Below are 288358 nucleotides of genomic sequence, written 5' to 3'. Positions count from 1 at the left end.
CTGCATCCTCTGCTTCAGCTTCTGACCGTCGGATCAACCACAGACTGCTCCAGGAACCGCTGTAACTGCAAAAAAGTATCCAGGACGACTCCTGTGACCTGCAACTTCAGTTCCAGCCAGCAACTTCAACAGTTTCCAAGGTGTGCACGCTCTTAGGACTCCCTGTCTTCACTCTGCACCAGAAGAACTGAAGGAATCTCCGGTGGAGTGACAGAGTCACTTCCCTGCTTCTGCAGGTACCTTCTGCAACGACAACCGGATCTCTGGGACTCCTCTCCTGACAATGAGCATGCTCCCTGGAACACAGGTGGTGGACCAATATGACTCAGACTGTCCTAAGGTCCAGCTGTTCAAGTTTGGTGGAGGTAAGAGCTTGCCTTCCCGGTTTACAACAGTACCCATATGCACTGCGTCATCTCCAGCTCCTTGGGCTTCTGTGCACTTCTTCCAAGAATCCTTCGTGCACAGTGTAGCCCAGGTCCCAAGCACTCCATCCTGTGACGCACAACTCGCTGAGTTGTTCTCTGGCGTTTTGGAGCCTTCTTTTGTTGTGCTACACCAACCGCAATTTGCACCTTCTTTGTCCCTGTGTCCTGGGAATCCTGTGGGTGCTGCCTGGTCATCTGTAGGCTCTCTCCAGTGTTGGGAGCCCCCCCTGCCTCCTCAGTCCGAGTTGAGGCCCCCAGGTTCCTCCTGAGTCTAGGCAGCACCATTTTGACACAAACCGCGACCTTGCTTGAACCAAGGTTTTTTGGACGACGCAAACTGCCTGCGTCCAACATCTTGACGTGGGACATCTCCTGCACCACGCATGAACCCACAGCCATCTTCTTTGGTGCTCTTCTGTAGACTTCTTCCAACCGGAGAATCCTGTTTTGCACCATCTTCTAGGCTGGCAGGGGCTCCTGTTCTTCCTGGAATCTTCTGCGACTTCTGGACTTGGTCTCCTCTCTTCACAGGTCTTCAGGTCCAGGAATCCACCATTTGTTGCTTGCAGTCTTGCTTGGTTCTTGCAATAACTCTTATCACGGCTTGTAGTGTGTCCTGAGGAAGCTTGCAGTACTTTACTCCTACTTTCCTTGGCTCTGGGGTGGGGTATTTTACTTACCTTTGGTGTTCTCTTATACTCCCTGCGCCCCCACACTACACTTGCCTAGGGGGGAATTTGTGATTCGCATTCCACTTTCTTAGTATATGGTTTGTGTTGCCCCTAGGCCTATTGCATTCTATTGTATGTTCTACTGTTTGCACTATTCTATGACTATTTACTTACCTGATTTTGGTCTCTAGGGTATATATTGTGTATAATACTTATCTCAGAAGGAGTATTGCCTCTAAGATAGTTTTGGCCTTGTGTCACTAAAATAAAGTACCTTTATTTTTGGTAACATTGAGTATTGTCTTTTATTGTGTATAAGTACTGTGTAACTATAGTGGTATTACAGGAGCTTTGCATGTCTCCTAGTTCAGCCTAAGCTGCTCAACTACAGCTACCTCTAGACAGCCTAATCTGCTAGAACACTGCCAACATTTCATTAATAAGGGATAACTGGACCTGGTATAAGGCTTCCTACACCGACTCTCCCGGCCCGTGTCCAGAGAAACCAACTAGCCAGAAAGGATCCAAAGGCGACTCCGATGACGTGTCCACCCTGGGCTGACCTCTCTGCACCCCCACGACGATGCCTGCAGAGGAAATCCTGAGGACCCCACTGACCGCGACTCCACAGGACGAAGATATCCGATGCCTGGAGAAGCACTGCACCTGCAGGCCCGAGAGAAACCGACCACTGGTGCAGCAACGACCAGCAGGCGGTCCTCACCCTTGCCCAGTCGGCGCCTTGACCGAGACGCCCCCCTGTGTGTTGCCTGCAGCGCCTTAGTGACCCCCGGTTCCCTCCATAGAGTTCTATTGAGAACCCGACGCCCTGTTTGCACACTGCACCCGGCCGCCCCCGTGCCGCTGAGGGTGTGATTTTTGTGCCTACCTGGGGCCCCTCCAGTACTCTTCCAAACCCACCTGGTCTGCCCTCCGACAACGCCGGTACTTACCTGCAAGCAGACTGGAACCAGAGTATCCCCTGCTTCCATAGGGGCCCACGTTATTTTGGCTCCTGTTTGACCTCTGCACCTGACCGGATCTGTGATGCTGGGTGTTTGGGGTTACCTTGTACCCCCAACGGTGGGCAACCTATGCCCCGGAGACTGAACCTGTAAGTGTGGTACTTACCTCAGAAACTGTCCTGTACTTACCTTCCCCAGGAACTGTTGGAAATTGCAGTGCCCACTTTTAAAATAGCTTTTTGCCATTTTAAAGAAAACTGTGTACAATATTTATTCTATTCAAAGTCATAAGTATTACTATGCAAAGTACCTTTCATTTGATGTACTTACCTGCTAAATGAATCTTGTGGTTCTAGAAATAAATTAACAAATTAATATTTTTCTATATAAAAACCTATTGCCCTGGAGTTTAGTCATTGAGTGTGTGTTTTCACTTATTGCTTGTGTGTGTACAACAAATGCTTAACACTAACTTCTGTTAAGCCTAACTGCTCGACCACAGTACCACAAATAGAGCATTAGTATTATCTATTATTGCCTCTGTTAAGCCTCAGGGGAACCCCTGGACTCTGTGTACACTATATCTCATTTTGATATAGTATATACAGAGCCAGCTTCCTAAAGCCACCCACGAGTAGCCCTGTAAACATGGCTCAGACCTGCCACTGCAGTGTCTGTCTGTGCAGTTGTAAACTGCCAATTCAACTTGGCAAGTGTACTCACTTACCAGGCCTAAACCTTCCCTTTTTTTTACATGTAAGGCACCCCTAAGGTAGGCCCTAGGTAGCCCCATGGGCAGGGTGCAGTGTATGTTAAAGGTGGGACATGTACTTATATGTTTTACATGTCCTGACAGTGAAATACTGCCAAATTTGGTTTTCACTGTTACAAGGCCTATCTCTCTCAGGTTAACATGGGCACTGTCTTTAAATGTGATTAAAGTGCAGATTCCCTTTGGGAGCCGAGAGAAATGTGGAGTTCAGGGTCTCTGAACTCACAATTTAAAAATACAGCTTTTAGTGAAGTTGATTTTTAGATTTTGTGTTTGAAAATGCCACTTTTAGAAAGTAGGCATTTTCTTGCTTAAACCATTCTGTGACTTTGCCTGCTTTTGGATTCCCTGTTTGGGTCAGTTTGACAGTTGGGCTGTGTGCACTTCTTCTCTAGACAGTGACACAAAGGGAGCTGGGGTGTAGCCTGCCTATCCTGATGAGCCATCTGGGCTGGAGAGAAGGAGAGGATTGGTCACTTACACCTTAAAGGGCTGTGCCTGCCCTCACACAATGCAGTCTCCAACCCCCTGGTGTGTGTCTGGGGTCTGGCCTGGGGAAGGCAGGACCTTGAAAACAACAGACTTCTCTTTGAAGTAGGCCTGCTTCAAAGGCAGAAAGGGGTATAAGAAAGGACCCAAAACCCCTGAAAATCAGATTACTTCTTGAACCAAGAAGAGCCTCTGCCCAGGAGAAGAGCTGGAGGAGGAGTACTGCCCCTTTTCCTGTGACTGTGCTTTGCTAGGTTGGCCTGCAGTAGCTGCGTCTGCCTCAGAGAGGATAAAGACTGACTTTTGTGTGACTTCCCACTAGTGAAGAAGGGCTCCAAGGGCTTGAACTGAGCTTGCCTCCTGTTGTTTAAGTCTCAGGGACATCAAAGACTTCTCTCTGCCAGCACCTGGGCTTTTCACGCAAAGACCCCGGGGAAACTTTTGATGCACCACTCGCCCCGCGGCTGATAAACAATGCGCCGCCGGCCTTGCAGCTAAAATCTATGCTCCGCCTGCATTGCAGCTTGGAGATCGACGAAACGCAGCTGGAGAAATTATGCACAACGCCTGCAGCGACTGCTGTTAGCAAAGCAAGCCCTCACACAGCATGGTTTCTTGACACCATGTGACCGGATTTCAACGCAACATTGCTGGGTGCGGAAAATCAACGCAAAGCCTACCCGGACCCAAGGTGCCTGTCCAGGATCGATGCATTGCTCTCTTGTGGGAGAGAAGAAACGACGCACGCCGACCTGACTGGAGGAGGAACAACGAACAGTCTTGCTTGCGAGTAAGAAATTGACGCATCGCTGGATTTTTTCAACGCACACTTGCCTGTGCGGCTTTATTTTGACACTACCCAGGTACTTTTGAGCAATGACAATGTTCTCACTGTTTTCTAAGGATTAAGGGGGTGATTCTAACCCCGGCGGTCTTAGACCGCCGGGGCCAGGGTCGGCGGGAGCACCGCCGACAGACCGGCGGTGCCCCGCAGGGCATTCTGACCGCGGCGCTTTGGCCGCGGTCAGTGCAGGAAAACCGGCGGTCTCCCGCCGGTTTTCCGCTGCCCGTTGGAATCCTCCAAGGCGGCGCAGCTTGCTGCGCCGCCGAGGGGATTCCGACCCCCCCTACCGCCATCCAGTTCCCGGCGGTCCGCCCGCCGGGAACCGGATGGCGGTAGGGGGGGTCGCGGGGCCCCTGGGGGCCCCTGCAGTGCCCATGCCACTGGCATGGGCACTGCAGGGGCCCCCGTAAGAGGGCCCCTAAATGTATTTCACTGTCTGCTGCGCAGACAGTGAAATACGCGACGGGTGCAACTGCACCCGTCGCACAGCTTCCACTCCGCCGGCTCGATTCCGAGCCGGCTTCATCGTGGAAGCCTCTTTCCCGCTGGGCTGGCGGGCGGCCTGAAGGCGGCCGCCCGCCAGCCCAGCGGGAATGTCAGAATTACCGCCGCGGTCTTTCGACCGCGGAACGGTAACCTGACGGCGGGACTTTGGCGGGCGGCCTCCGCCGCCCGCCAAGGTCAGGATGAGGGCCAAAGACTCTTATTGTTTTAAAAATTAATATCTTGACTTGTGTATGTTGGATTTCTGTAGTTTTGGTCTTGTTTTGTTTAGATAGATACTATCTATTTTTCTAAACCTGTGTTGTGTCATTTTGTAGTGTTTTCACTGAGTTTCTGTGCGTCTTGGTACAAATACTTTACACCTAGCACTCCGAAGTTAAGTCTGCCTGCTCGTGCCAACCTACCAAGGGGGTGAGCAGGGATAACTGAGGGTGATTCTCCTTTACCCTGACCAGGGTGAGGGTCCTTGCTTGGACAGGGGGTAACCTGACTGCCAAAGACCCCATTTCTAACTATTAAGTCTCAAGCTTCACCACTGCACCCCCTTTAGTGAGTGTCACTCACCATAGAAAGGTTGGAAGTGCTACACCTCCCTGTCCAGTCTCAGTCGCTATACATCCCTATGCATTGGGTGTCAGCATAACTGCACTGGGCACTTTCTTCACATAGCATTATTTGATTTTGCGAGCATAGCATAAAAGGAAAGTTTTTCAAAGTAACTTGAGAGCAACTGGCTTCATGCCAGCCCTGCCAAGTTTCCCAGATCCATGCATGATCTGCTGCTAAAGTTCAGGATTCTCATTGGAATTCTGGGACTTGTAGTTCAGTTTATTCCAGTATAGAACTGGACTACAAATCCCAGAATTCAAAGGGGGAACTGCGAACTGTAGCAGTACATCACGCAAGGACCTGGCGAACGTGGCAGCCGTTACACCAATGATACAGAGATATTTAACCTAACTATTATTTTGAAAATACCGGCGCCCGGCCCCTCGGTTTCAGTCACTCAGGTACAGGTGTGCGCGAGACTGGTCCTTCCGGAGACGCCTCGACAGACACGGAAGTCCACACTGTAACGATGGCAACCACAGTCGCTACTTCCGTGGGTCTTCACACCAGGAGCCTGAGTTCGACTGGGCAGGGAGCCTGGCTTAGTCCTCTGAAGCCGCCCTCTTGGGGTCAGGCGCGGTGTCATGGTTGTTATTGTTCCATGATCGGATAGGGAGGGGGTGGGATAACATCTTCATATGGTAATTACTTCCGGCCTGACCCCAACATGGCCGATGCTCAAGCCCTCCTCAGTGCAAGCGCATACTTCTTCAGCGTTTGTGCGCTTGAAGCAGTTCTGATATATGAAATAGGCGCTCGGCTTCCATGAGCCCAATAGGCGCATGCGCGCTATCACGTTTCATCGATGACCTCGGCGCTCGATTGCAGCGTCACTGCTGTCATTAACCAAGATGGCGACCAGCCGGCGGCTGATGAAGGTAGGAGCTCCGGGCAGGGGGTGCTCGCTGGGGGTGGGGGGTCGGTCGGAGACGGGACAAGGGACTGGGAGATGTGTAGAGTGGGTGTGACTGCTCCTGCGGGGGCAGAGGGACCCCAGCGGGGAAAGAGAGCGGGGTGGCCTTAGTTTCACTTTCATTTCAGAGAACCCAGGAAATGAAACAAGAGGGTTGGAGTGGGGACCACCCTGACCGGGCAGGACCCCCTGCTCTACGAGGCTTCTTCCTGGAGAATACCTGTCTCTGTAGGCACAGGCCCCCAGGAGCTCGTCTGTCCCAGTGTGACCCCGGGGTAAGCACCCCCCCAGGGAGGCCCCCTCCTGGCCCAGGCTTCCCATCTCTTCCATAACCAGACCCCTCTGTGCCCTCACGGTCTGCACCCCAGGATGAGACCCTCCACACACACTGCCCCTAGCGAGGCCCCCTCCTGGCCCAGGCTTCCCATCTCTTCCATAACCAGACCCCTCTGTGCCCTCACGGTCTGCACCCCAGGATGAGACCCTCCACACACACTGCCCCTAGCGAGGCCCCCTCCTGGCCCAGGCTTCCCATCTCTTCCATAACCAGACCCCTCTGTGCCCTCACTGTCTGCACCCCAGGATGAGACCCTCCACACACACTGCCCCTAGCGAGGCCCCCTCCTGGCCCAGGCTTCCCATCTCTTCCATAACCAGACCCCTCTGTGCCCTCACGGTCTGCACCCCAGGATGAGACCCTCCACACACACTGCCCCTAGCGAGGCCCCCTCCTGGCCCAGGCTTCCCATCTCTTCCATAACCAGACCCCTCTGTGCCCTCGCGGTCTGCACCCCAGGATGAGACCCTCCACACACACTGCCCCTAGCGAGCCCCCCTCCTGGCCCAGGCTTCCCATCTCTTCCATAACCAGACCCCTCTGTGCCCTCACGGTCTGCACCCCAGGATGAGACCCTCCACACACACTGCCCCTAGCGAGCCCCCCTCCTGGCTCAGCATTCCCATCTCTTCCATAACCAGACCCCTCTGTGCCCTCACTGTCTGCACCCCAGGATGAGACCCTCCACACACACTGCCCCTAGCGAGGCCCCCTCCTGGCCCAGGCTTCCCATCTCTTCCATAACCAGACCCCTCTGTGCCCTCGTGGTCTGCACCCCAGGATGAGACCCTCCACACACACTGCCCCTAGCGAGCCCCCCTCCTGGCCCAGGCTTCCCATCTCTTCCATAACCAGACCCCTCTGTGCCCTCGTGGTCTGCACCCCAGGATGAGACCCTCCACACACACTGCCCCTAGCGAGCCCCCCTCCTGGCCCAGGCTTCCCATCTCTTCCATAACCAGACCCCTCTGTGCCCTCACGGTCTGCACCCCAGGATGAGACCCTCCACACACACTGCCCCTAGCGAGCCCCCCTCCTGGCCCAGGCTTCCCATCTCTTCCATAACCAGACCCCTCTGTGCCCTCACTGTCTGCACCCCAGGATGAGACCCTCCACACACACTGCCCCTAGCGAGGCCCCCCTCCTGGCCCAGGCTTCCCATCTCTTCCATAACCAGACCCCTCTGTGCCCTCACTGTCTGCACCCCAGGATGAGACCCTCCACACACACTGCCCCTAGCGAGGCCCCCTCCTGGCCCAGGCTTCCCATCTCTTCCATAACCAGACCCCTCTGTGCCCTCGCGGTCTGCACCCCAGGATGAGACCCTCTCCACACACTGCCCCTAGCGAGCCCCCCTCCTGGCCCAGGCTTCCCATCTCTTCCATAACCAGACCCCTCTGTGCCCTCACTGTCTGCACCCCAGGATGAGACCCTCCACACACACTGCCCCTAGCGAGGCCCCCTCCTGGCCCAGGCTTCCCATCTCTTCCATAACCAGACCCCTCTGTGCCCTCACGGTCTGCACCCCAGGATGAGACCCTCCACACACACTGCCCCTAGCGAGGCCCCCTCCTGGCCCAGGCTTCCCATCTCTTCCATAACCAGACCCCTCTGTGCCCTCACGGTCTGCACCCCAGGATGAGACCCTCCACACACACTGCCCCTAGCGAGCCCCCCTCCTGGCCCAGGCTTCCCATCTCTTCCATAACCAGACCCCTCTGTGCCCTCACGGTCTGCATCCCAGGATGAGACCCTCCACACACACACTGCCCCTAGCGAGGCCCCCTCCTGGCCCAGGCTTCCCATCTCTTCCATAACCAGACCCCTCTGTGCCCTCACGGTCTGCACCCCAGGATGAGACCCTCCACACACACTGCCCCTAGCGAGCCCCCCTCCTGGCCCAGGCTTCCCATCTCTTCCATAACCAGACCCCTCTGTGCCCTCACTGTCTGCACCCCAGGATGAGACCCTCCACACACACTGCCCCTAGCGAGGCCCCCCTCCTGGCCCAGGCTTCCCATCTCTTCCATAACCAGACCCCTCTGTGCCCTCACTGTCTGCACCCCAGGATGAGACCCTCACACACACTGCCCCTAGCGAGGCCCCCTCCTGGCCCAGGCTTCCCATCTCTTCCATAACCAGACCCCTCTGTGCCCTCGCGGTCTGCACCCCAGGATGAGACCCTCTCCACACACTGCCCCTAGCGAGCCCCCCTCCTGGCCCAGGCTTCCCATCTCTTCCATAACCAGACCCCTCTGTGCCCTCACTGTCTGCACCCCAGGATGAGACCCTCCACACACACTGCCCCTAGCGAGGCCCCCTCCTGGCCCAGGCTTCCCATCTCTTCCATAACCAGACCCCTCTGTGCCCTCGCGGTCTGCACCCCAGGATGAGACCCTCTCCACACACTGCCCCTAGCGAGGCCCCCCTCCTGGCGCAGGCTTCCCATCTCTTCCATAACCAGACCCCTCTGTGCCCTCACGGTCTGCATCCCAGGATGAGACCCTCCACACACACTGCCCCTAGCGAGGCCCCCTCCTGGCCCAGGCTTCCCATCTCTTCCATAACCAGACCCCTCTGTGCCCTCGCGGTCTGCACCCCAGGATGAGACCCTCCACACACACTGCCCCTAGCGAGGCCCCCTCCTGGCCCAGGCTTCCCATCTCTTCCATAACCAGACCCCTCTGTGCCCTCACGGTCTGCACCCCAGGATGAGACCCTCCACACACACTGCCCCTAGCGAGGCCCCCTCCTGGCCCAGGCTTCCCATCTCTTCCATAACCAGACCCCTCTGTGCCCTCACGGTCTGCACCCCAGGATGAGACCCTCCACACACACTGCCCCTAGCGAGGCCCCCTCCTGGCCCAGGCTTCCCATCTCTTCCATAACCAGACCCCTCTGTGCCCTCACGGTCTGCACCCCAGGATGAGACCCTCCACACACACTGCCCCTAGCGAGGCCCCCTCCTGGCCCAGGCTTCCCATCTCTTCCATAACCAGACCCCTCTGTGCCCTCACGGTCTGCACCCCAGGATGAGACCCTCCACACACACTGCCCCTAGCGAGCCCCCCTCCTGGCCCAGGCTTCCAATCTCTTCCATAACCAGACCCCTCTGTGCCCTCACTGTCTGCACCCCAGGATGAGACCCTCCACACACACTGCCCCTAGCGAGGCCCACCTCCTGGCCCAGGCTTCCCATCTCTTCCATAACCAGACCCCTCTGTGCCCTCACTGTCTGCACCCCAGGATGAGACCCTCCACACACACTGCCCCTAGCGAGGCCCCCTCCTGGCCCAGGCTTCCCATCTCTTCCATAACCAGACCCCTCTGTGCCCTCGCGGTCTGCACCCCAGGATGAGACCCTCTCCACACACTGCCCCTAGCGAGCCCCCCTCCTGGCCCAGGCTTCCCATCTCTTCCATAACCAGACCCCTCTGTGCCCTCACTGTCTGCACCCCAGGATGAGACCCTCCACACACTGCCCCTAGCGAGGCCCCCTCCTGGCCCAGGCTTCCCATCTCTTCCATAACCAGACCCCTCTGTGCCCTCGCGGTCTGCACCCCAGGATGAGACCCTCTCCACACACTGCCCCTAGCGAGGCCCCCCTCCTGGCGCAGGCTTCCCATCTCTTCCATAACCAGACCCCTCTGTGCCCTCGCGGTCTGCATCCCAGGATGAGACCCTCCACACACACTGCCCCTAGCGAGGCCCCCTCCTGGCCCAGGCTTCCCATCTCTTCCATAACCAGACCCCTCTGTGCCCTCGCGGTCTGCAGCCCAGGATGAGACCCTCCACACACACTGCCCCTAGCGAGGCCCCCTCCTGGCCCAGGCTTCCCATCTCTTCCATAACCAGACCCCTCTGTGCCCTCACGGTCTGCACCCCAGGATGAGACCCTCCACACACACTGCCCCTAGCGAGCCCCCCTCCTGGCTCAGCATTCCCATCTCTTCCATAACCAGACCCCTCTGTGCCCTCACTGTCTGCACCCCAGGATGAGACCCTCTCCACACACTGCCCCTAGCGAGGCCCCCTCCTGGCGCAGGCTTCCCATCTCTTCCATAACCAGACCCCTCTGTGCCCTCACGGTCTGCACCCCAGGATGAGACCCTCCACACACACTGCCCCTAGCGAGCCCCCCTCCTGGCCCAGGCTTCCCATCTCTTCCATAACCAGACCCCTCTGTGCCCTCACGGTCTGCACCCCAGGATGAGACCCTCCACACACACTGCCCCTAGCGAGGCCCCCTCCTGGCCCAGGCTTCCCATCTCTTCCATAACCAGACCCCTCTGTGCCCTCACGGTCTGCACCCCAGGATGAGACCCTCCACACACACTGCCCCTAGCGAGGCCCCCTCCTGGCCCAGGCTTCCCATCTCTTCCATAACCAGACCCCTCTGTGCCCTCACGGTCTGCACCCCAGGATGAGACCCTCCACCCACACTGCCCCTAGCGAGCCCCCCTCCTGGCTCAGCATTCCCATCTCTTCCATAACCAGACCCCTCTGTGCCCTCACTGTCTGCACCCCAGGATGAGACCCTCTCCACACACTGCCCCTAGCGAGGCCCCCTCCTGGCCCAGGCTTCCCATCTCTTCCATAACCAGACCCCTCTGTGCCCTCACGGTCTGCACCCCAGGATGAGACCCTCCACACACACTGCCCCTAGCGAGGCCCCCTCCTGGCCCAGGCTTCCCATCTCTTCCATAACCAGACCCCTCTGTGCCCTCACGGTCTGCACCCCAGGATGAGACCCTCCACACACACTGCCCCTAGCGAGGCCCCCTCCTGGCCCAGGCTTCCCATCTCTTCCATAACCAGACCCCTCTGTGCCCTCACTGTCTGCACCCCAGGATGAGACCCTCCACACACACTGCCCCTAGCGAGGCCCCCCTCCTGGCCCAGGCTTCCCATCTCTTCCATAACCAGACCCCTCTGTGCCCTCACGGTCTGCACCCCAGGATGAGACCCTCCACACACACTGCCCCTAGCGAGGCCCCCTCCTGGCCCAGGCTTCCCATCTCTTCCATAACCAGACCCCTCTGTGCCCTCACGGTCTGCACCCCAGGATGAGACCCTCCACACACACTGCCCCTAGCGAGGCCCCCCTCCTGGCCCAGGCTTCCCATCTCTTCCATAACCAGACCCCTCTGTGCCCTCACGGTCTGCACCCCAGGATGAGACCCTCCACACACACTGCCCCTAGCGAGGCCCCCTCCTGGCCCAGGCTTCCCATCTCTTCCATAACCAGACCCCTCTGTGCCCTCACGGTCTGCACCCCAGGATGAGACCCTCCACACACACTGCCCCTAGCGAGGCCCCCTCCTGGCCCAGGCTTCCCATCTCTTCCATAACCAGACCCCTCTGTGCCCTCACGGTCTGCACCCCAGGATGAGACCCTCCACACACACTGCCCCTAGCGAGGCCCCCTCCTGGCCCAGGCTTCCCATCTCTTCCATAACCAGACCCCTCTGTGCCCTCACGGTCTGCACCCCAGGATGAGACCCTCCACACACACTGCCCCTAGCGAGCCCCCCTCCTGGCTCAGCATTCCCATGTCTTCCATAACCAGACCCCTCTGTGCCCTCACGGTCTGCACCCCAGGATGAGACCCTCCACACACACTGCCCCTAGCGAGGCCCCCTCCTGGCCCAGGCTTCCCATCTCTTCCATAACCAGACCCCTCTGTGCCCTCACGGTCTGCACCCCAGGATGAGACCCTCCACACACACTGCCCCTAGCGAGGCCCCCTCCTGGCCCAGGCTTCCCATCTCTTCCATAACCAGACCCCTCTGTGCCCTCACGGTCTGCACCCCAGGATGAGACCCTCCACACACACTGCCCCTAGCGAGGCCCCCTCCTGGCCCAGGCTTCCCATCTCTTCCATAACCAGACCCCTCTGTGCCCTCACGGTCTGCACCCCAGGATGAGACCCTCCACACACACTGCCCCCAGGGAGCCCCCCTCCTGGCCCAGGCTTCCCATCTCTTCCATAACCAGACCCCTCTGTGCCCTCACGGTCTGCACCCCAGGATGAGACCCTCCACACACACTGCCCCTAGCGAGCCCCCCTCCTGGCCCAGGCTTCCCATCTCTTCCATAACCAGACCCCTCTGTGCCCTCACGGTCTGCACCCCAGGATGAAACCCTCCACACACACTGCCCCTAGCGAGCCCCCCTCCTGGCCCAGGCTTCCCATCTCTTCCATAACGAGACCCCTCTGTGCCCTCACGGTCTGCACCCCAGGATGAGACCCTCCACACACACTGCCCCTAGCGAGGCCCCCTCCTGGCCCAGGCTTCCCATCTCTTCCATAACCAGACCCCTCTGTGCCCTCACAGTCTGCACCCCAGGATGAGACCCTCCACACACACTGCCCCTAGCGAGGCCCCCTCCTGGCCCAGGCTTCCCATCTCTTCCATAACCAGACCCCTCTGTGCCCTCACGGTCTGCACCCCAGGATGAGACCCTCCACACACACTGCCCCTAGCGAGGCCCCCTCCTGGCCCAGGCTTCCCATCTCTTCCATAACCAGACCCCTCTGTGCCCTCACTGTCTGCACCCCAGGATGAGACCCTCCACACACACTGCCCCTAGCGAGCCCCCTCCTGGCCCAGGCTTCCCATCTCTTCCATAACCAGACCCCTCTGTGCCCTCACTGTCTGCACCCCAGGATGAGACCCTCCACACACACTGCCCCTAGCGAGCCCCCCTCCTGGCCCAGGCTTCCCATCTCTTCCATAACCAGACCCCTCTGTGCCCTCACTGTCTGCACCCCAGGATGAGACCCTCCACACACACTGCCCCTAGCGAGCCCCCCTCCTGGCTCAGCATTCCCATCTCTTCCATAACCAGACCCCTCTGTGCCCTCACGGTCTGCACCCCAGGATGAGACCCTCCACACACACTGCCCCTAGCGAGCCCCCCTCCTGGCTCAGCATTCCCATCTCTTCCATAACCAGACCCCTCTGTGCCCTCACGGTCTGCACCCCAGGATGAGACCCTCCACACACACTGCCCCTAGCGAGCCCCCCTCCTGGCCCAGGCTTCCCATCTCTTCCATAACCAGACCCCTCTGTGCCCTCACTGTCTGCACCCCAGGATGAGACCCTCCACACACACTGCCCCTAGCGAGGCCCCCTCCTGGCTCAGCATTCCCATCTCTTCCATAACCAGACCCCTCTGTGCCCTCGCGGTCTGCACCCCAGGATGAGACCCTCCACACACACTGCCCCTAGCGAGGCCCCCTCCTGGCTCAGCATTCCCATCTCTTCCATAACCAGACCCCTCTGTGCCCTCGCGGTCTGCACCCCAGGATGAGACCCTCCACACACACTGCCCCTAGCGAGGCCCCCTCCTGGCCCAGGCTTCCCATCTCTTCCATAACCAGACCCCTCTGTGCCCTCGCGGTCTGCACCCCAGGATGAGACCCTCCACACACACTGCCCCCAGGGAGGCCCCCTCCTGGCCCAGGCTTCCCATCTCTTCCATAACCAGACCCCTCTGTGCCCTCGCGGTCTGCACCCCAGGATGAGACCCTCCACACACACTGCCCCTAGCGAGCCCCCCTCCTGGCCCAGGCTTCCCATCTCTTCCATAACCAGACCCCTCTGTGCCCTCACTGTCCGCACCCCAGGATGAGACCCTCCACACACACTGCCCCTAGCGAGGCCCCCCTCCTGGCCCAGGCTTCCCATCTCTTCCATAACCAGACCCCTCTGTGCCCTCACGGTCTGCACCCCAGGATGAGACCCTCCACACACACTGCCCCTAGCGAGGCCCCCCTCCTGGCGCAGGCTTCCCATCTCTTCCATAACCAGACCCCTCTGTGCCCTCACTGTCTGCACCCCAGGATGAGACCCTCTCCACACACTGCCCCTAGCGAGGCCCCCCTCCTGGCGCAGGCTTCCCATCTCTTCCATAACCAGACCCCTCTGTGCCCTCACGGTCTGCACCCCAGGATGAGACCCTCCACACACACTGCCCCTAGCGAGCCCCCCTCCTGGCCCAGGCTTCCCATCTCTTCCATAACCAGACCCCTCTGTGCCCTCACGGTCCGCACCCCAGGATGAGACCCTCCACACACACTGCCCCTAGCGAGGCCCCCTCCTGGCCCAGGCTTCCCATCTCTTCCATAACCAGACCCCTCTGTGCCCTCACTGTCTGCACCCCAGGATGAGACCCTCCACACACACTGCCCCTAGCGAGGCCCCCTCCTGGCCCAGGCTTCCCATCTCTTCCATAACCAGACCCCTCTGTGCCCTCACTGTCTGCACCCCAGGATGAGACCCTCTCCACACACTGCCCCTAGCGAGGCCCCCTCCTGGCCCAGGCTTCCCATCTCTTCCATAACCAGACCCCTCTGTGCCCTCACTGTCTGCACCCCAGGATGAGACCCTCCACACACACTGCCCCTAGCGAGGCCCCCCTCCTGGCCCAGGCTTCCCATCTCTTCCATAACCAGACCCCTCTGTGCCCTCACGGTCTGCACCCCAGGATGAGACCCTCCACACACACTGCCCCTAGCGAGGCCCCCTCCTGGCCCAGGCTTCCCATCTCTTCCATAACCAGACCCCTCTGTGCCCTCACGGTCTGCACCCCAGGATGAGACCCTCCACACACACTGCCCCTAGCGAGGCCCCCTCCTGGCCCAGGCTTCCCATCTCTTCCATAACCAGACCCCTCTGTGCCCTCACGGTCTGCACCCCAGGATGAGACCCTCCACACACACTGCCCCTAGCGAGGCCCCCTCCTGGCCCAGGCTTCCCATCTCTTCCATAACCAGACCCCTCTGTGCCCTCACGGTCTGCACTCCAGGATGAGACCCTCCACACACACTGCCCCTAGCGAGGCCCCCTCCTGGCCCAGGCTTCCCATCTCTTCCATAACCAGACCCCTCTGTGCCCTCACGGTCTGCACCCCAGGATGAGACCCTCCACACACACTGCCCCTAGCGAGGCCCCCTCCTGGCCCAGGCTTCCCATCTCTTCCATAACCAGACCCCTCTGTGCCCTCACGGTCTGCACCCCAGGATGAGACCCTCCACACACACTGCCCTAGCGAGGCCCCCTCCTGGCCCAGGCTTCCCATCTCTTCCATAACCAGACCCCTCTGTGCCCTCACGGTCTGCACCCCAGGATGAGACCCTCCACACACACTGCCCCTAGCGAGGCCCCCTCCTGGCCCAGGCTTCCCATCTCTTCCATAACCAGACCCCTCTGTGCCCTCACGGTCTGCACCCCAGGATGAGACCCTCCACACACACTGCCCCTAGCGAGGCCCCCTCCTGGCCCAGGCTTCCCATCTCTTCCATAACCAGACCCCTCTGTGCCCTCACGGTCTGCACCCCAGGATGAGACCCTCCACACACACTGCCCCTAGCGAGGCCCCCTCCTGGCCCAGGCTTCCCATCTCTTCCATAACCAGACCCCTCTGTGCCCTCACTGTCTGCACCCCAGGATGAGACCCTCTCCACACTCTGCCCCTAGCGAGGCCCCCCTCCTGGCCCAGGCTTCCCATCTCTTCCATAACCAGACCCCTCTGTGCCCTCACTGTCTGCACCCCAGGATGAGACCCTCTCCACACACTGCCCCTAGCGAGGCCCCCCTCCTGGCCCAGGCTTCCCATCTCTTCCATAACCAGACCCCTCTGTGCCCTCACGGTCTGCACCCCAGGATGAGACCCTCCCCACACACTGCCCCTAGCGAGGCCCCCCTCCTGGCGCAGGCTTCCCATCTCTTCCATAACCAGACCCCTCTGTGCCCTCACGGTCTGCACCCCAGGATGAGACCCTCCACACACACTGCCCCTAGCGAGGCCCCCCTCCTGGCGCAGGCTTCCCATCTCTTCCATAACCAGACCCCTCTGTGCCCTCACGGTCTGCACCCCAGGATGAGACCCTCCACACACACTGCCCCTAGCGAGGCCCCCCTCCTGGCGCAGGCTTCCCATCTCTTCCATAACCAGACCCCTCTGTGCCCTCACGGTCTGCACCCCAGGATGAGACCCTCCACACACACTGCCCCTAGCGAGGCCCCCCTCCTGGCGCAGGCTTCCCATCTCTTCCATAACCAGACCCCTCTGTGCCCTCACGGTCTGCACCCCAGGATGAGACCCTCCACACACACTGCCCCTAGCGAGGCCCCCCTCCTGGCCCAGGCTTCCCATCTCTTCCATAACCAGACCCCTCTGTGCCCTCACGGTCTGCACCCCAGGATGAGACCCTCCACACACACTGCCCCTAGCGAGGCCCCCCTCCTGGCCCAGGCTTCCCATCTCTTCCATAACCAGACCCCTCTGTGCCCTCACGGTCTGCACCCCAGGATGAGACCCTCCACACACACTGCCCCTAGCGAGGCCCCCCTCCTGGCCCAGGCTTCCCATCTCTTCCATAACCAGACCCCTCTGTGCCCTCACGGTCTGCACCCCAGGATGAGACCCTCCACACACACTGCCCCTAGCGAGGCCCCCTCCTGGCCCAGGCTTCCCATCTCTTCCATAACCAGACCCCTCTGTGCCCTCACGGTCTGCACCCCAGGATGAGACCCTCCACACACACTGCCCCTAGCGAGGCCCCCTCCTGGCCCAGGCTTCCCATCTCTTCCATAACCAGACCCCTCTGTGCCCTCACGGTCTGCACCCCAGGATGAGACCCTCCACACACACTGCCCCTAGCGAGCCCCCCTCCTGGCCCAGGCTTCCCATCTCTTCCATAACCAGACCCCTCTGTGCCCTCACGGTCTGCACCCCAGGATGAGACCCTCCACACACACTGCCCCTAGCGAGCCCCCCTCCTGGCCCAGGCTTCCCATCTCTTCCATAACCAGACCCCTCTGTGCCCTCACGGTCTGCACCCCAGGATGAGACCCTCCACACACACTGCCCCTAGCGAGGCCCCCTCCTGGCCCAGGCTTCCCATCTCTTCCATAACCAGACCCCTCTGTGCCCTCGCGGTCTGCACCCCAGGATGAGACCCTCCACACACACTGCCGCTAGCGAGCCCCCCTCCTGGCCCAGGCTTCCCATCTCTTCCATAACCAGACCCCTCTGTGCCCTCACTGTCCGCACCCCAGGATGAGACCCTCCACACACACTGCCGCTAGCGAGCCCCCCTCCTGGCCCAGGCTTCCCATCTCTTCCATAACCAGACCCCTCTGTGCCCTCACTGTCCGCACCCCAGGATGAGACCCTCCACACACACTGCCCCTAGCGAGCCCCCCTCCTGGCCCAGGCTTCCCATCTCTTCCATAACCAGACCCCTCTGTGCCCTCACGGTCCGCACCCCAGGATGAGACCCTCCACACACACTGCCCCTAGCGAGCCCCCCTCCTGGCCCAGGCTTCCCATCTCTTCCATAACCAGACCCCTCTGTGCCCTCGCGGTCCGCACCCCAGGATGAGACCCTCCACACACACTGCCCCTAGCGAGCCCCCCTCCTGGCCCAGGCTTCCCATCTCTTCCATAACCAGACCCCTCTGTGCCCTCGCGGTCTGCACCCCAGGATGAGACCCTCCACACACACTGCCCCTAGCGAGGCCCCCTCCTGGCCCAGGCTTCCCATCTCTTCCATAACCAGACCCCTCTGTGCCCTCGCGGTCTGCACCCCAGGATGAGACCCTCCACACACACTGCCGCTAGCGAGCCCCCCTCCTGGCCCAGGCTTCCCATCTCTTCCATAACCAGACCCCTCTGTGCCCTCACTGTCCGCACCCCAGGATGAGACCCTCCACACACACTGCCCCTAGCGAGCCCCCCTCCTGGCCCAGGCTTCCCATCTCTTCCATAACCAGACCCCTCTGTGCCCTCACGGTCCGCACCCCAGGATGAGACCCTCCACACACACTGCCCCTAGCGAGCCCCCCTCCTGGCCCAGGCTTCCCATCTCTTCCATAACCAGACCCCTCTGTGCCCTCACTGTCTACACCACAGGATGAGACCCTCCACACACACTGCCCCTAGCGAGCCCCCCTCCTGGCCCAGGCTTCCCATCTCTTCCATAACCAGACCCCTCTGTGCCCTCACGGTCTGCACCCCAGGATGAGACGACCCCCGCCTCACCGAGGCCCCTCCCGTCTCAGCCTCCCCATCTCTTCCATAACTACCACAGAGGTTCTGTGCCTTCACGGTCTGCACCCCAGCATGAGACCTGTTGGCTCAGACCCTCTACCTCTCCCATGGATCCCCTGGTTCACTGCACCGCATGCCCCAACGAGGCTTCATCCTGTCTCTGATAGTCCATATCTTCCATAACTAGTACCCCATGTTTTGTACCGTCATTCCCTGCACCTCAGGGAATAAGTCCTCATCGATGTCCCTTTTGGTTCAGACCATAATCTTTTCCATAATTGCACCCCCCAGGTTCTCTGATCTTATAGCCTGAGCCCCAAGGAATGGACCCCATGACCTAGTAAGGCTTCCTTCTGGCTCAGATTTCCATCTCTTCTAGTACAGCCTGCGTACCCCAGGGAGGCTCCCTCCTTGCTTGTACCCCGCCCCCACTCCGTTGCTTCATATTACCGCCCCTCGGTTCTGTGCTCTCATAGCCTGGCAGAGCCACCGTTCCCCAGTGAGGCTTCCTTCTGGTTTATACCTCCCCATCTCTTCATAATACAGCCCCTAGGTACTGTGCTCTCCCACAGCCTTAACCACCAGGGCATGCCATCGGTGGGGCTTGGTCCTGACTGACAGCACTAATGTCTCCCAAAAGTGCAGGCCCCAGGTTCTGTGACATCAGCCCTTGCACTCCTAGGGCGCGAGTCTCCGTGTTCCAGTGAGCTCCTTCTGTATTGATTTCTAAAAGAACGTTCGTTCCTCGTTTGCAATTCAGACTATTGAACATATTACGTGCTTGCCTTTTAAACAAAGGTAAACCCGGCTCCTATCTCTGTAATCTGGGCATGTTTACTGTCCTGCACGCTGTTTTGCTTTTATATAAGGCTTTATCTGATTTTTCTTTGAAATTGCCCTTCTGTTTCAAAATGTTTTTACTTTACACATGACAGTTTCATTGTTATGTATGTAAGAAAATGCCTGTGAAGTTCTCACTCCGAAAGTGCTCTCAATGGCTCGGAAAAGTTGTGCTGCCCGGCCCTGTGAGGTTTCCGTTCTTTCCCTGCACTTTTCCTTGAGTAATCTGTAAGTGTAAGGCTATTCTTGGGTCATCTTGGACAACGCACCTATCGCGTTTCCAAGCCCGTGTGCGAGGAGCACTTTCCCTAAACTGGTCGTACCCGTTTGGCGGGGAGAGGCTGACACACATTCAACTTTGGTCAAAGTAGGATTCCCTTCTGCTGGTAAAAGTTCCTCTCCCACACTTCGCTGGTGCTGCCTAAAAGCTGTGGCCTTCTGCTGGGCTTCGATTCAGAGCAAGCTAGTTCAGTGGTCTGGCCTTGTATCATCTGCTGTACAAGCTCACAAATCTTTAAATATTTCTAGACTTATTTAAACATTGCAGTTCAGTTACTATTTTAAACATGCAATCAAATACATAATGCCAAACACATTATTCTGGTCAGACATCCCCTACTAGCGTGTAAATGTATCTACAGGGTTTTGAAGAGTATTTGGAGTCCCTTCCCTTTTGACACATGCTCACATGTTAGTGATGACTTCAGCTTGAAACAAAGCCATGGTATCAGCATACTACTACTTTTGGCCAGAGCCTGTCTCTCCCCCCCCCCCCCCCCCCCCCCCCCGGGGATCATTTCCAGTTTCTAGACCACTGGTCTAGAGAAACAAGTGCAAAGGGAAGTATTGCCTGAGTGGCTGAGCTGCTTCCCAGGACCTTCACTATTGAGCGCCTGTATAACTATGGTGCCTGTATCTGTCTGTTCAGTCCCAGAGCATTATGGTGATTCTGTACTTTCACACCCCCGGTGTGGACTCCAGTTCTGTTTAGTGTGGGAGATGGTCCTGGTTCTGAAAACCTTTGATCAGTTTCTGTTGAGACATCATGTGTGAACCCGAAGTCCAGTTTCCAGTGGGAACTTGTAAGCGTTCTTGATCTGTAAGTTCAGGATGTAAGGGCACAACACAATCTGTTCTGCAAACCAAGAGAGAGCCAGTTTAACAGAGGGGTTGATGTTATAGTCGTATTTCTCTATTGTAGTATTTTTGCCTGGCACCTCTGCCACATAGATGCAAGCATTGGAGGGATTTTGTAGGTAAAGATCCAACAGTTCTGATGTTCCTACAGTCCACTTTAGTGCAGCCCTGTGGGATAACGCTGACTAAATGACAATGTTATACAAATCTGGCTGACATTAAGTGGGTTAAAGGCTATAAAAAAGTTGGGTTCGTGTCTCCCCTCAGAAAATGCTAATACTGCCTCATTTTCATTGTGTATCATCATGTCAACAGTCCTGCAGGGCTAGTGGCTTGACTAATCTGTTCCACATAATTGTAATGTGCTTCACGAATAAACTTGTCTCAGATTATGTGATTCTAGGAAAGTATTTTATTTCACAGTCGCCTTTTTCTTCACTATCACACATCAGAGCACCTTTCAAATATGTGCTCCACGTCTAATAAGAATCTAGCCCACAAACAGGGTACACTTAACCCCTGGCTTGCCTGTTAGTCACTAATACAATTTTTATCAGGGTGAGAGAGGAAAAGTTTCTCTGCTCAGGGTTAAAAACTCTCGCTTTTAAGAAATATATTTTCAAAGCATGATGTGGTACATTATTTATGGACAGCTAATTTTCCTTTGAAATAACCACAAACGTTCTCACTGACATACAGTTTACTGATAAAACCATAAAGCATAGAAGCAATGATGTGTGGAAATCTGGTTTCACAAATAAATTTATGAGCTATTAAATGTTGTGTGTTCTAAAGAAAGAAACCTCCCGTTCCCTTTTCTTCCACACTTCTTGTACCCCAGCACGAGTATCCGACTTTATACTTTACAAAATCCTTCACCTCTACAGACAGAGAAGGAAAAGTAACAGCGTTCTCCAGGATAAAATAGGGAGCAGTTTGTGACATGAGACCTTCCTTTGAACTCGCAGCAAATGTGACAAGATAAAAACAAGAGTTGAAGGCATCTTTATTGCTTATTCAATTTCCGAATGAACAGAACACATGTTCTTTGCCAGCTTGACCTCACTTGCCAAAACGAGCCAGTGACCTCTAAACATAGCTCTCCCTGATAGTGTTACTCGCCATAGTGTGTGGCTTTTTCGAGACGGGCACTTAACTCAGTAATTTTAGATTTAGTGGATGGCACTAGACTCAGTCAAGCGTTGACCGTGGATGGCACCAGACTCCATCATCTGTAGACCGTAGAGCACACCTCATTTGGCCATCCAAGGACCATGGCGGGCATTTAACTCAGTCAGCTGTGGACTATTGTGGTGAACACCATATTCAGCCTGGCGTAGACCCTAGAGGGTGCGACACATGCAGCTAATTGACCGTTAATGGATTAGAAACCAAAAGTTTAAAGCAAGAGTCCAGGTGTGCCTGAAGAAATTCAGGATATTTACCTGAAATTGTTTGTTTGAAGTGCGGACAGAACATCCCATGGAGGGAAAACTTGAAGCATTATTTAGTGAGGGTTTAATTTTAAAGTGCAGCTAATGAACACTTTAACTCCTTAGTTTTTCCAAAGTGGCTTCTTGTCTGTCAGGTTTTACCTGTGGAGCCACTGACACTGTTAGCAATATGGACTCTTATCTTTCCATTGAAGGATCAGGTTACCTGAATGTGCTGTGTTGTGGTGCAGAGGGGAGACCCAGCCCCCGTTCTGACACCCGTGATACTTTGAGTCCTTAGGCTCAACCTCCTTACAGTTCTGGTTCAACAAGTTCTTGAAGACTGTCTTTTCCCAGAGGGCAGCCATTTACATATAACGTTGGTACTTTGGAGGTTATGCAAGCAGTCACAGTACTAGGGAGTACAAGCCCGGTAACAATACTGTCCTCTTCTCCACACGTAATATTCCCCACTCCAGTAGATGAAGGGAGAAGGACATCAGATACTGACCTCAAGGCTCCGTAGTGGCCATTGATTGGGCCTTGTTTCAAAGTCTTCAGGTTCTCTTGATAAGAGCGTTCCAAGACATTAAGATGGTAAGATGGGTTGGGTTACAGAATATGTGCAATCTACTGTGTCGCCAATCTGAATTTGATAAAACCGAATACAAATATGTATTCCCTGTGGTGCCCGCCAGCCCTATGCTCTCAACTTTATGGTGTGCCCTGGAGACAGATCTTCAACCGTGCTCCAGCCACTCAGTGTTTCCAGAATAGACCAGCATGGGACGAGTCCCTGCATGGTGCCCCTGCCTGTCATTAGAACTCGCTTTATTATAAGATGAAGTCTGCAGGCTTTCTAAGCCTCCCGTTCTGGGCGAAGTACGGCAGTATGGTACCGATACCACAAACTCTTAATATTACTCATCAATGAAAGAGGAAATACTAGCTAGTAGTAAACCCACTGGTGACAGTTAATTAGCCATCCGCAGTAAAAGCATTAATGTTGGCAACAACTCTTGTTACAAAAGCAAATACTGCTGTGCAAGGATGACATTTCCTGCCTGAAATAAGATCTACCCTGAGCTGTTAAGCTGGTCTCAGGATGATGAATGCCTGAAATAAGGTCTGCCCTAAGCTGGTCTCAGGATGATGAATGCCTGAAATAAGACCTGCCCTGAGCTGGTCTTGGGATGATGAATGCCTGAAATAAGACCTTCCCTGAGCTGGTTTTAGGATGATATAGTCCTGAAATAAGACCTGCCCTGAGCTGGTCTTGGGATGATGAATGCCTGAAATAAGACCTGCCCTGAGCTGGTTTTAGGATGATGTAGTCCTGAAATAAGACCTGCCCTGAGCTGGTCTTAGGATGATATAGTCCTGAAATAAGACCTGCCCTGAGCTGGTCTTAGGATGATATAGTCCTGAAATAAGACCTGCCCTGAGCTGGTCTTACGATGATATAGTCCTGAAATAAGACCTGCCCTGAGCTGGTCTTACGATGATATAGTCCTGAAATAAGACCTGCCCTGAGCTGGTTTTAGGATGATATAGTCCTGAAATAAGACCTGCCCTGAGCTGGTTTTAGGATGATATAGTCCTGAAATAAGAGCTGCCCTGAGCTGGTTTTAGGATGATATAGTCCTGAAATAAGAGCTGCCCTGAGCTGGTTTTAGGATGATATAGTCCTGAAATAAGATCTGTCCTAAGCTGCTGCCACGATGATGAATGCCTTAAATAAGGTCTGCCCTGAGCTGGTCTTGGGATGATGAATGCCTGAAATAAGACCTGCCCTGAGCTGGTTTTAGGATGATATAGTCCTGAAATAAGACCTGCCCTGAGCTGGTTTTAGGATGATGAATGCCTGAAATAAGACCTGCCCTGAGCTGGTCTTGGGATGATGAATGCCTGAAATAAGACCTGCCCTGAGCTGGTTTTGGGATGATATAGTCCTGAAATAAGGCCTGCCCTGAGCTGGTTTTAGGATGATATAGTCCTGAAATAAGATCTGTCCTAAGCTGCTGCCACGATGAATGCCTTAAATAAGGTCTGCCCTGAGCTGCTCTCAGGATGACTAATGCCTGAAGTAAGGTATCCCTTGAGTTGCTCTTAGGATGACGAATGCCTGAAATAAGGTCTGCCCTGAGCTGGTCTCAGGATGATGAATACCTGAAATAAGATCTGCCTCGAGATGGTCTTTGGCTGATGAATGCCTGAAAATAAGGTCTGTCCTGAGCTGGTCTTAGAATGATGAATGCCTGAAATTAGATCTACCCTGAGCTGGTCTTTGGATGGTGGAGGTGATGCAGCTTTGGTTATGTGTTTCTAAGGGTCGTTGTTTATGTCCTTGAAAATGAAGTGTGTATTTTACATGGTGGCTTACTTTCTGTCTAGTGGTAAACTTTTTCTCAGAGCATTTATCTGTCAGATGCGCGGAATCTCTTGTGATGGCTGTGTTTTTAACTACTGTACTAAGTAACTGCCACTGGTAATTTTAAGTAGTAAGCGCTTACATCCCTGAAGGACAAGTTGTTTCATGATGAATGTGCAGTCCTGCCTCATCTTTTAAATAACTTTAACGCTCTCACCAACCTGGCCTTTATCCGCAAACCCCATCTGTGCTGTGAAATCAGTGAGTCCATTTTGCAAGTAATTAAAGACCTGCCTCTATAATAATTTGTGTGCGAGTCCATTTTTTTTAAACATCATCATGAAAACAATAAAGATCTAAACCTAAGAAAAGGCCCCAGGAGGGCCAGTGTTTCCTATCTGATAATAGGACCACCCACCTAAAGACTGCACTTATATGGTGGAGCTAAAGCTCCCTCCTCAGCTCGGTTCCACTAGTCTTCAGCACAAGCTTTCGCCTGTGAAAGTTGTTAATTCTTGCCCAAGTGAACAACTTTAGGATTCTTGAAGAGTGGAGCAAGGACTGATATGAAAGCTTTCTTCCTCCTGAGCTTTTGTGGGTTCAAGTGCTCCTACTATATAACCTCCTCGTTCACCTGCACCTTCACCATCCCACGCGAGACCTGAATAGTACTGAATCCTTTATGAGGATTATATAGTATTTCTGATGTAGGTGAATCTACTCATTTGTTGATTTCCGTGAAGTCCTGAACCACACCTCCACCTCTGTCTGTGAATCACCTGCTGGGATCACGACTGGGACCCCCAACACCCTCATTTGACTTCTCTCTGGATATTGTCCAGCGTTTTGAACCCGGTGTTCTTCTCCATCACATTTCCCTCATTGCAGGTTCTGAATTCACAAGGTCTGCCAGGACGGAGTCCACTGTGTAAGGCTTACACGTCTCAGGAGCTTCAAGACAAGACTTGAACTTGGTTAGTACTTTCTCAAAACCCACCATTCTAATCGTGACACTCTTCAGTGACCATAATTGCAATACTTTCCGTCCTTCTCAAAATATTGGTGCTGGCAGACAGTTGTCTCTCCCTGAACCTGTTTTACAAATTTTGTTTCCTGGATTTTGGCAAACGTTCTGAATGTTCTTTTATTCTAGGAATTAGTTCTTGATTCTTGTCCAGAACATGTTCTGTCTCTGTTGCAGAAAGGTTGTTGAGGTATTTTATTTAGTGATTGAGCAGGTTCAAGGCACATCATGCCATTTATCAGAGAAGGTAGGAGCTTGCCCATGTGGGCTCAAGCTTCCACCTCCCTCAGATAATGAACATCACACAGTGGAAGGTTTCTTCTCCTTCTAAACCCAGGTAGTCTCTGGTAAGCTCTTGGTACTCTCCTCTGAAGAGACTCTGGTAAGGATGTAATAATTTAAAGATTTACCCTCCAAGTGCTTGGACAGAGATTAGCAGAACACTTATAGACTATGAAAGTGCTTCTATGGTGGGTAGATGTTCATGCAAGAGTCTGCCATATATTTTAAAGAGACCATGTTTACTAGATTCCCTGTGTGAAGACATTTGAGAACAGTCTGAATTTCATTTTATCACCCTATTCAATGTCACTAATATTAGGAATTACAATTGGGAGAAGAAACTACTCACTATAACGTGATGAATACACAGGCAGCCTAGTATGGAATGGCTGCTCTGACCTGTGAGTGTCTGTTGGGCTACTTGATATATCTACTGGAGATGGCCCAGCACACGGGATTCAAGCTGATCACTTGCATACTCTGTGTGTGGGCTGGACCAGAGTGAATACCTTTGCTGTTGTCAGCAGGCTGTGTCACTTGTAACTGTTACTAACCTGGCCTTTGAACTGTAATTCAGCAGTCTGTCCCTCTGGAACCCTGAAGTTAAACCTCATTATTTGCAAAAATTAGTTGGTTACAATATTCTGGCTCGATCACTCAAATCAACAATCAAGAGCTCCCTTTGGTGCGCCTCCTGGTGGCCATCTGAATTAAGGCCCACAACCACAGACCCTGCCAGAAACCTCAGCATCGTCCTCGATGACAAGATCACAATTAATAAGCATGTCAGCCCTGTGGTATCATCCTGCTACCTCATCCTCAGAATGCTTCACAAGATTTTCAAATGGCTCCCGATGCACACAAGAAGCATGGTCACCCAGGACCTCATAATCAACAGACTTGACTACAGTAACACACTCTACGCGGGCATCTCCAACCAACTCACGCAGACTCCCGACCATCCAAAACAATGCTACCAGACTCATCCTGGATTTTCCAAGAAGCGCTCTCATCATTCCCTACCTCTCATTGTTCCCTTCCTCACTGAACTATACTGGCTAACTCTGCAGAAACATCCCCAATTTAAGCTAATCATCCAAAGACCTCCACAACACAGCTTACCTCCACAACCGACTTCCACGCTACCAACCTTCCAGAAAGTCTCCCTTTTTGTTTTTTGCAGAAGCAAGTCAGGTGAGTGCCTTCATTGCCACTAAGAACTGGAACGAACTCCCTAGGCACAGGTACTACACTTCTCAATTTCTGCACAAAACTGAATACCTGTCTGTTCAACTAGGAGCGTTCCTGCTCCAGTGACTGGATACCCTCATAGGTGATAAGCTATGCCATACACATCGACGTAACATAGCAAATCATCCAAACTTTATTTTCAGTTGCAATAGGTTTCATTGTGGTTTGTTTTGAAGATGATTGTTAGGCAGCATCCTAGATGCCTTCTGTCCTGTCATTGATGGAGCCCAGACTATTTACTGAGCTCCAAGTAGGAAAGCAGTGCTAGGTCCTGCTAACCTAACCTACTCAGCTGCTTTGGATTCTTCTATCCATCATGCGGAGTTGACAAGAACTGATATAAGACTCTCATGAGCCAAAGTATCGGTGTCTTGTGCCTGCAATACACCCCACTCTTAAGCACAACAGTGACTCTCTGAATGCAATGGGCTAGTAGCTGGAAAAGCATAAGCACAGTTTACAGGTAAGTACTTGAGTTACAGTCCCAGTCTTGGGGCTTTAGGTGCAGTCACACACCACATCACAACCAGAACCCGCCCCTTCCTCCCAAGCCACGGGGGGCACCTTCACTGGCTAGAGTTTTAGTTTCTGCAGGGGGGGTGTGAAGCACCTCCACCCAGAGCAGGCTTTGTCCCTGACTCCTGTCTCTGACTCCTCAGAGCACATGGGGCCAGAAACTTGTCTGAGGTGGTGACAGGCTGGCATAGACTGGTCAGCTGCGCACTAGAGAGGGGTGAATTTCAGGGAGCACCTCTTAGATGCCCTCTGTGTGCATTTCTCAAGAAATCCAACACTGGCATCAGTGTGGGTTTTATTGAGCTGAGAAGTTTGATACCAAACGTCACAGCATTCAGTGAAGCCAATATGGAGCTGTGGAGTTCGTAGTGACAGACTCCCAGCCCATGTACTCAATATGGCCACACTGCACTTACAATGTCTAAGAATGGACTTAGACACTGTAGGGGCATAGTGCTCATGCAGCTATGCCCTTCCCTGTTGGTATAGTGTACCCGGCCTTAGGTTTATGAAGTCTGTTAGAGGGGTGACTTACCTATGCTACAGGCAGTGTTTTATAGGCATGGCACCCAGGGAGGGGTGCCATGTCAACCTTACCTCTTTCTCTCCATCACCACACACAATCTGCAATGGCAGTGTGCATGTGTTTAGCAAAGGATCCCTTAGGGCGGCATAATACATGCTGCAGCAGTTGGCGACCCTCCCTGGTCACAGGGTCCTTGGTACCACTGGCACCTTTTACAAGGGTCTTAGCTGTGTGCCAGAGATGTACCAATTGTGGAAGCAACAGTACACTTTAAGGAAATAACACAGGTGGTGGGACCTGGTTAGCAGGATCCCAGAGCACACTCAGTCAAGTTAGCATCAGATATCAGGCAAAAAGTGGTGGGGTGACCATCCCAAAAGGAGCACTTTCCTGCAGGGATCGATCCCAGTATTAGTGTCCGGGTCGCGCTGTGCCTAGAGCTGGCTAGGGGCAGATCCCAGTATTAGTGTCCGGGTCGCTCTCTGCCTAGATCTGACTAGGGGTTGATCCCAGTATTAGTGTCCAGTGCTTTCTCAGACTAGAGCTGGCTCGGGATGGATCCCAGTATTAGTGACCTATGCTCGCTCGCTTTCTCTCTCTGACTAGAGCTGGCTAGGGGCAGATCCCAGTATTAGTGTGCGGTGATCTGACTAGTGCTGGCTAGAGTTCGATCCCAGTGTTAGTGTCCGGTGCTCTCTCTCTGACTAGAGCCGGTTAGGGGTTGATCCCAGAATTAGTGTCTTGCTCTGTCTCTGGACCGATATGCTGTCACTGTGGTTGATGGGTAATGGGATGCGGTCACTGGGGGTGATGGGTAATGGGATGCGGTCACTGTGGTTGATGGGTACTGGGATGCTGTCACTGTGGTTGATGGGTACTGGGATGCTGTCACTGTGGTTGATGGGCAATGGGATGCTGTCACTGGGGTGATGGGTAAAGGGATGATGTCACTGGGGTGAAGGGTAAAGGAATGCTGTCACTGGGGGGGATGGGTATGGGTAAAGAGAAGTTCTCACTGGGGGGCCGATGGGATGCTGTCACTGGGGGTGAAGGGTAAAAGGATGCTGTCACTGGGGGTGAAGGGTAAAGGGATGCTGTCACTGGGGGTGATGGGTAATGGGATGCTGTCACTGGGGGTGATGGGTAATGGGATGCTGTCACTGGGGGTGATGGGTAATGGGATGCTGTCACTGGGGTTGATGGGTAAAGGGATGCTGTCACTGGGGGTGATGTCACTGGGGGTGATGGTTAATGGGATGCAGTCACTGGGGGTAATGGGGTCACTGGGGGTGATGGGTAAAGGGATGCTGTTACTGGGGGTGATGGGTAAAGGGATGCTGTCACTGGGGGTGATGGGTAAAGGGATGCTGTCACTGGGGGTGATGGGTAAAGGGATGCTGTCACTGGGGGTGATGGGTAAAGGGATGCTGTCACTGGGGGTGATGGGTAAAGGGATGCTGTCACTGGGGGTGATGGGTAAAGGGATGCTGTCACTGGGGTGATGGGTAAAGGGATGCTGTCACTGGGGTGATGGGTAAAGGGATGCTGTCACTGGGGTGATGGGTAAAGGGATGCTGTCACTGGGGTGATGGGTAAAGGAATGCTGTCACTGGGGTGATGGGTAAAGAAGTTCTCACTGGGGGGATGGGTATGGGTAAAGAGAAGTTCTCACTGGGGGGCTGATGGGATGCTGTCACTGGGGGTGAAGGGTAAAGGGATGCGGTCACTGGGGGTGAAGGGTAGGGATGCTGTCACTGGGGGTAAAGGGATGCTGTCACTGGGGGTGAAGGGATGCTGTCACTGTGGTTGATGGGTAATGGGATGCTGTCACTGTGGTTGATAGGTAATGGGATGCTGTCTCTGGTTGATGGGTAATGGGATGCTGTCTCTGGTTGATGGGTAATGGGATGCTGTCTCTGGTTGATGGGTAATGGGATGCTGTCTCTGGTTGATGGGTAATGGGATGCTGTCTCTGGTTGATGGGTAATGGGATGCTGTCTCTGGTTGATGGGTAAAGGGATGCTGTCACTGTGGTTGATGGGTAAAGGGATGCTGTCACTGTGGTTGATGGGTAAAGGGATGCTGCCACTGGGGGTGATGGGTATAGGAATGCTGTCACTGGGAGGGATGGGTATGGGTAAAGAGAAGTTCTCACTGGGGCGCTGATGGGATGCTGTCACTGGGGGTGATGGGTAAAGGGATGCTGTCACTGGGGATGAAGGGTAAAGGGATGCTGTCACTGGGGATGAAGGGTAAAGGGATGCTGTCACTGGGGATGAAGGGTAAAGGGATGCTGTCACTGGGGATGAAGGGTAAAGGGATGCTGTCACTGGGGATGAAGGGTAAAGGGATGCTGTCACTGGGGGTTAAGGGTAAAGGGATGCTGTCACTGGGGGTTAAGGGTAAAGGGATGCTGTCACTGGGGGTTAAGGGTAAAGGGATGCTGTCACTAGGAGTTAAGGGTGATGGGATGCTGTCACTAGGGTGATGGGATGCTGTCACTGGGGGTGAAGGGTAAAGGGATGCTGTCACTGGGGGGTGAAGGGTAAAGGGATGCTGTCACTGGGGGGTGAAGGGTAAAGGGGTGCTGTCACTGGGGGGTGAAGGGTAAAGGGATGCTGTCACTAGGGGTGAAGGGTAAAGGGATGCTGTCACTGGCGCTGAAGGGTAAAGGAATGCTGTCACTGGGGGTGATGGGTAAAGGAATGCTGTCACGGGGGGTGGGTAAAGGGATGCTTTCACTGGGGGGGTTATGGGATGCCGTCAATAGGGATGATGGGTAAAGGGATGCTGTCACTGGGGGTGAAGGGTAAAGGGATGCTTCACTGGGGGGATGGGTAATGGGATGCTGTCACTGGGGGTGAAGGGTAAAGGGATGCTTTCACTAGGGGGGATGGGTAATGGGATGCTGTCACTGGTGAAGGGATGCTGTCACTGGGGGTGATGGGTAAAGGGATGCTGTCACTGGGGGTGATGGGTAAAGGGATGCTGTCACTGGGGGTGATGGGATGCTGCCACTGGGGGTGATGGGTAAAGGGATGCTGTCACTGGGGGTGATGGGATGCTGCCACTGGGGGTGATAAGTAATGGGATGCTGTCACTGGTGGTGAAGGGATGCTGTCACTGGGGGTGAAGGGTAAAGGGATGCTGTCACTGGGGGTGATGGGATGCTGTCACTGGGGGTGATGGGATGCTGTCACTGGGGCTGATGGGTAAAGGGATGCTGTCACTGGGGGTGATGGGATGCTGCCACTAGGTGCGGTGGCGGTAGGGATACAGTTACTGGGTAGAGAGGTGAGCATGGATGCAGCGAGTATGAGCGACGGGGCAGAGGAGCAGTCGGGGATTGTAGGAGCAGGATTGCATGTGTTAGGGTGATGGGTGGAAGTTATGCCTTCACTGTGGTGATGGGGCAGGGGATGCTGTTGATGTGGCGTGGTGGGGGCGGTGCGGTCACTGGGGGTGTAGGACCAGGAGCTGGGGCAAGGGCTGAGGTGTGGGTACTCTTGGAATGAGGGAGTCTGACGGCTGAGAGCTTGTGGCTCTGGGCGCAGGAGGGTTGCCAGGCACTGCAGCAGGGGTGCCAGGCACTGCAGGAGGGCAGCAGAGTAGAGCTCCCGGGTCCCCGGCAGGTACAGGCTTCCCTTGGTCGGGGGAGATGGGTGGGTTGGAATATGGAAAGGGTGTGTTATCATGAGGAGAGGAGGGCCAGCTGGGGCCCTGGGGAGGGAGTAGGTACAGGGGAGGGGGATCCCGCAGAGGAAGAACCCGTTTAGGGGCAGTAGAGGGGGGGTTTCTGTCTGTTGGTGTGAGAGCAGCGGCTGAAACCCCCTTCCTGCTGGGGCGTGTCTGCTCCGGTGACCTCCCTGCTCTGTACTTTGCTCTGTCACTAGCCGAGGTCTCTGCAGAATTCACGTGATTTCTTGTCAGCTCAACTCTTTTCAAAACTAGAAGCCAAGAGCTCTAGTTTCGGTTTCTGTAGAAGTGAAAAATAAATGACGAGAAACACAGGCGAGGGAAGGCTGCTGCATCTAGGCCCTACTGCCTGTTTTAGGCAGAGCTTTGCCCTGGTACTGTTAACAACACCCGCCTTTAGAAGCCAAACCTGGCCCTGTTACTGTTGACGTCACCGGCCTTTAGAAGCCAAACATGGCCCTGTTACTGTTGACATCACCGGCCTTTAGAAGCCAAACCTGGCCTTGTTACTGTTAACAACACCCGCCTTTAGAAGCCAAACATGGCCCTGTTACTGTTGACGTCACCGGCCTTTAGAAGCCAAACCTGGCCCTGTTACTGTTGACGTCACCGGCCTTTAGAAGCCAAACCTGGCCTTGTTACTGTTGACGTCACCGGCCTATAGAAGCCAAACCTGGCCCTGTTACTGTTGACGTCACCGGCCTTTAGAAGCCAAACCTGGCCTTGTTACTGTTGACGTCACCGGCCTTTAGAAGCCAAACCTGGCCTTGTTACTGTTGACATCACCGCCTTTAGAAGCCAAACCTGGCCCTGTTACTGTTGACGTCACCGGCCTTTAGAAGCCAAACCTGGCCTTGTTACTGTTGACGTCACCGGCCTTTAGAAGCCAAACCTGGCCCTGTTACTGTTGACGTCACCGGCCTATAGAAGCCAAACCTGGCCTTGTTACTGTTAACAACACCCGCCTTTAGAAGCCAAACATGGCCCTGTTACTGTTGACGTCACCGGCCTTTAGAAGCCAAACCTGGCCCTGTTACTGTTGACGTCACCGGCCTTTAGAAGCCAAACCTGGCCCTGTTACTGTTGACATCACCGGCCTTTACAAGCCAAACCTGGCCCTGTTACTGTTGACGTCACCGGCCTTTAAAAGCCAAACCTGGCCTTGTTACTGTTGACGTCACCGGCCTTTAGAAGCCAAACCTGGCCTTTTACTGTTGAAATCACCGGCCTTTAGAAGCCAAACCTGGCCTTTTACTGTTGACGTCACCGGCCTATAGAAGCCAAACCTGGCCCTGTTACTGTTGACATCACCGGCCTATAGAAGCCAAACCTGGCCTTTTACTGTTGACATCACCGGCCTTTAGAAGCCAAACCTGGCCTTGTTACTGTTGACGTCACCGGCCTTTAGAAGCCAAACCTGGCCTTTTACTGTTGACGTCACCGGCCTTTAGAAGCCAAACCTGGCCTTTTACTGTTGACGTCACCGGCCTATAGAAGCCAAACCTGGCCTTGTTACTGTTGACATCACCGGCCTATACAAGCCAAACCTGGCCCTGTTACTGTTGACGTCACCGGCCTATAGAAGCCAAACCTGGCCTTGTTAGTGTTGACGTCACCGGCCTATAGAAGCCAAACCTGGCCCTGTTACTGTTTACGTCACCGGCCTATAGAAGGCAAACCTGGCCTTGTTACTGTTGACGTCACCGGCCTATAGAAGGCAAACCTGGCCTTGTTACTGTTGACGTCACCGGCCTATAGAAGCCAAACCTGGCCCTGTTACTGTTGACGTCACCGGCCTATAGAAGCCAAACCTGGCCCTGTTACTGTTGACGTCACCAGCCTTTACAAGCCAAACCTGGCCCTGTTACTGTTGACGTCACCGGCCTATAGAAGGCAAACCTGGCCTTGTTACTGTTGACGTCACCAGCCTTTACAAGCCAAACATGGCCCTGTTACTGTTGACGTCACCGGCCTATAGAAGCCAAACATGGCCCTGTTACTGTTGACGTCACCGGCCTATAGAAGCCAAACCTGGCCTTGTTACTGTTGACATCACCGGCCTTTGAAAGCCAAACCTGGCCTTGTTACTGTTGACGTCACCGGCCTTTAGAAGCCAAACCTGGCCCTGTTACTGTTGACGTCACCGGCCTTTAGAAGCCAAACCTGGCCCTGTTACTGTTGACGTCACCGGCCTTTGGGAGCCAAAGCTGGCCCTGTTACTGTTGACATCACCGGCCTATAGAAGGCAAACCTGGCCTTGTTACTGTTGACGTCACCGGCCTATAGAAGGCAAACCTGGCCTTGTTACTGTTGACATCACCGGCCTATAGAAGCCAAACCTGGCCCTGTTACTGTTGACGTCACCTGCCTATAGAAGCCAAACCTGGCCTTGTTACTGTTGACGTCACCGGCCTTTAGAAGCCAAACCTGGCCCTGTTACTGTTGACGTCACCGGCCTTTAGAAGCCAAACCTGGCCCTGTTACTGTTGACGTCACCAGCCTTTAGAAGCCAAACCTGGCCCTGTTACTGTTGACATCACCGGCCTTTAGAAGCCAAACCTGGCCTTGTTACTGTTGACGTCACCGGCCTTTAGAAGCCAAACCTGGCCCTGTTACTGTTGACGTCACCGGCCTTTAGAAGCCAAACCTGGCCCTGTTACTGTTGACGTCACCGGCCTTTAGAAGCCAAACCTGGCCCTGTTACTGTTGACATCACCGGCCTTTAGAAGCCAAACCTGGCCTTGTTACTGTTGACACGACCGTCCTGTTACTGTCAGCGGTGCTGATATTCATACACAGCGCCTCGCTCTGTCACTATTAACAGCGCCGCCCTGTTAGAAGCAGAGCCTGGTCCCGTTACTGTCAGCGGTGCTGATATTCATAGACAGAGCCTCGCTCTGTCACTATTAACAGCGCCGTCCTGTTACAAGCAGAGCCTGGTCCAGTTACTGTCAGCGGTGCTGATATTCATACGCAGCGCCTCGCTCTCTCACTATTAACAGCGCCGCCCTGTTAGAAGCAGAGCCTGGTCCCGTTACTGTCAGCGGTGCTGATATTCATACGCAGCGCCTCGCTCTCTCACTATTAACAGCGCCGCCCTGTTACAAGCAGAGCCTGGTCCCGTTACTGTCAGCGGTGCTGATTCATACGCAGCGCCTCGCTCTGTCACTATTAACAGCGCCGCCCTGTTAGAAGCAGAGCCTGGTCCCGTTACTGTCAGCGGTGCTGATCTTCATACACAGAGCCTCGCTCTGTCACTACTAACAGCGCCGCCCTGTAACAAGCAGAGCCTGGTCCCGTTACTGTCAGCGGTGCTGATATTCATACACAGCGCCTCGCTCTGTCTCTATTAATAGCGCCGCCCTGTTAGAAGCAGAGCCTGGTCCCGTTACTGTCAGCGGTGCTGATATTCATACACAGCGCCTCGCTCTGTCACTATTAACAGCGCCGCCCCGTTACAAGCAGAAGTCCCGTTACTGTCAGCGGTGCTGATATTCATACACAGAGCCATGCTCTGTCACTATTAACAGCGCCGCCCCGTAACAAGCAGAGCCTGTTCCCGTTACTGTCAGCGGTGCTGATTCATACACAGCGCCTCGCTCTGTCACTATTAACAGCGCCACCCTGTTACTGTCAGCGGTGCTGATATTCATACACAGAGCCTCGCTCTGTCACTCTTAACAGCGCCGCCCCGTTACAAGCAGAGCCTGGTCCCGTTACTGTCAGCGGTGCTGATATTCATACACAGCGCCTCGCTCTGTCACTATTAACAGCGCCGCCCCGTTACAAGCAGAGCCTGGTCCCGTTACTGTCAGCGGTGCTGATATTCATACACAGCGCCTCGCTCTGTCACTATTAACAGCGCCGCCCCGTTACAAGCAGAGCCTGGTCCCGTTACTGTCAGCGGTGCTGATATTCATACACAGCGCCTCGCTCTGTCACTATTAACAGCGCCGCCCCGTTACAAGCAGAGCCTGGTCCCGTTACTGTCAGCGGTGCTGATATTCATACACAGCGCCTCGCTCTCTCACTATTAACAGCGCCGCCCCGTTACAATCAGGTGCTGATATTCATACACAGCGCCTCGCTCTCTCACTATTAACAGCGCCGCCCTGTTAGAAGCAGAGCCTGGTCCCGTTACTGTCAGCGGTGCTGATCTTCATACACAGAGCCTCGCTCTGTCACTACTAACAGCGCCGCCCTGTTACAAGCAGAGCCTGGTCCTGTTACTGTCAGCGGTGCTGATATTCATACACAGAGCCTCGCTCTGTCACTATTAACAGCGCCGCTCCGTTACAAGCAGAAGTCCCGTTACTGTCAGCGGTGCTGATATTCATACACAGAGCCACGCTCTGTCACTATTAACAGCGCCGCCCTGTTAGAAGCAGAGCCTGGTCCCGTTACTGTCAGCGGTTCTGATTCATACACAGCGCCTCGCTCTGTCACTATTAACAGCGCCGCCCCGTTACAAGCAGAGCCTGGTCCCGTTACTGTCAGCGGTGCTGATATTCATACACAGCGCCTCGCTCTGTCACTATTAACAGCGCCGCCCTGTTACAAGCAGAGCCTGGTCCCGTTACTGTCAGCGGTGCTGATATTCATACACAGCGCCTCGCTCTGTCACTATTAACAGCGCTGCCCCGTTACAAGCAGAGCCTGGTCCCGTTAATGTCAGCAGTGCTGATATTCATACACATCGCCTCGCTCTGTCACTACTAGCAGCGCCGCCCTGTTATAAGCAGAGCCTGGTCCCGTTACTGTCAGCGGTGCTGATATTCATACACACAGCCTCGCTCTGTCACTATTAACAGCGCCGCCCCGTTACAAGCAGAGCCTGTTCCCGTTACTGTCAGCGGTGCTGATATTCTTACACAGAGCCGCGGTCTGTCACTATTAACAGCGCCGCCCCGTTACAAGCAGAGCCTGTTCCCGTTACTGTCAGCGGTGCTGATATTCATACACAGAGCCTCGCTCTGTCACTATTAACAGCGCCGTCCTGTTAGAAGCAGAGCCAGGTCCCGTTACTGTCAGCGGTGCTGATATTCATACGCAGCGCCTCGCTCTGTCACTACTAACAGCACTGCCCCGTTACAAGCAGAGCCTGGTCCCGTTACTGTCAGCGGTGCTGATATTCATAGACAGAGCCTCGCTCTCACTATTAACAGCGCCGCCCTGTTACAAGCAGAGCCTGGTCCCGTTACTGTCAGCGGTGCTGATATTCATAGACAGAGCCTCGCTCTCACTATTAACAGCGCCGCCCTGTTACAAGCAGAGCCTGGTCCCGTTACTGTCAGCGGTGCTGATATTCATACACAGCGCCTCGCTCTGTCACTATTAACAGCGCCGCCCTGTTAGAAGCAGAGCCTGGTCCCGTTACTGTCAGTGGTGCTGATATTCATACACAGCGCCTCGCTCTGTCACCATTATCAGCAGTGCTGATATTCATACACAGCGCCTCGCTCTGTCACTATTAACAGCGCCGCCCTGTTAGAAGCAGAGCCTGGTCCCGTTACTGTCAGCAGTGCTGATATTCATACACAGAGCCTCGCTCTGTCACTATTAACAGCGCCGCCCTGTTAGAAGCAGAGCCTGGTCCCGTTACTGTCAGCGGTGCTGATTCATACACAGCGCCTCGCTCTGTCACTATTAACAGCGCCGTCCTGTTAGAAGCAGAGCCTGGTCCCGTTACTGTCAGCAGTGCTGATATTCATACGCAGCGCCTCGCTCTGTCACTATTAACAGCGCCGCCCTGTTAGAAGCAGAGCCTGGTCCCGTTACTGTCAACGGTGCTGATATTCATACACTGCACCTCGCTCTGTCATTATTAACAGCGCCGTCCTGTTTGAAGCAGAGCCTGGTCCCGTTACTGTCAGCAGTGCTGATATTCATACGCAGCGCCTCGCTCTGTCACTATTAACAGCGCCGCCCTGTTAGAAGCAGAGCCTGGTCCCGTTACTGTCAGCGGTGCTGATATTCATACGCAGCGCCTCGCTCTGTCACTACTAACAGCGCCGCCCTGTTACAAGCAGAGCTTGGTCCCGTTACTGTCAGCGGTGCTGATATTCATACACAGCGCCTCGCTCTGTCACTATTAACAGCGCCGCCCTGTTACAAGCAGAGCCTGGTCCCGTTACTGTCAGCGGAGCTGATATTCATACACAGAGCCTCGCTCTGTCACTATTAACAGCGCCGCCCCGTTACAAGCAGAAGTCCCGTTACTGTCAGCGGTGCTGATATTCATACACAGAGCCACGCTCTGTCACTATTAACAGCGCCGCCCCGTTACAAGCAGAGCCTGGTCCTGTTACTGTCAGCGGTGCTGATATTCATACCCAGAGCCGCGCTCTGTCACTATTAACAGCGCCGCCCTGTTAGAAGCAGAGCCAGGTCCCGTTACTGTCAGCAGTGCTGATATTCATACACAGCGCCTCGCTCTGTCACTATAAACAGCGCCATCCTGTTACAAGCAGAGCCTGGTCCCGTTACTGTCAGCTCGCTCTGTCACTATTAACAGCGCCGCCCTGTTACAAGCAGAGCCTGGTCCCGTTACTGTCAGCGGTGCTGATATTCATACAGAGCGCCTCGCTCTGTCACTGTTAACAGCGCCGCCCTGTTACAAGCAGAGCCTGGTCCCGTTACTGTCAGCGGTGCTGATATTCATACACAGCGCCTCGCTCTGTCACTACTAACAGCGCCGCCCTGTTACAAGCAGATCCTGGTCCCGTTACTGTCAGCGGTGCTGATATTCATACAGAGCGCCTCGCTCTGTCACTGTTAACAGCGCCGCCCTGTTACAAGCAGAGCCTGGTCCCGTTACTGTCAGCGGTGCTGATATTCATACACAGCGCCTCGCTCTGTCACTACTAACAGCGCCGCCCTGTTACAAGCAGAGCCTGGTCCCGTTACTGTCAGCAGTGCTGATATTCATACACAGCGCCTCGCTCCGTCACTATTAACAGCGCCGCCGTGTTACAAGCAGAGCCTGGTCCCGTTACTGTCAGCGGTGCTGATATTCATACGCAGAGCCGCGCTCTGTCACTATTAACAGCGCCGTCCTGTTATAAGCAGAGCCTGGTCCCGTTACTGTCAGCGGTGCTGATATTCATACAAAGCGCCTCGCTCTGTCACTACTAACAGCGCCGCCCTGTTACAAGCAGAGCCTGGTCCCGTTACTGTCAGCGGTGCTGATATTCATACATAGCGCCTCGCTCTGTCACTATTAACAGCGCCGCCCTGTTACAAGCAGAGCCTGGTCCCGTTACTGTCAGCAGTGCTGATATTCATACACAGCGCCTCGCTCTGTCACTATTAACAGCGCCATCCTGTTACAAGCAGAGCCTGGTCCAGTTACTGTCAGCAGTGCTGATATTCATACACAGAGCCTCGCTCTGTCACTATTAACGACGCCGCCCTGTTAGAAGCAGAGCCTGGTCCCGTTACTGTCAGCTCGCTCTGTCACTATTAACAGCGCCGCCCTGTTACAAGCAGAGCCTGGTCCCGTTACTGTCAGCAGTGCTGATATTCATATACAGCGCCTCGCTCTGTCACTATTAACAGCGCCGCCCTGTTACAAGCAGAGCCTGGTCCCGTTACTGTCAACGGTGCTGATATTCATACACAGCGCCTCGCTCTGTCACTATTAACAGCGCCGCCCTGTTACAAGCAGAGCCTGGTCCCGTTACTGTCACCTGTGCTGATATTCATACAGAGCGCCTCGCTCTGTCACTGTTAACAGCGCCGCCCTGTTACAAGCAGAGCCTGGTCCCGTTACTGTCAGCGGTGCTGGTATTCATACACAGCGCCTCGCTCTGTCACTATTAACAGCTCCGCCCTGTTACAAGCAGAGGCTGGTCCCGTTACTGTCAGCGGTGCTGATTTTCATACGCAGCGCCTCGCTCTGTCACTATTAACAGCTCCGCCCTGTTACAAGCAGAGCCTGGTCCCGTTACGGTCAGTGGTGCTGATATTCATACACAGAGCCTCGCTCTGTCACTGTTAACAGCGCCGCCCTGTTACAAGCAGAGCCTGGTCCCGTTACTGTCAGCGGTGCGGATTCATACACAGAGCCTCGCTCTGTCGCTACTGCCAGCGCCGCCCTGTTAGAAGCAGAGCCTGGTCCAGTTACTGTCAGCGATGCTGATATTCATACACACAGCCTCGCTCGGTCACTATTAACAGCGCCGTCCTGTTACAAGCAGAGCCTGTTCCCGTTACTGTCCGCATTGCTGATATTCATACACAGCGCCTCGCTCTGTCACTATTAACAGCGCCGCCCTGTTACAAGCAGAGCCTGGTCCCGTTAATGTCAGCAGTGCTGATATTCATACACAGCGCCTCGCTCTGTCACTACTAACAGCGCCGCCCTGTTATAAGCAGAGCCTGGTCCCGTTACTGTCAGCGGTGCTGATATTCATACACACAGCCTCGCTCTGTCACTATTAACAGCGCCGCCCTGTTAGAAGCAGAGCCTGGTCCCGTTACTATCAGCGGTGCTGATATTCATACACAGAGCCTCGCTCTGTCACTATTAACAGCGCTGTCCTGTTAGAAGCAGAGCTTGGTCCAGTTACTGTCAGCGGTGCTGATATTCATACACAGCGCCTCGCTCTGTCACTACTAACAGCGCCGCCCTGTTACAAGCAGAGCCTGGTCCAGTTACTGTCAGCGGTGCTGATATTCATACACACAGCCTCGCTCGGTCACTATTAACAGCGCCGTCCTGTTACAAGCAGAGCCTGTTCCCGTTACTGTCCGCATTGCTGATATTCATACACAGCGCCTCGCTCTGTCACTATTAACAGCGCCGCCCTGTTACAAGCAGAGCCTGGTCCCGTTAATGTCAGCAGTGCTGATATTCATGCACAGCGCCTCGCTCTGTCACTACTAACAGCGCCGCCCTGTTATAAGCAGAGCCTGGTCCCGTTACTGTCAGCGGTGCTGATATTCATACACACAGCCTCGCTCGGTCACTATTAACAGCGCCGTCCTGTTACAAGCAGAGCCTGTTCCCGTTACTGTCCGCATTGCTGATATTCATACACAGCGCCTCGCTCTGTCACTATTAACAGCGCCGCCCTGTTACAAGCAGAGCCTGGTCCCGTTAATGTCAGCAGTGCTGATATTCATACACAGCGCCTCGCTCTGTCACTACTAACAGCGCCGCCCTGTTATAAGCAGAGCCTGGTCCCGTTACTGTCAGCGGTGCTGATATTCATACACACAGCCTCGCTCTGTCACTATTAACAGCGCCGCCCTGTTAGAAGCAGAGCCTGGTCCCGTTACTGTCAGTGGTGCTGATATTCATACACAGAGCCTCGCTCTGTCACTATTAACAGCGCTGTCCTGTTAGAAGCAGAGCTTGGTCCAGTTACTGTCAGCGGTGCTGATATTCATACACAGCGCCTCGCTCTGTCACTACTAACAGCGCCGCCCTGTTACAAGCAGAGCCTGGTCCAGTTACTGTCAGCGGTGCTGATTCATACACAGCGCCTCGCTCTGTCACTATTAACAGCGCCGCCCTGTTAGAAGCAGAGCCAGGTGAGACGTTTGGTTAAAAAATTGAAATCATACCCAGAACCATTACATGACGGTGGAAGACTCTGTTTTGGGGGAGATACACCAGCCAAGTCTTTCTTTGATTAGTTACGTAGTTCAAAAGGACTTGGAAAGCCTTGGTCCTTCAGGAGAGCAAGCAGTAGCTTCAGCGATCAGGTGGTCTATTACAACTTCATTTCACGATGGAGGAAAGTACACCATTGATTTCTAATACATTAAACACTACATTTCAATGGAACGAAGTCTACCGTACTCCTTTAAGAAATTAAAAAGAAAGGTATTAAAAAGAAAGCAATACTTATCTAGCGGCCGCATTTCAGAGCTTGAAATGGGAAAATCTGGTATTGATCCTACATTTCCTTCTTGCACAAACTGTGATCCTAGGCAAATATTTTATTTCTCAGAGTCTCCTGGTTCTTCATTGTTGCACACCTTAGTACGTGCGCTGCACAAAAACCTCTCCGGTTTCATTTCATAACCCTATAATGTTGTTCTGTCTATGATAAGAATCGGTCTACATGCAGGATACGCATCACCTCTGAGTTACCGCGATCTTCCGGTGTGTGGGGTGCTGTGATGTCCTCTCAGTGCACACCTGGAGGCAGCTCAGTGTTTGGGTACCTGGGGTGCTCTCTGTCCTCAGCACTGCTGTAAGGATTCTCAAAGCACTGGGTCCAGGATTGCACTACTGGGGTGAGAGCAATGGTGGGGTCACAGGGTAGTTACTGAAAAGGATCTGATGACCCAAGGGTGCTGCCCGGGATCCAGGAGCACAGCCAGCCTACTAGCAGTGGGGTCACCACTGGAGCTCCTGGGCTGCCAGCATCTGCCACAGTGGGCTCAGAAGGGTGTCAGCATGACACCAGGGGTGCCAGCAGGTTCCAAAGGTGCAGGTCCTGTGTCGTTATTGTGATGCCTTGCCAGCCTCTCTTTACAATACCTGTTGTCTCTCCCCACAGGAGCTGGATGAGATCAGGAAGTCTGGCTCTCGCTGCTTCCAGTCTGTGCAGGCCAATGATACCAATGTGCTGCTGTGGCAAGGCCTGCTTGTACCGGTGAGTCCTAGGGCAAAATAGGTGGGGGAGCTCAGTTTGTGTTTTTAGGTCTGGCAATAGCCAAGGTTTTTTGTTTTTCAAAACATGCATATATGTGTAGATATCTACATGAGGGACTTTCAGCTAAATCTCTTCATCCGTTATTCTGTTGTCGTTTACATTTTGCTTCCGCCCATCAAGCTTGCGGCAGAGAATGAACCCACTTCATCCAGTGCATCTCCTTACTGTGAGCAAAGACATTTTGTATGTACACACAGGTCACTAAAAAACACAATCTCCTTTGGTGCCTGGACTGGAGAGCCAATGTTTTCTCTCTCAATTTTCTTTTACGAAACGTAAATATTATAACATGTTTTTTATTATAATTTTCAAACTATTCTAAGATGGTTGCCTGTGTATGCTTTTACCCGTTCTTCCATCTTGAATTGAATGTTGTTAAACTTTGACTAAACATTCCAAGCTGGCCGCCCTTATCCCATTGAAAGACCATACAAACATGATGACACATTCTCATCCTGCTCCGGTTGAAAACCCATGTAGACACCTATGAGAGGCATGGTCACCCTGCTCCCAGTGAAAGGTTCCATCGACACCAATGGTAGATGGGGCTGCTCGACTTCCAGTAAAGACCATTCTCACTAATGATAGTCAGGGTTGCCCTATTCATAGTTAAAGACCAAGCAGGCACAGTTACCCTACTCCCACCAAGGGGCCATGCAGGCGAAGGGCATGCTCAGCATTGACCTGCCCTGAATCACACCGTGCGGATGTAGTCGCCCTACTCCCACTATCGGGCCATGAAGGCAGTTCTTAGCATTGTCCCACTCGGAGTTAAAGACCATGTAGACAGTGATGTGCAGTGTCACCCTATGCCCAGTGAATGACCAGACATACTCCGATTAGGGATTCAGGGTCACTCTGTTTCCAATGACTAACTTGTAGACATCTTTGATAGGCAGGGTCACTGTGCTTAGACCAACGAAATGCAGAGTTGCCCTGTTCACCACGAAACACCATGCTGACACCAACGCTACTTGTGGTCAGCTTGCTCCCACGGAAAGACCCTGTATTTAGTGATGATAGGCATATCCATCCTGCTGACCGCCACCAAGCAAAAGCTTTAATGTTCCGCACAGTCACCCTGCTGCCAGTAAAAGAACTTACAGGTCTGAGCAATCAGTATCGCCCGCACCAACTATTTACAGAGACGTGAAACAGACAACCCGCACCTGCTGTCTACACCAGCCCAAATATCAGGGATTTATGGGCTCTAGAGAAAATGAAACATTTTCTGACACGTGACCGACTCAAATCTTGAGTGTTTACATTGATGGCGTCTACATTAGGCTTTGGACAGGCAATTATGGCAGACGAGCAGGTCCATAACCGGTTGTAATGCTTCTTAGAGCCGTGTCTTCATTGACATAATAAGATTAAGGTTGTGTTCAATAACAGGGTGAGCAATCTGTGTTGTGCAGTGTTTTGCCTCAGATCGACAGTTGTGTAGAGGAGGTACTCACTTGGAGACAAATCCAGGGGGGTTTGATTAGCTTTGTGCAGGTGAGCATCCTCTAGAGATAGTGAATGTGAATCCCATCAGAATAGGGATGATGTTCACGCCAGAGAAGATTGCAGGTCCTGCAGCTTGAGAGGAGGGAGAGAATAGACATGGTATTCTCTGAGTCTGAGAGTTCAAGGTAGTACGCCTTCCAGCTTCCGCAGGGAAAAGTGGGAGAACAGTTGTGTAAGAGGTAGCTGATGTGTGCTAGTGCATGGCTTCATATATGCAGTGCATTTATTAAACCACCTTAGCTCTTGAGTATAAGTTTGTGATGCTGTGTGGAGTTCTTTCTGTGCGGCCCCATTAGTGTTCATGGTGTTTTAGATAAATTTACAAGGTTCTGATTGTTGGAGGGTTTAGATCAGTGGTTCCCAACCTTTTGACTTCTGTGGACCCCCAACTGATCATTACAGGAACCCGGGAACCCCCCACTGAATCATTATTGGAATCCAGGGACCCCCCACTGAGTCATTACTAAAAGCTGTGGACCTAATGTGTTAATATTATTTAATTTTATAAGCAGTCGCGGACCCCCTGAGGACGGTTTGCGGACCCAGGGGTCCCTGGACCACAGGTTTAGATTATAAAAGGTCAACGTTTTTCAAGAGAATATTTACTTTGTCAGTTAGACAATTGAAGCGAACTCTGATGGAAAGAATCCAATGACTTAAATAGAGGACCTCATCCAGCAGGAATGACTTAAAATGATGACCCTTATCATTAAGTTGGTCACCACACATGATCATTCGAATGCCTAGGAGCGTATGGTGTGAGGGCTGTACTTTAAGGGGTAGATAGCGGTACATGCCATTTAAAGAAGCCTTTGTGGTGAATTACTGCAGTAAAGCTTCACTCGTACCTCCAATCCTTCTTTGCTGTTGTGTTGGGCTTCAACAGGATTCCTTTAGTCCTCATATGGTACAATGTCTGTACCCTGCTTTTCATACCGTGCTGTGTTCTCTCGCTTTGAAATTCCATAATGATGCCAGTGAAACACAGATTTCTGTTCAAACTGGTATGATCTTCAGAAGGATCACATATACATGCGTACTACTTTCACGGGGAGGCCATTGTGTGTGACAGCCTGTTGTTTAGCCATAAATGAAGCAACAACTGAATTATTTTTGGAGACTTATAGATCTATGGTGTGGCAAGAAAATTTCACAGAAGGGCTAATTCTTTAGGTGTTAGACAGGTTTGCTTCTCTTTTATAAGCAGAGCATAAGGTAAATACTAAGAATTCTGTTACACAATTATCATGCCCCTTTGTTATGAGCGATTAGTAATTTTCTCCAAGAATAGTACTGTGCTGGTTTTATTGTGCAGTGTTATGAAAAGGCTGTTTAGTAAGTTCATTGTTGTGCAGAATTCGATGTAGGTTTGAAAGTCCCCAGCACAATCACTGTATGCAATCCCCACCCCTCATTTCATCAATCTTGATGACCATGTACGGTTTCTCGGTACTTTTTCCTCTGGCGGACACTCATGTCACGAGTACCCTGACACCTGCTGTTCTTCTTTTGCACGTTGCTCACATGATGTTAGACCTGGCATCCTTGGCATGGTTTTCCCCTAACTTTTTGCCTTCAGACCTCATGTTTTTGCTGACTTCATTTTGTTCTCCTTGGGACTCTGCTCACTTTACCACTGCTAACCAGTGCTAAAGTGCTTGTGATCGTTCCTTAAAACATGGTAATATTGGCTTATATACAATTGGCATCTTTGGCATATTTGTAAATCCCTAATAAAGTGGCACTGCATGTGCCTAGAGCCTGTAAATTAAATGCTAGTAGTGGGCCTGCAGCACTGGTTGTGCTTCCCACTTAATTATCACTTTAAACATGTCTCAGGCCTGCCATTGTAGAGCCTGTGTGTGCAGTTAGAACTGCCGTTTCGACCAGACAAAAATAATCTTGTTCCAGGTCCAAAACTTCCTTTCAATACTTATGTCGCCTCTAGTGTAGGCTCTTGACAACCAGAAGGAGGGTTGTACTTATAATGTCTTGGTAGTGAGAAACTCTTAAATTCGTTTTTAGGTCAAGTCTAGACAGCACTTACACCTTCTCGTAACATGTTGTACCTATTTTGTGGGCTTACAGCCAGCCTCTTGCTTTTCATTTGTTTAATGTGTCCTTTAAAAGTCCTTGCTTCCAAGTGGTTAATGTTTGTTTTTTGTCCCTCCCTTTTGTTGTTTGTTCACACCTACTGAGCAGCGCTGCAGTACTTTTCATCTTCCACTTGTCCTGTTTTAGTGCCTGCCTCAGGGTCCCTTTTTTAATTGGGGAACTACATTTCGGAGAAATTTTAGTGTTTTGATTATCCCTCATTCATATCTGTTTTTCCCCCTTCCCAGCTGGTCTGTGCCAGTTTCTTCTCTTACCTTACCCTGCTCATTGAGGTTGCCAGCTAGCTCGTTAGCAGCATTCCATATCACCGCTTTAAACCCCACCCCTGACTTCATCCATGCTCTGCGCAGGCCTCTTGGGACTTTGATCCAGACTGTCCCAGCTGCCTCACTCGGTCCTCAACTTGTCGGCTGCAAGGGCCATCCTGGTGCAAAACCAAAGCCTGACATCCACTACAAAATATTGGCATCCGGCACTTGTAATTTTGTTTCTCTATCATATTTTGTTTACAGTCTGCATTTGTCGGTGTTTGGGCATGTGTGCTTGTCCCCATTGCCTACCCTCATCCTACGCTCTCCATGTTGCTTTCACGTCCCTCTGACCCTCTCCATGTTGTTTTCGTCTCCATCCCCCACCAACCCCATGTTGCTTTCACATTCATCCCCCACACTTCCCTGTGTTGCCTCTATGCTCAGCGCTCCACCCTCACCCTTGTTTTTATTCTTCGACTAGAGTCCAGCCTCTCGCCCGCAGCCAGTTGGACTCCTTTCTGAACATGCTCCATGCAGGCCTTGTGGGACTTTGCCCCAGGCTCCCCCATTTGCCTCCACCAGTTCTCAGCTTGTCTGAATGAGGAACGCTGCTACTCCTCATGCCCCATCAACATATCACCCCCACCCCTACTGCTGTACAGTTCCATAAAAAGCAATTGTCAAAGCGGATAGGTCCAAGAGGCGAGACCTATTGGCTATGCCAATGCTTGTTCACTACTACAAGGTCTATCTTCCCATAGGTTAAAACTGGAATTACCTTATTATATTTTGTGTGTGTAATTTCCAATGGGTAGGGATAATCAGTTCATGTTTGATGTCTCTGGAATCCTAATTTAGAATCCTAACTTATGGTGAAGTAGGATTTTAAATTACTATTCTAAAAATACCACTTTTAGAAAGTTGGCATTTTCTTTAGCCATTTTGTACCTGCAGCCTGTCTCTGGATCACATGACTGGGTGTGGGTGACAGTTGAGCTTTGTGTATTCTTCCTAGACAGGCTCACACTGTAGGAGCTTAAGTGTGACTGGATGGGCCATAACTGGCAACATGGGAGGGCGGAGCTAGGCACAGCCCCACTTATACCTGAATAGGCTCTGTCCTGCCTCCACGCAAAGGGCTGCATACCCCCTGTTGTTTGTCTGGAGTCAGGGCCAGGAAGGTGGCGCATCTGCGCACTTCAATGGCATGCCTCTAGAAGCTTCTAGCCACTTCAAAGGCACAACTGTGTATAAAAGAAGGACCTCAGACACCAACTCCTCAGTACATTGGACCTGTTGATACTCTTCAAGGAAGGAGGACTGCTGTGCTGGTACAAGGACTGCCACTCTACTGGACTGCTGCTCTAAAGTAACTGCTGCCCTGCTGTGCTGACCTGCTGCACTCTTGCCTGGGGAAGAAGAGTTGGACTTGCAACTTCATCTTGAATCCAGGACCCCAGGGTGACTCGGAGAGCTAGGTTGCTGGTCTCCTAATCTGAGCCTTAGGGACATAAAAGGCTCCCCAAGCAGCTCCTGGACCCAGCTGCAGCAAATTCTGGACCCCCAAGTGGTGCCTCTCAGCTCCTGGACTCTTGGTGGGGTTCACCACTCTTAAAATAAAGCTTTTGGGCTCTTCATGACCACAAGCAGGCCCGTTCATACACCAAGACCGTGCCACTAACACTGCAATGCAGTACGAGTCGCCGCCAGCCTGTCTCTTCGCACAGCAGCATTGACAGCCTGTGGAGGACCACCAGCGTGAAACTTCGGCCCACCCATCCGTGATGCTCAGTCTGCTCTTCGCACCACGTCGGCTACCGCCTGTGAGACTCTCCTTGCTCCCGTGATCTGTGAGCAAGGCTACGGCCAAAATGTGTCAGGGGAAGCTAATTCATTCAAATTTAATCTTGCAGCTACAGGGAGTCTGAATTACCTCTTGGTAAGAGGAATGAATATATATATATATATATATATATATATATATATATATATATATATATATATATATTAATTACCTAGTGGCGGTCGCACCTAAGTAGTATTAGTTAGGACCTAGATTCTCTAGAAAAGCTGTTTTTTGCTTGCCTATATCTTTAGGCCCGCTTGACAAAAGTTTCCAAACAAGTTTGACAGTCATGTGAGCTGCTATCTGGAAAGTTTCGGGGTGATCCTTCAAGTGGGGACCGAGATAAAGTGGGGGTGAAATTTAGAGTGTTTCCAATGTTAATTCCCATAGGAAAAATTGAACAGCAATAGTGCAAAAACCACTGGACACAATTACACCAAATTTGCCAGAAAGGTAGCTCTTGGTCCAGAAAAAGCCCTCTTTGTTATTTGGTGTAAATCTGTTCTGTAGTTTTAAAAAATGTAAGGAAATCCAAATTTGTATTTAGAGGGATGGGAAGGATTCGTGACCCCTCCTGATCTCGTGCTGAGATCTGATTGGCTGCCAACACTTCAAATCAGGAAGTGTTGGCAGTGATCTTGGGACTCTGCTTCAGCCGAGTCCTACAACAAAAAAGACATAAAAAAATGAAAAGGTGCCAGGGTAGAGTCACCCGGACTCCTTAGCTCTGGTGCAGGGGTCCCAAAAGGACCCTCCACCCCAAACCCCAGGGCCAAAAAGCATTTGTAAATTTTTTTTTACTGCAGAATCACAACGGGGTCGCAAATCCACTGTAAAAATTAAAAAGAAATTACTTTTTAATAGGGGGGGCTCCTGGCCAAACCCGGGGAGCACCACTTCTCTGGGGCGAATGATAAAATATGAGTGGGGAGGCTGCACTGCCCCCCGCACCCTCGGGACCACCACCCCCTGGAGCAAAAATGCTTTTGGTATTTGGCCTCCCCCACAGCCCTGGGGGCCACCACCTCCCCGGGGCCCACCACCTCCCCGGGGCTACATTGAATTATGAGCAGGGGCTTCACCCGCAGTGCCAGATAGCCCTGTTAAGGGCATTTTCATAATAGCATTTTTTTAAAGAAAAATATAAATATATAGGGACCGCTGGGGAGTCCTTGGGGGGCTCCTTTGCGGTCCCAGATAGCCCGAAAAGGGCATTTTTATAAATAATAATAAAAAAATATATGTAGCGCGTAGAAGGCATTTTATAAAAAATTAAAAATAAAAGATTAAATTAATAAAATATGTTGGGACCGCAGGGGAGCCCACTCAGACACTCACACACCCACTGACACCCTCCTGCGCTCACTCACAGACCCGTGCACACACTGACGCACCCAGTAAAACACTGATGTACGCACTCTCACCCAGACAGATAATCTGACAGCCACTCTCATGCCCAGATACACACCTATTCTCACACCCAGAGAAGCTGCGGCCAGCTACTGCTGCGCACGGGCAAAGTACTGTGCACATCGTGGTTTTGGGTGGTTAGCGGGCGTTAGCTGCAGGGTCTGGCTGCAGTCCAGGTCTTGTGGGCAACCTCACATGCACACAGATGAAGGCTGTGCACGGTGCAAGGTTGGGTGCTTATAGTGGGTTCTAGGGGGCCAAAGGCCGTGTGTGGCAGTTGTTGGATTAACATATAGTAACTAAAGTTACTATACGTTAAAAAAAAAACTTTGAAATTCACTGAAAAAAACAAAGGTTACAGGGACGTTATAGTTAGGAAATATAATTTTTTTTAAACCATAGAAATTCACTTAAAAAACAAAGATTACAGGGACGTTAGTTAGGAAATATAATTAAAAAAACCCATAGAAATTCACTTTAAAAAACAAAGATTACAGGGACGTTATAGTTAGGCTCAGATTTTAACCGTACCAAACCATAGAAATTCACCAGTTATAATTAGTTACCTCTAGTAATTATAACTTGTACCCTTGCCATGCACTGCTAATTACCCCACAAATTACGGCAATCATGCCATCGTTCATAACATCATTGATAATATCAATGTAATATTTGCTGTACAATTTTTGATGAAAAAACTGTGCAGGGGGGCGCAAGTTATTAGTTTCCTTAGGGCGCAAGTTATTAGTTTCCTTAGGGCACGAGTTATTAGTTTCCTTAGGGCACGAGTTATTAGTTTCCTTAGGGCGCGAGTTATTAGTTTCCTTAGGGCACGAGTTATTAGTTTCCTTAGGGCACGAGTTATTAGTTTCCTTAGGGCACAAGTCATTAGTTTCCTTAGGGCACGAGTCATTAGTTTCCTTAGGGCACGAGTCATTAGTTTCCTTAGGGCACGAGTCATTAGTTTCCTTAGGGCACGAGTCATTAGTTTCCTTAGGGCACGAGTCATTAGTTTCCTTAGGGCACGAGTTATTAGTTTCCTTAGGGCACGAGTTATTAGTTTCCTTAGGGCACGAGTTATTAGTTTCCTTAGGGCACGAGTCATTAGTTTCCTTAGGGCACGAGTTATAGTTACTTGAGGTAACTCCAAATATATCTGTTGAATTTCTATGGTTTGGTACTGTTAAAATCTGAGCCTAACTATAACGTCCAGTGAATATATGTATATATGTCCTGGGACAAAAACAAATTGTCTGGAGATTTTTGATTTGTGTTTTTGGATCATTAGAAAAGTAATTTAGCTCGGGTAGACATTTCTGATCCGGGCCCAATTTTTCTGGACGACATTTTTAAAAATGGTGGATGTGTTACAGTGATGTAATAGTTCAGGAACCATGAGACCTATATACTTCATTTTAGTGTCAAAACATAGGTTTTGGGGGCCAAGTGGTCTTACAGAGACAGAAAATGACTCCTCAGAGCGGCCCTTCCGCCATTTTCCAAAATGGCGGCTATATTAGAGGAAGAAGAGACCTATATAGAAATAAAACAAATAATGGTTTTTAATCCTTTTATGTATACACCAAACAGTATTTCTGATCTGAATATGAAAACTGTTTCAGTCCTGTTTTAGACACATTTTCATAGTTCACTTTATTTATTTGTTTCGGCAATTGCTTGTGGTACATTTGCAGAATGTTGGACATTTGAGAAGAGCATATCGACAGGGACATCTTTTTGTAGCACAGGTTTTGCAAGTTCCTGTCCGTGTAAGTTCTGTGGGTAGAGGCTTTCGAAATTTCATAGGTTTTAGCACCCCATCAATATCTTCCCAACCAAATTCACATGGATCTTTCTCTACATATGCATGATCCAAAACATTTACGCATCTTCTGATCAAGTAGAACACTCCTTTAATGTGTCCATCACAGAATATGATGTCAGTAGAAGGTCACTTAGCTGGATTGATCTCTTGAACTCACTGTTCTGAAGATGGTCAAATGTGTGACAATCAGAACTCGTTTTCTACACACGCACAAGGTATTTTTCTACGTCTTTAAAGTCGCATCCTTCTTCTGTCTCAGCAAATCCTTTTAGAAACTTCACAGGCACAGCAGTTAAAGCCCCAAGCTTTGTTCTAATATATGCCTCGATAGGAACACTGGGCACCTCTGGGTCAAGTTTCCTGTGCAGAATATGAAGCGTGATTAAGTGTCTTTTCTTGCCTGATTAATAATGCATCCATAAGTAACTGACAATCCTTGACTTATGAACATTTCAATAAATCTAAGTAGCACAATAATATCTGTGTCATTTCACAGTACAATGACTCGATTGGAACCTTTTCGAACAGCCCACTCAAAATGTGGCACAACACGAAGGTCAGCTTTGTCCACTTTGTTGTTAAGTTCTTGAACAGGATGGTCGGTACCTTTTGAATATCTCTCTTGCAGGCCCCAACTCCTCATTGACAATCTTTACACTTCCAATAATTGGAAAGTCAGAGTTCACTGAGGCATCGGCAATGTTTTGCCTAGTTAACATCTCCAAGTTCATCTTGATCGATGTTGATGACCAGAATTTATCAAGTTGCACAGGCGTAGGTGTCGAATTTTAGATGCAGTCAAGGTCAGTTGTTCCACTTGTAGACATTTGTCTGATTCTCACACATTTTTTGACAGTTCAAGATAACTGTCAAAGACAATGTGCAGTTCTTGCAAGATGCACACTGACCTTAATATCTGTAGAACAGTCTGAACAACCTCTCCGAAGTTTTGCATGGATGAAATCTTGACCGTTCACAATTGTGACATGGTCCACAACAACAGCAGTTTTCATTGAGAATACCTTTTTGATTTGAAATTCTTCAGGTGAAAGTTTTTTCCCGAGCTCTTGTACGAGTTTGTGCTTCACTGATTTTGTTGCAGCTTCTCCATCAAACAGTGTGTGTGTTGGAAGAAGATCATGTGACAGAATGTCCCTGAAAAAATCACCCCTTTCTTTTGCTGCATCCATCTCTCTCTCCATGTCCAGAGTTGTTTTGTGACCTGTTTTGTAGTGGCTGGTTGGATGAAACTCCTACTAAAAGCGTGTACGTTTTAGCTTTAGTGACTGTGTCAAGCAGCTTTTTCTCTTTCAGTACACATCTCTCCTGCTTCAGCTCTGTGTATAGCTTTGATCCAGGACATCTAGTAGACGTGTCTTACTCGTTATCCACATATTGTTTGGCCACAAAGTTGTGTAGTCGCACAGGCTCGGTCGTTTCTAAGGGGTTTCCTTGCTGCTGCATGAAATGAAGAAGTCTGTCAACATGTTTATTAAAACGTTCTCCTCTCTCTCCCACAAGTTTGTGTTGAGGAACAGTTTCACAATGGAACATTAATTTTGAATTGATCTCTCTGAAAACATTGCAAATAGAAAGGAATTAATGGTAAACTAGCTGCCATTGAGCAACATAATGACTTTTACGTGTCTTACAGTTCTTTTGGAGCTTTTTTGTGATCTCTGGTTTGTCTGTTCCAGAGAGTGTCTGGAGTCAAAGCATTAAACCTTCCACTCTCTGTCTTTCACCACAAAATGTCTTTTGATGGATTTTCTGTAGAGGTATGGTTTTTCCATCTCTAGCTTCTTCGCTCTTTCCAAATACCAGGACCCATGTCTCATGTAGTTTATGCAGTAAAATTCACAAAACACAGTAGTCATTGACTCTACAGTCTTCATGTGCAGCTCCCGATCACCTTTCCGATCAGCGTATACGAAGTTTTTCACTAGTGCTTTCATGTATAAAACATTTCCCCAGTACTTGCAAAGTTCTGATTTTCCTTCACAAACTCTACAAACTTGGTTTTCTGATTTTGAACTGAGTGTATTGAACGTTGCCTGGCTTTGCATTATGTCTTTTGAATGACGTGCACCCTGTGCCTTGCTCACTTCTAAGGTAAGATATGCAAAACCTAATTTGTCATTTTTGTTCCAGAAAGCATTCTAACGCAAGATATGATCAGATATGATGAGCATACCTTGTAACGAGCGAACATAATGAGTTCCGCTCAGTACTGACTGGACAGTTTGCTTTCGAAGATTTTAGCCTCAATAAGTGCATCGTCTGTGCCACATGCAGTGAGATAAAAGCTGTGTTGTGCAGAAGTTATCATGTGGAAAATGACATCATTGGATAAAGATCCTCAAGTTCTACTGGATTGCTCATAAAAATGTCAGCTACAATACAGAAAACAGCTTCATTGCAGGAAATTGGCAGGATAGGTCGGTCTTCAAGCTTAGCACGCACATTGTGGGCATTTTTTAGAGCTGCAGTAGTGGGATAATAATGGAGTGGAAGAGTGAGACTGTCATTGCGATGGTCCCTCCATGCAGTGATTTACAAGAGCCAGACTACCAAGATGTTTGGTAAGAATGTGATATTTACGTTTGGATGCAGAGCCGCACAGTCACTTCTGGCCTAATGGTCAAGGTCTTGTGCTGTCACTCAGTAGGCTGAAGGTTCATATCCTAGTATCGCTTGCCAATGCCTGTTTATTTTGTAGTGTTCTCACTGTTGAAACATTCTGAGTGATGGAAAATTGAGGTCTTTCCCCCCTCAAAATCTGTGGGTTGAATGTCACAGCTGAGTCTGGACACTGCACAGTAAGGAGTCACCTCTAGTCTGTGGTCATTTCCTGCTTTCGTTTCTTTTACACTATACATTTTTAAGTTACATAATGAAAGGTGATTTCACTCTCTTTATTTGACAAAAACATTTTTCTTTTCAATTATTCCGGAAATATTGCATTCTAAGTATATCATTCATCAAAGCCTAAATGTCTCTCTCTGTCTCTCACTTTCTCTCAGGGTTGGCTGGTTAGGGAGGCTGGGTGCAGGGACTGGCCGCAGACCAGGCCCTCCGGCTAACTGCTGCCGCACATAGCCATGCACTGCTAATTACCCCGCAAATTACGGCACTCATGACCTCTTTGATAACATCATTGATAATAGTAATGTAGTAAAAAATTGTGCATGGCGCGGGCATGAGTTCTAGTTACCTTAGAGTACGAGTTATAGTTACTTGAGAGAATTCTAACTGTATTCTGAATTTCTATGGTTTTTGTATGTTTAAAGTATAAGCCTAACTATAACGTCCCTGTAACCCTTTTTTTTTTAAAAACAAGTGATATATATTAAAAGTGACATTATAGTTAGATGACTTAGTGAGAACATTAAAATTTTGAACTAAAAAAAAAAAAAACCACACACAGAAATTACACATTATGCCACTGCACTCTACCCTGCACCACTGCACTCTAGACCACTCTAATCTACTCTGCACCACTCAAATCTGTGCCACTGCATTCTACGACCCTGCAACACTCTCCTCTATGACATGCAAGTCTTTCATTCGGTGCCACGCTATGCTATTCCACGTCACTCTTTTCTGTGCCACAAACCTTTAGCCATGCTGGTGTACAACATGGCTAAAACACATTGGTAAAGCTGATATCACTTGCATAAGAGAGACGATTTTGCTTTGCCAATACTTGTTTTAATTTACTCTAACCACACTTTACCACTATAACCCCTGAACCTTAAAAATCCCCGTACCACACTTTAAACCCTAAGCTGGTGTTAAACAACCTTTACCCCTACCCACCCCATAACCCTAAATTTACTCTTACCAATTGTAGGAAAAGTGCCCTTTTTGGCATGGTCGCCCCCACTTTTGCTCACTGGTACTGAGGTTTTTTGATTTAGGTGTACTGGGTCCCTGCTAAGTAGGTCCCCAGTGCTAATGCTCTTTCCGTAAAACAGGTAACAGTGTATACAATTGTCACACTCCACTACCTTTGTAAGTCCCTAGTAAGTGGTACCCCTCGTACCTAGGGCATGGTAGGGGAGAAGGTCTCTGAGGGCTGCAGCAGGTATTGTCTCACCCTCAGGAACCCCCCTAAAAACAAATTGTACACAGCTGCTATTGCAGTCTGCATGTCCTGGTGCAAGCCAGGTGAAAACACAACACGGCACACCCAGTGTGTGCCATGTCAACACACCCAGCGTGTGCCATGTCACCACCAATGCATGTAAATGGATGTAGGTCACCCCTACAGCAGACCTTGGAGCCCTAAGGCAGGGTGCATTATATTTGATGTGTGATGTTGTATCTGCATGAGCAGATATCACCCTGTGATGCCCAGCCTCATTGCTGAGCATTGCAAATGAACAGGTTATCCATCTTACAGTATATGCTGGACACTCGTCATCGCGAGTGGCCCAGTCACATAATGACTTCACTGAACCCTATAGTGTTTGGTATCAGGGACTTTGTCTTAATAAATCCAGGCTGATGCTAGCCTCGGATTTATTATAACATGAACCCAGAGGGCACCTTAGATGTGCCCCTGAATCCCACTAATCTCTGGGTGCGTTGGTGTAGGAGGCTGGACTGGCTTGTAGTGAGTACCAAGGGGTACTTGCACCTTGCACCAGGCCCAGTTATCCCTTATTAGTGTATAGGGTGTCTAGCAGCTTAGGCTGATAGATAATGGTAGCTTAGCAGAGCAGCTTAGGCTGAACTAGGAGACGAGTGAAGCTCCTACAGTACCACAAGTGTCATATGCACAATATCATAAGAAAACACAATACACAGATATACTAAAAATAAAGGTACTTTATTTTTATGACAATATGCCAAAGTATCTTAGAGTGTACCCTCAGTGAGAGGATAGGAAATATACACAAGATATATATACACAATAGCAAAAATATGCAGTATAGTCTTAGAAAACAGTGCAAACAATGTATAGTTACAATAGGATGCAATGGGGAAACATAGGGATAGGGGCAACACAAACCATATACTCCAGAAGTGGAATGCGAACCACGAATGGACCCCAAACCTATGTGACCTTGTAGAGGGTCGCTGGGTCTATTAGAAAATAGTGAGAGTTAGAAAAATAACCCTCCCCAAGACCCTGAAAAGTGAGTGCAAAGTGCACTAAAGTTCCCCTAAGGACAAAAGAGTCGTGTTAGAGGAATAATGCAGGAAAGACACAAACCAGCAATGCAACAACTGTGGATTTCCAATCTAGGGTACCTGTGGAACAAGGGGACCAAGTCCAAAAGTCACAAGCAAGTCGGAGATGGGCAGATGCCCAGGAAATGCCAGCTGCGGGTGCAAAGAAGCTTCGACTGGACAGAAGAAGCTGAGGTTTCTGCAGGAACGAAAAGGGCTAGAGACTTCCCCTTTGGTGGACGGATCCCTCTCGCCTTGGAGAGTCGTGCAGAAGTGTTTTCCCGCCGGAAGGACGCCAACAAGCCTTGCTACACGCAAATCGTGCGTTTGGCGTTTTTGGACGCTGCTGGGGCCCAGGAGGGACCAGGAGGTCGCAAATTGGACCTGCAGAGAGAGGGGACGTCGAGCAAGACAAAGAGCCCTCACTGAAGCAGGTAGCACCCGGAGAAGTGCCAGAAACAGGCACTACGAGGATGCGTGAAACGGTGCTCGCCGAAGTTGCACAAAGGAGTCCCATGTCGCCGGAGACCAACTTAGAAAGTCGTGCAATGCAGGTTAGAGTGCCGTGGACCCAGGCTTGGCTGTGCACAAAGGATTTCCGCCGGAAGTGCACAGGGGCCGGAGTAGCTGCAAAGTCGCGGTTCCCAGCAATGCAGCCCAGCGAGGTGAGGCAAGGACTTACCTCCACCAAACTTGGGCTGAAGAGTCACTGGACTGTGGGGGTCACTTGGACAGAGTCGCTGGATTCGAGGGACCTCGCTCGTCGTGCTGAGAGGAGACCCAAGGGACCGGTAATGCAGCTTTTTGGTGCCTGCGGTTGCAGGGGGAAGATTCCGTCGACCCACGGGAGATTTCTTCGGAGCTTCTGGTGCAGAGAGGAGGCAGGCTACCCCCACAGCATGCACAAGCAGGAAAACAGTCGAGAAGGCGGCAGGATCAGCGTTACAGAGTTGCAGTAGCCGTCTTTGCTACTATGTTGCAGGTTTGCAGGCTTCCAGCGCGGTCAGCGGTCGTTTCCTTATCAGAAGGTGAAGAGAGAGATGCAGAGGAACTCGGCTGAGCTCGTGCATTCGTTATCTAAAGTTTCCCCAGAGACAGAGACCCTAAATAGCCAGAAAAGAGGGTTTGGCTACCTAGGAGAGAGGAAAGGCTACTAACACCTGAAGGAGCCTATCAGCAGGAGTCTCTGACGTCACCTGGTGGCACTGGCCACTCAGAGCAGTCCAGTGTGCCAGCAGCACCTCTGTTTCCAAGATGGCAGAGGTCTGGAGCACACTGGAGGAGCTCTGGACACCTCCCAGGGGAGGTGCAGGTCAGGGGAGTTGTCACTCCCCTTTCCTTTGTCCAGTTTCGCGCCAGAGCAGGGGCTAAGGGGTCCCTGAACCGGTGTAGACTGGCTTATGCAGAATTGGGCACATCTGTGCCCAACAAAGCATTTCCAGAGGCTGGGGGAGGCTACTCCTCCACTGCCTTCACACCATTTTCCAAAGGGAGAGGGTGTCACACCCTCTCTGAGGAAGTTCTTTGTTCTGCCATCCTGGGCCAGGCCTGGCTGGACCCCAGGAGGGCAGCTGCCTGTCTGAGGGGTTGGCAGCAGCAGCAGCAGCAGCTGCAGTGAAACCCCAGGAAGGGCAGTCTGGCAGTACCAGGGTCTGTGCTACAGACCACTGGGATCATGGAATTGTACCAACAATGCCAGGATGGCATAGAGGGGGCAATTCCATGATCATAGGCATGTTACATGGCCATATTCGGAGTTACCATGGTGAAGCTACATATAGGTAGTGACCTATATGTAGTGCACGCGTGTAATGGTGTCCCCGCACTCACAAAGTTCAGTGAATTGGCTCTGAACAATGTGGGGGCACCTTGGCTAGTGCCAGGGTGCCCTCACACTAAGTAACTTTGCACCTAACCTTTACCAGGTAAAGGTTAGACATATAGGTGACTTATAAGTTACTTAAGTGCAGTGTAAAATGGCTGTGAAATAACGTGGACGTTATTTCACTCAGGCTGCAGTGGCAGGCCTGTGTAAGATTTGTCAGAGTTCCCTATGGGTGGCAAAAGAAATGCTGCAGCCCATAGGGATCTCCTGGAACCCCAATACCCTGGGTACCTCAGTACCATATACTAGGGAATTATAAGGGTGTTCCAGTAAGCCAATGTAAATTGGTAAAAATGGTCACTAGCCTGTTAGTGACACATTAAAAGTAATGAGAGAGCATAACCACTGAGGTTCTGGTTAGCAGAGCCTCAGTGAGACAGTTAGGCACCACACAGGGAACATATACATGCACACCTATGAGCACTGGGGCCCTGTGTGACAGGGTCCCAGTGACACATACATATAGGCCACAAACCTATGAGCACTGGGGTCCTGACCAGCAGGATCCCAGTGACACATAACAAACATACTGAAAACATAGTGTTTTCACTATGAGCACTGAGGCCTGGCTATCAGGATCCCAGTGAGACAGTGAAAACAGTGACAAACACCCTGACATACACTCACAAACAGGCCAAAAGTGGGGGTAACAAGGCTAGAAAGAGGCTACCTTCTCACAGTTGGCTGACTGGTCTCCACCATCCTGCCACCACAGATAGGTTACTGCCCCCCTGGAGGTGGGAGCCTGCATGTTCAGAGGTCAGAAACAAAGTCCGCTTCGAAGAGGGGTGTTGTCACCTACTCCAGCAAGATACCTAGCAGATATGCTTACCAAGGCCAGGGGCTTCAAAGGCCCTGCTGCCTTTGGTATGCAACCCCGGCTTCCCAAGCCCTGGGTGTAGCCGCCCCCTGCCTTGAGGCCCATTTGGCACCCGCACAGGCGGGAAAGTGATATAGTTAGGACGTGTGCCACACCCTTGGGCCAGCCACACACCTATGGTGGGCTACCTGAGGTGGACACTCGAGGAAAGGCTCCACCATCTTGTTTTTGGTTGGAACTAGGCCTTCTGGGATGGGGATATGCCCACTCACCACAGGAAGTGGGGAAGTGGTCAAATAGGGGGTGTAGACACCCCAAGGGTGAGTAGCCAATTGGCTACTATCCTACACTCCCATAAACACCCCATAAATTGAGTATTTAGGTTGCCCCCCCTAACACCAGAAGAACAGATTTGTTGGACTAACAAAAAAGAACCTGAAGAGCCGCAAAAAGCATGAACTGAGGATTGCAACTGACTTGGCCCCAACCCTGCAGGACTGCCCGCTGTCCTCGACAGTTGCGCCAAATAGGATTCATCCAGCAGCTGTTCTGCCCCCAAAAGCCAGCACTTTGAGAAGTAATCAGGATCTCCTGTGGAGTAGCAGAGCTGCTTCCTTGCATCCTGTAGGCACCAAAGACGACTCACGAGGACTCTGGACCGCCAAAACTCAGCACCGGACAGACCGCATCAGTGCACCTGTGCCTTCTAGCCTGAGTTGAAGTGGGCCAACAGTGCAGCGTGGTACTCAGACTCTCCAGAGCTGAAGCCCACCTTGAGTGGGCCAACAGTAGACTTCCTGATGCAGCATGCAGCCTCTTTGTGCAGGCCCCCTAAACCACAACTGCCTCTGGGGATGAAAACTCTACGCCTCAGGACACATCTGCATCCGGCCACCCTGACCCAAGGAGAAGAGGACCAAAGGTGTCCCTACATTTCCAAGCATCGTGAGAGCTGAGCCCCTCCTGTTGGTTCAGCCGTACTGGCTCTCCAGTCCCTGCATGCAGCCTCTTTTTTCCCAGGACCTTTGCCCATTGAAAGCAAGGGGGCACCTGATGCTGAAACGCACCTCTGCACCCAGACTCCCCTGAGCCTCCCGAGCTTACCTGTTAGTGCTGCCTTGGACTGTGACCTGTGCTTACCTTAACTCCAGCAGTTTGGTCCTGTAAGTCGCGCTGAGTACCCGTATGCAATATGTGTTTTTCTCGATAGGATTACATTACCGCATTAGAGACATTTTAAGTATTTTGCCTGTGTTCCTCCAAAGTGCATCAGAATTTATTCTTGCAACAGTATTCTGGGTTTCAAACATAATATAAACAAAGTAACTATTTTTCTAACAATTAGTCTTGAGTTCCTTCTTGAGCGTGTGTCTCATTTATTGCCTCTGTGAGTACAACAAATGCTCAGCACTACCCTCCGATAATCCTAACTGCTCGTAGACACTACCACAAAGGAGAGCTTTTGGGATTGTCACTTTTAACCCTATAACCCAGTAAGGGTAGCCTGTACTAACTGCCTAGTGTGCCCCTGCATTGGGTACACTGGATAGATAGCCAGCTTCCTACACCACCCTTTAACACTACCCCCCAACCCCAACATTACCCTCAGCACCCTTTACAACTACCCACCCCTAAACCCTCACATTACCCTCATCACCTGTAAACCCTAATGTTATCCTTACCACCCTTTACCACGCTTCACCCCTAAACCCTACAATTGCACTCTTTACCGCTACCCACCCCTAAACTAAATAAATGGTGGGGGTCACAAACCTGGCTAAAAAACTAAAAACACAAACTATTTGGTAACTATTTTTACAGATTTTTTTCATCTTCAAGTAACTTTGTATAAAATATGTGCACACCTTAAATGAAAAATGAAGGTAAGTCAAAATTAACTTTGTTATGAAATCTCAGTTGGTTAAGTGTGATCACTGCAGGTGTGTGTGTCTCTCTCTCCAAAGAGCAGAATCCTGGTTGGCGCAGTGGGGAATAGTGACATACATTTATAATGCTGCAAGGTTGCAGTCTAACACAAAGCACTGTGAATATGTAAGTCACTATTTTCAAATGATCTTGTACACAGCATAAGATAGGCTACCATAAAAAGATTTAGAGTTAAAACAAGTGCTTTCAAGATGTCTATTTTAATCATGCAAATTTATACTACCTACTTGTAGGAAACTGCATTTTTAAGGGGGTTGATACCTGCCTTATGGAAGAATCACACATCTTGTCTGGGTGAAACCTCAAAGGCACTAAACCAACCTGAGCACAGCCCCGTGGAAGCAATGGCACAGAGCAGACTGGCTTACTTTTGAGCGATGTATAAAGTATTTATGTAGTAACAAAACAGTAATAAAGTCAAAATGCAAAAAAAAAAATTCGAAACATAGAGTAAAATTTGCTAAGCATAAAGACATAAAAATGACAAAAATCCAAAAAGGAGACCCGGAGATATGAAGTTTTAAAGTTGTAAGTAGAAATAGCTCCAAGAAGCATAACGTGCCAATGATAATCAGCGATCACAGTAAACTAGTACCGAGGCGCAGTTTGAGGCTGAACTTGATAGAACTGGGATCTGGTACTCCACACAGGTTCATCCTGGTCAAAACTTTAACCTCCTTAGTTTGGTCCTGATATAGAGTTTGGCTGAGGGGTTACTTCACAAACGTGACGAATTTCCCATCTGCTATATTACTGGTTCCATAGGCTGTAATGGAGTTGTGATACAGCAGATGGGATATCCGCCACGCTTGTGACAGAGTAACCTGCTCCGCCAAACTCTAAATCAGGCCCGAAGTCTTTTAAGCCCCAACCAACCTCAGGAGTACACTTCTAAAGCCCCTTAGGACCTCGGAGGGGGCACGTAGAGACTCTCAGGGTGTCAGGCGAGGCCAGCAGCTGGGTCCAGTCCAATCCGGTTACCTGTGGTCAGCTAGGCAGTTGCAGAAAAAGGCCTTTTGTAACTTGTTGTGTCCCTGTTGCTTTAACAGAAGGCCAGCCTTGTGACCCTTGGATCCCACTTCTTCGTCCTGTGTACAAGAGGGAGCAGGTCCAGTCCTTCAGAGCTCCTCTCTGGTCAAAGACGGCATGTCTAGTCCTCCTTTAGTTTTACTCCTATCCTGGAGTGTTCTGAAACAGGGCCTGGAGCTTCCACATTTATGCCTGGCACAACATCTTGGGCCAGAATTACTCCTTTGCACACCCTAACTAATGGGGATAAGTTCCCAGGGCCAGTCCTACCCATGTTGGGCATTTTGGTGAAAGTCTTAGGCTGCACTTAGCTTGGGCTCTGAGGGCTGTGGGGGTGTGGGAGGTTTGTAGGTGAGGTCATGTACTATAGTAATCCTTGTGTCCTCCCCCATCTCCCAATGAAATCCAGACCGACCCTGTCCCCACAATAAGCCCAGAGACAGACGTCTGGTAGAACAAAAGTAGGGGTTTTCAGCTACCATACAGTAGGTACACAAAAATTGTCTTGGTATCCTGTTTCCCTTCCTTTCAAAGACACCCCAGTGTTATATGTAAAATTCAGATACAGAAGTTCTGTAAGACAAAGCAGGTTTCATCAGCGACCAGACAGTGGATGCACAAGAATTGTTTTGCCATCCTGTTATCTGCCTTTCAAGTGCTCCCCAAAGTGTTATAGGTAAACCCATTAGACCTGTGAAGCAGGATCTGACACTCTATTGTCAAAATGGATGCTCCGAGACCCCCACCCTGCTTATTCGATGAGGTTTGGAGGAGTCCTCTGCCTATTCAGGTCAGCTTGTTGTTTGCTTCTGGGAAACATTTCATATCTTTCTCACACCTATTCAAATGATAATCCCTGGCTGGGAGAAGTTTGAGAGCAAATTCGCCTTCAAGAACTTCAAGTATGGAAAAAGTAACTTTGTAAAAGTTACTTCTCCTTAACATTCCTTAAAAATCAGACTTCACAATTGAGTTGGAATCTTAATAACTTTTAAAATAGTTGTTTTTCTCGCTAGAGTTTAATCTGTTTTCTGCATAGGACAGCTAGGCCTCCCACAGTGAATAATGTTGATTGGGTGCTAGTCACTATACAGACTTGTTAATATTAAATTTCTACATGTTCTACTTATAAATACCATGCACTCTACTTGGCAGGCTCTAAGGCCTACAAAGGGATGACGTGTTAATACTTAAAGGAGAAGTTTGGTCCTATCAAAAGGGTTTATTTTGACAGGTCAAATTGCAGGTTTTACACTGCTAAAGTTAGGTTGCACAGTTAGGCCTGAAGCCTTGTTTGTAGCACCATTCTAGTGGTGGCATAATAGATGCTGTAGTCCACTAATGCCATTTTAACTTCCGAGCCCTAGGTGCATCTTGGTACCATATACCATTGACTTATTAGAAAGTGAAATATGCCAATTAGGAATTTGCCAGTTCAGCCATGTTGAAAGGGGGTGTACAGTCCCATTATCCCTGCTTGGCAGGGTTAATGTGCACAGAGTTCTAACGCCAGCCAAAATATAGGATATAGGATAAGGCGAAAAATATTGGGTGACCATGCAAAAAATGCAGCAGCTGATAACATCTTTACATTCCGTCTCAAAAAGAATAAATCTTTGTCCTAATGAAACTTCATGTGACTTTGTCAGTTAAAATGTGTACTGGCTCCCAATCCGCCTCTTCATATGGTAATTAACCAATTGCACACATTTCTTTCATGGGTTTTCAAAACACCCAATGGCTTTTTTTTTTCATGTATTTTTTGTGGTTTTACATAATACAACCATTCCACCTCTGTTCACATTTTTCGTGAAATAATGAACAGAACAAATGACATTAGGGACCGTGATAATGAAGGAGAGTGTAGTAGTGTCTGCGTGTAACAATCTAGCGGGTACTGCCTGCTGTTGTCTGTGGAAATTGGAATGGAGTCCATGGCACACGAGGTGCAAAAGAGGTTAAGTGAGAATGGGACTAATGAACTGGGGGTATCTTATGGGGTAGGGGGGTGTCCGGGTCAGTGGTGTAAATGTAGAACCGAGGGCAGGCAATGTTACTGTGTCTTATCGAGTGAAGCTTTGGGCGATTGCCAGGGTGGACAACAAGAGGGTAAGTAAGGACTGTAGGACTGTCTCAGCAATGTGGGGGGGGGACTTTAAGGGTGTTTGATCCGGGATCGGGGCGTCATTGAATTAGTGGGGAGGGGAGCTGTGTGGGGAATTTTCAGTTGTGATCTCTTTAAATTGTAAGAGCATGGTATCCATGCGGCCGCTATAGGATGTGGCACACAGCATGCCACTGAGTCAGCGCAGGAGGGTGCAGAGCTTTTCAGTGCAGTGCTAGATGGAGCTTGGCCAATAGGAGTGCCAGATTGGCAAAGCGTCCCTGACTTTCCAGTGTTTTCGACGGGGGAATAGGCCTAGTGCTGTGGTAGCCCATGTTTTGAGTGCCGCAAGTTCTGTGGCTAGGGTGGTATGTATTCCTTCCCAGTAGTTCTGGAGCTCAGGAGCAGAACATGTGTTGGAGGTCTGTTGTGTTGTGGGAGTGGCGTGAACAGGATAGACGTGCGGTTGGGAAAAGTCTGTTTAATTGGGCTGGAGTCAGGGAGGCTTGGTGCAGAATCATATACTGAAAGTTTTTAAAGCATGCATTTCTAGATACGGTCTTCGGAAATTCTAGTGCTGTGGCCCATCCGAGTCTTGAAGTGCCCTCCCAATGTCGTCTTCCCATTTCTAGCGGAGATGGTGTAGTGGGCAGTCTGCATGTGTCCAGATGGCTTTGTAGAGCCATGTTAGTAGGTGGCCTCCTTGGCCCATTAAGTATAGGGTGTGTCCGACCTTGTTCCAGGGAGTGTTCTTCTGTGAGAGGTCCCTATAGTGCCCGCATGGGGGCCAGGAGGCGTCTGTACATTAGAAATTTCCCTGGGGTGAATGCATGATGCTGATCGAATGTCTGGAGCTGGCAGCCACGAAAAAAGATCCCCTACTCTGTTGATCCCGTGCTTGTGCCATTCCGTCAGTTGGTCTCATGAGATATGGCCTGTTGTGCTGAGGAGCACCGGCAGTGGGATGTTTGGGGCGTAAGACTTGGTCCGTCTAACCAGGTGAAAGATTCTAGCGAGGCACTTTCGGACTATCCATCCCAAGAGTGACCAGATACGGTGCAGTTTTAATACTGGGTTGGGGGAGCTGTTGGTGTATGTACGTGGGAAGTGGGCCGGTATCGATGGAGGTCTCAGATGTGTTCCTGTCCGCCAGCCAGCAGGCTACCCATTGAAGTTGGGCCGTAGAATTCCCTTGAGTTATAGGTAGTTGGACCTTGTGAAGAGCTACCCGGCGTCTGCCTGTGTTCCAGTATAAGTCGCCAACAATGGATTTAGGGTGTGGAAGAAGCTCCTGGGAGGGAATATGGGCAAGTTGACAAATAAAGTCGTTTGGGAAGAAGGATCATGTTAGATAGCGTGATTTGTCTTGTGAGGGCCAGGGGGAGCTTTTGCCAAAATTGTACCTAGGATTGCAAGGTGGTGTATCTTTTTTCGAGGTTGTCCTCTAACAGGTCGTCTTGGAAGTAGTATAACCAAACCCCAAGTAGCGATGGCCGTGGCCTGCCAGGATAGGCCCACAGGGGCCTATAGCGAAGGGGTGGAATATGGCCTCTTTGCCGAAGGGTAAGACGTATAATTTTTCCCAGTAAACCCGGTGTCCGGCTGCTGCTTTGAACTCCTGAAAAGCAGCCTGCAGTGGGGCGGTGTCTAGCAGTGTCCCCTATATAGATCAAGACGTCGTCCTCTTACAGGGAAACATGTCTGCAGCCTTTCAGCAGTATGCCCCAAGCCGGACCATCCCGTCTGAGGCGGTGCACCAGTGGCTCCAATGGAGAAGAGCATGGGGGACGGGGGCATTCCTGTCTGGTGCCTTGGTTGATGGGGAAGGAGGAGGAGAGGAGGCGGCCAACCTGTACACGTGATGAGGGAGTCGTGTACAGCAGTTTGGTGCATGCATGGAGACAGGGACTGAATCCCATAGCCCGGAGTCTCGTGAACAAGTAGTCCCAGGAGAGGGAGTTGAAGGTGTTCTCTATGTCTAGAATCAGGCAAGCAACCTGTGGATACTGCAGGGAAGCCTGGTCCTTCACATGGAACAAACAGCATATGTTAAAAGAGGTTTTGCGGCCTGCCACAAAGCCATTTTGATTAGGGTGTATCTACTATCAGAGTACTGCAACTAACGCTCGGCCAGAATTTTGCCAAGGATCTTATAATCTGCGCCCAGTCTGGCAATCCGGTGGTAAGAGGATGTGTTGGTGAGGTCTCTACCCGGTTTTAACAACAAGACCAGCAGGGACTCCTGCACGAATTGAGGGAGAGATGTTGTGCTTAGGGCTTCGTTATAGACCGTCACTAAACGTGGGGCCAGAGTAGCGGCATAGTGGGCGTAGTATTCATTGCGAAGCCTATCGAGGCCTTGTTGCGGGCTAGGGCTTGGATGGCCTGTTTCATGGGCTAGGGCTTGGATGGCCTGTTTCATCTCCTCCACAGTGATCAGCCTGTCCAGTTTGGCTTGTTGGGCTGCATTAACAGTTGGGAGGGGAAGAGGGTCCAAGAAATCAGTGATTCCCGCTGATGAAGGGATAGCTGGTTGTGTATAGAGAGAGGCGTAATAGGTGTGGAAGGCATCTAGTATGGCCGGCTGGGTGTGCAGCTGTTGCCCGGAAGAGGCTATGATTTCTGTGATTATGGGCGTCTGCCACTCTTGTTGGGCCAGCCATGCAAGCAGGCGACCGGATTTGTCTGCTTGCATACGGATATGGGCTGTGTATTCTTTCTAATTGTAGCATCAAAGGCACCCTACTAGGGCAGCCTGTCGCTTTTTTGCTTCTAATAGGGCGTTGTGGGTGGCCGTTTCCCCGGGGGGGGGGGGGGGGTGCAGTCTGTTATTGAGGTCCGTGACCTTCTTGCGTCCTTTGTAAGACAGCTTTCCAGTTGTCGCCTGACCCTTATTGCTGTTTGGATACAGTGCTCACGGGTTACCACTTTGAAGGCATCATATTCTCTGCCTCGTGTTGCGACTGTTCTGTGGTTGTCAGTGAAGTAGCCTGTGATGTTTGTTAGATGGTAGCCTGTGAATGCAGGGTCGTTTAGGATGTCTTTTTGAAGCTTCCAGACGGGCACTGCGGGAAGAGGGCCTCACCATTCTATCTTTAGAGTCTGTGTTCGTGGTCAGAGAGGACGATCTAGGCACACATATAGTACGTGAGGGGTGGAATAGTGTGAGTAAAAATGGATATGGGGATTACGGGCCCTCAAGGCGTCTTGTAGTCTTCCGTGGTCTACCCAGGGGGAGTGTGTGCGTGAGGTTGAGAAAATTGGTGCAGATTGGAGGGGATGGTGGGAAAGATCTAGTGAGAGGTATAGGAAATTGTTGTAATCGCCTCCTAGGAGCCAGGGGATGTCCACCCATTGTGTAAGTGTTTCAGAAAGGATGCTCCAGAACTGGGCTTGGTCTGAATTAGAAGCATAGATGCTGCCTAAGAGCACTCATTCGCCGTCTAAATATCCCTCGGTGAATGCGTATCTGCCGGTTCTGTCTGCTAGTGACGTGCGGAGTTGGAACTGGATGCCCAGGTGGAGCCAGATAACGACTCCCTGTGCAAATGTGGAATATAGTGTGCCAATTATGGTGCCCCTCCAATAGCGTTGGAGGCGCTGCAGCTCTCATGCCGTGAGGTGAGTTTCTTGTAGGAAGCATATTTGTGCATGCTGACGCTTGAGGTATGCATACGTAGAGTATTGTTTACGGGCGGAGTGCTTCCCTCTCTCCGTAAGTGCGAGGAACCGTATCTTGTGTGATGGGGACATTCGTGTAGAAAACGCTCCATGCACTTGCTGCTGTGAATGGTGATTGGGGTTGCCGTCAAGGATTTTAACGTGTAAAATCCTATTTGAAGCATGTTTGTTTGTTTTCAATATGTTTGTAATATTTTTCCTATAGCATGAATGATGGAACGGAAATTACCCTGTAAAAACTAACAACCCCTGCTTCCATGGTTGGATTCTGTTTGTGACTTTGGGGGTCTTTGCAGCTGTGCTGGAGAACTGTCTGTGCTTGTTTTTCAGCTACCATTCCCCTCCAAATACCATGTGTTCTGACTGCTTGCTATGTCATCTTGTAGCCTTCCAGCACTCGCTGGTTCTTTTACTCCATGCAGCCTCCGCTCCTCCAGTCGGGCTCCTTCAAAGGACCTCTTTCTGGGATTGAGTCTGGGTGGTCCTGTATGTAAGGTGTCTGCATTGAATCGAGGTGTGGCGTTACTGGCTGTGTATGAAATCCTGTCACCTTGTATTCATGTTCATTAGCTAAAAGCCTTCAGTTGTGAAGCATCATTAATAAATCTGCTGTTTACCCAGGACCATCCTCCCTATGACAAAGGGGCCTTCATGATTGAAATCAGCTTCCCGGCCGAGTACCCGTTCAAGCCTCCCAAGGTGACCTTCAAAACCAAGATCTACCACCCCAACGTTGACGAAAAGGGCCAAGTGTGCTTGCCGATAATCAGCGCTGAGAACTGGAAGCCAGCGACGAAGACCATCCAAGGTGAGGGTAGTGGGAGGTGTGTACATGTTGGGCTTGCTTGAATGGTTGCCTTTACGTTGAAGGGACACATCATCGCTGGAAGGAGAGTGGTACATGACTTGTCGCAGGATAGGGCTGCCAGTTGCCATTCATCATCTCAGGATCGACGTGTGGCCCTGAGCCTGTGTGAAGTGAGTCGCAGCTCAATAGTGTGATGATTCACTCTCAATGATTATTTATGGAGCATCTCAGGATTGTGCTTTGGGGCCTAAGGAACTCTGTGCCACCTGCCAGTAACTATAGCAACCGCTGCCTGTTGTCCCTGAACCTCAGAACCCTCACAATACTGCAGTCTCCCTGATTGACAACAACCTCCTGGAGTCAGGTTTCATTTTCAAGGGGTGTCCACATCGAGCATTCATGGCTGACTCTTGGAGAGTTATGTGGGTTGTAAACTCAGAACGCATTTGAAAATAACACACACATTGATTGTCCAGCTTTTTATTTTGGAAAAGTAGATGACTTATTATATTCAGGTTTTGTTACCTAGATATATGCAATTGTAATGCAGTTTCAAAACACTTTTCTTCTAAAACGGTGACAATAGCTTTCCTTAGCAGTAGAGAGTACTGTAGGCCACTGGCACAGTTTCGGATGGGCTGCTGGGGGTTCTTCTTGCATGCAGCCTAGAGTTAGTTTGTCCGATACACTTTCAGAAATGTTACGATGCTTGCGAATGAGTCCATTGTCGTGCTTTGTTACACGCCATGGACGACCATGTATGTTGTCCCCACTCTGATCTCACTGAGGAGTGTCATCAACTCGGTGGAGTTCCTGGGCTAAATCGATACATAGTTCTTAGTTGGTGCAGTCTCCCTGTCTGTCTAGCAGTTGACTTGACGATAACGCTGAGAAGTTGAGAGTGCTACTGTCTGCCCTGCGAGGAGCAAAAGAAAGCAACTGTGTTGTGCTGCCTGCCTACCTCATAACAACACTTACCCAGTGAATTAGTAACCTCTTCCCTGGAACTGTGAGTGAAGGTCCAGTGTCGGTGAGGAGTAGGCCGGTTACGTGCTATTAATGTCTTGAAGTCAGATAATCCCCACAGTTCTGTGCAGCTACTGTGGCCTGGCTGGGACCTCAGGAAGAGAGCGCCCCTCTCACACTGGCCATTTAGTAAATATATGAGCTCATAGGCCTTGGACTTCTCGGCATTAATCACTCTCCCTAGTTACTGTAGAGGCCACCCGCACCAGGACAAGAGCAGGATCTTTATTAACTTACTTGGACTTGTAGTGAAGTGATTATCTTGGAAAACTGCCCTGAAAACCTCTTCCTAACCAAAGGACCGTGCATTAGCTGGCTGCTGCAGTAGGCCTAAGGGTTGAGTGCATTAGGACCCTCTTGTTCGTGTAGCAGTCCTAGAGCAGCCAGTGTTCTAGTCTTGCTCAGGGAATATGTCCACCATAAAAGAGTGAAAAGATGACCTCTCAAAAAGATTTGGCATACCTGAAATAGGTAAAACACCTCTTAAAATATAATCTCTTTGGCCAAAGCCACATTACACATTGAGGACAATGGAGACCGGATTCAAAACCATGTCACCTTGGCCTAGTCTTGCCAGCAAGGTATGCACATGAAGACTATATTTCGCTGCATTATGATGCTTACTCAGATACCCAGATGTAGAGAGGAAGTGAAAGAAACCGTAAGTGGTATGCATCTGTCGCCACCACAGACAACTTTTGGTTGGGCTTTCAGTCCAGAGGCTGTTCTACATTTGCCTGTTTGTTTACGCATAAGTTGGAATGTGCTAGTGAGATCAGTAAAACAAGATACCATCTGCAGACAATGGAACCACTTGCTGCTTCCTCAAGTATAGGCGGTTTCCTACCCATGGACACCATCGCATACTTTTGTTTAATATTTAGGTCGAGCCTAAGCAGGGCCCAAGCGCTGTCTCTCGACATGTTGCAGTCTACTTCTGTGGTCTTTCACCACTACTATTCCATGCCCATCACTTTAATTCATTCATTGGCCTGCCTTTCCAAATTCCCTGGATAATAAATAATATCAGAAAATATAATATTTTATTTTTTGCTGCAGCTAGAGAAAGGAGGTAAATGGAAGTGTTTCAGTTATATGCAGGGCCTCTGTAATTATGTGGCAGAGAGGGCCAATTTATGTGGAAAAAAAAAGTCCAGTTATGCATTTACAACGTCCATAGCTCTAACTCAAGCAGATGTAAGACCTATTGTATTGTAAATACTCTTTTTTTTTTCTGCTCTTCCCCAGAATTGTTTCATTCCTTTTGGGAATGAGCAGTGATCCTTCAGTGATTGGCTTGTGCAGTCCGCCCTGTAGTTTTGACCCACCTCCTCACATCTGCTCCTTTTTTTAAATTATTTTACAGAATTGGAGGGGGACATCCCTTCATTATCCTTTTTAGTTGCAGTAGTGCCTCTGTACCCTTTTAAATAATACTTAGATTTTTTTTTTGTTTTTGCACTTTTGTCACCAGCAGCAAAGTCCAGGTGCGACAGAGCTCTCCCTTGGCTTATCACCAACCTGGCGTGGCGATAAATCACAAAAGACCACTAGATGCACGGTATCCTACTGAAGCTTTTTGTGCTGTGGATCTTCTGTGATCATTCCTCCTCTGAGGTCACAACTCCTGGAATAGCTGGTTTAGGACGTGGACCTGCTCTAGGCACAGAATTCAGCTTAATTACCCACATTCCACATGAGCAGAGCAGTATACTCTTTTTACGTTTCAGTAGTGAAAAGGGACCAAAAGTAAATATTAAGACTAATTCTAGATTTGAAAAATGCAAACAAATCTCACCCTTCCTAATTTTAACTTCTTCCTGCTAAAGATGAGACCTCTACAAGAAGTTCTGGAGCAGATGGGAAGACATAGTTGTGCAGTTTCCACTGTTGTGTTTTCTCTACTGGTGAAGGTTGCTGTTTGAGCACCGGGTGGAGTCGCAGATAAACACAAGGGATTTGATTTCCACTACTGTCTTCTCAACTGGTGCCGGTGGCTGCCTGATCCCCTGGTGGAGATGTGGATAGAAACAATGGAATTAAAATATACTGCAAAAAATAAGCATAACCTAAAGAGCAAACTAAATCAACAAAAAGAGGCACATTTTTGATGTTTTTCTAAAATACAGTAAAGTACCTTAAAAATAACCAGTGCAGGGTTTGCAAGGCAGCAGACGTGAAGGAAGCCGAAATGCAAGCCTGGTGGCAGAGTTTTTAATCTGTATTCCTTGTGGCTAAGTATAATTGTGTGTATCACCAAGGAGTGTTTATACAGAAAAGGACCGTTTTTATGCAAACGTCGGACGAAAAGAAAGCAGTCGGAGATAAGTCAATCAAAGTGAAAGTCAAGAGTTCGGACTGTTGGAATGGGCCACGGCACAGAACCCAATTGCGGCTGCCAAAAGTCATCAACAGCTTAGGTGAATTGCAGCCAAGACTAGAAGAACGTCTATCTAATCCAAGGCAAATTTGAGTGCGTTATATCAGCCATGCAATTACTAACAGTGTGTAATTCTGAAAACTTTGTGACATATTGTGTATTTTGTCTTCATTAAATTTAAATTTGTGTGTCATAAGTCATGAACCTAAAACGAAAAGCGCAGATCAGTTGGGAGTTAGGGCACACCTATGTATTAGAAAGGGTGAGACTTACTAAAGAACCCTGGGGGACTCCATGATAAAGGACCTTAAATTCTAAACAGTAGTGGGGCTAGGTAAATTGTCTGAATTCTGGGTGACAAGATTTAATCCAATCCAGATTCCTTCAATGCTTTTCAGAAAATGATCATGGGAGACTGTATCAAATGCAGCCAGTGGTTTTAGCAGTACCAAGGCTGAAGGTGGGCCCCAGTCTGATGGTATCTATAGTTCATCAGGCATCAAATTCACTGCAGATCCCCTACCATGAAACGTTGAAATCCGGATTGAGCAGTATCGAAGATGTTAGAATCCAAGAAGGAAGAGAGCTTCATATTAGTGGCCTTTTCCAACATTCTTCTTTCAAATGTTCAAAAGAAACTGTAAAATTGATAAGGCTCTCCTGTGCATGATGGATGGAGGACAAGGGTTCAGTGGAGAACCAGACAAGACTGAAGGTGTTGGCTCCACAATGTCAAAAGATAAGTCACAGTTACTTAATGAAGTGTGAGCAAGATGAAAATGAAATGCAGACCCTGGTTGATTCTGTGCCGGGAGAGACGCGTTGATTCTGAGAGTCAGATAATATATTGCAATGCCTTCAGCTGTAGCTGTGTCTCCGGGACATAATGGTGTCCAGTCTTTTACAAGCAAAGTTAGCGTATTTCAGAGCAGAATCGCGCCACCGGACGAAAGAGGAGAACGTTGCAAAGGGAAGCCTGAAACCTGTTGGACCAGGGGTAATGCAGAGTTGATCCAGTTGATAAAATTTGTGTAATCAATAGTTAAGGACGGGAGTACCCAACTTGGGGCAGGTTTTGGACAAAGCTTCTAATTGGAGATTAGACGATGGGCATTTAAAGGGCTTGTCATTATCTGAAATATATTAAGTTCGACCAGAAAGTTATCAGAACAGGCTAGAGGTAATGTTGTACCTCAGATCACAAGAGGCAGTAACTAAGTGAAGGTGATGTCCCTCTCTGTGTGTCGCTCCAGTCACCTGTTGCTGTTACTTGTACTCTACAGTTCAAGAGTTTATTAAGGAGGATGCAGCTGAATTACTAGGTAACTCTGCCCAGACATTAAAGTCACCGAAAACGGTCACAGACGATTGATTTAAAATGAGCAGTAATACAGACCGCTAGCATATCTCCAAGACACAGGAGGGGGGTAGCAGAGAATTCCCAAGACCGTCACTGTGGGAGAGAGTGAGATCCAAAAAAGTAATAATTTAACGTGGACAAAGTGTTCAAGTCCAATATATTTTTTTGATGTGATCAAATAATGATGTAAGCATCCCTTGGCTTCATAATTTGTGGTAAAATTATATAATCCAAGGGGGCAGGCAGAGGCCAGATCAGGGGCAGAAGCTGCCATAGTCCACACCTCTGTGATAACTATAAATCGAGTTAAAAGCTCAGATTTTGCAAGTGTTTTATGTGCCTGGACGAGCACATTTTAACTGCAGTGCTTTGTTAAAAACTACAATATTACCAGTATGCATCGACCCAGGCCTAAGAGATGCATGGAAGGAAACTGATTAATCTTGGAGGCAGCTAATGACGTGTTTAATACCAAATAGAGCTTCAAGAGAAGAAACCATCTCTTGCCCTGTCAGCAGCAGCCTAGTCTGAGGGAAACAGGTTCCATCTAGGTTGTTCTAGAGTAGGTAAGAAGCAGTGTTTAATTAGCCAGTATTTCTTCTTCGCCGGCTGCGCTTGTGTGCACATTTGATCTGAATGGATAGGCGGCCCCTTCATGCTTTTCCCTGTCCCACTTAACTAGTACACAGTGGCTTCTTGGAAGGACAAGAATGAGATGCTTTAACGAGTGTCAGGCTTTTTGTCAAGGACCGGGAGTCGTTCATAGTTATTTTTTAAGTGCCTCTTGCTTACCTTTTGGTTTCAAAAGTTTTACTAACCTCGTCGTGTTACCTGACGGTCTCTGTGTAGACGACCAAGAGGGCCAGTAGACTCTGCCCCGTGCCCGGAGATGAAAAAAAAAAAAAAAAAAAGAAGCTTCTGTCCCTTCGTAGCAATCCAACCAGACCACTTCCACCAGCCGCCTGTCTCCTTATTGCCCACTGAGGTGTCCAGGAGACCACTGTGAAAGGGCTAATGGTAGGAACTCCTGCGTCCCTCCATGGCACTCCACATCCATCACTTTTTGGTCTCACCACTTCCTGTTGAGAGAGTTGAGTAGCCTCTGCTATGGATGGGGTGATACCGTTGGGTGGATCTGTGGTCAGGTGGAGTGTGTGCTGGGAAAACTACAAAACTATAACTGAGTTCCTCCATTCGGATTTGAAGATATTGAAACCACAAGGGAAAAACTTTCAAAGTAAGCCTGAATTCACAAAAAGGAGGCATGATGTTGGAAGTTGGCTCTGTATGCACTATTTCAAAGTAAGGAATAGTATGCACAGAGTCCAAGGGTTCCCCTTAGAAGTAAGATAGTGGCAAAAAGAGACAATACTAATGCTCTATTTTGTGGTAGTGTGGTCGAGCAGTAGGCTTATCAAAGGAGTAGTGTTAAGCATTTGTTGTACACACACAAGCAATAAATGAGGAACACACACTCAGAGACAATTCCAGGCCAATAGGTTTTTGTATAGAAAAATATATTTTCTTAGTTTATTTTAAGAACCACAGGTTCAAATTTTACATGTAATACTTCAAATGAAAGGTATTGCAGGTAGGTACTTTAGGAACCTTGAATAATCAAAATAGCATATATATTTTTCACATAAATCACATATAGCTATTTTAAAACTATACACAGTGCAATTTTCACAGTTCCTAGGGGGAGTAAGAGTTAGTTAGTTTTTGCAGGTAAGTAAACAACCTACGGGGTTCAAGTTTGGGTCCAAGGTAGCCCACCGTTGGGGGTTCAGAGCAACCCCAAAGTTACCACACCAGCAGCTCAGGGCCGTTCAGGTGCAGAGTTCAAAGTGGTGCCCAAAACGCATAGGCTTCAATGGAGAAGGGGGTGCCCCGGTTCCAGTCTGCCAGCAGGTAAGTACCCGTGTCTTCGGAGGGCAGACCAGGGGGATTTTGTAGGGCACCGGGGGAGACACAAGTTAGCACAGAAAGTACACCCTCAGCAGCACGGGGGCGGCCTGGTGCAGTGTGCAAATACCCGTCGGGTTTGTAGTTGAAATCAATGGGAGACCAAGGGGTCTCTTCAGCGATGCAGGCAGGCAAAGGGGGGGCTCCTCGGGGTAGCCATAACCTGGGCAAGGGAGAGGGCCTCCTGGGGGTCACTCCTGCACTGGAGTTCGGATCCTTCAGGTCCTGGGGGCTGCGGGTGCAGAGTCTTTTCCAGGCGTCTGGATCTGAGGACCAGGCAGTCGCGGTCAGGGGGAGCCTCGGGATTCCCTCTGCAGGCGTCGCTGTGAGGGCTCAGGGGGGGCAACTCTGGCTACTCACGGTCTCGCAGTCGCCGGGGAGTCCTCCCTGAAGTGTTTGTTCTCCACAAGTCGAGCCGGGGGCGTCGGGTGCAGAGTAGCAAGTCTCACGCTTCCGGCGGGAAACGCAGTTGTTTTAAAGTTGCTCCTTTTGAAACAAAGTTGCAGTCTTGGGTGAACAGAGCCGCTGTCCTCCGGAGTTCTTGGTCCTTTTAGAGCAGGGCAGTCCTCTGAGGATTCAGAGGTCGCTGGTCCCTTGGGAAAGCGTCGCTGGAGCAGTGTCTTCAGAAGGGGGGAGACAGGCTGGTAGAGCTGGGGCCAAAGCAGTTGGTATGTCCGTCTTCTCTGCAGGGTTTTTCAGCTTAGCAGTCCTCTTCTTCTTAGGTTGCAGGAATCGGAGTTCCTAGGTTCTGGGGAGCCCTTAAATACTACATTTAAGGGCCTGTTTAGGTCTGGGGGGTTAGTAGCCAATGGCTACTAGCCCTGAGGGTGGGTACACCCTCTTTGTGCCTCCTCCCAAGGGGAGGGGGTCACATTCCTATTCCTATTGGGGGAATCCTCCATCTGCAAGATGGAAGATTTCTAAAAGTCAGTCACCTCAGCTCAGGACACCTTAGGGGCTGTCCTGACTGGCCAGTGACTCCTCATTGTTATTCTCATTATCTCCTCCGGCCTTGCCGCCAAAAGTGGGGCCGTGGCCGGAGGGGGCGGGCAACTCCACTAGCTGGAGTGCCCTGTGGTGCTGTAACAAAGGGGGTGAGCCTTTGAGGCTCACCGCCAGGTGTTACAGTTCCTGCAGGGGGAGGTGTGAAGCACCTCCACCCAGTACAGGCTTTGTTACTAGCCACAGAGTGACAAAGGCACTCTCCCCATGTGGCCAGCAACATGTCTTGAGTGTGGCAGGCTGCTAGCACCAGTCAGCCTACACAGGTAGTTGGTTAAGGTTTCAGGGGGCACCTCTAAGGTGCCCTCTGGGGTGTATGTTACAATAAAATGTACACTGGCATCAGTGTGCATTTATTGTGCTGAGAAGTTTGATACCAAACTTCCCAGTTTTCAGTGTAGCCATTATCGTGCTGTGGAGTTCGTGTTTGACAGACTCCCAGACCATATACTCTTATGGCTACCCTGCACTTACAATGTCTAAGGTTTTGCTTAGATACTGTAGGGGCACAGTGCTCATGCACTGGTGCCCTCACCTATGGTATAGTGCACCCTGCCTTAGGGCTGTAAGGCCTGCTAGAGGGGTGACTTACCTATACTGCATAGGCAGTGTGAGGTTGGCATGGCACCCTGAGGGGAGTGCCATGTCGACTTAGTCGTTTTGTCCCCACCAGCACACACAAGCTGGCAAGCAGTGGGTCTGTGCTGAGTGAGGGGTCCCCAGGGTGGCATAAGACATGCTGCATCCCTTAGAGACCTTCCCTGGCATCAGGGCCCTTGGTACCAGGGGTACCAGTTACAAGGGACTTACCTGGATGCCAGGGTGTGCCAATTGTGAAAACAAAAGTACAGGTTAGGGAAAGAACACTGGTGCTGGGGCCTGGTTAGCAGGGTCCCAGAACACGTTCAAACATAACTTAGCATCAGCAAAGGCAAAAAGTCAGGGGGTAACCATGCCAAGGAGGCATTTCCTTACACATGATGTCAGTTGTCATTTGATGTGGGACTTGTTCCAACAAGGAGAGGTATGTTGAGCTAGTGACGAGTTATGTTATGCCCGAGTAAGTCATTCCCTGTTCTGTCTGCAGGCAACCTGTTGCCAAAAACTTTGTGAAATTGCACATTTTCTAAAATAACCTCTTAAACAAACAATACTATAGCGAACTCTTCAATATTAATTGTTTGTTCATGACTTCTCCGTAGGTTTTCCTAACGTTTCTATGCTACATTTTCTAATTTCACCATTCAAGGTTTTTTAAATGTTTACATGATCAGTGCAGAAAGCATCCACTCCTTCTGTGCAGTTCTGGTTTCATTAACCTTGTGCTTGTTAAAATGATTTGCATGTATTTTTGTGAAATACTCGTTGCAGCTTCATCAAATGTGACTGCAGGACGCCAGATTGGTTTGTTCTCTAAGTTATCTTGGCGGGCAGGAGTATTATCATGTAAATATCCATCGGTCTTGGACACCTCCCTGGTCAGTGCTGCTCTCTTTAGCACTCCTAAATGTCTTGTGTGCACCCCCTCAGGGTCCATGTATCTTGCATACGTAACCCATTGGATATCTTCGAAGCTAGCAGATGACTCAACTCGATCACATGATGAGCCTCCTCCTTCTAGCATGTCATCCTTTTTTCTACCAATGTTTGCTTTTTCCCCAATCCTCCTTCATCTAACCCCAGTTTTCTGTTCCTCTTCAGTGATCCAGTCTCTCATCTCGTTGGTTCGGGAACCGGAGCCTGAGCACCCCTTGCGGGCTGACCTGGCGGAGGAATACTCCAAGGACCTCAAGAAGTTCCTGAGGAATGCTGAAGAGCACACTCGAAAATTCAGTGAGACTAGGCCTGTGGACTGACCGTGGCCTTGGTCCACCTATCCTGATTTGGGTCTTTCTCTGATCCTTCTCCACTGCACCTTCACCCTTAGCCTGGGGTTCCCTGTTCTCCACTTAGACTCTTCGACTGAGCATCTCTCTTCCTTCAGATCCAGGATTTGTGCAGTCATGAGGATGAAGAGTTGTTCTTGCGGGATCCTTCCAGCATGAATGGATCTCAACACTTAAGCATTTGTCTCCGTCTTTACTGTGTTCCTGATCATTGCTCTGCTCTTTGCATGCTATTTGTCAGTCTGTTCCTCTGCACCTCAGTGTTCCCTTCTTCTTTGATCGCTTGATCTATCGTTAAATGCTCTCAATCTCTCACTCCCCGTTTCTCTAATACTGTCTCTCAGTGCCTTCTGTTTTTGTTTGTTTCCTTTCATCTTCTTGGCATTCCTCATGTCTGCATCTCTCATTGGTGTGCACATTTCTTCTCTTTCCTTTTCCACTCTGTTCCACCTTTGCATCCTCTTACATCACTTGCCCTTTTCACTTCCTGTATTACCACATTCTCCACATTTCCGTTGCCTTCTTTCCTTGAACAACACCCTCCTTCCTCTTTCATGTGTTCTTTCTTTTTGGTTTCCTTCCCTACTTCTGTGTTTTCACTCCGCTCTTTGTTCTCCATTTCCTACATTGCCTTTCCCACGCTTGCTGCCCCTCTTCAGCCTTTCCCTCACATGTTCCACTCACATCCCACTTCTCTGTCCTTTCAGCTCCTCTTTTCCCTTATTCATTCTCTCTGCCCTTTCCTTTCCTCTGTTTGCTTCTTCTGAAGGACAGTGCTTGGGCAGTCACCTCTTCAGGGTAGAGCGGGTACAGGCAGAACTGTGGGCTGGGGCAATCCTCTTCACCTCTTTCTGGATGAAGACAACAGTGAGACTCCTTTTTACAGATGATGTGCATTTCATGTTCATTCATTTCCAAGATGTGTCCCTCACATTTGAGAAGACCTTTCCTGTAGTTTAGGGGACATATGAACACTTCCTTTGGGTGCGATTGAGAAATGTCTTTCCATGCAGCCATTGGCCTTTGCATCAACGTATCTCCTGCTCTGTACTGACCCTGCCCGACCTCTTCCAGCCTTCTATCATGGCATCTTGTTCTAGTAGTGTCCGTGGGCAGTGGGGCCGGCCTTTCTATGGAGTATGGGAGATGTTGCCACTGGTTCAACATTTCTGGTGGCCTCCCAGCTGTCATCTACGTGTTTATGCTGCAAGCCAACGGCTTGTGCAGTTTCACCCTCTGCTTGGCAGGGAATACACTTTAGACAAAGCGTTCCTAGGCTGTCTCCTGATGCTCAGAAATGGACTCCCTTCTCAATCCCCATATCCCAATGTTGTAAAATGACAGCCTTTGGAACAAGCATATCCTATTTCCAGATCAAGACTATTATTGCATAGGGCATTTGAAAGTCCGAATTTAAGCACTTGCCATCCCACATGCACATCAATGTTAGAAATCTGGATTTCAAATTTGAGGCTCCGTTTTAATTTTTGATTGCTTTCCAGTTGAGTTGTAAATTTATATTTTGGTTGAGGCAATCTTCAGCATTCCAAATTTAGAAATATGATTTAGACTTTTGTTTTATATACAAGGAGCATGTGTTAAAAGTTCAAGTGGATTTCATTATGAATATCAGCCACACAGTTTGACATTAGTCGATAGGGGTACAAGGCTGTCATTGTTTTTTTACTGTTGTGTTTTTTAAATTTGTTTCCATAGCTGCTGTCTGCCTAGTTAGCCCCAGTTTTCATGCTCTCCTGGTTTTATCTCAGTAGCTCTCTGTGACTTCTGGTGGGGGAACATCTGGTGCGGAGTTGGTGCCCTGGTCTGTGAAGCAGTCGCCTTTAGGTTAGGATTGCAGCTCAGTTTAAAGAAGGGCTGACCTATGATTGATTCCTGTTAGCCTGTGTCCATCTCTCTCCCCTCCACCCTCCCTTTCCTGCCCACCCCCTCTCTACTACCCCAGCTTGGGATCATGATAGAAATAGATTTAGAAATGACTGGGGGCTACATAAAAAACAAGATTATTTTGTAAATTTCAGTTTGTTTCTCAGAATTTGTCAATAAAATGGAACTGGCAACATTCCAGCCTAGTCTCTGTCTGGTGTGCATGAGATATGCAATGATAAAGGGGTACACCCCCATTATTGCTCCTGGCACTGACTTTCTTCCACTCTTTTCAAAATATTCCCAGGTTCATTCTTGAACCTTCTGCCAAGATTTTACTTCACGGACTGAGCACATATTGTTTGGTGGGTTGCGTTTTTCATACACTGTGCATGCAATGCTAAGTCGTGCTAAAATGTAAAGCACCGTGAGGCCTCTTGACAAACGTCACTTTGTTGTTCTTCAGTAGTACTGCTCGCGTACTCGTATTCACAAGCCTACAGCCAGAGACCTCTGCCTCTCCTGTCTTTTGTGTGTGGTGGTAGCCGCACTCATACTCACAATTTTGGTTGTAAATTTATGAGGGACAAGCGAGAGATGCTGGAAAATTGGGAACACTGTTCCTCAATGGAAGGGGTTTGAGGAGAGTTAGAGGGGCTCAGGAAAGGACATTCAAATATAGCACACCCACAACATATTTGGACAATTGCTGTTTTCAAACTGTGTTTCTGAAGTTACTACAGTCAGAACGTTCACAAAACAGTAGTAAGGCTTCTCCAGTTAAGGCCAGGAGTACGTCAAGCAACACTCATGGGTACTGCAGCACAGTACCTGTGAGTGCCCTGGCGTACTCCAGTCAAACCCAGGAGTACGCCAAGCAACACTCACAGGTACTGCAGCACGGGCACATAGAAAATAATGGAAACACCTTATCACAATGGAAATATATAGGAGAATAATTTGAATTATCTTTAATTTAGGATCCAAAAAATATGTATTTTTACAGTTTATTACAAGGCTTACAACGTTTGCACCAAAACTGGCAGAGTAAGGAATGATGGATCTGGACTTCACCCACCCATCTGTAGAGGAAACAAATTACAACTTTCTAGCTGTCACATACAGACAGACCACATAAACAATTTCACACACCCAAACATTTTTCTCCCTTCATTATGTCAATGAATGAGTTGGCTGCTTTGCCCTTGATTTTGAGAAACAATTATTTGAGAAAGAGGAGAGACTATTTACAGATAATGGATTAACAACTTTGGCATGTCCCGGGAAGCAGTCATTGCCAGATAGCACTCATTGCCAGATAGCACTTTTCCCCTGAGTGATCCTTGCCATGGTTGGAGACTGGGAATAGGATCTTGATTCACTTACACTTCCTGCCAGGCTTTTCCTGTCTGTTTCAAAGTTCTGTCTGCACTCCATTTCATGGCAACGGCATCTTTCCAGAGAGTCATCATTGCGCATGTCGGGTAAGGCAGTCTTGATGCTTGCACCAGGTACTTAGATGCGTCAAAAGAAAAGTGGAGCAGATCATCACCATGCCACACCTATTGGAGAAGTATACTTGTGCTAGGTGCCATTGACTACCCCGATGTGGCACTTCAGCCAACTCACCACACCTTCCGTGCAACAGATGCCCACGGCACTCCATCAACATGCGGGCTGTCTGCAATGCCCGGGGCTACCTCAGTGATGAGTATGGTGCCATATACCTAGAACCACACTCAACTGCTACATCTTCCATCAGTCATCTCTTGCACATTGCTTGGTCGCCAGGGAGTTTTGTGATGTGTGGTTCATTGGTAAGTAACAACAGTTCACACTGGAGCTACATCTGGCAGATGGCCACTCAGACATGCCCATTACCTACTGCAACACAACAGACACAACCCTGACACTCAGTGCTCGTATGTAATCATGATGTGTTCCATTTAGAGTAGAACCCCCCTTGTGGGAAGTATCACATCTTTGTTGCAGGTGGTGCTGGGTATGGTCAGTGTCTTTATCTCTCCACACCCTACAGACTTCCAACCACACAACCAGGGACCCTTCGGTTGTGATTCAGATCTCTTGAATGTTGAAGGTTTTTTTTTTGAAGACTGTTGTAGGTTAGTATGTGTTGTACAACATTGCGACTTGATGGGGCGTACATATAGACATCCCTGATTTTATGCCCACATCCAGCTACCTACGATAGGGTACGGGAATAGAAGTCAGTAGATACTGATGTGGGATCAACTAGATAACTTGTTTTTATGGGCGACCACAAAGTGCTCTGTCCATTCTGGAATCTCTCTCTGGGCTTCAAACCACGCCCATGCCACATCAGTCACTTTCATTGGTTCGTGGGCTTGCCTTTTAAAATCCGCTTGTTTTCATTTGTGAAAGGCATGCATACGTCAAGTGTTTTCTGGTGTTTAGTCCACCTACACAGCACCGGTAAAGTACCAAAAACATACGAGGCTCGATGTTTGCACGATTGCGCTGCATTTTACATAGCACGATCGCGCTGCGTTTTTTTTTTTTTTGCTTTACAACGCTAATAGCTCTAACTCGAACAAATGCGAGACCTGTTGCATTGAAAATGCTTGTTCACTTGAGCTGCTAGTTTGGTTGTGTATTTGTGGTTCGTCAGTCTCTGTTCAGTGTTGAACGGTGCACTACCACACTGTCCATAGATACCATCTTGAGTCAAGACTTATCTATTATCCTAATGACATAAACATGATGTGCTCTGTTTCTTTATAACATTTACACTTCACTTTCACCATCGTTCTTACACTTTAACAGCACTCAGCAGCTCACATAGCATAGTCCGTACTCAGCTGAGGTCTCTGCCAGGGGTGTGAAGTAAACTTACTAGTAGTAACTGCACAGTGGTGGAGACATGCCAGTCTACCCCTAGCAGGAACTTTACACTTGGAAACAGTGAATAGAAGAAAGAGTGAAGTTACTCCCAGGTGTCAGTAAGTTTATGCATGAGCAAATCTAAATGTGTAAATTTACCTTTTAAAAAAAAAATAACATCAGATGATTTTTTTAGATGTATTTTTAGTTTATGGATAACGTCAAAATGAAATCCATAATTTGAGTTCTGCCTCATTAGCCTTGCAGAGTAATGTTTACAGTTTTACATGTGGAACGTAATGTTTCTGGCTAAACGTCCTGCTGTGTTCCTCAATTACACTTAAAGGGCTCTTTCTCTCATATATTTATGTTTCATAATACTTTTATCTCCTTGTATCTTACGGCTATTTCTTCCAACACACTTTGTTTTGTGGTGCTCCTATTTCTTTAACTTGTTAATCATGTCTGACCAGATAACTAAATCCTCTGGTGCTTTCTCGTCCTTTCTTCCTGTTTTCAGAAATATCTCCTCCGCTAGAGCCCAGTTTACCAGAGCTTTTTCCCACTCGTTCCCTATTAGACCCCAAGGCTGACACCAATGCATGGCTATCTGGAGTTTTGTTGGGACTAAACCCAATGTCGCCTACATTTTGGTCTTGTCACACGTCTCTCTGGCCTAGGGATTATACTTATGGGATACCTAGGCTGGGCCTAACTTCGCACCAGATCTTGGCTGATGCACAGAAAGCTCCCATCACATATATCCTTTACCATACCTTGAAAAGAAAGCCAGTAATTGACTGATTCGGGACAGACAGACAGCATCTTACATTTTGTAATTGAAAAGCCAAAAAAATACAGCTGAAAATCTGGTATAACTATAACAAATCTTCTCCTTATTTTCTTCCAGGAGATTCTTGTGCCCAGAAAAGTTTGTATAAAATGACATATATTCGCATAACTTAGCTGTAGATTTTTTATGAACCTCAAGGGGATATTACCAAATAGGAATGTAAGGGACATTATGAAACACAAATGTAAATTGGCATCTTTGTCATTTATTCATCAATCTTTCTGCCTCCATAGTAGTATTTTGAAGGTTTATCTCACCGGTTTCATTTAGGCTATGCACCACTTGTATCCCTAGATATCTTATTTCCCCTCCTTAATTTCTCTGATTGACCATGTAGAGCTCCAAACCATATTTTGTGTTTTATCTATTCACCTGGCATCCTGAAAGGAGTCAGACGATCTGTATTGCTTGTTGTATATGTGGGAGAGCCTTACCTACATCTGATATATATATTCGATACACATGCTATGCATATCTTCCGACATCTAGTGTTGGCCTCGGAGTGTTCCAAGTTGTTTTTCTTCGAAGAAGTATTTTTGGTGTCACGGGATCGAGTGACTCCTCCTCTTGGTTTCAGTGCGCATGCGCATGGGCATCGACTCCTTTGTTAGATTGTTTTCTTTCCACTGTCTGGTTCGGACGTGTTTCCTCTCGCTCCGGCAAACCTCAGAAAACCTTCTTATTCAGCGGTATTGTTTCGATCGCCTTTCCCATCTAGCATCGAACCGGTAGTACCGTCGGAACCTTCATTTCACCATTCGGGGCGCGTGTACCCAACTCGGGCCTACCATGTGGAAAGCCTAATGGATCGTACTCCATTCCGATTCTGTCATCAGTGTCACGCAAAGTACCCATATACAGACCAACACCTGGTTTGTAATTTGTGCCTTTCTCCAGACCATCGGGAGGAAGATTGTGAGGCCTGTCCATCATTCCGAACAAAGAAGACCCTGAGAGATCGCAGAGCCCGAAGACTTGAAATGGCGTTGAAAAGCAGCGAACATCTTGCCGTCATGGAGGAAGAGCAGGCGCAGACGGCTGTCTTCATCCAAGACAGACTCCAAACAGGAATTGTAAGATGACGGACCCATCACAGCTGGCCAGCATGTGAGTACGTCTGCCCCTACACCCCTGCAGAAAAAACATTCAAAGGCCTTGGGTACACCACTACCGGGAGGCTATGGTTCAGCCCGAAAAAAGACACCCACCTCTGAGTCGCGCAAATCCATTAAAAGCACCACTTCAGACTCCGGTAAAAGACCCCATTCCTCTGAGTCGAAAACTCGCCAATCGGCTTTGGAGCCGAGACATCTGACTACTTTTTCGGGACCGAAAATGATACACACCTTGGAGCCGAAAAAAACCTCATATCCAGAGAACAAGGACTTTCCAAAAAATTAAAACAAATTGAAAAGCCCTTTGTGGAATCTCATAAGACTTCTGAAGAAGAGACTGAGATTGAACCAATATTACAAATTATGGATGAGAGACAGTCCAGAATCCATATTCATAAGGAGACAGAAAGAATCATCACTGCACCTCCTTTAAAAATCAAAAGAAAACTGACTTTCCAAAAGGAACTAGACTCTGTGCAACCACCAGCAAAGGTGCAAAAACAAAAGGAGAAGCCACTACCTCTCCATACTTCTCCTCAATCTCCACAGCTCTCTTTCTCACCTCAGAAATGCCCACCACCACTGCCTTCTCCAACACATTCTTTATACTCACATGGAGATACAGCAGAACCATGGGACCTCTATGACCCTGATCCCATCCCGGACAATGATCCAGACCTTTACCCATCCAAACCTTCTCCTCCAGAAGACACCACTGCATGCACCCAAGTAATTTCTAGGGCAGCAGCTTATCATGGAGTAATCATGAGTTCTGAGCCATTAGAAGAAGACTTTTTATTTAATACACTGTCTTCTACACATTCCAGATACCAGTGTCTCCCAATGTTACCAGTAATGGTTAAACATGCAGACCAAATTTTTAATGAACCTGTCAAAGCTAGGATCATCACCCCTAGAATTGATAAAATGTATAAGCCTGCCCCTACTGACCCAGATTATATCACTCGTCGGGTCCCACCAGACTCCGTAGTAGTCAGTACGGCAAGGAAAAAGGCAAACAGCCAGTCATCAGGAGATGCACCACCTCCTGATAAGAAGAGTAGAAAATTTGACGCAGCTGGGAAAAGAGTTGCCACACAAGCATCAAACCAGTGGATAATTGCCAATTCTCAGGCACTTCTAGCCAGGTATGAGAGGGCCCATTGGGACGAAATGCAAGATCTTATTCAGCATCTCCCAAAGGAGCATCAAAAAAGATCACAGCAAGTGGTGAAAGAGGGACAAGCTATCAGCAAAAATCAAATAAGGTCTGCCCTCAATGCTGCTGATACAGCTGCCAGGATTGTAAATACTGCCATCACAATTAGAAGACATGCATGGCTACGCTCCTGGTTTTAAACCAGAGATTCAACAGGCAGTACTTAATATGCCTTTTGACAAGAAGCATCTCTTTGGCCCAGAAGTAGACACCACTATTGAGAAACTGAGGAAGGACTCGGATACTGCGAAAGCAATGGGCACTTTATACACCACCGCATATAGAGGCTCCTTTCACAGACCTCGGTTTAGAGGAGGTTTTAAGCCACAGTCCTCAGATGCTTCCTCCTCCCAACCAAAGCAAGGACAACAAACCCAATATCAAAGAGGTGAGTTCAGAGGATCCTATAGAGGACAATTTTTCAGAAACAGAGGTAAATTCCAAACCTCTAAGCAGACCACAACCCAACCTAAACAGTGACTTCTTTCCACTCCACACATCTCCTGTGGGGGAAGACTACAGCAATTCCACTCTCATTGGCAAAATATCACCACAAATAATTGGGTATTATCAATTACCCGCAATGGCTATTGACTAGAATTAATCTCCACCCCTCCAAACATTCCACCACGATATCACAAGTTGTCCCCAGAACCCACTGTTCTGTTACAACAAGAGGTACAATCTCTACTATTGAAACAAGCAATAGAATTGGTTCCACATTCTCAACAAGGAACAGGAGTATACTCACTATACTTCCTCATTCCCAAAAAAGACGGCACCCTCAGGCCCATCTTGGACCTCATGCCCCCCAATCTATACATCCTGTCAGAACATTTTCTCATGGTAACTCTGCAAGATGTTATTCCACTACTACAAAACAAGATTACATGACTGCCTTAGACCTCAAAGATCCACATACCCATCCATCCAGCTCACAGAAAATACCTCAGGTTTGTCATAGCAGGAAAACACTACCAGTTAAAGGTGTTGCCATTCGGTATAACAACAGCTCCAAGAGTGTTCACAAAGTGTCTAGCAGTAGTAGCAGCCTACTTAAGGAGACAACACATCCATGTCTTTCCATATCTAGACGATTGGCTAATAAAATCAAGCAATTTTACACAATGCCAACAACACACTCATTACGTAATAGAAACCTTGCACACCCTAGGGTTCACTCTAAATTACCAAAAGTCCCACCGTCAACCAGCACAGGTACAACCTTACCTAGGTGCTATCCTAAATACTCAACAAGCCCTAGCTTATCCAAATATACAAAGGATACAAGCTTTCCAAAATCTCATACCACTCATACAGCCAAATCAACAATATACTGTGAGATTTATCATGAAGATTCTAGGAATTATGGCATCTTGCTTAGCTATAGTCCCACATGCAAGACTAAACATGAGGCCCTTACAACAGTGCCTCTCACAACAATGGTCACAGGCACAAGGCCAACTTTAAGATCTAGTGTTGATGGACCGCCAAACACATGTCCCTTCAATGGTGGAATCACAGCAATCTAATAAAGGGGCGGTCATTTCAAGACCCTGTGCCTCAGACCATAATCACAACAGATGCGTCAATGATCGGTGGGGGAGCTCACCTCAACAATCAGACCATTCAAGGGCAATGGGATGTCAAACAGAAGCAGCTACACATAATTCTAAGTGGTTTATTAGCTGTATTTCTTGCCCTAGAAGCGGTTCAACCTCTTCTCTAACAGAATAATGTTCTCATAAAAATAGACAACATGACAACCATGTATTACCTCAACAAACAGGGTGGAACACATTCATCTCAACTATCCCTCCTAGCCCAAACAATTTGGAAATGGGCAATTCACAATCAAATTCATTTACTAGCACAATATATTCCAGGGATAGACAATCAGTTGGCAGATCCTCCTAAGCAGAAATCACCAACAAACACATGAATGGGAGATTCACTCCCAAGTACTTAAAAAGTACTTTTAAAAGTGGGGAACACCAGACATAGATCTATTCGCAACAAGCGAAAACGCAAAATGCCAAAACTTCGCATTCAGACCCACATCCCCTATTCAAGGGCAAGGCTCTGTGGATCGATTGGTCAGGGATATTTGCTTATGCTTTTCCCCCTCTCCTTCCCTTTCTGGTCCGCAAACTACGTCAAACGTCACTCACCATGATTCTCATAGCACCAACATGGGCACACCAGCATTGGTACACAACACTTCTAGATCTGTCTGTAGTACCATATTCCAAACTCCCAAACAGACCAGATCTGTTAACCCAGATAAAAGGTCAAATCAGGCATCGAAACCCCAATGCACTCAATCTAGCGATTTGGCTCCTGCAGTCATAGAATTTGGTTATCTAAAGCATCCACTAGAATGTCTGGAAGAAATTAAACAAGCATCTAAACCTACTACTAGACAATGCTACACAAACAATTGGAAAAGATTTGTTTTCTATTGCTGATCTAAAAACATCAAACCACTTACAGCATCTATACAACATATTGTATGCTATTTACTTCATTTGCAGAAATCAAATTTGGCTTTCTCATCCATCAAATTACACCTCACTGCAATATCTGCATACTTACAAACAATTCAGCACACTTCTTTTTTCAAAGTTCCTGTTATTAAAGCCTTCATGGAAAGATTAAGACACCTTATTCCACCTACAACACTACCTGTTCCATCGTGGAATTTAAATATAGTACTTACCAGACTCATGGAACCACCTTTTGAACCCATGCACCCTTGTCAAATACAGTCTCTAACATGGAAAGTGGCCTTTCTTGTAGCTTTTACCTCTTTAAGAAGAGTTAGTGCAATACAAGCATTTACTACTGAGGAAACTTTTTTCCAAGTACAGAAACATAAAGTTCTACTTAGAACAAATCCAAAATTCCTACCAAAAGTAGTATCTCCTTTTCACATTAACCAAACAGTGGAGTTGCCAGTCTTCTTTCCACAGCCAGACTCTGTGGCAGAAAGAGCTCTTCATACTCTAGATCTCAAAAGAGCTCTTATGTACTATATAGATAGAACTAAAGATTTTAGGAAAACAAAACAACTTTTCGTTGCTTTCCAAGTACCACATAAAGGCAATCCTATATCAAAACAAGGATTAGCAAGATGGATTGTTAGATGCATACAAACATGCTACATAAAAGCAAAAAGGCACCTTCTAATCACTCCTAGAGCACAGTCTACAAGAAAGAAAGGTGCATCAATGGCATTTTTAGGGAACTTACCAAAGGTTGAGATATGTAAAACAGCCACATGGTCAACTCCCCATACACAAAACACTACTGTGTTGATGTTTTCTCACAGCAACAGGCCACTGTAGGCCAGGCTGTCTTAAGGACATTATTTCAAACAACCTCAACTCCTACAGGCCAGCCACCGCTTTTTGGGAGGACTAACTGCTTTCTAGTCTATGGATAGCATGTGTATCTGCAGCTACACATGCCATCAAACGGAAAATGTCACTTACCCAATGTACATCTGTTCCTGGCATGTAGTTCTGCAGATTCACATGGACCCTCCCTCCTCATCGGAAGCCTGTAGTCGTTTGTTTTTACATTTGTACATATGTATATACATTTACATTTGCATGGACATTTCTTTGTATTTCTATACTCTATCACTCCTTCCTTCACCCTTTGCAGGAAAACCTTCTAACATGCACACTGGAACCGAGAGGAGGAGTCACTCGATCCCATGACTCCGAAAAGACATCTTCGAAGAAAAACAACTTGTAACACTCCGAGCCCAACACTAGATGGCAGACGTATGCACAGCATGTGAATCTGCAGCAGAACATGCCACGAACAGATGTACACTGGGTAAGTGACATTTTCCATATTATATAAATATATATATATATCTATATATATATATGTTCGATGGCATGTGTAGCTGCAGATACACATGCTATGCATATCCCGCCATCTAGTGTTGGGCTCAGAGTGTTACAAGTTGTTTTTCTTCGAAGAAGTCTTTTCGAGTCACGAGATCGAGGGACTCCTCCCCTTTCGGCTCCATTGCGCATGGGCGTCGACTTCATCTTAGATTGTTTTCTTTCCGCCATCGGGTTCGGACGTGTTCCTCTTCGCTACGTGTTTCGGTTCGGAAACGTAGTTAGATATCGGAAAATTTGACGGTATTGTTTGTGTTCGGTATCGGGTTAGTCAACGGTGATCGACACTGAATCAAGAAAAAGTGCCGGTGGCCCTTCGGGGCTTCGATTCCCTGGCAGGGCCTGGTCGGCCCGACCACGTGCGTATTCAAGGCTAATGGAACGGATCCCATTCCGCTTCTGCCCCGAATGCCACAACAAGTATCCTTACACAGATCAACATTTGGTCTGTAATTTGTGTTTGTCTCCCGAACACAAAGAGGATACCTGCGAGGCCTGTCGGTCATTTCGGTTGAAGAAAACGCTAAGGGATCGGAGAGCACGAAGGCTTCACATGGCATCGGCGCCATCAGGACACCATGACATCGAGGAAGAAGAGCCTTTCTCCATTGCTGACTCGGACTCGGATGAGGCAGAAACAGAGCAGACGCCGAAAACCGTGAGTAAAACAGCCCCGGCCAAAACTCACTTAAAAATCATGAAGGCCCAGGGGATGCCACCGCCGGCAGGCCATGGCTTAACCCGTAAAATGGGTGACGTCCATCGGCACTGAAAAAGGGCACACATGTGTCGAAGTCATCCAACTCCGGTCGAGATACCGGCACAGAACATACTCGGCACCAGGACCCTAGTTCCGAGCAATCTCGACATCGAGATACCGGCACCGAGATGAGTCTGCACTGAGAAATCGGAACACCGAAACTCAAAAAAGTGGCTTCGGAGCCGAAAAAGACTGCTGAAAAGGTTTCGATACCAAAACATTCAGCTTCGGAGTCGAAAACAAGCTCCTACACTGAGGAACAAGGCCTTTCAGCACAAATGCAAGGCCATAAATTCGGGCAAGAGCTAGAAGCAGAGGAGCCAGATTAAATACAGAGAAGGCTCCATATTCAAAAGGATACAGGGAAAATTAGAACTCTCCCTCCTATAAGGATGAAAAGGAGACTTGCTTTCCGAGATAAAGATAAACAACCACAGGCAAAGGTGGCAAAACAAGTAACTCCGCCACCATCACCACAACACTCACCGCAACCATCACCAATTGCAACCCCATCTATGATGCAGTCTTCAACGCACACAGGGATGAGCCAAGATGACCCAGATGCATGGGATCTTTATGATGCGCCTGTATCAGATAATAGTCCCGACTGTTACCCAGCAAGACCATCACCACCTGAAGACAGGTGGTGTCCAGAGCAGCTGCTTTTCACAGTGTGACACTGCACGCTGAACCAATTGAAGATTACTTTTTATTTAATACTCTGTCGTCAACACATAGTCAGTACCAGAGTTTACCAATGTTACCAGGAATGTTGAAACACGCAAAGCAAGTATTTCAAGAGCCTGTAAAAGGCAGGGCCATCACACCTAGGGTGGAAAAAAAGTACAAGCCTCCCCCAACAGACCCTGTGTACATCACGCAGAAACTAACACCTGACTCAGTAGTAGTAGGCGCAGCACGTAAAAGGGCGAATTCACACACCTCTGGAGATGCACCACCACCCGACAAGGAAAGCCGACAGTTTGATGCAGCAGGGAAAAGAGTTGCAGCACAAGTAGCCAATCAATGGCGCATTGCCAATTCACAGGCTTTGCTATCAAGATATGACAGAGCTCATTGGAATGAAATGCAACACTTTATAGAACATCTGCCCAAAGAGTTCCAAAAGCGTGCGCAACAAGTGGTGGAAGATGGCCAAAGTATCTCGAATAACCAGATACGATCGGCAATGGATGCAGCAGACACAGCTGCAAGGACTGTAAATACAGTGGTCACTATTCAGAGACACGCATGGCTATGCACCTCAGGATTCAAGCCCGAAATCCAACAGGCTGTGCTTAATATGCCTTTTAATGGACAGCAGTTGTTTGGGCCGGAAGTGGACACAGCTATTGAGAAGCTAAAAAAGGACACAGATACGGCCAAAGCCATGGGCGCGCTCTACTCCCCACAGAGCAGAGGCACATTTAGGAAGACACAATTTAGAGGGGGGTTTTGAGGCCAAACCACAGAACCCTCAACCTCACAAACCAGACCCACATACCAGGGCCAGTATCAAAGAGGAGGCTTTCGGGAACAATACAGAGGTGGACAGTTCCCTAAAACTAGAGGAAAGTTCCAAAGTCCGAAGACCCCTCAAAATAAACAGTGACTTCAGTGTCACAAATCCCCAACACATAACACCAGTGGGGGGAAGACTAACAGATTTTTACCAAAACTGGGAGGAAATAAAAACAGACTCGTGGGTCCTAGCCATTATCCAACATGGTTATTGCATAGAATTCCTACAATTACCACCAAATGTGCCTCCAAGAACACACATGTCCAACCAACACATGGATCTATTACAGCTAGAGGTCCAAGCATTGTTGCAAAAAGATGCAATAGAACTAGTACCCGATCAGCAGAAAGGAACGGGTGTTTACTCCCTGTACTTTCTCATACCCAAAAAGGACATAACTCTAAGACCCATCTTAGATCTCAGAACATTAAATCTTTACATCAAATCAGATCACTTTCACATGGTGACACTTCAAGACGTAATCCCCTTGCTCAAACAACAAGACTACATGACAACATTAGATCTCAAGGATGCGTATTTCCATATACCCATTCATCCTTTGCACAGAAAATACTTAAGGTTTGTAATCCAGGGGGTACGTTACCAATTCAAAGTGTTGCCATTCGGGATAACAACAGCACCAAGAGTCTTAACAAAATGCCTTGCTGTAGTGGCAGCCCATATCAGAAGACAGCACATACATGTATTCCCGTATTTGGACGATTGGTTAATCAAAACCAATACGCTAGAACGGTGTTCTCAACACACAAAATACGTCATAGAAACCCTTCACAAACTAGGGTTCTCACTGAACTACCTAAAATCACACTTACAGCCGTGTCAAATACAACAGTACTTGGGAGCAACAATCAACACAAAAAAAGGAATTGCCACTCCAAGTCCACAAAGGGTACAAGCATTCCAAAAAGTATTACAGGGCAAGCACCCAAACCAAAGGGTCCAGGTAAAATAAGTGATGAAACTACTAGGCATGATGTCCTCATGCATAGCCATTGTCCCAAACGCAAGATTACACATGCAGCCCTTACAACGGTGCCTAGCAACACAATGGTCACAAGCACAGGGTCAACTTCAAGATCTAGTGTTGATAGACCGCCAAACCTACACCTCGCTTCAATGGTGGAATACTATAAATTTAAACCAAGCGCGGCCTTTCCAAGACCTAGTGCCTCAATATGTGATCACAACAGATGCTTCCATGGTAGGGTGGGGAGCACACCTCAACCAACACAGCATCCAGGGACAATGGGACACTCAACAGAAACAACTTCATATAAATCAGTTAGAACTACTAGCAGTGTTTCTAGCGTTGAAAGCATTTCAACCACTAATAGCCCACAAACACATTCTTGTCAAAACAGACAACATGACAACAATGTATTACCTGAACAAACGGGGAGGGACGCACTCGACACAGTTGTGTCTCTTAGCACAGAGGATTTGGCATTGGGCGATTCACAACCACATTCGCCTAATAGCGCAATACATACCAGGAATCCAAAACCAGTTAGCCGACAATCTCAGTCGGGATCACCAACAGATCCACGAATGGGAAATCCATCCCCAGATACTACAAACTTACTTCCAAACATGGGGAACACCACAAATAGACCTATTTGCAACAAAAGAAAACGCAAAATGCCAAAACTTCGCATCCTGGTACCCACAGCCTCACTCCCAAGGCAATGCGTTATGGATGAGTTGGTCAGGGATATTTGCATACGCTTTTCCCCCTCTCCCTCTCCTTCCGTATCTGGTAAACAAATTGAGTCAAAACAAACTCAAACTAATACTAATAGCACCAACTTGGGCACGTCAACCTTGGTACACAACACTACAAACCTGTCAGTAGTGCCTCATATCAAACTGCCAAACAGGCCAGATCTGTTAACTCAACACAAACCACAGATCAGACACCCGAATCCAGCATCGCTCATTCTAGCAATTTGGCTCCTGAAGTCTTAGAGTTCGGACATCTAGACCTTACACAAGAATGCATTGAGGTCAATAAACAGGCTAGGAAACCTACTACTAGACATTGCTACGCAAATAAGTGGAAAAGATTTGCATATTACTGCTATAATAATCAAATCCAGCCATTACACGCATCTGCAAAAAACATTGTAAGCTACCTACTACACTTAAAGAAGTCCAAGTTAGCTTTTTCATCCATTAAAATACACCTCGCAGCAATTTTGGCTTATCTGCAAATTACACATTCTACTTCACTATTCAGAATCCCAGTCATAAAAGCATTTATGGAGGGTCTGAAAAGGATTATTCCACCAAGAACACCACCATTTTTCTTTGTGGAACCTCAATATCGTATTAACACGACTCATGGGTCCACCATTTGAACCCATGCACTCTTGTGAGATACAGTACTTAACATGGAAAGTAGCCTTTCTAATAGCTATCACATCTCTCAGAAGAGTAAGTGAAATACAAGCCTTTACCATACAAGAACCCTTTATACAGATACACAAACATAAAGTAGTTCTACGCACAAATCCCAAATTCTTGCCAAAAGTCATATCACCGTTCCACTTAAACAGTGGAACTCCCAGTGTTCTTCCCAGAACCAGATTCTGTAGCTGAGAGAGCATTACATACATTAAACATAAAAAGAGCACTAATGTACTACATTGATAGAACCAAACAAATTCGCAAAACAAAACAATTGTTTGTAGGTTTCCAAAAACCTCATACAGGGAATCCAATATCGAAACAAGGCATTGCCAGATGGATAGTTAAATGTATTCAAACCTGTTATATTAAAGCGAAAAGAAAACTGCCTATTACACCAAAGGCACACTTGTAGGAGGCTGGCCTGGTTTGTAGTGGGTACCAAGGGGTACTTACACTCTGCACCAGGTCCAGTTATCCCTTATTAGTGTAGAAGAGGTGTTTCTAGCAGCTTAGGCTGATAGAAGGTAGCTATAGCAGAGCAGCTTAGGCTGAACTAGGCGACATGCAAAGCTCCCACTATACCACTGGTGTCATATGCACAATATCATAAGAAAACACAATACACAGATATACTAAAAATAAAGGTACTTTATTTTTGTGACAATATGCCAAAAGTATCTCAGTGAGTACCCTCAGTATGAGGATAGCAAATATACACAAGATATATGTACACAATACCAAAAATATGCAGTGATAGCAATAGAAAGCAATGCAAGCAATATACAGTCACAATAGATTGCAATGAGAGCACATAGGTATAGGGGCAACACAAACCATATACTCCAAAAGTGGAATGCGAACCACGAATGGACCCCAAACCTATATGAGCTTGTAGAGGGTCGCTGGGACTTAGAAAACAGTGAGGGTTAGAAAAATAGCCCACCCCAAGACCCTGTAAGGTAGGTGTGAAGTGCACCTACAACCCCCAGAGAGCACAGAAGTCATGATAGGGGAATTCTGCAAGGAAGACCAACACCAGCAATGCAACAAAGGTGGATTTCTGGAAGAGAGTACCTGTGGAACAAGGGGACCAAGTCCAAATGTCGCGACAAAGTCGAGATTGGGCAGGTGCCCAGGAAATGCCAGCTGAGGGTGCAAAGAAGCTGCCACTGGATGGTAGAAGCTGTGGATTCTGCAAGAACGAAGAGGACTAGGAACTTCCCCTTTGGAGGATGGATGTCTCACGTCGTGAAGAAGCTTGCAGAAGTGTTCCCACGCAGAAAGACCGCAAACAAGCCTTTCTAGCTGCAAGGGTCACGGTTAGGGTTTTTGGATGCTGCTGTGGCCCAGGAGGGACCAGGATGTCGCCAATTGCGTGAGGAGACAGAGGGGGCGCCCAGCAAGACAAGGAGCCCTCTCTGTAGCAGGCAGCACCCGCAGAAGTGCCGGAACAGGCACTACGAAGAAGAGTGAACCGGAGCTCACCCGAAGTCACAAAAGAAGATCCCACGACGCTGAGGACAACTCAGGAGGTTGTGTACTGCAGGTTAGAGTGTCGGGGACCCAGGCTTGGCTGTGCACAAAGGAAAACCTGCAAGAGTGCACAGGAGCCGGAGCAGCTGCAAATCACGCGGTACCCAGCAAAGCAGTCTAGCGTGGTGAGGCAAGGACTTACGTCCACCAAACTTGGACTGAAGAGTCACTGGACTGTGGGAGTCACTTGGACAGAGTTGCTGAGTTCCAGGGACCACGCTCGTCTTGCTGAGAGGGGACCCAGAGGGCCGGTGATGCAGTCTTTTGGTGCCTGCGGTTGCAGGGGGAAGATTCCGTCGACCCACTGGAGATTTCTTCGGAGCTTCTAGTGCAGAGAGGAGGCAGACTACCCCCCACAGCATGCACCACCAGGAAAACAGTCAAGAAGGTGGCCGGATCAGCGATACAAGGTTGCATTAGTCGTCTTCGCTACTTTGTTGTGGTTTTGCAGGCGTCCAGAGCAGTCAGCTGTCGATTCCTTGGCAGAAGGTGAAGAGAGAGATGCAGAGGAACTCTGGTGAGCTCTTGCATTCGTTATCTAAAGAATTCCCCACAGCAGAGACCCTAAATAGCCAGAAAAGGAGGTTTGGCTACTTAGGAAGGAGGATAGGCTAGCAACACAGGTAAGAGCCCATCAGAAGGAGTCTCTGACGTCACCTTCTGGCACTGGCCACTCAGGCCAGTCCAGTGTGCCAGCAGCACCTCTGTTTCCAAGATGGCAGAGGTCTGGAGCACACTGGAGGAGCTCTGGGCACCTCCCAGGGGAGGTGCAGGTCAGGGGAGTGGTCACTCCCCTTTCCTTTGTCCAGTTTCGCGCCAGAGCAGGGCTGGGGGATCCCTGAACCGGTGTAGACTGGCGTATGCAGAGATGGGCACCATCTGTGCCCATCAAAGCATTTCCAGAGGCTGGGGGAGGCTACTCCTCCCCAGCCCTGACACCTTTTTCCAAAGGGAGAGGGTGTAACACCCTCTCTCTGAGGAAGTCCTTTGTTCTGCCTTCCTGGGCCAAGCCTGGCTGGACCCCAGGAGGGCAGAAACCTGACTGAGGGGTTGGCAGCAGCAGCAGCTGCAGTGAAACCCTGGGAAAGGTAGTTTGGCAGTACCCGGGTCTGTGCTAGAGACTCGTGGGATCATGGAATTGTCTCCCCAATGCCAGAATGGCATTGGGGTGACAATTCCATGATCTTAGACATGTTACATGGCCATGTTCGGAGTTACCATTGTGACGCTATACATAGGTAGTGACCTATGTATAGTGCAAGCGTGTAATGGTGTCCCCGCACTCACAAAGTCCGGGGAATTTGCCCTGAACGATGTGGGGGGCACCTTGGCTAGTTCCAGGGTGCCCACACACTAAGTAACTTAGCACCCAACCTTTACCAGGTAAAGGTTAGACATATAGGTGACTTATAAGTTACTTAAGTTCAGTGGTAAATGGCTGTGAAATAACGTGGACGTTATTTCACTCAGGCTGCATTGGCAGGCCTGTGTAAGAATTGTCAGAGCTCCCTATGGGTGGCAAAAGAAATGCTGCAGCCCATAGAGATCTCCTGGAACCCCAATACCCAGGGTACCTCAGTACCATATACTAGGGAATTTTAAGGGTGTTCCATTATGCCAATGTGAATTGGTGAAATTGGTCATTAGCCTGTTAGTGACAATTTGTAAAGAGAGAGCATAACCACTGAGGTTCTGGTTAGCAGAGCCTCAGTGAGACAGTTAGGCATCACACAGGGAACACATACATATAGGTCACAAACTTATGAGCACTGGGGTCCTGGCTAGCAGGGTCCCAGTGACACTTCATAAACATACTGAAAACATAGGTTTTTCATTATGAACACTGGGCAGTGAAAACACCCTGACATACACTCACAAACAGGCCAAAAGTGGGGGTAACAAGGCTAGAAAGAGGCTCCTTGCTCACAACACTCCACTAGAAAGAAAGGTGCCACCATGGCCTTTCTAGGAAACATACCAATGACAGAAATGTGTAAGGCAGCCACATGGTCTACGCCTCATACATTTACTAAACATTACTGCGTGGATGTGTTAACAACGCAACAAGCCACAGTAGGACAAGCAGTATTAAGAACATTATTTCAAACAACTTTAACTCCTACAGGCTAAACCACCGCTTTTGGGGAGATAACTGCTTACTAGTCTATGCACAGCATGTGTATCTGCAGCTACACATGGCATCGAACGGAAAATTTCACTTACCCAGTGTACACCTGTTTGTGGCATGAGACGCTGCAGATTCACATGCACCCTCCCACCTCCCCGGGAGCCTGTAGCCGTTTGAGTTCATAAAAATAAACTTGTACATTTGTAAACTTGTAAATATAACACTTTTAATCACATTATGTACATACATACTTACTCCATTGCATGGGCACTATTACTATATACACAACTCCTACCTCACCCTCTGCGGGGAAAACAATCTAAGATGGAGTCGACGCCCATGCGCAATGGAGCCGAAAGGGGAGGAGTCCCTCTATCTCGTGACTCGAAAAGACTTCTTCGAAGAAAAACAACTTGTAACACTCTGAGCCCAACACTAGATGGCGGGATATGCATAGCATGTGAATCTGCAGCGTCTCATGCCACGAACAGATGTACACTGGGTAAGTGACATTTTCCATATAATCTGCTCATTTAAATATAAAGGTACCTTTTTATACGCATTGCAGACAAAATGTGTTAATATTGTCATTCTAAGACTTTGGACATATGGCTCAGTGTGTAGAGCAGATAAGACTAGAGAGTCGGCACCGATGTCTAGACCCCTGAGTTATGTTGAATTGTGCAGTCAAAGTCCCTTTCACTAAACCCCTTGCTTGGGGGCAACTGTATATCAACTCTGTTATTATACCAAAAAGTCTTGCAAACCCTGAATATTCCAATGCCTCCATCAGATACTCCCAGTTAACTCGATCGAAGGCTTTGCTTTTGTCACAACTAAAGTTTAAGTGCCAAGTGGTGTAGTCTGGATCACAGCAACCTCTGCGGAACCAGTGACAGGACCTGGTAACCCATGCAACTCTCATCCTGCTGAAACCCCTTCTGATCTTTGTGGCTTAAACTGTTTGCCACACGACTTAACCTAATCACTAGAATGCTGGGAAAAAATTATAATAACAGTTTCAAAAAGATTACCTGGCTTTTTGTTTGGTTTCAAAATTAAAGTAATGGTTGCTTCATGCCAGGAAGGCGACTGTGCTTCTTCTATTAAAGTAGAATTAAATAAAGGTTTCCATAATGGAGCAGCTATTTCACTCAGATCCAAGGGCCTAGGTGGTGGTTGGTTTGGTTGGTTGGTGCAGTTGGTTGGTTGGTGCGGCTGGTTGGTGCGGCTGGTTGGTTGGTTGGTGCGGCTGGTTGGTTGCGGCAGCTGGTTGGTTGGTTGGTGCGGCTGGTTGGTGCGGGTTCTTACCCTGACAAGGGTGACCTGGTGCAACAAGACAGACGGGATGATCCATTAATTGAAACAGTAATGTCTTCCAACCTTAGTGAATTTTTAGGTGATTGCCTTCTCCCCTTAAACGAAGTGGAAGGGTGTTCCACAGTTTGGAGTCCAAGTTGGTAGCCCCAAGTAGAGAGCATTACAATGGTCCAAGCGTGTTCGAATAGCAGCCTGGACTACCTTTTTATGAGTCTTTTTATGAAGCTTTCAACAGCATCCTTAAATTAAGATTATCATCAATCAACACCCCTCAAGTTTCTAGCTTCTGGTAGTGAGGTTGAAGGCTCACCTAACTGAGAGGACCACCACTTTGGTGCACTGGTGACAGTCAACTTTAGAAAACATAGCAACTCAGACGTATCACCTTTCAACTATAGTGCATCGGCGCACACCCATTTTGTCACTGAGGTCGAACAGTCATGCAAATTTAAGGCATCCTTGCTGAGACCACAACTTGGCTAGCATCAGCATATGACATAAGTGATAACCCATTTTTTTTATTGATGAAGCCAGTCGAGAGGTATAGACCTTAAGCTAGGTGGGTAGCTTAGTACAGAACCCTGGGGTGCACCACCCAGTAATGGTGTTTCATTACAGGAGAAGTTAGCCATTCTGAAACCTTGAGAGTAACTGGGCGCGAATGAAGAGAGACAATCCGGGGCTCCACCCTGCACTCCTGCCATCTGCAGTCTGAGGGAACCCTACGAGAGACCGTATCAAAGGCAGCGCTAAGATCGACGGGGTCCGCGCCCTCCACCTAGTAACATCTTGATGTCCAAAAGCGACACCAGACCGTCCTCGGCACGGCGCAGCGCTCTGAAACCCACTTGTGTTTTATCAAGCACTTTATGGACCTCCAGATGCTTTTTCAGTTCTCTATTAATAACGTCTTTGTAATATTTTTGCCACAAAAGGTAATCTGAAGGCCTGTCTTTAGAGAATTGAAGCGCGTCTAGTGATGGTTTCTTTACAGTTGCAGTATTCTTCCACTGTCGGGCAGATGCTGAAACCTGCATGACAGCCACTTCACCTTTCTTCATATTTTATCATATTTGACATATGTCTTCCCTTGGTATTTATTGGCTCTGTGTTGGCTGTTGATCTTGATTCAGCTTGGGGAGCAGTTTGTACTTTAACCATGTTTTTCGTTCTCCTGTGTTTGGCGTATATTCTTCTAGGTAGAGTCTGAAATAAATGACAGAAGGCCTCTTCAGACTCCCTATTCTTGCTCTGGCGTAAACTTTTCCTTTTATAAAATAATTCTTTAACGCAGTTCCTGCTAAAGTTTGCCTTAACTTTCCAAGCCAGTAGTTTGCCACATTTCTCCCAATCTATTAGAAATTACTGCCCTACTTAGCTTGCAAAATGATTCTTCCAATCCGAGTTCATTTACAAGCCCCTGCAATGTTTCTTTAATATTTGCTTTTGATTTTCCATGACAGGAGATATTACCTGTCCTTCCCCTTGGAAATGGTTTACATGAGCCCCTTACCATGCTAGCGTGCAGATCCCAGGTTTACGCTGAAGAAGTCCCTTGTATCTGTAGTACCACTTGTCTGACCGCCTGATCCAGGAGAACCTTTCGATCCATTGTCCATCCTGGGTGGCTTTAGGTGCGGTAAACTGATCTCCAGCTAAACCAGGGAATGATCCCATAAATGTGCAGGTAGATATTTCATCATCTAAAGACGGTACAGATATGTTTATGGGTTCTTCATATGTGTGCGTCTTGATGATATATCCAGATTATAGCTAGCAGAATGTTGAGACCACTCCCTGTATAGATGGGGGAAAGTCTATTCCAGAAAACTGGAAAACCAACTACTGAGAAGGTTCTGGGTGGTCCATGTTTGGGCCAGAAAAGCTGGCACATTCTGCCGGATTTTGTTTAGCAGTCATCCATCACCCCTTTGTGTGTCTTGTAGTTTAATATCTCCGAGAAGAGGACTTTCCATATTCTTTTTAACCCCCCCACTTCCCAAAGGAGCTCCTCCCTGCCCCATCACTCCCTGGGAAACCCTCCTCTTTCTTCAAGCACACAATGCCTTCTTCAAGCTCTCACTCTAAGTTCTGGCACTAAGATTAAATGTGTTTTTTGTCGTCTTAAGAGTAGTCAGACTTTCGGTGCCTAATACATTGTCTAATTCACCAGGTACACTTCGATACTTGTCCACAAAATGTAAAGCATTGCAGGAAACAGTGGTTGTACCTGTGCTGCATGTGGTGTTTCAGCGGGTCCATGTGTTTCTAGCTGTGGGGGTGTCCGAGGATTCAGTCGAGACATTTTTATGAATGCTAATGTAATGCACTACTTGGCCATGTCAGGTGAAGGAATGATGCTTCTGTCCCAACTCATATGGACCAGGATAAGGATGTTTCTCTCCCACTACATATGGGCCAAGAGGAGGATGCTTCTCTCACACTGCATCAGGGCCAAGAGGAGGATGCTCCCCTCCCACAACATCTGGGACAGACGGTGGATGCTTCTCTCCCACTAGATCTGGGCCAGGAGGAGGATGCTTCTCTCCCACTACATCTGGGCCAGAAGGAGGATGCTTGTCTCCCGCTACCTCTGGGCCAAGAGGGGGGATGCGTCTCTCCCACTACATCTGGGCCAGGAGGAGGATGCTTCTCTCCCACTACATCTGGGACAGAAGGTGGATGCTTCTCTCCCACTAGATCTGGGCCAGGAGGAGGATGCTTCTCTTGAGAGGATGCTTGTCTCCCGCTACCTCTGGGCCAAGAGGGGGGATGCGTCTCTCCCACTACATCTGGGCCAGGAGGAGGATCCTTCTCTCCCACTACATCTGGACCAGGAGGAGGATGCTTCTCTCCCACTACATCTGGGCCAGAAGGAGGATGCTTCTCTCCCACTACGTCTGGGCCAGAAGGAGGATGCTTCTCTCCCACTATGTATGGACCAGGAGGAGGATGCTTCTCTCCCACTACATCCTGGCCAGAAGGAGGATGCTTCTCTCCCAATACATCAGGGCCAGGAGAAGGATGTTTCTCTCCCACTACATTTGGACCAGAAGGAGGATGATTCTCTCCCACTACATCTGGGCCAGAAGGAGGATGATTCTCTCCCACTACATCTGGGCCAGGAGGAGGATGCTTCTCTCCCACTACATCTGGGCCAGAAGGTGGATTCTTCTCTCACACTGCATCAGGGCCAAGAGGAGGATGCTCCCCTCCCACTACATCTGGGCCAGGAGGAGGATGCTTCTCTCCCACTACATCTGGGACAGAAGGTGGATGCTTCTCTCCCACTAGATCTGGGCCAGGAGGAGGATGCTTCTCTTGAAGGAGGATGCTTCTCTCCCACTACCTATGGGCCAAGAGGGGGGATGCGTCTCTCCCACTACATCTGGGCCAGGAGGAGGATCCTTCTCTCCCACTACATCTGGGCCAGGAGGAAGATGCTTCTCTCCCACTACATCTGGGCCAGAAGGAGGATGCTTCTCTCCCACTATGTCTGGACCAGGAGGAGGATGCTTCTCTCCCACTATGTCTGGACCAGGAGGAGGATGCTTCTCTCCCAATACATCTGGGCCAGGAGGAGGATGCTTCTCTCCAACTACATCTGGGACAGGAGGGTGATGCTTCTATCCCAGTACATCTGGGCCAGGAGGAGGACGCTTCTATCCCAGTACACCTGGGACAGGAGGGTGATGCTTCTATCCCAGCACATCTGGGCCAGGAGAGTGATTCTTCTATCTGAGTAGTCAGACTTTCGGTGCCTAATACATTGTCTAATTCACCAGGTACACTTCGATACTTGTCCACAAAATGTAAAGCATTGCAGGAAACAGTGGTTGTACCTGTGCTGCATGTGGTGTTTCAGCGGGTCCCTGTGTTTCTAGCTGTGGGGGTGTCCGAGGATTCAGTCGAGACATTTTTATGAATGCTAATGTAATGCACTACTTGGCCATGTCAGGTGAAGGAATGATGCTTCTGTCCCAACTCATATGGACCAGGATAAGGATGTTTCTCTCCCACTACATATGGGCCAAGAGGAGGATGCTTCTCTCACACTGCATCAGGGCCAAGAGGAGGATGCTCCCCTCCCACAACATCTGGGACAGACGGTGGATGCTTCTCTCCCACTAGATCTGGGCCAGGAGGAGGATGCTTCTCTCCCACTACATCTGGGCCAGAAGGAGGATGCTTGTCTCCCGCTACCTCTGGGCCAAGAGAGGGGATGCGTCTCTCCCACTACATCTGGGCCAGGAGGAGGATGCTTCTCTCCCACTACATCTGGGACAGAAGGTGGATGCTTCTCTCCCACTGCATCAGGGCCAAGAGGAGGATGCTCCCCTCCCACTACATCTGGGCCAGGAGGAGGATGCTTCTCTCCCACTACATCTGGGACAGAAGGTGGATGCTTCTCTCCCACTAGATCTGGGCCAGGAGGAGGATGCTTCTCTTGAAGGAGGATGCTTCTCTCCCACTACCTATGGGCCAAGAGGGGGGATGCGTCTCTCCCACTACATCTGGGCCAGGAGGAGGATCCTTCTCTCCCACTACATCTGGGCCAGGAGGAAGATGCTTCTCTCCCACTACATCTGGGCCAGAAGGAGGATGCTTCTCTCCCACTATGTCTGGACCAGGAGGAGGATGCTTCTCTCCCACTATGTCTGGACCAGGAGGAGGATGCTTCTCTCCCAATACATCTGGGCCAGGAGGAGGATGCTTCTCTCCAACTACATCTGGGACAGGAGGGTGATGCTTCTATCCCAGTACATCTGGGCCAGGAGGAGGACGCTTCTATCCCAGTACACCTGGGACAGGAGGGTGATGCTTCTATCCCAGCACATCTGGGCCAGGAGAGTGATTCTTCTATCCCAGTACATCTGGGGCAGGAGGGTGATGCTTCTATCCCAGTACATCTGGGACAGGAGAGTGATGCTTCTATCCCAGTACATCTGGGACAGGAGGGTGATGCTTCTATCCCAGCACATCTGGAACAGGAGGGTGATGCTTCTGCCCCACTGCACCTAGAGCAGGGGCTTGCTTGTTCTGAATAGAAAGTCTTCATTTCTAGTGTGTCTAGATAAGTTTGCTGCCTGCAGGAAGGTGGCACTCCTCACTTGTGAACGTTTTTTTATATTCAGTTTCTGTAGTATTTACAAGGTTTTGGCAACAGTGTTGGTTTTTGCGACCCAAGTGGATACTGATGCCTCCCAACATAATGCAGTTAGACCCCGAGATGTTTCTGCAGAGTCTCTTGCATGAGGTGGTACAGGAAGTGGTTGCCTGGTCGGTGATGGGACAGGTAGTATGATGGTAATATTGCTGATCCAACTATTGTGTGGTAATTTTGGATATCTATATTAGAGACACTGATTGAGTTGGAAGATGAGTTGCTCAAAGGTCTTGTATTCCTGGAATCTGTGCATGAGAATGAGTGCTGTCCTTCACTCTCTGCCCAAACACTAACTCACTCATCCCTGTAGGAGCAAGAGGTCAATTAAATGATAGGAGTGTTTCACTTGGATGCTCTTTCAGAGCACCTCACTAACAGAACCCCTGGGAAGGGTTTGAGTTTTTTTTTTTATCCTGTCTGCCCTTTTAAGGAAACCGGTAAGAAAAGAGTGATGCCTTCAAAGCAAGAACCTCCTTCACCAGGGCAACCAAACATGAGGTTTTAAAACTGAAGACTATGGCACTAACACTTGTGGTTTCACCTGGTCGTGACCTTGCACCTGCAGCTCCTGTTTTTCTTCATGTAGCTCCCTCTGTAGCCCCGAGCACCCCATCACTGCCAGCCTGCAGACACGTTTCACCCTCATTTTACATTAGTCCACCCCTCTCTCCATCTTATTGTCACGGCATCTAGAATTCTTTCCTCGTGTGATTTGCTTCAAACCAAGATCTCAGCTCCCTCCCTTTCTTTTCTGGAGTACCATCCTGTTCTCCTCTGTGAAGTGCCACCTTCTTCTGCGGAAGGCGCAGGACGCTGTAGGCTTCATATCTGTAAGGTTTGAGTGCAGGCATCATGGGGTGGCTGTAAGTGGCAGAAGGCTGCCCAGACATGGGTCCATACCTGGCTGTGCCATAGAACTCAAGATGAACCCCTCGGGTAAGAGACATGTCTGGGGGTGCTTGATTTCTTGCACAGCAGGTGTGTATCGTGTTTTACCATAGTCCAGCTTGTTGGTAATGTGTGCTTGTGTGACGGTCTGCTTGGTGTTCTGAGGCAGCCATTTGAAGATTTTTTGCAGCATATATTGAGTGTGGAAGCAGGAGGTGCACATTGTGTTGGCTTGAGCCATCATGGTGAGCGTGTAGAGGAGAAACAGGGATGAATGAAAGCTTGGGGCACTCTTAATTGAAGAGGGTGGTGGCTTAGGAGGGTTGTATCTTGAGGCCTCTGTGGATGAATTGGTCCCGGAATAATCTTACTTCTTCCGCCAGAGCGCATTAATATAGCAGGCTGGAGGTCAGTGGTGTGGTTCCTTGCTCAGATATCCCATAGGAGGAGCAGAGAGGAGAAGCACTAGCAGGAAGACAGAAGGTATCTGCCTCTGGCTGGAGGATGTTTATTGGTGCTGCACCACGGGCAGAGCTCTGATTGGTAGGATCAGAGAGAATTATAGCAGAACATAAATTTGCAATGTTAAAAGGCAACACAGTGTTCAATAATGCACCAAACCAGAGAGAAGTGATAGGCAAGAGTTGCTACTGTGGCCGAGAGTGTAGATTTTGAGAAGATGATAAACACGGGCAGCAGTTGTTACCAGGAATGTCCAGAGTAGGGTTTTGGGGTATTTTGGACAAAAGTTGTTATCCCGGAAGTTCATATTAGGGTTTTTGTTTTTAGAAAAGGATGGATGTGGGCAACAGCTCAGGTTGGAATAGCTGTTGGTTTGTAGAGCTGTTGACGGTATGGAGCACAAGGTGCTGCCTGACTGTAGGAGAATCATTGAGGGTATCCTGGGAGTGACCACACCACGGCCAGGAAGAATCACCATCCATGGGACGTGGGAACACCATCACCATGCCGAGGGAGGACCACCACCCAGATGATCATTGGAGTGAAATGAAATTCAGCCTTGAGCACAAACATAACCAAACAAAGAAACCAAGATGAAATGTGATATTCTATGCAAGAACACATTTATTAGATACAACATAACATTTTCTAGTGGACCGCACTACAAACGTCATAACACAGTGACATGGCCGGTCCAACACACTCCTGATAAGGAAGCTTTCACTCAGTGCAAAGGAGAGAACACCGGGCAGGGCCAGAGCAGCACAGAAATGCACCCAAGAATAGCCCACTGTACAAACAGTGTCCCCAATCCATCACTACAGAGAACCCTCCAATGGGAGAGGAGTCAGTCCACTGCCATGCCCTTCCCAGACGTGACCTCCCCGCTGTTTTGTAGAATTTTCTTTTTCAGCTGTGATGACCTTCAGAGATGCCTTAGTGCTTGGGGATAGTGTACACATCAAACCAAACACCCTGGACACTTAGACTGTTTCCACCCTGCCCCGTCCACGCCCCCAACCACCTGGAGCTCGTCTGTAGTCTGTATGTCCATTATCTCTTCTGGTGAACTCTTGTCCTGTCTGTGCTTTCACTCCTTCCTGAGCGTAGATTGTCACTATTTACTCTTATTGATCCTACATGAAACTGACTTCTCAGAAAAAAAAACTGCCTTTTATATAATACTTGTGGGCTGTACACTTGAAGCCTAGTCATTGGCAATTAAATCTAGCGGTTAATCATTAGATCAAGCTGCTTAGAATTAGACTTTACTGTTAAGAACTGATCTAGTCATTAGAAAGTGTACAGAGTTGTTTACAGATAGACTGAACTGTTGACCATTAAACCTAGCCATTAACAGATAGACATAGATGTTAACCATTATAGCTAGCCACTAACAGGTAACCTAACCATTAACAGATAGACCTAGCTGTTAACCATTAGACCTAGCCATTAACAGATAGACCTAGCTGTTAAGCATTAGACCTAGCCATTAACAGACAGATGTAGCTGTTCATGATTAGATCTAGCTGTTAAAAGATAGACCTACTTGTAAATCATTAGACCTAGCCATTAACAGATAGACCTAGTTGTTAACCATTAGACCTAGCCGTTAACCGATAGAACTAATTATTAAAAGATAGACCTAGCTGTTAACCATTAGAGCTAGCCATTAACAGGTAGACCTAGCCATAACAGACAGTCCTAGCCATTAACAGACAGACTTAGCTGCTAACCATTAGAACTAGCCGTTAACAGATAAACCTAGCCATTAAAAGACAGACTTAGCCGTTTACAGCTAGACCTAGCCATTAACAGCTAGACCTAGCCATTAGCCGATAGATCTAGCCATTAACAGATAGACCTAGCTATTAACCATTAGACCTAGCCATTAACAAACAGATCTAGCCGTTAACCATTAGACCTAGCCATTAACAGATAGACCAGGCCGTTAACCATTAGACCTAGCCATTAACAGACAGACCTAGCCGTTAACCATTAGACCAAGCCATTAACAGATAGACCCAGGTGTTAATCATTGGACCTCGCTGTTAACCATTATACCTTGGTGTTAATCATTAGACCTAGCCATTAACAGCTAGACCTAGCTGTTAACCATTAAACCTAGCCATTAACAGATAGACCTAGATGTTAATTATGAGACCTCACTGTTAACCACTATACCTAGGTGTTAATCATTAGACCTAGCCATTAACAGCTAGATCTAGCTGTTAACCATTAGGGCTAGCCATTAACAAGTACACCTAGCCATTAGCAGGTAGACTTAGCTGTTAACCATTGGAGCTAGCCATTAACAGGTAACCTAGCCATTAACAGATAGACCTAGCTGTTAACCATTTGACCTAGCCATTAACAGATAGACCTAGCTGTTAATAGTCTTACTCCTTAGCAGAACTAGCTGTTAACAATGCTTTGCACTAAGACCAACCATTAATAACTAGAGCAAGATGTAAAGTAGCCCTGTGGAAGTTAACAATTAGACCAAACCATCAACAGTTTGCCCTATTTGTGAAACATGAGCGCTAGCTGTCAAAAGGAGTCCTACTATTATTAGGCTTAGCTTTCACGCATGGGGCTTTGCTGGTACGGCTATTGACATGTGGCTTAGCAGTGCAACCTATGGTCGAGCAGCAAAGCAAGAGGCCAAAGCTGTAGAACATGAGGTTTGGCCATTCCACATGAGGATTACACATACAGAAAGTACTAAACATGGCTTAATCAATGAACCAACAGGGTAGCCGTTGAACATGGGGCAGTAAACATAAACTCGAGTCTTTAAACCGAAGGCTTCGTTGTTAACATGAGGCAGAGCCGTTGAATGTAAGGCCTAGTACTAAACATAAGGCTGAGCCGATAAACACCAGGACAAGCACTTAAACATGAACCTGAGTCAGTAGACAATTAGTTGTTACACAAGGGGCCTAGCAGTGAAACAGGAGGCCTTGAATAAAATATTAGGGCTTGTCTTACTCATGCAACTCGACTCTTAAAGGCTGTGACATACAACTCGCTGCCCACGGCTGTCGTTCAGCCAGTGATCTACTGTAGGGATCTGCTGTCTGTACAGAGAGGATGGCCTCTCAGAATTGTGGGAAATCAAGGAGATGCTCAGAGAGGTGGAAAATAGAGGATTGAGAACATGAAGGGGAATGTCCCATCCGAGCTGCTCCAAAGATGACTGTATTGGAATTATCAAAGGTGGGGGTGGGCCGGGGCTCTGAAACCATTTCAGTGGCTTGTGCCACTTCACAGACTCTTGAGTCCGTAGGGCTGCTTGTACATCCATCCGTCCCAGGGTTCCATGAGATGCAGATGCAAGAACCGAGACTCAAGAATGAAGTCTTGTGAAGTGGCCATCTTCATCCCAGAATACTTTCCTGTGGAAGTACTGATGGTGTTCCTGCTGCCTCCTGGAACCCAGGGTGACCGTGAGAGGAAAGGCCATTGGTGCGTCCAGTGGTGTAGGAGGTATATCTTCAGGTAACCTCAGTGCCTGCCACCACTACACTGCAAGGTGGCCAACCAGATACCGGAGTTTAGAGCTTACGTGGCTACCAGACCCTGGCTGCGATGTTTTTCCACCCTCAGGTGATTGTACAAGGATTGTACATAAGTAAAAACACACATGGGGTCTGGGCGAGGTCCCATCACCATCATATCTTCCACCTCCACCAGCGGGGTGCAGTCAGCCTTGTGCCTGAGAGTAAGAGAGGTGGTATTAGACATTGTCAAAGAAAGGTACACTCAGCTGTGCCAATACTATCATCTCTCGGCCAATTAGATGTAGCAATTACCTTCTCCCATGCAGTAATAACATGCCCACATTGCCAACTCCTTGAAGAAGCAGTATTATGTTGTGAGAGCAAACAAAACTCCTGTGCAGATGCTGTGCCCTGCTGTGCCAACGCTCCAGCTCCTGTCCAGTCAAAAGAACTTCTCTATGCTAACAACACAAACACCTGTACTAAATCGCTTTGCCAATCTGATCCAAAGCATGTAAGGTGTCTTTCTATGTTCAGGTGCTTTATCTCAGTCACCACAAATGATTTGTGCCGTATGTTTGGTGTACAGATACCTGGCAGGAATCATATGCTTGTCCGTCTGTAGCTATGACTCAATAGGATCTTGGTCCACACATCTCAAAGCATCCCCTCCTGGTCACCAGTTATGACCTATGGTGGCGGGATCTTCTTGGGGAAGACAAAACTGGACACAGGCCAATCACAAGCTGCAGAAGACAAAACCTGCCAGTCATAGGCAGCTAGACCCTGGCCTATTAGAAGGAGCAGTCAATCACTCCCAGGTATACCAAGAAGTAAGAAGATCAAGCAGCGGCCTAATATAAGGGAAAACAAACAAGCACTACCCTGTCACAAAAGCTCCTAGACAACAATCCTGTCTTATCAGGAGTTACAGCTAAGCAAACCCTGGTCTTTAAGGAGGAAAAAAGAAAATATTTCCATGTGATGCCCGAAGGACACTCATCCCTTGTCCCACCAGAGTAAATAGACCACTAAAACCTTGCCAATCACAACATGCAGACAACCACTTGTGATGTAGCATGACATTAACACAGCCATACCCTGAGCTAACAGAAAGTAAAGACCAGTACAGCTCACCATGTGGAAAATAAACATATCTTTTGACAAGCAAAGTCTCACCAGTTAGATGACACTGGAAGTAAATTATTGCCAAGCTTTTCATCAAGAACAAACAACCGCTATCCTGCCATTAGACATGGATAACCAAACTCTCCTATCAAGCAATACAGAAAACAAAAACCTTGGTTATCACCAACTCATGTACAACTAGAAAATCTAGTCACCCAAATCCTATTATATTAGGAGGTATATACAAATAGTTCTGGGCCAAACTGAAAGAATAGACCGCAAAAGCCTGTCTGAATCATTAGCAAAAATAACCAACCCCAAATCCGTCAAAGACCTTCCCTCATCATAAAGCACTAACAACTTAAAACTAGGCTACCACAGGGTACTGACAACCCCTCCCTCCCATGTCACAAGGCACTAACAACAAACCCTTGTCCTATTACATGTTCTAGATTATCAAATTCTGGCCCTTTACTAAAAATGGACAACTAAATCATGTTCTATTAGACTATATGCACACCATGGGTAGTCAAGTAATATGACAACCATGTTCTGGCCAATCAGATAGTGCAGACACCCAATCCCTTGTCTATCTGAACATATTAGCAACTGTTCACAGGTGCTTCTTATGGTATTGACTAAGTTAATCTAAACACACGAACAACAGAACTCTGGTCAATAAGAGGGTACAGCTACCTAAATCCTAGTTTATCATAGAGTATTGACAACCCCTGGGCTGTCACACTATCAAAAGCTACTGACAAACAGCCCCTATGCTATCAGAAGACATCTACAACCAACACTGACAGAAAACATGGAGAACTAAGCGCTGGTCAATCGGAAGGTGCCTACAGTCAAATCCTGGGCCATCACAAGGTAGAAACAGCTAACTCCTAGCATGCCACTAGGTACTGTCAACCAACCCGTGTTCAGGCAGAAGGTAGAAACAATCAAACCCAAGCCCATAATATAAAATAAAAACTCTCCTACGAGAAGATATGGACAACAAAACATAGATAATCCAAAGATACGGACAACCAAACTCTGGCCAATCAGAAGAGGCAGACCATCAAACCCCGAAAGTACGTCTTCACAGAAGGTAGTCTGCTGGTGAGGAAAGACCCTTGGAATAGGTCATTCTTATTTGTGTAGCTATTAAAATGGGGAAGTTCCACTAAATTAAAATACTTTTATAAGAGACAATTGTTATTAAGAAATACCTTTTTGTTATTAGGGGAATATCATTGTATTAGGAAGGTATCTCAATATTAGGAGTTTAGTGTATTTATTCACATTCACAAAATCCTTTAATCCCACCACTGGCTCATGATTGAAGCAAACTTTAAATCTGAGATTTCTGGTCTGGAATGTAAGATGGTGCACTTAAGCACTCCGTCACACTTAGCTAAAAAAACTGAAGCTGTTTTGAAGATTGCTTCTGTTTTAAGAATAAAGGCTTTATTTTTTTAAATAAGTAAAATTATTTAAAACATTTATTGTATCCCTTGCTCCATGGGTATGGAATGTGTTGCCAGTTATACTTCTTTGGAAAGTACCATTATTTCAATTCTGGAAATCATATTTGGGATCATTTTAGTAATATTTCTCTTGGATTCATGGTACACAGTTGTAAACATGTTTTTTTAAATAAATGAGCCATGTGGACCCTTCTATGTTTTTTTTGGCTCTTTTTTGTTCTTTAGACATATTTTCAATAGTGGGCTTTATCTTGGTTTAGATAGTTCACAGTTTTTTGGAAATGTATCGTTATTAAGAAAGGTCACATTATTTGGGGATTCTGTGGTTATTGTCATATCTTATTATCGATATAAGAGTTTATCTTCAGAACCAGGGCCATTTGTATTAGTCAGTTTTTTTTAATCAGTGGAGTTATTAGGGTTTAGAGAGCCAGACTTTTATTCTGTAAAACTAGTCAGTACTCCCAGAGGGAACAAACAGAGAGGGAGAGACATGCAGAAGGGTCACCCGATTTTCATTTTATGGGAGTTTTCATCAAAGTCAAATCATACTTTTGTTTGTCGTTATTAGTTTGGGGAACCCATTGATGTAGGAGTTTTTTTGTTTTTAGAAGAGTTTATAATTCTTGGCGAAATGATTGACAATAGTAGTTTTTTACTGTTATTTGTATGAGATGTGTTTAGGGGGTTGACAGAAAGTTTAACATAATTAACCAGGTTTTGCATTATTTGCAAGAGTTGTTTGTTATTGAAGGTTAGTGTTATTAGGACAGTTTCATATTAAGAGTGTTTATCATTATTTTATTAGGTGGGTTGCCCCTAGTTAAAGGACCTTTCCTGGATTAGGGACTATCACTATGGAACTATGGAAGATTTCTTGTGATTAGGGGGTCTTCATTGTTATTAGAAGAACGTATAATTATTTTGAGAATTGATAATTAGTGAACCTACCTTTATTTGGTGAATTTCTCATGATTAGGAAGAGGTTATGGTGACTAGGAAAGTATACTGTTATTAGGAGAGTTTATTTTTACTTAGAGAGTTTTGCACATTTTTTGTTGGCTGTGTTTTTCCTTGTTTCTTATAATTATGAATAATTATACTTTATTACTTTATTACTAATGGAGATTATGGTTTTTGGGTTGTTCGGCTATTAGAAGAGTTTGTATTTATTAACAAAATGTACATTTATGTTAAGAGTTGTATCTTAATTAGAGCAATTTATCAACACCAGCACAAATATTTTTATACAGGGAATGTATTGTCCTTGGAGGAGTTTCTTATTATTCTGGAGCTTGACATTATTATAATTATAATTATTATTATTATTAGTTTCTAATTACTAGATGAGCTTCTCATTAGACAGCCTCTTGTTTTCAGGGGAGATTCTCAATATTAGAGAGCTTTTTGCAATAAGTAGTTTTTCTCTTCACTGAGAGAGTGTTTCAATACAGTTTTGTTTTTCTAATTAGGAGAATTTCTTGTAGTTACAGTAGTTTCTAATTACTAATGCAGTTTATTACTATTAAAGAAGTTCTATATACCAGAGGGTGTTGATAGCAGATGTAGCTCCTTTAGAATGTTTTCTATTCAGGAAGTTAGCTCTAACACCAGATTTCTGAAACACCTGTAACCTATTATAAATATGTATTTGTATTATATTTATTTCTATTTTATAGATATTTCATTTTTATTGTAACTCTAAATATGTCTGTAACAGATGTTCTTTTTGGACCTTTGACAGATTCCTTTTTAAAAGAAAGGCAGTGGGTGGATAAAGTAGTTTCGCAGAGTTTTTTGCTGCCTTAGATTGTTAAAGCAGAGGTTCTTGCTACTGTAGTAGAATGTTTGATTATTAGGACTTGTTTGTAAGGCTTCCTACAAGGACTTGAAAGTGCTGAGGTTGTCGGTTTACATATGCAGCTTTGAATCCCAGGATCAGGGACGAACATGGACAAGGCTCTGATGAGCATAAAGGTTTGGCTGAAGAAAACTGAAAAACTGAAAGTTTTCATGGAGTACACCTTTTTTTACATGCACTTCACATGATGGAGGCGTGATGGTGGGGTCTACTGGAAACAGCAGAGCTGGCTATTGATTAGGAGATTCTGAACAGGAAATACATCACAGATTCTAGCACATACAACACACTAGTTATCAACACACCATTAACCGCAGGAGCACGTGGGCGGAAACTGTAAGCCAGGAAGCAGAACTGAGGGCAAGCCGGTGAGAGCTATGTGTTTCTGGGAGCTAGGGGCTGAGCCGCCCCCGCCACCCAAAGCATCCTGGGACATCATCACTACGACTGCTTCAGATGGAAGATTCAGACCCGGGTGTTGGACTCATAACCGGGCAGTAGGGTACAAACACCAGTAGCCACACGCCCCTCTCCCCGGTACAACGTAAGGTCAGGCGAAGAGTTGTGCTGCTCTCTCAAGCCTCCAACCTACGAGTAAATTTAGGGTCTCATACAGGATACACCAGGGGTTCTCCAAGCTTGTACGTAAACAGTAAAGCAAGAGTGTAGACTCCACAATCCACCAGGTGTGAATATAAAAAGCAGAGGAGGGACCCTTTGCTTGGAAGGCATGACCTCTATCTGGTTTTCTCTTTTGCCTGGATTCCCATACTGTAGGACATTCCAGCTGCAGAACTGGCCCCAGTGTATCCAGGTCCCTGTAGTACAGCTTCTGAGTCAGACATACAATGGGGAGAGGCTCGCTTGTGGCCCTCGCGGTTAGAGAGGCCAACCATGGGCACCACTAGCTCTGCCTTTATTGAATCACACTCAATCCTTCCCAGTCGACTTCTCTGACACTCGTCTTATCCTTTGCACCCTATCCTCACGCTTTGTCCTCTAGATTTGAGCCCATCGCTGCTCCATCTTTTCCTTCATTCTATTCCACCCAACCTTTCTCATTTTGTGGAGTGCACTGTGTCTGCGCATAATAGTGATCGCGTTATTGTCTTCCCATGGCCTCACTTCCACCCGCTCCTGTGTGGCCTTCAGTGCTACAGGCACAAATAAGCAGACAGAGTGGGAAGAAGTGATGAGCCCAAGATCACACGGAGTGTCCTCTGGCACCAGGGCACAACAATTAGAACATTCATCTGTAAGACTGGTGACTTTTGGAGAGGGACCAAGCAGAGCATGGCTGCTTTAGTGAAATGTTTGGAGGGTTGTGCTTTCTATACTGATGCACCATGCCAAGGCTTCCGCGTGTTAAGACGTCTCACCCATAGGGACAGTCTGCCTGCACTGTTCATGTTCAGGAGAACCTTCTGTAGACTTCATTTTGCATTAGAAAACTTTAAAGTTTCTGACAGACACAGGTATTTGGTGAGGTATACCTGTCTCTTTTAGAACAGGCTCTACATCTGCATGGTCACACTGGCTATGAGCCTTCTAGCTTCGTCTAACATCACTGAGCAGCAGCTGTAGGTAACTCAGCATGTGTCTATGGTCAGGTCTGGTCTCTTGGCTGAATCATTAGCTGTTTAACCATCCCAGCTTCCTCTCTTAACCAAACTGGGTGATCCATGGCCTCATCCATGGCACATCATTACACTTCTTGTCCTTTTATCTTTTATTCCTCACAGGACAATTTAAGGGAACTGAAAAGTCAGTGGGAAATACATATATATATATATATATATATATATATATATATATGTGTATATATATATCTATCTCATACAGAAAAAAATGGTACAAAATTTATTTGCAGAAAGTGGAACACCCTGTCTTCTATATTGTAGTGATCTAAGACTACCAGCCCTAAATTACCGGATTTTGATCAGTCAGAGTCCTAGTCTCCCCTTCTCGGGCGTGCCTACATTTACACATGCATTAATGTTTTGGCTGTGCTGCGGAAAGCTGTTAACTTATTTTTTATATGACCGGATGTACTATTCCGGCAGCCATCTTGATAAGGTATGAGTTGAAGTTGGATGGTGGAAAATGGTGGAATAAGAACAAAGTATCTATGTGGTAACATCATTACCTATCTAACGTAAGCATAAGATCCAACAAGGTACAGGAAGCTTAAAGCTTTTGTGGCCATGGAAGATCCTTGTCCCTTTATTTTGATGTAACAGAGGGGATGCTAACGCATCCTTGATGTCCCAAGATGCTCTAGTCCAGCAGCCATCTTGAAAAGCAAGCCAGGCAGGAAGCTGCTTTAACCACAGACGCCATCTCACCCTTTCCGGCGGGGTCTCTCCATCTTTGGTGTTGAGTTGTCAAAAGGAGGAGGATGGACAGTATTTAGAAGAACGGTTTGGCGGAAAGGTTTCTGGAAGGGGGGTGGGTTTGGCCGGAGGAGGGGGGAGTTTGGGAAGGGAGAGAGTCACTGTTTCTTGGTCTTCACTAGCCCCATCTGCACCAGGCTCCGGTAGATCTCCTGAATGTAGGTGTACACACATTTGGAGTCCGGCACACGCATGCGCACCATGTCGTCGACCTCCAGGAGCTGGGCGCAGTCTGCACGCTTCCTGGGAAGTCAGGTAAGCCGTGCCCAGCAGAGGAGAAAGAGAAAGACAAAAGCATCAGGGGGAAAGGAGGGGGTGAAGGGTGAAGGTGAAAGGTTAGTTCTGATGCCTGTAGAGACCTCTTCAGTACGAAGTTAGGTTGAACAGAGGACAATATCTTATCTGTGATGAGGAAGAGGGGGGGTGGGTGAGAGGGAAGGAGAACTGATGTGCATGTATAGTGAGTTGGGAGATAAGGAATGAAAAAGATGCGAAATGCAAGGAGAAGAAAATAAGCAAGAGACAAAATGCTGGAATGTGTGTGATGAGATAGGAGAAAGGGAGACGCGAGTGAAGGAAGAATGATACACGCGTGATTGAGAGAAGAGAGACATATGAGGGAGACAAAGAGCTAGTGTGTGAACAGGGTGAATGAGAGAGAGATGGAAGGGAAAGGTCTGATTACTGTTGACAAATTCCATATTCTTCACAGGATCTATCCCACGCAACCCCATGCCCCTTGAGACAGGTCACCCTCACATATTCTTCTTCTCCCTAGCCCGCTCGCACTTGCGGGCTAGGGCTACTCTTCCCTGGGTATTCTCCCTTCCCCCAGGTCAATGCTTCCCACTACCCTCCACACCACCTGACATCATCCTCACCCAAGAACACTCACTTTTCCTGAGCAGACCCCACACCTCCAGTACATTCCTCCTCCCCATCACACACCAACACTCCCAGGAACCTCTCCCTTTATCGTGACACTACAGGAGGCTGCCACAAATCACCTTCACTTTCTAGGGTTGGGTGAGGTGCTGCGGGCTAGCCAACAAAGTCAGGCCTACAGCTTCCAGATGGTGTGGGACCAACTCAGTCGCCCACACTTGTTGGTGCTGCCACCCTAAACTATGCAGTCTTGCACCCAAGGTAAGAGTCCTACGACAGCCCAAAACTCCAAGATAATCCCTCAGCACACACGCACTTTTCTATATTACTGTTCATTGGTAAAGCACTACCCAGGCCCCCATGGCCCCATGGCAGGTCCCAATGCCTCAGCACACATCCACTCTCCTAGGACACTCACCATCAGCAGAGCCTAAACTCACTTCCCCAGCTCACCTCCATCATACACCCACTGTGTCCCAAAGGTCTGTTGCCTTTCCCTCAGCACATGCATCTAGACTCCCAGGATACACCTCCTCCTCAATATGGACACCCCTTCTCCCAGGATACTCACTCTGCCGTAGAGAAGGCTAACTCAAAGTTCTGTCTGCGGTTTTTGGGGTCCAGCGTGGCGTAGTCAAATTCGTCTGGGAAGAATTTATGAACCAGTGCACAGAAAGCCATCCCGCTGCTCCAGCTAGATGAGAAGTTCTGGATGTCAACATGCTGCATGAGAGCAGGACCAGTGATGAGGCCATCGATGAGGGTGAAGAAAAGATGAGTGTGATAAACATGCAGGAGAGGCAACAAAAGGGAGAAGTAAACATAATTAAACTCACAGTTCTTGACCGTATCCTATGAAGCATTGCAAACCCTTCTACTATTCTGATGTACTTGTTTCTCAACATTTAAAATGAATGCCAATCTTTTGGAGTAAAGTGTTTCCCAATCCAAGATGGCTGCTTCAGTTGTGACTCAAAATAATTGCAAGGTAGGAAGTTCCAACCCTCATATGCCTCGGGTTGCCACCTGGCTGGTTGTTCACTGTCATGACCAGTATTTTATGACCCGGCTGGTACGGAAATAAGGAAAATGATGAAAGTGACCCTAGGTTGAATTTTCCCCCTCATCAATACATGCTTTACACAATAAATAGAAGAAAGCACATTAAAATTGGTATTAGAGATGGAATACTGACTGATAATTAAAGAAAACAAAGACAGAAAGGCCATGCAAATGAATACAGACCATTTTCTATAAGGTTCCACATGTGTATCATGTATGGGCCTTTGCAAAATCTTGAAAGGTGAACAAATGGCCAGTATTTATTTCAGGGAAAGGTGGCTACCCTAAGCATGCTAGAGTTTCAACTGAATTCAGCATGGCCTTATTTTTTCCTTCTCCTACTACTCTCCCATTCAGAGTAGAAGGCATGTAAATTACCTCTCTGTCCAGATCATCTGTGTCACAATAAGACATGTAAAATATTTCTCTGTCTAGATCACCTGCATTACAAGATGACCAGATGACAAGATTCGCCTGACCCAAGACCTCTTAACTTTCAGGAAACACCTAAAGACATGGCTTAACGACCAGTAGCTTCACCCCCCCAGCGCCTTGAGACCCTAATGGGTGATTAATGCGCTTTATAAATCTTGTGATTGATTGAGATGACATGTATATTACTTTCTTATCCAGATACCCCGCGTCACAAGATGACATGTACATTACTTCTCTATCCAGATCCCCCGCGTCACTAGACTACATGTACATTACTTCTATATCCAGATCACCTGCGTCACATGGTGACATAAACATTGCTTCTCTGTCCAGATCACTGCGTCACAAGTCGACTTTAACATTACTTCTATATCCAGATCACCCGCGTCACAAGACAACATAAACATTACTTCTCTGTCCAGATCACTGCGTCACAAGTCGACTTGAACATTACTTGTATATCCAGATCACCCGCGTCACAAGACGACATAAACATTACTTCTCTGTCCAGATCACTGCGTCACAAGTCGACATGAACATTACTTCTATATCCAGATCACCTGCATCACAAGACAAAATATACATTACTTCTCTATCCAGACGACATGTCCATTAGTTCTCTGTCCAGATCGCCGCGTCACAAGACAATATGTACATTACTTCTATATCCAGATCACCTGCGTCACATGATGACATGAACATTACTTCTCTGTCCAGATCACTGCGTCACAAGTCGACTTGAACATTACTTCTATATCCAGATCACCCGGGTCACAAGACAAGATATACATTACTTCTCTATTCAGACAAAATGTCCATTACTTCTCTGTCCAGATCACCCGCGTCACAAGATGACATGTACATTACTTCTCCGTCCAGATCACCCGCATCACTAGACGACATGTACATTACTTCTCCGTCCAGATCACCCGCGTCACAAGACAACAAATACATAACCTCTCTATCCAGACGACATGTACATTACTTCTCTGTCCAGATCACGTGCGTCATAACGTGGCATGAACATTATTTCTCTATCCAGATCACCTGCATCACCAGACGACATGTACATTACTTCTCCATCCAGATCCCCTGCGTCACAAGACAATATGTACATTACTTCTATATCCAGATCACCTGCGTCACATGATGACATGAACATTACTTCTCTATCCAGATCTCCTCATCTCAACACAACATGTACATTACTTCTCTGTCCAGATCACCCACGTCGCGAGGTGATATGATCATTGCTTCTCTATCCAGATCATCTGCATCACCAGAAGATCTACACTACTTCGCTATCCAGATCTCCTGCATCTGCAAGAGGACATGGACTTTACTTCTATATCCATGTCACCTGCGTCACAAGATGACATGTGTAGGAAGCTGGCCTGGTGTGTGGTGGGTACCCAAGGTAATTACACCTTATACCAGGTCCAGGTATCCCCTCTTAGTGAATTGTAGGCAGTGCCTAGAAGCCAGGCTCCTAGAGGTAGCTGTGGATGAGCAGCCAAGGCTTATCTACGAGGCATGCAAAGCTCATGCAATACCACTGTAGTCACACAGCACTTACACACGACAGAAAACACCCAATTGTACAAAAATGAAGGTACTTTAGTTTTGGAACACAATACCACAAAATACTAGAAGGGCAACCCTCCAATAGGAGGTAAGTACTACACTAAATTTATACACTAATAATTAGAAATAGGCATAGAAAAGGTTAGAAAACAGTGCAAATAGCAATAACCAATAGTGACCCTAGGGGGAGCACAAACCATATACTAAAAAAAATGGAATGTGAACACAGTACCCCCACCTAGGTAAGTGGAATGTGTAGAGGGGAGCTAGGAGTACTAGAAACCCACAGAGGTAAGTAACACAGTATGCCCCTGCGACCAGGAAAGCAGGAGTGAATCACTGGATTTTCCCCCAAACCACCCAAAAGGAGGAAAAAGAGAAAAAGAAGACACCCAGACACCCAGACAAGACTGCAAGAAAACCAGTGGTGGATTCCTGAAGAAAGAAGACCTGTGGAGAGAGGGGACCAAGTCGAAGAGTCACTGTGGAGTACAGGAGGAGTAGGAGCTACTACCCACCCAGCTGTACTTGCAGGAGTTGGTCGACGGTGAGGAAGAACAGGTCAGCACTGCAGCCCTGGAGCTGGAGAAGGGTATCTGATGGATGCAGAAGATGTCCCACGCTGGAGTGAAGATTGCAGATGGGTGTCGGTGCAGGAATTCCACCAACAAGCCTTGGCAAAGGCAAACTCTCAATAAGTGGAAAAGTGGTGCTGCCGGGGACCAGTATGGCCTAGGAGGACTCAACCCAGGAAGGGGAGTCACAGGGGACACTCAGCGTCACAGAGTCCACAGGAGCAGAGGCAGCACCCACAGGAGTCCCAAAGGATGGGGACACAGGAGTCGCAGAAGGAGCCCATGCAACACTACAAAAGAGGAGCCCACGCCGCAGAGAACCACAGAGAAGGCTGTGCTTTGCAGGAAGAACTGCTGGGGGCTGAAGCTGCACGTCGCCTGAAGATCCCTTGCAGGAGGTGTCAACAAGCCTTGGCAGCTGCAAAAGACGTGGTGCATGGGGGTTCTGTCATGCGTGGAAAGGCAAAGGCTTATCTTCACCAAAGTTGGACAGCTGGCAGAGAAGACCAAGAGGACTACTCCGGACCACCACTTGTGATGCAGGATCCACACAGCTCAAGATGAGGGGAGATCCATGCAGCCGGTCGTCGCTTGCTGTAGGTGCCTGCGGTTGCACGGGAGTGACTCCTTCACTCCAAGGGAGATTCCTTCTTCTTCTTGTGCAGGCTGAAGAGTTGCTGTCTTTTGAGGATGCACGGCCGGGGAAATGTTGCAAAGCTGGCAGGAGTTGTGGAAACAAAGTTGCAGAAGAGCCTTCTTTGTTCATTGCAGCAGTGTCGGTTCCTGGAGGGTCCAGTCGCAGTTCCAGTGGCCAGAAGTCGAAGTGGAGGTTGCAAAGGAATCCTGCTGGAGTTCTCCAAGCTGACTCTGAGGACCCACCCAAAAGAGAGATCGTAAATAGCCCTGAATCCCATCAAGAGGGGGCTCTGACATCACCTGCCTGGTCTGGCCACTCAGATGCTTCCAGAGTTCCCTGCCAAACTTGGAAACAAGATGGCGGACCCCAGGGACCCTCTGGAGAAGTTCTGAGCACCACCCCTGGGGTGGTGATGGACAGGGCAGTGGTCACTCCCCTTTCCATGGTCCAGTTTCATACCAGAGGTCCCTGAATTGGTGTGGACTGGTTTATGCAATGAGTGCACCAAATGTGCCCTTCAAAGCATACAAGTGGCTTGGGGAGGCCACCCCTCCCAAGCCAGTCACACCTATTTCCAAAGGGAGATGGTGTAAACTCCCTCTCCCAAAGGAAATCCTTTGTTCTGCCCTGGGCTTGATCAGATCAAGCAGCAGGAGGGCAGAAACCTGTCTGATGGGTGGCAGCAGCTTGGGCTGCCCCAGAAAACCCTGTAAGACTGGTGGTAGCAATGTTGGGGGTCCTCTAAGGAGCCCCCAGAGTGCATGGAATCATACTTCCAATACTTGCAACAGTATTGGTGTATGATTCCGACATGTTTGATACCAAACATGCCCAGGTTCGGAGTTACCATTATGTAGCTGGACATAGGTAGCGACCTGTGTCCAGTACACGCGTAAAATGGCGAGATGACAAGATGACATGTACATTACTTTGTTATCCAGATCACCCACTTCACTAGACGACATGAACATTACTTCTCTGTTCAGATCACCTGCGTCACGAGGATGCGCCCAGCTCTGTAGTAAGGAAGAGGAACAGGACTCTAGAAGGCGACCAGGTCTGTAGTAAGGAAGAGGGACAGGACCCTGGGGTGTGCCCAGCTCTGTAGTAAGGAAGAGGGGCCGGACCCCAGGATGTGCCCAGCTCTGTAGTAAGGAAGAGGGACAGGACCCTGGGGTGTACCCAGCTCTGTAGTAAGGAAGAGGGGCAGGACTCTAGGATGCGCCCAGCTCTGTAGTAAGGAAGAGGGGCAGGACTCTAGGATGTACCCAGCTCTGTAGTAAGGAAGAGGGGCCGGACTCTAGGATGTGCCCAGCTCTGTAGTAAGGAAGAGGGGCCGGACCCCAGGATGTGCCCAGCTCTGTAGTAAGGAAGAGGGACAGACATCAAGGATGTGTCCAGGTCTGTAGTAAGGAAGAGGGATAGACATGTAGGATGTGCCCAGCTCTGGAGAAAGGAAGAGGGGCCGGACCCCAGGATTTGCCCAGCTCTGCATTAAGGAAGAGGGACAGGACTCTAGGATGTGCCCAGCTCTGTAGTAAGGAAGAGGGACAGGACCCTGGGGTGTACCCAGCTCTGTAGTAAGGAAGAGGGGCAGGACTCTAGGATGCGCCCAGCTCTGTAGTAAGGAAGAGGGGCAGGACTCTAGGATGTACCCAGCTCTGTAGTAAGGAAGAGGGGCCGGACTCTAGGATGTGCCCAGCTCTGTAGTAAGGAAGAGGGGCCGGACCCCAGGATGTGCCCAGCTCTGTAGTAAGGAAGAGGGACAGACATCAAGGATGTGTCCAGGTCTGTAGTAAGGAAGAGGGATAGACATGTAGGATGTGCCCAGCTCTGGAGAAAGGAAGAGGGGCCGGACCCCAGGATTTGCCCAGCTCTGCATTAAGGAAGAGGGACAGGACTCTAGGATGTGCCCAGCTCTGTAGTAAGGAAGAGGGATAGGCATCTAGGATGTGCCCAGCTCTGCAGTAAGGAAGATGGTCAGGACTTTAGATGTGCTCAGCTCTGTAGTAGGGAAGAATGGGCAGGACTCTAGGATGTGCCCAGCTCTGTAGTAATGAAGAGGGGCAGGACTCTAGGATGTGCCCAGCTCTGTAGTAAGGAAGAGGGGCAGGACTCTAGGATGTGCCCAGCTCTGTAGTAAGGAAGAGGGGCAGGAATTTAGGATGTGCCCAGCTCTGGAGTAAGGAAGAGGAACAGGACTCTAGGATGGGCCCAGCTCTGTAGTAAGGAAGAGGGACAGACATCTAGGATGTGCTCACCTCTGGAGTAAGGAAGAGGGGCAGGACTCTTGGATGTGCCCAGCTCTGTAGTAAGGAAGAGGAACAGGACTCTAGGATGGGCCCAGCTCTGTAGTAAGGAAGAGGGACAGACATCTAGGATGTGCCCAGCTTTGTAGTAAGGAAGAGGGGCAGGACTCAGGAATGTGCTCAGCTCTGGAGTAAGGATGAGGGGCAGGACTCTAGGATGTGCCCAGCTCTGTAGTAAGGAAGAGGGACAGACATCTAGGATGTGCTCAGCTCTGGAGTAAGGAAGAGGGGCAGGACTCTAGGATGTGCCAAGCTCTGTAGTAAGGAAGCAGGACAGGACCCTAGGATGTGTCCAGCTCTGTCGTAAGGATGAGGGACAGGACTCTAGGATCTGCCCAGCTCTGTAGTAAGGATGAGGGACCGGACTCTAGGATGTGCCCAGCTCTGTAGTAAGGAAGAGGGGCAGGACTCAGGAATGTGCTCAGCTCTGGAGTAAGGAAGAGGGGCCGTACCTTAGGATGTGCACAGCTCTGTAGTAAGGAAGAGGGGCAGGACATTAGGATGGGCCCAGCCCCTTAGTAAGGAAGAGGGACCGGACTCTAGGATGTGCCCAGCTCTGTAGTAAGAGGGACAGGACCCTGGGATGTGCCCAGCTCTGTAGTAAGGAAGAGGGGCAGGACTCTAGGATGTGCCCAGCTCTGTAGTAAGGATGAGGGACCGGACTCTAGGATGTACCCAGCTCTGTAGTAAGGAAGAAGGACAGGACTCAGAAATGTGCTCAGCTCTGGATTAAGGAAGAGGGGCCGTACCTTAGGATGTGCACAGCTCTGTAGTAAGGAAGAGGGGCAGGAATTTAGAATGTGCCCAGCTCTGGCGTAAGGAAGAGGAACAGGACTCTAGGATGGGCCCAGCTCTGTAGTAAGGAAGAGGGACAGACATCTAGGATGTGCCCAGCTCTGTAGTAAGGAAGAGGGGCAGGACTCAGGAATGTGCTCAGCTCTGGAGTAAGGATGAGGGGCAGGACTCTAGGATGTGCCCAGCTCTGTAGTAAGGAAGAGGGACAGACATCTAGGATGTGCTCAGCTCTGGAGTAAGGAAGAGGGGCAGGACTCTAGGATGTGCCAAGCTCTGTAGTAAGGAAGCAGGACAGGACCCTAGGATGTGTCCAGCTCTGTCGTAAGGATGAGGGACAGGACTCTAGGATATGCCCAGCTCTGTAGTAAGGATGAGGGACCGGACTCTAGGATGTGCCCAGCTCTGTAGTAAGGAAGAGGGGCAGGACTCAGGAATGTGCTCAGCTCTGGAGTAAGGAAGAGGGGCCGTACCTTAGGATGTGCACAGCTCTGTAGTAAGGAAGAGGGGCAGGACATTAGGATGGGCCCAGCCCCTTAGTAAGGAAGAGGGACCGGACTCTAGGATGTGCCCAGCTCTGTAGTAAGAGGGACAGGACCCTGGGATGTGCCCAGCTCTGTAGTAAGGAAGAGGGGCAGGACTCTAGGATGTGCCCAGCTCTGTAGTAAGGATCAGGGACCGGACTCTAGGATGTGCCCAGCTCTGTAGTAAGGAAGAAGGACAGGACTCAGAAATGTGCTCAGCTCTGGATTAAGGAAGAGGGGCCGTACCTTAGGATGTGCACAGCTCTGTAGTAAGGAAGAGGGGCAGGAATTTAGAATGTGCCCAGCTCTGGCGTAAGGAAGAGGAACAGGACTCTAGGATGGGCCCAGCTCTGTAGTAAGGAAGAGGGACAGACATCTAGGATGTGCCCAGCTCTGTAGTAAGGAAGAGGGGCAGGACTCAGGAATGTGCTCAGCTCTGGAGTAAGGATGAGGGGCAGGACTCTAGGATGTGCCCAGCTCTGTAGTAAGGAAGAGGGACAGACATCTAGGATGTGCTCAGCTCTGGAGTAAGGAAGAGGGGCAGGACTCTAGGATGTGCCCAGCTCTGTAGTAAGGAAGCAGGACAGGACCCTAGGATGTGTCCAGCTCGGTCGTAAGGATGAGGGACAGGACTCTAGGATATGCCCAGCTCTGTAGTAAGGATGAGGGACCGGACTCTAGGATGTGCCCAGCTCTGTAGTAAGGAAGAGGGGCAGGACTCAGGAACGTGCTCAGCTCTGGAGTAAGGAAGAGGGGCCGTACCTTAGGATGTGCACAGCTCTGTAGTAAGGAAGAGGGGCAGGACATTAAGATGGGCCCAGCCCCTTAGTAAGGAAGAGGGACCGGACTCTAGGATGTGCCCAGCTCTGTAGTAAGAGGGACAGGACCCTGGGATGTGCCCAGCTCTGTAGTAAGGAAGCAGGACAGGACCCTAGGATTTGTCCAGCTCTGTAGTAAGAAAGAGGGGCAGGACTCTAGGATGTGCCCAGCTCTGTAGTAAGGATGAGGGACCGGACTCTAGGATGTGCCCAGCTCTGTAGTAAGGAAGAAGGACAGGACTCAGGAATGTGCTCAGCTCTGGAGTAAGCAAGAGGGGCCGTACCTTAGGATGTGCACAGCTCTGTAGTAAGGAAGAGGGGCAGGAATTTAGGATGTGCCCAGCTCTGGAGTAAAGAAGAGGAACAGGACTCTAGGATGTGCCCAGCTCTGTAGTAAGGAAGCAGGACAGGACCCTAGGATTTGTCCAGCTCTGTAGTAAGAAAGAGGGACAGGACTCTAGGATGTGCTCAGCTCTGGAGTAAGGATGAGGGGCAGGACTCTAGGATGTGCCCAGCTCTGTAGTAAGGAAGAGGGACAGACATCTAGGATGTGCTCAGCTCTGGAGTAAGGAAGAGGGGCAGGACTCTAGGATGTGCCCAGCTCTGTAGTAAGGAAGCAGGACAAGACCCTAGGATGTGTCCAGCTCTGTCGTAAGGATGAGGGACAGGACTCTAGGATATGCCCAGCTCTGCAGTAAGGATGAGGGACCGGACTCTAGGATGTACCCAGCTCTGTAGTAAGGAAGAGGGGCATGACTCAGGATTGTGCTCAGCTCTGGAGTAAGGAAGAGGGGCCGTACCTTAGGATGTGCACAGCTCTGTAGTAAGGAAGAGGGGCAGGACATTAGGATGGGCCCAGCCCCTTAGTAAGGAAGAGGGACCGGACTCTAGGATGTGCCCAGCTCTGTAGTAAGAGGGAAAGGACCCTGGGATGTGCCCAGCTCTGTAGTAAGGAAGAGGGGCAGGACTCTAGGATGTGCCCAGCTCTGTAGTAAGGAAGCAGGACACGACCCTAGGATGTGTCCAGCTCTGTAGTAAGGAAGAGGGACAGACATCTAGGATGTGCCCAGCTCTGGAGTAAGGAAGAGGAACAGGACTTTAGGATGGGCCCAGCCCCTTAGTAAGGAAGAGGGGCAGGACTCTAGGATGTGCCCAGCTCTGTCGTAAGGATGAGGGACAGGACTCTAGTACATGCCCAGCTCTGTAGTAAGGATGAGGGACCGGACTCTAGGATGTGCCCAGCTTTGTAGTAAGGATGAAGGACAGGACTCTAGGTTGCGACCAGGTCTGTAGTAAAGAAGAGGGACAGACATCTAGGATATGCCCAGCTCTGGAGTAAGGAAGAGGGGCAGGACTCTAGGATGCAACCAGCTCTGTAGTAAGGTAGATGGACAGATATCTAGGATGTACCCAGCTCTGGAGTAAAGAAGAGGGGCAGGACTCTAAGTTGTGCCCAGCTCTGGAGTAAGGAAGAGGGGCAGGACTCTAGGTTGTGCCCAGCTCTGGAGTGAGGAAGAGGGGACGGACCCCAGGATGTGCCCAGCTCTGGACTAAGGAAGAGGAACAGGACTCTAGGACGCGCCCAGCTCTGTAGTAAGGAAGAGGGACAGACATCTAGGATGTGCCCAGCTCTGTAGTAAGGAAGAGGGACAGACATCTAGGATGTGCCCAGCTCTGTAGTAAGGAAGAGGGGCATGACTCAGGATTGTGCTCAGCTCTGGAGTAAGGAAGAAGGGCCGTACCTTACGATGTGCACAGCTCTGTAGTAAGGAAGAGGGGCAGGACATTAGGATGGGCCCAGCCCCTTAGTAAGGAAGAGGGACCGGACTCTAGGATGTGCCCAGCTCTGTAGTAAGAGGGAAAGGACCCTGGGATGTGCCCAGCTCTGTAGTAAGGAAGAGGGGCAGGACTCTAGGATGTGCCCAGCTCTGTAGTAAGGAAGCAGGACAGGACCCTAGGATGTGTCCAGCCCTGTAGTAAGGAAGAGGGACAGACATCTAGGATGTGCCCAGCTCTGGAGTAAGGAAGAGGAACAGGACTTTAGGATGGGCCCAGCCCCTTAGTAAGGAAGAGGGGCAGGACTCTAGGATGTGCCCAGCTCTGTCGTAAGGATGAGGGACAGGACTCTAGGATATGCCCAACTCTGTAGTAAGGATGAGGGACCGGACTCTAGGATGTGCCCAGCTTTGTAGTAAGGATGAGGGACAGGACTCTAGGTTGCGACCAGGTCTGTAGTAAGGAAGAGGGACAGACATCTAGGATGTGCCGAGCTCTGGAGTAAGGAAGAGGAACAGGACTCTAGGATGTGCCGAGCACTGGAGTAAGGAAGAGGGACAGGACTCTGGGATGTGCCCAGCTCTGGAGTAAGGAAGAGGAACAGGACTCTAGGATGTGCCCAGCTTTGTAGTAAGGATGAGGGACAGGACACTAGGTTGCGACCAGGTCTGTAGTAAGGAAGAGGGACAGACATCTAGGATGTGCCGAGTTCTGGAGTAAGGAAGAGGGACAGGACTCTGGGATGTGCCGATCTCTGGAGTAAGGAAGAGGGACAGGACTCTGGGATGTGCCGATCTCTGGAGTAAGGAAGAGGGACAGGACTCTAGGATGTGCCCAGCTCTGTAATAAGGAAGAGGGTCAAGACTCTAGGATGTTCCCAGCTCTGTAGTAAGGACAAGGGACAGGACCCTAGGGTATGTCCAGCTCTGTAGTAAGGAAGAGGGACAGGACTCTGGGATAGGTCCAGCTCTGTAGTAAGGAAGAGGGGCAGGACTGTCGGATGGGCCTAGCTCTGTAGTAAGGAAGAGGGGCAGGACTCTAGGATGGGCCCAGCTCTGTAGTAAGGAAGATGGTCTGTACCATAGGATGTGCCCAGCTCTGTAGTAAGGAAGAGGGACAGGAACCTCGGGTGTGCCCAGCTCTGTAGTAAGGAAGAGGGGCTGGACTCTGGGATGGGCCCAGCTCTGTAGTAATGAAGAGGGGCAGGACTCTAGGATGGGCCCAGCTCTTTAGTAAGGAAGATGGGCCGTACCATAGGATGTGCCCAGCTCTGTAGTAAGGAAGAGGGACAGGACCCTGGGATGTGCCCAGCTCTGTAGTAAGGAAGAGGGGCAGGACTCTAGGATGTGCCCAGCTCTGTAGTAAGGAAGAGGGACAGACATCTAGGATGTGCTCAGCTCTGGAGTAAGGAAGAGGGGCAGGACTCTAGGATGTGCCCAGCTCTGTAGTAAGGAAGCAGGACAGGACCCTAGGATGTGTCCAGCTCTTTAGTAAGAAAGAGGGGAAGGACTCTAGGATGTGCCCAGCTCTTTAGTAAGGAAGAGGGACAGACATCTAGGATGTGCCCAGCTCTGTAGTAAGGAAGAGGAACAGGGCTCTAGGTTGCGACCAGGTCTGTAGTAAGGAAGAGGGACAGACATCTAGGATGTGCCGAGCTCTGGAGTAAGGAAGAGGAACAGGACTCTAGGATATGCCGAGCTCTGGAGTAAGGAAGAGGGGCAGGACTCAGTAATGTGCTCAGCTCTGGAGTAAGGATGAGGGGCAGGACTCTAGGATGTGCCCAGCTCTGTAGTAAGGAAGAGGGACAGACATCTAGGATGTGCTCAGCTCTGGAGTAAGGAAGAGGGGCAGGACTCTAGGATGTGGCCAGCTCTGTAGTAAGGAAGCAGGACAGGACCCTAGGATGTGTCCAGCTCTGTCGTAAGGATGAGGGACAGGACTCTAGGATATGCCCAGCTCTGTAGTAAGGATGAGGGACCAGACTCTAGGATGTGCCCAGCTCTGTAGTAAGGAAGAGGGGCAGGAGTCAGGAATGTGCTCAGCTCTGTAGTAAGGAAGAGGGACCGGACTCTAGGATGTGCCCAGCTCTGTAGTAAGAGGGAAAGGACCCTGGGATATGCCCAGCTCTGTAGTAAGGAAGAGGGGCAGGACTCTAGGATGTGCCCAGCTCTGTAGTAAGGAAGCAGGACACGACCCTAGGATGTGCCCAGCTCTGGAGTAAGGAAGAGGAACAGGACTTTAGGATGGGCCCAGCCCCTTAGTAAGGAAGAGGGGCAGGACTCTAGGATGTGCCCAGCTCTGTCGTAAGGATGAGGGACAGGACTCTAGGACATGCCCAGCTCTGTAGTAAGGATGAGGGACCGGACTCTAGGATGTGCCCAGCTTTGTAGTAAGGATGAAGGACAGGACTCTAGGTTGCGACCAGGTCTGTAGTAAAGAAGAGGGACAGACATCTAGGATGTGCCCAGCTCTGGAGTAAGGAAGAGGGGCAGGACTCTAGGATGCAACCAGCTCTGTAGTAAGGTAGATGGACAGATATCTAGGATGTACCCAGCTCTGGAGTAAAGAAGAGGGGCAGGACTCTAAGTTGTGCCCAGCTCTGGAGTAAGGAAGAGGGGCAGGACTCTAGGTTGTGCCCAGCTCTGGAGTAAGGGAGAGGGGCAGGACTCTATGTTGTGCCCAGCTCTGGAGTAAGGAAGAGGGGACGGACCCCAGGATGTGCCCAGCTCTGGACTAAGGAAGAGGAACAGGACTCTAGGACGCGCCCAGCTCTGTAGTAAGGAAGAGGGACAGACATCTAGGATGTGCCCAGCTCTGTAGTAAGGAAGAGGGACAGACATCTAGGATGTGCCCAGCTCTGGAGTAAGGAAGAGGGACAGGACTCTAGGATGTGCCCAGCTCTGTAGTAAGGAAGAGGGACAGGCCCATGGGACACACCCAGCTCAGGACTAAGAGAGTGAATCAGCTGAGCTCTAGCCCTAAAGGAGAAGACAAACTACATGTGTGAGCCTGAACCTGGTGTTAGGGATCTGAGAGAGCTCACAAATGTAATCTCAGAGCATGTAAGCCAAGTTCTTGTTTTAGTCGAAGGGGAAGAACCCTCGTTGTGAGCTCAGCTCTGGCCTTAGGAGAAAGGAGGAGACTGAATTGTGAGCCATGAAAGGGGTCACGGATAGCACTCACTGTCACTTTACTATGACCCTGGGGAGATGGAAAGCAGTACTACTGCTAGTCTAATTCTGTTGTAAGGCGAGATGTTCAGACTCATGAGCAAACCCAGATCTGGTCCTGGGGGGGAGTGGTGGGGTGGATCTAACTCTAGCCTAGCTCAAGCCCAAGGGACAGGTCCCCCGGCTGAGCTTAACTCTGGCCTCAGTGGGTACAGAGAGGCTCTCAGAAAGCCAAACTCTGGCCATAAGACAGAGTGGTCGTTGCAACAGCGGTGCCTGCCAGGGCCTCCCATCTCCCTTTTTATTTACTCCCATGTCCTACTCCCTTGCTCTGTTCCTCTTGTTTCCCTCCCATCTCTTGGTCACTGTTGCTTACTGTTTCACCTGGCCCTTTTTGCAGGGTCATCCCCTTCTTTTTGCCTCCTTCCTCCAAATTTTTCTGACCTGTTTTTGTTGGCTTTAGGACGCTGGGCACTTTACCACTGCTAACTAGTGCTAAAGTGCATATGCTCCCTGTGTAAAGTATACTGTTGATTGGTTTATCCATGATTGGCATATTTGATTTACTAGTAAGTCCCTAGTAAAGTGCACTAGAGGTGCCCAGGGCATGTAAATCAAATGCTACTAGTGGGCCTGCAGCACTGGTTGTGCCTCCCACATTAGTATCCCTGTATATATGGGTCAGACCTGCCCCTGCAGTGTCTGTGAGTGTAGTTTTAAATTGCCAATTCGACTTGGCAAGTGTACCCACTTGCCAGGCCTCAACCTTCACTTTTAGTACATGTAAGGCACCCCTATGGTAGGCCCTAGGTAGCCCCATGGGCAGGGTGCAGTGTGTGTTTAAGGTAGGACATACACAAGGGTGTTTTATATGTCCTAACAGTGAAATACTGCCAAATTCGGTTTTCACTGTGCAAGGCCCATCTCTCTCATAGGTTAACATGGGGGCTGCCTTTAAATATGCTTAAAGCACAGATTCCCTTTGAGAGCAGATAAACATGTGGAGTTTAGGGTCTCTGAACTCACAATTTAAAAATACATCCTTTAGTGAAGTTGTTTTTTAAATTGTCTGTTTGAAAATGACACTTTTAGAAAGTAGGCATTTTCTTGCTTAAACCATTCTGTGACTGCTTGTTTGTGGATTCCCTGTCTGGGTCAGTTTGACATTTGGGCTGTTTTGCACCTCTCCTCTATACAGTGACACAAAGGGAGCTGGGGTGTAGCCTGCATATCCTGATGAGCCATCTGAGCTAGAGGGGAGGGAGGAGTGGTCGTTCACACCTGAAAGGACTGTGCCTGCCCTCACTCAGTGCAGTCTCCAACCCCCTGGTGTGTGTCTGGGGCCTGGCCGAGGAAGGATCTCACAAACACTTGAGACTTTGCTTTGAAGTTTGCCAACTTTAAAGGCAGAAAGGGGTTAAACAAGAAGAAACCCAAAACCCAGACTTTAGAATCTTTCTGGAATCAAGAGGAACCTCTGCCAAGGAGAAGAGCTGGAGGAGGAGTACTGTACCTTTGCTGTGCTGCTTTGCTGGACTGGCCTGCAGTTGCTGCTTCTGCCTGAAAAGAGTGCAAAGGGTGAACTTTGCTGTGTGTCCTGCTTGAGAAAGTTTTCCAAGGGTTTGGAGTAGAGCATGTCTCCTGTTGGAAGTCTCAGGGACACCAAAACCTTCAGTTTCCTCGACCTTCAGCACTGGGAACTGTGTGTTTTGTGCTGTTCAAGAGGAGAAACCACTGCGATGCTGCCAACAGTGCCGCTGGCCTGCACCCTGGTCTCACCGAAGTCGTCATCAGACGACTTCACTGAGCCGCTGCTCGCACCACGACCTGAGGGCCCCGCACCCCAGCATTGCCTGCTCACACCACAGCCTGGGCCTCCCCAGCGACGAGGCTCCTGCTGACACCGGCGCTGCTCCTTGCACCTTGGCCTGTGGACACCGCTCGTGAGGAGCACGAAGCACCATCCCGTACCGCAGCCCCGGTCTACCGACACCAGCACCATTGACTCCAGTCTCATCACCAGGCATCCCTGCCTGCACCGTGGCCTGTGGACTCCGCTCGTGAGGGTCACGAAGTACCATTCCGTCCCACACCGCTGGCTTGGGCCTACTGATGACAGCGCTTCCACAACGACGCCGCCGCTGCCTGTACCGTGATCTGTGGACACTACACATCACACCGCCCCCTTCACACCGCACCCCTGGTATCACCGACGACACTGGACGAACGTCACCGAGCCGATGCCTGCACCGTGACTTGTGGGCACATCTTCCTACTTCACACCGCAGCCCCGACACCATCCACGCCGGCGCACTTGACTTCATCAGCCTGGAGTTCGATCTGCAACGCGTGTGACTTCAAGGGCCCGACGACTCCCGCACCAACTCTGGAACCGACACCGCGACGCCAGCAACATGGCTCTCCGGAGCTCACTGCAAGGATCACGATGCCCTGCAAATCCAAGGTACTGTTTGCGGGTCTCCATTACACCGTAGCTGGCTCACGACACCGCAGCTGTCCTGAACTGTTGATTTTGTTGATCACGACGGCGTGATAGCCCCAGTTGGAGCTATCGACTTCAAGGAACTGTATTTTTGAGTAAATCTTGTAGAATTCATATTTTTTATTACAGTATTTTGGATTTTTATCGTATTTGGTCTTGTTTTATTTAGATACATTTTGGCTATTTTTCTAAAACTGGTGTGGTGTTTTCACTTATTACTGTGTGTTATGTGCACATGCTTTACACATTGCTTCTGAGAAAAGCCTGACTGCTCATGCCAAGCTACCAAGGGGTTGAGCAGGGGTTATCTGAGCGGGTATCTCCCTTATCCTGACTAGAGTGAGGGTCCCTACTTGGACAGGGTTCAAACCGACTGACAACTAGAGACCCCATTTCTAACACTTATCTTTTAATCACTTTCTCCCTCCCATATTATGATCCCTCTGTCTTTCCTTCCTTCTTCCTCCCATCTCTTTCTCACAATCCCTCTTTACTTCCTCCTAACTTTAGATCTGTATCCAACATCCAGATCCTCTCTCTAACTTCCCTCCCCATTTCTTGATTGCTTTCTCTACCCCCCTATGCTGCTTCTCATCTCTTGATCCCTCTTTATATAATCTATTCCATATCTTAATTCTTTTCTCTGCTGTCTACTTCACTCTTTCCTCCCTCCAGCTTTTGATTCCTGTCTTAGTCCACTGCCCATCACGTGACTCCTGTCTTTATCCTCCCTCCCATCTCTTCATCACTCTCTCAGGCCATTCTCTTCTCTCTTCTCCATTCTTTGATTCCTGTCTCTCTTCTGCCTCCCATTTACTGGTCAAGCTTTCCATCCCTCTTTCCTCCCTCACACTTTTCAATCACTCTCGTTATCATTTTTACATGCTTTGCAACCTCTTTACTTCCTCCCATTTGTTGATCATTGTCCCTCTTTACTTCCTCCTATCTCTTGATCACCGTCTCTTTTTACTTCCTCCCATCTCTTGATCACCGTCTCTCTTTACTTCCTCCCATCTGTTGATCACTGTCCCTCTTTTCTTTCTCCCATCTGTTGATCACTGTCCCTCTTTACTTCCTCCTGTCTCTTGATCACTGTCACTCTTTACTTCCTCCCGTCTCTTGATCACTGTCCCTCTTTACTTCATCCCATCTGTTGATCACTGTCCCTCTTTACTTCCTCCCATTTGTTGATCACTGTCCCTCGTTACTTCCTCCCATTTGTTGATCACTCTCTCTCTTTACTTCCTCCCATCTCTTGATCGCTCTCTCTTTACTTCCTCCCATCTCTTGATCGCCATCTCTCTTTACTTCCTCCCATCTCTTGATCGCCGTCTCTCTTTGCTTCCTCCCATCTCTTGATCACTGTCTCTCTTTACTTCCTCCCATCTCTTGATCGCTGTCTCTCTTTACTTCCTCCCAACACTTTATCACTGTCCCTCTTTACTTCCTCCCATCTCTTGATCGCTGTCTCTCTTTACTTCCTCCCATCTCTTGATCACTGTCTCTCTTTACTTCCTCCCATCTCTTGATCGCTGTCTCTCTTTACTTCCTCCCAACACTTTATCACTGTCCCTCTTTACTTCCTCCCATCTCTTGATCGCTGTCTCTCTTTACTTCCTCCCATCTCTTGATCACTGTCCCTCTTTACTTCCTCCCATCTCTTGATCACTGTCTCTCTTTACTTCCTCCCATCTCTTGATCTCTGTCTCTCTTTACTTCCTCCCATCTCTTGATTGCTGTCGCTCTTTACTTGCTCCCGTCTCTTGATCGCTGTCTCTCTCTTTACTTCCTCCCCATTTGTCGACCTCTACTTCCTCATCAGCCTCATCATCTGTTGACCACCCTCTATCCATTGTCTCTACCTCCTCACTTCTCCTTCCTCATCTGTTGACCACTTTCTATCCATCTTGTTTACCTCTTTACTCCTTCCCCATATGGTGCCTCCCTGCTACTCCACCGTCTTTTGACCCCACACTACCCGTCTTCTCTACCTCCTCTCTTCTTCTTCCCCGTCTGTTGACCACTCTCTACCCATCTTCTCTACCTCCTCTCTTCTTCTTCCTTGTCTGTTGACCACACTCTATCCGTCTTCTCTACCTCCTCTCTTCTTCTTCCCTGTCTGTTGACCGCTCTCTACCCGTCTTCTCTACCTCCTCTCTTCTTCTTCCCCGTCTGTTGACCACTCTCTACCCATCTTCTCTACCTCCTCTATTCTTCTTCCCCGTCTGTTGACCACTCTCTACCCATCTTCTCAACCTCCTCTCTTCTTCTTCTTCCTTGTCTGTTGACCACACTCTACCCATCTTCTCTACCTCCTCTCTTTTTCTTCCCCATCTGTTGACTGCTCCCTACCCATCTTCTCTACCTCCTCTCTTCTTCTTCCCTGTCTGTTGACCGCTCTCTACCCATCTTCTCTACCTCCTCTCTTCTTCTTCCCTGTCTGTTGACCACTCTCTACCCGTCTTCTCTACCTCCTCTATTCTTCTTCCCCATCGGTTGACCACTCTCTACCCATCTTCTCTACCTCCTCTCTTCTTCTTCTTCCCCATCTGTTGACAGATACAGGCGTAGTAAATTTTATATATGCTGCTTTTGGAATACGAAATATGTATCAATAATGTTTTTATTAATTTAATGATCATAAAATTTGTATGTTTGTATTTATTGGATGTCTTTTATGGTCTATTTTGTACCGAATAAAGTAAATTGATGATGATGATGACTGCTCTCTAACCATCTTCTCTACCTCCTCTCTTCTTCCCCATCTGTTGACCGCTCTCTACCCATCTTCTCTACCTCCTCTCTTCTTCTTCCCTGTCTGTTGACCGCTCTCTACCCATCTTCTCTATCTCCTCTCTTCTTCTTCCCCGTCTGTTGACCACACTCTATCCATCTTCTCTACCTCCTCTCTTCTTCTTCCCCGTCTGTTGACCACACTCTACCCATCTTCTCTACCTCCTCTCTCCTTCTTCCCCGTCTGTTGACCACACTCTACCCATCTTCTCTACCTCCTCTCTTCTTCTTTCCCATCTGTTGACCGCTCTCTACCCATCTTCTCTACCTCCTCTCTTCTTCTTCCCCATCTGTTGACCACTCTCTCCCCATCTTCTCTACCTCCTCTCTTCTTCTTCCCTGTCTGTTGACCACTCTCTACCCAGCTTCTCTACCTCCTCATGTTCCTCTTCTCTTCTTACCTCGTAGTCCCTTGTCTTGGCCTTGCACCACTCCAGCAGCATGTTCTTCACTCCAGAGGCCCCGAAGCTGGTGGATCGCTGAACTTTGACACCTGGAGCGGGCCCGGCTGCGGGGCTGTGGGTATCGAGAAGACCCTTGTTAGACTAAGCTGAGAACGCATTCACTCTCACGCTCCACTCATACATACAGATGTTGGATCTCTACACTGAGCAGTGGTCTCAAGCCTCGCTGTGAGGTACAGGTGCCCCTTCCCTTGAGGCGGTCAGCGATGGGCCACACATTAGGTGCCTCTATAAGGGTTCTCTTGCACTTATCAAAGCTTGGAAGAGGAGGTTTTCTAAAGGTAATCTGCAGACCCAGTGAGTCTCAACTAGACATACCTCATGAATATTAATAAGATAGGTTGCAATTTGCGACCCATTAAGAATCACTAAAATCACAGGAATGGTAGTCTGCTGGGGTCAGCATACCACCATGTCTGTGTTTGCTTTTAAATAAAGCTTTTGTTTTAAATACAGCCTGTTTCCCTCAAAGGAAAATAAGATGTGTTTCAAAAAGAAAAATAAGAAGTTTTCTTTTCATTTTTTAAGAGTAGGCAGTGATCCGTGCTCCTTGGGGGCCCTTTCCCATTTGGGAATGCTTTACCACCTACCTGAAGTAGGCAGTAAAATCCAAATATTTTGCGACTTAAGTTCAGTGGCAAAACATTCTTAGATCCCACTGTAAGTCGCTATTAGAAAGGGATGCCCTTAACACGCCCCTTCCTAATAACGTTCTAATACTGAATCACTAACCCCTTTTGCAATTCGGTAATAGGGGCTACATGTACTATCGCAACATTGTGGTAGTTCCTAATTGCGACTTTTTGCGACTCACAATTAGGAAGTCGCCTTTTGCAGCCACTAAAAACTTTTGTACATGTGGCCCTATTTTACTGATTCTCAAAATAGGGTTTTGTATATTTCAAAGGATTTTTAGGGGTCACAACTGGCCTGATGCTGTGAATCGGACCATTTTCGATTCACCACTAAAACGTTTTGTACATCTGGTCCTTGATTTTTTTTTGTCTGGGCCTATGTACAGAGGCGTAACTTCTGTTGTGTTTCCATGGGTGCATGGGAGGGAAACCCAGGGGCACTTGACCAAGGGAACATGTGGGTTAAAACACCGCTGCTGTGTGAGCGATACTTCATTAATTAAATAAACCTTCCCTTCTTATGAGCAAATGTTTTGAATTTAGCACCAATCAGTTAACCAGACCTCCCTTTGTAGATGCCAGAAGGTAGCCACAGACTTTGCACCTTCTTAGGGTACATGCCCCTGGGCCTGCTGGGAAGTATCCTCTGAAGAAAACGCCCTGAGTACGCAGGCCTTGTCCCTGGCATTGACCCAGGAGCACTGTAACCTACCCTGCAGTGTCCTGGGACAGTAGGCTCAGGAAGTTGCCTGCTGGAAGCCATGTGCTCTCTGCAGTGAAGCAGGCACCCGACACCTGCGTGGCACCACGTGAATACCCGGCACCTGTGTGGCATCATGTGGATACCTGGCACCTGCGTGGCACCACGTGGATACCTGGCACCTGCGTGGCACCATGTGAATACCAGGCACCTGCGTGGCACCATGTGAATACCCGGCACCTGTGTGGCATCATGTGGATACCTGGCACCTGCGTGGCACCACGTGGATACCTGGCACCTGAGTGGCACCCCGCTGATACCCGGCACCTGTGTGGCACCCCGTTGATACCCGGCACCTGTGTGGCACAACGTGGATACCCGGCACCACGTGGATACCCGGCACCTGCGTGGCACCATAGCCCGACTATTTGTGGGACTGTTTATATATTTCAGCTAGCCAGTGCCACTGCCCATTGTTAGAATATCTATTGCAAACTCCTTGAAGCTGTGCTCAAGGCACTGGCCAGGAAACGTTTGGCTCTTCTATCTCATTCTTCCAGTTTTCTCTCTCATCCTTTCTCTCTGTGTCTCTCACTCCTTTCAGTCAGTCGCCCACTCTCCCTCCAGTCCCTCTTGTCCTCCATCGCTTGCTGTGGCACGATCTCTCACCCTCCTTTCCTTTTGTCTCTCATTCTCTAGTCTCTCTTGTGCTCGTCTCTCTCCCTCTCTTTCCCTAAGTCTCTAACCCTCCCCCCAGTCACTGTCTCATTCTCCATCTCTTTCTTTCGCTATGTGTCTCCCGTCTCTTTCCCCGAGGCTCCCACAGGGTGCACAATGAGGGGTTTCTGACATGCTGACCCCCACTCTTCTTGACATACTCAACCCCACGCTCCTGACAGTCACCCCCATAGTCTCTGGCATACACCCCCCACACTCCCTGGCATACTCACACCCACATCCCTTGATACCGCCTCACTCACGGACATACTCACCCCCCAAACTTCTCCATGATAGCTTTGCGGGACTGACTCCCATAGGACTTGGGGATGGTGCGGGAGCGTCCAACATCTCTCTTCTTCTTCTCAGGGGCAGGGGGCTTGTCCGTCTCCCCAGGCTCCGTCCTAAGGACAAGGACAACAAGATGTCCAACAGGAGTAGATTCTTTTGTACATACTGTAGTCCCTTAGGCCTGTGCTCACTAGGACCCTGCGGCCGTGGGCGGACTCAATGAAGGGATTACGCAATCATTCCGGGAGCTGTTAAGGTCTGGTCTTTAATGGTTGTGAGATAATAAGTCAGTTGGATGTTGTACGCTGATGAATAAAGACGTGAACTACGAGCTCCGTGTATGGAGCGCTCTTCTGCATGCTCCCCGGCTGGGAAGGATGGGACACCTTCTTGCTATAACAAACTGAGACCGAGTAGGGTATAGAGGTTTGCTGAGTTGCTGCTGGCATGTTTGGTGGTGCTTTTCTGCTATTTATGGTTTTGGGAAATGCTTTGCTACTGTTTATGGTGCTCAGTGGTGCTTTGCATTCTAGGGGGTGCGTTATTGCTGTTTTGGTGTTGGGAGGTGCTTTACTGTTGTTTATGGAGCTGAGAGGTGTTGAGATGCTCTTTACAGTATTAGGAGGTGTTTTACATGTTAGGAGGTGCTCTGCTGCTGTTTGCCGTGTTGGGAGGTTCTTTGTTGCTAATAATGCTGTTGGAAGGTGCTATGCTCCTCTTTATGGTGGTAAGAGGTCCTTTGCATGTTAGGTGTTGCTTTGTTGCTATATATGTGGTTGGGAAGTGGTTTACTGTTGTTTATGGAGGTAGGAGGTGCTTTGCTGCTATATGTGTTAGAAGGTGCTCCTCTGCAATGTATTGTGTTAGAAGTAAATTGCAGCTGTTTATTTGGAAATGATTTACTAGTGGTTATGGCGTTGGAAGATACTGTGCTGCAGGTTATGGTGGCATGAGGTGCTTTGAATGATAGGAGGTGCTGGTGGGAGGTGGTGTTTTCTGCTGTAAGGTCTTAGGAGGTGCTGGTTTGCTGTTTATGGTGGTAGGTGGTGCTTTCTGGTGTAAGGTTGCTAGGATGCTGTGTTGCTGTTTAAGGTAGTAGGCAGTGCTTTCTGCTGTAAGGTGCTAGGAGGTGCTTTGTTGCTGTTTAAGGTGGTAGGTGGGTCTTTCTGGTGTAAGGTGTTAGGAGGTGCTTTGTTGCTGTTTATAGTGGTAGGTTGCTGGAGGTGCTGTATTGCTGTTTAAGGTGGTAGGTGGTGCTTTCTGCTGTAAGGTGCTAGGAGGTGCTTTGTTGCTGTTTAAGGTGGGAGGTGGATCTTTCTGGTGTAAGGTGCTAGGAGGTGCTGTGTTGCTGTTTAAGTTGATAGGTGGTGTTTTTTGCTGTAAGGGCCTAGGAGGTGCTGTTTATGGAGGTAGGTGGTGCTTTCTGCTGTAAGGTGCTAGGAAGTGCTGTGTTGTTGTTTAAGGTGGTAGGTGGTGCTTTCTGCTGTAAGGTGCTAGGAGGTGCTTTGTTTCTGTTTATGGTTTTAGGTGATGCTTTCTGCTGTAAGGTGCTAGGAGGTGGTTTGTTGCTGCTTATGGTGGTCGGTGGTGCTTTCTGCTGTAAGGTGCTAGGAGTTGCTGTGTTGCTGTTTATGGTGGTAGGTGGTGCTTTCTGCTGTAAGGTGCTAGGAGGTGCTTTTTTGCTGTTTAGGGTGATACTTTCTGGTGTAAGGTGCTAGGAGGTGCTACGTTGCTGTTTATGGTGGTAGGTAGTGCTTTCTGCTGTAAGGTGCTAGGAGATGCTTTGTTGCTGTTTAGGGTGATACTTTCTGCTGTAAGGTGCTAGGAGGTGCTATGTTGCTGTTTAAGGTGGTAGGTGGTGCTTTCTGCTGTAAGGTGCTAGGAGGTGCTATGTTGCTGTTTAACATGGTAGGTGGTGCTTTCTGCTGTAAGGTGCTAGGAGGTGCTGTGTTGCTGTTTATGGTTGTAGGTGGTGCTTTCTGCTGTAATGTGCTAGGAGGTGCTTTGTTGCTGTTTATGGTTTAGGTGGTGCTTTCTGCTGTAAGGAGCTAGGAGGTGCTTTGTTGCTGTTTACGGTGGTAGGTGGTGCTTTCTTGTGTAAGGTGCTAGGAGGCGCTTTGTTGCTGTTTATGGTGGTAGGTGGTGCTTTCTGCTGTAAGGTGCTAGGAGGTGCTTTGTTGCTGTTTAGGGTGATACTTTCTGCTGTAAGGTGCTAGGAGGTGCTATGTTGCTGTTTAAGGTGGTGGCGCTTTCTGCTGTATAGTACTAGGTGGTGATGTGTTGCTGTTTAAGGTAGTAGGTGGTGCTTTCTGCTGTAAGGTGCTAGGAGATGCTTTGTTGCTGTTTATGGTGGTAGGTGGTGCTTTCTGCTGTAAGGTGCTAGGAGGTGCTTTGTTGCTGTTTAGGGTGATACTTTCTGCTGTAAGGTGCTAGGAGGTGCTTTGTTGCTGTTTATGGTGGTAGGTGGTGCTTTCTGCTGTAAGGTGCTAGGAGGTGCTTTATTGCTGTTTAGGGTGATACTTTCTGCTGTAAGGTGCTAGGAGGTGCTATGTTGCTGTTTAAGGTGGGAGGTGGTGCTTCCTGCTGTAAGGTGCTAGGAGGTGCTTTGTTGCTGTTTAAGGTGGTAGGTGGTGCTTTCAGCTGTAAGGTGCTAGGCGGTGATGTGTTGCTGTTTACGGTGGTAGGTGGTGCTTTCTGCTGTAAGGTGTTAGGAGGTGCTTTGTTGCTGTTTATGGTGGTAGGTGGTGCTTTCTGCTGTAAGGTGCTAGGAGGTGCTTTGTTGCTGTTTAGGGTGATACTTTCTGCTGTAAGGTGCTAGGAGGTGCTTTGTTGCTGTTTATGGTGGTAGGTGGTGCTTTCTGCTGTAAGGTGCTAGGAGGTGCTTTGTTGCTGTTTAGGGTGATACTTTCTGCTGTAAGGTGCTAGGAGGTGCTATGTTGCTGTTTAAGGTGGGAGGTGGTGCTTTCTGCTGTAAGGTGCTAGGAGGTGCTTTGTTGCTGTTTATGGTGGTAGGTGGTGCTTTCTGGTGTAAGGTGCTAGGAGGTGCTTTGTTGCTGTTTATGGTTGTAGGTGGTGCTTTCGGCTGTAAGGAGCTAGGAGGAGCTTTGTTGCTGTTTACGGTGGTAGGTGGTGCTTTGTTGTGTAAGGTGCTAGGAGGTGCTTTGTTGCTGTTTATGGTGGTAGGTGGTGCTTTCTGGTGTAAGGTGCTAGGAGGTGCTTTGTTGCTGTTTATGGTTGTAGGTGGTGCTTTCTGCTGTAAGGAGCTAGGAGGTGCTTTGTTGCTGTTTACGGTGGTAGGTGGTGCTTTCTTGTGTAAGGTGCTAGGAGGTGCTGTGTTACTGTTTAAGGTGGTAGGTGGTGCTTTCTGCTGTAAGGTGCTAGGAGGTGCTTTGTTGCTGTTTAAGGTGGTAGGTGGGTCTTTCTGGTGTAAGGTGCTAGGAGGTGCTGTGTTGCTGTTTAAGTTGATAGGTGGTGTTTTCTGCTGTAAGGGCCTAGGAGGTGCTGTGTTGCTGTTTATGAGGTAGGTGGTGCTTTCTGCTGTAAGGTGCTAGGAGGTGCTTTGTTTCTGTTTATGGTGGTAGGTGGTGCTTTCTGCCGTAAGGTGCTAGGAGGTGGTTTGTTGCTGTTTGTGGTGGTAGGTGGTGCTTTCTGCTGTAAGGTGCTAGGAGGTGCTGTGTTGCTGTTTAAGGTGGTAGGTGGGTCTTTCTGGTGTAAGGTGCTAGGAGGTGCTTTGCTGCTGTTTACGGTGATACTTTCTGCTGTAAGGTCATAGGAGGTGCTGTATTGCTGTTTATGGTGGTAGGTGGTGCTTTCTGCTGTAAGGTGTTAGGAGGTGCTATGTTACTGTTTAAGGTGGTAGGTGGTTCTTTCTGCTGTAAGGTGCTAGGCGGTGATGTGTTGCTGTTTAAGGTGGTAGGTGGTGCTTTCTGCTGTAAGGTCCTAGGAGGTGCTGCGTTGCTGTTTATGGTGGTAGGTAGTGCTTTCTGCTATAAGATGCTAGGAGGTGCTTTGTTGCTGTTTATGGTGGTAGGTGGTGCTTTCTGCTGTAAGGTGCTAGGAGATGCTTTGTTGCTGTTTAGGGTGATACTTTCTGCTGTAAGGTGCTAGGAGGTGCTATGTTGCTGTTTAAGGTGGTAGGTGGTGCTTTCTGCTGTAAGGTGCTAGGAGGTGCTATGTTGCTGTTTAACATGGTAGGTGGTGCTTTCTGCTGTAAGGTGGTAGGAGGTGCTGTGTTGCTCTTTATGGTTGTAGGTGGTGCATTCTGCTGTAATGTGCTAGGAGGTGCTTTGTTGCTGTTTATGGTTGTAGGTGGTGCTTTCTGCTGTAAGGAGCTAGGAGGTGCTCTGTTGCTGTTTACGGTGGTAGGTGGTGCTTTCTTGTGTAAGGTGCTAGGAGGCGCTTTGTTGCTGTTTATGGTGGTAGGTGGTGCTTTCTGCTGTAAGGTGCTAGGAGGTGCTTTGTTGCTGTTTAGGGTGATACTTTCTGCTGTAAGGTGCTAGGAGGTGCTATGTTGCTGTTTAAGGTGGTGGCGCTTTCTGCTGTAAAGTGCTAGGAGGTGATTTGTTGCTGTTTAAGGTAGTAGGTGGTGCTTTCCGCTGTAAGGTGCTAGGAGGTGCTTTGTTGCTGTTTATGGTGGTAGGTGGTGCTTTCTGGTGAAAGGTGCTAGGAGCTACTTTGTTGCTTTTTATGGTATTAGAAGGTACGTTGCTGTTGCTTAAGTCTTAGAAGGTGCTTTCTATGGCATTGGGAGATGCTTTACTACTGTATTTTGCATACTTGCAGGTGCTTTCTTGCTGTTTATGGGGTTAGACAGTTTTGTGCAACAGTTTATTGCAGAAGGTGGTTGGGGTCTTTTTGTGTTCGGATTTGCTTTCAGGAGGTGCTTTATGCCACTATGTTATACTTTGCTCCTCTACAAGGGGTCGTCTGTGGTGTTAGCTGATAATGTCTGCTGTTCATAGAGTTAGCAGGTGCAGTGCTCCTGCAGCTGCTGTCCAAGCTGTTTGTGTGTGGTGTGTGTGCTATGTTGTTTCCAACGGTGTTGGCAGGTGTTGTCTTACTGTACATGCTAACCATTGTGTTAGCGTGTGCTGTGCTGCTGTGCTGCTGTGCTGCTGTCCATGGTGCTAGCAGGTGGTATGCTTATAGGCATGACGTTCAGGGTTCTGTGCGGATGGATGTGTTGTCCATGGTGCTTGCTCTGCTTTTCAGATGCTGTGCTGTGCTATGGGGTGTCTAGTGTTAGTTCGGAGGTGCTGCTAGGTCAGTGTTTTGGGCTCTGTGCTTCTGGTAGTGCATCTGTGGGTACTGATGTAGGTGATGTTTATGGTGAAATTGCATCCGCCGCTTAGGGCACCGCCCATCGTGTTAGTTGGTGCTGTTATTGGTGATAACAAAGGATCTACAGTCCCTGCTTTCAAGGCTCCTGTTCGTGTTGTTGGCAGCTATTGCCAGATGTTATGTGATCAACCTAAACAAGGGCCGTAAGAAGCAATACCAGGAGAGGGGCCATAGGCTCCACCCACATGTTAAACTCTGATTCCATCCATGACACGAACTGAATGGGGTAATGGTTCAGTCCACATCAGTTATTGTCTCTCTCGCCCTGTGAATGACAGCATTTTCCGATCACATGTACATACACTTGAAAATGAATGTTCTTGTGTCAGGGCTGGTTTTATTTTTTTCTACTTATGTTGTTGGGTTTGTGTATGTTTCATTGCAGCTGTCCCAGAGGGTGAATATAAGAATTAGTCAGTGGATGGACGAATGGATGCAAGAGTGCATAAACATGAGTGATAGAGTAAATGCATGAGGACTCATTGAGTGCCTAACCCCATCATTCTATTAATGACACAAAAGGCACTTTCGTTCATAAGTGAGACCTATTGGCATTGCCAATGCTCGTTTTGTTAGATGCCTGTGGAGCTGTCCATGATGTTAGCATCCCTGCCAAGTTGCCTACGCCCAGAAGTAGCTAGCTGTTCCCCTGTCACCATTTTGTCTTTACATCCTGGTACTTGTAGTCTTGTTTATTTCATTATAATACAAGTGGTACAAATCCCATAATGCAAAGCTAAAACCTGAACTGGAACACCTAGTCACTTGGCAGCTATGTTTTAGCAGGACCTGGCTGCTTTCCAAGGTGGGAGTGGGTGCTGTGTTGCTATGTGAGTTGTTCATCGGGTGAGTGATTGCTGTGCTAGTATGGCTGATATTTGTGGGGTTAGTGAGTGCTGTGTTGCTATGGAGCTGTTGATGGCGTTAGCGAGCTTTGTTGCTATAGCTGATGATAATGGTGTTAGCGAGTGCTTTGTTGTATTGCTATGGGAGCTGTTCATGGTTTTGCCGAGTGCTGTGTTGCTATGAGTGATGTTCATGGTGTTAGAGAGTGCTGTGTTGCTATGAGTGATGTTCATGGTGTTAGAGAGTGCTGTGTTGCTATGAGTGATGTTCATAGTGTTAGCAAGGGCTGTGTTGCTATGGGAGCTGTTCATGGTGTTAGCGAGCGCTGTGTTGCTATGGGAGCTGTTCATGGTGTTAGCTAGGGCTGTGTTACTATGAGTAATGTTCATGGTATTAGACAGCTCTGTGTTGCTATGGGAGCTGTCCATAGTGTTAGCAAGGGTTGTGTTAATATGGGTCCTGTTAACAAGCATGTTAGTATGGGAGCTGTTCATGATGTTGGCGAGCGCTGTATTGTGTTGCTATGGGAGCTGTTCATGGTGCTAGGCAGCGTTGTGTTGTGTTGCTATGGAAGCTGTTAATGGTGTTACTGAGTGCTGTCTTGCTATGGGAGCTGTTCATGGTGTTAGCTAGGGCTTTGTTGCTATGGGTGATGTTCATGGTGTTAGCAAGGGCTGTGTTGCTATGGGAGCTGTTCTTGGTGTTAGCGAGGGCTGTGTTGTGTTGCTATGGGAGCTGTTCATGGTGCCAGGGAGCACTGTGTTGTGTTGCTATGGGAGCTGTTCATGGTGTTACTGAGTGCTGTGTTGCTATAGCAAGGACTTTGTTGCTGTGGGTGATGTTCATGGTGTAAGCAAGCACTGTCCTGCTATAAGTGATGTTCATGGTGTTAGCAAGGGCTGTGTTGCTATGGGAGCTGTTCATGGTGTTAGTGGGAGCTGTGTTACTATGGGAGCTCTTCATAGTCTTAGGGAGTGCTAGTTGCTATGGGAGCTGTTCATGGTGTCAGCGAGGAGTGTTACTATGAGAGCTGATCATGGTGTTAGCAACCACTGTGTTGCTATGGGAGCTGTTCATGGTGTTAGCAAGCGCTGTGTTACTATGGGAGCTGCTCATGGTATTGGCGAGTGCTGTGTTACTATGGGTGATGTTCATGGTGTTAGTGAGGGCTTTGTTGCTATGGGTGATGTTCATGGTGTTAGCAAGTGCTGTGTTACTATGAAAGCTGTTCATTGTGTTAGCAAGTGCTGTGTTGCAATGGGTGATGTTCATGGTGTTAGTGAGCAGTGTGTTGCTATGGGTGATCCTCATAGTGTTAGCAAGGCATGTGTTACTATGGGAGCTGTTCATGGTGTTAGCGAGTGTGGTTTTACTATGGGACTTGTTCATAGTGTTAGCGAGCGCTGTGTTGCTATGGGAGGCGTTCATGGTGTTAGCAAGGGCTGTGTTACTATGGAAGCTGTTCATGGTGTTAGCAAGCGCTGTGTTACTATGGGAGCTGCTCATGGTATTGGCGAGTGCTGTGTTGCTATGCGTGATGTTCATGGTGTTAGCGAGGGCTTTGTTGCTATGGGTGATGTTCATGGTGTTAGCAAGCGGTGTGTTGCTATGAGTGATGTTCAGGGTGTTAGCAAGGGCTGTGTTGCTATGGGAGCTGTTCATGGTGTTAGTGGGAGCTGTGTTACTATGGGAGCAATCTGTAGTGTTAGGGAGCGCTAGTTGCTATGGAAGCTGCTCATGGTGTTAGCGAGGGGTGTGTTGCTATGAATGATGTTCATGGTGTTGGGGAGTGTTGTGCTGCTACTGGAGCAGTTAATGGTGTAAGCGAGTGTTGTTTTACTATGGGAGTTGTTCATGGTGTTAGCGAGAGTTGTGTTACAATGGGAGCTGTTCATGATGTTAGCGAGCGTTGTGTTGTGTTGCTATGGGAGCTGTTCATGGTGTTAGTGAGCGCTGTGTTGTGTTGCTATGGGAGCTGTTCATGGTGTTACTGAGTGATGTGTTGCTATGGGTCCTGTTAACAAGCCTCTTGCTATGGGAGCTGTTCATGGTGTTAGCGAGCGCTGTGTTACTATAGGGAGGGCTTTGTTGCTATGGGTGATGTTCATGGTGTTAGCAAGCACTGTGCTGCTATGAGTGATGTTCCTGGTGTTAGCAAGGGCTGTGTTGCTATGGGAGCTGTTCATGGTATTAGTGGGAGCTGTGTTACTATGGGAGCCTTTCATGATGTTAGTGAGCGCTGTGTTGTGTTGCTATGGGAGCTGTTTATGGTGTTACTGAGTGATGTGTTGCTATGGGTCCTGTTAACAAGCCTGTTCCTGTGGGAGCTGTTTATGATGTTAGCGAGCATTATGTTATGTTGCTATGGGAACTGTTCATGATGTTAGCGAGCATTGTGTTGTGTTGCTATGGGAGCTGTTCATGGTGTTAGTGAGCGGTGTGTTGTGTTGCTATGGGAGCTGTTCATGGTGTTACTGAGTGATGTGTTGCTATGGGTCCTGTTAACAAGCCTCTTGCTATGGGAGCTGTTCATGGTGTTAGCGAGCGCTGTGTTACTATAGCGAGGGCTTTGTTGCTATGGGTGATGTTCATGGTGTTAGCAAGCACTGTGCTGCTATGAGTGATGTTCATGGTGTTAGCAAGGGCTGTGTTGCTGTGGGAGCTGTTCATGGTGTTAGTGAGAGCTAGTTGCTATGGGAGCTGTTCATGGTGTCAGCGAGGGGTGTGTTGCTATGAATGATGTTCATGGTGTTGGGGAGTTTTATGCTGCTATTGGAGCTGTTAATGGTGTAAGCGAGTGTTGTTTTACTATGGGAATTGTTCATGGTGTTAGCGGTGTGTTGTGTTGCTATGGGAGCTAGTCATGGTGTTACTGAGTGATATGTTGCTATGGGTCCTGTTAACAAGCCTGTTGCTATGGGAGCTGTTCATGGTGTTAGCGAGCACTGTGTTACTATAGCGAGGGCTTTGTTGCTATGGGTGATGTTCATGGTGTTAGCAAGCACTGTGCTGCTATGAGTGATGGTCATGGTGTTAGCATGGGCTGTGTTGCCAAGGGAGCTGTTCATGGTGTTAGTGGGAGCTGTGTTACTATGGGAGCTCGTCATGGTCTTAGGGAGCGCTAGTTGCTATGGGAGCTGTTCATGCTGTCAGCGAGGGGTGTATTGCTATGGGTGATGTTCATGGTGTTAGTGAGGGCTGTGTTACTATGGGAGCTCTTCATGGTCTTAGGGAGGGATAGTTGCTACGGGAGCTGTTCATGCTGTCAACGAAGGGTGTGTTGCTATGGATGATGTTTATGGTTTTAGTGAGTACTGTGTTGCTATGGGAGCCGTTCATGGTGTTAGTGAGGGCTGTGTTACTATGGGAGGTCTTCATGGTGTTAGGGAGCACTAGTTGCTATGGGATCTGTTCATGATGTCAGCGAGGGGTGTTCCTATGTCGAGCTGATCATGGTGTTAGCAACCGCTGTGTCACTATGAGAGGTGTTCATGGTGTTAGCAAGCACTGTGTTACTATGGGAGCTGCTCATGGTATTGGCGAGTGCTGTGTTGCATTGGGTGATGTTCATGGTGTTAGCGAGTGCTCTGTTGCTATGGGTGATGTTCATGGTGTTGGTGAGTGCTGTGTTGCTATGGCTGATGTCATGGTTTTGGCGAGTGCTGTGTTGCTATGGGTGATGTTCATGGTGTTGGTGAGTGCTGTGTTACTATGGCTGATGTTCATGGTGTTGGCGAGTGCTGTGTTGCTATGGCTGATGTTCATGGTGCTGGCGAGTGCTGTGTTGCTATGGCTGATGTTCATGGTGCTGGCGAGTGCTGTGTTGCTATGGCTGATGTTCATGATGCTGGCGAGTGCTGTGTTGCTATGGCTGATGTTCATGGTGTTGGTGAGTGCTGTGTTGCTATGGCTGATGTTCATGGTATTGGTGAGTGCTGTGTTGCTATGGGTGATGTTCATGGTGTTAGCAAGTGTTGTGTTGCTATGGGTGATGTTCATAGTGTTGGTGAGTGCTGTGTTACTATGGAGGCTGTTCATGGTGTTAGCAACACTGTGTTGCAATGGGTAATGTTCATGGTGTTAGCGAGCGGTGTGTTTCTAAGGGTGATGCTCATAGTATTAGCAAGGCCTGTGTTACTATGGGAGCTGTTCATGGTGTTAGTGAGTGTGGTTTACTATGGGACTTGTTCATAGTGTTAGCGAGTGCTGTGTTGCTATGGGAGGTGTTCATGGTGTTAGTGAGGGCTGTGTTACTATGGAAGCTGTTCATGGTGTTAGTGAGTTCTGTGTTGCTATGAGTGATGTTCATGGTGTTAGCGAGGGCTGTGTTACTAAGGGAGCCGAGGGCTGTGTTACTAAGGGTGATGTTCATGGTGTTAGCAAGCACTGTGCTGCTATGAGTGATGTTCATGGTGTTAGCAAGGGCTGTGTTGCTATGGGAGCTGTTCATGGTGTTAGTGAGAGCTAGTTGCTATGGGAGCTGTTCATGGTGTTAGCGAGGGATATGTTACTATGGGAGCTGTTCATAATGTTAGCGAGCGCTGTGTTGCTATGGGAGCTGTTCATGGTGCTAGGGAGCGCTGTGTTGTGTTGCTATGGGAGCTGTTCATGGTGTTACTGAGTGCTGTGTTGCTATGGGTCCTGTTAACAAGCCTGTTGCTATGGGAGCTGTTCATGGTGTTAGCGAGCGCTGTGTTACTATAGCGAGGGCTTTGTTGCTATGGGTGATGTTCATGGTGTTAGCAAGCACTGTGCTGCTATGAGTGATGTTCATGGTGTTAGCAAGGGCTGTGTTGCTATGGGAGCTGATCATGGTGTTAGCAAGCGCTGTGTTACTATGGGAGCTGCTCATGGTACTGGCGAGTGCTGTGGTGCTATGGGTGATGTTCATGGTGTTAGCAAGGGCTGTGTTGCTATGGGTGATGTTCATGGTGTTGGTGAGTGCTGTGTTAGTATGGAAGCTGTTCATGGTGTTAGGAAGCGCGGTGTTGCAATGGGTGATGTTCATGGTGTTAGCGAGCAGTGTGTTGCTATGGGTGATGCTCATAGTGCTAGCAAGGCCTATGTTACTATGGGAGCTGTTCATGGTGTTAGCGAGTGTGGTTTTACTATGGAACTTGTTCATAGTGTTAGCGAGCGCTGTGTTGTTATGGGAGGTGTTCATGGTGTTAGCAAGGGCTGTGTTACTATGGAAGCTGTTCATGGTGTTAGCAAGGGCTGTGGTACTATGGAAGCTGTTCATGGTGCTAACGAGTTCTGTGTTGCTATGGGAGGTGTTCATGATGTTAGCGAGGGCTGTGTTACTATGGAAGCTGTTCATGGTGTTGGTGAGTGCTGTGTTGCTATGGCTGATGTTCATGGTATTGGCGAGTGCTGTGTTGCTATGGGTGATGTTCATGGTGTTAGCAAGTGCTGTGTTGCTATGGGTGATGTTCATGGTGTTGGTGAGTGCTGTGTTACTATGGAAGATGTTCATGATGTTAGCAAGCGCTGTGTTGCAATGGGTGAAGGTCAGGGTGTTAGCGAGCGGTGTGTTGCTATGGGTGATGCTCATAGTGTTAGCAAGGCCTGTGTTACTATGGGAGCTGTTCATGGTGTTAGTGAGTGTGGTTTTACTATGGGACTTGTTCATAGTGTTAGCGAGTGCTGTGTTGCTATGGGAGGTGTTTATGGTTTTAGCGAGGGCTGTGTTACTATGGAAGCTGTTCATGGTGTTAGCGAGTGCTGTGTTGCTATGGGAGGTGTTCATGGTGTTAGCGAGCGCTGTGTTACTATGGAAGCTGTTCATGGTGTTAGCAAGTTCTGTGCTGCTATGGGAGGTGTTCATGGTGTTAGCTAGGGCTGTGTTACTATGGAAGCTGTTCATGGTTTTCGTGAGTGCTGTGTTGCAATGGGTGATGTTCATGGTGTTAGCGAGTGCTGTGCTGCCATGGCTGATGTTCATGGTGTTAGCGTGTGTTGTGTTGCTATGGGTGATGCTCATAGTGTTAGCAAGGGCTGTGTTGCTATGGGAGCTGTTTATGGTGTTAGCGAGGGCTGTGTTACTATGGGAGCTGTTCATGATGTTAGCGAGCGTTGTGTTGTGTTGCTATGGGAGCTATTCATGGTGTTAGTGAGCGCTGTGTTGTGTTGCTATGGGAGTTGTTCATGGTGTTACTGAGTGATGTGTTGCTATGGGTCCTGTTAACAAGCCTGTTGCTGTGGGAGCTTTTCATGGTGTTAGCGAGCGCTGTGTTACTATAGCAAGGGGTTTGTTGCTATGGGTGATGTTCATGGTGTTAGCGAGGGCTTCGTTACTATGGGTGATGTTCATGGTGTTAGCAAGCGCTGTGCTGCTATGAGTGATGTTCATGGTGTTAGCAAGGGCTGTGTTGCTATGGGAGCTGTTCATGGTGTTAGCGGTGTGTTGTGTTGCTATGGGAGCTATTCATGGTGTTACTGAGTGATGTGTTGCTATGGGTCCTGTTAACAAGCCTGTTGCTATGGGAGCTTTTCATGATGTTAGCGAGCGCTGTGTTACTATAGCAAGGGCTTTGTTGCTATGGGTGATGTTCATGGTGTTAGCGAGGGCTTCGTTACTATGGGTGATGTTCATGGTGTAAGCAAGCACTGTCCTGCTATAAGTGATGTTCATGGTGTTAGCAAGGGCTGTGTTGCTGTGGGAGCTGTTCATGTGTTAGTGGGAGCTGTGTTACCATGGGAGCTCTTCATAGTGTTAGGGAGCGCTAGTTGTTATGGGAGCTGTTCATGGTGTCAGCGAGGGGTGTGTTGCTATGAATGATGTTCATGGTGTTAGGGAGTGTTGTGCTGCTACTGGAGCTGTTAATGGTGTAAGCGAGTGTTGTTTTACTATGGGAGTTGTTCATGGTGTTAGTGAGGGCTGTGTTGCTATGGGAGTTGTTCATGATGTTAGCAAGTGTTGTGTTGTGTTGCTATGGGAGCTGTTCATGGTGTTAGTGAGCAGTGTGTTTTGTTGCTATGGGAGCTGTTCATGGTGTTACTGAGTGCTGTGGTGCTATGGGTCCTGTTAACAAGCCTGTTGCTATGGGAGCTGTTCATGGTGTTAGTGAGCGGTGTGTTGCGTTGCTATGGGAGCTGTTCATGGTGCTACTGAGTGATGTGTTGCTATGGGTCCTGTTAACAAGCCTGTTGCTATGGGAGCTGTTCATGGTGTTAGTGAGGGCTGTGTTACTATAGCGAGGGCTTTGTTGCTATGGGAGATGTTCATGGTGTTAGCAAGCACTATGTTGCTAAGAGTGATGTTCATGGTGTTAGCATGGGCTGTGTTGCTATGGGTGATGTTCATGGTGTTAGCGAGAGCTGTGTTGCTATGAGTGATGTTCATGGTGTTAGCGAGTGCTGTGCTGCTATGGGTGATGTTCAGGGCTGGTGTTAGGGAGGGCAGTGTTGCTATGGGTGAAGTTCATGGTGTTAATGTGAGCTGTGTTGCTATGAGTGATGTTCATGCTGTTAGCGAGTGCTCTGCTGCTTGGGTACCATTCACAGTGTTAGCGAATGCTGTGTTGCTATGAGTGCTAATAATGAGCTTGTTGCTGTGGGAGCTGTTCATACTGTTAGCAGGTGGTGAGCTGCTATGGGTGCCATTCATTAGGTTAGTGAATGCTGTGTTGGTATGGGTGTCATTTATAGTGATAGCAAGTGCTGTGCTGCCCTTGGGTCTGTGGTGCAGACTTTGGTACTCTGAGGGATAGTCATGACTGGTGGTGTGTGGGGTACACTCCAAGTACACGTGGACAATGGGTGCCTCTTACCCCTCAGCAGTGGCTCCCACACCGGCTGCACTCCCTTGGGCCTTGCCGTCTGAAAAGGAACAAGTAATTTTTAACAGACATCAGATTAAACCACCTACATGATGCCAGCCACAGGAACACACAATCATGCAGAGCGATCCACACATCAGTAGTCTCTTTGCATGCTTATGAAACACTGTACAGAGTTCCCACCACAGCTCTCAGTGCCGCTTCTCTACTGCACTTCAAACACTCATGGTGATGCAGGCCACACTGTGGCCCTTCACAGCTCCCCCTTCCCCATGTTTCAAAAGAGCTCCTCCCAGGTTCTTCCCAGCATCCAGAGTGACCCACACACTTGCATAGCTCCCCGTGTGTCTCTGAAGTGCTCCACACTGACCCACACATCTCCACAGGCCTCCCCGTGTGTGTCTAAAGTGCTCCACACTGACCCACACATCTTCACAGCCCTCCCCGTGTGTCTCTGAAGTGCTCCACAGTGACCCACACATCTATACAGCTCCCTGTGTGTCTCTGAAGTGCTCCACACTGACACACACATCTGCACAGCCCTCCCCGTGTGTCTCTAAAGTGCTCCACAGTGACCCATACATTTATACAGCTCCCCGTGTCTCTGATGTACTCTACACTGACTCACATATCTGCACAGATCCCAGCTCACAGATGTGTCTCTAAAGTGCTCCACAGTGACCCACACATCTGTGTGGTCCTCATCTGTCTCTAAAGTGCTCCACACTGACACACATCTGCACAGCCCTCCCCGTGTGTCTCTGGTGCTTCACATTGACTCACACATCTGTACAGCTCACTCGGTGTCTGTGAAGTGCTCCTCAGTGACCTATACATCTGCACAGCTCACCGTCTGTTTCTAAAGTGCTCCACACTGACCCACACATCTGCACAGCTCCCTGTGTGTCTCTGAAGTGCTCCACACTGACACACACATCTGCACAGCCCTCCCCGTGTGTCTCTAAAGTGCTCCACAATGACCCACACATCTATACAGCTCCCCGAGTCTCTGATGTACTCTACACTGACTCACATATCTGCACAGATCCCAGCTCATAGATGTGTCTCTAAAGTGCTCCACAATGATCCACACATCTGCACAGCTCCCCGTGTGCCTCTGAAGTACTCCACAGTTACCAATAAATCTGTACAGCCTTCCCTGTGTGTCTCTGAGGTGCTTCACACTCACCAACACATCTGCACCAATCCCTGTGTGTCTCTAAAGTGCTCCACAATGTCCCACATATCTTCACAGCTCCCCGTGTATCACTGAACTCCACATCTGTACAGCTCTCCGTGTGTCTCTGAAGTGCTCCACGGTGACCCACACATCTACAGAGCCCCCCATGTGTCTCTGAAGTGATCCACAATGACCCACACATCTGTACAGCTCCCCGTGTCTCTGATGTACTCTACACTGACTCACATATCTGCACAGATCCCAGCTCACAGCTGTGTCTCTAAAGTACTCCACAGTGACCCACACATCTGTGCAGTCCTCATCTGTCTCTGAAGTGCTCCACACTGACCCACACATCTGTACAGCTCCTTGTGTGATTCTGAAGTACTCCACAGTTACCCACAAATCTGTACAGCCTTCCCTGTGTGTCTCTGAGGTGCTTCACACTCACCAACACATCTGCACCTATCACTGCTGATCAGTGCTAAAATGCATGTGCTCTCCCTTGTAAACTCGGTATGATTGGCTTATACCTAATTGGCATCTTTAATTTACCTGTAAGTCCCTTGTAAGTGGTATCTCTATACCCAGGGCCTGTAAATTAAATGCTACTAGTGGGCCTGCAGCGCTGCTTGCGCCACCCACTGAAGTAGCCTCTCAAACCTGTCTCATGCCTGCTAGCGCAGGGCCTGCGTGCGCAGTTCTCTGCCACAGGGACCTGGCATCTAAATTTACTTGCCAGGCCCAGAACTCCCTTTTTACTACATGTAAATCACCCCTAAGGTAGGCCCTAGCTAGCCCTATGGACAGGGTGCCATGTATATAGAAGGCAGGACATGTGCCTGGTTGAGTGGCCTGTCCTGGTAGTGACAAACAGCCTAACTTGGTGTCTCACTGCTGTGAGTGCTGCCTTCTCATAGGTTTGCATTAGAAATGCCCTGCCTTATGTGTAAGGGGTATCGTCTGAATTTTGAGGGGTAGCGTAGGCATGTTTGGTACGGTTGTAATGCTAGTGAGACATGCTGCTTACTGGTGTAGGTGGATTTTTTATTACTATTACAGAAATATCACTTCTAGAAAGTGAGCATTTCTCTGTGCTTATGACTGTTGTTTTGCAGCTTTACTCCAATCCACGTCTGGGCAGAGGGACAGTTGGGCTTTGTGCATACTTTTTAGACAGCCTGTACACAGGGAGGGTGGAGGTGTCACAGAGGTGCATCTGCATACTGAAAAGTCTTCCTGGGCTGAGAGAAGGGAGAGGCGGGGCACACCTGCATTTGTAAAGGCTGTGTCCTGGCTTCACACAAAAGGGTTGTTTACCCCAACTGATGTGTGGAGCCTGTGCTGGAGGAGAGAGGAGGCATTCCCAGAACCAGTTGTAACTGGTTGGAACCTCCTCTCCCCTCTCTTTGTGAAACACACTGTAAACTGAGTATAAGTACAGGGGTGTTTTTCCCCACAATTTAGACATTCTTGGGACACCAGAGACACTTCTGGAACTGGACACGGCACTGCTAAATGGACTCACCAGGACCCATCTTGCACTGCTGCTGCTGTGCTGACCTGTGACCTGCCTGGTCATGAGGAGGAACTGCCACCATCTGCATCCCTTGTGCTGGCCTCTTGTTGGGCCTGCTAGCCCTATGCTTCCCGCTCTTCAGTCTCCAAGGGCAGGGTGTCGTGACCCCTGACCCCAGCAACTAACCGAAGCTTGAGGAGTGCTTCCTTTCTGCATCTACAGCGCCTGGAGAGCGCTTGTCTGTGCCCCCTGCGCTTCTTAGTGCAGTCGCTGTGAAGGAGATTCACCGCTGCAACTCGGGCTCATTGATGTTGCCCCCAGCGCTTGTAAGCGCTTTTCCAATCTCACTGCCGCACCCCGGCTTTGTTGGGAAGTGCACCTGAGTCGCGCTGCCCCTGGAACCCACGTTGCACCACTGAGATCTAAGAAGGAGCAAGCGCGCTCCTACCGTTCCCCTGGGAAGAAGCACGCTCTAAGGAGCGCCATGGGGCACCAACAGGCCCCAACCCTGGCCTGATCACCACTGCGGCCCGGGAAGATGAGGAAACACTTGCGCACCAAATCGGGTGCAGGCGAGTGAATGGCAGCTGCCCCAGGAGGGAGAAAGATCTCATCGAAGGTCTCCTCTGGATCCCAGGGCCACCCTGAAGAGCAGTACTCGGGAGGCGAGGGTGATGTCCCCCCTGCCCCTGGTCGCTGCCAGAGGAGCGTGATGCTCCAGTTACTGCCTCTTCATTTTTGGCTCCCCGGTTGCCGGGAGGACCGACCGCGGCCCCAGGGGCCTCCAGGGGCAGGAGTCATCCTGGTCTGGATGCTGGCCCTAGGAGGGGCCTGATATTACAGTCGAGGGGGTGCGTACCACCCCCTGCCCCCCAGGATAAAAAAAACGGCCCCTGTTTTGCGCAAGGAGCGCCAGGGGCTCCCACTTGTCCACATCACGGCATTAGAGGTGCCTTCGCCACATAAAAACAGGTACTTCCAAAGAACATAAGACTTCAAATGTTTCTAGTATGGACGTGGTGGATTATGTTAGCCTGTGTCTTTTAGGCACCATATACTTGCTGGTGTGCCTTTTAGGAGCCGGACATGCTGTTATGTGTTGATTACTTGCCATATGGTTTTATAATGTTCTTGATTTAGGCATTTTAACATACTTTAATGACAAGTGCATTTCATTACTGTGATTCCTGACTACTGCTTATGTTGCAGAATTCTGAGTACTTACGTGTTCTAATGTGACTACTGCTTATTCTTGCAGAGTATTAGTAACCTGTGTAACATTCTGACAACTGCTAGAGTAGCAGGGTATTTCTGGCATGTAATGTTTGGTCTAATTATGTTTTGTGCAATACAGTTTATTTTTACATAGCTCAGTGTTGTGTTTACATTGTGGTGTATATATTGCGTCACATGTGTTGGGTGTGTTATGCAAACCTTCCAGGTTAGGCCTGACTGCTCGTGCCAAGCTACCAAGGGGGTAAGCAGGGGTTATCTTGGACTTGTAACTCCCTTGCACTGACTAGAGTGGGTGAGTTCTGTCTGGCTGAGGTGCATACCCTCGCCAACCAGAAACCCCATTTCTAACACTCTACATCAGTCGTAACACTGTTGGTGGCGCCTGTGTCAGCCAAGAAAGGAATCCTGATCCCAATTACATCACTCTCAAGCTGTTGTCGAGGTTCAGCGTCTTCAGGGAGGATGCTGCTCTTGAAGAGAAGGCGTTTGCGACGCATAGATCGTCCCATTCAGAAGATGATGAACGTTTGAAAAAATTGTTTCACGTTCTTCTGACTTCTCTGGTTCTACTTTTGGTACTAGATGAGTTCTTCATCCACAGAGATTCTTGAGGAGAGGACTGTGAGTGACTAGACCCACTCCTGCTTGATTGCTACAGTCATGCTGACATGGCCCACTTTTCGACAGCGATGTCGTGTGTTGTCACATGCGAGCACGAGGGATACAGCATGCACAGCAGTGGCATTGCTTCCAAGCCAAGAGGTCAGATGCGGTGTCTTTTACACAGCAGACACCAGCCGCCACCCCTTCCTCACTTCTACAGCTCAACCCACAATTCTGGCGGAAGTTCCACTGTACATGAGGCCCTGAGGTTTGTCACCAGACTGGCCGAACCCTGGGGTGCACCCGCCATTTCACATAGGTAAATCTAGCCACTTGGACCTCAATGCTCAATGGTGTTCCTGGATCTCAATCAATCAAGATTTAATAAGGTGCAGCAAATCACCCGTGAGGGTCTCAAGGAGCTGAAAAAGCAAGGAGAAGCCAGGAGCGAGAGCGATGCAGCAGCACCGGGATCACTGGGCCTAGGACCTGCTCAATGGGGTCGCGCTGCAGCCTCCATTAAGTAGGTCCTGGGAGGAAGGAGGAGTGCGTGGGAGGCTGTGGTCGGTGGTAGGTGGGAAATAAGGAACGGCATGCAGGACTTGCAAGGGGAAAGCAGGGAGAAAGCAGTGAAAACGAGGGAAAAGCAAGGAGAAGGCACTCAAAAGTGGGGGGAAAGCTAGGAAAAGGGGTGAGACCAAGGGAAAAGCAAGGAGAAGAAGAAAGCAATGGAAACAAGGGAAAAGCAAGGAGAAGGCAGGAGCAGGAGGGATGCCGCAGCACGGGGAGAGCTGGGCATGGGGCCTGGAGCCTGGGATTGATGCTTTTGTGGCACACCGAGGTGAGTACTAATGCCGGAGTCTGACACAAGAAACATTAGTTTCTAATAAGCTGGCAGATGGCACTGACACTCAAGAAAAACTGGCCTGTGACATGAGACTGTTCTGATGTAAAATGTCTGCGGCACCGAAGCCTGCCTCCTGTTCGTGTTACCATTACTTAAAGCGTTTCACAACACTCCACACTGCGCCACAGCACTCTACACACACTGATCCCCACATCTCCACGGCAACCCTCACTGCTCGCTTCCTCTCTTGTTCCAGGTATCTTCATAGCTCCCATTCTCTGGGCCCCCTCACCTGGTTGTGTGTCTCCTGCCTTTGGTCCCACCTCGGGGCTACCAGGGCCTTCCTCCAGGGAGGGCTCAGTAGATTCTGCCTCCTCCTCAGGGTGGTCCTCAGCTCTCCTCCCCTCTTCCACTGGGCTGGAGATCTCATCAACAGGGCTGGAGGGCTCCTCGGCAGGGCTGGTGCTCTCTTCAGCAGGGTCCTGAGTGGGGGAAAGACAAGAGGTGTTAGGCAAGAGGTGACAGAAGTGAAGAGGCAAGAGAGATAGAAGTGTTTGAGCCAATGCTTGTAACCTCAGGGGTTAATTTGTAACATACTAAGGGCCGGGGACCAAAGTTCTGCGGCTGCCGAATGTCGCGGGCGCCGAATAACAATGCTGCATAGTCTCGATTCCACCTCATGCCTCTTTGTCTCGCTGTTAAAAGTTATTTTTAATCTCTGCTTTCTTCCTTTGTCATTGTTTTCCCATCTTTCCAATCAGTTCAGTTCAAAATCTTTATTCGACGTTTGCCATGAAAGCATTTACAAATTTGCCTGTACATTATACTTAGAAAATTGCATATTAATGTCACTAACATGAGCCGACAGAAGGAATACAATTTCTCCTACTAGACGGAGGAGAAGTAAAAAACATACAACTACAACTCATTGCCTTAAAGCATTAAAATATAATGAAAATGGTGCCCTACTTGGGAGAAGTCTTGGTATCTAAAGTTACAGCATCAGTTCCATACAGAACGATCCTCATAAATGTAAAAGTTCATAATGTTTCCTGATAGGTAGCGCCTCCCAATAGACCTCAACACTGCATGACAAGTACCTAAAGAAGGCAGTTTTCGCAAAACTTCCAGACCTAAACGGAGACGCCTAATGTCAGCCTGAAGCAACTCAGGGCTAGAAAGGAGAACCTTGGGGCTGGATATAATGGACAAAGCAGCATAAAGTGACTTGTGCTCTGTTTCGCGGTATTACTGCAACGGCCAGGGGGCAGTTCATACTGCCCAACACACTGAAGCGCAAGAGCAACCTTCAAATGAATGACATCTAATCTAAGGAGCGTGAGATAGGACCGGTAAATGGGATTATCAATGCACATGAGAGATGGTTCTATGGCCCAGATGTAAGAGGGCCTTTGGCCTCCTGGCTCAACATTAGCATCATTTTTTATGACGATAATCTGGCCAATGAGGCCCAATTCGCTTTGTAACCCCTTGCGCCACATTACGCCTGCGCCAGGCGTACTGTATGCAAGGGGGGCGTTCCCCCGTTAGGGGGACCACAATAATGGCGCGAGGAAATCTAAGAGATTCCACCACACCATTTTTAGCGGCTATTTTGAACGCCTGCACAGAGCAGAAATTAAAAGGGGCCACACCATTGTTTTCAGTGGGCCCCTGTGTACTCTGCAGGATTAGCTCCAATTTGTTGGTGCTAATGCTGCACAATACATCAATAGGGTCACAAATGTTGATGCTATTGCCCCTACCCTGCGCCATGGTGTGACCTATATTAAATACAGCGCACACGTGGTGGCGGTAGGGGGCGCAAAAAAAGTGGCGCTGCATTGGATGCAGCTCCACTTTTCTTAAATTCGGCCTATATTTCTAAGAGTTGTCACCTGCAGTCCGCATTGCCTGCACTCTCAATAATCTTTCATCCAAACGGTACTCAAGAAAATGCTGCTTCACAATCTGCCTACAATTTGCACCAAGCGTTTGTGGGTTGGTGAACATTTCCCTTAGACCTATTTCTTTAATTTGTAAAAAAAACAGTGTCAGGGCCCTTGTCAGGAGGCCACTGCACCTGGCACCACCCATTGCCATTGTCAGCGTTGACAATGACGGCACCAACACAACCACTGACCATCACACTTCTAGAAGGGTGACAATTTAGACTGAATGCAGCCCCAAAGCTATAGGAATGGCTTGGGTGACGTGTATTAGTTATTTTTAATTATCAAACAGTAATTGTGCTGCTCATCTCTAATTTAAACAAACAGTGCCACCATGTGGCAGCTGTCATAAGTGCCAGTGTTGACCATTAAATGCTGGTGCCAAGCACCAGAAACAACTGGCTCAAATTAAGTACTGCATCCTTATTTCTTCCTTTAGTACTTTCTCTCTCTTGCTCTGGATCAAAATCTATTGTGGAAAAATGAGCACTGGTCCCCAAAAATGAGTACCAGTGTGCCCCACCTGCAACGGCCGGCTCAAGTTAAGCACTGTCTAACCTACTGAGCTTTGCTCTGTGTAACATTCCAGTGTACGCACCCTGCAAGAAGGAGCAGCCCAGCTGAACCACCAGGCCACGGCACCGCTGCAGTTTCCACAGACACATTTTATGGCCACCCTCCTTGCCCTGCTTTTACTCCCATGTAGCTACAACCAAATTCACTCTTCGTGTGTGACGCCACCACCCGGGAGCACCTGGGTATCCTCTCATACAATCATTCCTGCCCCTGTGAATAGGATTACAAGTGAACGTGGGCGCATTTGAGTTTCCTTGGCCCTCACTGGTGTGGTGCAGCCTCAGCCCTGTCATCCAAGGGACCCAGGTGTGTGCATGACCAGGAGACTTGGGGCGGCTCCTCACGACAACTCAAGGTCATAGATTGAAGTTCTTGAGCTAATGCATTGTAACTTTTTTAGCAGCCAGATGCACAAAGGATATTTCTGGTCGCAAACTGCCCAATTCGCAGAATCGGAAAGTTTGCAACCAGAAAAAAGCCTTTTCGTATGTACCAAGCCCTATTTGCAATCGGTAATCTATTACCGAATTGCAAAGGGTTTGCGATTCGGTATTAGGAAGGTGCGTGTATAGGGCGTCCCTTCCTAATACCGAATCGCACTTGGATGTGTGAATGTTTTGCATTCGAAATGCGGTCGCAAAACATTCGCATTTTATCACCAACTTCAAGTTGGTGATAACCCATTCACAATGGCCAGGGGTCCCCGAGGGGCCAATAACCCCTTGAGAATGGTTGTAAAAATATTTTTTTAGGAGCAGACAGTATTGCCTACTCCTAAAAAAATGAAAAGAAAAGTTGTCTTTTTGCTTTTTGAAACGCATCCCGTTTTCCTTTAAGGAAAACGGGCTGCATTTAAAAACAAATAAACATTGCTTTATGGAAAAGGAATCACAGTGGTGGTCTGCTAACCTTTGTCAGGGATTCTCAAAGGGTCAGAAACTGAAAACTCCCTCATGAATATTAATGAGGTAGGTCTATTAGCGATCCATTGGGAATCGCAGAAGGTGTTAAACACACTTTGGTGCATGGGTGTTTGCTATTACCAAATAGCGAATCACAAAAAAACTCTATTTGGTAATCAAAAACCATTCCCTACCTACATCTGGTCCCTATCCTTCTATAGGCCATATCTCAGACTACAGGCCAGGTGTATGTGCACTATGGGTTCTCTGCGCGATGGATGGGTTGCGACCTGGCCTTCATTTTGTGATGTGGCTGATGTACTAAATCCATCACATTGGAAAATGTGGATTCGGGGGAGGTCATTAAAGCTCCTCCCGAATATTAATTAGTCAGGAGGCATTCTGCGACCATATCACCTTACAGATGCCTATGAGGTAAGGAATGGAGGCCTGCAAGGGACAGAACACCTCTAACCTGCACTCTCGTTCCTTAGCAGGAAAGCATTTTTTAAAGCAAACCTTGTCTCTTAAAGGGATAAATGATGCTTCTTAAGAGGAGTGGTTATCTTTATATTAATAACAAGCCTGCAGTGATCCCCTGGCCTTCTGCCTGTTGCCCCTGAGGCAAAACTCATTATCCCCAAAGAGAAATCTTAGCCTTTTCCTGTTTGTGAATTACTTACCAACCAAACTAAAGAACTTTAGTATATTATAAAAAGATGTTTGTGGTTTGTGTTTTTGTGAATCGCAGGCTTTGTTACTGCAGAACAGCTTTCTACATCTGACCTCTAGCACAGGCGCAGTGGGACGCTGTTCATTATAGGGGTGAATAGGGGACCCCGCGAGATCCAATGAGCGATTTGACATATTCACATTACACATTTACATTTGCGTTCTACAGCACACATAGACAGAGGGAAACGCATCTCTTGCTACACAAGAACAACCCTGCATGTGCCACAGGCACCCTTGCATCAAGGTGTCTGCATTGGCTCTTGGCAGCGTCTTGTGCACCGGCGCTAGCTGAAAGGCCAGGAATGCACCGTATGCCATAGATATGGACCCTTCCTGCCCTCTCACTTTAGTGCAGGGCAGTGCAGCAGGGTGACTTGTTGCACTGCCCTGCACCAAATCCCCATTCATCTGGGCCAGAGAGTTCGAGTGATTCACCCAGGACTGCACGGCTTCCGTGGAAGCTGGGATTAGAACCCACGCTTGGTGGCTCCACCCCCTGATGACATCTCTTGGTACCTCCTCAGGCCTCAGCGCGAGCTCTGACGCAGTGCCAGGCTCACCCCGGCCGCCATTTTGTGAGTTACCCATGGCCAAATCCGCCTCAGATGCTGGTGACGGTGATGCAGTGAGGACCATCGCTAGGCGACGTGGGAACAGTGGGTGCTTTCAGCACTTAGCAAAGACATCAACTGAACAATTCAACGGTTTAGAAACAATTAATTTTATTACGAAAAAGACAAGGGTGAGTAGAACAACATAAAATAAAAACCAGGAGTGTCCTAAACACAAGCTGTTAAAATAATTTGTGGTCGGTGTCTGGCTGTGTTTCGGGTGTGCACAAATGTTACTGTGGGGGCACAGGTGGTAACTGCACGGCTCGCCATTCTAGGAGGAGCCATGTAAAGGCTTGAAAACAAGAAGGACGTTAAACCTCTGTTGGGCCTAGTTACAGCAGATTGTTAAAAGTTTAATATGTAGTACACAAAAAGGAGCTTTAGCTAACCTCGGACAACTTAGCTTTTGTCGTCCATCTTAGCTGTAACTTTTACGTACACCCCGTGATCATTTCCAGTGTACCCTTATAGCCTGCCGTAGCGGGCTTTACCAGCCATTAAAGGCCTGCTCCAGCGCTTAGGCTCGGGCATTTAACAAGGGAGAAAGCCTTTAATGGTCGGTACATCCCAGCTGCGGAGGGCTAGAAGGCTATTAGAATATTCCACCACTAGAGGGCAGAATGTTCTAGTTAGTTAAATAAAGGCCTCTCGAAGGGGGTTGAAATCCCCATTGGCTCTGTGAGGCCTCTGTTCGCAGCTGTTGCTGTGAACGATGAGCATTAGAATATTGGAGTTCCGGGGTTTTACCAGCCATTAGAAGCCCAGAGCAATCCACTGTCTCCAATGGAGCGCTCAATAGTCAATGCTCTAATGTTTATTCTGTGCTATAATAAAAAACTTGCAGACTTTGCTATTACAGGGAGAGTTCCCGAGGCGAATCGGATGAAATGCACCTTTTCAAAGATGAGTTGACTGTCCTAGACCGAATAATATACCATAGAACATTTCATGGTCTGTTTCTAAAAGCTGTCAAACGTCTGAACCAATGGAAAAGAATGATGAGAGAATCACCAAATGTATTAAAAGTTTATGTTTGCTTGCCTCCCATTGGTTAAACCTCTCTGCACCATGTACTAACGTAGTGAATGTATGAAACCCTTTGTTTAAAATCCTGTAAAGAAGTGAGATTTCTCGGTGTAAGGAGGACACCCTTTCCCCGTCCCGTGAAGGGGAATCTATACTGGATTTACCTGCAGCGGCTTGCCGGGACTATAGGGGGCAGAGAGGCGTGCGCGCAGGGGAAAGGCAGGGCGGTAAACAAATTGTAATAAAAAAATTAAAATAAAATAAACTTACCTCCGCGTCGCACCGCTCCTCTCTTCTGTCCTGCAGGCAGGCACAGGCTCCCAGCCTGCCCTGCGCCAATCCTGACACTGCTCAAAGCAGCGTCAGGATTGGCTGGGAGAGCCCAGAAAGGGCGCTCCCAGGCAGACTGGAAGCCTGTGCAGGCTTTCCGGCAACTGCGTTACTGGGCTGGAAACAGCCTTCTGTGCATGTATGTTTGGCCGGCCGTCGCGGGTCGGCCAAACATACATGCGCAGTGAGAGGAGTGCACAGTGCACTCCCCTCACTGCTCGTTACCCCATGGCCCGCCCCTTTCACATAGTTGATTGTCCCTTCCTTGTGAAAGGTTTGCAGCTTCTGCTGCTGGCAGGGGGGAGGAACCCTCCTCTGCCCACACGGAGGAGCCGCCACGGGGATTTACCACTACCCGGCCTCTATGGCTTCTCATTCCTTGTTGAACTTATAGGCTTTGATATTACCAGTGACGGCCCAGCTTATGCATCGCAGGAGCTATTTTATATTTGAGTAAATCTTTAAAGTTTACCCCTTGTCTGTTGTCCATTGAGCAGGACGCGTCTCTCACAGTGTTCTATGATTTGAGATCAGAATGCTGGAGAAATGGGTCCAGCGGGGAGCACCAGCGTCCGGCAGGGGGGTAACTACACCGCTCCTGGTTCAAGCTAGCAGCGCGCTTGGGAGTAACACAGAGGCGAGTTAGTGCACGGACAGATCTGTGACGCCCACTGTGGACCCTCCTGGTCCAAGCTAGCAGCGCGCTTGGGGAGTAACACAGAGGCGAGTTAGTGCGCGGACAGATCTGTGACGGCCACTGTGGACCCTCATGGCCCAAGCTAGCAGCGCGCTTGGGGAGTAACACAGAGGCGAGTTAGTTCGCGGACAGATCTGTGACGCCCACTGTGGACCCTACTGGCCCAAGCTAGCAGCGCGCTTGGGGAGTAACACAGAGGCGAGTTAGTTCGCGGACAGATCTGTGACGCCCACTGTGGACCCTCCTGGTCCAAGCTAGCAGCGCGCTTGGGGAGTAACACAGAGGCAAGTTAGTTCGCGGACAGATCTGTGACGCCCACTGTGGACCCTCCTGGTCCAAGCTAGCAGCGCGCTTGAGGAGTAACACAGAGGCGAGTTTGTGCGCGGACAGATCTGTGACACCCACTGTGGACCCTCCTAGTCCAAGCTAGCAGCGCGCTTGGGGAGTAACACAGAGGCGAGTTCGTTCGCGGACAGATATGTGACGCCCACTGTGGACCCTCCTGGTCCAAGCTAGCAGCGCGCTTGGGGAGTAACACAGAGGCGATTTAGAGCACGGACAGATCTGTGACGCCCACTGTGGACCCTCCTGGTCCAAGCTAGCAGCGCGCTTGGGGAGTAACACAGAGGCGAGTTATTTCGCGGACAGATCTGTGACGCCCACTGTGGACCCTCCTGGTCCAAGCTAGCAGCGTGCTTGGGGAGTAACACAGAGGCGAGTTAGTGCACGGACAGATCTGTGACGCCCACTGTGGACCCTCCTGGCCCAAGCTAGCAGCGTGCTTGAGGAGTAACACAGAGGCGAGTTAGTTCGCGGACAGATCTGTGACGCCCACTGTGGACCCTCCTGGTCCAAGCTAGCAGCGCGCTTGGGGAGTAACAAAGAGGTGAGTTATTTCGCGGACAGATCTGTGACGCCCACTGTGGACCCTCCTGGTCCAAGCTAGCAGTGCACTTGGGGAGTAACACAGAGGCGAGTTAGTGCACGGACAGATCTGTGACACCCACTGTGGACCCTCCTGGTCCAAGCTAGCAGCGCGCTTGGGGAGTAACACAGGGGCGAGTTCGTTCGCGGACAGATCTGTGACGCCCACTGTGGACCCTCCTGGTCCAAGCTAGCGCTTGGGGAGTAACACAGAGGCGAGTTAGTGCGTGGACAGATCTGTGACGCCCACTGTGGACCAGGAGAGGACCCGGGGTCCCCTGGTCTCTGGCTCACAACACACCCTGGGATCCTGCTGGGGTCTGGGCTAGGGCTTCAGACAGGGGGTGGGAAGGTCTGTCAGGAGCATTTGGCCACAGTAGTTGTGAAGCTGTCTGGTCCTTTGCAGACACTCTTCACTGCGCAGTCGGGGACCAAAGGCCACTGAAGTTCTTTCAGGACTTTGCTGCTTCTGCATCAAATACACCTTTTCCCACAAGTGTTTTATAGGGAATCTACTGTCTCGGATTCGACACGTGCTGGTTCCTTCAGATAAGGTGGCAGCACCACCAGAGAGGACGGCCACAGTCCTTTGTTTCTGTTTAGACTCTTGGGCCAAAATTTAAGAGGGCCTCGTGCCACCTAGCACCACATTAGCGTCATTTCTTTTACACTAATGTGGCATTTAGTTGGCAATAACACCTTGACAAATTTACAAAGTGGTCCAATGCATGCATTGTGCCACTTTGTAAACCCTTCCGCCACGTTATGCCTGCGCCAGGCATAATGTATGCACGGGGGCGTTCCCCCATTAGGAGTGCAGTGGAGTCCATGAGATTCCACTGCACCATTTTTCTCATCATTTTTAAAAGCTGCTCAGTGCAGGCCTTGGATTGAGGTCCTTATTGTATATAATGGGCCTCTATGTGCCAACTTTTTTGGCGCTAATCCTGTAAAGTTCCACAATGGCGTCAGAAAATGCTATTGATCCTAACATGCACCATGTATCGTTAATATGTGCACACATGGTAGCGTCAGGGGACGCATGTAATGAGGGGGTCACAATTGGGCGCATGTAATGAAACGTTACTTTTCCTACATCTGGGCCTTGATGCAAAAACCATGGAAGGGCCGGTTAATTTCATTGTGGACAAGGTGGTACCGGCCGAAACATGTCCACCGGCGACCACAACGTTTATCTTCTCTGTGAGAAATACTTGATGAATGGATTGCGAGAGAACTTGTGCGCTGACCAACCAGCGAGGCTTACATAAGACACAAATAATTAATTTTGGTACCATTAACTATTTCCTGCTGTTTTCCTTTCTTTTCTTTTGTTTCATTTTTCCTCCTAAAGTTGTGTATGTTACTTATCCTGGGCATGGGCATTGAAATTAAATTTACTTCTTGCATTGTTGACTTATTTTTGCCTCTCCCAACAGGCACTTACTCCAACATTTATTTACCTTGCACTCAGGCCAAAGCTGAGCAAAGCTTGCCCTCATTCATCCCGACATATCTCTTTAGAGTGGTCCGTGGGTCATTGGCCTGTAGACCAGTTTCTGACACATCCGAACTTTCACTCCCTTCCACGGGACACTTTGTTAAGATAAACAGTCATTACCTTCTCCTCTTCTGGCACATGCTAACTTATAAAGGTCTGCTCTTCCATGAACATTTTCACCCTGTTCTTTCTGGAGATAGCCTATCACAAGCCTGTGAGCCACGCGTTTAGGGTCTCACCTACCCCTGAATGACACTTTCACCAGAAATGTCCTAAATGTCTCATTCCCGCAGGAAGGCCTGTGGCTTGCTTGCTGTTACCTGATATGTGGTTCCCGAAGCCTGTAACAGCTTCTCTGCCTTGAGGTAATCTGAGCTTCACCCACCCAAGCACTTCAAACTCTTATCAGTCATTAAATAGTGTTACTTCATATCCAACACCTGCAAAGTTACTGCATTCCACATGCTCATTTAATAAGCAGACAGGGGTTTATGGAAGGAGCGCGTTACATTTGCAGCACGCAATGTGGTACATAGTGAAGCAAACATCTAGATCACATTTTCAAAGCCATGCAACGTCACTAACCTAATCAAAAAAGGCAATAACCAGCCAGTGCTTAGTCTTAGAAAATGTATTTGTAATAAACCTATTGTTACTATTCCCAACTTATCTCTGGATTTCCTCTAGTACTAATGTTTTGGGGGTGGACAGGCCACCAACATTGTCCTGGATCATCTCTAATGGTATTCCCCTCTTTGTTAGAGTGGGTTCCCGCAACCCCCCCCCAGGTCCGGGTATGTGATGTGCACTGCATGGTCCATGGACCACAGAGGGAAGTATCTCACACTTGGCCAACCGACTGATGTGTGAGCAACACCTATGGCGCCGGCGCGGTGTTACGGGTAAGCGTGGGCAGTTTCAACACCAACTGAAGAGACTGAGGTGCAGTCACGCTGTTTGGAGCTGGGGAATCTTGGGGCTTGGTATGTTCCTTGGGCCCAGAGTGAAAACCTGGCTCCCAAGCAAACTAGGTGCCCACCCCTGTTGAGAGCGTGGATCCTGGTGCACGCCTGCAGGTCACTGTGTTTCTTCTCTACTACCTTACGTCTCTTGTGTAGGGACCAAGGTATGCAGTTCAGTGCCACTTAATGCATCATGGCGGGGACAGCAGACAGCAAACCAGTTTAGTTTAGCACCTGGGGGCGTCTTGCAGCTTGATTGTTGGCAGAGATCTTGGGCAGACGTGGCCTTTTGTCCACAGCGGCACACACTATGATTACATTGTAAGGAAACTTCTCACCTTGCAAAGCATTGCAGGTCCCCCAGGTGCCGCAGAGGCCACCATTGGCTCATTGTGCGTTGGCGCTTTCCTGTTCCACCTTCTGTGCAGCTTTTGCATCTTGCAAAGAAAGTCACCAAGGTCCCTCCTGAGCAGCTGACCAGCTCGTTCCCTCGAAGTCCAGGAAGTCTTTCCTGGCATTTTAAGTTGAAGATTCCAGGTGTGTGCTCCTGAACCTGGCAAGGGGTTAAATGGTGAATACCCCATCTGAAGAGAGTTTCTGGTCACCATGGGTGTGGAGACCCTGAATTTTGGTTAAAAAAATCTTGCCACCCTGGTTGAAAGTGTCTGCCCCATCTTTACAATACATTTGCAGACAGCCCTCAGACAGTTCTTTCCTTTGGCTTATTCCAGCCAGACTGTTCCAGCCAAGATCTGTGTTTCAAGGAGCTAGGAGGAAGGAGTTCAAAGCTGGGAGTCTCCAGTCACAAGAGACACAAAACCAGGGTACGAACGAAACAGAATATTCCCCTTCATTACCTGTCAATCTTTCTGGGTAGCCCTTCCAGTGAACAATGGCCCCGGTAAGGGCAGGAGAAAGCTTTCAGACTTCAAATGAACCTTATGCCTTCTGTCCTCCACACCCAGGCTTCTGACACACTACAAAGAATCTCTGGGATGCCCTGGAGTAGCCCCGCAATACACCTCAGGGGCCGTATCACACATACGGCACATTTCCTTGCTTGCGCCGGGCGCACCTTTTGAAAACAAGGTAAACGCACCGTATTAGCATGAATACACCCTTTCAGCACCCCTTGGGGTAGCATATTTATGTGAAAAACTGAGCGGCTGCTTTAAAGACCCTCTGTGTTTCACTGTGCAGGCGGCAACCCTCCTGCACTAATAAGGGGGATTAGAGATTCCCTTGCAGGTGGGTGCAGTGAGTGGAAATCACACTGGTGCTGACTGAGCTCAGGTGTGATCTCAAGAGGGCATTCTCTCATTTGCTTGGGGGTGTGGCCTCATGAGAGTGATGAAATCCATTGCCTCCACGCCATATTACAGATGCGGGCACAGAGGCCAAGAGCTTGTCAGGAGGTGCACCGACTCCACCATATAAAGCTGGCTCACGTGCGCCCCCTGAAGGTGTCCCTCGGAAAGGGGGTGGAGTTACAAGAGACCCCAGTATGATCCTGCCACAGGCGGGGGTAGTCACTCACTGCACCTGCCTGCAAGGGGAACTCTCCACCTGTTTGAAATCAGGCGGATTGCTGCTTGCGCAGTGAAAGGTGGACCGGCGGCTTGGAACAGTCGGTCATCCTCTCACTAATACGCTGTTTGCAGTGCAGACGCGGGTTTGTGAGTGACCAGGCAACTAGGTAAGGGCCCCGGATGCACGAGTACCGATTCACTCATCCTCATTGCACTGGTGCAGATTGCAATGGGTTTCCCTGCTTTTTCCTGGTGATATTTTTGAACGCTGTATTCTGCATTTCAGGTCATGTCCAGGACTTGTGCTCAGGGTTTATGTTCCACTTGTGCCTCTACATTCCTGCACATTTCTACATTTACTGAGACACTCTAAAGGCTACTCACAAATGCCCTGGTGTCCTGGCATGGTAATACTGATAGGGCAGGCTGTACTTCTGGTGGGTTGATATTACCAGCCAACCCCGAGTTAGGGGGGTCAGAATGAGAGTTACGGGGGTCAGAATGAGGCATAACATTCGGTATCGGAGTTTGCGCACCGGAGTACTGCACTCTCTCTCACCTTTTTTCTCTTCGCAAATTTCATCAGGGTTTTCATTCATGTTGGAAAGCAAGTCTGGAGTGTGGTAATAATGCACTTTTAGCACCTTGAACTGGGTGCAAAAGGAGTTTACGGTAAATGCACACTGGTGGACATCTCTGTGCAAACTGTACACGCGGGGGATTATTTACACGCCTGCAGCACAGGGCAGCGCAGTGAGTGACCTTGCTGTGCTGCCCTGCGCCACAGGGAAAGGGCGTGTGTACAAGATACAGTGCATTTATATCCTTTCCCCTACGCTGGCGCACAACGGGCTGCCTAGCACCAACGCAGGCACCCTTGCAGCATGGTGCATTGGTGCCTGCGTTGCATGCAGGAATGTATTTGTACAGGAAGGGAGACCTTCCTGCACAAAAAGAATCCTCTTGAGGTTTTTCCTCTTTCTATGTGTGCTGCACAATGCAGCACACACAGAAAGAGGAAAAAATGAGGAAAATAAAGGTATCTTTCCCCTGGGGAGGCACAAGGGGTTGATGGATTCCCAGGTTTACAATGTCTTGTAAATCTGGGACAACGCCAAAACCCATGGGTGTTGCATGGGAAAACCCACTGCAACGCCCACGGAACGCCTCTTTTACTCAGTAAGGCAACGCATCGATTTGTGCTTTGTTGCCTTACATCACATCTATGAGGCCATGAAAACCCACGCAAAGTGGCTTTGCCTGGCCTTGTAGATACGGGCCTACACTATGCACTGCCGGTGCATTACAAAAAGTGATGAACTGGTGGCTCATGGGGTCTGTAAATAAGCCCCATGCTATGTATGCCCTTTCATACAAAAGTCACAAAAAAGTCACATGAGAAAACTGCTGGATGTGTCCTGCAGACAGTTTCTTAAACTCATACAGGTGCGTCTAGTGCTGATGCATTGCCACGGAGTAGGCACACTTCCTTTTTCACAGTTCCTGTGATACACTTTCTTCTTGAACCTGTCTATAAAAGTGGAAATTGTGTAAATAACATAAGAAAAACAAAAACTAGTAAATAAATATGCAAAAGCCAAAAATCTGAATTTATGCAAGGATCCTTTTTAAAATTTTCAACCCAGGCCAAATCTATGCTTCACTCGGGATTAAATCTCAGATATTTTCGCCCAGATCTATGAAAGTGTGACACAACACAGCGTTGTGTGAGAGGGAGAAAGCAGTAAAGCATCATGTTTACTAAGATATGGCACTGTCCCGCTCTCTCCCTAGCGTAAACTTGTACTGCCTAGTGCGACGCACACACCATAGTGCAGGGGTGTGTGTTGTGATGTCTAGCACAGGTTTTGGCTACTCTTCCAGTAAAAAATACTATGGGGGTTATTCTAACTTTGGAGGAGTGTTAATCCGTCCCAAAAGTGACGGTAAAGTGACGGATATACCACCAGCCGTATTACGAGTTCCATAGGATATAATGGACTCGTAATACGGCTGGTGGTAAATCCGTCACTTTTCCGTCACTTTTGGGATGGATTAAGACCTCCTCCAAAGTTAGAATAACCCCCTATGTCTAGAAAACCTTAAAACGTTTCCCTCTTTGGATGTGTGCTGTACTGAGCAGCACACATGCAAAGTGGAAACGCTAGGACAAGTAGAAGGATTTCTGCTTTTTACGTCTGCTTCAAAGTGGCGTTAGTTTTTGTGCAAAACTCTGTCTGCTGTTGTTAATAGATAGGGGGTTATTCTAACTTTGGAGGAGTGTTAATCCGTCCCAAAAGTGACGGTAAAGTGACAGATATACCACCAGCCGTATTACGAGTTCCATAGGATATAATGGACTCGTAATACGGCTGGTGGTAAATCCGTCACTTTTCCGTCACTTTTGGGACGGATTAACACCTCCTCCAAAGTTAGAATAACCCCCATAGTGTTTTGCTTCAGAAACCATGTGGGGTTGCATAGTAGTGGCCATGTACCATTCATTATAGGCCCCCTTGGCGCTGAGTAATTTGCGTTACTCTGTGGCAACTTTCCAGCACAAAACAAGTTTTGCGTTGCAGAGTAAATACCAAAAAAATTGTGCCAGTTTGTGTCAGTTTTGTGCTGCAAATGCAGCTCAAAATGTTTGTAAATCTACCCCTTTGAGTTTATGTGTGCTGGCGGGGTGCCAGAAGGAAGCGCACTGATCCCTCAGTGCTTACGCAGCACAGAAAATGGCGTCATCATATATTGACGCTGCATCCCTACCTGGGGCCCTATTACAGATAGGGCACACCTTCTTTACCTTACAGGTGCGCTAAGTGCAAATAGAGACAGTGGGGTGATTCTAACCCTGGCGGTCGGTGATAAAGCGGCGGCCAACCCGCCAACAGGCTGGCGGTCCAAAAAATGGAATTCTGACCCTGGCGGGAACCGCCAACACAGCCCGCCACATTAACACTCCGACCGCTACGGCGGTACAGACAAACAGCGCGGCGGTCACCGCCAACAGACAGGCGGCAGACAATGTACCGCCCACAGTATCATAACTCACCAATCCGCCACCTTTTCCGGGGCGGGAGCCCCGCCGATAAAAACACGGCGGAAACAGATTACGAACGGGAAAACGCTCACCTCTACGCACTCCACGAGGAAGGAAGACAGCATGGAACCCGAATTAAACATCCTACCTGCTCTCGTTTACCTGCTCATCTACCACAAGTACGAACGCCGGCGCAGACGACAACGGTGAGTACTGCACCTACGACACACGGGAGGGGGGAGGAGGAAAGCTTACGGCACACACATATGCGACCCCCACCCCCCCAAACTATGTACACACCATTGCAGAGCAACAAGTCACAGTGACACCACCCAAACCCCCCTGAAAAATGCAAAGACATAATTAAATTGTGAATAAAAATTTATGTACAAAATAGGCTCTGAAAAGTAATGGTCAACTAGCCAAAAAATCAATATCAAAATAATTCTATATACAGTGCAATGGATAACCGAGGCAATTAGTCCTGCACATCAAAAGAATATCGAAGTGTCCGTGGGCCAAAGTGTAACAACACAAGGGCAAAGCCCACACAGGAGACCTGAGTCCTCTGGAGAGAACACTGCAGCGGCATCTGATGAAAAAACTACAGGCACCTCAGGGGGAAGGGAAGGGGGGGGGCACCACAGCCACATGAGTCCACGACGCCAGATCCACGAAGGGGCCACCATGCCTACTGTGCCATCCTGGGGAGTGCAAAGCCACAGTCTCTCAAGTCTCTACATAGGTGGGTTGCCCACTGTTCCATCCTGGGGAGTGCAAAGCCACAGTCTCTCAAGTCTCACAAGTGGGTGGGTTGCCCACTGTGCCATCCTGGGGAGTGCAAAGCCACAGTCCATCAGGTGGATTACAGTCTCCACTGGTCAAGGAGCAGGCATGGTGGGCACAGAGAACCGTTAACAGTGCATGCAGGAAGGGCCCAGCGGAGCGGTGCTTGAGACGGCGGTGCCCAGCGGAGCGGTGCTTGACAGGAAGGGCCCAGCAGAGCGGTGCTTGACAGGAAGGGCCCAGCGGAGCGGTGCTTGAGACGGCGGGGCTCAGCGGAGCGGTGCTTGACAGGAAGGGCCCAGCGGAGCGGTGCCTGAGACGGCGGTGCCCAGCGGAGCGGTGCTTGACAGGAAGGGCCCAGCGGAGCGGTGCTTGAGACGGCGGGGCCCAGCGGAGCGGTGCTTGACAGGAAGGGCCCAGCGGAGCGGTGCTTGACAGGAAGGGCCCAGCGGAGCGGTGCATGAGACGGCGGGGCCCAGCGGAGCGGTGCTTGACAGGAAGGGCCCAGCGGAGCGGTGCTTGAGACGGCGGTGCCCAGCGGAGCGGTGCTTGACAGGAAGGGCCCAGTGGAGCGGTGCTTGACAGGAAGGGCCCAGCGGAGCGGTGCTTGACAGGAAGGGCCCAGCGGAGCGGTGCATGAGACGGCGGTGCCCAGCGGAGCGGTGCTTGACAGGAAGGGCCCAGCGGAGCGGTGCTTGAGACGGCGGGGCCCAGCGGAGCGGAGCGGTGCTTGACAGGAAGGGCCCAGCGGAGCGGTGCATGAGACGGCGGTGCCCAGCGGAGCGGTGCTTGACAGGAAGGGCCCAGCGGAGCGGTGCATGAGACGGCGGGGCCCAGCGGAGCGGTGCTTGACAGGAAGGGCCCAGCGGAGCGGTGCATGAGACGGCGGGGCCCAGCGGAGCGGTGCTTGAGACGGCGGGGCCCAGCGGAGCGGTGCTTGACAGGAAGGGCCCAGCGGAGCGGTGCTTGACAGGAAGGGCCCAGCGGAGCGGTGCTTGACAGGAAGGGCCCAGCGGAGCGGTGCATGAGACGGTGGGGCCCAGCGGAGCGGTGCTTGACAGGAAGGGCCCAGCGGAGCGGTGCTTGAGACGGCCGTGCCCAGCAGAGCGGTGCTTGACAGGAAGGGCCCAGCGGAGCGGTGCATGAGATGGCGGTGCCCAGCGGAGCGGTGCTTGACAGGAAGGGCCCAGCGGAGCGGTGCTTGAGACGGCGGGGCCCAGCGGAGCGGTGCTTGACAGGAAGGGCCCAGCGGAGCGGTGCTTGACAGGAAGGGCCCAGCGGAGCAGTGCATGAGACGGCGGGGCCCAGCGGAGCGGTGCTTGAGACGGCGGGGCCCTGTTCAGCGGTGCTCTTCTGCACGGCGGGGCCCTGTTCAGCGGTGCTCTTCTGCACGGCGGGGCCCTGTTCAGCGGTGCTCTTCTGCACGGCGGGGCCCTGTTCAGCGGTGCTCTTCTGCACGGCGGGGCCCTGTTCAGCGTGGCTCTTCTGCACGGCGGGGCCCTCTTCAGCGGTGCTCTTCTGCACGGCGGGGCCCTGTTCAGCGGTGCTCTTCTGCACGGCGGGGCCCTCTTCAGCGGTGCTCTTCTGCACGGCGGGGCCCTGTTCAGCGGTGCTCTTCTGCACGGCGGGGCCCTCTTCAGCGGTGCTCTTCTGCACGGCGGGCCCTGTTCAGCGGTGCTCTTCTGCACGGCGGGGCCCTCTTCAGCGGTGCTCTTCTGCACGGCGGGTGCCTGTTCAGCGGTGCTCTTCTGCACGGCGGGGCCCTGTTCAGCGGTGCTCTTCTGCACGGCGGGGCCCTCTTCAGCGGTGCTCGTCCAGTAAGTCAAGGGAGCCAGACCTGGCCTGGACTCCCTGCTCAGTCGCCCTCCGACCGTGCTGTTGCTGGACCCTTCGGTGACGGAGTCCTGGGCCCTTTGGTGTCCTCCCTAACACCCGGGATGGGGCTTGTGGGCCCCTCCTGCTCCGCGCTCCTGCTGGCTGACTTCTCGCCCTGCTGCCCTTTCGCTCCTTAGATGGGGCTCTCGGGTCCTTGCCTCCCCTAGATGTTGTGGCTGGTGAAGTGGGCGAACTTTGCTCCTTGGGGGCAGCCGTGTCAGTCCTCTCACGGCGGCCCTTTAGTTTCCTGGTCCTCTTGCCTGGGGGGGGCTGGCTGTCCCCTTGCTGCTGATTGAAGTGTCACTGCTGGCAAAGGGTGGACTCCAGAACCCATGCACAACAGTGACACTCAAAGCTGGGCTGGTGGTGGCTGAGGTGCTCTTGGGACTCTTTGCAGATGGAGGGGGTGGGTCAGTGGAGGGAAAGAGGTTAAGATTAGCGAGGAAAAGTCTTTTAGGACCAAGGTAAAGGGTAGGAGAAGTGGTGATGGGAGTGGAGGAAGAGGATGTGGTTGTAGGAGAGTCAGGTGTGCTGTCTTTGGGTGCAGGTGCTTGTGCTGGAGGCTGTCGTGAGGTGGATGGCTGTTGGGTGGGTGTCTGCCTGCGTTTGTGTGTCTTGGAAGAGGGGGTGACAGACACAGTGGGAGAGGACACAGGGGACGTGTAAATGGTAGTGGGGGTGGTGACTGCACGTGTGCGGACTGTACTGGAGGGTGTGCTGGTGATGGAAGCACTGGCTGATGATGGTGTGCATGCAGGTGTGAGTGTAGACATCACAGGGAGGGAGGAGGGAGACGAGGAGGAGGGGGACACAGAGGTGGTAGTGACTGTTGGAATGTCTGCATCTGGGTGTTGCTTGGGTGAGTGTTTGTGGGATCTGTGGTGCTTGTGTCTGGATGAGCTGCCCTTGGGTGTTGAGGTGTGTGCAGGCTGGTCTGATGGTGTGGATGGGATAGGCTGAGGAACAGGAGACAGAGACAGGGTGGAGGCAGTCAGAAGATGGAGGCTGGAAACAGGGACAATGGCTGCCGTCAGTGCTGAGGCCAGAGCATTGAACGATCGTTGATGGGCAGCCTGACCCGAATGAATGCCCTCCAGGTAGGCATTGCTCCGATGCACCTCCCTTTCTACCCCCTGGATGGCATTCAAAAGGGTAGTCTGCCCAACAATGATGGTCTGAAGGAGGTCAATGACCTCCTCACTGAGGGCAGCAGGGGTAACAGGGGCAGGGGCTGAGGTGCCTGGGGCGAAGGAGACGCCTGCCTTCCTGGGCGAGCGGGCACTGAGCGTAGGCTGAGGGGCTGCTGGGAGGGCGGGGCTGGTGCGCTGGGTGGCGGCTGTACCTGTAGAGGCGGGGGCCCGGATGTTGCCGCCACCGCTAGGGAGCTCCCATCCGAGGACGTGTCGGTGTCGCTGGTGTCACCACCGGTCCCCGTTGTGGTGCTCCCCTCGCCCTCCGGATCACTGGTGCCCTCGGTGTCTGTTCCTGGGCCCACCGGGGCCTTGTGACTTGCAGCTCCCTCGTGCTCCGATGCCAATTCTCCTCCGCCTGATGATGCTAATGCACACATGCACAAGAAGATGAAGAAGAAGGGTGGGGGGAGAAAAACGAAGACCAGGTTGAGTGCATGCAATGTCAACACCGTTGGCGGAGAGGACAGACACAGGAGCCTCATGCACTAAGCCGCGCATTCGGGGTACACTACTCAGTACTTCTGACTAGGACAACAGGTCTAGAGACGACAAACGCGCACATGTGTGATGCTGGACCATCGATAGCTGTACTTGTCACCCTACAGAGGTGGGGGCCGGGAGCACAGGGCCATGCCTAAAGGAGAGGACTACACTACAGAAAGCGCCCTGGCCTAATGTCACCCACAACCCTCCTCCCCCACCCAGACGCCTCCACTGCGCAGAGAGATAGCAGAATGTGCTGATACTCACCCCCTTGTGTCTGCTGTGATGTCCTCAAGCGCCCATCCAAATCAGGGTAGGCCACCGCCAGGATCCGGGACATCAGGGGGGTCAGGGTACGACTGGCACCCCTCCTAGGTTGGGAGGCCATCCCCAGCAGTGACTCAGCGGTCTTCCTGGTCCCGCGGCGGATGTCCTCCCACCTCTTGCGGCAGTGGGTGCCCCGTCTGACGTGGACCCCCAGGGCCCGGACTTCCTTGGCGATGGCACGCCAAATGTCCACTTTCTGATGGGCGCTGACCCATTTGACATGTACAGGGTGGGAAGGAAAAATTCATCAATTTTCTGCATGTTAGATGCGATTGGCCCCCCTCCCCAACCTTGCCATATGGCACATGCTCTCATCTGTCGTGCGTTGCTCTCCTCATTCGCCCCCCACCCCACCAACTTACATCCACCCCACTCCACACAGGCATAGCCCAATTAATGTGCACCCAGTGTACTTACCTGTTGGTCTGGAGGACCGTAGAGTAACGCATACTGGGGGAGGACCCCATCCACAAGTTTCTCCAACTCCTCACACGTGAAGGCAGGGGCCCTTTCCCCAGTCGCAGCAGCCATTGTCACTTCCAGACCGAGGTCACAGCAGCACTTGCAGTATAGGTCCTCTCCTGTGGATGATCAGGTCTCGAGTGATTAAGCAGATAGAAAATGGCGGTCACGCCCGCGGCGGTGCGTACCGCGGCGGTGCGTACCGCGACCGCCGGCGCACCTCGTCATTGGCTCCTGAAACCCATAGGCTTCAATGTTAGCCAATGCGGCTTCGTATAGCGGTCTTCGACCGCCTACCGCCACGGTGTGCCACGCCAGCGCATTGACCTCACATCCCATTGTCCCACTTCACAGGTCAGGCAGCCGCCATTTCAAGGGCCCACATGGCATAATTTGTACTGCGTCACACAGGCCTAGGCCTTGCATTGCCACACATACACGCCTTTCAATACATAGATAATCGTGTGCTCGGCATGCTGTGGTGAACGTACCTGTGATTTGCTTGACTCTGTGCTCCATGTTGTCCTTCCTAGGCACCGTCCGCTGGGACTTGCGAGGAGAAGGATGAATCCTCGCGTGTACCGACCGCTGGTGAACCTGTCGACAATGGAAGAATGCCATATCATACTACGATACCGACTTGACCGAGCCACTATACATGAACTGTGTGCCCAGCTGGAGCCAGCCCTGATGTCCCCCATCCGCCAACCCACAGGAATTCCCCCTCTAGTGCAGGTTCTGTCAGTACTCCATTTTTTGGCACGTGGCTCATTCCAGACAACAGTGGCCATGTCATCTGGAATGTCTCAGCCTATATTTTCAAAACTTTTGTCTAGAGTGTTGTCTGCCCAGACGAAACACATGCGGAGCTACATTGTATTCCCTGAGGAGGTTGATTTGGCCACTGTGAAGGGTGATTTTTATGCCCTTGGACATATCCCCAACATAATTGGTGCCATTGATGGGACCCATGTGGCTTTAGTACCCCCAAAAGACGATGAGCAGGTGAACAGAAACAGGAAAAGTTACCATTCTATGAACATCCAGGTGGTCTGTTTGGCTGACCAGTACATCTCCCATGTGAATGCCAAGTTCCCTGGGTCAGTGCATGACGCGTATGTGATGCGTAATAGCAGCATCCCTTATGTGATGGAACAGCTACAGAGACAACGTGTGTGGCTAATTGGTGACTCTGGTTACCCCAACCTGCCTTGGCTATTGACCCCAGTGAGGAATCCCCGGACCAGGGCAGAGGAACGGTACAATGAGGCCCATGGGCGAACTAGGAGGATCATAGAAAGAACCTTTGGCCTCCTGAAGGCCAGGTTTAGGTGCCTGCATATGACAGGGGGATCCCTGATGTACTCACCAAAGAAGGTGTGCCAGATCATCGTGGCCTGCTGTATGCTTCACAATCTGGCATTGCGACGTCAGGTGCTTTTCCTGCAGGAGGATGGTCCAGATGGTGGTGTTGAAGCAGCTGTGGAGCCTGCGGAGAGTGAAGAGGAGGAAGACGAAGAGGACGACCCAGACAACAGGGACAGAGTTATCCAACAGTATTTTCAGTAGCACACAGGTAAGAATCACCCACGCCATTTAACATTTACTGAAAGCCCCCTGCATCTTTACTTTGTGTATTTCCCCCCAGTTATTTTAAACTGATGTTTGATTTTCCCTTCCCTTTTCAGTGCTGTATGACCCACTGCATGACTTCTGCTTGGTTAGCCCATGGACTAATGCTTATTGACATCGGTATGTTGTCATCACAAAAATAACAGAACATTATTGATCAGTAATGTGTTATACATTTGTAAATAATACAGGCTGACTCCTGAATGATTTCAGTGCAATGAGTGATTTATTTTTAGTGCTAGATATTGGTACATGATATTAAAACGGTGATGGGTGAGGGTGGAGTTATGTCCATGGCAGAGCCCAGTTCTCAGTAGCACAGGTGCATAGTCCATATGCCTGTGGAAGGATGGAGCAGGGGCAGTTCAAGGTTGGACAGGGTGACACTGTGGGACAGTGGGATGACATCAGGGGGTATCTTATGCTGGCGGGGGTCTTGGCATCCTACTCTGTCTTCCTGTGAGATCTCAGGTTCCTCTTGCGGGGTGGTTGTTCTTCAGCAGGAGGTGGGGTTCTGGTGGGCCGTCGTTCTGTGGGGGCATCCTGACCACTAGCACCGGCGGAGGTGGTAGGCTGTTCCTGGCTAGTGACAGGGGCCCTTTGTGGTGCCACATGGTCCCGCAATGTGGTTTCTATCCGGTTGAGGGCCTGGACTATGGTCCCCATAGCGGTAGCGATGTTCCTGAGTTCATTGCTGAACCCCATGTACCGTTCCTCCTGCTGTGCCTGGATCTCGGTGAACCTGGCCAGTACCGTCGCCATCGTCTCCTGGGAGTGATGGTATGCTCCCATGATGGTGGTGAGGGCCTCTTGGAGAGTCGGTTCCCTGGGCCTGTCCTCCCCCCCCTGTCGCACAGCAGCCCTCCCAGTTGCCCTGTTTCCCCGGGCCTCTGTCCCCTGGACGGTGTGCCCACTACCACTGCCCCCAGGTCCCTGTTGTTGTTGGGGTGTTGGGTCAGCCTGGGTGCCCTGTAGTGGCGGACACACCGCTGATTGACGCGTCCGCGAGACAGAGGCATGGGCCCGCTGGGTGGGAGCTGTGCTGGTGTTCCCAGAGGGGGTTGGGTCTGCTGTGGCCTGTGTCTGTGTGTGGGGAACCGACTGTCCAGAGGTCCCCGATGGTCCGGGCTGGTCATCAGGTTCTAGGTCGACAGAGCTGCTGTCCTCGCTGGGGGCCTGTTCTGGGGGTGGGATGGACAAATCTGGACCCTCCGTGGCGGTGTGTTGGCGTTCGGGCCCTGCAGGGGTAAAGGAGTATGGTTATTGTTTCTGTGTGTGCCATGGCGTGCATTTTGAGTGCCCTTGTCCCCCAGTGCTGGCATTCCCTTGTGGGAGGTGTTGTGAGGGTGGTGGGGGGGGGGTGTATGGGTATGTGCAATGGTCATGCTTTGGTGGTGGCTGTCTATGGTTTGTGTTGGCATTCAGGGGTTGGTGTTGTTTAGGGTGGGTTGTGCTGGTGAGACATTGGCAGGGAGGTTGTGTGCTGGGGGGTTGAGATTGGGGGTGAGGGGGGGGGTTGGCATGCTGGTGGTTGGGGGGGGGTGAAGTAGTTGAGATTCGACTTACCAGAGTCCATTCCTCCGTGTACTCCAGCGAGGCCATCAGGATGCAGGATGTTTACTACCTCTTGCTCCCATGCTGTGAATTGGGGTGGAGTGGGTGGGGGTCCGCCGCCAGTCTTCTGCACAGCGATGTTGTGTCGCGACACCATCGAGCGCACCTTCCCCCGTAGGTCGTTCCATCGCTTTCTGATATCTTCCCGATTTCTGGGATGCTGTCCCACAGCGTTGACCCTGTCTACGATCCTTTGCCATAGATCAGCCTTCCTTGCTATAGTGGTGTGCTGCACCTGTGTGCCGAAGAGCTGGGGCTCAACCCTTATAATTTCCTCCACCATGACCCTGAGTTCTTGGTCCGAGAACCTGGGGTGTCTTTGGGGTGCCATGGGGTGGTGTGGATGAGGTGTGGGGTGGTGTTTGTGGTGATATGCGTGGTGATATGTGGTGATGTGTGCGTAAATGTGGTGTGGGTGATGTAGTTGGGTTCCTGTGTGTGTTGGGGTTTTCGATTGCTGTGCTCCCTGTCTCTATCTCTATCTCCTTCTCTCCGATTTCCAACTAGTGGGGGTTTGTGGGTGATGTGGGTGTGTGTTTTATAGTTGATTGGATGTGTGGGAGTGTTGTTTGTATGTGTGTCAGGTGTGTGTATTTCAAATTGTCCAATGTGGCTGTGTTTTGGAGCTGGGTGTGTATTTTGACCGCGGCGGTGTGTACCGCCAATGGAATACCGCGGTTGAAAGACCGCCGCGTGGATTCGTGGGTCAGAATGGCATGGGCGTGTTTGTGTTGGCGTGACGGTGGAGGTTTGGTCATCTCCAGTTTTCCGCGGCCCGCTGATGAGGCGGCCTTCCTTGGATGTCGGATTTTTGGCGGTTTCACAGTTGGTGGTCAGAATGACCGTGGTGGTTTACCGCAGCCGCGGCGGTAGAATGGCGGACTTCTGACCGGCGGTAAGGGCCTTTTACCACCGAGGTCAGAATGACCCCCAGTGTGCTATATCACCTTGGATGTGCTGCCCCCAGGGCCACGAACACGTGCTGCCATGGGGGCAGCTCATACAAATAAAAAACTGAGGGGCTTTGAAGCAGGCGCTCTGTGCTTCACTGGGCAGGTGGCACCCCACCTGCACTTGTAAGGAGGACTAGAGACCCCCTTGGAGGTTGGTGCACAGTGAGTGACTGCACCCGCCTGCCAGGGGATGCCTGGGGGGGTTCATAGGGTCCCCATTCCCTCTCCAGAGGGTTGCCACATTCTAGGTGTTGCACTGTCTGTGCGCTCCTGTCAGCTTCTTTGCCTCTGTGCCTGCGTCTATAATAAGGTGGGGGTGCAGAGGTAAGGGATTCCCTCATTTGCAGGGGCCACGTCCCACGCATATGAGGTAACGCCCTCTGGTGATAGCGCTAGTGGTATATGTGCACCAGCGCGCTCTGTATTACAGAAAGGGGCGCACAAGCGTCTGCGGCCCCTTCTGTGAGGTGCCCTGGGTGCACGAGCAGGTGTACATACCTGTTGCCCCGGGAGTACTTCTTTACTAGGGCACCAGCATGGGCCTTGCTGGCGCACTGCCTGCAACGCAAGTCAGTTCATTTTACCCGAAATTGTTCCGAGTTCCTTTGAGACAGCAGAGCTCTCTGTTTCCAAGCTGTAATATCTGAAAATAAAGCATCAACTCTGAGAAATCTTGTGTTAAATGTGCTCACTCTCTAGGGGCTGCAGGTGCTGCCCAGCAGAGCCCTCCTCCCTGATTCCCCCCCACCCCCCCCATGCCTGGGGCAGAGATAGCGCCCAGAGCGGTCCCGGCCTGACCTCTGGTGGAGACAAGCCGAACTGCACCCAGGCAGCTCTTCTGATGAGTCCGCTCGGAGGGATGGAGATGGTCCTGGCCCCACAATGCAGCAGGTGCAGTGCACCAGGGCCCGAGAGTGGGGGGCCTACAGCACCCCAATACAGACTCTGTTTTAATGCCAACCGGCAGACCAGGGGGGATACTTCCCAGCTCTTATTTGGGCCCACGGAGCTCTTGCTAACCCGCGGACAAAGGGCAAAAACTAATGGGGAATTCTTTACCCAGACCATCTACTCGGTTTAACCCCGAATTAACCCCTGCGGTGTGAGTGATTCGCAGTGGCGCCCGGCGTGGTTTCCAGCTAATGATGCACGAATCACCTGCACAGTACACTCACCCAAACCCACCCTTTACCCCCTCCTCTCCCGCTGGGTGTAGCAAGAATCTGGGGGGGGAGGGGGCGGGGTGCCCATGAATATAGCTAAATAGGGCTTAACATCTGGCAGGAAAAGCCACAATTTATTTTACAGGAACTCATTAAATATTCAAATAATTCGTTGTTAGCAGAGGCCGAACTCTCGTAGTTCTGCAGGGGGGGCCCTTAAAGAAAAACATGAAAAAGGGACCAAGATGTGCGTTTCTCCAGCACAATCATCGAATAGAATTGGCTTGAAACACTGAGAGGGGTTGGGGGTTTCAGATTTACTATAGCGCAATGCAACGCATCAAGATTACTTGCAGCGCTGTGTCAAATGGAGAGGGCAGGAATGCGTCATCTCTACCAAGAGGTGGCGCACTCCTGCCCTCTCAGTGCTGGCGCACTAGTGGCTGCCAATGCAGACACCCTTATGGGCATATTTATGAAAAGTGGCGCCCACCCAGTGCAGCGCCACTTTTCTAGCGCCCCTTAGCGCCCCCCTAATGCCACCATGTGTGTACCGTATTTAATATACGGCGCACCATGGCGGTAGTTAGGGAACTAGCGTCATCATTTTTTACGCTAGTCCAGCGCTTTGCAGGATTAGCATAAAATTTGTTGACACTAATCCTGCAAAGCGCCCAGACGCCCATTGTAACCAATGGTGAGCCTTGGTTTAACGCCTGCCCTGAGCAGGCGTTAAAAGTGCAGAAAAAAAAATGCCGAACAGAAATCTCTTAGATTTCCTTGCACCATTTTTTCAGCCCCCTTAATGGGAGAACACCCCCTTTGCATATATTATTCCTGGCGCAGGCATAACGTAGCGCATAGGTTACAAGTGGTGCAATGCATGCATTGCGCCACTTTGTAAATATGGTGTGGAGTTTTCGGCCTTCTACTGCCACATTAATGTAAAAAAAATGACACTAATGTGGCGCAAGGAGGCGCTAGGGGCTCTTATACCTGGGCCATAGTGTCACTTTCTGCACGAAAACAGTCCTCGGAGGCTTTTACCTCTTTCTATGTCTCCACCAGAACGCAGCACATGTAGAAAGAGGAGAAAACGAGGAGAAATACGCATATTTATCCTCGTTATGCCTCCCCGGGAAGGCGTAGTATTTTGGTGCATTCGCAGGTTTATTAGTTTTAATAAATCTGGGAAAGTGCCAGAAACCGTAGGTGCATGCGTGGGAACAGCCACCCATGGAACGCCTTCCCAGGGCAGAGTAGCACAACGCACCCACTTGTGCTGCCTTGCGTTACTCCAGATATAGTATGCCATGCAGAGCCATGCTCGGCGCCCCTGCGTCGCAGAGTAAATCTCACTTAAGGGCTTGCATTGCCCCTGCACCGTCTTGCGTGAGGCCAGGGCACCGCAAGCCCTTAGTAAATCTAGCCCAGATGTGGCAAAGACTAGTTTGTTAGACCATGAAACATGCGCACACTACATATTTTAAAAGAAAGTGCTACATTGAGATCAGACAACAAATATTATCCATCATAAAAATAATGATCAATTAAATGTAAACATTTAATAATTACATTTCAATTGATATATCTTTAACTTCACTAAAAAATTACCTAATTGTACAGCAACTTACTTTGCTTTCGTTTCACATAAGTACAACAGTATCCCTGGTCGGTATCAGTTTTGCAGTAAAAAGGGTGGTAGAAAAGTGCTCATGGGTCCTCCCAGCAGCAACAAGTCACAGACGATGTTATTATTGTACGTAACGAGGTTTACACAGAGGCATCTGGCATTTATTTAAACACGTTTAAGGAATGTATGATGGAACAATGAATGCTATTACCACGAATGCCATTACCATACATGCCTTTACAACGATTTTTTGTTGTAAAAGCATGCCTAGTAAAGGCATGTGTGAGAACGGCATGCGTAGTTCTAGCATGCAACCCACCACCTGTTCTAAGGCCCAGAGGTACCCCACCCATAATACTAAAACTACCCCGACCCCCCACCACGAAAACAAAACTACCCCAGGTACCTCCCACCCACCCTGAGCTCTAAACCCTTCCCCGACCTCAACCTAAAAACAACGACCTCCTCACCCTGCCCCTAAAAACAAAACTACTCCGATACCCACAACCCCCCAAAAATGAAACTACCTCAACCCCTTGCCTGAAAACCAAACCACCCTGATCCTCCACCCCCAAGAGCCCTAACTAACAACCTGACTCCCTCACCCCACCCCAAAAATCAAACTACCCTGACCCCCCACCCTCAAAAACAAAACTACCTCGACCCCACCCCCCAAAAACCAAACTACCCTAACCCCCACCCGCAAAAAACAATCTATCCCACTCCCAAAAACCAAACTACCCCAAACCCCCACCCCCAAAAACACTAACTACCCTGACCCCTCAGCCCCCAAAAACCAAACTACCCCGACACCCCCAACCCCAAAAACCAAATTACCCCGACCCCCATCCCCAAAAACCAAACTACCCTGATCCCCCACCCCCAAAAACAAAAGTACCCCGACCCCCACTCCCAAAACAAAACTACCCCGACCCCCCACTCCTAAAAACAGAACTGTACGTATTCTGATTGCCTGCTTCATGTCTTTCACCCTCCCCTTTCCGTGGAATGCTGCAATGGTCAGCCTTCAAAGCCCAACTCTCAGAGATCTGTCTGACATACTCGGCTCCATCAGTCACTTCTTATGAAGATGTTGTCCTACTCTCATAGTTCATCAAAGCTCTCTCTGGGGAGCCTCTATCCCCCCAACTCACCATTGTCAGTGGCTCCCTCATGCGAGATCCTCCCACTCCTACAGAAATCTACACTAGACCCGATGACATCACCAGCTGCCGGCTCGTCACGCACCTCCCATTCATCGGAAAGATCATTGAAAATGCAGTCTTTGTCAACTCCACAATTACATCAATACCAACCTTCTCCTGCACAGCAAGCTTCTAATTATGCTGCAGCGTGGAGACTGCAACCTTATCCATCGTAGAAAATGCCCTCCTGACCACAAATGAAGATGACCCTTGTTTCCAGATATTGCTGGACCTTTCAGCTGCCTTCGATAAACTGCTGCCTTCGATAAAGTCGACCATTCCTACGTCATACACACCTTGGAGTCGCAAATGGGATTCACTGGCAATGTCCGTCACTGGTTCTCCGCCTGCCTTTCCAACCAACACCAGTTTTTTTGCATGGAGACACCAGGACATAAAAGATCCCTATGACATGTTGAGCCCCCCAGGGCTTCATACGGGCTCCTGCTGTCTCCAACCTTTACATGCAGCCGCGCAGTTCCGCTTGAAAGGCTCCTCTGGTTTACAGATCCACTGCTCTACACTCTCCCTGCACGTCATGCAGATCTGGACATCCAGCGCCGACCCGAAGCTGAACCCAACCGAGACAGAGTTCCTGTTGTTTACCAAGAGCAATGAACAAGATATAGTACAAACCTGGCTCAATCCCTTGAACCTCGACAGCTTCAAACCCCAAACGTCACCGAAGGCCAGGTCACTTGGATTCACACTGGACACAACCTCACCCTCAAGGAAGACATTGGCAAAAAATGCAAAGAATGCTTTGTACCGGCTCCCCCTTCTAAAGAAAGTCAAACCGTTTCTTCCAGAAAGCGACTTCAGAACTGCTGTTCAAGACTCCGTATTCTTGCATCTGGATGGGGGTAATGCCCTGCTATATGGTCTCCCAAATTCAGCCCTGGCACCCCTTAAGGCATCCTAAATGCTGCAGCACATCTCATTCAGGGCCTCAAGAAATATCATCATTACACCCTCATCCTGATGGAACACCAGTGGCTTTCCCTGCCGGCCGGACGATCTCCAAAACCAGTTCCATTATTAACAAAGTTATCACGACCAGCACCTTTACGTATCTTACCGACACGCTCACCATCTCCGGAGGCTCTCGGCACACCCGCAGCCAGGACACCATCAGACTGCAGACTAAGAAGTGTAAAAAAGAAAAACACAAGGCAGCAGGCCTTTCTGTATTTATGCACCCAGGATATGGAGCAACATTTCCTTATCCTTCAGGACAGCCCCGCGCTGCTCCAATTTAGGATAGAGTTGAAGACGCACCTCTTTAAAGAACGATACACGCATTAACCATTCGAAGCCCAGCTTCCTCGCCTCTTCCTCGCTCGCTTTCCACTTGTCTTTGACCAGGTACAGCACCCACCTGGCTTTAGGTGAGGTTTCCCGCTATACAAATACCATATACTTACATAAATATGTTTTACCTGCGCAATAAAGAAATTCTTCCAGGACTACAAAACCAAAATATAGTCCATTCTCACACATGCTCCACAATTCACATTTGTAGTTTTCAGTACATTCTTTGGCTCATTTCAGCGCATATGTAACATTCTTTTATAGTTTCTAAAGTCCACGTCACTAATTGTTGCCAGTGATTTGGGGGGTGTAAGTCCCAGATCTGCTGACGGTGCTTATAGCACTCTGGTGGAATATAACCCCAGCCCTCCTTAAGGCAGCCCCTCTCTTAGGTTTCCAGGCCATTGACAACCCACTGCTTACAATACACCAGGCTCCATCTTAGATCTAAAAGGTTAATTAGTGGTTGGATGGTAAAGACACTTCCTGGCACATGAGCCTTGTTAGACCAGGCAGTACTCTTCAACCAGTCTCGATAAACTCATTAACCAATGGGATTTAAAGGAGAAACAGCTATAGGTTTTGAGGTCGATAATCTGGATATGTGATTTGACGCAGTCTCTTATTTTCAACATTTACGAAGCGCCTCCCTCCCAGCTACGTCTATTTCCTTTTGCTATTTTGTTGTTTTTAAGTAGATTCCCTGTCAGATCATTTGAGAATCTACCTGGGGATGAAGGATTGGAAAGTGAGATGATGCACAGCTTCCCTGATCCCAGGCCTGAGGTCCCAGAGTCTTCCTCAGGTCGGATGGACACAGAAGGGGGGGGTTCATCACATTCATCTTGCAGGCTCCAGCCTCAGGCAGCAGTTCAAGCAGTGATGTCTCACATCAGCACCAATTATCACCAGCGATAACTTTTAAATAACTTGTAGCAACATCTCGATTTTGTTCCAAAATATCAAATTCAGTAAACTTTTTACCTTTGACCACAACAGCAGCTTGTCATTTTATAAAAATACAATCATTAGCCCTAAATACCTGCTTTCAGTTTTAGTAAATAAACTCATTGCGTCACCAATAATAAGGTTGTTAATTAACTGGACTATGCCCATATGCCCTGATAAATTAATCTGTCCCTACATACCCCTTTTCATTCTAAGATACCCAGGTGTGCCTCAAGCACCCTCCATTTACCCTGAGCATCCCAGTATACCTCAACAATTTACCATATACCTCACACAACTCCCATACACCTCAAGCATCCTCATATGCCTTCAGCCAGTTCTATATGGGTGAAGCATCCCCCATATGCCTCAAGCATCCCCTATATACCTCAAGCATCCACTATATACCTCAAGCATCCCCCATATGTCACAAGCATCTCTCATATGCCTCAAGCATCCCCTATATACCTCGAGCATCCCCCATATGTCACAAGCATCCCCATATGTCACAAGCATCCCCCATATTCACAAGCATCTCCCATATGCCTCAAGCATCTCCCATATGCCTCAAGCATCCCCCATATTCACAAGCATCTCCCATATGCCTTAAGCATCCCCTATATACCTCAAGCATCCCCCATATATCACAATCATCTCCCATATACCTCAAGCATCCTCTATATACTTCAGGCATCTTCCATATGTCACAAGCATCTCCCATATGCCTCAAGCATCCCCTATATACTTCACACATCCCCCATATGCCTCAAGAATACCACATATACCTCACACAACCCCCATATGCCTCAAGCATCCTGTATATACCTCAAGCATCTCCCATATGTCACAAGCATCTCCCATGTGCCTCAAGCATCCCCTATATACCTCAAGCACCTCCCATATACCTCAAGCATCCCCTATATAGCTCAAGCATTTCCCATATATGCCACACAACTCCCATACACCTCAAGCATCCCTATATGCCTTCAGCAGGCTCTGTATGGGTGAAGCATCCCCCATATGTCACAAACATCTCACATATGCCTCAAACATCCCTTATATACCTCAAGCATCTCCCATGTGCCTCAAGCATCCCCTATATACCTCGCACATCCCCCATATGCCTCAAGAATACCACATATACCTCAAGCATTCCCCATATGCCTCAAGCATCCCCCTAATGGCTCAAGCATCCCTCATATGCTTCAAGAATGCCACCTTTACTTCACACATCTTCCATATGCCTCAAGCATCCCCGATATGATTCAAGCATCCCCCATATCTCACAAGCATCCCCAAAACATCTCATGCATTCCTCATATGCTTCAAACATTCCCCAGATGACTGAAGCATCCCCTCAAATCTAAACCTTGACGTGCCTCAAGCATCTTCTGGAGACCAGTCAACGCCTGCCTTCATGTTCCCTATGTATCCTCCGTAGGCCAGCCAATGACCTTGTGTGCCTAGCTGTTCCTCCGTAGACCAGTCAGTGACAAAATATGACCTAGGAATTCCACAAATGCCAGTCACTGCTTTGGTGTGCCACAATGAGCCTTCCGTAAACCAGTCTGTGCCATCTTGAGAGGTTCCTTCCCTCCCACACCAGGCCGAGTGCCATTATGGATCCTATTCACTCAGGCCATCTTCACTTAGACCACTTTCTAGGACTTTGTGACCTGGTGCCCCCCAGCCATCATGTGCACTGAACACATGCACACTCACATTCACCAATGAGCCCTCCTCAAATCTCACTCAAAAGCCCAGGTGTGCAGCACTAATCATCACAAAATTAAAAAAAATATTCTTACCTCCGTCGCTTGGGCGCCGCTTTTGACGTCTGCATGTTTCTCTTCCTCCCCAACCTCCACCTCTTCTGTGGCCTCCTCCTTCTCTTCTGATGCCTCTCCTAAAAGTGTGTTGTCACCCTCCTTTTTGTCTTTCCCTGGCTCCTTCTGTTTCGCTTCACCCCTGTTTCCTTCCCTCTCTTCGGGGTCCGGGGGTGTTGCTTCCGGCTCTGTGATCTCTTGGGTCACCGTGGGCTCTTCGTTCACTGTGTCCTTGTCCTTGGCTCCAGGTGTCCCCGGTGGGATTGTGTCACAGTGGTCAGTTCCAGAGGGATCTTCTTGACTCCTCTCTGTGAGATGAGCTCCCATGGTCCCATGTGGACTTGTGTTTCCAAGGCAGACTCCAGGGGCCTTCTCTGTACGACCATCAGTGTTGTGGTCTCCACTCAACTTCTGAGTCGTGTCTCTGGTATCGGACCTTGGGGTCTCTTCTTGACTCGTGTCAGTGGGAGGAGCTCCCGGGGTCTGCTCTGGATCGACGTCTCCATCGATCTTCGAAGTATTAAGGTGGTCGTCTCCAGCAGGCTCCTCTGTCTGGTCCCTGTGAGCATCTCCCAGGGTCTCTTCAGCATGTACCAGAGACTGCTCATCGGGGAGCTCCGTTGGGGTGGCCTTGGAGGGCTGCTCCATGCCTAGCTGGGTGAGAGGAGAAAATGTGAAAGTTGATTCAGCATTCAGAGACCTACAGACCTCACCGCTCCGGGGGTCCCATCTACCTACTTTGTTATAGAGGGGGTGAACCTGCAGCACCAAGGTCAGTGGTTATTGACTCAAGGCATCAGGGCATAAAGAGACTTTGAGGTCCCATCCACCCTCCTCCTCTGTGCCCCCAGATCCCTTTCTGAGAAAGGGGGAAGTGGTAGACATCATGACCTGCCAGTATGTAGTGGGCCGTGCAGAGTTGTAGCTTGGTCAGTAAGATTCGGGGGCGGGGCGTGAGCCTCAGATTTTCCAACAATCAAGCTGGCATATAATCTTTAAATGCATTGTAGGACAAGGAGGGTGCAAGAGAGGGGCTAAAGGGGCCATGAAAAGGGGAGACAAGTGCAGATTGTTAGGGGTAGTAAATGAGAGAAAACACAATACTTTACACAATAACCAACATTTTCGAAGTCTTTCAAAGCAGAGAGGGAGAGTCTGTGCATTTTTGTCTGTGTTTATTAAAAAATTCCTTCTGAAGTCCACAGACACCTCACCATACACGATTAAAAGCACCTGCACCCAACTATTTACCTGAAAATACACTTATTAGAGGGATGTAACAACCCAAACACCCCCCCTGAAGCTACACCCTTGGGACGGGGCACCCATAAAAATCATAGTGGTCTATCACGAACAGGAAGGAAAGTGCCCTGCGCTAATGGTGAAAAAGCAAAATGCGGGCCATTGTTGGCCCGTTATGTCTACTAACGGGGATAGTGATGAATCGTGCCCAACTCAACAAGAATATGATGGTGTAAAATAATTTGATTATTTTTTGGGGTGACTTTCCACCTCAAGGAACACTCGCAACCCTTGTCAGGTTGAACCATCAAAGTCACTAAATAAACCTGAGGTCAACTCCCTGCTACCTATGGCACAGAGAAGACAGTCTTAACTTAGGGCAAGGTGTAACGTATGTCTCCAGTAACAAAACAGTAATAAAGTCGAAACACAAAGAATAAAAATCCCAAACCAAACTAGAAAAATAGAGTAAGATTTAAATAAACTAATTGACACCAAAATGATCCAATAAGGGAAACCAGAGATCAGATTTTTTAAAAGTTTAAGTAGAAATGGCGCCTTGAAGCATAAAGTGCCAATGATAGTCAATGATCACAGTAGAACAGGACTTAGGTGCATTTTGACACTGACCCTGACGGAGTACGGGTCGGATGCATTGACCAGGTTCATCCTTGTTAAAGATTTTCCTTCTGACTTTAATATACTAAGTCCCAATCTGCCACAGAAGTACAGTTCTAAAGACCCCCAGGACCTCAGGGGAGGCACTTGGACACCAACAGAGTGTCAGGCACAGGCGAACAGCAGGGTCCAGTCCAGGTCCATCAATATTTTTTACGCTAATCCTGTAAAGCTCCGAACTAGCATCAAAACTTTTGACGCTACTTCCCTAACTACGAGCCATGGTGCGCTGTATCTTAGATACAGCGCACACATGGTGGCGTTAGGGGGCGCAAGAAAAAAGTAGCTGCACTGGGTGTAGTGCCACTTTCCTAAAATCTGGCCCTAAATTTCTACATGTCCTACTGTTTAAAGTCCAGGCACCCTACCGTATGGGTAATAAGGCCTACATAGGGGGCATATACATCATCAAAAGGAAGGTTTGGATCTGTCAAAATGGGTTACAGCGCAAGAACCAATTTGCAGTGTAAAGCTGCAACAGCCAGTCTACAAATGGTAGGCCAGGTTTACTCTGCCAAGGGTTGGAACATGGGTGCTGCAGTCCACTAGTGGCATTTAACTTGCAGGCCCTGGGCACCCCGTTGCCCTGTCTGTTCACCCCTCAGTTTTACTGCCTCATGTAGAGGTAGGGTAAGGGCTGTGGGGCACATTTATAGTATTTTGGAGCAGGGCAGTGCCGCAAGGCTTCTTGTGGCACTGCCCTGCATCAAACGAAAAGGGCAGGAATGTGCCACCTTTATACGATACAGCGCATTTCTGTTCACTTCCACTGCGCTGGTGCACAATTGGCTGCCATGTGCCAACGTAGGCACCCTTGCATTATGGTGCGAAGCTGTCTGCGTTGTAGGAATTATTGTTTTTGTGTAGGAAGGGGCACTTTCTGCATAAAAGCAATCCAAGGAGGCGTTTTCCTCCTTCTATGTGTGCTGCTCACTTAAAGTTATTTCTCCTCTCCCCTGGGGAGGCGTAGACTTTTGACGCCTTCCTGGGTTTACAGAGCCTTACAAATCCGGGAATGCATCAAAATCCATGGGTGTTGCGTGGGAAAACCCAGACCACGCCCATGGAATGCCTCTTTGGCGCAGAGTAAGGCAACTCAGCGACTTGCGCTGCGTTGCCTTTCTCCATTTCTATGAAGCCATGAAAAGCCACGCCAAGTGGCTTTGTGTGGCCTTGTAGATATGGGCCTGCAACTTGTGCCACCAGTGCATCACTAAAAGTGTCCACTGGTGGCACAGGCGGCTTGTAAATATGCCCCCGTGTTCCTGGGGCAGGGCTGGCTCTTGCTGGAAGCACCATTAGGGCGGGTCTTGTGACATCATATCCCTGAGCGTTGTTTTCTCCTGACCATCCACGTCACTCTTCTCAAGGTCCCTCGAACTGAATGTAAATCTTGTGTTTACGAGATGGTTTTGGTGAGGGCCACAAGCTCTTGTGAACTCATGTTTAACCCTTTAATGATGTTGTCAATTTGTGCATTTAACAAAAACACTATATTGTGTAATTGAAGTCCCGATGTGCCACTTTTCTTGCCCCCGCCACCTAACAACACTATGGGTGTGGCATATTTACAACATGTCGCAACCATGGCAGTCGTTAGGACAATAGCCTCAGAATTTTTTGTGCTGTTGTGGCTCTTTGCTGCACTAGCATCAAAAATTCTGAAGCTAGTGCAGTAAAGCACAGGGAGGCTCATAGGTTACTATGGAAGCGTCAGGTTAACACCCGCCCTAAGCAGGCGTTAAATAAGATGGAAAGAAATGACGCAGTGAAATGTTGTAAATTTCACTGTGTAATTTTTTTGGGCCTCCCTGTGGGGGAACGCCCCCCTTGCAAACAATATACCTGGCGCAGGCATAATGTGGCACAAAGGTTTACAAAGTGCCGTAATGCAAGCATTGCGCCACGTTGTAAATATGGTGCTGGGAAAAGGCCACCTTAACGCCACATTAGCATCAAAAATGACTCTAGTGTGGCGTAAGAAGGCGCAAGGGGCTTGTAAATATACCCCTGAATTTCTTTCACATCAATTAAGAACAGGCTTTTCCTCTAATCCTCACTGTGATTCATAGCGCATAGATGCAGTTTATGTGAGCACTTCCCAATTAAAATAAATCAATTTAAAAAAATGTTCCCCATACCTGATATAAAAGTCCAATGTTGTCACAGGATCCCCCTTTTTTTGTTTAAATCGGATCGATTTAGCAGAAGTAATATTTCTGTCCTCACAGGTGCCCCCACTCCATCCCAGCCAACAATAAATGAGACAAGGCTCTCACAAGTACAGCAGGTGCAGTTGCACTGGGACCCAGATGTTTAAGGGTCTCATTGCACCCCAGCTGTTTGCCCTCTATCTCACCCAACAATGAATGAGCAGGGGCGTACCTATCAATAGAGTACCAGGTGCAGTGGCACCGGGTCCAGAGGTCTGAGGGGTCCATTGCACCCAGCCCTTTACCTTCCGCCCTGCACAGTAAACGGGAGCCAAAGTCATTGATTTTGCTGCAAACATTTACCTGCTGGAACCATATAACGCACAGAAATCTGCCAGTGTTTTACGTGTTACGCATCACAGCTCAAAGTGAGGGCCCTGTTTACAAGACCCTTTGCCCCGCAGAAACATCACTTTTAGTGACGGTTTGGCGGCGCACACTGCAATGCCATATTTATAACGCCACGTAAAGCCATCCTGCGTGGCTTTTCATGGCCTTGTAAATATGGACTGAGTCAATGCAATGCATGTCACTGCGACAGGGAGGCATTCCATGGGTGTTGCTGTGGGTATTCCAACGCAACAACCATGGATTTTGCCGCACCACCAGATTTACAAGGTTGTGTAAACCTGGGAATGCCTCAAAAGACTGCGCTGCCTCAGGGGAGGCATAAGGGAGGTGCAACGAGGAGAAATACCTTAATTTCTACTTGTTTTTTCTTTTTATATGTGGGCTGCATTCTGCAGCAGACATAGAAAGAGGAAAACGCCTCTCTGGATTGTTTTTGTGCAGGAAGGTGCCCCTTCCTGCACAGAAACAATCATTCCCAGCAAAGCAGACACCCTTGCACCATGGTGCAAAGGTGCCTGCATTGGTAGTTCATTGTGCGCCAGCGTATAGATACAGCACATTCCTGCCCTTTTCGTTTGACACAGGGCAGGGCAGCAAGAAGTCTTGTGGTGCTGCCCTGCGCCAAAAGCTTGTAAATATGCCCCTCATAAGGACACCCATGCTCACCATCCCCCTTTCACACCTCTCTGCATTTAATACTTTATAACACTACCAGAAAATATCAAAACACAAACCCCCAATAATGCTAGACCATCTGTGGCGCTCAGCGGCTTAGCTTGGTTAGTTAGCTTTGGGGGCTGCGGGAGGTGGGGGTGGCTGAGCTTCAGATTTTCATGCTGGCAGAGAAGCAGGACACAAGGGGGGCTTTAGTAGCAGTGAAAAGGGAATGAGTGGGGCTTGATAAGGGTACTTAAAACTCAATATTTTGTTAAATTTCCATTATTAAGAACTCCAAAAGTGGCAGTGTGTGTGTGTTTGTGTCTGTGTGTATGTACAATTACCAAGTGAAATCCGACAAACACTTCACCATACCTGGCTTAAAGCACCTGTACCCAACTATTTATTAGAGAATACATTCATGAGGAGGGTGTAACACCCCAAACACCCTCCCTGAAGCTATGCCCCTGGTGGCACTGAGCCTCCGCATTGGGCAACGCCTCCTACTGTGCATACCCAAAAAGAAATCAAAGCTCTAGCGTCCTCCCCAGCGGGAGCAGGCAAAAGAACAAGCCACACATGGAGCTCTAGATCAGATGCCTTCATTCTTCAGCATCTAATCGCACACTATTCAATAATCGTCATAACCGTTAATAACCACACCTTAACACCTCCCACCACGTCACGTGATCTCTCTGTTGAGTCCGCCCAGATCTGCAAGGGTCCCAGCACACCAGTCTCAGAACACTACATCTCCCCCTTGTTAAACAAATCACAAACAGTTGCATTACAACTCTTCAACATGTTGCTGAGGCACTCCCACTAGTCGGCCAGATTCTGTTTATGAGGCGCTCAGGATGCACTCTAGTCATGCACCATTGCCACAGGTTCTAATGCTTGGTCTGGGCTGTCAATCAAGGTCACATCATTTTTAATGGCAGGTGCTGATGAATGTTGAGGTAGGTGTTTAAAGAGTGAATCCCATGTGATGAACTTTCCGGGATGATGTGCTGTCCCCATGTATCCTTTGCACATCACCAACCCCAGAGAATCGCCAGCAGCGTGTGTCTGCTTTCCACTTTTGTTTCTACGTGATCAGGACCCAGTCACCTCCATCGAAGAGTGTTTCCTGAGCTCGTCGATGCTGATTGGCATATGTTTTAATCTTGCACTTTCAAGAAGTGTTCAGGACACAAACTTGACATAGGGCTCGATTAAGCTTGATTCCCTCCATCGATGAATAACCCTTTTGAGGGTAACCATGAATAGTTCAACAACAACATTGGCCTGGGGCCACAGAGGTGTTCTCTTTTGGTGCTTGACATTTAGTTTAATTAGAAACTCCTTGAACTTTCTGCGGTTGGAAGGAGGGCCATTATCAGATTTGAGGATGGCGGGAATACTCCACACTGCAAAGATGTCATCCAGCCACTCAATGGCCTTGTCATGGGTGGTCGATGATAATTCTTCCCCAAAGGAAAGCTTGAATACTTGTTGATAAGTACCATGAAATGATGTCCATTTCCTAAGGGCCCAAAGAAGTCAACTGCAACTCTTTCCCACACCTGTGTAGGAAGATTAAACATTGTCAATGGATGCTGGGACTTTTGGGGGGAAAGGCAGTTGCACAGATGGCACTCTTTTAGTTCCTTCTCAATTCGCTCGTCTAGAGTTGGGAACCACACTCAGGGGCAGATTAATGGAAAGTGGCGCTGCACCGAGTCTATTTTCTACGCAAGAGTAGGCGTTAAAAGGAGGCTTCCATTCTTTAGAATGGGCCCCTATGTACTATGCACGTTCGGTGTCTGACAGACTTTGACTAGGCCACTTAGGGGGTCATTCTAACCCTGGCGGTCCAAGACCGCCAGGGCTAAAATGACGGGGGCACCGCCAACGGGCTGGCGGTGCCCTGCTGGGCATTCTGACCGCAGCGGTTTGACCGCGGTCAGAAGTGGAAAACCGGCGGTCTCCCGCCGGTTTTCCGCTGCCCATTTGAATCCTCCATGGCGGCGCAGCTCGCTGCGCCGCCATGGGGATTCTGACAGCCCATACCGCCATCCTGTTCCTGGCGGTTCGCCCGCCAGGAACAGGATGGCGGTATGGGTTGTCGTGGGGCCCCTGCAGTGCCAATGGCATGGGCACTGCAGGGGCCCCCGTAAGAGGGCCCCACAAAGAATTTCACTGTCTGCATTGCAGACAGTGAAATTCGCGACGGGTGCCACTGCACCCGTCGCACCTTCCCACTCCGCCGGCTCCATTCGGAGCCGGCGTCCTCGTGGGAAGGTAGTTTTGCACTGGGCTGGCGGGCGGCCTTTTGGCGGTCGCCCGCCAGCCCAGTGCAAAACCCAGAATACCCTCAGCGGTCTTCCGACCGCGGAGCGGTATTTTGGAGGGGGAAGTCTGGCGGGCGGCGGAGGAATCACCCCCTATGTCTCTGAGCGTTTGGATGACCATTATGTTGAGCAAGGATTGCCCCCAGCCCCACGGTCCCGCATCCATAGGGCTCTCACTATGTAACTTGGGGATAAAATAGGCGGTTTCAGTTCCATTTCAATCGCATGTTATATTTTTCTGAAACTCTTATCACATTCAGCAGACCACTGAAAAGGGACATTTAATTTCTCTTAATAGAGCACTCATGATAACAAAGTCACAAATGTACCTTGAACAATAGCTGGCCATGCTCAAGAAGAATCCCAGCATGGTGACATTTTGTGGAGGGCAAGTAGCTGACAAGGCTTATACTTTATCTGGGTCAGGAGCCATTTCCTCATCAGAGAATATGTGCCCAAAGAATTTAAGCTTGTTTTTATGAATCTTGCATTTTGCCACGTTTAGAGTGAGCCCCTCATCAGCAGGCAGCTGGCACACATGTATAAGAGCCTTGTCACGCTTCTCTCGGGCTGCTCCAAATACCGGTATGTCATCACTATAATTGAAAGCATGTGCGACAGGTTGAATTATTTGGCGGATAACATCTTGGAATATTTCTGCAGCTGACAACAGTTCACAACTCAACCTTTTATATTTGAGCAAACCAACATGAGGCAAAATAGTAGTGATGTGCCTGCAATTCTCTTCCAGCTTGAGGTGGTGCTGTCCCTTGTTCAGGTCAAGATGGGAAACTTTGGCACTGTTCAGTTGCATAATCATGTTCACTATGGCCCATATTTATACTTTTTTAGCACCGCATTTGCATAATTCTTTTACGCAAAAGCGGCACAAACTTACAAAATACAATTGTATTTTGTAAATTTGCGCTGCTTTTCTGTCAAAAAGCAGTGCAAGTGCGGCGCTAAAAAAGTATAAATACGGGCCTATGTGTGGACAGGATGTCTTTCTCTCTCAATCACTTTGTCAGCCTGGCGCATATCTACACAGATGTGCACTGCACCTCCACTGTCCTTCTTTGGCACCACCACTATTGTCGAAACCCATTGCGTAGGACTGAGAGAGCGCCCAATGATGTCATGCTTCAACAACGTTTTCAGTTCTTTCTCAACAGGTTCTTGCAACTGAAAAGAATTATGCGGTGCTGCTAGGCAACAGGCCAAATGTCCTTGTTAATGTGAAGTTGCACTTTCATTATATTGAGGCTTCCTAGGCCATGGACAACAACGGGAACTGCCTCACCATTTCAGATTGGGTGTGTAGCTTATAACTGAGAGATATAAGTCCCATGTCAGCATCAGTGGCAAACCTGAGCAGGCATGCGCTGTATGAAGTTCCTTGAAGTACATGGATAGGCGCTTTTACGGACACTGTCCTGTATCTCAGTGTCACAGTGAATGACCCTTGACTTTTCAATGGTTTAGAAGCAGCCACGTGTATACCTTTGTGTTTGACAGGTTGAGGCGTGGCACAGGAGACAGGTTATTGAGTTTCTCGACTGGCATGATGTTGATCGATGCACCACAGTCGATCATGAAGGTTATGGGGCAACCACTGACCTTTATTGTAATCTTGGGGCAGTGTCCAAATGAACTTGGTTGTTTTGTTTGATGGTTTGTCTTTGTCTTTCTTCCTTGCAAGCGGCCAAACCAGCATGCGCTTAGCGTCCTTAGGTCGACATCATCATCGCACATTCATCTTCCTCACTGATGCTCGATAAAGACATTGAAGAGCCTTTGTCGGACGAGCTTGATGAGGATTGCCCTCATCTGGTTTCTACTTGTCATAATTGGTGCTGCTTTTTGGCCTTGGGGGCGTGGCGAGAATGCTTCTGGAACTCTGTGGCATCCATTTTCTCTTCTCGCTGTGATATATTTAGTTTCTCTTTAGCTTTGCAGACCAGTGAGAAGTAGTTTTATTTTCTACAACCCTTGCACGTCTGTCCTATGACCAGACATTTATCTTTGTGGTGATATGAAAACCCACATCGGAAACAAAATTGTTCCTTCTTTGAAGACGTCGATGGGCATGAATCTGCCTGGTACTTGTGTTTGCTTTTCATGACCAAAGCTGATTAATTTTTCACTGTTCCAGCTTCCATAGCAGGTTCACAAACTACCGCCCCATTTCCCTTCTCCCCTTACCCGCCAAGGTCACTGAGAAGCTTGTGAACGCCCACCTGCCTCAAGGAAAACAATGCACTTGACACCTCCCAGTCTGGATTCCACAAGAACCACAGCACTGAGACTGCCCTCATCGCCTGCACTGATGACATCAGAACCAGAGTTGACAAGGGCGAGACAGTCGCACTCATCCTCTTGGACCTCTCTGCAACCTTCAACACTTTCTGCCACCAAATCCTCGAACATGCCTTTTGGATGTAGGAATCCAACACAAGGCCCTGGACTGGCTCGCCTCCTTCCTCGCCAAAAAAACCCAGAAAGCTCGCCTCCCTCCCTTCCAGTCCCTAGCAACCAAGATCATCTGTGGGGTCCCCCAAGGGTTCTCCCTCAGCCCTACCCTCTTCAACATTTACATGGCCCCGCTTGCCAACATCCTCCGCCCCCACAAAATCACCATCATATCCTACGCAGACGACACCCAGCTCGTCATCTCCCTCACCAGGAACCCCACCACCGCCAAGACAAACCTCCACGCCGGACTCCTCGCCACCGCCAAATGGATGACAGCAAGCCACCTCAAACTCAACTCCAACAAAACCGAAATCATCATCTTCGGCCCCAACAGGACAGTATGGGACGACTCCTGGGGCCCACCGCCCCAGGACCACCCCCAACACCCTCCACCCACGCACGCAATCTCAGCATCATCTTAGACTCCTCTCTCTCCATAACCCAGCAAATCAACTCTATAACTTCCTCCTGTTTCAACACCCTCCGCATGCTGCATAAGACCTTCAAATGGATCCCCATAGTAACCAGGAAAACTGTCACCCATGCACTCATCAGCAGCAGACTAGACTACGGAAACACCCTCTACGCTGGTACCACAGTCAAGCTTCAGAAGAAACTCCAGCGGATCCAGAACGCACCTGCATGGCTCATCCTGAACCTCCCACGTCATGAACCCATCTCTGCCAACCTCAGAATCCTTCACTGGCTGCCCATCAGCAAAAGGATCACTTTCAAGATCCTCATCCACGCCCACAAATCCCTCACAACACTGGACCAGTCTACCTCAATGAAAGAGTGAACTTCCACACTCCCACTCATCTCCTCCGCTCTGGCGACCACGCCCTCGCCACAGTCCCCCGCATACAATGCACTACCTACAGAGGCAGATCCTTCTCCTACCCCGCCTCCAAGACCTGGAACTCTCTCCCCACCAACCTACGCAAGACCCAGGACCTACTGGCCTTCAGAAAACACTTCAAGACATGGCTTTTTGAACTGTAAATCGGCATCCCCCCTTTTTTTCTCATTCCACCCCCACCCCCATATCGCCTTGAGACCCTACCGGGTGAGTAGCGCGCTTAATACATTTGTTGATTGATTGATTGATTGATAGCAGCAGTTTTTCAGCTGGCTCTTTTATCAGTTCTTGCGATCATCAGTATTTTTTCTAAACTGAGCATCTTTCTCAACATGCATCTTCTGAAAGAGTCTGACAAACAGCCATTGATGATTATGAGGCAAGAAGCTTCTTCATTATTAAATTCACTAAACTTACAGTGTTTGATGAGCACATCAAGTATTTTAGCAAACGTATCAATTTTTTCACCAGAGTGCTGACTTGCTTGATTGAAAATGTACCTTTCAATGTCAACCTTCGCATCAGATTGAACTTGGTATTCAATGCTTCTTTGATCTGACGGTACAAGTTTGCATCATTCTTCTAGGGCATCTATGAAATCATCGAATGTCTTGATCCATGTGGTCCACCTGTCTCATATATTAAATTTTTTGACTTTATCGAATGGCGCTGGTGGTTTCAGAAACCCAGCCGCATCATACTTCACACTCTTTTCTACCACCGTTGAGAGCGTATGATCTTCATATAGTGGCCGATACTCACCTAAAGTTGCAACTTCTGCAAGCTCAGGCCGCGTGCTTGCACTTGGGTCATCCTGCCCGCACTGAGGTCGTAGATCATCATCCTCTTTCTAGCCGGTGAGTTATGATTCTGTTTCTCACACTTGATCGTTGTTGCATTTAGCTTTTTGCATTGCACCTGGTTGTAACTGCCTTTAGCGTTTTGCTTTGCCTCAATAGCTCTGTGTTATGGTGTGACAAGGTTCATTTTCTTCTTTCAGCCTTACCAATAGACTCTGGTGGGCTTTTTAAATGCGCTTCTCCACAGGGTTGCATCTTTGAGAACCATATAAGGGCTACAGAGGGGCTCCGACTCCACTCACGTCAACTTTGAACTGCTTCTCATCGAATTGAGTGCATGCGGCACGCACAGGCAGTTTACTAAGTCATTGCAACTCTCAGGGAAAGTAGCCTTGTTTGGCATATATCCCACCTTCATCAGCCATTGTAGCATCCTCCCCAGCCCAGGAGCATGCAAAATAACAATCCACACATGGAGTTGTAAATCAGATATCTTTATTCCCCAGCATCCGATCACACACTACTCAATAATCACATCATAACCGTTAATAACCACACCTTAACACCTCCCAGCACGTCACATGATCTCTCTGTTGAGTCTGCCCAGAACCACAAGGGTCCCAGGACACCCAGTCTCACAATCCTACAACAGCCATGTATGTGGCTACAGCCATGAATGAAGATTCACCTGCACCAGTGGGAGCAGCGTCAGCATACATCAAAGCATGTAGGGCTTCAGGTCTCCTGGCCCAGTGGGAGCATTGTCATGCTACATCAAAGCATTCACAGCTTTGGGTTACCAGCCCCTGTGGGAACATAGCCAGGTTGCACCAAAGCATGAATGTTCTTGGGTTACCTGCCCCAGTGGGAGCCTAGTGCCCAGGCTGCTTCAAAGCATGCAGTGCCTCAGGTCACCTGTCCCCAGTGGGAGCATAGCCAGGCTGCATAGAAGCATGCATGGCCTTGGGTCATCATCCCCCGTGGGAGCATAGCCAGGCTGCATCAAAGCATGCACTGCCTCATTTACTGGCCCCCATTGGGAGCGCAGTAGCCCAGCTGCATCAAAACTTGCAGTGCCTCGGGTCACCTGCCCCCAGTGGGAGCATAGCCTGGCTTCATCAAGGCATGCAGTGCCTCAGGTCACCTGCTCCAGTGGAAGCATAGCCAAGCTGCATCAAAGCATGCAGTGCCTCGGGTCACCAGTCCCCAGTGGGAACATAGCCCAGCTGCATCAAAGCATGCAGTGCCTGGGGTCACCAGCACCAGGGGGAGTATAGCCAGGCTGCATCAAAGCATGCAGTTCCTCGGTTCACCAGCCCCCAGTGGGAGCATAGCCCGGCTGCATCAAAGCATGCAGTTCCTCGGGTCACCAGTCCCCAGTGGTTGCATAGCCCGGCTGCATCAAAGCATGCAGTGCCTCTGGTCACCAGTCCCCAGTGGTAGCATAGCAAGGCTGCATCAAGGCATACAGGCCCATATTTATACTTTTTGACGCACAACTGCGCCAACGCAGTTGTGCGTCAAACATTTTACCGCCGGCTAACGCCATTCCAAAGCGCAATGCGGGCCCCTTATTTATGGAATGACGTTAGCCGGCGCTGCGGACTGGTGTGCGTAAAAAAAAATGACTCACACCAGGCAGCGCCGGCGTATGGGAAAATGGGGGTTGTGCGTCAAAAAATGGGGCAGGTCAGGTCTGAGGCAAAATTCAGGCCTCAAACCGGATTTGCGCCATTATTTTTGACGCCCAACCTCCATTGACATGACTCCTGTCTTAGCAAAGACAGGAGTCATGCCCCATTGCCCAATGGCCATGCCCAGGGGACTTATGTCCCCTGGGCATGGTCATTGGGCATAGTGGCATGTAGGGGGGCCCAAATCAGGCCCCCCTATGCCACAAAAAAAATCTGAAAAAAATACTTACCCGAACTTACCTTTACTACCCAGGGATGGGTCCCTCCATCCTTGGGTGTCCTCCTGGGGTGGGCAAGGGTGGCAGGGGGTGTCCCTGGGGGCAGGGGAGGGCACCTCTAGGCTCCTTCCGAACCCACAGGACCCTTAACGCCTGCCCTGACCCAGGCGTTAAAAAACGGCGCACATCAGGCTGTGTGTCGTTTTTTAAGGCCCACCCCCTCCTGTGCGTCAAAATGACGTCAGAGTATAAATATGGGGCACAGGCCGTAAAGTCATTTTTTGGAAGGGAACGCCTACCTTGCATATAATTAACGCAAGGCTGGTTCCCCCTTCCAAAAAATGACACACATGGTGGAATTTTGACGCCCGTGGGGTCGGACGTCAAAGTATAAATATGGGGCAGGGTTCGCCCCGATTGTGCGTCAAACTTTTTGACGCACATTCGGCGCAAACAGAGTATAAATATGCCCCACAGTGCCTCGGGTCACCAGCCCTCAGTCGGAGAATAGCCCAGCTGCATCAAAGCATGCAGTGCCTCATGTCACTAGCCCCCAGTGGGAGCATAGCCCGGCTGCATCATAGCATGCAGTGCCTCATGTCACCAGCCCCCAGTGGGAGCATAGCCCGGCTGCATCAAAGCATGCAGTGCCTCGGGTCACCAGCCCCTGCGGGAGCATAGCAAGGCTGCATTGAAGCATGCAGTGCCTCGGGTCACCAGTCCCCAGTGGTAGCATGGCAAGGCTGCATCAAGGCATGCAGTGCCTGGGGTCACCAGCCCCAGTGGGAGCATTGCCCGGCTGCATCAAAGCATGCAGTGCCTCAGTCCGCATCCCCCAGTGGGAGCATAGCCCGGCTGCATCAAAGCATGCAGTGCCTCGGGTCACCAGCCCCAGTGGGAGTCTAGTAGCTAGGCCTCATCAAAGCATGCAGTGCCGTGGGTCACCAGCCCCAGTGGGAGCATAGCCAGGCTGCATCAAAGCATGCAGTGCCTCGGGTCACCAGCCCCTGTGGAAGCATAGCAAGGCTGCATCAAGACATGCATTGCCTGGGGTCACAAGCCCCAGGGGGAGCATAGCCAGGCTGCATCAAAGCATGCAGTGCCTCATGTCACCAGCCCCCAGTGGGAGCATAGCCCGGCTGCATCAAAGCATGCAGTGCCTCGGGTCACCAGCCCCTGCGGGAGCATAGCAAGGCTGCATCAAGGCATGCAGTGCCTCAGGTCACCAGCCCCTGCGGGAGCATAGCAAGGCTGCATCAAGGCATGCAGTGCCTGGGGTCACCAGCCCCAGTGGGAGCACAGCCAGGCTGCATCAAAGCATGCACTGCCTCTGGTCACCTGCCCCAGTGGGAGCATAGCCAGGCTGCATCAAAGCATGCGGTGCCTCGGGTCACCAGCCCCAGTGGGAGCAGAGCCCGGCTGCATCAAAGCATGCAGTGCCTGGGGTCACCAGCCCCAGTGGGAGCATAGCCCGGCTGCATCAAAGCATGCAGTGCTTGGGGTCACCAGCCCCAGTGGGAGCATAGCCCGGCTGCATCAAAGCATGCAGTACCTGGGGTCACCAGCCCCAATGGGAGCACAGCCAGGCTGCATTAAAGCATGCAGTACCTCATGTCAGCAGCCCCTAGTGGGAGCATAGCAAGGCTGCATCAAAGCATGCAGTGCCTGGGGTCACCCGCCTCTAGTGGAAGCATAGCCTGGCTGCATCAAAGCATGCAGTGCCTCGGGTCACCAGCCCCTGTGGGAGTCTAATAAACAGGCTGTATCAAAGCATGCAGTGCCTCGGGTCACCAGCCCCTGTGGGAGCATAGCCCAGCTGCATCAAAGCATGCAGTGCCTCGGGTCACCAGCCCCTTTGGGAGCATAGCCAGGCTGCATGGAAGCATGCAGTGCCTCAGGTCACCAGCCCCTGTGGGAGTCTAATAAACAGGCTGTATCAAAGCATGCAGTGCCTCGGGTCACCAGCCCCTGTGGGAGCATTGCAAGGCTGCATCAAAGCATGCAGTGCCTCATGTCACCAGCCCCTGTGGGAGCACAGCCTGGCTGCATCAAAGCATGCAGTGCCTCATGTCACCAGCCCCTGTGGGAGCATAGCAAGGCTGCATCAAAGCATGCAGTTCCTCGGTTCACTAGCCCCCTGTGGGAGCATAGCTAGGCTGCATCAAAGCATGCAGTTCCTCGGTTCACCAGCCCCCAGTAGGAGCATAGCCCGGCTGCATCAAAGCATGCAGTGCCTCGGGTTACCAGCCCCTGCGGGAGCATAGCAAGGCTGCATCGAAGCATGCAGTGCCTTGGGTCACCAGTCCCCAGTGGTAGCATAGCAAGGCTGCATCAAGGCATGCAATGACTGGGGTCACTAGCCCCAGTGGGAGCATAGCCAGGCTGCATCAAAGCATGCAGTGCCTCATGTCACCAGCCCCCAGTGGGAGCATAGTCTGGCTGCATCAAAGCATGCAGTGCCTCGGGTCACCAGCCCCTGCGGGAGCATAGCAAGGCTGCATCAAGGCATGCAGTGCCTGGGGTCACCAGCCCCAGTGGGAGCATAGCCAGGCTGCATCAAAGCATGCAGTGCCTTATGTCACCAGCCCCCAGTGGGAGCATAGCCCGGCTGCATCAAAGCATGCAGTGCCTCGGGTCACCAGCCCCTGCGGGAGCATAGCAAGGCTGCATCAAGGCATGAAGTGCCTGGGGTCACCTGCCCCCAGTGGGAGCATAGCCCAGCTGCATCAAAGCATGCATTGCCTGGGGTCACCAGCCCCAGTGGGAGCATAGCCCGGCTGCATCAAAGCATGCAGTGCCTGGGGTCACCAGCCCCTAGTGGAAGCATAGCCAGGCTGTACCAAAGCATGCAGTGCCTGGGGTCACCAGCCCCAGTGGGTGCATAGCCTGGCTGCATCAAAGCATGCAGTGCCTCGGGTCACCAGCCCCTGCGGGAGCATAGCAAGGCTGCATCAAGGCATGCAGTGCCTGGGGTCACCAGCCCCAGTGGAAGCATAGCCTGGCTGCATCAAAGCATGCAGTGCTTCTGGTCACCAGCCCCTGCGGGAGCATAGCAAGGCTGCATCAAGGCATGCAGTGCCTGGGGTCACCTGCCCCCAGTGGGAGCATAGCCCAGCTGCATCAAAGCATGCGGTGCCTCAGGTCACCAGCCCCTGCGGGAGCAAAGCAAGGCTGCATCAAAGTATGCAGTGCCTCGGGTCACCAGCCCGTGCGGGTGCATAGCAAGGCTGCATCAAAGCATGCAGTGCCTCATGTCACCAGCCCCCAGTGGGAGCATAGTCTGGCTGCATCAAAGCATGCAGTGCCTCGGGTCACCAGCCCCTGCGGAGCATAGCAAGGCTCCATCAAGGCATGCAGTGCCTGGGGTCACCAGCCCCAGTGGGAGCATAGGCAGGCTGCATCAAAGCATGCAGTGCCTCATGTCACCAGCCCCCAGTGGGAGCATAGCCCGGCTGCATCAAAGCATGCAGTGCCTCGGGTCACCAGCCCCTGCGGGAGCATAGCAAGGCTGCATCAAGGCATGAAGTGCCTGGGGTCACCTGCCCCCAGTGGGAGCATAGCCCAGCTGCATCAAAGCATGCATTGCCTGGGGTCACCAGCCCCAGTGGGAGCATAGCCCGGCTGCATCAAAGCATGCAGTGCCTGGGGTCACCAGCCCCTAGTGGAAGCATAGCCAGGCTGTACCAAAGCATGCAGTGCCTGGGGTCACCAGCCCCAGTGGGTGCATAGCCTGGCTGCATCAAAGCATGCAGTGCCTCAGGTCACCAGCCCCTGCGGGAGCATAGCAAGGCTGCATCAAGGCATGCAGTACCTGGGGTCACCAGCCCCAGTGGAAGCATAGCCTGGCTGCATCAAAGCATGCAGTGCCTCGGGTCACCAGCCCCTGCGGGAGCATAGCAAGGCTGCATCCAGGCATGCAGTGCCTGGGGTCACCTGCCCCCAGTGGGAGCATAGCCCAGCTGCATCAAAGCATGCGGTGCCTCAGGTCACCAGCCCCTGCGGGAGCATAGCAAGGCTGCATCAAAGCATGCAGTGCCTCGGGTCACCAGCCCGTGCGGGTGCATAGCAAGGCTGCATCAAAGCATGCAGTGCCTCATGTCACCAGCCCCCAGTGGGAGCATAGTCTGGCTGCATCAAAGCATGCAGTGCCTCGGGTCACCAGCCCCTGCGGGAGCATAGCAAGGCTCCATCAAGGCATGCAGTGCCTGGGGTCACCAGCCCCAGTGGGAGCATAGGCAGGCTGCATCAAAGCATGCAGTGCCTCATGTCACCAGCCCCCAGTGGGAGCATAGCCCGGCTGCATCAAAGCATGCAGTGCCTCGGGTCACCAGCCCCTGCGGGAGCATAGCAAGGCTGCATCAAGGCATGAAGTGCCTGGGGTCACCTGCCCCCAGTGGGAGCATAGCCCAGCTGCATCAAAGCATGCATTGCCTGGGGTCACCAGCCCCAGTGGGAGCATAGCCCGGCTGCATCAAAGCATGCAGTGCCTGGGGTCACCAGCCCCTAGTGGAAGCATAGCCAGGCTGTACCAAAGCATGCAGTGCCTGGGGTCACCAGCCCCAGTGGGTGCATAGCCTGGCTGCATCAAAGCATGCAGTGCCTCAGGTCACCAGCCCCTGCGGGAGCATAGCAAGGCTGCATCAAGGCATGCAGTACCTGGGGTCACCAGCCCCAGTGGAAGCATAGCCTGGCTGCATCAAAGCATGCAGTGCCTCGGGTCACCAGCCCCTGCGGGAGCATAGCAAGGCTGCATCCAGGCATGCAGTGCCTGGGGTCACCTGCCCCCAGTGGGAGCATAGCCCAGCTGCATCAAAGCATGCGGTGCCTCAGGTCACCAGCCCCTGCGGGAGCATAGCAAGGCTGCATCAAAGCATGCAGTGCCTCGGGTCACCAGCCCGTGCGGGTGCATAGCAAGGCTGCATCAAAGCATGCAGTGCCTGGGGTCACCAGCCCCAGTGGGTGCATAGCCTGGCTGCATCAAAGCATGCAGTGCTAAAGAGGGGTCTGGTCACTGCATAGCAGGACAGGATGTCTGCATTCTTCTGTTCTCCCCCAAGGGATGCTCCCACTTTCATCCATGCTTTATATAGCATGGTACCCAACCAGTATTTAGGTGCCACTCTGTGGCATATTTGTGTTGGAATCCTCACGTATCACACAACAACCGAAACATATACCCCGAACAAGCCAAACCTATTGACTTTGCAATGCTTGTTAACAATATTAGATTAATGAGAAACAACAATGATTTTGCTGGGAGTTCATCACATTGAAAATGTTTCAATTCTGAGGATACGAGAGTGTGAACCACAGGCGACTGAAGTTGTGGAAGGGGGAGTGGCCTCAGAGTATGTCAGTCACTCATGGTCCCCCTTCAGACCGCTTTCTTCTTCAGTCTCTCACTCTGCAAGACATGGGGGCTTGTTCTCCCCCCATCTTTCAGAAATCATCAGCCTGTAGCTCTCACGTTGCCTCTTACCTCCAGCACCCTCTTTCCACGCTCTCTTTCTGCGCATGTCACATCGTCCCTGCTTCATCACTTATTTCCTTCCACACTGCATCTGTTTTCCTCTTTCACACGCTTTCCCCTAATTACAATTGCCACATTTACAACCATCGCTTTGTCCATCTCGCAGAGAGGCCAGGGTTTGGATGTGCGTGCAGGCTGGGCACCTTTATGAATCACTTGCTCTCCTACCAGCCTGGAATTCAAGACCCCCCAAATAGTGCGTTGTTGTAAGAGCCCAACCAAAACCACAACTGGATGGGGCTAGTTCAAAGCGTGCTTTATAGCCAGTGCTTAATTTTAGGCAGTGGTTTCTGGTGCTCAGTACAAGGACTTAGGGCCAGATGTACAAAACTTTTTGCACGTCGCAAACAGCGAATTCTGCTGTTTGCGACATGCAAAAAGCACATTGCGATGCCCAATCCCTGTTTTGCGATTCAGTAACCTGGTTACCGATTTGCAAAACGGGACTGCGAGTCGCAATTAGGAAGGGGTATTCCCCTTCCTAATTGCGAGTCGCAGCACGATGTTGTATTGTTTTGTGACCGTGAACATGGTCGCAAAACAATCGCAGTTTGCACCCATTTCAAATGGGTGCTAACCCATTCGCAAAAGGGAAGGTGTCCCCATGGGACCCCTTCCCCTTTGTTAATGGCATTTAAAACATTTTTTCAGAGTAGGCAGTGGTCCTATGGAAAAATGAAACGAAAACGTTACATTTTTTAGTTTTGTAATGCATCTCGTTTTCCTGTAAGGAAAAAGGGCTGCATTACAAAAAAAAAAATCTGCTTTATTTAAAAGCAGTCACAGACATGGTGGTCTGCTGTCTCCAGCAGGCCACCGTCCCTGTGAGTGCTGCCACTCACAAGAGGGTCACAAATTGCGACCCACCTCATGAATATTGATGAGGTGGGCCTTTGCGACCCCCTTGCGAGCCGCAGATGGTCTCAGGGACACCATCCTACATTCTAAATAGCGACACGCAAATTGCGAGTCTCTCTGACTCGCAATTTGCGAGTCGCAATTCAGAATCTACTTACATCTGGCCCTTAATTCTTAGTATTGGTGCTTGTGACAGTCTGCCACATGGTGGCGCTGTCTGCCAGATGTGGGTCTGAGCACAACACCAGTTGTTTATTAATTTAATGACCAATCAATAGTGCGTTCCACCCAAGCCATTCTCATAGCTTTGGGGGCCTTGCATACTATGAATTATCACACTTGCAGGAGTGTGATGGTTACTTGTTGTGATGGTTGTGTCACTGACGGCGCTGGCAGGCGCAATCGGTTGTGTAAGCTGCGGTGGCCTCCTGACGTGGGCTCCAGCACTTATTGTTTTACAAAGTGACCAATGATTATAGCAGTCATTTGTTGCATGAAAACACCCACAGGAACACGTTGAAAAAAGCAAGTACCCCAAGCAAATGCAAAATGAAGTAAAGCATGTGAAATGTAAACAGGGACTGCGCCTGGTCTGCACCAGGCCCAAGATGGAGGGCGGGAGCTGGCATTTACTAATGGGTACAGCATGCCTCTCAGGTGAAGGGATGCTCTTTCCATGGCACTGGTGAGTCACACCGCAGGGACCAGGCACCCAGAGAGAAACCTGAGACCCTCTTTCCTTCAACAAACCCAGTGCCCTGTTTGTGCCAAAGTGCAAACAGAGACAAGAATAACATCTCCAGGGCACAGGGCCAGGGGCTGGCAGCACACCTCACGTCAGATGCTGCAGCTGTTATTTCTCAGAACTTTCCTTTGCGCCCAGAGATATCTGTGGGGTGCTGTAGTGGCTTGTTGGCGCTAGGGGGACTCTCGGCACTATCTGGGGACACGGGTGGAGTTTACCACTCGCCCTTGCACCGGGGCAACTGGCTCAGTGAGGATGAGGCAGTTTGAGTATTGATGGAGAGAGGGAGAACATATGTGTGAGGACCACTGGAGGATTGTACACGGTCCTCCCCCACCCCCCATGCATTTACGAGTCCTCTGTGTGCAAGGGACAGTTGACTTGCATTCATTATGCTCCAAAGAACTTTTTGGTTCTGCAGAAAAGGTTTCCAACAGGAGAGAGATTCTACGTAGTGGGTAGTAACTTTTGTGCGCAGCCGTGAGTTATTAGAGAGAATCATGTCAGCATGATCAATAATACCTAACACGGAAGGCTGTATGCACCCGGTGCCAACCGCTGCACGTGTGCGTCTTTTGCTACGTACGCTGGGCTATCTGTAAAGTTTTCCCCATAATAAAAGGGTACCAAAGGTGTGGTTAGTAAGACCAGTTTTGACACATGTAGCATAGAATGCACACTGTTCTTAGTAGATTCTTTTAAATACCCCGTAGTGTATTTCTCATGAGAGTTTCACTGTCTGCAAACAGTGTGACATGGGACGAACTCTCTTCATACAGCGAATACTGTTTACAGAACTCAGTTCTCCACTGATACCAACTTCATTTCCTAATGTAGATTCAGACCCATATTTATACTTTTGTTGCGCCGCATTTGCGTCACTTTTTGACGCAAAAACGGCACAAACTTACAAAATACAACTGTATTTTTTACGTTTGCGCCGCGTTTGCGTAAAAAATTACGCAAATGCGGCGCAATAAAGTATAAATCAGGGCCTTTGTCTGAAATAGTGAACCAGATATACAGTATATTCACAAAGCACTCACTTTACATCATTCTGTTTACAACTGGACTGTGGGTCGGTGCTTATCTCTTCAGAAGAACAAGTTTGGCTAGATGTCAAGAGACCTCCCTCAAGCTATGGCCTCCTTCAGCTACTCATATTTTGAAGTTTCCGTTTAAGGTGTGTTCCGAAAAACCCTTTATGTGCTTTATATTTGTACATTTTGTGATTTACTAGAATCATAGTGTGGCCTGAAGAAGGTGTATGACTCTCTGCAGTCTCACACCGAAACACGTGTCAGCACTATTCTAGCAGATGAATGGAGTAACCGATCTATACACTAAAGAAAATGAATTACAGGAAACAAATGCATCCAATCATGTAAAAAGGGGTGATGTGTTACTGTAAACTGTATGTACATATTTTGTAACAAGGAATTAATTGAAAAATGAACCTTGAATTAGGTCATTTTGGGTGACCTACTAGGACTCTATAATTTTGCTAGTCTGTACTCTGCTTTTAATATGCATGTGAGAGCAATGGAGTGTGGGTGTGCTCATGTGTATGAGAGTTTAGGTTGACATGAAGAAACTATAGTTAAAATGCACTTATTGTTCAGATTGTGTCAAAAACTGTGGCATTCATATGGAAGAATAACCTAGGACATTTGCTGAAGAACCACAGTTACAATGAGGTTATGGCTCCAAATCAAAACCTAAAAGCCTGTGAAATTCGGAAACTACAGTCTTTTGCTTAAACCATAAACAAAGGCGCACCCATGACAGAAACCATCACCAGCACCCGGGTGCAGATCTCACCCATGAAGAGTCACGTGACACCACAAATGGGTGCGGAGCTCACCCATGAAGAGTCATGTGACACCACAAATGTGTGTCAGATGGCATCACAAATGGGAGCAGAGCCCACCCGTGAAGAGTAAGATGACATCAGAGCTCACCCATGAAGAGTCAGATGACATCAGAGCTCACCCGTGAAGAGTCAGATGACATCAGAGCTCACCCGTGAAGAGTCAGATGGCATCAGAGGTCATCTATGAAGACTCAGATGGCATCAGAGCTCATTGGTGAAGAGTCAGATGACATCAGAGCTCACCCGTGAAGAGTCAGATGGCATCAGAGGTCATCTATGAAGACTCAGATGGCATCAGAGCTCACCCGTGAAGACTCAGATGGCATCAGAGCTCACCCGTGAAGAGTCAGATGGCATCAGAGCTCACCCGTGAAGAGCCAGATGGCATCAGAGCTCACCCGTGAAGAGTCAGATGACATCAGAGCTCACCCGTGAAGAGTCAGATGGCATCAGAGCTCACCCGTGAAGAGTCAGATGGCATCAGAGGTCATCTATGAAGACTCAGATGGCATCAGAGCTCACCTGTGAAGAGTCAGATGGCATCAGAGCTCTCCCGTGAAGACTCAGATGGCATCAGAGCTCACCCGTGAAGAGTCAGATGAAATCAGAGCTCACCCATGAAGAGGTAGATGACATCACAAATTAGATCAATGACTTAATTGCTAACATCACCTTACTACTCATATTATACAATCAGTGACCATGAGATCAGCCTGATTTCTCGGTGTTGTGAAAGTTATTATAAAATGATGCTCTGTTGTGAACCGCCCTTCTTTATTGGCGCAAAGGGTGTCAGTTTAAGACAAGCCCATTGGGTCGAGGTATGGTTTCATGGTGGGGGCACGAGTTATGGTTTATGTAGCATAAAGAGGTCAGCGGTTCAGAAGCACAGGGCCTCATTTCTGTTGTTTCCTGTTCAGGACAGCCACACTTTCCTGGCAGTCACAAACAAGACAAATGCTGATTCTAAGGTCTGCCGCAAAGAGGACAGAGCTTCGGACGTCTTCGCCCATAGCGAATGACAGCCGTCTGAGCGTCCGCTGGTGTAAGCTTTCTGAAGGCAGAGCCAGGTCAGACTCTATCGGAGGCTTGCGCCGCTGGAGAGTCACTTTTCTTGAAACTACAGCGGCGTAGGCCTCCCAACCATATCTATGGGGTCACGCAAAGCCATGTTGCTTTCGATGGCCTCGTAGATAAGGAGTAAGACAAAGCAGCACAGTTCGATGCATTGCCTCACACTGCGCCAGGGAGGCATTCCATGGGCGTTGCGGTGGGTTTTTCCACGAAACGCACATGGGTTTTGACACTGCCCCAGATTTACTTAATCACATAAACCTGGGGATGCGCCAAAACCTTACGCCTTCCCAGGGGAGATGTAACGAGGAGAAATATGTTTATTTCTCTGCATTGTTTGCTCTTTCTATGCGTGCTGCATTCTGCATCACGCATAGAGGAAAAAGACTCTTAGGATTGTTTCTGCGAAAGACGTTGTCCCTTCCTACACAGAAAAAATCCTTTCAACAACGCAGACACTCTTGCACAATGGTGCAAGGGAGCCTGCATTGGCGCAGGGGCATGCAAGTTGTGTACCGGCGCAGGGGGAAAGGACAGAAATGTACCATATCGCATAGATACAGCAAATTCCTGCCCTTTCACATTGGCGTAGGGCAGAGCAGCAAGAAGACGTGCGGCGCTGCCCTACGCCAATTCCCCATAGATATGGACGTAGGCACTTTGGCCACCTCTACATGGGCGGGCGCAGAGCGAATTTGCAGTGCAGGGCACATCCGCCTCCGCCGAACTATAAGTCAGCACCTATAGGGTGGTTGTTGACCCAAGGGAAACATCTTGGACGGCCACTTCAGACTAGAGGTTGGCAGATTTTGTCCTAGGACAATGTGGTCTACATCGTCGACTGCCTGAATGTGATGCTGGGAGCCTAGAATGAGGTCCCTCGGCCACTGGGAGCTACTGTAGAGCTTGAATTGTCCCAGTTGATGTAAATCCAGGGTAAATGGAGGGCGTCCCCAGGTGGACACCCCTGTCCTATCAAACTACACCAACCTGGACATGGGGTCTGGACCTGCTGTGAGAATATCTCAGTCCTTCCTTTGGCCTTCTGTTTTTAGTTTAGAATGTTTATGTTGGAGCCCCCTTTGCCCCTCCTCCTATGCTGAGCTGGTGACGCCCTGGGCATTAATCCCCTCTAAAGCCCATCCTTCCTTCCACTCTGGCCCAGGCTCCCGGGTGATAATCCTGTAACGTGCGCTCTGCAGCCAGGACTGGGGTCTCCCGGGAAACAGGACAAACTGGGGCCTAAAAATACCGCTTGACATTCACCCCAAGTGCACCTGTCACCCCTGCACCTGCAGCGACTGTCCTTAAAGACCCATTCACCTACCAGGAACCCCTCAAAGACCCTACATGCACCACGGCAGAGACTACTAACACAGGTCACACAAAGTATTTCCATAAAACATGCCCTACACAAAAGAAAATACCACCCATCTTCCACACACCGACCCCAAGTGCATCTGTCACCCCTGCAGCAGCTGTCCTTAAATACTCATTTGTCTACCAAGAACCCCTCAAAGACCCTACACTCAACACAGCAGACACTGCTAACACAGGTCACACAAAGTATTTCCATAAAACTTGCCCTACACAAGATAACATATCACCCATCTTCCACACGATGCACCCCAAGTGCATCTGTCACCCCTGCAGCAGCTGTCCTTAAATACTCATTCATCTACCAGGAACCCCTCAAAGACCCTACACTCACCACAACAGACACTAGTGACAGGTCACACAAAGCATGTCCATACAACAAGCCCTACACAAAAGAATACACCTCCCAGCTTCCACATTCACCCATATCTTATCAAAGCCACTCACACACCACACTTTACAACCCGCACACACAATACACACCAACTCACTTGCACATGCGCATACTACTCACCTCCAACCACCTCCGGCACACAGTGAACATCCCTTCCACCCTATAATCTCACAACTACAGCCGCAGAAAACTCACCCCCAAAACATGCCTCAGTCAATACCCACCTCCTAACCATCATACATACAAACACATCAACCACTCGCCCACCTCACACTTGTCACCCGCCACAGGGTTTGGTCTGCAGACAATGAATGGTCTGTACAGAAGGTCTATAGATGTGTGGTGAATATTTTGCATGTGTCGGTCTGGGAAATGGCTTGCAGGTGTTCATCAGCAGGGGCTGTATTCCACTACCACCGGTATTCGAGGCAATGCGGTCTAGTATAGACTTTTTGGGGTGAAAGTTGGACTGTTCAGTCCTGGAGTCTGCACACAGGGAATGGTATAGAAGATTGAAAGCATACATAGAATATTAAAGAAGATTGACTCATGGCTGCATACATGGAATGTTATAGAAAATCAACTCCATACTTATAATGTTAAAGAAGATTGACTGTGTACTCGGAGTTTTAAATAAGATTGACTCCATACACAGAATGTTAAAGAAGATTGATAGCATATACGTAATGTTAAAGAAGATTGACTCAAGAATGCGTGCATGGAATGTTAAAGAAGATTGACGCCATACGTAAGACTGAATGTTAAAGAAGATTGACTCTAGGCATAGAATGTTAAAGAGGATCGACACATATATGAAGTAATAAAGCAGATCAACCGTGTACACAGAATGTTAAAAAGATAGACTTCATACACAGAATATTAAAAAAGATCGATTTCATACACAGAAAGTTAAAGAAGATGATGTCATACATAAAATGTTGAAGAAGATCGACTCATATATGGAATGTTAAAGAAGATTGACTTCCTACATAACATGTTAACTAAGATCAACTCTGTACAAGGAATGTTAAAGAAGATAAACTGCAAACATGGAATGTTAAGGAAGATTGACCTCTTATGTAGAATGTTAAAGGTGATTGTCTCCATACACAGAATGTTAAAGAAGATTGGCTGTGTACACGGAATGTTAAAGAAGACTGACTCCATACACAGGATGTTAAAGATGATCGACTGCATCCACATAATATTAAAGAAGATCAATTGCATATACGGAATGTTAAAGAAGATTGACTCATAACTGCATGCATCGAATGTTAAAGAAGATTGACTCCATACGTAGGAGTGAATGTTAGAGAACATTGACTCTATACATAGAATGTTGAAGAAGATTGACTCATATATGGAATATTAACCAGATCAACCGGATACACAGAATGTTAAAAAGATCAACTTCATACACAGAATATTAAAAAAGATCAACTTCATACACAGATTGTTAAAGAGGATTGACTCATGACTGCACGCATGGGGTGTTAAATGAGATTGTCTCCATGCGCATAATTTGAAAGAAGATTAACTCATATATGGAATGTTAAAGAAGATGAACTATATACATGAAAAGCTAAAGAAGATTGACTGCATACACAAAGTGTGAACTAAGATCAACTCTATACATGGAATGTGAAAGAAGAGTGTCTCCTTATATAGAATGTTAAAGATGATTTTATCCATACACAGAATGTTAAAGATGATTGTATCCATACACAGAATGGTAAAGAAGATTGACTTCTTTTATAGAATGTTAAAGATGAGTGTCTCCATACATAGAATGTATTATTCTGATGGATACAACTACCTGTGGATTCCTCACCTAATGAATTCTCCCATGGCGCCAGCATTCAACGGAAATCTTCTTCCTAGTCTCTGCACGTCGACGAGGACGTCACTCTAGCCCACGCGACGCCGTCTGACGTCATACAGGCAATAAGAGGTCCTCAACGACGTGCCGACGTCAGTTCCCTTTTTTCCGTGCATTCGAAACGGTTATCTTCGAGGGAGCAACTATTACTTTTGTGGTTACAGTGTATTTTTGCTGCGTAGTCTTTCGCTGTGGTAATAATGTCGCAGAGAAAGTCTGGATTCAAGCCTTGTCGTGAGTGTGGAGGCAAGATGTCAGTGACGGATCCTCATTCCGACTGCCTTTGGTGTTTGAGCTCCGACCACGACGTCTCGACTTGTGATTCATGCCAGCACATGAATCCAAAGGCCCTCAAGGAACGTGAGGCGAAGCTGTTTATGGCGAAATCGAAAAAAGAAAAGCATCACAAGAAGTCTTCTTCGCCAAGACATCGGCGTCATCGAGACTCCCGGCGCCGTAGAGAATCTCGGCGTCATTCAAGCAAGGAGACTCGTTCCAGGTCTTCGGATCGGCGCCGAAGGACATGGGAGATCAGTCCCACGGTTACGCTGCATCCTTCGACGCCGTTGCCCTCCCCGGCGTCTCCGACTTCACCTGGACAGGCGTCGGTGATTGAGGTATTGGAGCCTCAGGTGTTATCTCCGGTGTCGCAGACGTCGAGGCCGGCGTCGGGGTCGCCTCCGAGACAGGCACCCCAGTATCCAGCTTTTCCCACCCCTGGAGCCGATAGTTCCGCATTCTTGAATGCGATGTATGCCATCTTCCAACAGATGGCTCCAGGGGGTGCTCCGGCTGGGCCTTTGGCCTTTTCTTTGGGTGATCCTGCGCCTCTTCGGCCGGCACCCTTTATGCCCTTTCTCCCTTTTGGGAACGTGGGCTCGCCGGTGGCCGCTCCGGTGGCTTCAGAGGGATTGGCCCCGGGGATTTCCATCCCGTCGACGTCGGGATTTCGGCCTGTGACTCCGGTGGGTCTATCTGCTTCGACTGCTCTTTCGTCAGCGCCGAAGTTACCTGTGGCGCCGGACGCGGCATCGGTGGCTTCTGAAGATCGGCGCCGATCTTCGACTTCGGAGGAGGCATTGCCGACTCCGCGTATTGAGCAACGGCTTCATTCGAGGAGACGTGCTCTACGTGTATTAGAGGAGCAGGAGTACCAACGAGCCCTGGAGGAAGGAGAGCTAGAGGACTCGGGTGATGGGCTGCGTGGTCTGGAGTCGGCCAGTGGGCTGGACACTTCCCCTGAGTGGGATCTTTCGTCCCCAGGAGAATATACTGAGGAGGCTGCTTCCTTTCACGCAGTGGTACGGAAGGCAGCTAGTTTTTTGGACCTGCCTTTTCCGGTGGTGGAGGCAAAACAAAACCTTCTAACAAAGGTGCTACATCCGGCCTCAGCTGCGGCGGAGCCTCTTTTGCCATTTAATGACGCTCTGCTGGATCCGGTGTTAGAGGTGTGGAAGAGGCCGGCATCTTCCCCAGCAGTTCACAGAGCCGTGGCCAGGAGGTATCGGGCGGCTCCAACTGACCCTGGTTTTCTGTCCAGGCACCCTACGCCGGAGAGCTTGGTGGTGCAGGCCTCCTGTTCATCCAAGTCAGCGCCTGGTTCTTTCCCGACGGTGCCTCGGGACAGAGATTCAAAGAAACTGGAGGCGCAGTCCAAGAAGATTTTTTCGTCCTGCAGTCTGGCGTTGAAGGCCACCAACGCAACCTGTATCCTGGGAGGTATATTCATGCTCTGATGGGTGACATTTCCTCATCATTTACAGAGCTTCACCAGGGTCTTTTGGATGTTGTTTCAAATGCCCAGGCTGCTGCGACCCAGATTATCCAGACTGGACTGGATACGACCGACTCGGTGGCCAGAGCAATGGGCACAACTGTGGTGGCAAGGAGGCAGGCCTGGCTCCGTAACTCGGGCTTTTCTGCGGATGTACAGTCCACATTGTTGGATCTCCCGTTTGATGGGGACAAACTGTTTGGAGCCAAGGCTGATTCGGCCTTGGAACGTTTTAAGGAGAGCAGGGCCACGGCTAAGTCGTTAGGGCTCCAAAATCCTTCTTCCACGGCCTCTTCCAGATTTTTCAGGAGGTTTCGTGGATTTGGGCGTGGCTCTTCCTCCTCTTCCTTTCGGGGAAGATATCAGCAACCTGCCTCTTCCCATCCCTATAGATCTTTTAGAGGGAGAGGTAGGGTCCGCACCAGAGGAGCCTCTCAGCAGCACTCTGCCTCTTCCTCATCCTCTGGCGGGGTGCAGCAGGGGAAGCAGCCTTAGGCTTCCACCATTTCCCACTCACTCCTCTCCTGTAGGGGGAAGATTACAGCATTTTCTCAACAAATGGAAGACTGTTACAACGGACACTTGGGTTCTCAGTATTGTGGGAAAAGGCTACACCCTTCCCTTTCGGGAGTTCCCGCCCCTCATCCCGCCCCGCCCTTCTTATTGTTCAGAAGAACACCTCCTGTTGCTAGAACAGGAGGTACAAGCCCTCCTTTCAAAGGGCGCGGTGGAGTTGGTCCCAGAGCAGGAAAGGGGTCGAGGATGTTACTCAAGGTATTTCCTGATTCCCAAGAAGGATGGTCGTTTGAGACCAATCCTGGACCTGAGGATCTTGAATTGGTTCCTCAAGCAGGAAAAGTTCAAGATGCTGACCCTAGCACAGGTGCTTTTGGCGTTGAACAAGGAAGACTGGATGGTGTCTGTCGACTTGCAGGATGCTTACTTTCATATCCCGATACTCAAGTCACACAGGAAGTATCTCCGGTTTGTGGTGGGATCGCAGCGCTATCAGTTTGCGGTCCTTCAGTTCGGTCTTACTTCAGCACCTCGAGTCTTCACGAAGGTGATGTCGGTGGTTGCGGCAGAACTCAGAAGGAAGGGGATAGCAGTATTCCCTTACTTGGACGACTGGTTGATCAAAGCCAAGTCCCCGGAGCTTGTGTCGCATCATCTGCAGTCAACAACCCAGTTGTTGTTCGACCTGGGTTTTTCGGTGAACGAGCCCAAATCTCACCTAGAGCCCTCTCAGCGCCTCCTGTTCATAGGGGCAGTACTGGATACAACATTGGGTCGGGCCTTTCCTCCGCCTTAGCGGATTCAAGATATTCAGGATTTGGTTCCAATGTTTCGAAATGGAGCGGTAGTTCCAGTCCTCAAGGTCCTTCGTCTGCTCGGTCTGTTTGCCTCCTGCATTCTGTTGGTCACGCATGCTCGCTGGCACATGAGGGCTCTTCAGTGGTGCCTCCGAAGGCAGTGGTCTCAACACAAAGGGGATCTAGAGAGTACTGTCAAGATCTCCAGAGATGCTGCTGTGGATTTGAAGTGGTGGATTGCAAGCAACAATCTTTCACAAGGAAAGCCGTTCGAGCAGTCGACACCAGTGGCCACAGTCATAACGGATGCTTCCACTCTAGGGTGGGGAGCTCATCTGGGGGATCTGGAGATCAAAGGCCTTTGGTCTCCAGAGGAACAGATGTTTCACATCAATCTGTTAGAGTTACGGGCTGTACGTCTGGCTCTCAAGGCCTTCCTCCCTTCCCTTCGTGGTCAGTCGGTACAGGTCCTAACGGACAATACTACCACGATGTGGTACATAAACAAGCAGGGAGGAGTGGGGTCGTACCTTCTCTGCAGAGAAGCTCTTCGACTATGGTCCTGGGCAAAGGACCATCAGATTTGCTTGATAGCAAACCATCTGGCCGGAGTCTTAAACGTGCGTGCGGACAGTCTCAGTCGCCAATTCTCGGCAGACCACGAGTGGCGTCTCCATCCAGATCAAGTCCGTTTAATCTTCCAGAGGTGGGGGTTTCCTCGGGTAGATCTGTTTGCCACTCGAGAGAACGCGCATTGTCCGTTATTCTGCAGCCTCCAGTATCCGATGCAGGGAGCGTTGGGGGACGCGTTTCAAATAACCTGGTGCGGCCAGTTGCTTTACGCGTTTCCTCCCATACTCTTGATTCCTCGAGTATTGAGGAAGATTCGCCAGGACCGGGCTCTAGTCATCCTAATAGCTCCGGATTGGCCAAGGAGGGTATGGTACTCCGACCTTCTCCAACTCTCAATGTGCCCTCCGCTCCGTCTCCCTCTCAGGGCAGACCTCCTCTCGCTGTTGCAGGGGCAGGTTTTACACCCCAACCTCCAGAGTCTGCACCTACATGCCTGGAGATTGAACGGGGCAACCTGAGTTCTTTCTCTCTCCCGCCTGAGGTAGTGGATGTTATATTAGCGGCCAGGCGACACTCCACTAAATCTATCTACGCTAATAGATGGTCTAAATTTGTTGCGTGGTGTGGAGAGAGGCAGATTGATCCCTTACATGCTCATCTATCGGACGTTTTGTCTTTTGCTCTGTCTCTAGCGCAGAAAGGTTGTGCAGTGGCTACCATTAAGGGTTATTTATCGGCCTTGTCAGCCTTCATATGTCTTCCAGACCAACCATCTTTATTTAAATCCCCTATTGTTATCAGATTCTTGAAAGGTCTTCTAAATAAATATCCTCCAAAACCATTTGTTATGCCGCAATGGGATTTGTCCTTGGTCCTGACTTTCCTTATGGGGTCCCCTTTTGAACCTATGCATTCTTGCCCCTTAAGGTATTTGTTTTTAAAAACAGTCTTCCTGATAGCTATAACATCAGCAAGGAGAGTGAGTGAGTTGCAGGCCTTATCAGTAAAGCCCCCTTATACAACTTTTTATGGGGATAAGGTGGTGTTGAAGACCAAGGCTGCTTTCCTCCCGAAGGTTGTTTCACCTTTCCATTTGGCTCAGGCAATTACTTTGTCCACGTTCTATCCTCCGCCTCATCCTTCCAAAGAGGAAGAAAGACTGCACCGTCTGGACCCAAAGAGGGCGTTGAGCTTCTTTATTGATAGAACAAAGGATTTCAGGCTGGAGGATCAGCTGTTTATTGGATACGTGGGCAAGAGGAGAGGAAAGGCAGTCCACAAGAGAACACTATCCAGGTGGGTTGTTCTTTGCATTAAAATCTGTTACTCTTTGGCAAAGAAGGATCCTCCTGAGGGCATTAGAGCTCATTCCACCAGAGCTAAGTCGGCCACTTCGGCCTTGGCCAGAGGTGTTCCTGTGGTCGACATCTGCAAGGCCGCAACTTGGTCGTCCCTTCACACTTTTGCAAAACATTACTGTTTGGATTCTGAGGTTAGAAGGGACGGCCATTTTGCACGGTCAGTGCTGCAGGATTTCTTGGTTTGACCATTTAGGCACCCACCGCCAGGCGTGGTACTGCTTTGGGACTCTATTCATTAGGTGAGGAATCCACAGGTAGTTGTATCCATCAGAAGAACGAGTTACTTACCTTCGGTAACGACTTTTCTGGTGGATACATTAGCTACCTGTGGATTCCTCACGGTCCCACCCGCCTCCCCGTTGCCTTTCTGGTCTTACCAAGTAATCCTTGAGTGCGCTCCTCTTGGTCTTCGAGGGTGCAATAGATGTTGTGTATAATATATTTATATATGTATATATCTTTGTGTATATACTTGATGTGTATATATATTTTTTTTAAAAGAGAGAGTTATATATATATAAAAGATTTACAGCTATTCATGCAATGTTGTGTATTTTACAATGTTATGGGATGTTGCCTTGCTCTTTCATTGCATTAGCTGGTTGTTCTCATGCACGTAAAAAATGATTGGTACTGACGTTGGCACGTCGTCGAGGACCTCTTATTGCCTGTATGACGTCAGACGGCGTCGCGTGGGCTAGAGTGACGTCCTCGTCGACGTGCAGAGACTAGGAAGAAGATTTCCGTCGAATGCTGGCGCCATGGGAGAATTCATTAGGTGAGGAATCCACAGGTAGCTAATGTATCCACCAGAAAAGTCGTTACCGAAGGTAAGTAACTCGTTCATTAAGTATGTTAAAGAACATCACCTTCACATGCAGAAAGTTAAGGATGATCGACTGCACAGAAAGGTTAAAGATCGACTCATAAATAGAATGTTAAAAAAGATCAGCTGTCTACACGGAATGTTTAAGAAGATTGACTGCATACACGAAGTGTTCAATAAGATCATTCTATGCATGGAATGCTAAAGAAGATTGACTCCTTAAATAGAATGCTAAAGAAGATTGTCTCCATACACAGAATTGTAAAGATGATTGTCTCCATACACAGAATGTTAAAGAAGGTCGACTCATTACACAGGTACTTCAATGACTAAAGAATGTGAGTATTTCTTACAAAGACATTCAACATAAAAATACACAGAGAACTGATGGGTTTTGATGAAAATGCATCAGTTGACTGTTTAATGACTCTTCAGGTGAAAATAAGATCATATTGCTTCAGATCTTCTTCAGCAAAGGGCGCCCCCAAAAATATAAAGGAGTTGAGTGTTCACACCAAGGGGCGTACTTACAAGCAACTTGCGCCTCCGGTCCATCACTTTGTTTGACGCACCGGCGGTGCAGGCTGCTGACCCATATCTACAAGGCCACGGAAAGCCACGTGGTGTGGTTTTTCATGGCCTTGTAGATATGGAGTAAGGAAAGGCAGCACAACTCGCTGCATTTCCTTACTCTGCATCGGGGGGCAATTCTGTGGATGTTGCGATGGGTGTTTCCACCCAACACCCATGGATGATGCGTTCCCATATTTCCAAGAGTCTGTAAACCTGGGAACATGTCAAAAACCTACGCCTCCCCAGGGGAGGCGCAACTGGGAGAAATAACTTTATTTCTCCTTGTTTTTTACTCTCTAGTGTGTGCTGCATTCTGCAGCACACATAGAAGGAGGAAAACACCTCCATGGATTGTTTTTGTGCAGGAAGGTGTTCCTTCCTGCACAAAAACAATCCTGCATGCAAAGCAGGCACCCTCGCACTACGATCCAAGGGTGCCTGTGTTGGCACTAGGCAGCAGTTTGTGCACCAGGGCAGCGAGAAAGGACAGGACCGCACCTTGTAAATACAGTGCATTTCTGCCCTTTCAAATTGGCGTAGGGCAGTGCAGAAGGAAGACTTGCGGCCGTGCCCTGTGCCAATTCATTGTAAATATGCCCCTGTCTCCCTGGCTGCATATTTCGACTTCCCGGCTCGATGCTTTGACTCCATGGCTCAATATTTTGACTCCTGGTTCAAAATATCAAAATGGAAACCCCCATATCAATGGTTTTGGGCTAGAATTCTGGTCTCAAACCAATGAAAAGTTACTGACTCCTGACTTGCGGTAGTAATTAATCTGCAAAAGGAAAGGTGTCCTCTTTGGATCCCATTGACTTTCTGCACTGGGGCACAAGATTAAGGGGGTCATTCTGAGCTTGACGGGCGGCGGGAGCCGCCCGCCAAGCAGGAACCGCCAGAATACCGCTGCGCGGTCAAAAGACCGCCGCGGTTATTCTGAGTTTCCCGCTGGGCTGGCGGGCGACCGCCAGAAGGCCGCCCGCCAGCCCAGCGGGAAACCCCCTTCCATGAGGATGCCGGCTCCGAATGGAGCCGGCGGAGTGGAAGGGGTGCGACGGGTGCAGTTGCACCCGTCGCGATTTTCAGTGTCTGCTTGGCAGACACTGAAAATCTTGGTGGGACCCTGTTAGGGGGCCCCTGCAGTGCCCATGCCAGTGCAGTGGCATGGGCACTGCAGGGGCCCCCAGGGGCCCCGCGACACCCGTTACCGCCAGCCAGGTTCTGGCGGTCAAAACCGCCAGAGCCAGGCTGGCGGTCAGGGGGTCGGAATCCCCATGGCGGCGCTGCCTGCAGCGCCGCCATGGAGGATTCCCCAGGGCAGCGGGAAACCGGCGGGACACCGCCGGTTTTCCGTTTCTGACCGCGGCTGTACCGCCGCGGTCAGAATGCCCATGGGAGCACCGCCAGCCTGTTGGCGGTGCTCCCGCGGTCGTTGGCCCTGGCGGTCCATAACCGCCAGGGTCAGAATGACCCCCTAAGTGGTGAGTGGGCAGTGGCTGAGGGGAACACTGCCAACTCTCACTGAAAAGTTACAAAAAAGCGTTCTTTTTTTAATACAACTAATCAGAGGGATGGTGGTCTGCTGGCTGCCATACCTGGGATTGTGGCTGACCAAAGTGAGCTACAATTTGTGACCAATTAGGTATGTCAGACTGAAAAACAATTCTATTAAGTAGTTTGTAAACTGACATTTTAGGGCATGGAAGGCACCCTAACTAAGACCCTCACTACAACCCTGGCGGTCAAAGACCGCCAGGGCTGTTTTGGCGATAGCACCGCAAACAGGCTGGCGGTGCAATCTTGTGTATTTTGACCGCGGCGTTCGCACCGCTGGGACCGGCGGTTTTCCGCCATGGTGATCCCGGCGGTTGTAATCCGCCAGGGCAGCGTGGCCCAGGGGATTACGAGTCCCCTTCCCGCCAGCCTTTCCATGGCGGTAGGAGCCGCCATGGAAAGGCTGGGGGAAAGGGGAGTTACTGGGCCCCTGGGGGCCCCTGCACTGCCCATGCCAAGGGGCTCCCTGGCACAGCCCCACACAGCTTTTCACTGTCTGCACAGCAGATAGTGAAAAGCGCGACGGGCGCAACTGCACCCGTCGCACGGCTGCAACACCGCCGGCTCCATTTGGAGCCAGCTCCCATGTTGCAGCCCACATCCCCGCCGGCCCAGCGGGGATGTCATAATGGGCACGACGGGAGTGCGGCCGCATTGGCGGCCGCACGGCGGTTACAACTTGGCAGGCAGCGGTTGCCGCCCGCCAATGTTGTCATGAGGCCCTAAGTCTTTGGTCACAAAAAGACTATTCACAAATTTTGACCAGAAAAATAGTACATGTGGCCCCTATTTTGTAGTATTCTACCTTGTTGTATCGCTGCCACAGACCTTCATACAAATGCAAGGTGCAGCGCTAGTTTTCTGTCTGTACTTAGCTCCCCGCGTCGGGTGGAGTGGGGGTGGCCTCCATAATGGGAGTCACAGAAGCATCACTGCAGTGGGGTGTGCATGGCTGTGTTTTATGGCTCATGGGAATCTTTGGGGGTCATATGTCGAAATATTGACTACAGAAACATTAAGCTACCAAAATATCGTGACCAGAATATCAAGAAGATACGTACACATAGGTAAGTATAGACAGGGTTGACGGGGACTGAAAATAGAGCCAGGGACCAAAATAAACGCGCCCCTCATCAATGGATGAAAGAGCTAAAAAGTGGCCCATGTTTGTAAACCAGGGCCAGTTTTGGACTCGTAAAGGCACACTGTGTAAGTGTTTTGCTAGGTATAGAAGACTGTGTGGATTTGAGCTTGCTGCAGGCAATAGTTGTTTTAATATCCGGAAAATCAACAGAAAAACTGGCCCATCAGACCATAACACAGGCCCAGAAACAGCCAAAATCCGGGCCACACCCTGACCTGTAAGACCAGCCCAAGGTGTTTACACAGAATATCTGAACCAAAACATCATGGCACAACATGTGTCAACAATATCGAGGAAAGAAATATTGCGAAGGTAAGTTTCTATATGCAAGTAAAGTTTTACTATGCTTAACTCCACATATATGTACCTTAACAATATATATACCTTCAAGGTACGTAGCTGTGGAGTTAAGAATAGTGAATCTGTTCGTACCTATTTGCACTTACCGTCTCGATATTTTGGTCTTCGATATTTCCTACATGATATTCTGTCCTTACGATATTTTTCGTTCTGATATCCTGTCAGTGACGCCAGCTCATCAGGCCAGTCAAACCCCGAGTATAGATTTGCTATTCTTAAATCTACATACCTTGAATATATGTACACTGCCAAGGTATATGTGGAGTGAAGAGTAGTAAACCTATAGTTGAGTATATAAGCCCTTGCCTTGCCGATATTTGAGGCCTCAGTATTTTGCCCACTATATTCTGGAGTCCATATTAAGGTGAGATACCTCTCAGCGCCTGGTGGCGGCCTCAGAACCCCATGTTCAGGCGCTATGTCCGTGCACTTAGCCTCTAGGCACGGTTTCTGGGGTGATGCGTCCCTCCCTGTGGCCCTGATCTCACCCCTCAGCTAGGACTGGCCAGATTGTGTTGTCAGAATGATCCAACATTAGTCGTGGAGGGCTGGCTGAGTGATTCAGCTGTTTCTCAGCGCTATAACAGCGTTTTCATTGTCAGTTTAAAACTTCCAGGTGTGTCACTCTGAGCCCAGGAGCAATCAGTGGAGAAGAGCTCAGTGCCACTGAGACAGGATGCAAATGTACCTGTCTTGTTTTTTTTGTTTGTAGTTCCCTGTCTGCCCCCATCTCGCCCCTCCCCCTCTCCACTGCCCACTTTACAACGTTTCACCATCCGCTCACTCAGTGCTTAATTTGTAAAGAAATTACGTACCAGGGCCCTTGTCAAGGGCCACTTCAGCTCGCACCGCCCATTGGCCCTGCCAGCCCCACCAATGACACTACCAACACAACTACTAAACATCCCAACCTACAAGTGTGACAATTCAGACTATTCAAGGCCGTCAAAGCTCTAAGAACGGCTTTGGCGGCAAGCAGTGGTCAATTTTAATGTATATTGAATTAATAAACAACTGTTGCTGTGTTCATCTTTAATTTAGACAAACAGCGCCATCATGTGGCAGGCTGTCATAAATGCTAGTGTTGACAATAAATTGCCAGTGCTGAGCACCCGAAACCACTGGCTCAAATTAAGCGCAACACTCACTCCATTTCCCCTCTTCTCTCCATCTTCCACTGCCCTCCGTTTTCTATCTTGTCACCTTCTCCCTCTTTATTGATCCTATGCTCTCCTCGGTCCCTTGGGTTCACCCAACCTGCCAGCTGTTCTGTTTCCAGTGTCTCCTTTTCTCCACGGCCCTCTCCCCTCTCCTCTACCCGAGCCAACCCGTTCTGCCTTCCCTCCCCTATACTTTCCCTCCTACCATTCTGGTCTTTATTCCATCTTCCAGACTCCCTCTCTCTTCTTTACTCACAGCTCTCCCTGATCCCCTGCCCCTTCCTGACACCCTCCCTCTCCCTCCACCCTTCTAGCACCTCTTCTTCTAGGCACTACACCCTGCTCTTCTCGGTCAGCTCTCACTGCCTCTCACTCTTCCAGCCTCCCGCGCTGCTCTCTCCTTCTGTCTTCCCTGCCACCCTCACTTTACCTCCTCCACCTCACACCTCTCTTCCACACTGCTCTGATCCTGTCCCTCCACTGCCCATTTCGCTCCTTTCTATCCTCTGTAATGTCCTCCTTCAGCTCCTCCTCACAGACTCTCTTTTCTCCTCGCAGAGGTGGTCAGAGCTCAGAGCTCTCACCTACTTCTGACCTCTGGCCTGCCTGAGCTCTGATCTCTCTCTGACTTCCCTCACTTGCATCGGACCTACATCTGAGCTCTGATCTGCCTCTGAGCTCTGACCTGCCTCCGAGCTCTGAGCCTCAGAGTCAGACCACCTGACCTGCATCCAAGGACAGGCTTCCTCCAGACTCTCAACAGCGCTGCTTCCAAGCTCTGACCTACCTCTGGGCTCTGAAGAGAACCAGCCCTACCTCTGAGCTCTGACCTGCCTCCGAGCTCTGACCTTTCATCACAGACCAGGGTCCTATCTCTGTCCTGTCTCCGTGCTCTGAAGAGAGACAGACCTGCCTCCGAGCTCTGAAGACAGCTAGGCCTGCCTCCCAGCTCTGAAGAGACCAAGCCCTGCCTCCCAGCTCTGAAGAGAACCAGAACGGCCTCTGTGCTCTGAAGGGAACCAGCTCTACCTCTGAGCTCTGAGCAGCACCAGCCCTGCCTCTGAGCTCCGACGGGAATCAGACATGCCACTCTAAGCAGCACCACCCCTGCACCGTGCTCTGAAGAGAACCAGACTTGCCTCTGAGCTCTGAAGAGAACCACACCTGCCTCTGACCTCCGAAGGGAACCAGACCTGGCCCCCCGAGCTCTGAAGGGAGCCAGACCCGTCTCCCAGACCTGCCTCCGAGCTCCCAACTGCACCAGGTCTCCTTCTGAGCTCTGATCTTTCCCCATCTCCAGTACTTAATTTGTGAAATAAGAGGTGCCGGTGCTCTAAGCCCTCTCTTAAACATGAGGCTGCTGTAATTAAATGTGCGAGCACTGAATACTGAGGCAGGTAATCCTGAAGCCATCTCGGGCCTCTTCAATCCATTTACAGCCACTCCCTGCCCCTTCAGCTCACTCTTGCAGCTTTCTACTTTCTCCCTTTATGGCGCTTTTTAGTTTTTCCTTCTTCCGTCTTTCCCATATGTGTCTTTTGCTCGCAGCAAATGCTTGAGGCAGAACAATAAGCGCCGGCCCTCAAAAATAAGTGCCGGTGCTCAGCACCGGAAACAACAAGCACAAATTAAGCACTGCCCATCTCTGACCTGCTTCTGGGCTCTGACCTCTTATCACTGACCAGGGTCTGATCTCTATCATGTGTCCGGGGTCTGAACAGCGATAAACTGCTCAGAGCTCTAACCTGGCCCCCAGGGTGCCTCATGGCCTAAACCCCACTCCCCTCCCATACACACACGCACTCTCTCACCCACACAGACACACGCACACACACACGCACAGCGGCTAGTACTCATATTACCCTTACAAAGGGTTGTTCTGCACTTACCTCCGGGTGGTCTGATGAGCCTTTAGGCGCCTTGGTGTGCCCTGGTGTGCCTTGAGATGCCTTGAAGTGCCCCGATGCGCCTTCAGGTGCTTGAGGTGCCCAGATGCCCCTCGAGGTGTCTTAAATTGCCCCGATGCGCCTTGAGGTGCCCAAATACGAACTGAGGTGCCCCGATGTGCCTTGAGGTGCCCTAAGGTATCCCGATGCGCCTTGAGGTGTTTTGAGGTGCCCCGATGCCCCTCGAGGTGCCTTGAAGTGCCCCGATGCCCTCAATGTGCCTTGAAGTGCCCCGATGCGCCTTGAGGTGCCTTGAGGCGCTCGGTGCTTCCGCGGGAGGGACGACGCCTAGACCGGCTGTAGCGCCTCGTCTGTGCCTCTCTGCGCCTCGAGCTCTCCTTTCTCTGTTCTCTGCCTCTCTCTCACACCCCTGCTATTCCCACCTCAGACCGGCCCCTCTCCCTCCTCTTCCCCTTGGTGCCTGAGCCCCTCCCCTCCTCTTCTATCTGTTCTCTCTCTCTCCCACCGTCTCTTCTTCCCACCTCTCCGCCCCCACACTATCTCTCTGCTCCTCCCTCCTCTGACCCTGTCTTCTCTTCTCTCCCTCTCTTCCACTGTCTCTATCTCCCCTTCTGGAGCCTATCTCACTCACCCATTCGGTCCTCCCCTTCTCTGTCCTATGTCTCTCTCCCTATCTCTTCCCTCTCTCCCCCTCTGTGGCCTGTCTCACACAGAGTGGACCCCCTCCCTCTCTCTCTCTCTTCCCTCTCTCTCCCTCTGTGGCCTGTCTCACACAGAGTGGACCCCCTCCCTCTCTCTCTCTTCCCTCTCTCTCCCTCTGTGGCCTGTCTCACACAGAGTGGACCCCCTCCCTCTCTCTCTTCCCTCTCTCTCCCTCTGTGGCCTGTCTCACACAGAGTGGACCCCCTCCCTCTCTCTCTTCCCTCTCTCTCCCTCTGTGGCCTGTCTCACACAGAGTGGACCCCCTCCCTCTCTCTCTCTTCCCTCTCTCTCCCTCTGTGGCCTGTCTCACACAGAGTGGACCCCCTCCCTCTCTCTCTCCCCTCTCTCTCCCTCTGTGGCCTGTCTCACACAGAGTGGACCCCCTCCCTCTCTCTCCTCCCTTTCTCCCCCTCTGTGGCCTGTCTCACACAGAGTGGACCCTCTCCCTCTCTCTCTTCCCTCTCTCTCCCTCTGTGGCCTGTCTCACACAGAGTGGACCCCCTCCCTCTCTCTCTCTTCCCTCTCTCTCCCTCTGTGGCCTGTCTCACACAGAGTGGACCCCCTCCCTCTCTCTCTTCCCTCTCTCTCCCTCTGTGGCCTGTCTCACACAGAGTGGACCCCCTCCCTCTCTCTCTTCCCTCTCTCTCCCTCTGTGGCCTGTCTCACACAGAGTGGACCCTCTCCCTCTCTCTCTTCCCTCTCTCTCCCTCTGTGGCCTGTCTCACACAGAGTGGACCCCCTCCCTCTCTCTCTCTTCCCTCTCTCTCCCTCTGTGGCCTGTCTCACACAGAGTGGACCCCCTCCCTCTCTCTCTTCCCTCTCTCTCCCTCTGTGGCCTGTCTCACACAGAGTGGACCCCCTCCCTCTCTCTCTTCCCTCTCTCTCCCTCTGTGGCCTGTCTCACACAGAGTGGACCCTCTCTCCTCTTGTGGCCTGTCTCACACAGAGTGGACCCTCTCTCCTCTTGTGGCCTGTCTCACACAGAGTGGACCCTCTCTCCTCCTGTGGTCTGTCTCTCACAGAGTGGACCCCCCCTCTCTCTCTCTGGTCTGCCCTCCCCCATGCCCCCCGTCTCCCTGGTAAACAGACACACACAGACCCCCCCCCCCCCCTTATCCGGGCGAGGAGAACAGGCTCCTATTTTTATCCCAGATTAACAGGTGTTATCCCTTCAACCACACCTCCTGCCCCCCCCCACGCATGACCCCTGTGACCTCCAGCTGACATCTTCAGTCAGGGGGAGGCCATGTTATCTGGACTGGGGGGGGGTCTCTTACGTGAGAGGGGACACCCATCAGCTTGGGACCTCAGCTTGTCAGCCCCCCCCATCCACCCCCTTCCCCCACATGCCTGGGCACTGTCAGGACAGAGATGCTGTAAGGAATGGGGCAAGTGGGCTCTGGCCCTGGGCCCCCAGACTTTCAGGGGCCCCTGATAGAGCCAGCTCTCTTCTGGGGAGAGTCCTGCCCTGATGACCTTGAGTAATTATTAAACAAATTGTTTTAAATACTGCTTTCCTTTAATTTATTTTTAACGTGTGTGAGTCTATTACAGACATTTTGCAGGGACATGGTGTGTTTGTTTCATGTAACATCCATAAAAAAGTTTCTTTTAGATCAAAACAGGACTTCATGTATGAGAAATTGTAGGGTGTCACAGAGATTATGTGCAGTAACATTACTGAGCTGCTTCTGTGTTACAATATTGAAAACACAATCACTGTCCCTGAATACTAGATGTAAACACATGTAGGATTTGGACCAGTGCCTGTCACTGTCAGTGACCTGGCCAAAGGGGGGTGCAAGACCTGAAACTGGGTCATAAATTCAAAGCTCTTTGGAACAGGGGCCCCAAAATAGGTTTGGCCCTAAAATCTTTAAGGTGTCCCTGCTCACAGGCGTTGGACCGCAGACTCAAGGATTCTGATCTGACCTCGGGTCTCAGGACAGAGGGGTGCCCTCAGGTCACCCACCTTTATTTCACACACATCAGACAATGTTGGCATTGGTTTAATGTATGGACTTTGCACACCTGCTGGAGTGTGTGCACAAAAGAGTGTGTATTGTGCACTGTCACCCACCCAGGGTCCCACCTATCTCTTGTCAGACCTCCCACATCACAGACCCACCACACTGCCTGCAGCTTTACTCCTGCTGCACACACTGACATGGGATCCAGCTTTACTCCAGCGGGACACACCTACACGGGATCCAGCTTTACCCCTGCGGGACACACCTACATGGGATCCAGCTTTACTCCAGCGGGACACACCTACACGGGATCCAGCTTTTCTCATGTGGCACACACCTACATGGGATCCAGTTTTACTCCTGCGGCACACACCGACATGGGATCCAGCTTTTCTCATGCGGCACACACCTACATGGGATCCAGCTTTGCTTTACTCCAGCGGGACACACCTACACGGGATCCAGCTTTACCCCTGCGGGACACACCTACATGGGATCCAGCTTTACTCCAGCGGGACACACCTACATGGGATCCGGCTTTACTCCTGTTGCACACACCGACATGGGATCCAGCTTTACTCCTGTTGCACACACCGACATGGGATCCAGCTTTACTCCAGCGGGACACACCTACATGGGATCCAGCTTTACTCCAGCGGGACACACCTACATGGGATCCAGCTTTACCCCTGCGGGACACACCTACATGGGATTCAGCTTTACTCCTGAGGACTTTTGGGCTCAGGCCATGTGTGCCTGTGGTGGGGCTAACATTCCACCTACAAGGGGTTACATAGGTGTCTGGGTGTTAGGGCCCTGTTGGCATCACCCAGAGGCACCTCAAGTTGTGGGGCCAGCAGCTCTCCTTCATGGTGCTGCACGCTGGCGCATGTGTTTGTTTGGGTTAGTCGACACTGGCCTGCATCCGACCCTCCCTAGTGTCTCCCGCGCCGCCACATGTCGAGCCACTGACACCCCTCCAGCTGTCCACTCTCTCCTCACTTCACGCCGTGTTCTTTATATACATCAGGTCGGTACTACTCAGTCGCGGTGGAAAGGACAGGAATGCACCATATGCCATAGATACAGCACATTCCTGCCCGTTTCTTTTGACGCAGGCCTAGGGGGCAATCACTACAAGACGAACTTTGGCATCACCTGAGGTCAGGCATCATTAGGGCTCAAACTGAAACATCGCTTGGGTACTTCTGGAGAGTGACACTAACAGAGGCAATCCACCTACACGTCTATCTTGCTAAAATGCACATTGGCTATAACTGTTCCATTAATGTGTTGAGGTAGTCCCCATTGCTATCAAGGTAAACAAGCATTGACAAAGTCCATAAGTCGCATGAATTTGAAGAGCTATTGGCTTTGGCAATGTGTCTTTGCCACGTTGTGCACCAGTGTGGCTTCTGTTCGGCTTGGCTAAAGGTTAGTGGCACGGAGTAGTGTAGATTGTGGTAGGGTGGAATGGGGTAGATTGGGGTAGAGAGGAGTGGGTTAGACTGATGCAGAGAGCAGTGGGGTAGAATGGAGTGAGGTGGAGAGGGGTAGATTTGGGTGGAACAGAGTAGATTGGAATAGAGTAGACTGGGGTAGATTAGAGTGGGGTAGATAGCAGTAGTGTAGATCAGGATAGACTGGAGTGGAGTGGGGCAGATTGGAGAAAAGTGGAGTGGGGTGGATTGGGGTAGATTGGAATTAAGTGGGGAAGACTGGAGTGGAGTGTGGTAGATTGGAGTGTGGTAGATTGGGTGGATTATAGTAGAGTAGAATGGAGTGGAGTGGGGTAGATTGGGGCAAACAGTAGATTGGAGTGTGGTGTGGGGTAGTTTGGGAGTGGGGTAGAGTGGGGCAGATTGGCAGCATAAAGTTGGTAGAATGGAGTGGAGTGGAATAGATTGGAGTGCAGTAGATTGAAGTCAGGTAGATTGGAGTGGGGTAGATTGAATTGGGGTAGATTGGGGTTTAGTGGAGTAGATTGAGGTGGAGTAGGTTAGATTGGAGTGGGAGACAAAGGGGTAGATTGGATTGGAGTGGGGTACATTGGGAAAGAGTGGAGTGCAGTGGACTGGGGTAGATTGGAGTGTAGATGAGTAGATTGGAGTGGGGTAGATTAGGGTGGAGTGTAGGGTGGAGCGGGGTAGAGTGGAATGGGTTAGATTGGGTGGATTATGGCAGAGTAAATTGGAGTGAAGCTGGCTGAGGTAGTTTGGAGTGGGGTAGATTGGGATAGATTGGAGTGGAGTGGGGTAGAGTGGAGTAGGTAAGAGTGGAGTTGGATAGAGTGGTGTGGGGTAGATTTGGATGGGGTGGGGTAGATTGGAGTGAGATAGATTAGAGTGGGGCAGATAAAATAGGGTAGATTGGAGCAGGGTAGTTTGGGGTCGAGTGGGTTAGGGTAGATTGAAGTGGGATGGGAGTGGGATGGAGTGGGTTAGATTGGACAGGAGTGGTGTAGACGTGAGTGGCATGTGTTAGGATGGAGTGAAGTGGAGTTGGGTAGATTGGGTAGAGTAGAAAGGAGTGTGTTAGATTAGGGAAGAGTGCATTGGGGTAGATTGGGTGTATTGCAGTGGGTAGATTGGGATAGAGTCCAGTGGGGTAAATTGGGTGGATTGCAGTGGGTAGATTGGGATAGAGTGCAGTGGGGTAAATTGGGTGGATTGCAGTGGGTATATTGGGGTAAAGGGCAGTGGGGTTGACTGGAGTTGGATAGATTGGAGTGGGGTGGAATTGGTAGATTAGGTGGATTAGAGTAGGGTAGTATGCAATTGAGTGGGGTAGATTGGAATGGGGTAAATTGAAGTGGGGTAGAGTGGGGTGGGGTAGCCTGGGGTGGGGTAGATTGCAATGAAGTGTGGTGGAGTGGAGTGAAGTGGGGTAGTTTGGAGCAGAGTAGGGCAGAGTGGGGTAGATTGGAATGGAGTGGAGTAGATTGGGAGTGGAGTAGACAGGTGTAGTTTGGAGTGGGGTAGATTGAGGTATGTAGATTGGGGAGAGGTTGATTGGTGTGGGGTCGATTAGGGAGGAAAAGGGAGGGGTAGATTGGAGTGGGGTGGAAAGGGGTGGATTGGGGTGGAGTGGGTTAGATTGGTGTGGAGTTGTTACGAATCGGTCGTCCCATTTCCAGGGGGCGCTGTAAGGGGACTGTCAGAAGCCTGGGAATCACCTTGAACACCTATCTAGAGTCCCTTGCTGACTCCTGTTTGTTTCTCTTTTCTCCATGGTACACTTGTGTAGGACTACATTTGCTTCTTGGGACTGCAAATCCCATAATGCACAGCTTGGTAGTCAGGAAAACCCGGATTCTGTTTCCCATTGTTTTCAATGGGAGAAGTCCAGTTGCTCCTTTTCACTGGATCCTCTCCTCCAGGACTTGCAAGTGTCCGAAACTACACACACCTGAAACCTCTCCTGTGCAGCCCAGCTTGGAACTGCTTATAAGCAGCCATTTCCTCAAGCTCCCCGTCGTGCATCGGACTTCAATTCCTTTGTGTTACAGACCCCTTGTCGGATGGTGTTCCAGTTTTGTTCCTGTTCTGTTCCAGCCTGATCCTGTTTCCTGTTTCTCTGCCCTGCTCCTGATTGTTCCAGCCAGAGTCTGCTCTCTACTTCTTAGCCTTGTACCTGTTTGTTTCTTCCAAAGCCTGCTCCCTGTTTCTCTGCCCTGCTCCTGCCTTGTTTCAGCCTGAACCTTCTCTCTGTTTCCCAGTCCTGTTTACTGCTCATTTCCTACTCCCTGTATTCCAGTCCTGTCCTTGCCTGTTCCAGCCAGAGCCTGTTCTCAGTTTCCCAGTCCTGTCTCTGTCTGTCCCAGCCAGAAGTTTGCGCCCTGTTTTCAAGTCCTAGTCCCGCCTTTGCTTCAGCCTGAGCCTGTTCCTAGTTCTTGCCTCTGCCTCTTTGTTTGTTCCCTTCTGTTTCTGTTTCTTCTTGGTTCTTTGTGTCTGGTAAGTGTTCTATCAGTCTTCACCAGTGTATACGTGTCCTCCTGTGTACTGGGGTTGGCTCCTGGTTTCCAGGAGGCAATTCCAGCCCCCATCCTTGTCCAGTGTTATACGTTGTATTTCGTGCCTGACAGTGTGCTATTGCTGTTTTCTCAGGAATCGCCACTGTGTTTCCAGCTGGACCCACAAGAGCGTGTCCTGTGTGTGTAAGTACTATCCTTGTTTGTGCTCTAGGGTCCAGAGACAGAATCACTTCTGCTGCCTCCTTTCTATGGGGCTGGCAGGGCGACTATCTGTAAGAGCAAACTGCACAGAGGCATTGAGATTCCCTGTCACTGTGGGAGGTTCTGCGCCTTACTCTGTGTACAACCCCAGCGTGTTTGTCCACTGGTAATCCGTTTCCTGTTTGTTCACACAAGGGTTGCTCTGCTTTTACTTTCCTGTTTCCTGTGCCTATCCATAGCTGTCCTTTCCGTGTATGCCTTTAGCTGCTCTTCTGCCCCAGTACACTACCTCTGTAGGATATTCGGTGACCTCAAGGGGTGTCCCAACCAAAGTCCTGATCAGCCCTGCCCGAAACCGTGACAGGAGTGTGGTAAACTTGAGTGGGGTAGATTGGAGTGAAGTGGAGTGGGATAAATTTGGGTAGAGTGGAATGGGGTAGATTGGAGTGGTGTGGGGTAGATTGGTATGGTGTGAGGTAGATTGGATTGGGGTGGAGTAGAGTGGGGTAAATGGTGGTAGAGTGGGGAAGATCTGAGTGAAGTGCAGTAGACTGGGTGGGATGGGGTTGATTGAGTGGAGTAGATTGGAGTGGAGTGGGGTAGATTGGATCATAGTGGAATAGATTGGGGTATGCTGGAGTGGAGTGGGGTAGATAGGGTTAGAATGGGGTAGATTGAAGTGGGATCAATTGGAGTGGTGGGGGTACATTGGGGTGGGGTGGGTAAATTGGGGTGGAGTAAATTGGAGTTGGGTAGATTGAAGTGGAGTGGGTAGATTAGAGAGGAGGTGGGTAGATTGGAGTGAAGTAGATTGGGATAGATTGTAGCGAAGTGCAGTGGGGTAGGGTAGATTGGGGTACATTGGAGTGAAGTTGCTTATATTGGAGTGGAGTGTGGTAGATTGGAGTGGAGTAAGTGGTGTGGAGTGGAGGGGCACAGAGTGGAGTGGCATGATGTGTCATAGAGTGAGTGGAGTAGATTGGAGTGGCGTGGAGTTGAGTGGCGTGCCATGTAGAAGAGTGTCTGGAGGGGCGCAGAGTGGAGTGGTGTGTCATAGAATGGAGTGGAATGGAGTATCATAGCGTGGAGTGGCGTGGCATAGCGTGGAAGGGCATAGAGTGGAGTAGAGTGTTGTAGAGTGGAGTGGCATAGTGTGGAGTATGCATGGTGTGGCAGTGCACTGCCGTTACAGACAACATATTTTCAATTGAAATTACCATTATATTTGCACTGAAATACAGTTTTACTACACGCAAACGATGTGTGGTAATGTCATCCCCTAGTCTGTTGATGTGTTTTGAGCAAATTCAAATATTTGTTTCCACCACACGTCAGAACTACAAAAAAAGTGCTTAATTTGTACTGATGCTGATATAGTCTGAAACATCAGCACTGCTCATTTTTTTGCTTAATGTGTGCTAGAAAATAAAAGAACATCCCTTCTGGTCTTACAAGGGTGGGCAGGATTGTCACATAAATTCTCTTCACTTTGAAGTCAGAGAAATACAAATAAAAATCAAGCTCTCTGAAAGAGAGAACCTGACATTTGACCTCTGATTTTGAATGCAGGCAAATGTGACAAGATAAGAACAAGATTTCAAGGCCTGTTTACAGAAATCTAGTTCACTGGAAAATATAGTAAACTACGTTTAGGCAATGGGAGGAACGAACTCAAGCTGGAGAGGCTAAAGCAAAACAATCCAGCAAACAGAAACCCATAAAGTGTGAATTACAAACCACAAGGCCAATGGTAAGCAACGGGTGGAATGCATTTCTAGGTCAGCTTTCTGAATATCCCCAAAACGTCTTTAGCAAACCAGACAGCTGTACTGTTTGGTGCGTTTTACCTAAAATAGTAATAAAGCCTCATCGTGCCATTCCCACCCAAACCAGTAGCTGCTGTCACTCCCCTCGGACAGAGTTACATGTCTCCATTCCCAGCACTGACATTAAGAAAACATGGGACAGTGATTCGTTCTCTCTCTTCTCCCCCTGGTACTCAGTTTTCATAAAAACATGTTTGTGACTGACTGTCAACAGTCTTTGATTTGATTTAGTCTGCTGCCTCTGCCTGGGGCCCTCAGTTATAATGTCAGTGTGTCCTGGTATGTGGCAGTATCTGGGGCCCTCAGTGTTAAGGACAGTGTGTCCTGGTCAGTGCCTGTGCCTGGGGCCCTCAGTGTTAATGACAGTGTGTCCTGGCCTGCTGCCAGTATCTGGGGCCCTCAGTGTTAATGACAGTGTGTCCTGGTCTGCTGCCAGTATCTGGGGCCCTCAGTGTTAAGGACAGTGTGTCCTGGTCTGTGCCAGTATCTGGGGCCCTCAGTGTTAATGACAGTGTGCCCTGGTCTGCTGCCTGTGCCTGGGACCCTCAGTTGTAATGGCAGTATGCCATGGTCTGCTGCTAGTATCTGGGGCCCTCAGTTTTAATGACAGTGTGTCCTGGTCTGTGCCAGTATCTGGGGCCCTCTGTGTTAATGACAGTGTGTCCTGGCCTGCTGCCAGTATCTGGGGCCCTCAGTTTTAATGACAGTGTGTCCTGGCCTGTGGCAGTATATGGGGCCCTCCGTGTTAACAACAGTGTGTCATGGTCTGCATTCAGTATCTGGGGCCCTCAGTTTTGATAACAGTGTGTCCTGGCCTGCTGCCTGTGCCTGGGGCCCTAAGTTTTGATAACAGTGTGTCCTGGCCTGCTGCCTGGGGCCCTCAGTGTTAATGGCAGTGTGCCCTGGTCTGCTGCTAGTATCTGGGACCCTCAGTTTTAATGACATTGGGGGTCATTACAACCCTCTGTTTCGACGGAAGCACCTCCTACAGGCTGGCAGTGCTTCCACGGGGATTGCGCCGCAGCGGAAGCGCCGTGGTCACACCGCCGGGACCAGTGGTTTACTGCCACAGTGGGCCCAGCGGTTTTAATCCGCCAGGGCAGCGCTGCTTGCAGCGCTGCCCAGGGGGTTACGAGTCCCCCTACCACCAGCCTTTTCCTGGCGGTTCAACCGCCAGGAAAAGGCTGGCGGTACGGGGAGTCGCGGGGCCCTTGGGGACCCCTGTAGTGCACATGCCACTGGCATGGGCAGTGCAGGGGCCCCCTGACACGGGCCCGTGCAGCTTTTCACTGTCTGCTATGCAGACAGTGAAAAGCGCGACGGGTCCATTTGGAGCCGGCTCCTTTGCTGCAGCCTAGATCCCCGCTGGGCCGGCGGGGATCTCCTGATCGCCGCGGCAGGAGTGAGGCCGCATTGTCGGCCGCCCGGTGGTCCGATCTTGGCGGGCGGCTTCAGCCGCCTGCCAAGGTCGTAATGAGGACCATTGTGTCCTGGTCTGTGCCAGTATCTGGGTCCCTCAGTTTTTATGACAGTGGGGGTGATTCCAACCCTGGCGGTCGGTGATAAAGCGGCGGCCAACCCGCCAACAGGCAGGCGGTCCAAAAAATGGAATTCTGACCCTGGCGGGAACCGCCAACACAGCCCGCCACTTTAACACTCCGACCGCCACGGCGGGCAGACAAACAGCGCGGCGGTCACCGCCAACAGGCAGGCGGCAGACAATGTACCGCCCACACTATCACAACTCACCAATCCGCCACCTTTTCCGGGGCGGGAGCCCCGCCGATAAAAACACGGCGGAAACAGACTACGAACGGGAAAACGCTCACCTCTATACACTCCACGAGGACGGAGGACAGCATGGAACCCGAATTAAACATCCTACCAGCTATTGTCTACCTGCTCATCTACCACGAGTACGAACTCCGGCGCAGAAGACAACGGTGAGTACTGCACCTACGACACAGGGGAGGGGGGGAGGACGAAAGGTTACGGGCACACACATACGCCCCCCCCCCCCAACTATCAACATACCAATGCAGAGCAACAACTGAGTGATACCCCCCAAACCCCCCTGAAAAAAGCAAAGACATAATAACAATGTTAATTTAAATTTATGTATAAATTAGGTTCATTGAAGTCATGGAAAATTATCGATATGAAATATCAAAGCAAAAATAATGAACAGTGCGAAAACTATGTACATAGTCAATAAGTCCTGCTCAGTTTGTCAAATATCCACAGTCCGTGGGCCAATGTCTACCAAACACATGGGCAAAGCCCACACAGGAGACCTGAGTCCGTTGGAGAGAACACTGCTGGGGCATCAGATGACAAAACTACAGGCACCTCAGGGGGAAGGGAAGGGGGGGCACCTCAGCCACATGAGTCCACGACGCCAGAACCACGAAGGGGCCACCATGCCCACTGTGCCATCCTGGGGAGTGCAAAGCCACAGTCTCACAAGTCTCTACAGTGGGTGGGTTGCCCACTGTGCCATCCTGGGGAGTGCAAAGCCACAGTCCATCAGGTGGATTACAGACTCCACTGGTTATGGAGGAGGCAGGGTGCCCAGAGTGCAGCGTGAACACTAGCTCGACACAGAACCGGCACTGTCAATGGGCCAGCGGAGCTTGACAGGAAGGGCCCAGCGGAGCGGTGCTTGACAGGAAGAGCCCAGCGGAGCGGTGCTTGAGATGGCGGGGCCCAGCGGAGCGGTGCTTGACAGGAGGGGCCCAGCGGAGTGGTGCTTGAGACGGCGGAGCCCAGCGGAGCGGTGCTTGACAGGAAGGGCCCAGCGGAGCGGTGCTTGAGATGAAGGGCCCAGCGGTGCGGTGCTTGACAGGAAGGGCCCAGCGGTGCGGTGCTTGACAGGAAGGGCCCAGCGGAGCGGTGCTTGACAGGAAGGGCCCAGCGGAGCGGTGCTTGAGACGGCGGGGCCCAGCGGAGCGGTGCTTGAGATGAAGGGCCCAGCGGAGCGGAGCTTGACAGGAAGGGCCCAGCGGAGCGGTGCTTGAGACGGCGGGGCCCAGCGGAGCGGTGCTTGACAGGAAGGGCCCAGCGGAGCGGTGCTTGAGACGGCGGGGCCCTGCGGAGCGGTGCTTGAGATGAAGGGCCCAGCGGAGTGGTGCTTAACAGGAAGGGCCCAGCGGAGCGGTGCTTGACAGGAAGGGCCCAGCGGAGCGGTGCTTGAGACGGCAGGGCCCAGCGGAGCGGTGCTTGAGATGAAGGGCCCAGCGGAGCGGTGCTTGAGATGAAGGGCCCAGCGGAGCGGTGCTTGACAGGAAGGGCCCAGCGGAGCGGTGCTTGAGATGAAGGGCCCAGCGGAGCGGTGCTTGACAGGAAGGGCCCAGCGGAGCGGTGCTTGACAGGAAGGGCCCAGCGGAGCGGTGCTTGACAGGAAGGGCCCAGCGGAGCGGTGCTTGACAGGAAGGGCCCAGCGGAGCGGTGCTTGAGACGGCGGGGCCCAGCGGAGCGGTGCTTGAGACGGCGGGGCCCAGCGGAGCGGTGCTTGAGATGAAGGGCCCAGCGGAGCGGTGCTTGACAGGAAGGGCCCAGCGGAGCGGTGCTTGAGATGAAGGGCCCAGCGGAGCGGTGCTTGACAGGAAGGGCCCAGCGGAGCGGTGCTTGACAGGAAGGGCCCAGCGGAGCGGTGCTTGACAGGAAGGGCCCAGCGGAGCGGTGCTTGACAGGAAGGGCCCAGCGGAGCGGTGCTTGAGACGGCGGGGCCCAGCGGAGCGGTGCTTGAGATGAAGGGCCCAGCTGAGCGGTGCTTAACAGGAACGGCCCAGTGGAGCGGTGCTTGACAGGAAGGGCCCAGCGGAGCGGTGCTTGACAGGAAGGGCCCAGCGGAGCGGTGCTTGAGATGGCAGGGCCCAGCGGAGCGGTGCTTGAGATGGAAGGGCCCAGCGGAGCGGTGCTTGAGATGGAAGGGCCCAGCGGAGCGGTGCTTGACAGGAAGGGCCCAGCGGAGCGGTGCTTGACAGGAAGGGCCCAGCGGAGCGGTGCTTGAGACGGCGGGGCCCAGCGGAGCGGTGCTTGACAGGAAGGGCCCAGCGGAGCGGTGCTTGACAGGAAGGGCCCAGCGGAGCGGTGCTTGAGACGGCGGGGCCCAGCGGAGCGGTGCTTGAGATGAAGGGCCCAGCGGAGCGGTGCTTGACAGGAAGGGCCCAGCGGAGCGGTGCTTGAGATGAAGGGCCCAGCGGAGCGGTGCTTGAGATGAAGGGCCCAGCGGAGCGGTGCTTGACAGGAAGGGCCCAGCGGAGCGGTGCTTGACAGGAAGGGCCCAGCGGAGCGGTGCTTGACAGGAAGGGCCCAGCGGAGCGGTGCTTGACAGGAAGGGCCCAGCGGAGCGGTGCTTGACAGGAAGGGCCCAGCGGAGCGGTGCTTGAGATGAAGGGCCCAGCGGAGCGGTGCTTGAGATGAAGGGCCCAGTGGAGCGGTGCTTGACAGGAAGGGCCCAGTGGAGCGGTGCTTGACAGGAAGGGCCCAGCGGAGCGGTGCTTGACAGGAAGGGCCCAGCGGAGCGGTGCTTGACTGGAAGGGCCCAGCGGAGCGGTGCTTGACAGGAAGGGCCCAGCGGAGCGGTGCTTGACAGGAAGGGCCCAGCGGAGCGGTGCTTGACAGGAAGGGCCCAGCGGAGCGGTGCTTGAGACGGCGGGGCCCAGCGGAGCGGTGCTTGACAGGAAGGGCCCAGCAGAGCGGTGCTTGACAGGAAGGGCCCAGCGGAGCGGTGCTTGACAGGAAGGGCCCAGCGGAGCGGTGCTTGACAGGAAGGGCCCAGCGAAGCGGTGCTTGACAGGAAGGGCCCAGCGGAGCGGTGCTTGACAGGAAGGGCCCAGCGGAGCGGTGCTTGAGACGGCGGGGCCCAGCGGAGCGGTGCTTGAGATGAAGGGCCCAGCGGAGCGGTGCTTGACAGGAAGGGCCCAGCGGAGCGGTGCTTGACAGGAAGGGCCCAGCGGAACGGTGCTTGACAGGAAGGGCCCAGCGGAGCGGTGCTTGACAGGAAGGGCCCAGCGGAGCAGTGCTTGAGACGGCGGGGCCCAGCGGAGCGGTGCTTGAGATGAAAGGCCCAGCGGAGCGGTGCTTGACAGGAAGGGCCCAGCGGAGCGGTGCTTGACAGGAAGGGCCCAGCGGAGCGGTGCTTGACAGGAAGGGCCCAGCGGAGCGATGCTTGACAGGAAGGGCCCAGCGGAGCGGTGCTTGAGATGAAGGGCCCAGCGGAGCGGTGCTTGACAGGAAGGGCCCAGCGGTGCTTGAGATGAAGGGCCCAGCGGAGCGGTGCTTGACAGGAAGGGCCCAGCGGAGCGGTGCTTGACAGGAAGGTGCCAGCGGAGCAGTGCTTGACAGGAAGGTGCCAGCGGAGCGGTGCTTGACAGGAAGGGCCCAGCGGAGCGGTGCTTGACAGGAAGGGCCCAGCGGAGCGGTGCTTGACAGGAAGGGCCCAGCGGAGCGGTGCTTGACAGGAAGGGCCCAGCGGAGCGGTGCTTGACAGGAAGGGCCCAGCGGAGCGGTGCTTGACAGGAAGGGCCCAGCGGAGCGGTGCTTGAGACGGCGGGGCCCAGCGGAGCGGTGCTTGACAGGAATGGCCCAGCGGAGCGGTGCTTGAGACGGCGGGGCCCTGTTCAGCGGTGCCTTTCTTCACGGCGGGGCCCTGTTCAGCGGTGCCTTTCTTTACGGCGGGGCCCTGTTCAGCGGTGCCTGTCTTGTCTATCAAGGGAGCCAGACCTGGCCAGGACTCCCTGCTTAGTCGCCCTCCGACCGTGCAGTTGCTGGACCCTCCTGTGATGGAGTCCTGGGCCCGTGGGTGTCCTCCGTCACACCCGGGATGGGGCTTGTGGGGCCCTCCTTGTCCGCGCCCCTGCTGGCTGACTTCTCTGCCCTGCTGCCCTTGCCCTCCTTCGATGAGGCTCTCTGGCCCTTGCCTCCCCTTGATGTTGTGGCAGGTGACGGGCCACGACTTTGCTCCTTGGGGGCAGCCGTGTCAGCCTTCTCGCGGCGGCCCTTGGTTTTACGGGTTCTCTTTCCAGGGGGGGGCTGGCTGTCCCCTTGCTGCTGGCCGATGTATCTGTGCTGGGAAAGGGTGGACTCCAAAACCCGTGCACAATGGTCAGACTTGATGCAGGGCTGGTGGTGGCTGAGGTGCTCTTCGGACTCTTACCAGATGGAGGGGGTGGGTCAGGTGGTGCAAAGAGGTTAACTTTGGAGAGGAAAAGTTTTTTAGGAGCAATGGGAAGGGTAGGTGCAGTGGGTATGGGAGTGGAGGAAGAGGATGTGGTTGTAGGAGAGTCAAGTGTGCTGTCTTTGGGTGCAGGTGCTTGTGACGGAGGCTGTCGTGAGGTGGATGGCTGTTGGGTGGGTGGCTGCCTGCGTTTGTGTGCTTTGGAAGAGGGGGTGACAGACACACTGGGAGAGGACACAGGGGACGTGTAAATGGCAGTGGGGGTGGTGACTGCACGTGTGCGGACTGTAATGGAGGGTGTGCTGGTGATGGAAGTACTGGCTGATGGTGGTGTGCATGCAGGTGTGAGTGGAGACGTCACAGGGAGGGAGGAGGGAGACGAGGAGGAGGGGGACACAGAGGTGGTAGTGACTGTTGCCATGTCTGCATCTGTGTGTTGCTTGGGTGAATGCTTGTGGGATCTGTGGTGCTTATGTCTGGATGAGCTGCCCTTGGGTGTTGAGGTGTGTGCAGGCTGGTCTGATGGTGTGGATGGGATAGGCTGAGGAACAGGAGACTGGGAGAGGGTGGAGGCAGTTAGTAGAGGGAGGCTGGAAACAGGGACAATGGCTGCCGTCAGTGCTGAGGCCAGAGCATTGAACGATCGTTGATGGGCAGCCTGACCCGAATGAATGCCCTCCAGGTATGCATTGCTCCGATGCACCTCCCTCTCTACCCCCTGGATGGCATTCAAAGGGTAGACTGCCCAACAATGATGGTCTGTAGGAGGTCAATGACCTCCTAACTGAGGGCAGCAGGGGTAACTGGGGCAGGGCCTGAGGTGCCTGAGGCGTAAGAGATGCCCGCCTTCTTGGGCGAGCAGGCACGGAGCGAAGGCTGAGGGGCTGCTGGGAGGGTGGAGCTGGTGCGCCGGGTGGCGGCTGTACCTGTTGAGGCGGGGGGCATGGATGTTGCCGCCACCGCTAGGGAGCTCCCTTCCGAGGACGTGTCGGTGTCGCTGGTGTCACCACGGGTCCCCGTTGTGGAGCTCCCCTCGCCCTCCGTATCACTGGTGACCTCGGTGTCTGTAGCATGGCCCACCGGGGCCTTGTGAGTTGCAGCTCCCTCGTGCTCCGATGCCAATTCTCCTCCGCCTGATGATGCTAATGCACACATGCACAAGAAGATAAAGAAAAAGGGTGGGGGGAGAAATAAAGACAGGTTGAGTGCATGCATTGTCAACACCGTTGTCGGAGAGGACAGACACAGGAGCCTCCAGCACTACGCCGCGCAATCGGGGTACACTACTCAGTACTTGTGACTAGGCCTACAGGTCTATGGACAACAAATGCACACATGGGTGATGCTGGACCATGGATTGCTGTACTTGGCACCCTACAGAGGTGGGGGGCGGGGGCACAGGGCCAAGCCTAAAGGAGGGGACTACACTACAGAAAGCGCCCTGGCCTAATGTCACCCACAGCCCTCCTCCCCCACCCAGACACCTCCACTGCGCGTAAAGATAGCAGAATGTGCTGGTACTCACCCCCTTGTGTCTGCTGTGATGTCCTCACGCGCCCATCCAAATCGGGGTAGGCCACCGCCAGGATCCGGGACATCAGGGGGGTCAAGGTACGACTGGCACCCCTCCTACGTTGGGAGGCCATCCCCAGCAGTGACTCGGCGGTCTTCCTGGTCCCGCGGCGGATGTCCTCCCACCTCTTTCGGCAGTGGGTGCCCCGTCTGTTGTGGACCCCCAGGGCCCGGACTTCCTTGGCGATGGCACGCCAAATGTCGACTTTCTGATGGGCGCTGACCTATTTGACATGTACAGGGTGGGAAAGGAAATATCATCAATTTTCTGCATGTTAGATGTGATTACCCCCCCCTCCCCAACCTTGCCATGTGGCACATGCTCTCATCTGTCGTGCCTTGCACTCCTCATTCGCTCCCCACCCCACCATCTTACATCCACCATACACAACCCAGGCATAGCCCATTCAACGTGCACCCAGTGTACTTACCTGTTGGTCTGGAGGACCGTAGAGTAGCGCATACTGGGGCAGGACCCCATCCACAAGTTTCTCCAACTCTTCTGAAGTGAAGGCAGGGGCCCTTTCCCCAGTCGCAGCAGCCATTGTCTCTTCCAGACCGAGGTCACAGCAGCACTTGCAGTATAGGTCCTCTCCTGTAGATGATCAGGTCTCGAGTGATTAAGCAGATAGAAAATGGCGGTCACGCCCGCGGCGGTGCGTGCCGCGGCGGTGCGTACCGCGACCGCCGGCACACATCGTCATTGGCTACTGAAACCCATAGGGTTCAATGTTAACCAATGCGCCTTCGCACTGCGGTCTTCGACCGCCTACTGCCACGGTGTGCCACGCCAGCGCATTGACCTCACATCCCACTGTCACACTTCTCAGGTCAGGCAGCCGCCATTTCAAGGGCCCACATGGCTTAATTTCTACTGCGTCACACAGGCCTAGGCCTTGCATTGCCACTCATACAAGCCTTTCAAAGCATAGCGATTCGTGTACTGTGCAAGCTGTGTGAACGTACCTGTGGGTTGCTTGACTCTGTACTCCATGTTGTCCTTCCTAGGCACCGTCCGCTGGGACTTGCGAGGAGAAGGATGAATCCTCCCGTGTACAGACCGCTGGTGGACCTGTCGACAATGGAAGAACAACATATTATACTTCGATACCGACTTGACCGAGCCACTATACATGAACTGTGTGCCCAGCTGGAGCCAGACCTGATGTCCCCCATCCGCCAACCCACAGGAATTCCCCCTCTGGTGCAGGTTCTGTCAGTACTCCATTTTTTGGCAAGTGGGTCTTTTCAGACAACAGTGGCCATGTCATCAGGGATGTCTCAGCCTATGTTTTCTAAGGTTTTGTCCAAAGTGTTGTCTGCCCTGATGAAATACATGCGGAGCTACATTGTTTTCCCTGAGGAGGGTGATTTGGCCACTGTGAAGGGTGATTTCTATGCCCTTGGACATATTCCCAACATCATTGGTGCCATTGATGGGACCCATGTGGCTTTAGTACCCCAAAAGACAATGAGCAGGTGTACAGAAACAGAAAAAGTTATCATTCGATGAATGTCCAGGTGGTCTGTTTGGCTGACCAGTACATCTCCCATGTAAATGCCAAGTTCCCTGGGTCAGTGCATGACGCGTATGTCATGCGAAATAGCAGCATCCCTTATGTGATGGAACAGCTACAGAGACACCGTGTGTGGCTAATAGGTGACTCTGGTTACCCCAACCTGCCTTGGCTATTGACCCCAGTGAGGAATCCCCGGACCAGGGCAGAGGAACAGTACAATGAGGCCCATGGGCGAACTAGGAGGATTATAGAACGGACCTTCGGGGTCCTGAAGGCCAGGTTTAGGTGCCTGCATATGACAGGTGGATCCCTAATGTACTCACCAAAGAAGGTGTGCCATATCATTGTGGCCTGCTGTATGCTTCACAATCTTGCATTGCGATGCCAGGTGCCTTTCCTGCAGGAGGATGGTCCAGATGGTGGTGTTGTAGCAGCTGTGGAGCCTGTGGAGAGTGAAGAGGAGAAAGACGACGGGGACGACACGGACAACAGGGACACAGTTATACAACAGTATTTTCAGTAGCACACAGGTAAGAATCACCCACGCCATTTTACATTTACTTCTGGCCTCCTGCATCTCTACTTTCTGTGTTTCCCCCCCAGTTCCTTTTAACTGATTTTTGACTTTCCCTTCCCTTTTCAGAGCTGTATGACCCACTGCGTGACTTCTGCTTTGTTTGCCCATGGACTAAAGCTTATTGACATTGGTATGTTGTCATCACAATGTAACTGAACATTATTGCACCGTTATGTGTAATACATTTGTTAAGAATACAAGCAGACTCCTGATTTTTGAAGTGCAATTAGTGATTTATTTTAAGTGCTACATATAGGTCCATGATAGTAAAACGGTGATGGGTGGGGGTGGAGTAATGTCCATGGCAGAGTCCAGTTCTCAGTCTCACAGGTGCATTGTCCATATGCCTGTGGAAGGATGGAGCAGGGGCTGTTTAAGGTTGGACAGGGTGACAATGTGGGACAGTGGGATGACATCAGGGGGTATCTTATGCTGGCGGGGGTCTTGGCATCCTACTCTGCCTTCTTGTGTGATCTCAGGTTCCGCTTGCGGGGTGGTTGTTCTTCAGCAGGAGGTGGGGTTCTGGTGGCCTGTCGTTGTGTGGGGGCCTCCTGTCCACTAGCGCCGGCGGAGGTGGTAGGCTGTTCGTGGTCCTGGCTAGTGACAGGGGCCCTTTGTGGTGCCACATGGTCCCGCAATGTGGTGACTATCTGGTTGAGGGCCAGGACGATGGTCCCCATTGCGGAACCGATGTTCCTGAGTTCGTCTCTGAACCCCATGTACCGTTCCTCCTGCTGTGCCTGGATCTCCTGGAACCTGGCCAGTACCGTCGCCATCGTCTCCTGGGAGTGGTGGTATGCTCCCATGATGGTGGTGAGGGCCTCTTGGAGAGTGGGTTCCCTGGGCCTGTCCCCCCCCCTGTCGCACAGCAGCCCGCCCAGTTCCCCTGTTTCCCCGGCCCTCTGTCCCCTGGACGGTGTGCCCACTACCACTGCCCCCAGGTCCCTGTTGTTGTTGGGGTGGTGGGTCAGCCTGGGTGCCCTGTAGTGGCGGACACACGGCTGATTGACGCGTCCTGGAGACAGAGGCATGGGCCCGCTGGGTGGGAGCTGTGCTGGTATTCCCAGAGGGGGTTAGGTCTGCTGTGGCCTGTGTCTGTGTGTGGGGAACCGACTGTCCAGAGGTCCCCGATGTTCCGGGCTGGTCATCAGGTTCTAGGTCGACAGAGCTGCTGTCATCACTGGGGGCCTGTTCTGGGGGTGGGATGGACAAATCTGGACCCTCCTGGCCGGTGTGTTGCCGTTCGGGCCCTGCAGGGGTAAAAGAGTATGGTTATTGCTTCTGTGTGTGCCATGGCGTGCGATTTGTGGGTGCCCTTGTCCCCCAGTGCTGGCATTCCCTTGTGGGAGGAGTTGTGAGGGTGGTTTGTGGGGGGGATGGGTATGTGCAGTGGTCATGCTTAGGTGATGGGTGTCCATGGTTTGTGTTGGCATTCAGGGATTGGTGTTGGGTTGGGTGGGTTGTGCTGGTGAGACATTGGCAGGGAGGATGTGTGCTGGGGGGTTGGGGGTGAGGGTGGGGGTGTGGGTTGGCATGCTGGTGGTTGGGGGGGGGGGCTGAAGTAGTTTAGATTAGACTTACCAGAGTCCATTCCTCCGGCTACTCCAGCGAGGCCGTCAGGATGCAGGATGTTAAAGACCTCTTGCTCCCATGCTGTGAATTTGGGTGGAGTGGGTGGGGGTCCGCCGCCAGTCTTCTGCACAGCGATGTTGTGTCTTGACACCATCGAGCGCACCTTCCCCCGTAGGTCGTTCCAGCGCTTTCGGATGTCTTCCCGATTTCTGGGATGCTGTCCCACAGCGTTGACCCTGTCGACGATCCTTTGCCATAGCTCCGCCTTCCTGGCTATTGTGGTGTGCTGCACCTGTGTGCCGAAGAGCTGGGGCTCTACCCTAATTATTTCCTCCACCATGACCCTGAGTTCTTGGTCCGAGAACCTGGGGTGTCTTTGGGGTGCCATGGGGTGGTGTGGATGAGGTGTGGGGTGCTGTTTGTGGTGATGTGAGTGGTGGTGTGTGGTGATGTGTGCGTAGATGTGGTGTGGGTGATGATGTTGGGTTCCTGTGTGTGTTGTGCTTTGCGTTCCCTTTGCTCTCTCTCTGTGTATTGCGCCTTGTCTCTGAATTTCGATTTGTGGGGGTTTGTGGGTGATGTGGGTGTGTGTTTTATATGGTGATGGGTGTGTGGGAGTGTTGTGTGTATGTGTATCAGGTGTGTGTATTTGGAATTGTCCAATGTGGCTGTGTTTTGTATGGGTGTGTGTATTTTGAGCGCGGCGGTGTGTACCGCAGATGGAATACCGTGGTTGAAAGACCGCCGCGTGGATTCGTGGGTCGTAATGGCATGGGCGTGTTTGTGTTGGCGTGACGGTGGAGGTTTGGTCATCTCCAGTTTATCGCTGACCGCTGATGAGGCGGCCTTCCGTGGATGTCGGGTTTTTGGCGGTTTGGCAGTTGTGGGTCAGAATGACCGTGGCGGTTTACCGCGGCCGCTGCGGTATAATGGCGGTCTTCTGACCGGCGGTAAGAGCCTTTTACCGCCGAGGTCAGAATGACTCCCAGTGTGTCCTGGCCTGCTGCCAGTATCTGGGACCCTCAGTTTTAATGACAGTGTGTCCTGGTTCTGTGGCAGTATCTGGGGCCCTCAGTGTTCATAACAGTGTGTCCTGGCCTGCTGCCAGTATCTGAGGACCTCAGTGTTAATAACAGTGTGTCCTGGTCTGCTGCCTGTGCCTAGGGCCGTCTGATCTGAATATTTAGACTCAGGCCAGTTACACCAAGTAGCCTTTTTCTCCCATAAATTAGATCTCACAGAAACAACTACTGAGTGGGAGATCGAAACTCCTTGGAATTAAAAGAGCTGTAAAAGGGTAGTATTATCTTTTTCTTTCATTCATTCTTGCATTCAGAGGCCACCCAACCCAGGCCTTAGACACCTAATACACAGGGGAAGATGGTAACACCTCTCCCTTGCAGGAAATTGTTTGTTCTGCCTTCCTCTGCCTGAGCCAGGCTCACCAGCATGAGGGCAGAACAGTGTCTGGGTCGACAGAAGAGTAGGCTGGCAGCTAGACCCCATAAGGCTGCACAGGCAAAACTAGGGGACCATCTAAGGAACACCCAGAGCACAGGGGATCATGCACCTAGCACTGGGATTGGTGTAGCTGCATGATTCCAACATGTTTGATACCAAACATGCCTATGTTTGGTGAAGCCATTATGTAGTTGGACAACTCGTGTTGACCAGTGTCCACTACATGCCATAAGATGGCTTCCCCGCACTTACAAAGCCCAGGAAATGGAGTCTGGGGCTTGTAGGGGCACCTTTGCTCATGCAGGGGTGCCCTCACACTTGGGCTGAAGGGCCTACTTAGGGGTGACTTACAGGGTCAGAGTGCAGTGACCGTGATATAAGGCAAAACTTATATCTGGAGTGAAAGGTGTGTGCACCATTTCACACAGGCTGCAATGGCAGGCCTGCAGTCACAGTTTGTATGGGCTCCCATGAGTGGCATAATACATGCTGCAGCCCATGGGGGACCCCTGGTCTACCCAAGCCCTGGGTACCTAAGTACCATATACTAGGGACATATATGTGCACCAGTATGCCAATTGTGGGTGTTGAAAGTTTACCAGCAACCACATTTAGAGGAGAGAGCACAGACACTGGGGTCCTTATTAGCAGGATCCCAGTGAACACACTGACATCAGGCAAAAGGTGGGGGTAAGTATGTTAGAAAGATGGTACTCTCCTACACTAACTGTAGTAAAGACTTTTAAATTCGAATCACTAGTTCAGGGACCTAACCAGGGCCCTAGCAATTCATAATTTTTTTTTGAAAAATTGCCTAATTTCAAAATACAATCAGGCTAAAGACAATTTTTAGAGTTATCCATGTGATCACTTAGTGAGACAGTGGTAGCAGCAAATGCAAAGTCTTATATCCCACCGCTGATCCACCAAATGTAGGAGGCTGGTTCTCTGTACAGTGTACGAGAATGACGTACACTCTGCAGAGAGTCCAAGCAACCCCACCTTGCTATCCAGAGGTAAAAAACAGACCACATTGCTCTGTTTTTGTGGTAGTGTGAGCGAGCACTTGGGCTAATCCAGGGGATATTCTAAGTATTGATTGTACTCACAGTATCAATAAAGGTGGACATACACTCGAGACCAATTTACAAAAATACTTCAGACTTTTATAACATTTGTAAGACCAAGATTATTAATATATGTTAAGTACTTCTTTAGTCGTGATTTTCAAAGTTTAGAAAATGTTCTGTTTTTGTACGTAATTACGCACCATAGGAATCAATGGGAAGAACTTTACAAATGCACATGAAATCAGGCAATGCTCTAACAAATGTCACCTTTTATTTTGAGGTCAAGGTCATTGAAGTGTCCAATGGGCCAGCCGGAGAATGTCGGGCGGTTCCCAGTGCAAGCGGGAGCAGCACTAGAAAGTCTTGGAGCTGGCGTCCAAAGGTGAAGGGGGCCATTTGGAAACAGAGGGCACATGTGAACTTAAAGGTAAATCCGGTGGGTCCCCTTGGAGGGTAGAGGTCGGAAGGGGTTGAGGACCCCTAGAGCATAGCTGGTTGGGCGATGCAGGGACCAGGGAGGCTGGGTGCAGAGCAGATAGATCAGCCAGGAGTCGAGCATCTTGGAGTTCTTGGAGTCAGGAGCAGGCGACTTTGAGAGTGGAGTGGATTGCAGGTCACTAGGGCCACTCTGGGAGGTGTTTCTTGGGTATCCTGAAGTTCCTTGACTGGTGCTTGCTTCTGGGCTTCTTGGAGGCCAGAGTGTACTTTGCTTCTGGTTGTCCATAGTTGGAGTCTGTTACCCTCGGTATTGGTGCACCTCAGCCCTGGAGAGTCGCAGTGCCACCAAACTTGGCACGTTGCAGGTCTTGTCCTTAGGAGCTGAGCTAGGGTGTGGAATTTGGTTGGGCTGCAGTGTCCGGTTCATTGGTCAGCAGCTGATCACTTTACCGGACTTGGGGGGGTTCCTTGCCCGCTGGGTGCAGGGAGTGACACATTCACTCAGTTGGAGGTTCCTGGAGATTTTCAGAAGGCTGGAGGTCCTCTGGGGGTTTCTAGAGTCCTTTAGGTTTCCAGGTGACACCTCAGTGGTGTCACCTTGCCTAGTTATAGATTTCCAGGTCAAAATAAGATCCCCAGCATAGAGCCACTAGTAATTATTGCTGAAGAAAGTGTGTAAATACAGTTGTCGCAGACTTTTTAATCTCTGTAAAACAGATCCGATCTGAAAGGAATCCAAAGGTTTGGGCATCCGAAGGAGCAACCAAGCAAGACAAATGGTTCTACAGAAATATTGGTTTATATCTACCCATTGAGTCTCTACAGAATCAGGCAACAAACTGGAGCCATTTACCCCCTTTGCAAATCACTCTGGAGTGGAAAAGACATTACAGTTAGCACCTTTGATGGCCATCTACATCTAAAGACATTAAGGAACTAGTGGTCTCCTGCCCACGTTCTGCCCAAGCTCGACCCAGCCACCACCCTACGCAGGGTCTATGACAACCCACTGCACTTGAATCCCAACTGAGGTATATACTGTCCATAGATGTCACCGTTGAATTGCCAGAGTTCAAGGGAAGTTACAACACCATTCCAGTTGTGGTGGATCACCTAGCCAAGATGGCTCATTTCATTCATCTTAAGGAGGTGCCATCAGCTCCAAACTGGACACATTTTCTCGAGAAACGATACATCTGTGTGGGGTTGCATTAGCACTAATCAGTGACAGGGTAAGGACAGAGTTCCTCATCTGAGGTCTGTCCGTAGGATGCTTTGAGGCTTGTTCACAGTTTGTGCTCTTCGAGATTCTGGTAACCCTTTGTTACCTGTATGGGGAAAGCAAGAGAGTTAGATCAAAGGATAAAAAGAAAGAAAAAACAAACTAGATGCAGAGCCAAAGAAACACAACACATGTACCAATATGTGAAAGGACGGTTGTGCATATTTTAACATGAGGAACAAAGACATATTCTAAAGGTAAGATAGTAGGAAGTGGTGTAGGTTAAACTCACAAGTTACTGGAATTGTGACAAAACCTAGCAGAGTGAATTTGTTTTCAGAAAAGGGAAAGGTAGTCCGCTTGTAAGACAGTATTAAAAGAGCCGACCGCAAACCGCGGATGAATCACCAGGCTTCACAGTGCAACAGTAGGTATGTGCCATAGGGGTGGGGAAAAAGTCCACTCCACCAGTGGAGTTTTGCCCGCTCCATGTTCCACTTGGAGCGCAGAGTTCTGACAAAACTCTCCCAACCGCAGCGTGGCAGAGATTTTTTTCACGTGCTGCTTGCCAATGTTAAGTTGGCGAGTGCGTGCCCTAGTGGAATTTATGGGTGCTAGAACGCCTCCAGGCAAGATTTCTCAATTGAGAAAGCTGCTGCTGGAGTAGAAAATCTATGGAGGTAGCAGAAAGAACCAGCGCTCTCGCCCTCTAGCGTGATGCCATTTGCACAGATTTTAAGGGAAGAATAAGCTCTCGAGGAGAAAAATCAGAGAAAGCAGCATGACGTGCCCGCATTCGTCTCTGTAGGAAAGTGCCCTTGTTGGTTGCCCCCCACATTTTGCCTGATATTAATGCCAACTTGACTGAGAATGTGCTGGGATCCTGCTAACCAGGCCCCAGCACCAGTGTTCTTTCACAAAAACTGTACCATTCTTTCCACAATTGGCACATCCCTGGTACAGAGTTAAGTCCCTTGTAAGAGGTACCCATGGTACCAAGGGCCCTATGGCCAGGGAGGGTCCTTAATGGCTGCAGCATGTGTTGTGCCACCCTAAGAGACCCCTCACCTAACACATGCACACTGCCATTGCAGATTGTGTGTGTTGGTGGAGAGAAAAAGACAAAGTCGACATGGCATCCCCTCAGGGTGCCATGCCTACAAAACACTGCCTGTGGCATAGGTAAGTCACCCCTGTAGTAGGCCTTACAGCCCTAAGGCTGGGTGCACTATACCACAGGTCAGGGCATAGCTGCATGAGCAATATGCCCCTACAGTGTCTAAGTCCATTCTTAGACATTGTAAGTGTAGTGTAGCCATATTGAGTATATGGGCTAGCAGTTTGTCATTGCGAACTCCAGAACTCCACAGCTCCATAATGGCTTCACTGAATACTGGGAAGTTTGGTATCAAACCTCTCAGCACAATAAACCCACATTGATGCCAGTGTTGGACTTATTGAAAAATGCACCCAGAAGGTATCTTAAAGATGCCCCCTGTATGTTAGCCAAACTGCTAATGCTTGACTGACCGGTTTGTGCCAGCCTGCCACTCCCAGGTGAGTTTCTGAGCCTTTGTGCTCTCTGTGGCCAGAAACAAAGCCTGCACTGGGTGGAGGTGCTTCTCACCTCCCCCTGCAGGAACTGTAACACCTGGCGGTGAGCCTCAAAGGCTCAGGCCTCGTGTTACAGTGCCCCTGGGCACTCTAGCTAGTGGAGTTGCCCGCCCCCAAGACAAAGCTCCACTTTTGGCGGGAACATTAGGGAAAACAAGGAGGAGTGATCACCTCAGCTGGGACCACCCCTAGGGTGCCCAGAGCTGAGGTGAACCCCTCCTTGCAAAATCCTCCATCTTAGTTTGGAGGGCAGGGACCAATAGGTTTAGGTCTGTGTCCCCCTCCCCAAAGGGAGTGGACACAGGAAAGGTGTAGCCACCGTCAGGGACAGTAGCCATTGGCTACTGCCCTCTGACCCCTGTTACGCCCCTAACTCCAGGATTTAAGAGCTCCCCTGAACCTAGCTTGACAGATTCCTGGTGACCTCACAAGAAGAAAGACTGCTAAGCTGAACCCCAGCAAACTGACTTGGCCTCAGACCTATTGACCTGTCTCTAGCTTCTAAAGCTCTGCTAAAAGAAGGCGATGCATGCTGCCGGACCAGTAACCTCTGAAATCCCTCCGGAGGACTGCCTACATCACAGAGGACCAAGAACTCATATGGACAGTGGCACTGTCCAAGAAGAAACTTCATCCAAGGACTCCAGAATTGCCCACTCTCTACCCGACACCCACGGCCCTTTTCCAGGTGGCCCAACTGACTAGAGCTAGTCCCCAAGTGATTCTGAGCAAGTGCCCACCCAGGGCTGACCCCCTCCTGTCTAACACAATGACGCCTGCAGCCTGAATCCGGAGGACGTCCCTGAACGTGACACAACAGGACAAAGATTCCCGATGCCAAAAGGTACCCCTGAACCCCAGCCCCCTGGCCTTGGGCAATCTGACCTTCAGTGCAGCAACGTCCAGCAGGCGGCCCTCCTCCTTGTCCAGCCTTTGGTTTCCTGGAACCGACCCCCTGGACTTCACCTGCAGCATCTTTGTGACCCCAGGGTTCCCCTCATTAGAAAGCATTGGAAGCCCAATGCTGTTTTTGCAACCTCCACCTGCCGTCCCTGCACTGCTGAGGGTGTGTGTTTAGTGCTGACCTGTGCCCCCTCCCACTCCCTCTGGTGCTCCTCTAAACACCCCAGGTCTGCCCTCCGAAGACGCGGGTACTTACCTGCAAACAGGCCTGATTCCGAGTGCCCCCAGTCTCCGTAGGAGCCCATGTTAAATTTGCCTCCGTTTTGACCTCTGCACCCGTCCAGCCCTGTGTAGCTGGTGGTGAATGTTTGGGGTTAACTTGAACTCCAACCTCTGGACATCCTAACCCACGAGACTGAAACTTTAAGTCTTGTACTTATCTCAAAATCGTACTAACTTTTCTCCCCCCACAGAACTGTTTCTGAAAATTGCACTGTCAACTTTTAAAACAGATTTTTACTATTTATTTGAAAACCGTATAACTTGCCAATTCTAAACAAAGTGGTAGTGATACATATGTTGGATACTTACTTGCACATGTACTTACCTGCAACTTGAATCTTGTGGTTCTAGAAATAAAGTAACAAAAGATATTTTTGCTATATAAAAGCCATTTGTCTGGAGTTACGTCATTGAGTGTGTGCTTCTTCTATTGCCTGTGTGTGTGCAACAAACGCTTTGCACCACCCTCTGATAAGCCTAAAAGCTCGATCACACTACCATAAAAGAGAGCAATAGCATTATCTACTTTAGCCTCTGTTAAGCCTCTGGGGAACCCCTGGTCTATGTGCACACTATCTCTCACTTTGATATAGTGTATAGAGAGCCAGCTTCCGACACTCGCACTCGCAGAACTTTGCCAAATCTTGCAGAGTTTTTATGTAACTCCGCAAAATTCCTCAGAGTGAAACTTTGAGAGTTCCACCTACCTCTAATGTGCAAGTGATGAAGGTTGAACTTTAATACCAGATTACAGACTGTTGAATGGGTACATAAAGGAAGTTATGGTGTTCCCTGTGTCATTTGTGCACCAGGGGACTTTGAGGACTTCTGCTGTGCACTCCCAGAGAAGGGCAATCTCCACATGGGACAGTTGTACGAGGCATCCAGGGCGCCTCTGAGCTGTGGCAGTCGCAGGGTTTCTCTTTCTCGTCCCATCCCCACGCCCCCTGTTTGGCAACACTGGTGCCCAGGTGGATCCTCAGGGGGTTGTTCTTGTTGAACAGAGGTTTAGAGGGATTCCTCGTCGCTCCTGCCAGTGTCAGGAATAAAAGGTTAGTTGTCTACATTCTGGCTGGTCTGGGATCATAGCCTGGGGACCTCGGCGTCAACGACAGCGTGTCCTGGTCTTGTGCCAGTGTTGGTGCGAGGAGCTCAGTTTTAGTGACAGTGGGTCCTGGTCTTCTGCCAGTGTTGGGGGGCTCAGTTTTACTGACAGTGTGTTATTGGGGGGGGGTCTCAGTTTTACTGACAGTGTGTTATGGGGGGGGCTCACTTTTAGTGACAGTGTGTTATTGGGGGGGGAGGCTCAGTTTTACTGGCAGTGTGTTATTGGGGGGGCTCAGTTTTAGTGACAGTGTGTTATTGGGGGCAGGGGGGGCTCAGTTTTACTGACAGTGTGTTATGGGGGGGCTCAGTTTTAGTGACAGTGTGTTATTGGGGGCAGGGGGGGCTCAGTTTTACTGACATTGTGTTATGGGGGGGCTCAGTTTTAGTGACAGTGTGTTATGGGGGGGGGCTCAGTTTTAGTGACAGTGTGTTATGGGGGGGGCTCAGTTTTAGTGACAGTGGGTCCTGATCTGCTACTAGGGCCCAGAGCCCTCAAGTGTGAGGTGAATTGCTGACGTCAGGACCAAGGTCCCTCAGAACACACACGATGTGGAGAGACTTCAGATCTATCTATCTATCTATCTATCTATCTATCTATCTATCTATCTATCTATCTATCTATCTATCTATCTATCTATCTATCTATCTATCTATCTATCTATCTATCTATCTATCTATCTATCTATTTTTCTATTTATTTGGATGCATTTGTTTGGCCTGGCCCTCCAGGCCAAACAAATGACCCGACCAAAGAAGCACATTCCAGTCGGAACAAACAGAAGTGGATTATCCAGAACTCCTCTCGTGGACCCGTGGGGGTGGTTTGGGGGTGGAGGGGAGGAAATTAGGGAGCACTGGGGATTGGGGTTCCGCCTTTTTATTGTCACTATGTTAACACACTGAACAGTGCACGTCTCTCCTCCTTCAGAAAACCCAGCGGCCTCTGTGCACACAAGGGGGGCACGGACAGCGCCCCCGGCCCTTCCATAATAAGGCGTCAGCAGCAGAGCCCCTCCCCCGGGCCTCTAATGGCAGAGAATGCCCTCTATCTATGAACTGGTGTGCTTGTACCCACCCTAAAGGGCTAGCCCTCTGTCTTCAGTAGGGTGTGCTTGTACCCACCCTAAAGGGCCTGTCGGACACACAGGCCTTCATTACAACCCTGGCGGTAAATCCCGCTTACCGCCGTGCTGAAGGCCGCCAAGATACTGTGGCCGCAGCGGAAATCAGCTACAGGTATTACGACCTACATCTCGTAATCCGCCACAATACAGACCCCCCACACAAGTCCACCACAGCAAAGGTCAGTGATAAACTGGCAATACCAAAATCTACACTGTCACGCCAACAGAACTACGCCCACAGTATCACGACCCACGAATCAACGCAGTGGTCTTTCAACCATTGGCGGTACACACTGCCGCTCTCAAAATACACACACATTAACAAAACACAACCACATTGGACAATTCCAAATACACACACCTGATACACATACACACACCACACCCACATAACCACAACACTATAAAACACACACCCACATTACCCACAACCCCTTACAACAAAAGTTTTTTGAAGACGCACAGAGAGAGAAAATAGCAAACACAACACCAGCATCCACAGGCTCACAACACCATCACTCAAACAACATCCACACCCCTCAAAGAACACACACCAACACAACACATCACACAGCACAACAAACAGCACCTCACACATCACCCACACCACAATATGGCACCTCAAAGACACCCCAGGTTTTCTGAGGAGGAGCTCAGAGTCATGGTGGAGGAAATCATCCGGGTGGTGCCACAGCTTTTCGGATCAGAGCTGCAGCACACCTCCATTGATAGGAAAATGGAGCTGTGGCGGAGAATCATCAACAGGGTCAATGCAGTGGGACAGCACCCTAGAACACGGGATGACATCAGGAAGAGGTGCAACGAACTACGGGGGAAGGTGCGTTCCGTGGTATCCAGACACCAGATAGCAGTACAGAGAACTGGTGATGGACCCCCCCAACTAACAACATGGGAGGAGCAAGTCTTGGCAATACTGCATCCTGAGGGCCTCGCAGGAGTAGCAGGAGGAATGGACTCTGGTAAGTCAACTCTTAACTATTATATCCCCCACTCTACCTGCATGCCATCTCATACCCCCACCCTCACCCCCATCACTCCAACACCTCACATATGCCCCACCATCACAACCAACCCATCCCAATACCAAGCCCTGCATGCAACATCTATGCATGGACCCCCATCACCAAAGCATGGCCAGTACAGATACCCACCCAGACCCCAAAGTCACTAATCATACAAGGGCAAATACAATAATGCAAGCACCGGAGTAGAGGGTAACCCACCCATTGCACAAGATGGCACACACAGATACAATAACTATGCATTTACACCCCAACAAGACCCATACCCAACGTCACCGGACAGGAGGTGCCAGACATATCCAGTCCCCCCACAGAAGAGGCCCACAGTGATGACAGCAGCTTTGCACGCCTGGATCAAGATGACCAACCCGGCCCATCAGGGACCTGTGGACAGTCGGTTCCCCTGCCACAGTCACAAACCACCACTGAACCTCCCCTCTCAGGAAACACCACCACAGCACCCACCCAGCGGGCCCATCCCTCTGTCCCCAGGACACGTCAGTCAGCAGTGTGTCCACCACTACAGGGACCCCAGGCAAACCCACCAACCCAAGACAATCAGGGACCTGGGGTCAGTGGCAGTGGGCACACGGTTCAGGGGACAGAGGCCCAGGATAACAGGGAAACTGGGAGGACTGCTGTGCGACAGGGTGAGGACAGGCCCAGGGAACCCACTCTCCACAAGGCACTCTCCAACATCATGGGAGCATACCATCATTCCCATGAGACCATGGGCATGGTACTGGCTAAGTTTCAGGAGACACAGCGGCTGCAGGAGGAACACTACCTGGGGATCAGGGAGGACTTGAAGTCCATCAACACCACCCTGGTCACCATTGCAGGGGTGCTGGCAGACATGGCCAACACCATGAGGGACACAGTGGCACACAAACGGGCCCCTGACACTAGCCTGAACGATGAACAGCCCTCCACCTCCGCCGACGCTAGTGGATAGGAGGTCTCGCCACAGGACCAACAGGCCACCAGCACCCCACTCCCTGAAGAAGGAGAACCAGCCCGCAAACGGTCCCTGAGATCCAGGAACAAGACAGAGAACATTGCCAAGACCCCCGCCAGGAAATAACACTCTCCTGATTGTCACCCTTTTGTCCCACTTTGTCAACCTGACAACTTTGAACTGCCATTACTCCACTACCTATGCCACCTTGGACAATGCACCTGTGATACCAAGAGACAGGACTCTACCATGGATATTCCTCCACCATCACCCCAGCACATTGCACAGCCCCCTCCACTTATTAGCACAGAAATAAATACCCTTGCATCGCAAATCGATCTGGAGTCAGTCTGTATTTTCGCACATGTGTAATTGCAACCTCTCTGAAATATAGCAATGTCAATGTCAATGTTCATGTTCACATACCAATGTTCGACAGTTGTTGGGCATCAGTAAACATAGCAGAAGGCAGAAAGTGTGACACAGATCTGTGAAATGGAAAGGCAAAGTGACATGTCAGGGTCCATACACAGAGGTAAAAAGGCAGATTCAGGCAATGTCCAACAGTAGTCTGATATGAGAGGAGCAGTGCCAGTCTCTTACCTGTGTCTCACTGGAAGTATTGCATGAGGATGTTCTTTCGGTTGTCTACATCTTCCTCTGCATCCTCTTCTTCACTGTCCACAGGCTCCACAGCTGCCAAAAGACCAACATCAGACCCATCCTCCTGCAGAAAAGGCACCTGGTGTCACAAAGCCAGGTTGTGCAGCATACAGCAGGCCACGATTATCTGGCACACCTTCTTCGGTGAGTAGTAGAGGGAGCTACCTGTCAGATGGAGGCACCTGAACCTGGCCTTCAGGAGGCCGAAGGTGCATTCGATCACCCTCCTAGTTCGCCCATGTGCCTTTATTGTAGCGTTCCTCTGCCCTGGTCCTGGGATTCCTCACTGGGGTCAGTAGCCATGACAGGTTAGGGTAAAAAGAGTCACCTACAAATATCGAAGGACAACTGTTAGACACACACCAACCCTTAGGGAATCTCCCATACCCAGACACTTATGTCAACTGTGTTGGGACCTTGGGCTCACCTATTAGCCACACGTGGTGCCTCTGGAGTTGCCCCATCACATAAGGATGCTGCTATTCCTCAAAATGAACTGCATGGCCTAGTGCATAGGGCTGCTCCCTGTGTGTTGTGTCCGCCAACGGTAGTGGTGTTGCAGGCATTGATCATGTGTCTCTTCTGTCTTTCCTCCCCTTTTTGTTTTGTCACCCTGCCCTTGTGTGGCATTAGCATCATCTGACTGAGGAGCATTGGCACCGGAGCAGGAGGGAGCTGCAACCTACATGGCCCTGGAGGGTGAATTTACGGAGTCTGAAGGCACCGTTGGGTCGGAGGGCGAGGGGACCTTCACGACGGGGACAGGAGGAGACACCAGCGACAGCGACTCCTCCTCTGATGGGAGCTCCCTTGGGGGGGCGGGCACCTCTGTGCACACCGCATCAACAGGTACAGCCGCCACCCCCCTACCAGGACCGCCCTCCCAGCAGCCCCTCAGCGTGTTTCCTGTGCCCGCTCACCCAGGAGGGTGGGCATCTCCTTTGCCCCAGGCACCTCAGGCCCTGCCCCAGTCAGCCCTGCTGCCCTCAGTGAGGAGGCTATTGACCTCCTGAGATCCCTCGCTGTTGGGCAATCAACCAATTTGAATTCCATCCAGGGTGTCGAAAGGCATTTGCAGCAAACAAATGCATACCTGGAGGGCATTCATGCTGGCGTGGCAGCCCAACGGAGAGCATTTCAGGCTCTGGCCTCAGCACTGATGGCAGCCATTGTCCCTGTGTCCAGCCTCCCCCCTCCATCCTCCTCCACCCAGACCCAATCCCCTGTACCTCAGCCTATCCCAAGCACACCATCAGAGCAGCTTGCACAAACCTCAACACACAAGGGTGGCTCAGGCAAAAATAAGCACCACAGGCCCTCACACAAGCATCATACCCATGCAGACACACCAACATCCACTGCCTCCACTGTGTCCCCCTCCTCCACGTCCTCCTCCTCCCTCCCTGTCTCATCTCCACTCTCATCTGCATGCACTAAATCTTCAGCCACTACCTCCATCACCAGCACGCCCATCACCACACACCGCTCACGTGCACTCACCACCCCCACTACCATTCACACATCCCCTGTGTCCTCTCCCAGTGTGTCTGTGAGCCCTTCTCCCAAAGTGCACAAACGCAGGCACACACCCACCCAACAGCCATCCACCTCACAACAGCCTCCAGCCCATGCACCTTCACCCAAACTTAGCAGATGTACACCTCCTCCAACCACTACCTCTTCCTCCACTCCCAAAACCCCTCCATCTTCCAGTCCCAGTGTGTCTAAAAAACTTTTCCTGGCTAACATTGACCTTAACCCTACACCTCCCCCCGTCCTTCCCCCAGGGCCAGGATGTTCAGATCCCAGCCCAGCACCTCAACCACCAAATTCTCCAGCACTGTGGTCCCTGCAAGACCAGTAACATCGCGGGCGGCACCCATCAGGGCTGCCAGTGTGCCACCTAGCGAGGCCAAAGATCACCCTATTCTGCCACCTGCCAAGGTGAAGAAGAGGCCCACATGCCGTAGTGAAAAGCCGCACAAACCACCCAGCAAGGCATCCTCCAAGACAAAAGGGGACAGTGCCAAGGTCCCAGCAGCGACTTCCAAGGTGGGGAAGGGACACAAGGCTAAAGGGAAGTCAGCTCAGGTCACGGAGCCTCCGGGTGAGGGACTGGTGTCACCACTTCTGCCAAACAGAACAGCAACCTGTACGGCGGTGGACACCGCCGCAACCACCACCACCTGCACGGCCACTTGCACCGCCACCTGCATGTCTGCTGCCTCAGCAACAGTCCCCAGCATCATCCCCAGTGGGCAGGCGTCCTGTCGTATAGGCTGGCATTAGTCTAATGAGCAGCAAGATCATCCACAGTGTGGGGGACTGAGTCCGACCCACGGTGGGTAACACCTGTCGTTCCAAATCCAGGCTTTGCTCCGGGCTTTGCTCTTAGCAGTGCCTCATCTCTCCCGAATGGTAGGGATGATTGGGCAGCCGAGAGCATGACATATCGTACTTCTCAGGGAAGTCGTGGTCACTCAGGTCACATCCGGTTCTCTCATTCACAATTCGGTCTCATATATAAATGACAATAAAAGCAGTATACGTTTTAAAGATTGGTTTAATAAAACAACTGCATTTTGGATAGTAAAGCGTGAGCTGCAATAACCAGAACAACACAACAATATTAAAATGGTGACGATGAGAGTGAAGCATAAGAATAATGCTATCATATTGCCACTAAAATCGATAGACTATTTACTATCTAAATCATATTTTGAGCACGGCATGTTAAGCTCTAACACTGTCTTTTAGGTTCCCTTGGGAGGACATCAACCCTCATACCTGAGCAAAGGCCTGTAATCTGCGTCAGCATCTGCAGTGAAGCATTCAGCATACAGTTGTGGTTCCCTGGTTGGAATTTCCCTCTTGATGTGTAATGGGACTAGAAAGTGTTTTTATAATTAACACAGCAGATGATCTAGCAAAATGTCCCTACGTAAGGATGTGTATTTTCTGCGAATGTTGGAGACTAAACTTCTACGACGTTTACCAGCAATGTACCAGTCTGTAGCCTTGACTGAAGCACAGAGTGATCAAGAATGTGTTGTTTTAGAACACAATGCTGAACTAAGCAAAACACTTAGATAGAAGTAATTAAAACAAGACCGTAAAACTGGTTATTGTAAAAATAACAATGCGAAGCTGAATAAAATATATCTAGGTCAAGGTGCACAGCGGCCTAGTGTATTAAACTAACGTGCATGGAGCTATAACTAAAATGGCTACACAACACCTCCCCTTGTCGGTAGATAGTGGTTCAAGCCAAAACTAAAATATCCCAACCTAAGATACCTAAAACCCTACTCAATTTTGACAAGTTAAATAACACACAAGCATACTACTTTGGCAATTTAAAAAATGAGCATGTGGCTTAGAACCGAATTCAATGAAAATGTCAATTTAGAATAGTTCCAAATCAAGCACGAGTCATAGAAAGCAGGAGATCTTCCACTTCGGCAGATGACAAAAACGGAAAGTCTGTGCCAAAAACGATCGAGAAGCAGGTGTGTTCCATAGCCCCAGTATCAACCAAGGCAGCATCCCGTGCAGTGCCCATTGATGAGTTGATGGCAACTTCCTCCAGGAAGGGTAACCCATAATTAGCTTCACGTAGCAAACGCAGCCTCAGTGCGCATGACTGATGATGAACCCTCAACAAGAACATCAACAGATCAGCATCTATTGCTGGGGGGCACTGCTGTGAAAGACAAACTTCCAGTGCATGTTCAAAAGAGCACCAAAGGCACCGAAACACAGGCTGCACACAATACAAAACCGGTCTGAATGACAAAGACCAGTCACACACCAAGGAGTGTTGCTCCGAAATGCTGCATCATACGTTCACGACACAGCTGCGCTGATGGGAACGCTGTCATTTGTCCTTGTTGCGGCGGGACAGCCATTGCGCATAAACAACAGCAAGAGCAGGATGCCGGCTAATAAAGCCAAAGTTATCAGAAATCCCCCAAAAATACTACAGAAAATTGAGTGGATAGCTGAAGGTATCAAACCAAATATGGAGGAGAAGGTGTGAACAAAACCAGAACCGACAGCTTTGAAAAAATTTGCTATTCTAGTCATGCTGGATGCATTAAATATTCGTCCCATGAGTTCACCAAAGTGTCTTGGAAAGTTCGTATTTAACAGGGATTGTATTTCTGCTGATGACCTTGCCACTTGAAGTGCGTAGGTCTCGTGTGCAGATGTAAGGGCCACATGCTTTTGAAACAATAAAGCCTTGAGTCTACTCAACTTGTCAAAATTCACGATTGAAGTAGCAATGCAGGGCCATCCGCTACCTTCTTCAGTTTAGTGGGGCGAAACAGTACGTTTCCGCAGCATGTAACGACCTTAGAGACCAACACAACGTAAACTATTCCGGCTTGCATGCCACAACAGTCTTCATTCTTGAGAAGGATGTAGCTGCCGTTTGAAAGCACCTGGAACGTAGGTCTAATCAAGGGGACTGGAACTCCCTTAAGATAATAAGCCAAATTTGCAGCTAAGGCGTTACAAGCCCAGTGCAAGGACAGCTGTTTACAAATCATCGAATGGCTGACAGAAATCTTGCATTCACTTCCACTAAGAAAGACCTCTTTCATGCCACTGAAGCATTTGTACGAGAAGGGAAGCTCCCACACCTCATGGATGTAACTATCTCCCAGCTTTTCATATCTGCCTACTGGAATGTGTTTCAAACAGGAGATGAATTGTAATGTTGAAATAGGCAGATTAATAACCGTGTGTATTAACCACTCTGCCGATGGTATTTCGGCTACGGTGAAAGGCAACCTTTCTATTTTCTCGATGTTAAGCATGACATAAGTCGCTTCTTTCTTAGCCATTAGTTGCTGTTGCCGCGTTAGATTAAAGGAAAACAATATTTTCCTTGCACTGACGTGCTGCCACGGAATGCGACCCACCTTCAATGTTTGAAGCATCCAACCCAACTGCATAATGGACCTGGTCTGACTCTGTCCATGGTATAAAGAAGACATATCAGATCGTATAATGTCTATAGCAGAAGATACAATGTAATTTATTGTATATATCCGGTCGGACAAGGTGTTGATCCCATTATCTACAACAGCTAATGCCTTTTTCAGATTTTCCTGATCTATTTGCCTTAACCGGGCTGCAGCATCTTGTTGGGAAAGTTTCCATATTTCATTGTATACTGCATATAAGAAACGCTTCCTATGTGGTATTCTGGGGCCTGCCAAGAAATCTTGTAAGTCAGTGGTGTTAGACAAGAGATTGAGGTGTGCTTTAATCGCGTTAAGTGAAGGATGATTTTAGCCACTGTTGGCACAATTTTCCTACATTATGGGCCTCATTACAACCTTGGTGGGCGGCAACCGCCGCCCGCCAAGGTGTAACCGCGGTGCGGCCGCCAATGCGGCTGCACTCCCGCCGTGCCCATTTTGACATCTCTGCTGGGCGAAAACAGAGTTTCCGCCCGCCGGCCCAGCGGGGATGTCGGCCGCATCATGGGAGCCGGCTCCTAATGGAGCCGGCGGTGTTGCGGCCGTGCAACAGGTGCAGCTGCACCCGTCGCGCTTTTCACTGTCTTCTGTGAAAAAAGTGAAAAGCAGTGTGGGGCTGTGCCAGGGGGCCCCTGCACTGCCCATGCCAAGTGCATGGGCAGTGCAGGGGCTCCCAGGGACCCAGCGACTCCCCTTCCAGCCAGCCTTTCCATGGCGGTTCCTACCGCCATGGACAGGCTGGAGGGAAGGGGACTCGTAATCCCCTGGGCAGCGTGATATATAGAAAGGGTCTGGCCTACTCGTCCTAACACCCCCGAGGAGTTAATAAAACTTTGATGACCCCCGTTGGTATCTATGGGCCACAATAACCACTCGCCTGGACGTGTCAGTGAAGCATTAAACGTACCATTCTGGACCCACTCATTGAGCTCATCTTTAGTTGCATTGTGTACTTTTGGCAGTTTTCGAATTTTGCAGGGGCAGGTATACTGGGCATGTTTAATTCTCTGATTGTTGCTAAGCCTAAACAACTTGTTTGTTGCACTGTTTCATTTAAAAAGATCATTTGAACAGGGATGAGACATCCTCTAAACAATGTTTCCTTTCCCTTGATCTGCTAATTTTTCGTTCCCCAAACACTTTTCAAATCAATGGATTTGGACCAATATTCATAACCTTCTATTGATAACCGGGAAACAAAATATTCAGAATATATGAATTTCGTATTGGTCAATAACATGTGTATATCCTTATTGGAAGTTACTTTAAAATAATATGACTCAGCATTCTTTTGATTGTGCCCAAAAAAATATGTAAACTTTTCAGTATAAGTTTTAGAATTCCCTTGTGGTGGGGTTGGACAATGTTCCCATTGCGTGTAATTAAATATCGTTTTGGGACTACTCGCTCTATGCATGAAGTGGTGGCCATAATAATTATAGCAAAACATATCACCATAATTTTCTTTGAATTGGTAAACATCTTCATTTTCAAAGACAGTATCATATTGCAATTCTGTCATCATAGAATCAACTGTTTTCACATCCCAATCATCAGATACAATGCCTGGTATGACTATATCATTCATTGATAATTTTAACACATACAGTATTTGAATAATTTGTGTGGGGCCATATGTATCGAACATTACTTTACCCCAAACAATCCCATCAGGAATTGGCACTGCGGAAATGATCACAAAAGATAAGTCTCTTCGGACCTTATGTGATGAAAAATGTGGTTTCAAAACCTCCTCCACCTATTCAACCGCTGATCTTTCGGGAAGAAAATGACCATGTATTAATAAGAAAAAGGTAATAACAAAACCAATCCAAAGTAGAAAGGCTAGGCCAGTCAAAGAAAGCCATACATAGTTCAGTGGAAAAATGAAGTATGTTTCTTTAAGCCAGTGTGTTAGCTTACATGCACTTGACAAATCAGCTCTCGAAGAGGCGAATGAGTCTGATAAACCGTCATTGAAGTCGGCAAAATAACCAGAGGCAGTTCGTGCAAATGGTGTAGCCGTTGTCAGTGGTGAAGTCGGTGTTTCCTGTGGTGGCACACTATAGACAGCACCATCCGTTTGGCTTGTAGTCGAGTTGACTTGGTCAAATGTTTCTAAATTATTTGATGTTAGTGGAACTAATGCAAGATCATCATCCACCCTCCCCAAGCTCGGAGAGGTATCAGTGTTGGTATAAACAACTTGTAGTGGAACTTCTTTGCCAGTAGTGAGAGGGATTCGGGAACTACTGGATGTTCCTCTTGGTCGGCTGTGGAGGATCGGCCACATGGTGTAATTTGACATTGTCAATTGAAACAAAACGATTTTCTTTGGCACCTGCCAACAGTGGTAGAATAACAGGTCTGGTACCATGTATCCCCAATACAGGGACTGGTGCTCAATAAGAAGGGCCAAATTCCTTTTTCACTGTGACATTTTCACGTACAAGATCCCCAACTCTGGGAATCCAGCCGGTAGATGTTACTGGCACATCCTTAATTCCTGTGGAGACAGCACTTTTGGAAGAATTATCATCACGGAACTGTTGTAATTCCTGCAAAACAGTGACACGTTAATTTATGTCAAAAGGTGTTTCTGCTGCCTCCACGCAAGGACCATTAAGATCCGGAACAAACATTCGAGTTCCGAACAGGCACTCATATGAAGTACAACCCCCCAGGGACCTTCTAGGCAGGTTATTTAGTGCTCTCTGATCTCCATACAGGTGATTAAGCCAACTACGTCCCGTACCTAAGACTCTGGCTGTTAAGGATTGCTTTAAATCGCGGTTTAATTGCTCCTATTTCCTTCGGGATGAAATGGAGACGAGTACTGGAGTTGGACCCCCAACGAAGCCATGGAGTCCCTGAATGCCCTTGAGGCAAAAGCAGGGCCCTGCTCCGAATGGAACGCCGCAACTGCATATGTACCGATAAAGATTTGCAAATCTTTAATAACAGTCTGAGCGTCAGCCGAGCATTGTGGTCACACCCACACAAATCTGGAGCAAGAATCAACAGTGACTAGTATATATTTGTATGCACTGTCAGGTGTTAGTGGACCGCAGTGGTCCAAGTACACACACTGTAACAGTTTGCTAAAAAATTAAGAGGGGTGTCTGCGGCGGGCGCTTACCCGTGGAAACTTTAATTTGTTGACAGATGTCACAACAAAGGACATACTGCTTAGTCTCTTTATAGAGACCTGGCCACCAAAAACGGGCCTGTAAGATTGTGCAGATGCCATCCCCTCATGAGTTGCTTTGATCAATTGTGCCCTTATATCTTTGTTAGGGACGTCTCGTACGCCTACGCCTGGTATCTTAACTTCAGCGTTCAGCATACTTCCCAAATGGTATTGATATTTGTTAGGAAATCCTTTAGGATGGCGCGTACCATCAGCCGTAGCCTTTACGGCAGCCCAAATGTCTGTGTCTGGTTTGGAACTCGAGCGAGTCACTGCAGCTACAGTGGCCACTGCCACTGCTGACTTTGCAGCTTCATCAGCCAATGTATTTCCAGCAACGTGTATTCCAACACGCTGGTGTCCACATGTGTGCACAAAATGGACATTCGGTAGCGTCTCTTTCAGATCCGCTACTTTCCCCCACAGTAGTCTGTTTAATGGTGTTGCCTTTGGAGTCTCTGAGCCCATTCTGGCCCCAGTAATGCAGGTATTCATTAAAGGACTGGACACAGTAATATGAATCACAAACAATCAACGTAGGCTGTGCAGGATTCGTGTGTTCCAGTGCCGTCAGCAGGGCTTTTAGCTCAGCAACTGTGCTGTACAATCCCCTAGGTTTGTGTGAAGGTATGTGGAGGACAAAATGTATCGCCCTCCATATAGCCACTTACGACTGCGCAAGCAGCAGAATACTGATGTTTAGTTCCAATTGTCAGAGACATAGCCCATTGTATCCAACGTGGATGTAATGCTTTTGCGTTCGGAACCCTAGCTTTTGTAACAGCCTCTAGGGCTGGGATTGGAGAAAGGACAATAATGCGTTTTCCTTGGGCAAGAGGTCTTTCTTTAATGACAGCCATCGATACAGCAGTGAGAATGTTTTCTGTGGGTGCAAAGCGTTGTTCTGCTGCTGAATACAAATGTGATTTGTATGCAATTGGGACTGTCTCACCTTCATTAAATGTCACATACGTGAAACCGATGGCCCCAGCTATTACTCTGATGACCAAATTTGTTTTGTTGTCCCTTGCGTGTAAATGTTGTGCTGCAAGTATGTCTGTCTTCAACTCTTGAAGAATGCGTGTATGTTCAAATGTCCAGAATTTACTTGAAAAATCAGGACGTATTAGGTCATATAAAGGTTTTATGCGCGTAGCATAATCTGGAATGTAAATTCTGCCAAAGTTCAAAAAGCCCAATAATGATTTGAGTTTTTTAACCATATTCAGTGGTTGTAACTGTGCGCATTTTTCTAAATATTGTGGCTCTGGTCTCTTCCCTTCATTTGACAGCTCATATCCTAGAAACAGGACACTGAGGAAGGCAATTTTTGTTTTTTTTAAGTTAAATTTGTAGCCAAATTTGGCAAACCCTACAACAATGCGGGCTACCCGTCTTAAATGTTGTAGTAACTCATCATCCATGAGATATATATAATCTACATAGGACAATGCTTCAAGGTCAATCTCGTGTAAAATGGCAGTCACGCGAGCTGCAAACAGTCCTGGGCTGTTCTTATACCCCTGAGGTAAACTACAGATATTTTTCTGAGAGCCTAGTGCGCTAAAGCTTGTTAAGTCCCTGCTTTCAGGCGCTATATTCTGGCAGAAAAACCCATTCGAAATGTCTAATGATGTTTTATATTTTTTACGCACTATGTTGCTCATTAGTGCAGTGCTATGTGAAATTTGTATAGCATAGGTGCGTGTATGACTGTTTAAATGTCTGTAGTCTAAGACTATTCTGTATGAATGGTCCGGTTTAGCTACAGGAAATAAAGGGTTATTCATCGGCGAGACACAGGGTTCAATCACACCCTGGTACTCTAATTGCATGAGTATTTCTCTCACTGGTGCTTTTGCTTCATGTTTTATAGGATACTGCGGTTGTGGCTGAGGTTCACTTTAAATTGGAATTACATGGTAGGGGGATTCTTTATCCCATCCTACGCGATTTCTATATAATGTAGGTGCTTGTGCGAGAGCCCATTCAATGGAATAGGATTCAGCGAGTTCCGCTGGAACAAGGGGTGAGAAGGAAGGCTTAATGACATCTTCTCCATATGGGCAGGTATGGACAAAGTCAGGCGGCCAATCTTGTTCGGCCAACAAGACATCATACACTTTTACTATGCGATCCCAAAAGATTGCGTTTATTGTGCGTTCAATGTCTACTTCTAATTGCAATTTGTACACCCTATCAGGCTTGGAGACACACATGTCCGCTGTTTCCACTTGTATAAAGTCATCAGTTGTTTTCACCTCCAGATGCTCTAGAAGATTCCGGCGAACTATTGTGACCTCTGCTGCGCTGTCTAGCAAGGCTAGAGCCCGATTCTTGTTCTTCAAGAGGACCCTCTTCCTGTGTGGCATGTCAAACTGCGACTGCTGCCACCTTTTTCTTTTTAAATTGTTGTTTTTGTTGGGCAGGTTCCTCTTCCTTTTTAACGGAAACCTCCGAAGAGCGTTGTGATTCCTGTCTCGGTTTCACGTACTCTGTTCTTCGCTCTGATCACCCACCTCTCTCATGTCTCTTTTCCGATGAGTCCTGAAAGGAACGAGATTGGCGTGTATTAGTATATTGATATATATCAGGCGTTTTGATATTATCTCTATTTCTGAGATTATATTTATTCTATGGGGTCTCCGTACATGGAGATTCTCCCCTTTCTTTTTTAGGCGTTTGTTGCTTTTTATCCCAGCGTTTCTTATTACCCTCAGGTTGTTGTTTGGAGTTATCTTTATTTGACTTACCCTGAAATTGAGTTTTTTGTGGTCTGGCCCCTAGGCTATCTCGACCGATACTTGAATATGTTTCCGCTATTATTTTAGGCAGCTCTCGTTCTTGGTCTTGTTGCGGAACGTCACGAAGCAAGTGTGAATGCTTCCCTTTAAGGTTACTTAAAATGATTGAGGATACTGTGGCAAAGTTGCCCATCAGTTGCATCCCCAAATCTAGGGCTGGGGCAGCCCCATATTCATCTTGAATTTGTTTCAGCACTTCCGGTAAATTGGCTAGTGTTGGTGTACCGTGTGCGGTTGTGTAGAGCACGGCAAATACCGTACCCCAGGTATTACAGTTTTCTACTGTAGGGACCATCCCAAAGAGCAAGCACATCATTAATATTCTATGTTTATCCTGAGGTCCCGTATGGGGAAATGCTGCCTCCAGCGTATTAATTTTTTTTGTGCTAACCAAAACTGATTTTCTTCTCATTTGGTGGGTACTTTACCCATAATCGAATGTACAGTCGCAGGATTTATAACTGGTGTTACTGCATGTGGGTGTGCTGGAGCAGCACGTGCTGGGTTTGTATTTAATGTTTGCATCACGAATTGTACTAATCGTCTGTATATTGCTATTAATTCAATGTATAAGCGACAATCCTCAGCTACTGCTAAATTCCCAACCGCAGGATGTGGTGTATAAGTGGCCAATAAAGGCCAGGTAGGACCGTCATTACTTAATGGACCTAACCTAACTGGTAATATTGTATGGGGTAGGGTGCCATCAAGCCAATTATTATGTTCTTGATAAGATAGAGGTATCTCTAAATATGCACATGCTCTGTATTCTCCAGGGGCGTTCGCAACTGTATATTGGTGAAATGTATTTGTGTTCCCATCAACTGCTGGAAATGTGACCCAAGAGTAAAAAAGTTCTGTTCTATAAGCTGCATGGGCGTCCACCACGAACATGACTGGACCTCCCTGGGCCGTTAGGCCATTTGCTAATAAGTGTGCTCTGAGAGGTTGTCTCATGTTAACAGCTATTTGTACATTTTGGGGATTCTCCATGATAGTAACACTATGAGTTCAGAGAAGGCACGCCAAAATGGGGTTTCCTTTTAAAGTCAAAGCTTGAACAACCGCCAGTTGTAATAGTATTATCTACACAGCTGTGGTGGAAATCCTCAGTACCACGGACGTCTCTGCATACGGTATTGAGGTGTCATTATATATAATGAGACAGAGATGCTCCGGAGGACCCGAAAATTAGAGCCTGACCAAACGTTGGCCGTGCCATGTCGCGTAGGCTCTCATTATTCTAATGAGACTACTGGATTTTGAGCGGCAACATTGTTCACAGTGTGGGGGACTGAGTCTGACCCACGGTGACACCTGTCGCTCCAAATCCAGGCTTTGCTCCAGCTAACTAGCAGTGCCTCATCTCTCCCGAATGGTAGGGCAGTTGAGCACATGACATATCGTACTTCTCAGGGAAGTCGTGGTCACTCAGGTCGCATCCGGTTCTCTCATTCACAATTCGGTCTCATATATAAATGACAATAAAAGCAGTATAAGTTTTAAAGATTGGTTTAATAAAACGACTGCATTTTGGATAGCAAAGCGTGAGCTGCAATAACCAGAACGACACAACACAACAATATTAAAATGGTAACGATGAGAGTGAAGCATGAGAATAATGCTATCTAGAATAGATAGACTATTTTCTATCTAATCATATTTCGAGCACGGCATGTTAAGCTCTAATCCTGCCTTTCAGGTTCCCCCGGGAGGACATCAACCCTCATACCCAAGCAAAGGCCTGTAATCTGCGTCAGCATCTGCAGCGAAGCATTCAGCATACAGTCGTGGTTCCCTGGCTGGAATCTCCCTCTTGATGTGTGATGGGACTGGAAAGTGTTTTTATAATTAACACAGCAGATGTTCCAGGAAAATGTCCCTACGTAAGGATGTGTATTTTCTACGAATGTTGGAGACTAAACTTCTACCACGTTTACCGGCAATGTACCAGTCTGTAGCCTTGACTGAAGCACAGAGTGATCAAGAATGTGTTGTTTTAGAACACAATGCTGAACTAAGCAAAACAGTTAGATAGAAGAAATTAAAACAAGACCATAAAACGGGTTATTGTAAAAATAACAATGTGAAACTGAATAAAATATATCTAGGTCAAGGTGCACAGCGGCCTAGTGTATTAAACTAACGTGCACGGAGCTATAACTAAAATGGCTACACAACAGTCCGAGGCTGCAAGAGACGCCCTGCTGTCTCCCTCCACAGGTGCTGACACATGTACCACCGGCAGCATCTCCGCCACAGACACTGCCGCAAACACCGCCACCTGCACCGCCACCTGCACGTCTGCTGCCTCAGCAACAGTCCCCAGCATCATCCCCAGTGGGCAGCCGTCCGAGGCTGCAGGAGACGTCCTGGACACTGCACAGACTACATGAGGCACCACAACCAGCATTGGTAGTTCCAGCAGTTGGCAGCCAAAGTCGCAGCAGGGTGGAGTGTCTCTGACTCCATGGAGTATCATGCTACCTGTTCCCACGAAATCTTGTGGCACACACACCCAGGTGAGGGAAAGGGAACTGCATGTGCAGCAGTCTGGGTACCATGCCCCATCCAGAACCAGTGGAGAACAGCATCCACTACCCCAGTCCTTGGCAGGATGAAGCACTCTGGGCACAAAGCCCCCTCCAGAACCAGAGGAGAACAGCATCCACTCACCCAGTCCTTGGCAGGATGAAGCACTCTGGACACAAAGCCCCCTCCAGAACCAGTGGAGACAAGCATCCACTAGAGAGACTGTGGCTTTGGACTCCCCAGGACCAATCAGTGGGCAAACCACCCACTTGAGAGACTTGTGAGACTGTGGCTTTGCATTCCCCAGGAACAATCAGTGGGCAAACCACCCACTTGAGAGACTTGCGAAACTGTGGGTTTGCACTCCCCAGGACCAATCAGTGGGCAACCCACCCACTTGGGAGACTTGTGAGACTGTGGCTTTGCATTCCCCAGGAACAATCAGTGGGCAAACCACCCACTTGAGAGACTTGTGAGACTGTGGCTTTGCATTCCCCAGGAACAATCAGTGGGCAAACCACCCACTTGAGAGACTTGCGAAACTGTGGGTTTGCACTCCCCAGGACCAATCAGTGGGCAACCCACCCACTTGGGAGACTTGAGAGACTGTGGCTTTGCACTCCCCAGGACCATTCTGTGGGCAACCCACCCACTTGAGAGACTAGAGAGACTGTGGCTTTGCCCTCCCCAGGATGATGCAGTGGGCATGGAGCCCCCTCGTGGAGTCAGTGGCGTCGTCCCTTCATCTGGCTGAGGTGCACCCTCTCCCCTTCCCCCTGCGGTGCCTGTTTATTTTCGAACTGATGCTCCAGCAGTATTCTCTCCGTTTGGAGTCAGGTATCATGTGTGGGCGTCGCCCATGCATTTTGGGACCACTGGTCCACGGACAATGATTGGAACACTATCGGGACTTGTGTAGTTGCTGTACATATTTGTATATAATGATCTGTTACTGACCTGTTTTTCATATCTGAATTTTCGATGATTACACTTGTTACAATCATTTCCTTTTGTCCTTGCGTTCTTCAAGAGGGTTACGGGGTGTAAATGTAATGTTGCTGCATGTATATCTGTGTATGGTGTTGTGGGGGGGTTGCGTGTTGTGTGTGTGTGTCACTCTCTTTTTCCTCATCCCCTCCCCTGTGTGCTAGGTGCAGTACTCATTGTGGTCGCCGCCGCCGTCTTTGCTGCTCCTGGTAGAAGAAGAGGTAAACCAACATAGGTAGCACCTGAGGTTCGGGCTCCATGGCGTCCTGGTACCTCGTAGGGTGTCGAGAGGTGAGTGGTTTCCCTTCTGTGTACTGTTTCTGCCGTGCCTTTTTTGGCATTGGTACCGCCCCGGAAAAGGTGACGGATATGTGCCTTGTAATACAGGGGGAGGTACATTGTCTTCAGCCTGTCTGTTGGCGGTTACCGCTGCGGTGTTTGTTTCTACCGCCGTGGCGGTCGGAGTGTTAAAGTGGCTGTCTGTGTTGGCGGCTTCCGCCATGGTCGTGATTCCATTTTTTTTCTGCAGGCCTGTTGGCGGTATTACCGCCGCTTTAACACTGACCGCCAGGGTTGTAATGATTGCCAGAATGCCCTCTGTCTGCAGTAGGGTGTGCTCTACCCATCCTAAAGAGCCTGTCTAACACAGAATGCCCTCTGTCTGCAGTAGGGTGTGCTGTACCCATCCTAAAGGACCCGTCTGACACAGAATGCCCTCTGCAGTAGGGTGTGCTGTACCCACCCTAAAGGGCCTGTCTGACACAGAATGCCCTCTGTATGCAGTAGGGTGTGCTGTACCCACCCTAAAGGACCTGACACAGAATGCCCTCTGCAGTAGGGTGTTCTGTACCCATCCTAAAGGACCCGTCTGACACAGAATGCCCTCTGCAGTAGGGGGTGCTATACCCATCCTAAAGGGCCTGTCTGACGCAGAATGCCCTCTGTCTGCAGTAGGGTGTGCTGTAGCCCATCCCAAAGGGTCTGTCTGACACAGAATGCCCTCTTTCTGCAGTAGGGTGTGCTGTACCCATCCTAAAGGACCTGTCTGACGCAGAATGCCCTTTGTCTGCAGTAGGGTGTGCTGTACCCATCCTAAAGGCCCCGTCTGACTCAGAATGCCCTCTGTCTGCAGTAGGGTGTGCTGTACCCACCCTAAAGGGCCTGTCTGACACAGAATGCCCTCTGTCTGCAGTAGGGTGTGCTGTACCCACCCTAAAGGACCTGACACAGAATGCCCTCTGCAGTAGGGTGTTCTGTACCCATCCTAAAGGACCCGTCTGACACAGAATGCCCTCTGCAGTAGGGGGTGCTGTACCCATCCTAAAGGGCCTGTCTGACGCAGAATGCCCTCTGTCTGCAGTAGGGTGTGCTGTAGCCCATCCCAAAGGGTCTGTCTGACGCAGAATGCCCTCTGTCTGCAGTAGGGTGCGCTGTACCCATCCTAAAGGCCCTGTCTGACGCAGAATGCCCTCTGTCTGCAGTAGGGTGCGCTGTACCCATCCTAAAGGCCCTGTCTGACTCAGAATGCCCTCTGTCTGCAGTAGGGTGTGCTGTACCCACCCTAAAGGGCCTGTCTGACACAGAATGCCCTCTGTCTGCAGTAGGGTGTGCTGTACCCACCCTAAAGGACCTGACACAGAATGCCCTCTGCAGTAGGGTGTTCTGTACCCATCCTAAAGGACCCGTCTGACACAGAATGCCCTCTGCAGTAGGGGGTGCTGTACCCATCCTAAAGGGCCTGTCTGACGCAGAATGCCCTCTGTCTGCAGTAGGGTGTGCTGTAGCCCATCCCAAAGGGTCTGTCTGACGCAGAATGCCCTCTGTCTGCAGTAGGGTGCGCTGTACCCATCCTAAAGGCCCTGTCTGACGCAGAATGCCCTCTGTCTGCAGTAGGGTGCGCTGTACCCATCCTAAAGGCCCTGTCTGACTCAGAATGCCCTCTGTCTGCAGTAGGGTGTGCTGTACCCACCCTAAAGGGCCTGTCTGACACAGAATGCCCTCTGTCTGCAGTAGGGTGTGCTGTACCCACCCTAAAGGGCCTGTCTGACACAGAATGCCCTCTGTATGCAGTAGGGTGTGCTGTACCCACCCTAAAGGACCTGACACAGAATGCCCTCTGCAGTAGGGTGTTCTGTACCCATCCTAAAGGACCCGTCTGACACAGAATGCCCTCTGCAGTAGGGGGTGCTGTACCCATCCTAAAGGGCCTGTCTGACGCAGAATGCCCTCTGTCTGCAGTAGGGTGTGCTGTAGCCCATCCCAAAGGGTCTGTCTGACACAGAATGCCCTCGGTCTGCAGTAGGGTGTGCTGTACCCATCCTAAAGGCCCTGTCTGACACAGAATGCACTCTGTCTGCAGTAGGGTGTGCTGTACCCATCCTAAAGGACCCGCCTGACGCAGAATGCCCTCTGTCTGCAGTAGGGTGCGCTGTACCCATCCTAAAGGGCCTGTCTGACACAGAATGCACTCTGTCTGCAGTAGGGTGTGCTGTACCCATCCTAAAGGACCCGCCTGACGCAGAATGCCCTCTGTCTGCAGTAGGGTGCGCTGTACCCATCCTAAAGGACCTGTCTGACACAGAATGCCCTCTGTCTGCAGTAGGGTGCGCTGTACCCACCCTAAAGGGCCTGTCTGACACAGAATGCCCTCTGTCTGCAGTAGGGTGTGCTGTACCCACCCTAAAGGACCTGACACAGAATGCCCTCTGCAGTAGGGTGTTCTGTACCCATCCTAAAGGACCCGTCTGACACAGAATGCCCTCTGCAGTAGGGGGTGCTGTACCCATCCTAAAGGGCCTGTCTGACGCAGAATGCCCTCTGTCTGCAGTAGGGTGTGCTGTAGCCCATCCCAAAGGGTCTGTCTGACGCAGAATGCCCTCTGTCTGCAGTAGGGTGCGCTGTACCCATCCTAAAGGCCCTGTCTGACGCAGAATGCCCTCTGTCTGCAGTAGGGTGCGCTGTACCCATCCTAAAGGCCCTGTCTGACTCAGAATGCCCTCTGTCTGCAGTAGGGTGTGCTGTACCCACCCTAAAGGGCCTGTCTGACACAGAATGCCCTCTGTCTGCAGTAGGGTGTGCTGTACCCACCCTAAAGGGCCTGTCTGACACAGAATGCCCTCTGTATGCAGTAGGGTGTGCTGTACCCACCCTAAAGGACCTGACACAGAATGCCCTCTGCAGTAGGGTGTTCTGTACCCATCCTAAAGGACCCGTCTGACACAGAATGCCCTCTGCAGTAGGGGGTGCTGTACCCATCCTAAAGGGCCTGTCTGACGCAGAATGCCCTCTGTCTGCAGTAGGGTGTGCTGTAGCCCATCCCAAAGGGTCTGTCTGACACAGAATGCCCTCGGTCTGCAGTAGGGTGTGCTGTACCCATCCTAAAGGCCCTGTCTGACACAGAATGCACTCTGTCTGCAGTAGGGTGTGCTGTACCCATCCTAAAGGACCCGCCTGACGCAGAATGCCCTCTGTCTGCAGTAGGGTGCGCTGTACCCATCCTAAAGGGCCTGTCTGACACAGAATGCACTCTGTCTGCAGTAGGGTGTGCTGTACCCATCCTAAAGGACCCGCCTGACGCAGAATGCCCTCTGTCTGCAGTAGGGTGCGCTGTACCCATCCTAAAGGACCTGTCTGACACAGAATGCCCTCTGTCTGCAGTAGGGTGCGCTGTACCCACCCTAAAGGGCCTGTCTGACACAGAATGCCCTCTGTCTGCAGTAGGGTGTGCTGTACCCACCCTAAAGGACCTGACACAGAATGCCCTCTGCAGTAGGGTGTTCTGTACCCATCCTAAAGGACCCGTCTGACACAGAATGCCCTCTGCAGTAGGGGGTGCTGTACCCATCCTAAAGGGCCTGTCTGACGCAGAATGCCCTCTGTCTGCAGTAGGGTGTGCTGTAGCCCATCCCAAAGGGTCTGTCTGACGCAGAATGCCCTCTGTCTGCAGTAGGGTGCGCTGTACCCATCCTAAAGGCCCTGTCTGACGCAGAATGCCCTCTGTCTGCAGTAGGGTGCGCTGTACCCATCCTAAAGGCCCTGTCTGACTCAGAATGCCCTCTGTCTGCAGTAGGGTGTGCTGTACCCACCCTAAAGGGCCTGTCTGACACAGAATGCCCTCTGTCTGCAGTAGGGTGTGCTGTATCCATCCTAAAGGGCCTGTTTGACAAAAGGTATCTCTCGATAACAGACAGATTGGAGGAGTGTTGGTTTCTGAGAGGAGGAGGATAGTAGCCCCTGCAGAGATGGTCTTCTTACCTTATCTTTATATATCAGTATATATATATATATATATATATATATATATATATATACATATTTAGTGCCTGCACTGGACATGAGCTGCTTCTCGGAGTCGTAGAGTAATAGTTTCTTAGAAAACTCATAGGGATATGGCAAAATGTAGCTGATTTATTTTGTCGGTGGGGGGATAGGGAAAAAGTGCTCCTCAAAAAAGTGTGTTTTTTCCCCTAAAAGGGGCATCAACGAAAGGTTTGCTGTGCTAAAATCATCTTCCCAGCTTTCAGGACCATGCAAACCCAAATAAAAAAAATCTATTTTTACCACAGTTTTGTCCTTTTTCAAAGAGGTAGCCCATTTTGCCTAATGTTTGTACTTTCAACGTACTTCCAGTTTGGGGTGGAAACTGAGGTAAAATCCATCTGTGACAACATTTTCATTTGTAACTTCTTGCCACAATGGCTTATTTACAAAAGCTATGTACCTTTACATCTGCTAGACCCTGGTAGTTGTGGGGATATATAGGATGTGTAGGTTTTTCAAGAATCAGAGGTACCCAGAGCCAACAACTGAGATACACCTTACAAAGGCTTTTCATTGTGCACCGAGTATAGAGCAATTCATATGGTAAAATATGAAGAGTTAAAAATAGTTATCAAGGAAACCTATGTATTTCTGAAATAGACACCAGATAAGGAGTTTAGACGCAGTGGTTATTTTCACATCTCTGAATTTGGGGATATACCCGTAGGGCATTTTTCAAAATGTCTTCTTTCGTACACACTGTCTTACATTTGTAAGGCTCATTTGCAGAGAAATACAATTGCTTATAGCAAATGTTCTTCTATTCTGTATTACCACATATCTCCCAATAAAAATGGTCCCTCACGTGTGTGGGTAGGCCTAGTGTCTGGGACAGGAAAGAGGCCAAAACACAACAGGGACACATTACATTTTTCCCACTAAAAACTGGCTCTTTTTTTCCAGTGTGGGTAGCTGTGGATTTTGGGCCCTAGTTCAGCCGGCATCTAGGGAAACATAGCAAACTTGTGCATTTTGTAAAACTAGACACCTAGGGGAATTCAGGGTGGGGTGAGCTGCAAGGCTCTCTCCAGGTTTTTTTGCCCAAAGCCCTTGCAAACCCCAAACTTTGACTAAAAAACACATTTCCTCAAATTTCTGTGCTGGAAAGTTCTGGAATCTGAGGGGAGCCGCAAACGTCCTACCACCTTCTATTCCTCCAAGTCTCCTTATCAAAATGGTACCAAATGTATGTGGGTATGGCTAGTGACCGGGACAGAAAAGGCGCCAAAATGCAACATGAACACAAGGGAGCCGATTTAAGAGCCCCTAGCGCCTCCTTGCGCCACATTAGCACCATTTTGTTTTTTTACGCTAATGTGGCCCAATTAGGCAAAAACGCCGCGGCATATTTACAAAGTGGCGCAATCTAAGAGATTTCTTTGCGTCTTTTTTTTCGGCACTTTCAACGCCTGCTCAGAGCAGGCATTAAAAGGAGGCACAGCATTATTCATAATGGGCCTCAATGGGCTTTGCAGTATTAGCGTAAAAAAATTTGACGCTAATCCAGCAAACCTCCAAACTAGCGTAACATTTTTTGATGCTAGTTCCCTAACTACCGCCATGGTACGCCATATCTTAAATATGTCGGACACATGGTGGCATTAGGGGGCGCTAAGGGATGCAAGAAAAGTGGCGCTGTGATGGGTGCAGCTCCACTTATCTTAAATCTGGCTCCAAATTTTTCCACTGAAAACTGCACCTTCTTTGCAATGTTGCTAGCTGTGGATTTTGGGCCCTAGTTCAGCCACCACGCTGGAAACCCTAGCAGACCTGCACATTTTTTAAAACTAGACAGCTAGGGGAATACAGGGAGGAGTGGTGTGCATGGCTTTCACAAGGTTGTCATACCCAAAAGCCCTTGCAAACCTCACATTTTGAGTAAAAAACACATTTTCCTCACAATTCTTTGGTGTAAAGTTCTGTAGTCTGCAGGGAGCAAGTAATCTCCTATCACCTACCATTCCCTCAAGTCTTCTGATACAAATCTCACTTGTGTGGGTAGGCCTAGTGCCTGCGACAGGAAAGGCCCCAAAATACAATATGGATCCATCAACATTTCCTGGCACAAAACGGATCTGATTTGTTAATCAGGGTAGCAGCAGTTTATTGGTCTGGGATATACGCCCACCACCGAGGAAACCTACCTAACACAGACATTTCTGAAAACTAAACACCATGGGGAGTCAAGGGTGGTGTGCCTCACATAGATCCCACAATGGTTTCTTAGTCACTGTGCCCTGCAAACTTCAAACTTTGCCTAAAATTGCTCATTTCTGTGATGAGATCACAGGGACGTCACTGCAGCCCTCAGAGGATAGGTGCGCTGTGTTACTGATCTGGGTGACTCCACCACACACACCTCAAGTTCTCCACCTTGTATTCACAGGATATGAAATGGGCCATCACTTCACAAACACAGAAGGGGACGTTGAGGTGGCCATACTCTGCAGCTAACCCAACCAAGGGGCCCTCCTAGAGACCTGACCGTGTGAGTCAGTTCCCAGTGGTGACCTGTGAGCTGACAAAGTAGTCGGAGTCTCTTAGTTTAAGTAAGATGTTAAATAAATACAATTAAAAAGGATAATGCACCTGAGCAGTGGTGTCCAGAGCAGGGCCAAGAAGGCCTGATCCATGCCATATTTGTAGGATATTCAAACTTGATATATTTAAGTACAATTAATCTAAATCAAGTCATTTACATAGTTTTGAAAATGTTGCCCTTTTTGCACGGTTATCCTCGATTTTTTGCCTTATGCCAAGCCCTATTTTTGACAGCTTAGAACTCTGTGCTCTTTTACCTGGCTAACCAGTGGTAACGTGCTGGTGCTGCTCCCTTCAGCACGATGAAATTGGCATACACTTGATTGGCATATTTCACGTATGTATAAGTCCCCAGAATATGGTGGCACGGTGAACCCAGGGCCTATATATTAAATGCAATAAGTGGCCTGCAGCACTCATCATGCCATACACAACCTTGACAATGTAAATATGACTACAGACCAGCCACCAGTAGCCTGGCTGTGCAGGTTTTAGCTGCAAATATGATCTGTCAAAATAACCCCTTTTGACGACCCTAAGCTTTCCTTTTAAATATTTATACGTCATCTCTAAGTCGATGTTATCACCCATAAGCCACGGTGCATGGTATTTAAAAGTAGGACATGTAAAAGCTACATTTTAAATACAGGGAGTGCAGAATTATTAGGCAAATGAGTATTTTGACCACATCATCCTCTTTATGCATGTTGTCTTACTCCAAGCTGTATAGGCTCGAAAGCCTACTACCAATTAAGCATATTAGGTGATGTGCATCTCTGTAATGAGAAGGGGTGTGGTCTAATGACATCAACACCCTATATCAGGTGTGCATAATTATTAGGCAACTTCCTTTCCTTTGGCAAAATGGGTCAAAAGAAGGACTTGACAGGCTCAGAAAAGTCAAAAATAGTGAGATATCTTGCAGAGGGATGCAGCACTCTTAAAATTGCAACGCTTCTGAAGCGTGATCATCGAACAATCAAGCGTTTCATTCAAAATAGTCAACAGGGTCGCAAGAAGCGTGTGGAAAAACCAAGGCGCAAAATAACTGCCCATGAACTGAGAAAAGTCAAGCGTGCAGCTGCCACGATGTCACTTGCCACCAGTTTGGCCATATTTCAGAGCTGCAACATCACTGGAGTGCCCAAAAGCACAAGATGTGCAATACTCAGAGACATGGCCAAGGTAAGAAAGGCTGAAAGACGACCACCACTGAACAAGACACACAAGCTGAAACGTCAAGACTGGGCCAAGAAATATCTCAAGACTGATTTTTCTAAGGTTTTATGGACTGATGAAATGAGAGTGAGTCTTGATGGGCCAGATGGATGGGCCCGTGGCTGGATTGGTAAAGGGCAGAGAGCTCCAGTCCGACTCAGACGCCAGCAAGGTGGAGGTGGAGTACTGGTTTGGGCTGGTATCATCAAAGATGAGCTTGTGGGGCCTTTTCGGGTTGAGGATGGAGTCAAGCTCAACTCCCAGTCCTACTGCCAGTTCCTGGAAGACACCTTCTTCAAGCAGTGGTACAGGAAGAAGTCTGCATCCTTCAAGAAAAACATGATTTTCATGCAGGACAATGCTCCATCACACGCGTCCAAGTACTCCACAGCGTGGCTGGCAAGAAAGGGTATAAAAGAAGGAAATCTAATGACATGGCCTCCTTGTTCACCTGATCTGAACCCCATTGAGAACCTGTGGTCCATCATCAAATGTGAGATTTACAAGGAGGGAAAACAGTACACCTCTCTGAACAGTGTCTGGGAGGCTGTGGTTGCTGCTGCACGCAATGTTGATGGTGAACAGATCAAAACACTGACAGAATCCATGGATGGCAGGCTTTTGAGTGTCCTTGCAAAGAAAGGTGGCTATATTGGTCACTGATTTGTTTTTGTTTTGTTTTTGAATGTCAGAAATGTATATTTGTGAATGTTGAGATGTTATATTGGTTTCACTGGTAATGATAAATAATTGAAATGGGTATATATTTTTTTTTGTTAAGTTGCCTAATAATTATGCACAGTGATAGTCACCTGCACACACAGATATCCCCCTAACATAGCTAAAACTAAAAACAAACTAAAAACTACTTCCAAAAATATTCAGTTTTGATATTAATGAGTTTTTTGGGTTCATTGAGAACATGGTTGTTGTTCAATAATAAAATGAATCCTCAAAAATACAACTTGCCTAATAATTCTGCACTTCCTGTATATCCGTCCAGTAAGTAGCCTCTCAAAGATATCTTCAATGTAGCAGGGTTGGCTATTCCACAGGAAAACACTGAGATGCAATAATTAATGCTAATACTGTATTTTGAGAATAGGAGCAGCAGGAAAAATAAGTTAACAACTACATTTTAATAGTTAGTAAAAAATCAAATTCAATGGTGAAGTCTGACTTTTTCTAACTATTGTGGAAAAGTAACTTTTAGATAGTCACCTTTGCCCTGCCTGAAGTTCCTGGAAGCGAAATCTGAATTTTGCTCTCCCACTTCGGCCAGCCAGTAATTAGCATTCAAATAGCCTTGAATGAGGTGTGAACTTGCTCCCGGGAGCAAACAATGGCTGACCTGAATACGCAGAGATGACCCATCTGAACCTGACGGAATATGAAAAGGGGGCTGAGAGGATCCTTTTTGACATTAAAGTGTCACGTCCCGCTTGAATGTCACATCCTGTTTGACAGGTCTGCTGGGGTTTTTCATATGACACTTGGGGTGCACTTCAACGAGACCTCCCATGTCACAGGCACGTGTTAGCTGACACTTGGGCTGGGCTATTCTTTTATTCCCCCAGAAAGTCAGGCCCCATCGCAGTGCGCCTCCTATGACGTTGAAATGCCACCTCCTGTTTGACAAGTCTGCTGGGGTTACAATAACATTTGGGTGCATTTAAAGGGTGGAGCCAGGATGCCAAAATAGTTCTTGGTTTCCCATGACTGGTTGCTGAAACAGTTTTTACTACCAAACCTCTGTCTCTGAGGTTGTTAGATGTGGGAGGGCTCTAGGACAGTGGTTCCCAACCTATGGTCCGGGGACCCCTGGGGGTCCGCGAAGCCTTCTCAGGGGGTCCGTGAGAGCCTAGAAAATTAAAAAAATATTAACAAATATTGATAAATTAGGTCCCCAGCTTCCAGTGATGACTCAGGTGGGGGTCCCTGGATTCCCATGATGAGTCAGTGGGGGTCCCTGGGTTCCATTAATGTTAAAGAGGGGGTCCACAGAAATCAAAAGGTTGGGAACTACTGCTCTAGGATTATTATATTACACTCCCCATGCACAATCCCAGCTTAGAGTCCACGTTTGGTCTTAAAAATGCCCAAAGTGGGTAGGGCTAGCTCTAGGAAACTTCATCCCATTGATTAGGGCATCCACAGGGTTTATTCTCACCCACTAGCTTGTACCAGGCATAAATGTGCCTTTTTTAGGCAACCACTTCTGAACTCTCCTGGACCTGGGGAAGGTCAGAATAGGATGGAACCTGCTGACTGAGACCTGAGAAGAGCCTAGAACATTGGACCTGCTGTCCAACTTGTACCCAGCACAACAAAGTGGACTTCAAGGGTCATAAGGCTGACCTCTTCTTTAACTTACGGGGACACAATAAGCTACAAGAGGCCTTTTCCTGCAATCTGCCCAGATGACCATCAGGAACTGGACCTAGACTGTAATTTCCTGTTGGCCTCTACCTGCCATCCTGTGAGTCTCCAAGTGCCTCCCCTGCGGTCCTGGGGGCTTTGGAAGTGTGCTGCTGTGCTGGATTAGTGCTTAAATGACTAATGCCAGAAGGTCAAAACTTGGTCCAGGATGAACCTGAGTGGTGTATCCGACACTCGCTCAGTCTCATTCAGCAGCAAACTGCACCTAGGAAATGTTCTATTATGACCATTGACTATCGTTGGCGCTTTTTGCTTCTATTTAAAACATTTAAAATTCATATTTTTAATGTCCCCTTTTTAGATTTTCCGCATTTTGGTGTCATTTTGTTTGTTACATTTTGAGCTATTTTTTTCTAATTTATTTAGTGTTTTTGATAGTTTTTGCATTTTTACTTTATTACTAATTTAGTTCTGCATACATACTGTAGTGTGGTTAGTTTTACGTATCCTTTGCGCATTAGCTTCAGGCTTTAGGCCTTTGTGCACTTTGCCCTGAATGTATTTTATTCATTTGCTGACAGCTTAGAGCCTCTGTGCACTTTGC

The 288358-nt window shown here is 49.8% G+C and overlaps 2 protein-coding genes across 5 annotated transcripts; one reads left to right on the top strand and one right to left on the bottom strand.

The window, feature by feature from the left end:
* The first annotated feature begins 6022 nt into the window (after positions 1-6022).
* UBE2L6 (ubiquitin conjugating enzyme E2 L6) lies at positions 6023-80451 on the top strand. Its single transcript, XM_069233059.1, has 4 exons — positions 6023-6160; positions 42186-42281; positions 68566-68752; positions 78187-80451. Exons 1-4 carry the CDS (start codon positions 6134-6136, stop codon positions 78339-78341), a joined length of 465 nt encoding a protein of 154 aa, XP_069089160.1. The 5' UTR covers positions 6023-6133; the 3' UTR covers positions 78342-80451.
* A 26589-nt stretch (positions 80452-107040) lies between these two features.
* SMTNL1 (smoothelin like 1) lies at positions 107041-231753 on the bottom strand. 4 transcript variants are annotated; one of them, XM_069233058.1, is made up of 9 exons: positions 230796-231322; positions 191004-191675; positions 159112-159301; positions 153426-153474; positions 139452-139580; positions 137062-137176; positions 118254-118405; positions 116750-117040; positions 110042-110152 (listed from the first exon to the last, which is right to left on the bottom strand). In XM_069233058.1, the coding sequence occupies exons 2-8, from the start codon at positions 191667-191669 to the stop codon at positions 116896-116898; spliced, it is 1446 nt and encodes a 481-aa protein (XP_069089159.1). In that variant the 5' UTR covers positions 191670-191675; positions 230796-231322; the 3' UTR covers positions 110042-110152; positions 116750-116895. The 4 variants fall into 4 exon arrangements, with proteins under 4 accessions (XP_069089158.1, XP_069089159.1, XP_069089157.1 ...); XM_069233057.1 differs by lacking the exon at positions 116750-117040 and having other exon boundaries at positions 107041-110152; positions 230796-231321; XM_069233056.1 differs by lacking the exons at positions 110042-110152; positions 116750-117040 and adding an exon at positions 117048-117428 and having other exon boundaries at positions 191004-191671; positions 230796-231753.
* Positions 231754-288358: the final 56605 nt, after the last annotated feature.

The sequence above is a fragment of the Pleurodeles waltl genome, chromosome 4_2, assembly GCF_031143425.1.
Source record: "Pleurodeles waltl isolate 20211129_DDA chromosome 4_2, aPleWal1.hap1.20221129, whole genome shotgun sequence".
NCBI lineage: Eukaryota > Metazoa > Chordata > Amphibia > Caudata > Salamandridae > Pleurodeles > Pleurodeles waltl.
This window is presented reverse-complemented; position numbering and strand designations above follow the sequence as displayed.

Bases quoted from the DNA above. Each gene is read 5' to 3' on its own strand.
- UBE2L6 (XM_069233059.1), top strand. From the start codon at position 6,134: ATGGCGACCAGCCGGCGGCTGATGAAG. The intron at 6,161-42,185 runs GTAGGAGCTCCG...CTCTCCCCACAG, and splicing joins CCAGCCGGCGGCTGATGAAG to GAGCTGGATGAGATCAGGAA. The intron at 42,282-68,565 runs GTGAGTCCTAGG...CTGTTTACCCAG, and splicing joins GGCAAGGCCTGCTTGTACCG to GACCATCCTCCCTATGACAA.
- SMTNL1 (XM_069233056.1), bottom strand. From the start codon at position 191,669: ATGGAGCAGCCCTCCAAGGCCACCCCAACGGAGCTCCCCGATGAGCAG. The intron at 137,177-139,451 runs GTGAGTATGTCC...CGATACCCACAG, and splicing joins ATCATGGAGAAGTTTGGGGG to CCCCGCAGCCGGGCCCGCTC. The intron at 117,429-118,253 runs GTGAGTATCCTG...TTCACACACTAG, and splicing joins TTAGCCTTCTCTACGGCAGA to CTCTTTGTCTCCCTCATATG.